This window comes from Tinamus guttatus, unplaced genomic scaffold (assembly GCF_059628265.1).
Source record: "Tinamus guttatus ecotype Peru unplaced genomic scaffold, ASM5962826v1 Tinamus_guttatus_pri_ptg000423l, whole genome shotgun sequence".
Classification (NCBI taxonomy): Eukaryota; Metazoa; Chordata; class Aves; order Tinamiformes; family Tinamidae; genus Tinamus; species Tinamus guttatus.
The window spans coordinates 2915666-3169066 of NW_028288957.1; the positions used below are offsets into that span (position 1 = coordinate 2915666).

Here is a 253401-nt window from a genome sequence, read left to right on the forward strand (position 1 = left end):
GGTTTTGAACCCAGAACAGTGGAGCTCTGAAGTCACCTTTTGGTAGTTTATTCAAGAGCCTTTAAGCCCCTTCCTGCACCTGTGATTTACTGATGCCATTCACTAGGATAATTTTGGTTTTTAAGGCTTCAGCGATAGCATGTCTGCAAGCTGGGGGAGTCTACGCAAATATTTCTGGCACTTGCTAGCATTAATGCTTCTGTACAAAACCATCTGGTGGAAAGCTTGGAGTGCTGAATGAAAGGTGTAAACCTGGATTAGCATTGATACAGTTTTCTATTGCGTTTGGCTCATTCACATCTCGCTGGATGTTATCCAGGTTCCCTTAGAAGAGCCAAGATTGCCATCATACAGTGCAATGCCATATGTTAAGATTCATATGACATATTACCTAAAAGTCATAAATTATTATACTGTATCTCTTTGCAGGACTGTGATTAGAAATGTTTATGTAAATGCACCTTCCAAAGAAAAATGGCACATGAAGTTAAACAACAGTATGCATAGCTGCTCTAATGAGATCCTTTGACTCAGTTAGGATGTTGCCTTGAAAACAGTCTGATCCCGGTGTAATGAGAAATTGATGTCTATTTTAAAATTCTCTGGTCTTAGATGAGGTTTTCACTGGCGCTGGGATCACTAGCAAGAATTCTGCATTTCTGACAGTGTAATAAGACGAAGGACAGTTTGAGACAGTAAGCTACAGAATTATTGTTTTGTGAATTAAAAATACCTGCTCTTTGAGTTGTGATATCATTCATTAAACTTCACGACAGCGCAGTTCCATAGGCTAATGTGGACTGGACTCCGAGGAACATGTGTTTCACTATGCATAAGGATGTTTTTATATGCTCGGTTTCAAAAACACTGCTTTTATGAGACAATTCAAAGAGGCCTTGAGTTATTACTTAAGTCAATCAGAATTACTTAAGTCACCATGTTAAAAGCCAGCTCTTTATCAGAGCTTCTCAACCATTGTGTTGCTGTTATGGCCTGCTCTAGAAATATGAGTCTCATATCTTCCCTCTGGGATTCCCTGAGGCTTATAAGTTTTTCATCCTGGTATTCAGTTTGTGTCATTTTTCAGAAATCCCAGGTGGACTTGGTGCATGTGTGTGTATACCTATATCACATCCCCTAATATATTCCTGTCAGATAAAGGTTTTTCACAAATTTTTGCCTTTAATCCTTGTCTAAAAGATGAAAATGTGAACCCTTCACATAATTCCTATTTTTTTCCTATTGTTTTAGGCACCTCTGCATTGTGTAAGTTACAGAAGGGTGTCGAATGCATGAGAAAGGAAGCTGTGCATTTTCTCAATTACTGCTCCAAAGGCAGAGGTAAAAATGAAATGAATAAAGATAAATATGCTTAGTTAGAAACCTAGCCAAAGTGAGATAAGTGTATATTAAGAGACGCAGACGTATACAGATAACAAATCTTTTTTTTTTTTTTTTTTTTTTTTTTAAGTATCCAAACAATTTACATAAGATACTAGATTAAAAAACAAATACGAAGGAAGATGATCCTTTTGGAATCAAAGCACTAAAATAACTATATTTGCTGGACCTATGTTAAAGGCATAGTTACACAGAAACTGCACTAAAGCTGCAATCAATGAGACAGAAAAACGCTCCTTTTGAAATTTGGTGAGAGTATCAACTTGCAGAGCACTTGCAAGCTATTGAATTGTGATTCTTGTATGTAATCCACATTTGCTTTCGTCTCTTGAAAGGGTCAGCTTGCTTCCATGGGCAGTGTGGGATAGCTGCTTGGGCTCTGGCCGTGTACCTAACTGAAGATCTGATACCTGGGTGGATGCGCATTGCTTGCTACGTATGCACTGCTGTATTTCTACACCTACCCTTGAATATACCTATCTGTATGTGTATTTTCTTGCCAGCCTCCCATCGCTATTGATGGGCGGGTTCCCAAGGCTCAGTGTCACCACAGGATCAGCTCACACATGATTATGTGAGGGATCAGCATGATCGGCTGTCACTGATTTCACTGACATCTGTCCCCACAGTGAGACAAGCTGCAACATGAATTATTGAAGACATACACATGCAGATCTGTGTCATGATTGCGCCAAACAATACACTTTGCCACACTCCAGAGAGCTGAGGAGAGCCATGTGGACAGCTGCTTTAACCCTTTTTGACAATCTGTTACCATCTTTCAAGCACGGGAACTTTCTAGGGGTTCAGAAGGCTTAGGTAGCCTGGGATGTTGCTTGCTAGTCGCAGTGGCTATTGCTTATTTCGTAGCTGAAGAGGCTTTTCTGTGTGCAAGGCTTTCTAAAGCAAATTGATTTATAAATATCAGTAGGAGGACTTAATCACTGCCTTAATTTCTTGACTAGATCAAGTCCAGTATAAGAATGCAAGATGGATTTTACCTGTAAGTGAGGAATTACTTATGCTTAACATTAGGTATGCAAGGTTTTTTTGCAGCTTTGGACCTGTGAGTGTTTGGCTAATGCACAGTAGAGTCCTAACCCACCTAGTCAGGCATCCTTTAAAAAATGAAAGAATAATTTGTTGTTGATGTTAATCATAAAATGGGTTTAAAATGCATGCCCAAGTACCACAACATGGCAGATGTTTGTATTTAGTTGCTTAGCGGCAGACAGGCCTGTTCACAGCTCACAAGAGCAGATAGTATCACAGTGTTCACGTATGCCAGCGGTAAGCAGTTCTGGAGATGCTGCAGCAGAAATACACCTTTGGAGGAGGTTGTGGAGAGTTGTTTATTAAGGCAAGGCAATTGAGTATGGCTATTCTGTGCTTTGAGTCCCAAGCAGAAGAGAACGCAAAGGCAATAAGCAGAGGAAATAGTCAAGAAATGATCAAATTAAGTAAGTGAAGTTCTGCTTTGGAGAGCTAGGGGTTAATGTAGTAAGATACAAAGCTGACAACAGGAGTTGTCTGTTTAAAACGTGTTCGGGAAAGGTGCAGAAAAACCTAGGAGCATTTGAGCAGCTTCTGATTTGTTCAGAAGGGTGAGTTGGGCAGATGCAGTTTATAAGTAAAGGGGATAAGCAATTTGTTAACATATTAAATGCAATTGGGGCAAAACAAATATGCTGCAGACTAATCTCACTGTTGCTTTACTTAGAGCTACAATTTGACTGGATGTGTGAGATAAGGAGAAGCAATAACGATGTCAGGATGGAGAGGAGGGTGGCTTCCTCTCAAGCCAGCAAGAGCTGAGTCGGGCTACTGCAGAGTCCCTCAGGACCATTTGAGTTTGTAGCATCTTTAAGTTTGTATCTTGGGTATACTCTGAGTTTGTGTGTACTTGCACACACAAAGTTGCCATGTGGTGGGTATAGTGTTTATTTTTGCCTTTATGGAGCCTCTGATCTATATTTCTTACTCTTTTTAGTAACTTTTAATCTCTTTTTGACAAGTCAGCTGTTCTGTTCCTAGTTACACTTTATTCTTAGCACATGTTGGCAGGAGGATCCACTTTAGGGACACCTTTGCATGAAGTACCTTTCACAGTCCAGCTTAGCTGTTCAGTGAGACGATGAACACACAGTAAGAAGCTTATACTTCTCCCCCCACCACCCCACCCTTTATCTCCCTCTGTTCCCACCTCCCTGTAGTGTCACTGGTTGTAATGCTATGATGAAGAATGGTTTGCTGACAGAGGTTAAAAATTACTTCTCTTAATGGAGGAGGGAATAGTTTCACCCCGGTAATTTTGCGGGTTTGCATGACAGGACAGTTTGCAAAGTGTATGTCAGTGCAATTGGAGGGGCTGGAGATGAGGGGTGGGAAGAATGGACAGGAAGTTCCTGAGCTCATGTCAGTAGCGGAGTGCCAGTGACATGATGAACATACTCTAAAGAGGTTATTTTAAAGACAAGCCTTTTGGAAGCTTCTTATACACATGTGATTAATTTCAAAAGGCTGCTGTTAGAAATGTTTGGCTGTCCAGAGGTTTGTTTTACCAACAAGAAGCTAAAGGACACCTGAGTAACAAGTTATGTATACTGTGTAAGACGCTTACTTAAATAATCCTGAACTTTTGTTTTTTAGCCTTTGGTTTAGGTAAATGGAAGGAGGTTGTGGTTAATTTTAAACATGCAATTAATACTTTTTTTTTTCATTTCAATGAAACATCAGTGTATGTATAAATGAAGCATATGGATATGGAGCTGCTATCTTGATGCAGAAGTCAGTGGAAGTTTTTAAGATGAACTAAAACCCTTATGTCAGTTTCCTAATTAAAGAGTTAGTTGGAGTGGTGTGTGTGCGCAAGGAATTCACTCTGCAGAAAGCAGTGGATAACCAGAAAGACATGTCTTGCAGAAGTCAGACATACATTTCTGGGCTTTTTCTCCCCAAAATTCTAGTTTGTGCTTTTTTTTTTTCTTTAGGTCATATTGGGAGGACTGCTTTGGATGAATTCTTTCTTGTTTCAAGTTTTTCTGTTTTTTTTTCTCCTCCTCTACAAGATATGTTCAATCAACTGAAGACTTAACATGTCTCAAACCCTGTCAAAGGCAAAGGATGAGCTCTCTTGAAGGGCTTAGTGGGAGTCAAACATGGCCTTCCACCTTGTTGCAGAAGTAATTATAATCAGAACCCATGGACACAGTGTCCTGCATCAGAAGCTATGAATATTTGGAGCTTTGTGGGAATGGATTATTTGCTCTAAATATACTCAGAGTAATTGTATAGCTCATATCCAGCAGGTCAGGATTACAGATTTCATTACAGTTTTCAGAGATTGGAAGCCTTTATACAATTACTGTAAGTCCAACTAAGAGGTAAAAATCATTTTCTCAATATGGAAAAGGAGAGGACAGTGATCTGACATTACTTTCCCTGTGCCTCAATTTCATTAGGGAAACAAAAAATCCGTCTTCATTTTCATCTGATTTTGCTATATCCTCAGGCATATGGCATATGAGGTGTGATATATGGTTTGATCCTCCTCCCCTGCATTCTTAGATGCACAGATCCTTTGCCTTTGGGTCAGTTTGGCTTGCTGTCCTACTTCAGTATTCTGTTAACTGTGTTCATATGGAAGGACAGCAGTGTTGAAGAACGAAATGCAAGTTTTGCAATTGGGTACTTCAGCCTGATGAAAATGCCTGTTTTTGCCCAAATGCCATGAAGGTTTCATGTTTACCAAACAATTTTGCTGTAGAGGATGAGAAATGCTCCTTGGAAAGCTTTGCCTCAATCCCAGCTGATCCCATTAACACCAGTGGGCATCTTGATTAAGTTAGGTGCTAACAAGTGTGATTTAAGGCAGGAAACTCTTAAGACCTTGAATATTCTGTCTTCCTTGAGGAAGGCGGCATGGCTGCTGTCAGTTGGGTGGGCTTACTCTCTAAACTAAAGAGGTCTTGAGTCTCAGATGATCAAGAATCCAGGACTGCGGATAGTGTTATGGAGCACAGCTCACGAGACTAAAAGAGGCTTTCGTGAGCAACCTATCCAGCTCTGTGAAAGAGAAGGCTTTTTTTAAGAGCCCTGCAGGGCAGGAAAAAAATGCCAGAGAATTTAAAGTATGCCCCCATATCAGAATAGGGGGAAACAAATTGTCTCTGAACAACCTTATGCTCTGGGTTAGAGAGTTTCCATAGCAAAGCAGTTGGTTTTTGGAACCACTCTGGCAGCAGCACTGGGGGTGAGAACTCAAACTAGTTCAACATGTAGAGTGAGAAATCCATAATGTGACATGGTTGCTTGTAAAAGGAGATAACTGGATCTAAGAGATTTTTTTCTGTTCCTAATTTACAATGCTACTGCCTCCTGTAAGTATTCCAGTGTTTCCTTTATAAACTAAAATTAAGGGAGAGAGAAAAAAATCCTTTCCTGTAGCTAAATGACACGTGCTTTTTGTGTCATCTAGCAAATGAAGTTTAACCCAAACAATGAAGTCCTCCTTCAGAAGGCATTAAAAGACCAAAACACAAAGGATGTACTAAGTGTCACAAGGAAAGGGGAGAAAAAGTGCTGATTACAGTTGCTAAATAGAACACAGGTGTATAAATGTTGAACAGATTGCTTCCTATGTCTTTCTTCAGACATAGCATCCATGTAAAATCAACGTTAAAAATTATTTCAAATTGTTGTTGTGGGGGGTGTTATACATCTGCTCAGTGTTTGAGTGCCTGAACATAGGCAAGTGTGACTGTGATGCACACAGGGACATCCTCCACTGCAGGAATTGAGTGTGAAGCATGTAAAGTGGTTTCTAGAATTGAACAGAGCAAGTCTTTCCTTTCTCCCTGTATGTTCAGCATTATGGGAAAGCATATATTCCATTTAAACTGTGTGACTTCAGGCCTCCTATCAGAGAGCTGAGAGCAGGAAGCCCTTTAGGATCTGGAGCATCCATCAGGTTAACTTTTTTTTTCCCTGTTTCTCACCAATTAATTGTGATCCTTATTTTGCAACTGAGTAGGCAAGCTATGTTTTGATCTGGATTTGAGGTAGAGCAGTGAGTTCTGAGACTTGGGGCATAGCAAAATGGGATTATTTTTATTCAGAGAAAAAAAGACAGTATAGGACCTTCAGATCTGACTGAAATTCTGCTGACAACTGACATATGTGCATATACGTGCTGAGAAGATATTCCAGGATGTAGGAGCTGGCGTTTCTTCTGTACTTTGACAGCAGTGGTCCACAACAGAAAAGTTGGGGAAACAATATAGCTGGTGTCTGGATGCTAGGTAAGCTTGGATAGGCACCAGGGAACGCTACTATTAAGACTAAACATATAGAAAAATAGTAGATGTGGATCAGTTTTGGACTCTGTTAGGGTGTATTAATTGCAGGCTGTGAAGATGCAAGCAGAAGGTAACACGAGTTTCTCTTTATGCGTATGACTTCAACAGGGCAACTCAGATGCTTAAAGATTAGCGTATGCCCGAGGGCTTTGTTGAATGAGGTCTTGCATAGGTGTGAACGGGAGACGCAGGAGTGTTCTGAGCCGCTCCTCGGTAGCCGTAGGCACAAGCGGCCTCACATGCGGGCCTGTGTGTCATCGTCTTAACCACATCTGTGCTGCTCGTCTTCCCTTATGCACACAGAAGAGCACTGCATGGTGACAATTAATTCCATAAGGTGAATGAACAGGATTGTATGTTTCCCATCAAAAGAGCAGCATCTGTTGTTTTTAGCACTTCCCCGAATCACGAGTGTCTTAAATGAAACTAACAGTATATTAAGGTTGTTTGAGGTATTAATACTCCATATTTCAATATTTATTTTTTTCTTCTTACTTTCTTTTTTTAAGGACCTTTTCTTTAGTCAGGCTTCCCTATATCTGGCATTCTTTTCCATGGTGATGTTTTTTAAGAGTTTTTGTTAATTACTTCAACTTTTTTTTTTCTCCTAGCTGTGGTGAATGAATGTTTCTTAAAAATCAGAACTCCACTGTGACAAAAGGTAGTTTTATATTGTTGGTTTTCTTTTTCATGGCTGTACATGTACAGTACCTGCAGGTCACATTCAGTGTTTCTGGCTGCTGTAGTAATTCCAACCTTAAACACGTTATTAGCCTTTGGCTTTGGAAAGCCATATGGCCAACAAATCTGGCCAGAAGCAGACTGAATCCAATTCACAGAAAGCTGGTAAACCTGGATTTGTTGCTGAGAGTGTCCAAATGTTGTCTTTAGTCAGCCAAGAAAGCTCTAGCAGCCAAACTATTATGTTGAAGTGGGACTGATTGCTGTATTTTCACCTGACAAACATAGGTGATTGATGCAAGGCATGACAGAAAACCACCAACATCTTGGGAAAGTTGCCTCGCTTTCTGGCTGCAAGCAGCTGATATAAATCTCATCTTCTGTTATTCTTATTTCAATGAGACTCCTAACTTGCCTGTAGTTTTTCCTGTGTATCCCAATGTACAGGGAAAATCATCTCAAACTTCCTTCTGTGCTTAGAGCTCCGCGTGAGCAAAGAAAGACAGCCCTCCATCACCCCAAAAGCAGAGGGACTTCTGCAGCTCGTCTATTAATATTTATGGCAGCCTTGGCCTGTGGGGATTGAATGCCTGCAACTAGCTGGTATCCGAGTGCTTTTGTTTTTCAATTTTTTTAATGAAGGAGATGGAGCTTTAGTTGTCATTATGTATAAATCCCTTTTGCCTAGCTTCATTTGAGAGGGGGTTATTTTTGTTATTATCTTTCACTTGTAAGAGTTACTCGCTTAAGAAGCTTTCAAAATATTAACCAGTCGCTGAAGGTTCTTTGAAGAAAAATATGACTGCTCGTGTAAACAATTAATGGTTGTTAAGCATGGCAGTGTATATTATGACAAACAACACATGCTACATTATGCCAGCTGGTGTAATGATGTGATAATGTCTGACTCATTAACTCTGGCACACAGTTTACGATGCCCTTCTATGACAGGATTAATTGATTCACACATACATTAAAACAAAAATAACTAAACTGAAATTCAGCTGGAAGCCTGGCTTCTCATTTGTCATGAGCCCTGTTGGTGGTTAAAGCCAGTACAGGCCCAGTGCAGACCAAGGTGAGGTTTGTCCACTGACCTCTGTTTTGGCTGACTAGATTCCTGTTTTGCGAGGAGCAAAGAAGTGATACTGGCAGGGATCTCCCTGGAGGGGCCTTATAGTGACTTCTAGTGCTACTGTAATTACCTGGACCAAATACGGAAGTTTGAAAGTGCAAATGCCAAAGAATTTCCAAGTAGTTTTGCATGAGTGAAGGCTTTATGGTGCAAACCACAGTTGGTTTCCTTGAGGAAACAGGAGTCGGTCATGTAAATATAATACAATGAGCAAAGATTGATTAGCCATAGTATGGTTTATGTGGAAACATTGCTCAAAAAAAGAATCCAAACTTTAAATGCATATCAAAAAGAACTAGTGCAGGCTATTGCAAACCTCCTAGGCGCTCAGAAACAATTTGACAGAGATGGAAGAAAAACAGTGACTTGAAAATGCCAATTAACAATTGGACTCCGTGAAGAACTGAGTTATGTCCACTTACCCAACTGGATACTCTCTAATGGGCAGCAACCCTAAATGTTTCAAAGGAATGCATAGACTTGATGGGATGTACCCTGTGCATCTCTGCTTTCACCAGATGTCTGTGATCAGCCTGTACCCAAAGTCACGAGATTTTTTATTTTCACTAAGAGAGTCTATGGCTGTTTGAATTGCTGTGCTTGTAACGTGCAGCTACTGGGAGTCTGCAGCAGAAGCCAAGGTGCTGGGAGCTAAGAGCAGCATTGAGCTTGTTTTTTGGCCTGCAGTATAACACTGGATTGAGAATCTCTACAGGGTTTGACTGGTGTGTTGGCCCAAAAGATCTAATAAGATACAGCATTTTGTGCTTTGTACACCGTGTATGGTCGTGGGACACTTGTGGGGTTCATACCAGTACTGTACTAATGTGGAAAGCTAACAAGTGAGAAGGTGTCTTTTTTTTTTTTTTTTTTTTTTTTTTTTTCAAAGTGGCATTTTCAAAAATGAAACTTAATCTCAGCTAGGGGAAGACAAGAGTGACAAAAGTATGAGAACCTCAAGAAAATTCTGGGAAGTGTTTTGCTTTGATCATGGTGTAGAGTCAACTTTTGCTTTATTTTGTATGCTGCCCGAGAAGACACATATAGTGATGCTATGGCCAAGGTGGGGAATTCTATATGCTTTCATTTGTTAGGTCACTTAAGGACAGAAGGGGAAGAACAGGATACTTGGGCATAACAGGTAATTCATTGGTCCTACTACATAACAACTTGCCACAGGAGAAGTAGCAGAGTCGTGCTAGGAATTGTTGGCAAATAGAGGCAGAAACTAGAAAAGCAGGAGGGAACATCCAGCATCTCTCTGAATGCAAAACTTGGATATGGTGGGCCACCCGAGTGAAGCTGCAGGTTAAGGGTTAGCATTGCCTCTGGTTTCTTCCTGGCTTTCTAAAATGTAATGTCCTCTTGAAATAAAGTCTGATAACTAAAGAAAAAAAGAGAAGTTGAATTTGAGATAATAAAAATACTGGATGAGCTTTGCACTGTCTGAAATGTGAGTGGTGAAAAACAAACATGTATTGCCTTTGTCTCCCAGTTTCCCCCAATCTTTACTATCCTGTTGATTGTTTTTCCCTTTTGGTTCTTCTCATATATTCAGGTGGCAAATTCTCTGAGGCAGACATCATCCTTTGGTTTTGCTCTTGCTTTAAGCCTGGATTAATGTAGTCTTGCCCATAGCTGGGCAGTATAGCAATATGAATGAAGAGCTTTGATTTTTTTTGTTTTGTTTTGTGCTTATGAATATAAAGGCCATTGAAGACACTAGTGTGGCTAGGTGAAGTATGATGCGTACTGAATTCTTCTTGGTAGTAGCAGCACAGCTGCTGTACGTGCACTAAATTTCCCTGCTAATGGCTTCTTGTATCTGGGATAGCACAGACACTGCTACACACTGCGGGCTGAACTACAAAGAAATCCATAAGAAGACAGGACTTCTGGTTAAATGAAGAATCCTCTCCTATATTTTTAAGTTTTGCCAAATTGTGTCTGTGCAGGCAGTCTTTCTCTAAAAGGCTCTCATGTGTAAGTGTGCCTCAGGTTCAGATGGAACATCTAAATGCAGAAAGAACCTGGAATACCCCTGGGGTGGGCTCAAGTTAATTTTACTGGAATTCCTCCAGGCAACCAGAGTATAGAGCTGTTGAGTTATCTGCTTATACCTATTCATCTGAGTTGAAAGCTGAGGCAGTGCCTAACCCAGCATCCTGATGACTTGTCACAGTTATCCAATGTGACACAATTGGCCTCTGCAAACGTATTTTTTTTCTTTTGCACAACACATTCTTTTGGAGACCTCACACTTCTTGGTTTGAACTGACAGGTTAGCTTGTAAGAAACAAATTGCAGCACAGCATGGACTTGCAAACTTCAGCCCCTGTACAGAACAGTGGCTGCTCTTCTGACTTGGAAGTTAAGTGCTCCCCATAAAGATGTCATTGTCTTGCTCATTTTCTTTCCTTTGAGGTTATTATGCTGTTATAAAGGTGTGGGTTTGGGGGTTTTTTTTTGTTTGTTTTTTTTTGTTTTTTTTTTTTTTGAACAGATGATCAGCAAGTCTGACCTAAAAACCCAATTGAGATGGAAGCCTCTCTCACTTCTTTGTTCGAGAGTGTGATAAAAAATATCCTACCTAAATTAAGAAGAAAAAGGCAAAAAGGGAATTTTTTCGCCAGATTATTCTTAGGAGTCTGTGGAAGAGAAATTCCTCAGATAAGTGTAACTGATGCTCCTTTTCTTGGAAGCTTAGTTATGTAGTGGGATTTTCCCAGAGCCAGGTGCAAGGCTTTCCTCCGTAGTAAAAAAAAAAAAAAAAAAAAAAAAAAAAAAAAAAAAAAAAAAACACTTAAAAAAGAGCCTGCCTTTGCCTTGGACCTCTGGGGGTTATTAAATTTTTTTTTATGGTCCTTTATTATGATTTTTTTCCTTGGGGAAAGTTTGGAGCTCAGGATGTCCCTGGAGAATAGACAGACAACTTGACTGCCTTGTCATGCTGCTGTCTGTCATCAGTTCTTCTGGCAAAGAAGGATTCTGTCACTCAGCACTCAAAACTGGTACCTGCAAGGAGAAGTTGGTGTGGTTCATTCGTTTTGTGTTATAATGAAGGAGGCCTTTGTCAGGGCCGCCTTTGCCAGGGCCACCTTTTCTGAACTTTCTGCCCATGTCAAATCTTTCACAGACAGTAGGAGTAAACATGGATCCTGCCGATGCTGATGGCCAAATGTCTTCAAGGGACTAATCCCCAGGGGCCCTTGCATCAGGTGGCCAGTTGGGCTCTGAAGGAGGGGCCTTGAGGATTCTTGCATTCCTCATAGAAGAGACCCATTCCTTTTACTTGCTTTAAAAAAAGAAGTCGGCTATACTCTGCAATGTAAATAAATTATCTTAGATAATAGTTAACTTGTCAGTATATTTAGGGAAGAGTTTTCAGCTCTTCATTTATTCAGCAAAGCATGTAACACTTTATTCTCTGAGTAACTCTTTTATCCATGGCTGCCCTTGTGTCAGATCTCCGCAGTGTGGAGCTCCATATTCTGGGCTGAGGAGTGAGTCGATGGTATGGAGGAATCCCACAACCACTGCTAAGGAGGGTGTCCTTTTGTCTGGGAGTAAGGGACTGTCTTGGCATCAAGATGGAAGTTCCAGTCTTAAGGAAACTGAGGGAAGATTTAGTGAGATGGTACTAGGAATCATGTACTGAAAATTGCCCTGAAACACGATACAGTTAGGAGGATGAAACTGGACGTATGATGTTCTATACACATACATGCTGTTATAGAAAAAGGCACCAGATGATGCTGTTACACATAATACTACTAGCTTTTTTCAAACCACATGAGTTCTTTATCATTTGGTATTATTAGTGTTAATTTAATTATGCAAAAGATGTTAGAGAAGTGAATGTGAAGAAGTGAATGATCTTTATTTCTTTCTGATGTTGAAGTTAATGGATAAGTTAAAGTCGATTTCAGAATAACAGCCAACTGGTGGATAGTTTAAAATTAGTGAAGGAAGCTATTGCTTTAGACTGATAGCATCCTGGTTGAAGTGTTGGTGTCAGTAGCAAGTTATGCCAGAAAAAAGTTGGTACTGGACCTTGAGTGTAGTTTGGAATGCCAAGTCCACTCCTCAGGGTGTTACGTTTTTCATGCTGCTGTGCAAAGGCCTAGTACTGTTCAGAGGAGTTAACAGGTGCATGAGGAAAAGGCACTGCCGTCTTTGTATCACTGTATAGGTAAGGAGAAGAGATGCAGGAGTACAATGTGCCAGAATCTTTTCCCTATGGAGGGGGACAAAGTAGGAGCCAGAACTGGTGACATGTGACATGTTGAGCTGAATTGATTCAGGGCCATTGCATTCAAGGGAGGCTGTGTGAGTTTGCACGTGTCTGCCTTGAACACCTTAGCAAGGCTTTCAGCTGTCTGAACTCGTATCCTCATGGGTCTTAGGTGCCACCAATCCAATAGTAAGAGGGGCCTTCACACCGACCCTCTAGAATCACACAGTGCTTCAGAAGTAAAATATGTATGTGTGAAAAATAAATATCACTTGGTACTGCTTGGATAGTAATGATCTATAGTGTATGCTAAGCACAGAGGCCAAGCACTGCAGGCAGTTTCTCTAGGGCTCAAATAAATCACAGGGAAAAGGTTCCACAGGAAAAGCAAGTGGATATTTAAACACTCCCTGGGTTAAGTTTATTCATTTTATTTTGATTGAAACAACGAGAAAGGCTCGTGAGGCTGTAATTTCAACAGGAGGTTAAAGTAGGCGACTGACCGAGTTGTGATCATGTTTACATTAGACCTCGGGAGGGAGATTATTCATAGGGATCTTATTAGACTTCCTGATTAAAAAAAAAAAAAAGAAAAAAAGGGAAGAAAAAAAAGCAGCAACAAAGCAGCAACAAATTTTCAATATCTAACACATAGAGTGGCTGCATAATGTTCTATCTAGATAGATGATAGTTTATTATAACATTTAGTCTTAGGCAACAGCTTACACAGAGGCAAGCGATTGCTTTCTCCCAGGGGATTATGGCTATTAATTTCAAAATGATAACACAAGCAGCAGAGCCAGACTCGGAGCTGCAAGGTTCAGGGGAGTCTCGTCTTGACAGCAACTGATTTGTTTGTTTGTTCTCCATGTAACTTTTGTTTCTTGAGAGCAAAGAGGGGAGGTAACAGCTTTATTCCCTGTGCCTGCAGGTGTACGAAAGGCTCTAGCTAGACTCCTGCAGCAATCCCTAATGAGACTTGCTCAGTACACATTGTCCTTCAGTTTAACTAACAAGCTGGGGTGTCTGACTGTGTTCAAATACCTGTATTTTAATTAGTCCTAATTTTCTTTCCACACCACCTGCCATGACCCCTCTCTCTTCATCCACAGAGTCTTCCTTGTTATAATTTGAAAGTGCAGCCCTGAAAAGAGCCACAGAAAGAGCGTGGTCTTGCTTAGCCAGCAGGGCACACGCATGCAGTACGTATGAAATGATCACTTGGTGCCCTGCAACGTGCATGTAATGAGGCCCCATCATAATAATTTAACCGTGCAGTTCTGCTTAGTGGCAATATAGAGAAATTATTAATTAACCAATTTTATAATAGAATATACAGAGACGATCTAGTAGCCTAAAGGAGGGAGAGACTGCTGTAATTTGCCAATATTAGATGAATCATATTATGAAAATGAGCTTCCAGAAACCGAGGAATGGAGAGGAAAAAATATGGCTGTAATGGCTTTGGGTTGTTTTTCAGTTGCTGGTTTTCCTGATTTGCTAATGATTATTGTGTGTCCATCCTTAAGGTCATTTATGATGTGTCCCATGCTGAGAATTATGACCAGCAGCAAGAAATGAGAAATTAATTTGTTTTAAATGATACTGCACATTATCAGGAGAGAGGCTGCATTTTCAGCCAGCGAAATGATTCCTAATGACAAGCCTAATCCTTCTATCACACAGGCGCACAGAGTGCCATGCAGTGTGGAGAAACAGTTACTACATATGTGTGCGTGTAAGAAACAATTAGAAGTTCTGCACCTCCAATTCCTGAGCATCAGTCCCTGATTCCAAGCAGGATTAGCCCTGTGCAACCTGAATTCCAGACCATGGCAAGGTATGTTTGACACCAAGTTCAGCACATGTGAATTTAATTCCAATAAATTGTCTGTCTTTATAGTGATATATCACTTGCTTTGTAGCTCAAGCTGGTTTAAGAGCTTGACTCAATTCCTGTTTAAGGTTCCCTTATAGAATATGGTGATACAAAGGACCCCATTCTTTGGGTTCGAGTACAGTTAGATGGACCCAGAGGAACGGAGAGCCAGAGCAAGATGATGTCTAAGGTGCTACTGTGAGCCTCAACCAGGAAAGTGACTTAAGTGTGAGAAATTATGTGGACTGCTCTAGCTCTGCCCTGGTCCTTGTATTTTCTGGTGATTAATTGAAACAGTGTCTTGGAGAGGAGAACTGTGCTAGAATGAAACCAAGCCTGATTTATTTATTGAATGTTCTCATTGAATCACCAGAGACATTTGGCACAGAAGAAGGGCACAACATTGAAGCTATTTAGAGATACTGATTAAAAGATGCAGTTTTCAGGCTTCTGAAAGGGACGTGGGATGTCTTACTACTGCTTTCTGTAGTACTTGAAGTACTGCAGGAAATTTTCCTTGAATTTTCCTTTCTGGACAATTCTGAAAATAAAATTGCAGAATCTTACTACCGTTACCAATTATGCTGTAGCTACATTTACAGCAACGCACTCTTAAAAACTGGCTGGAAGGGAAGTGAGGCTCAAGGGGATGTCACAAAGAAGTTTTCTTTTGTCCTGAATAAAACATTCATTCATTTTGGATGAAAGCTTCTTTCAAACTGGGTGATGAGTTAGAACAGCAGGATGAAGATTAAAAATCAGGAGTGACTATAGTTTTTAAAAAAGACCGGCACTTTTTTTTAATTTTCATTTTCCCTTTAGCAAAAGTGAGTGTTGAAAACAGGGAGATTTAATGATGCTCACGTGTTTGAGTCAATAAGCAGACATCATACTGCAGCCTGAACACACTTTAAGTGCTAGAGAACTCCTGCTGTGAACCCAACTAAGGGGGAAATACAGAGGTCATGCTTTGTGATTATAAAAGGCACCTGTCCCTCATGTGAGTTTATTAGGGATTTTAAAAAATATATAAATCTCTAACTTATATAAATGATCCAGGCAATCAATGAAACAACCTCCAACAGCAACCATTTGCAGTGCTCCTTCACTCTGCCTCTTTTCATTAGATGAGGCTGTGTGGTCCAGGTAGCTGCTGTCACTGCATCAGCAGTGAGAGGGGTGCCCAGGCAAAGAGCTGTGATTGTTTTACATGGTGCAATAACATGAATATTGTCCATCCCATACTATACAGAATCTAAAATTCCCCTTATTCCTTCAAAAATCTGCACACATGAGTGAGCGGCAAGCTGAGGTTGACTAAGAGCGCTTCTCTTCATGCGTTTTAATAGCTAAGAGCCAGTTTCCTACAGCAGTCTAATCCATTCTCTTAACATGCTGCATTTCAAGGGAAGGAGCTTGTCTGTACTGATGATTGTAGATTGGGACTGATTTGAGGATAATGCTGTTTTGCCTATGAGCTTATTGAAGACAGAAATTTAGCTCTTATAGAGTCAAAAAAAAAAAAAAAAAAAAAAAAAAAGGGATGCTGAAGCACTGCTCAAAGAACAAGATGTTTTTGCTTGAAACATTTGTTGTATTGGAAGGTATGCGTGGTATTGATAATTTTGAATTTTTTGGCAAACAAACGAAAATGAAACACTTCTGTCTCACCGATGTCATTAACCAACAACGTAACTGATGTGATTGCTGTTTGTTTCCTGTCTTGCCCCTTTCCTTTTCGCTGTAGCCCCTTCCCAGTTTCAAAGGAGATTAGTATTTTCTATGGAAAAATAATTTGGCAAGTGAGTGCATCAGTGAGTGTATTTTCTGTAGTGATATACAATACTTGCCTTATGCTCGGCAAGAGTAGTAGATCTCACCACAAGTATCAATCTTTTTTTTTTTTTTTTTTTTAATAATAACATTTTACATCTTATTCCACAGAAGAATTATTTCCCCTCAGTTTTCATTTAGCTTTGACATTGATCAGTACAGGGGCTAAGCAGACTGGTCTGTTTGGAATCCTTAGTGCTGACTGCACAGTAGTTGCACACAGCTGAGAGCATAGTAGTATTAGCTATTCATGAATAATTATTTAGAGACTGCTGGAAAATATAGTGAATAAATTATCAAATAGAGTTTGCATATTTTCAGAACTGAACAGGTAAGAGAAAAATGTATTTGTTTCCCAATTGAAAGTACTGAATAAAGCACGCATGGCTATTGTTTTTATTTATTACCTTTTTTTATTGTCAGCTGCAGTTATGAGTATGCAGGTGTTAAGCAGAATAGTCAGCTGTTTGCAAGCTTGAAACTCTACAATGACCATGATTTTAATAGAGTTGTGGTTTTTTTGGTTTCTTGTTTGTTTTAATTAGGGTGGTGAAATGTTTCATAGTTGCATCTTCTCTGAAATGTTCCTTAACTGTGTGGACTTTCAGAGACTATAGGCTTTTTGGTAAGGACTTTGCCGGTATGGCTCCATGAAAGGTAGAAGTTACTGGGAGATTTTCTTTTTGGAATATTTGTCCTACACAAGGCATGGGCACGTGAATATGGAGGAAAATGTACTCCTCTGCAGACCTTTCCCATAGCTTTCTAACAGGAGCGCTTAAAATGAGCTTTGCGGGTACCTACTGCATCACATTACAAATAAGTTGAATGATATTTTCAAACCACCTACCTTGTCTGAGCGTACTAGTACCTTTGACTTTCAGGGAGACTTTGCTTCTGAGATCTTGAAATTCCCATTCCCGACTGTGCTGTTCAGTACTTCGCTGTTCCAAGATAAGTCAAGGAGAGCTCTGTTTGAGAAACGAGGCTACGTACACAGGTGTCTAAACATGAACTTACTAAATTTTATGCTTTCACTTTTGAATATCTTCATCTGTAGTACATCCTTTGTTTCCAGCAGTTTGAGGAGGAACTGAGGTGGGCTACAATAGCTTATCAGGCTCATATTGTTTATTTATTGTAAACCACAGCTGTCTGTTGAGTGCCAGCTCGTGACTGACAAACAAATGAGTTTACCCTTCATGTGTTTGAAAGTGATACTGAAAATCTCTGCATCCTGTATTTTAATTTTTGTGTCCTTCTTTGTCATTTTCCCAGTGAAAATTACCCCAGCACTGATCTCAATGTTAATGTATTCCTGCTTACATTTGACTTCTGAATATGTTATGGCTAATTATCATTACACAGGACGAGAGATCAGAGCCCTGACTGAGGTGCTTGGTACGGGAACAAAAGGAGGCCAACTCTGCATCTTGGCATGAGGCCCAAAAATTGTGACTGAGCATCTTGAAACTGGTGGAGCCTGGGGAGGGGAGAGAGGGGCTTGCTGGCTTTTTCCTCCTCCTCCCTTCATTTCATTTTTATTATTTTTATGAACCGGGGGAGGGGCCAGGATTGGGCTAAAATTTCCCCTTGAACATGATGTCAATATGTTGGCATGTCTCCTTTTATTAAGATGCCATCCAACTGATAACAAGTCCTGCTGTGTTTTACCAACATAAAAAATTAGACTGGAGACCGGGGAGCGGCAGGTGGCTTTTGGCACCAAGAAATAATCACACTTGATGTGGAAAGTAAAGTAAAAGGAGCCATCTGTTCACTGCAGGAGGACGTGAAAAATCACATTAACATATTGTCACTAACATCATGAAATACACAGTTAATAATAAATTTAGTTATCATGGCAAGCTGCAGTGGATGCTTCCTTAGAAAAAGTATTGTATGGAAGATGTGTCTACTCACACCCTCTTATTGAGATATATACTTTTTTGTTCAGAAGTCCAAACCCTGCCATTTGTCACTGCCTGTGTGAGCAGATAGGCATTTCTTCCACTGGGAGCGTGAATGGCTTGTCAGACTCCCTTGCCTGCCCTTGCCCTTTAATCTGCAATACTTGTCTCCATCTTTCTTGCATGCCTGGCAGGCAGGCAGAGGAAATGGTTGAAAAGTGTAGAAACTGGGAATCCAGCCGAAGGAAGGGAATGCAAAGCTTAGAGGAAGGCAGAAGTCTTGGACTAGGTATTTGAGACGTGTGCTTGAGGTCTGCTCTAATGCCTCCTGAAGCTCTTGGGGAAATGTTGCTTTTATTTAATTGACATGGGATTATACTCACGGTACCCAAGTTCTTTTCAGCATCAACTCGTTCATTCTTTGAATCTCAGCTGGATTTATTAATTGTTTCATTAGGGATGTGTGTGGCCTGCAAAATCAACCTGTCAGGTCAGGAAATGTAACTTTTTTTCTTGCTTCCCTGTGCCACAGTCTACTACTTGTGCCTGTCATGCCTGTGAGAGCTCTGTACTAACATAGGAAAGATTTGCCTTGTTTTCAGAGAAAGCTACTGCAGTAAAGGCAGTGCTGATTCAAATCCAGACAGCTGAACGTTTAAAATAAGACATGATAAGGATCTCCTCCTCTTGCTCTTAAGAGTGAGTCTTGGTAAAAACTTAGCTCAATGACATCGTTTTATTATGTGTACAGTGTTTCTATGCCTGGACTGTGGCAAGTGGACCATGTAGAAAGATCTTTAGCCACTACTGCTGCAAGAACCTCTGAGGATTGGGCAAGGTTGGAATGAGAAATGAGATGCTAAGACATTAGCAAAGGAGGAAACATCGTTGCTGTAGCTCAGGGTTTTGGGCTAGGTTTTTTACAACTTAGAAACGGGCTGCTGCAAAATATGAGAAAAAGCTGGTGCCAATACTTCCTATGTATCTAATCCAGACTTCAAGTATGTCAGCAATTCATGAATTGCCATTTGGATGCTGCTGTGTCATCTTCTCACTTCCAAAATGTGCTTTATACAGCGTAGTGAGCGTCTCAGCAGTACTTGAAAAAAAAATTCCTGGTATCTTCACTAGACGGTGTGTTATGCATGTGTGATGCAGAGCACTCACAGGTAAGGGAGGTAAGAACTGCTTAATAGGAATATCTAGAGCTGTGAGATATAATAAAAACTTAAATTTTGGAAAGGCTCTAAACCTGCATCTATCAAAGCCCTGATTAGTAGGAATTAGTATAATATTCACATAGCTACCTAACATGAGGAATCTTCTAGCTTTTTCCGGAATTATCCAGTTCATCTGTCTTTTTAAGGCTGCATGTTAGGTTAACTGGATACAGTTTGCAGCCCGGCTCTTGGCTTTGAAATGCTTCCTGGTAGTGTTGTCAGAAGGGTTGGCAGTTCTGCTTCCTGCAAGGGTCGTCACAGCATTTGAGCGCTTCCCAAGCACTAATAGATATATCCTCACAACCTCCTGTGAAGTAGGACAGAGTTATATGCTCATTTTAAAAGATGAAGATTGAAGCCTGGAAAGAGCAAGCAACACCCACACACAGGCAGTCTGGGGCAGAAACAAGTACTGAATATAATTAATGTCAATCAACCTGGCCTTATGGAAAGTAGCTCTTGTCAAATGAACTTGATATCTTCTTTGACGAGATTATGAGTCTGGCTGATAGACTTCTCTTGGTACTGAACAGTATTTAGATTAAGAAACTGAAACGCTGCAAAATCATCATACAACATGTTATTTAAGGGAGTGAATTTATTCCATTTTAACTGGAAACTTTTAAAATACCACTGCAAGCAGGGCATTGCTGTTGTGCAGGTGTAATTCTAATGAAATCCTGCAAGAATGGCTTTTTTGCACTATGTTTTTATACCTCTGTTTTCTTTTACGGACGTAGAAAAAAATAGACTGCAGATCCTAGGGATGGCCCTAAGATCGCTGGAGTGTTCAGTAGCAAAAAGGGCCGCTTGCCACAAGAATTTCAGGAGGAGAGGGACTGCTTTCCTCTTTAATGTGGCTTACCATGAAGACAATTATCAGAGAGCAACGAATAGAGAGGAGGTCATCTTTTAAACAGTAAGGGATATTTTTAGTGAGGAAATAATACCTGGAAATTCGACTTTATCATGTTTGTTTTAGTCTGTAACTGGTGCTGAGGCTGTTTTTGAAAACCGTCCTCTTGGAAGCCCTGCAGCAGAAAACCTTTGTCTGTAGGTGAATTGCTTGGAGTGAAATAGAAGTAACGAAGTTGCAGAATGCTTGGCCACTGAGGGTTCATTTTGCAAGTAAAATGTTACTTGTGGGGGTAAAAAAAATGTGTGTATTGACAGCCTTTTTGTGTTCTGACAGCCCTTTCTAGTTCATTAGTTTAGTTTATTATTTCTTTTTGTACATGATGGACCTCTATATGACTGTGGAAATGTGAGGCAGATGGGCTCTACACTCAGCCTGAGGGGACAGGAGGAATGAAACTTCAGAACTCTCAAGTACCCTGAATTTCCTGCCTTTCATCACAGTGGTTAATGGACCCACAGAGACTGAAAATACTCGGTGAGCTCCAGGAGGATCTTAACGGGTGGCCAGGATTGAAGTGAGTGGGCCTTGCCTGGTTTCACAGGGAGAGAGGGGAGAGCAGCTCTGCAGTGCAGTAGTGCCATTTTGACATGTGTAAAGGGAGCATTTGAAGGTTGTCTGTATGACCATGAGCAAGTGTGCTACATGATAAATTCCAGTCTCCTCTTCCCTCATGTGCTTGTTATCTTTCTTTACTTGTTTGTTTTTTTTTTTGTTTTTCCCCCTTTTTTCTTACTTACAGTCATCTTTCTGCTGGCAGGGGGGGGGTGTAGGGGTCCCATCTGTTTACCAGCAGGCAGGGAGTTAGCTCCTTCCAGCTGATCAAATCTTAAATAAAATTAAATAAATAAATAAAAAGTGACTTGTGACTCAAATGACTATGAGCTGCAAGTGCCATTGTCTGCTGTGGCTGGAGGCTTATATTATTTGACGCTTAGAAGCACCTAAAGAAATCTACGTATTTGCAAAATAGGTTTGCAAAACACGGAGGCTTTGAGAATTTTGCGCCAAATAATGGCATTTTACTGTTTGCATTGTGCCACTGCACATTTCCAGCCAGCCCTTGGGGGTTGCACTGCTTTGTGCAAGGTGTTGTGCCAGTAGAGAACATGGACCCCCTCACATCAGCTTAGTCGGATTGCAGAGGATGCAGTTAAGGAAGGGATTGCTGCTCTTACCTTGAAAAATTCTGTCAGAACAGGAATCAAGCACTTAGAAGGCACTTTTTCTCAGTGAAAGGGAATCTAGTTACAGGGCAGCACTGCCATACACATTCCAGCATGTCCCTGCTCATGTGAGTCCTTGGAATAATAAAAGGAGTGTGCCATTGTATGCTCTCATTTACCTAACTAATTGGAGCAAGGCCCTTATTATTTTGATGATGAGTCTGCATAATAGAACAACTCCTTGTAGCCCAGCAGGAGATGGGTGAGATAAATACTTTGCAGTCCAGTCTTCCTCTTTCTTTAGTACCAGAGCATTCATGAAGTGGTACTAAAGATTTGCAGAACATCTGGCAGGAGCAGGTGGCAGTTTACCTTTCAATATGTTATTTAAGTGGCAATTCAGTTAAGCCTGCTAATAATAATAATAATAAAAACATTCTCACTTGCATTCATGTTGTACAGCAAAGCAGCTTGCTGAGTTCAGTCCTTCTGCTCGCCTCTTTCGGAGGCTCAGCCCCATGCTCTTGCTCTTCCCTAAACTAGTTGCTGCATTAGTGCTGAAAGCAAGTGCCCCCTCCCTAGGTCGAAGAGGGGAAGGTGTATGTTGTCCCTGTCCAGAGCACAGTTGGAAGCTAGATCCCCAAGGAAGCTCTGAGCTGATCTTCTTTATCCTTGGATCTGTAGTGAAAGATCTGCTTGCGTCACTTGCATCATGTGTGGAAATGAGGAATCAGAAGCAGCTTGAGCTGTCCAGCGAGGAGACTCTTTTGTGCCTGAGATGGATGGTCTCTGAGCTAGTCGTAGCACAGTCTGAGACGAGAGTTGATAGCCTGTCTGACCTTTTTGAACTGGTGCCCTCTATAATTTGCCCCTGCTCAATGTTCTCGGATAAATAGCTGGAGTAGCACCTTGCTGCATTTCTGTGTTGCATTTCTGTGTACCACACATGCTGCGCAGACTCTCATGGACTTCATTGGCATAAATAATGTGACTGCTTGGAGTGGACAGCATTAAGTGGTAATGGGAAGCTGATTAGTGCAAAAGAGGCTATGCTATCTTATGTTATTTAATTGACTAATGAAATTAGAGGCATTATTTATAGTTGGAAAACTGACCGTAGTTGTAAATATGCTGATAGATGGTTTAGACCACAAAACATTCAAGATGATAGAGATCATAAATTAGGTGCTTAAAAACATGGAAAGACATATATGAATACCTCTGAGCAGAGGGCTGCAGGCGTCAGTGTTTATTCAGTATTACTGCTTGAATATAATTCGGGGTTATCAGTGGAAATGGTATTTGTTCTTGGCTGCAGCTAATGATTTTTGTGGTGCAGTTGGAAGTTCTGCAGAAAAGTATTGCCTTTTCGGTCTAGCTTCTTCACTTGATTTCCAGGACTTCTTGTTTATCTACTGTGCATCTTGCTGTCCATTGGCATCATGTTTGAGAATCGTGTTTGAGAGCAAAGAGGGAGAGAGCTGGTGAGCAGACCTACATGGGGACATGGCTGAGTCGGACAGCTTCCCCGCAGGTTGCAAGTCAGTTATTCTCCTGAAGGAAGTAAATTGTTGCGAAGATTTCTCTCGGAAAAAAAAAAGAAATCCAAAAATCCACCCTGTGCATTTTAGTAAAGGGTGGGCGGGCTGAACCATTTTTTTTTCTAGAGTACTTTCATGGTCATGGTGGTGAAAATACATCCCCACAGAGATCTAAGGAAACTGGTATTGTGAAGTATTTACTTTTTGGCACTGCTTCATTACCTGCTCTTTATAATTTATGGTGCCATATGGAACAAGGTTGATAACTACCCGTCTTTATGAACACACGGGTTTCATTTACCTGAAGCAGGCTCTTCAGTTCTGAATGGAATCAGAGATACATTGTTGCCTCATTACAGTCCAATTAAAACGCGGTTTTAACCGAACGCTAGGTTGATTATTAATTGTCTGGAAGGCCTTTTTCCTTCTGTGCCTTTAATTAGGATTTCCCATTACAGCCTCACCAGAAACAGTGCTGAAAACTGAGCAGTGTCAGAGCACTATGCAGCGGGTGGATGGATCCAGAGCTGTGCACATGCGGCTAGTGCCCTGCAGATGCTCTCTCGTAGGTCTTGCCAGAGGGACAGGAGAATTGTGCATGTAACCGATGTAATTGTGCATATTATACCTTCACTAAATGTCTGAGGTTGGATTTGTCTTTTGGTGGGGTCCTGCTTTGCAAAGCCTTGGAGTGGGGCAGGTTTATTTTAGTGGAGAAACTGATTCCTTTGATCAGTATCTGTTAAAGATAGCCAGTCCCTCACCTCATGTATTCAACAGTTGCCTTGAGAATTGCTCTAAAACTTGGATTGCTCTAAAGGCAGTGGATATTACGATATTTCTATTGGTAGTAAAAGTTACTTTACTTTTTTGTTGTCTTAAAACACTTAGGAGTGTTTTAAAAAGTGCAGGGGAATGCGTCTTCTTAAAGGGTCTTTCTAAGAACACCATTACTGTGTTTAGGGTGTGCATTGGGTAACAGGACTGGAAATACTATTTTCTTCCTAGTATTTTTTTAACATCTTCACTTGTGTTAAAAGAAGCGCTTTAATCACTGTAGAGAAAACCTAGCGAAAAGGACACAAGTGGAAAGTGCCACGATGTGCAATTACATATTGTAAAACATTTTGTTTCTCTTGGCTAGTGTGGTGCTATACAGAAGGTGTTATGAAGGTAGTGCTTAGTGCCAAAGGTTTCCCAGATGGGCTTAGTTTTGAGGGGGAATGGCTTATTCTTCCATGTTATACAGCAGCAATACCTTCTGCCTTGCAGCTCTCCAGTGATTTATTTTAGATGTTTAGCCAAGTACTTAAACGGGTAAGTAGAGTAGCACCTTCAGGGAAGTTGCTCTTTATAATTTAACTTTCAGAGAGCAGGTTATAGTGCTCTCAAACAGTTGTGTCAAAGACCCAGCAAAAATTAATGGCTCAGAACTAATGGCAAGCTTTCCAGGATGTTGCTCTGATTTATTGAGTGGTGCTAAGCTCCAGCATCCTTGTGTGGAGAGCACTTGTCTTGGTATAAGGGGGCTAATATTACCTCAAGCTGTTGTCAGTTGACTTGGTGAAATTGCTTGTATGCTACTCTCAATGTAGTTAGCTGGTGATGATTACCCTTAAGTATTCAAAGAGCAGAAACCCTGGGGAAAGGCTGATTAGCTGCCCAGGAGGATGATGTTCCAGCCGTGTAAACAAACTCCTGAAGTCTCTTGGTTATAATGAGGACCAGGCCCCGGTGACAAAGCCCCCTCTGCTCTGTGCTGCTGCATAGAAGTTGAGCAATTTGCCGGGGAAAGTGATTGGAGTCAGTCCCTGTGATGCACGTAATCCACTAATCACCACTCAGAGACTTCTGGTGCTCAGAAACAGCAGGAGGGAATTGGCTTTTATGAGCTGAAGGAGCCACTGGCATATGTTGTTGAGGAGAGGGGGAGGAGGGACTACTTAAATATTTATAGATTAAGGGTACACTGGGATCCCTTCCGTCTTTTGTGTGCTTGGTTCCCTGACTCTCTCCTGGGGATAGGCTAAAAAGTCTTGATGTTTGGTTACCTGTGTAGTAACTCAGAAGCAACTAGCCTAAACCTCCTCCTGCTTCTGGCCTCGAGGCTCACAGCAATGGCATGGGTGGGTGCAAGATGAGCCACCAGGCCATGGCACAGTGTGTCCCGTCACCATCCATTTGAGTGGGCTGTCTCCATCTTCTCTGAAAAGCTAAGAGCATTGCAGCCTGGAAACCTGTGAACTTAGCTTAGAAATGAAATGAACTCAAAAGCATATTACTGGCAGGCAGATACTGGCTTCCAGCAAAAGAAAGTGTTTGACTATCTCCCCCTGGAGAGTGGGTAATCTCTACCCCTGTCAGCCCTGGTTACCAGGGCAGAACAGGCAGAGGTTGTGGAGAGACTAGGTGTAACTTTGCATCTCATCTGTGACTTTGTGTAACTGGGCTTGCCTGCAGGCTGAGCAGTGACCTTTTCATTGGCCTTTGCCTCCTGCATGGTCATACCGCATATGCACGTACACTCTCCTTGGAGTAAGCAGTGGGTATCTCATTTTGTCCCCAGTCAAACTGAAGCACTTTTCCTCAGCTGGACAAACTGTTTCCATAAACAAAATACTTCCCTGGGAGTCTTTTTTGCAGAACCTCTGAAGAAGACAGAAAGGACTGGGAAAAATGCAAATTGCTTCCTGTATCTGTAAAGTCAGAACAGCATATGAGTGTGGTGATAGTAATAGAGTAACAGTGCCCCACTTAGGAGCAGGAGGTTGGAGAGATCCCAGTGTCACCAAGGCAGCTGTGCTGCCACAGGCAGGTGCTTTGGTGACAGGCAAATAGCAATGAGTGATGTGTGTGAGAGAGATGATTTTAGGAGCTCCTGGCCTCAAGTCCCATGGAAGACGACTGTGGTTCTGAAACTGAAAAACAGCAGGGGAGAGGCCATGTGAAATCTGCCTATTTGTTTCATTGAAACTGCAGTATATCCATGAGACGTGTGATGGTTGCAACACTAGTCGCAGCTTGCATCGCAGCGGATTTAGTGGAGCCGTTGTGCTCATACACAATATACACTTTCATATCTTTATTTTTGTGAGCCACTGTTTTTCTTGCCCTTGGCATCAGAAAGCTTTAAAAGTGGCATCAAGTCATACCAAAGTCTCCTCTTACTTTACTGGAAAGGGTTCATAACTGTCCTCTGTCCTGTCCAAGTTAACGTCTCTTTTAAGAACTAATACAGCCTAGACTTATATAAATTGCATATTAACTGGTTTAATATTGGATATTAAAATTGCATAAAGGAGTTCTAATAATTTAGAACTCGTTGTAATGAACATCAGCCTCTCAAATCCAGTACCATGCAACAGTCCTTGAAAGTCATGGCAGCATCTGCCTGAATGCTTTCACAAGTCCGCGGGCTGTGTGGATGGGCCTTCTGGAAGAAGGCAAACAGACCCCACTGAATGCGTGCGGAAAGCTTTTCCTCAACCTTTTCTACCTGTATGGCAGAATGAACTTCCGACTATTTTAAACAATGTAAAAAATTGCAAATTTTGTCTGTTCTTCTGGTTATTGCACCTTTTCCAGATATCAAGAGCATTTGGCTCAGATAGCCGTATCTTCCACTTGTTAAATGTATAGGTCAAGGAATAGCTTGGTGTCTAGCTAATGGGTGAGCATCTGTGTCAATATCCTAAATACTGCACAATATCCAAACAGTAGTTGAATTTAAAATGTGGTTTAAGAGCTTTTTTTTTGCAGTTCAGGCTCTTGTTAAAGGTGACGGTTGCTGGCAAAGAGTGGTCTAAGTTCTTTCACTGGGTGTAAGGATTTGAGATTGGTCTGTGATCTGGAAATACTAGCAGTATTCGGTGTTCCAACTACACAGCAGTTCACTGCCACTTTTCTTTAGACCACAGTCCTTTCATGAAACTGTTCCCCTTGGTTTCTCAGGGGACAAATATAATCTCTCTGAAACTGGTTGTCACTGCACTGCTTTTATTTTGCCAATGGTGTCACTGCTGCACCACAAGATTTTTGTTTTCCTACAAACCGGGAGCAGTAGCAGTAGAAGGGCTTGTGAGTGTTTAAAGGACTGAATGAAGCAATTGATAATAAATAAATTGTGCCCCACTGCTGCTGTCCCAGCAAGCAGAGTTCAAGCAAGTGCATGTGTAATACAGGCTTCCGTTTTGTCCACCAGGCCCCTTTATTTCTGACCTGTCTCCATGGTTTCACTCAAACAGCAGAGCGCGACGCTGGCGCTGAGAGCTCCGCTTCCGCATCAGCAAGAGCATGATCTGAGCTTGGCTCCCAGGCCTGTGTTGGGGTTGCAAGTCCCACAGTCAGCAACATGTAGGAGGTGAGAAGGACCTGACTGAGTACTCACACGCTCACTGCTCCTGCAGCTCCTCCAGGTGTTTCCTGGGCATGGCGTGCTTGGTGGTTGGCAGTCAAAAGGGGCTGTTGGGGGATATCCAGCCATGTCAATGGTCTAAGCGACTGCAGAGTGGCTGTTTTGTCACCCCTGTGCTCACATAGGGCTTCCTTTGGACTGCAGAGGCCATTTTGAGGTTGGACATGCTGGTTCTTTTACAATAGTAACGATGAGTTTCTTAGTTGTATTGGAACTTTCATTTGCCTCCATAATGCAAATAGAAATGAAGTCAAGGGAACCCTGAGACTTTAAGGAATTGATTCCTTTGAAAACCTCTGCAGCCGAGTGAAAGGAATACTTGGCTGGCCTGGCCCAGGCTGCTGGCATTAATTTCCCATCTAGGTGGAAGCTGCTTGTCTTTTTTAAACTCTTTTCTTCTTTTTTTTCCTTCTTTCCCCTAAGTCAGTATTACTGTATTTCTCTTGACAAAGAACTGACAGAGTGTTTATCAGCAGCAGATGTGCCTGCTTTGGCTGAATTGCCAACACATGCATTTAATCTTTTTTATAAGTGTCAGGCTATAGTTTCAGCAATAGGATGGCACCCTATAGTGAGACCTGAAGCTGAGGGGAAAACATGCATGGGCTTTTGTTGCTGAGGAGGGGAAAGGGGAAATCCTGTAAACTAATTAGCTCATTGGGCTCAGTGCTCAGATGTCATATCTGATCAAACCACTTACTGCTGCTTTCAGCAGCAGATCAGATGTCTTTTGTATTAAATACCATTCAGCAGGACAGAAAAGTGGCTGGGGCACCTGTCATCTCTCTATGGGGATGCTGGATATTCAGTAAATGACTGTATATAAAAAGTTCTCCACATCCATTTCAGATACTAGAGCTAGATTTTTTTTTTTCCTATCGAAGGGCATGTTTAGAGGGTCAAACAGATGTCAGTGAGCTTGAAGTTACTGTCTTGTGCTTGGTTACCAGGGTATGTATTTTTTCTAAGAGCCTCAGAGTACAGCACTGCCTGTGCCAATAGGCATCTGTCTCAGCCATCTCCAGAGGCAAAGAGGAGGCCACCTCAGTGGGGTAGGAGATGATACAGTTTGTGGGGCAGCACTGGCGATTCCAAAGTCTCTAGAATTTTAGTTCCTGCCTTGTAGCGCGTATTATATGAACAGCAGGGAGCGTTATCTTTTTTTCTGTTAACAAGTACCTTTAATCACTATGACTTAGAAGTGTGACTTTATGCATTGGTGACTATTGGAAGTTGAGTCGTATTGACATAGCAGGGAAGGATGTGGTCCAGTTTTTTTTTTTTTTTTTTTATAATTTCATTTAGTTAATTTTTAGGGATTGCATGGAAGTTGGCAAAGGCACACGTGTAAAAGCTTATGTAAGATAGGAATCTGCCTGTAGCTCTCTAAAGAATCAACTAGATGCCTCCTCACACAGGAACAAATTGTAAGGAATCACACACAGTGAATATTTTTTTCAGAAGACTGATGAAGAGAGAAGCCACAGATAGATGCAGTGCTTGAGCTGGAGGCAGTATTCCTGCATTTCTAGAAGAGCTTTTGAGATGACTGCAAACACAAGGTGAATACAGCCACAGTCAGCAGAATGGCTTGCAGCAGTGACAGTGTTAAAGGCAAGAGGGTCAGCTCAGGTTTTTGCCCAAACTTGGGTAGCTACTTGGTCTTTGCATCTGAGACTGTCCTGAAGATTTCTCAAGGTTTTTCCTGGAGACTTAAGAAAAGCAGTATCGAATATTCCATTCCAGAGAGAATGATTTCTGTAAACTAGCCCCAGTCTCATTGTGCAATCAGTTCTATAGTAAGAAAGAAAATGAACAGGAATATGCAAGAGAAACAGAGGATCAAGTTCTTACCTGGTGTAAATTTGGCATCTTTCCATTGATGTCAGCAGCTTTATGCTAGTTTACACCAGCTGAAAATATGGTCCAGATGGTCTTGATGAAAGAGAAACATCGTGAGCCTGGTTTTCTATTGCATTGCACTTTATGTAATGATTTCACACCTGTGAAAATTGGTACAAGATCAAAATGAGGATTCATACAGATGTAGATATGCAAAAAAGTGCAAGGCACTGGAGAGCAAAGCCCATCTATTTTGCCCAGAAATAGCTGCACAGTCGAAAAAAAATAATTCCTGGAGTATCTGTTAAGCTAATGGTAGGATTCATGCTTCTGTGGTTATTCTTTACCTCTCTTTGTGCACGATTATGGTAGAAGCACCTTGCATACAAAGGGGATAAATCATTTATAATGGAAATATCATCACTAAGAGTGTATAGGTAGCTGTATGAAGAGAAAGTAGTTGCTTGACTGACAAAGTTATTGAGTTTTGATACTGTCTTATGGCAGATCCCTGCTGAGGTGGAATATCTGCAACTCTTGTCTTCCTAAACTTTTGATAGATGTAGTTTTCATTGTCTATGTTCATAAGTGTGCTTGTGTTTCCACAGTGTAGTATTGCATGTCTGTGAAAACTGCTCTTTTTTGTTCTCTTCAGAACTCTGTAGAAGATAAACACAACTCCTCTAATCCTTGTTTTATTCAGATAGTGCAGCTGGAGGAATGAGATGTCAATAATAAGTATCTGCCTTTGTTGTGCATGTTTAGCCTGATACCCTGGTGAGGTTTCTCTCAGTAGCTTTAAGGATTTCAGAACTAAATTTAGATGAGCTGAAGATGTAATTCCTTAAAATAGAAGAAAACAGTTGTGACTTAATGATGAGAAGCTTGAATGCTGGTGGCCTGCAAGGGGAAGTCACTTTAGAGTGAGAGCCCTGTGAAATGATGCCAGCTGAGCTAATGTGGAGCTACCCTGTGTACACTAGCCACAGCTCTGACTTGGGGCTGCTCAGTAGGGACTAACCTCTTCAGCATGTCAGCAATAACTGTCAATTGCCAGGACACCTGAGAAGCTCTTTTAAGTGCTGGCTGCTATCAGCAGCACTTGGTGCCTTCTGGAGAACTATGGAAGCAGAGGATCTGCTATCAACCAACAAGACCTAACCTCTGGCAATTAACGGACAGTGTTTTCCCTTTAAAAAAAAATTAGGAGGTTTGCATCTCAAGATTTTAGCAGCCAAGCATAATAGAGTAAGAAAGGTGTCAGGATGCATTTTATTTAATACAGCAGGATGCTGTAGGCAACACTGTTTGAAATTTGTTGAAAAGCAGGTGACAGCCACCCATGTAAAGAGTCTCACTTCCTTCAAGTGTGTTATGCAGTGCTGTTGCTATTAATTTCACAAGCTCTGCTGTGAGTGGGGAAGTGAATCAGTAATGCAGTGCTGCTATACAAAGCTGCCATGGCCAAAGTTCCTGGGCTATTTAAACATCTTCTTTGTAATGCACTTAACTGTGTGTGTAAGCTTGGCTGGAGAACTTGGAGCAGCAGCAGAGCCGCGACGCGCTCAGAGAAGCGGTGCAGGCAAAGCAGAGTCATGCACCAGGGTATTGAGCGCTGGGTCTTCCTGAGAGCAGAGGCAGATTCTATGGCAATAATCAGAGCTGCTGGATCTTCATATAGCCCAAGTCAGGTGTGGCTCTTGTGCAAGGCTGGCAGCAAGTGTAGCAGAGAGGGTTCAACTGGAATGATAAACTGCGGAGTTGAGTAACACCCTGAATAATGTAGGGTGGCAGCTGGCCTCACCATCGGCTCAAGGAAATTCAGTTCAAGGAAGAGACCCTATAATGGTCCGCATTTGGGGTCAGACCTACATGGATCTGTTTGGAAAGGGCTTCTAGTGGGTGAAGAAAACACGTGGACAGTGTTTGTGCTGCCCTTAGGGTGCTTTTCTTATAAATTGGTGATTCATTATAGAAACTGGGGGATTACCTGGTCAGGTTACTTATATTTAAGTAACAAGTATGTAAATGAGAGATAATCAGGCAGGAAATGGTGATTTTTGGGGTGTTTTTCTTTTTTTTTTCACTCTTTTTCTGGATAGAACTCTGGAAGGGGGATCGCATACAGGCAGATTTATTCATATTGCTTAGGCTGTGATTCTGCTAAAAACTGTGCATCGAGCAAATAGTGTGCACACACATAGCTTTGTTTCTGCTGCTATCTTAACAGGATATTACACAAATCCATTCACCAAAATTGGATAGAATGGAGAAGGTATTTTATGGTATATTGGCCGTCTTATGTTGCTAAACAGGTTTCAGAAATGACCCTTATTAGGGTTCTAAGAGGGACCTAATGAGGATAACCTCTGAATCCACAGTGTATTTCTCTGGGCTTTGAGCAGCCATTAGACTCCAAAATCTGTGGAGGCCTTCAGGGCATTCGAGCAGGGCATTCGAGCAATTCTCTTCATAAGAGACTGCTGCCTGTTGACTGCTGAGTTCAACTTTTACCAAGTTGAGGGGTTTTCTTTAGTTACCTTTAATGAGTTTATTTTCACATGCGTGACAAGCTACTATTACATTACACAGTAAAATGTAAGTACATTGAAGGAGGAAAGGTCATATTTATTCGGTTTATTGAACCTGTCAACCCTGTGTGTTACATCTGAAATCAAGATGTTGCCCATCACTCACAGCCTTTCTCTAACCAGTGCCAGGAGCAAACTCTTCATTCTGTTCAGTGCAAGGTGGTGCTTTCCCCTGTGGATGGATCATATGTTATCATCCTTACTTCTCCCTCATCCCCCTGGATGGGTGACCAGACTAGGACCCAAGCTGATGTGTATGCAGAGTGCAATCCTCATGTGCTCCAGGACTGACATACAGCTGTCACTCTCCAGTGTGAATAACAGGAAATTTAATTTGTTGGGTGGAAAGAGTTAAATGAACTTTAACTGAAAAGCTCTATCTCTCCCTCTCAGGGTAGAAAATAGCCAAGGGCAACAGCGGATGACTAATGTGTAGAATATTGCAATTAGTATAGCAAGGTACTTACAGGGATCAAATTAAAAAATTCATTAACGTACGCACTTAATTAAGAAACACTTTTCGGTTTACATGATAAATTATGACACCTATTAAATCTTCTAGTACAAGCTGTAATGGCTTCTTTGCTCCTGGGCAGAGAACTATTGCCTTTGAGGTCCTCTGAGCCTCCCCAAGGATCGGCAGCATTAGTTACAAGTGTGTTAAAAACAATGCTTTTTCTCCTGTGAGGTTCGAGCACCGCTTTCCTGGAAACTCATTTAAAGTTGAGAAACCAGCCTGGGAGTAAGAGACCATCAGACTGCAAACACAATAGATGATTATACAAACAAGAAATGACCTTGAGAAAAAATAAAGAGAAAAGTTAGCAAAGTGCTGAGGGAGGTCCCAGGGAGGTAGCAGAATGAGTAGTGGTGCTGCTGCGGCAGGACATGTCCCAGTTAGGCTTCAGTCCGGCTCCGCCCAGCCCATCCAGTTGTTTAGGCTTTCTGAGCCTTAAGACCAGTTTCTCAAGGCAGGGCCATCAGCTGCATTTTCTTCTTATTGCTTCAGATTGTATTTATTTCTTTTCATATGAGATGTAACTATCAACTAGGAAAAACAAATCTGAAGAACATAGGAGATTGCAGAATGAGATTCAGGGTAGACTATGTAATATAACCTGGTGTTGTATATGATACAATGCAGATATAATATGGTGGCTTGATGGGCACATTTTTTCCTCCTTTGTACAAGCACATGATGAATTGCAATATTAGGCAATGCGGGGGCCCCATCACAGCTGGCACTGCTGTTCACTCTGTGCATGGAGAGGCAGGAGTCAGGCCACGCTTTTGGATCTGAGAAGGTAGAGTTTGGGGGTGATGGAAATCCTTAGGCACAGCACAAGATGCTGGTTTTAGAAGGTAGGGGATAACTGAGGAATTCTTGCTTAAAAAAACTGCAGCAGAACTAGAAAAAAGAATTGAGATCTCCCAAATTCCCCTTCAGTGCATTAAGTGCTGTTCACGCACTTCTCTGCATGTTTCCCAGCCTTTCCTCTCCAGGTCTGCTGTTACTTGGAGCAGATGACAATGCGCTATGCCAGTGCAAACATTTTGGGTTGAGTGAAGCAGGTTTTGCTGTGGCCAGGAAGCCAAAGGACCTGAAAGGGCAGGGAGGGGCTTTGACTTTTGGGCCTGAATATCCAAGCAGTCTGTGGCCACAGAGCGTACAAGCAACGTGGGATGGGAGCCAGGGTGGTGGTGGATCGGGAGGAGGAATTTGGAGATTATCAAACTTTTTCCACTTGAAAGTGGACAAGACTACAGTTTCCGAGTTTTCTGGAACTGCAGTTTTGGAAAATACAATTTTGTTCCAACTGGTGAACACATTTTGCCCCCATTTTGGCTTTTTTGTTAGAAAAGAAATTGTAACAAAATATTTTTGAACTGCAAAATCTAGACCGTCTGTTCAAAAAAGATTGCAGCAGAGCATTCCGACCTTGAGGAAAATGGTGGATTTACCTCATTTTCTTACAAACTAATCTTGTCAGTGGCTGTATGTTTCTGCTAGACTTTTAAATTTGAATTATCATTCTCATGGGAAAAAAAAACAATTTCTTTATCACTGTCAAGAAGCAAATATCACGATAGCAACATGGGCCGACTTCAGCTCTGGTAGAAGATGGTACCCAGGGTTCTCAGTGTGAGCATTTCAGAGATGGCACCTTTGTTCATAGTAAATAGAAGTTTTTACGCACTTCCTCAGTGAATGATTCCACAATCTGAAAGATAAATGTATTTGCTCTCTGTTTTCTTTTTCATACTTCATCTGTCCTGTTGTAATCAATTCTTATGTTTTAAAATGGCTGTTGTCTCAATACTGTGCCTAGTCAGGAGCACTTCTAGAGGCATCTGAATTGGAAACGTGGCCTGGATGTGGAATTCCCCAAAACCTTACATGAGCAGAAGTGATGCCATCAAGTGCACGCAGAGGAGAATCAAGTCACTAAGTGGTAAAGAGGGACAAGATGTTTTGTGTGCTATAATCCTGGTGGAAAATAATTCTGTCTCTGCACTCCCTCCCAAGAAAAATTTGTGAGAGTTCAGGCTGCTTTCAGGCTTCCTCGCTGCATATCACCTCAAAACTACTTCTGCCACTCCCATGTACCTCATGAGTGTTTGGCATCCAGCATCCATTTGTCACATCAGGCACCTAACTGAATGGTCCACATCTTAATTTTAATCCAGATAGAAAAATCTGTGGTCTTTATTTTAGGCTCCCAAATGAAGCTATTCTTAAAATCTGGCTTTCTTTATGGCCCTGAGTGTTTCAGATGGTCTGAACTTGTATTGTATTGCTAAAACCTTTGCAAAAGTTGAATACATTTTTCTTTCAGACTAATGTGGATTTTTTCATAAATGAGTTTTGAATAATGTTGATGAAATGCACACAGTAGTTTATTAAGCACAGCGATTCTAAGTAGTCTAAAGATTTACTGTTCATTAACCAAATATTTGAATGAACTTGTGATGAGAATAGCGCTAGGAGAAGCAGGAATGATGTCTTCGTTGTAACAGGTACATAAATACTGTTCAAAATCCAGCAGAGTTTTTCCAGATACCAGTGCCTTTTACTTTGATGTAGAGCTATACAGTGTATACATCTAGTTTGGCAATGTTCTGCACATGCATTTGGCTGTTCGAGACCTGAGTAATAGCTCAGTGGGTTCAATGCAAAGATGTAACATTTCTCTATTGCCTTTTGTGCTGGCTTTTTGACCTTGGCAAGTAGGTAGTTGGTGGTAGGCAGATTGTTTGGTCCCCACCTCATGCAGCTCCTTCTTTGGTCTGGCTTGCTCTGAGACTGACCTGGAATATCATGGATGGAAATATGTGAGGCCATTCCCAGCTACTAGCAGTGAAACAGGGATCTGCTGCACACAGGAGCACCTTACGGTTTATCTCCTCCTCAGTCAAGATCAGAATTCTGTTCAGTACTTCAGCAAAGGTCTAGCCTTGCCCTTAATTACAGGGAATGCAAGTAATCCCTAGCATCCATGGCATTTTATCAACACTGACAGCCCTGCATAAATAAATAAAAATCTTACTTTATGCAGAGAAATATCTTGTTGCTTTTTAATAAATCTATAACTGGAGGTGACACTAGAAAAGCATCTTGAAAACGATTTTTGAGGTGAAGTGGAAGGCACTAGATTATCCTTATTAGTGATTTTCTTTACAGATTGTTTGGTTTAAAATAAGTTTCCAGGCGAGTTCTCCGGCACAGTCTCTAATGACTGCTAATCACTGTTTTTGTCAGCATGTACGCCTTGATATCTTTCCTATAGTGCGTGAGATGCTTTGCCTATTTCATGAACTAGTACTAAAAATCGCTAGCAGATAAATATTTCAGTCCCATTTCAACTAAATGCAGTGTGCTATTTATGACAGAGAAGGGTGGGTGTCCTGAGTAGAGAAGAAATATCTCATGGAAATCTGACTTCAATTCTCTGTTCTTAAAGGATTCCTTCTGCCACACAGCCTTGCTGGGCTGCATGTTCTCTAGTGCTATATTAGCTTGATTTGTTCTCCTTTTATTTACTCTTTCTGACCTTTCTTCCTCCCCAAGGTTAAAAAAATTAAAAAAAAAATCCCACTCACAGGTTACTGACATTCAGACAACACTTGGGTTCCTCTCTAGAGGAGAAGGTCCAGTGTGAATATATAAGTGCCTCTGCTCTGGAGCACGTACTCTTTGACACTGTGTGTTTAGAGGTACTAGGACAAAAGCATATAGATGAGTCCTATGTTTGCAAACAGCTGCTTAATCTCCACAGAAAATCCAAGAATTACTCCCAATTCCTTTGGGAATTCCAGTTACTTTAAAAGCAAGAATGTCAGAGCCCTGATTTTAAAATGAAGTTGAAGGAAAAGCATCTAGAAGATGTCTAGATGCCCAGTTCTTTCTTTTATACCTGGAGGCCTCCTGTGTTGGCCTTCTGTGTGCTTTATTTGGGGTGTCCAGCACTCAGTCACATGAACAGAATTGCAGAAGAGCTGGGATTGGAAGGCACCTTTGGAGACTGTCTAGTCCAACCCCTATCCCCTGCTTAGGCCAGGTCAGTTAGAGCACGCTGCCCAGGACTGCTTCACTGGGGTTTGAATACATGCAAGCATGGAGATTCCACAGCAGCCTGTTCCTGGTCAGCTCATGGTCTTCATCAAGACCATCCCTTTACATTAATTTGCACGTACTTGGCTTGATGGCTCCTCTGCCTGTGCGGGCCTCTGTCCAATGCATTTGTTAAGTGTCCATGTGGTGCTGAGCCAAAGGGGTGCCTGTTCAGGGAGGTAATTTTACTACTCTTAATGGTAATTTTGCCATTACAAATGGGCATGGAGGACATAGGCATCTGAAAAGTCCCTGCATGTAGCAGGCCGTCGCATTCATTCAGCTGGGAATGTCTAGGGCTTGTTTAATATTCTGTGCATGCAGTTATAAAAACTGAGCACGTGTTTTTGAAGTTGTCATTCTACAGATGTGCAGTGCTGGCTGTTCAGAGTCGCATTTTCGGGGGTGTGAAATTCTTCCACCACCTCAGCTGCTGAAACAAAAGGCTTTGAGTCTTTCAGTCTAGCTCCCTCAAAATGGAGAAGCTGAAAAATCAGGAATGTGGTTTGTTTTTTTATTAATCGTTGTAATACAAGTGCCACTGTGTCCCTTGCTCACTGTAATGGCCCTTGGAAATCTGCCTCGTGCTCAGATATGGAGGAAAATGCCAAGAAATGCAAAGACTCTAAGCTCTCTGGTTCCTGTTGGTGGCAGTGATCCCATTCCTTGATGGAAATGGCTTTGTGTGCGCTGTTGGTGGTGATCCATCCACAGACGATGCCGAGCTGTACTTCTGTAAATCATGTGTCTCATCACATGCAAAAAAAGAGAAAAGTGAGTGCCCACCATGTGCACTTGGAAACAATTTCTCCTCGTCTCTCTCTTTAAACTCTCTAATCTTTTCTAACCTTTCTTGGAGTGTTCTCCTCTCGCTCTCGCGCCCCCCTTTCTTTCTCTTATTCTTCAGCCTGTAGGCACTAGCATCGAATACTGATGAGGAAATATTTGGTCTAATGCCAGCCAGTCAATTTTGGTTAATTAATTGGAATAGTGATTGGCAAAAACCCAGCCCAAATTTTCATAGGTAATTTATAGCATAGGTAATCGTTTACTTGTGGGTAATTATCTCTACCTGTAGGTAGCAGAAGGTAATGGTTATTGAGATCCAGATGCATCACTAACAAACGTCGTTTTAGGAAATTGCAAATACTTAAGCTGAGTTATCTGTTTAATTACTGAGATTATAACTTGAACTGCATGATCAGCCAAAGTTTGGGGCTTTTTTGTTTGTTTTTTGGTATGTGCTTTTTTTTTTTCTCCCTTATGTGACTCCCTGCACCTTAGGCTTAAGTAAACAGGAACAAGGAAGAAACTCACTCAAGAAGGGGCTATTCCTAGCCCTGGTGTGTGTCAGGCAGCACAGGTGAGCCAGACTGTGTATGTCACAATTCGCATAATAGAGAACTTGCTCCTGCTTTGAAGCAAGCAGGAAGCGAGCAGCTAGAAGCATGCCTTGGTAGCCTGCTTTGGGTGATGATGTCAATTTAAAATTCCTTAGGAAGCTTTCTGTCTTCTGGTATGAATGGTGGGTAATTTTGCAAAGTAGGAAGAGAGATGATTTCACAAGCTTTGACTTCGTTGAAAAATTCCTGCTGATCTATTCAAACATTTGAACTCCTCTTGATGCAATAAAATACATCTCTCGAGTGCGAACAAGAGAGCTACGTATCCCAGTATACACAATTTCACCAGGGTTGCAAGAGTTTTTTCCTCCTATATGTTCAGGACTCTTAAAAGTGAGACATGAGTGGAGGATCAACAAATTGATGGACCCCTAGATAGCCGTTTCCTTCTCTGAATGGATTGGCCCCTTTTTGTTATTGTTGTTTGCTCTAAACTGTTGGATTTAGACGCATACACACACACACCCTGAGGTAATCCTGCCACAGCAGTGGGGTACTGGGGTTTTGCCTGGTGAATTGCCTTGTACAAGATGTTATTTCCAAAAGGGGACAGGCTGGATGGAGCCAGGCAGCAGGTCTGTATGCTGCCACCAACTTTGCACTAGTGACAAGATGAAATTTAGCTCTGCCCCTCAAGAAGAGAGCAGAGGCTCCTCCAAAAAGAGGAGGAAAAGCCTAGCGTTTTGCCTAGCAACGGAGCATTATCTTATTCCTGAACACCAGATTCTTCAAGTACTCTTGGCTTTTTGACACACTAAGTTTTCAGTTTGGCTTTTTTAAAGCATGAGCCGGAGGGGCGGTCAGGCTGGCAAGGTGAGTGCGTGTGTGAGGTGACCGCATGTGCTGCCTTGCTGAGAGCTTGACCTGGACAGGTACCTCGCTGCTTCAGCCTCTAAAAACCCTGCCCCTTGTATAAGGGGGGCTCTTAAAGCAGCAACCGCCTTGTTGCCCAATGTGTGTATCCCTTCGGATCTCACCTGGAGTGAGTCAGATCAGCTGATTTCATAACACAAAGTGTACTGCATAGATGAGCTTGTATTCCTGGCGTTTGGCTTAGCTGATATGATTTATATGTTAAAAAAGCCCACCAACCAACAAGTTACATATATAAGAAAGCTGATGATATGAGTGGATTGCATATGGCCCAGGAGAGGCAAGTAGAATAGGAAACATATGTTTGGCACCCACAGGTACTGCAGAATCAAGCGAGTGTGAATTGCTAAAACGTAGTTTACATAATATGGTCAATAATATGCAGCAGATGGAGTCTGAATGTATCGCTTAAATCATGAAATCTCTGAATGCTGTAAGGGATTGCACAATGGCAAACTTAAACTTTGAAGGTAAACTGATAAATGATTTTCTATTTACTATAGCAGGTGGGAATAAAGCAAACATAATTGGCTTTTACTCTGGACAGTAGTGATAGCTGGCAACATTGCATGAAATTATTCGTGCTGTTGGGGGGTATCTGTGGCCTGTGCTGCAGCATCCCCTCACATTCCCCCTAGACTTATCTCAATCATTCCATTTTTGAGTTAATAATAACTATATTTATAGATTTACTTGGATGAAAGGGAGTTCCTCTCCCTTTTCCTCCCAGTCAATCTTTGCAAACTTGACATAGAGCAAAGCTCTGCATCTGTGTCTTAAAGCTCCCAAACCAGCTTTGCGCAGCCCTAAAGCATTTCTCTTGAGGACGAGACCATAGTTTCACCAGGGCTGCAACAGTTCCTTCTTCCCTAGGGCACATGGCTGTGAGTTAAGGTTGGAGAGAAAGCTATAACCTCTGTAGGTACATCCTTCATACGTGCAAAGAGCTGCGAGTAGGACTGTGTACGTTGCTGCCATTGCTGTTGTGTTTACTATTCAGGTGGTTTACATATGAGCCTTGAGTACTGGTTTTTCCAACGCACAGCTAGGTCACAAATCTCTCCACAATGCAAACTGAATGTCCATCTGACTCCGGTGTGGCCGTTGGAAGGGACAAGCAGGCCATAGTCTAGCTATCACTGGTGTGCTTGTGGTGCCTGCATGGCCAGGAGTCCATAGGAAATTCAACTGGGAGACTTTGTGTAAAACTCATTACTGATGTCTTAGCAGAGATGAAAGCTGGCACATATATAGTCTTTGCTTGGATCTTTTGTTGTTATATACTTTGCCAAAATTCAGTTTGGCTATTTTCATTTCATGCAAGTGTGAAAAATGTTATCTGTTTAAGTTGCTTCTTTGCACTTCTATGAATAAAAAATTGCTTTAATTAAATTAAGAAAGAGCTTTGACAAGTGATTTGTCTATAATACGTACTTATGGTTTGTGGCATTTCAAAGAATAAATAACCAAGATGTTGAGGCTTAAACATTGGCTGTTGCACATGTTCTGTCAATTCCTTCGTTGAGAGAGAAATGTTTCTTTGCATGTAGATTTAGGTCCAGATCCTGCAGTGCCTGCATCTTGAGACCTCTCACCACCTCCACACATAGCAGGGAGTTGAACAGGAAGCCTCATTTCTCACTCATGTGCTGTGTGAACTAAACTAGAAGCAGTCCTGAATGTCCAGACAACTCAGTGGTATATTTTTTAAGGCAAGGAAAGCAAGGTTGTGATTTGGGCTCTACAACCATGCAGAAGAATAAGAGACAGCAGGAATTTTCTGAAATCCATGTGCAAAATCAAATAAGCTGGAGCAGATGGGCAGGGAGCAGAATTAGAAAGGACTGAGACTTGGGAGAGACTTTGCTCCAGTAGCCATAAGGCACCAGCTGCAGTGAGAGGAGAAGGGAAAGCAGCTTGCAATGGGTGCAGACCCAGAGCAAGAGGTGGTCAGGCAAGAAGTTCCCAACTCAAAAAGGTTTTGAAGCAGAATGCTTCCCAGGGTTTTTCATGGTGATGTGATTTTTGGCGTTGCCTTGAATAGATTTGGAGGTGATTCAAAAATAAAGTAAGCTTGGAGAAAATCCTCGGAACAGTGAAGCTTTTGTTCTGAAGTGCTCAAAATGTATCATAATTTAACATTGAAAGTTTTCAAAAAAGATTTATTCCCCTGTCCTGCCAAATCTTATGGACAGGACATTATTGACATAGAGCATAGGTTTATTGAAAATCTATGCAGGCTGAAAATCCTAAACTTTGGACATATGCAGTCAAAATAAGAAGTTAAATGAAACTGCTTAGTTTTCCTCTGTGTACTACACAGCAGGTTTGAGGAGTAGATTGGGTTTTGTCTTGAATGAGGAGAAGGGTTGAAATGACAACCTACGTGGTAAGTCCATAAAACTCTGCTGGTAGGGCTGAAGCAGGAAAAGAGAAGACGGTCTGTACCGCAGAACAAAGCGCTACTGGCAGCAACGCTGCAGTGGTTTCCAAAAGGATATGAATTCCACCACAGAAAACGGAGGTGCAGCCATATCCTCCCTGGCAGGTGTCTTGGAGAAAGGTTTTGGCCCCGTCCAGCTCCACGGCAGGTGCCACACCTGCAAGTGACTGTCACCAGTGTCATTGTCCAAGGCGAAAGGCGAAAGCAGCTCCCTTGTGGAGCAGAGTTGGGGGGGGACACACTTCCATACTCATGGTTGTTAGCAGGGAAGCTAATGCATGATAGCTAATTGCTGCTTAAAATCTTGTTAGCACCTTCTGGCGATGAGCCTCAACACCACTAAAATTAGACAGAGTTGTTTTTGTTGAACACTGAGGGATGCGTACATGGGATGAAGAGCATCCGCAATCAGCTTTCTCCTGTGTGACCGTATGATGTGGCAAATTGTTCCCCAATATTGAACAGGGGAGGACAGGAGGAGTTAAAGTGATTGCAATAGGAAGCCGTCCACTCTGGGAGCAGTAGTGTTGAGCGGAAGGATTCACTCATCCTGTGATTTACGGTGTTTGTAACCTTCTTGAGGCAATAAGGCTACAGAGGGAGTCTTGTCTGTCCTGAAATGGCTGGTGAGGAGACGAGTTTCCAAGTGATATCGAGCAGCTAGGGTATGCCCTTGTTCACTCTATTTCCTCTGTACTCTCCTGCGTCTTTTTAGGCAGGTAAAATCATCTGAATCCGATGAGTCAGCACTGATATGGTAAGCACAAAATATCCAGGAGGAATGTTTCTGTCTTGCCAGGGTTTACTAATGTAAAGCTGTTACGTGAAGAAGCTCTCTGCTTGGGGAATCTTGTACGGTACCTTGAAACTAGGAAGCAGTGAAACATAATTTTCACAGCGCATTTCAAATGACAGGGGAGGAGGTAGATGGGTTCTTGGAGATCTCTGCTGCTCGTGGCTGCACCCAGGCTGGGGTCTCTGCGAGGGGGGAGTTTCTGAGAGTAGAGTTGTTGCAAGCTGCTTGGGAGCTAATCAAGTGCCTGAAATGTGGCCAGGCAGATTGGTTGCTTGAGCAATTGAAGGGAATGAACGAACAGCAAAAAATGGCAGTCTGTTCAGCCTCCGCAGGCAGGAAAAAAATGCCTTCAATTGCTCACATAGTTCTTTGTTGCAAATGAGACAGGTTTGGTGTTTATTTTTACAAATTCTTTTTTGAGCATAAAAGAAATGACCAAAATATAGGTAGGGTATAATTAAGCAAGCCAGTTTAATTCAGTTTACCTATGTTAGCAAGGTAGTACAGTGAGGGCAGAACCACAAATGGGGGCAGATGGTGCTGAAGCTCCTACCTTGATGCTGTATGAAGTGAAGGGTTCAGGTCTGTTTAGGACTTTGCTTGCTCCGAGCTCGTGGACTGGACATTGCAGGTGGCTACCAGAGCTAAGCTGAACCCCTTGGGGAGCCGGAGGCTGCCTGAGCTCGTCAACTGCATCGCGGGCGAGGAGTGTGTCCTCCCTGCTCTGTCGTCTGTGTTCAAGGGCACTATGTGGCAAACTGCCACATCGGAGACCAGCGTAGAGTTTGTATCATGTCTAGGAAATGGTCCGTAGCCATCATGAAACATGATGGCAAGACTTTGGTTTTGTTTTGTGTAAAAATCCCCCACAAATGAGCAGCTAGGAAGTAAGGAAGAACAAATGCACCTACTCACCACAGCCCCTCTTTTTTGGTGGCTCTGCTGAAATCATAGGCTCTCCTGCTGCTTAATGTGTCGAGCCATCACTGTAAATGCTCTCAGAAAGTACAGCCATGGGTGGAGAGGCAGGCGACGCCACCATTAGTGTGTGACACCTGGCTCCAGGAGAGCACAGGCAGTGTCGCGTCGAGCAGGAGCAGCTGCACGGTTGGGCAGGTGCCGCTGCTCTTTGGTGGGGGAACTCCGCACAGCGCTCACTTGAGAACGGCCGTGCCCTGTTCTGCAGCGAGCCGCAGTCTGTCTGGTGGGCAGCTGCCTACCTTTTTATTTATTTTTATTTTTTTTTCCATGACTCTTTGACACCCACCACCTCCCTGCCAGCCTGGTGTGGCTGATCAAGCTGTTCAAACAACTGGAAGACATCAGAAGTTAAACACTCATTATTTTAATTTGATGCTAATCATGTGTTAATGAGACTAATCCTTGCAATGATTCAGGTAATTTGCTTAATGGCTGCCCAGAGTACAGATTACAGCAATCAGTCACGTCTGATAAGATGTCTGTTGTGGAGGAGGTTGTCAGGTGAATGAGGTGGGAAAAGACTAAGGAGTAAGGTCTGATCTCATGTAAGTCAGGACTCTTTGAGTGTTTAGAAGGGAGAGGGAAAGAGAAGTCCTGCTTCTCAACCTTGCTCCTTTCCAAGAGACTTGTATCTTTTGGTCGCCAGGGAAAAGCAGTTGAAAAGCTGGTGCTTAAGGGGCATTTTATCAATTACAGAGATTAGATCTCTTGCGTTATGAGAAGGGAATAATCTGAGGGGCTTATGGGTAACACAGAATGGTTAAGGTTGGCAGGGACCTCTAGACATCATCTAGTCCAACCCCCTGCTCCAGCAGGGACACCCAGAGCATGTGGCACAGGGTGGCATCCAGGCAGGTTTGGAAGATCTCCAGAGAAGGAGACTCCACAGCCTCTCTGGGCAGCCTGTTCCAGTGCTCTGGCACCCTCACAGGAAAGAAGTTCTTCCTCATACAGAGGTGAAACTTACTGTGTTTGAACTTGTACCCATTACCCCTTGTCCTGTCACTGGCCACCACTAAGAAGAGTTTGGCCCCATCCTCCCTACATTCTCCCCTCAGGTACTTGAACATATTGATCAAATCTCCTCTCAGCCTTCTTTTCTCCAGGCTAAACAGGCCCAGCTCGCTTAGTCTGTCCTCATACGACAGATGCTGCAGTCCCTTAAACATCTTTGTTGCTCTCTGGTGGACCCTCTCTAGAAGCTCCACATCTCTCTTGTACTGAGGAGCCAAGAACTGCCCCCAATGCTCCAGGTGCCTCCCCAGAGCTGAGCAGAGGGGCAGGATCCCCTCCCTCGACCTGCTGGCAACGCTCCTCCTGATGCAGGCCAGGATCCCATTGGCCTTCTTGGCCACGAGGGCACATTGCTGCCTCATGGTTAACTTGTTGTCAACCAGGACTCCCAAATCCCTCTCTGTAGAGCTGCTTTCCAGCAAGCCAACCCCTAATCTGTGCTGGTGCCTGAGGTTATTCCTCCCCAGGTGCAGGACCCTGCACTTGTCCTTGTTGAACCTCAGGAGGTTCCTCTCTGCCCAGCTCTCCATCCTGTCCAGGTCCCTCTGAGTGGCAGCACAGCCTTCGGGAGTGTCGACCACTCCTCCCAGTTTGGTATCGTCCACAACCATGCCCAGGGTGCACTCTGTGCCCTTGTCCAAGTCATTGATGAACAAGTTGAAGAGGACTGGGCCCAGTACTGACCCCTGGGGACACCACTGGCCACAGGCCTCCAGCTAGACTCAGTCCCATTTATCATGATCCTCTGAGCTCTGCCATCCTGTCAATTCTCAGTCCACCTCACTGTCCAGTCATCCAACCCACAATTCTGTAGCTTCCCCATGAGGATGTTATGGGAGACGGTGTCAAAAGCCTTGCTGAAATCAAGGAAGTCACAATCAACAGCTTTCCCATCGTCCATCCAGCCAGTCATCCCATCGTAGAATGCTGTCAGGTCCATCACAGTGCAGTAGGTTCTTTCTTGAGGTCATTTGGTCAGTAAAATCTTAAGGTGCTAAAGAAATCTGAACCTGATATAATATGGTAAATGCTGCTTCGGATCTTCAGCTAGTATAAAATGGCATATGACAACTGGAAGTGATGGCCTCACCCTGTATCGTATAGGGGAGCCCCTGGGAAGCAGTTAGAGCTCCTCCCTGCTTCCCAAATCTGGTCAAGGATTCTCTGTCTGAGCTGTGAAACAGCAGCAGTGCAAGTAGCATTGGAGGGAGCTTGTGGGGGTTGTATTCAGCGTTGGAGAGGTTGTTCATGTAGGTGGTTGGTTTTGCCCTGCTGTGTGACCAGTATTGCCACGTTCTGCAGCTAGACCCAGCTATGTGTTAGGCCTGACGTGGTCCCTTGCATGCTATTATACAGAGGGCAACTGATGCCGTATCGTTCTGGTAGAAACTTGATCTGCATATGGTATATATGTTGATCTTAACTGCTTGACAGTCTCTCTGCCCCGCCATCTCTTTTACTAGTAAAACTTTCAGAATCAAGACACTCATTTAAGAGTTTAGTACACAAGGTATACTGCACTGACTACTTCCCAAGTGGTAATAAAACAGGCAGGTGTAGCTAATCGATGGGAATGTGAGAGGAAAATACAGTGATGTTGGCAAAAGGGAAGAACAGTAACTGTGCTTGTATACATCCCTCCCCTCAACTGTCATGTTATCTTAATATGAGTTTCTCTGAAGAGAGCTCTCCAAAAGGAAACCTAGGAAGATTTTTTTTTGGTAATTTGATAACAAGTTCATTTTGTTATTTTTACTTTCTTTCAGAAAAACACCAAGAATCCCAAGAGAAGTTCTTTAAAAAGGCAGTTTTGGAGTGTTAGGCAGAACTCATGACTTAACGTCTGTGATCTCCACCGTGTTCCTACCTGGCCCCCTCTCTGCACTAAGGTGAGTCACTTTGATATGCTCAGACTCCTTTCCAGCTCCTCATGCATCCTGCTTCCGGAAACTCCAATTACAGGTATCTTTGCATTACAAGCTTCCTTGCCAACCTGATTAAAAAAAGAAAAACAAAATAACTTATTTATTGGACAAGATGGGCAAAACACATAAAGGAGAGGCTTATCCTTATTTTTATATGTGAGGAAATGATGCCTCAAAGGTTAAAGTCACAAAGGGCAGTCTGGGAATCAAACCTGAGTCATGTCCTTTAATTACAAGGTTGTGTTTTGATTACTCTCTTGGTGACGTATCACATAAACTGGAAAGCTAGATTGTTTCTGTAGCAGTGTAACTTCTGATTTGTCTTTCAAACTGCTCGTACCCAGCTGTGTTTCAGCAGGTTTTTGCTAGATGAAATGTAATTCTTCCAAGTTCTGCACAAATACTAAACCATGGCTAAAAGACACACTTAATCGATATATGGGGATTCTGAGGTTTGGCTGCCTAGATCTGCATATCTAAATCCTTGAGGAAAGAAAATTAGGGCCAGCACTGAGCACTATAGGAATGTAGTCGAGGGATGTTGACAAGCGTCAGTTTCTCACACTGGGATGTAAGTGCATGAACCAGGGTTTATGGGTCCTAAAAGTCCTTAGTCCTGTGATAGAAGGGCACTAATCTTATTCTTGTCAGCTAATTCAGAACTGTAAAATATCTTCCTGTTTTCTTTACGATATGTGGTAACGGAAATGGTCTTCAGTACTATTTGTTTAATGATATTTTGGTTCAAGGATTTATCTGCAACAAGATATGCTTTGCTTTAATCATTTCCCATCTCAGTTTAAGGTCCCAAATTGTTATAAGCTTTAAGAGGCTGACATTGTTCTAAAGCTCTCTTTTAATGATGTAGATGTGATGTTATTTTTTTCCAATTAGAGCCTTTCATCTTTTTTAGTTGTATGCAGATAACAATTATATCTCTCTCTTTGATTAAAATGCTCTGTAGTGCCTTATTCTGTATGGTTTCGATTTTGTTATTTCTCTGTGGGTTTTACTAAGTACCGTGGCATTAGTCATCATATACGCTGAGCTGTACTAACCAAGCCTCTCACCATCAACAGATGCAGGACGCATGGCACTTCTTGTCTTGATGGAACTAGCAGGGTAGGTGCACATTTAGTGCTATTAATCAAGGCTGCTGTGCTGGCTTGAAAAAAAGTGAGGATTTTTCTTTTGTGGGGGCTGTTAGATGATATCAGGGCAAATACTAGACAATAAGCAGCAATAACTTCTAGTTGTGTGTTGCTCTTCTCAGAATGGAAGGATACAAGTCAAGATTTTTGTGGTCCCCCATTACAAGTTTTATCTCCGTGCCTTGCTTATTCTGATTAGGTGGGTCACTGGGCGATCACTTATCATTTTTACAGTTACTTGTGAGCACTTTAGGCTTATCAATTAGTTTTCCAGGCTGTAAGTTACCTATTTTGAGAGCATAATTTGTTTGTAATATATGTTTTAATGGCATGATTTGTTTCATGTTTGTAATTAATTTTGGGCTTTGAGTCTAAAATTGCATGACAAATCATTATGGGGAGAGCTATTGCCTTGAATATTGCTGCTAAAGATTTGTAATATATGGTAACTTTGTCTCTTTTATCACCAAGTTCATTTTGGTGATCTTAAAGCTGCAAGTTAGGGCCTCTTAACAGGAAATCAACCTAGTTGTGGCTTGGGTGCGGTCTGGGTTGCTGTGGGTGAGTGCTCTGCCATTTCAGAAGGACTCTGCAAAAATTTGACGTTCAAAATGTAGTGTCCTCAAACGTAATTGAAAGGTGTTGCGGACTGTCTTGAAAAAGGGAACAGGCATTTCTTCCATTAAAGGGAATGCATTTTTTTTTTCTTTAAGCTTTTTGAAAGAGCTAAAATAATCCAGACAAAAATGATTTTCTCTGAAATGACAGAAGGCTGCTGCTTCTTCAGAACTTTTTCTCCTTTATGAAAGCAAAAGAAAACAAACCAACGGGCTCAAAGGCAATGCTGACAACTTCTTGAGAAGTTTCCTGTGTTTGTTGGACATACTCAGGCGTATAATGTCTTGATGACAGTAGTACATGGTAAGGAAGAAAGTGGTTTCAAAGCAGACACTTCCATAATAATGATGCTTCCTTGAGGGAGACTCAGCTTTACTGAAGGATTGGCTTTAATGAAGGAATTTGTGAATAAGATGAAAGATTTCAAAACTGCTTAGAAAAGTCATTTAATCGTTTAAAAATGTGTCAGGGTTTTTGTTTAGAAGCTCTGAAGCATTCTGTTTCAGGGAGAACTTGGAAGGAAAACTTTACTCCAAATATGACATTTTTGGATAGATTTGCACAAATTAGGGGCATTTTAGAATGAAAATGTATGCTGTCAAAAGCATGCACCCCCAGAGATGCAAATCAGTGTCTAAGAATAAATGTGTGTCTGCTTAAGATAGCCTATTTAAAGAATTTCAGGGATATGTTCTTAAAGAAGGTTCAGAAGAATGAATGTGGTAGGTAGACAAATGTATGACTTAGAGGTAGAGAAGCTGGCATTTTCCATTTCTGTATATTAAGATATATATGATACCCTTTACTAAATTCAAGTACTTTGCCTAGTAAAGCTTTTACATATGAAACACAATTTTAAATTTTTGTTTAGAGTTATGAATTGAAATTATTATTATTTTTTCCTTTGCATATTTGAGCAGTGTGTGATATTGCTCAATTGGCCTGGCAGTTGGTTAACAGATAGTTCAAGTATATATTCTTCAAACTCGTTAGGAGGAGCATATACTTAAATTTGCTGGGATCACTTATAAAAGCTGAAAGGAACATGTAAAAATAAAAATCATAAAACTATTCTTATTTCTCTCTACTTTTAATCAATTTTCTACAAAGTCGTTTCTGAAAAATCCACATATTTGGATCATTTTTATAATGCAGACTATTATCCCTCTCATTCCCTGTCCATCTGTAGGATAAACGTTTAGACTGTGTGCAAACTATACTAAGTCTATATCATACATAATGTATGACTGTATATGATAATGTGCCATGAATGTCAAATTTTATTTTATTAAATATAAGCTGCTCTTCCATCTGCACGTTGTAGACCCCATATATTGTATGCCAAAAAAAAAGATAATATCCAAATATGATATAATTTCAGATGGAATGATGTGCAGTACCTCAGTTTCTTCTCTCCTTTATGTTGTTATTACAGCTCTATTAATTTTGATTCCTGATTCATCACTTCTTCCTGCTAGGCAAGAGCAGAGTCAGACTTTCAGTTCAGCAGCAGCTCCAGCTCAGCTGAGCTTGTCTGCCGAGGATGCTGGTGGTCACGTCCTTGACTGCCGAAACGCTACGGGCTTCTGAGATCTAGCACCTATTCAGAGCCATCGGGCTCTGTCCCCCCTCCCAGCCTTTCCCTATAGCAATCCCATGCTCCGGCAATGACAAGGCCTTCAAATGAGCAAGGAGACAAATGTTTGTCGTAGCTTTTGAAGCTTTGGCAGACAAGCTGCTAGGACCTTTAGTTGGCACCTATGTCTGGTTCCAAAAAAGCCAACCTTGTCACGGCTGCCTTTTTTTTTGCAGAGATTTCGCATTGTATGTGTGTGTGTGTGAGTCTGTGTGTCTGTGTGTCTCGTGATGCTCTGCAATAGAGATTGACAGGAACCAGAAGCCAGGTTCATCAGAGCCACAGATTTCTGATCCAGAATTACAGTGACTGATTTGTGCCAGCACAGACCTAGACTGTCCAGATAGACTGAACAGGAGGAAAATGTAATGCCAAAAAGAAAGAAATTGAAATCTAATTAATCAGAAACAAATAAGTCATCTTAATGGCAGCACAGAAGTAGTACCAATTTAATTTGAGAGTACCCTATGTTCCGTGAGGCTGACATTGTGCAGTAATTCTATTGCCAGTTACTGCCATCAGAATTGCTGAATAGTGAGATGCGAATGAGTTACTGCTTCCAATGGTCTATATTTTGCACGTTTAAAATCCCAAGGTATTTTAAGCTCAAATTCTGCTTATAAGTCATTTCTTTGCTTCACCCACAATGTGCTCATACTTGTGGTTGCTTTTTCTGTGCAGTAGAGTAACTGAGCCTAGCAAATAGCCCATCCACTGTAGAAGTCACTGGAGCAGGGAATGCCTGTTGGAGCTGCATTGCTTTTGCTCTGCCCAGGCTTGCACTGCAAGGACTTCCTTTCCCATCACCGAGGCTGACTGGATTGGGCTATATTTTACAGAGCCAGAGTCGATCCCTAAAGCTGCAGTAGAGAAGCATGAGGAATAGCCATAGCTGTTATGATTCCCATTCATGTTCGTCCATTGAGATGGGGCGATTTGCATTTGCAGCCTTGGAGGAGGAGATGTTGTTGGTAGGCACAGCCTCTCGCAGGCTCTTAGGCCAACAGCATGCTTTTTTTTAGGTCATGGTCATGGCACCTCTGGGAATGCAAAGCAGCAGGGCCTTGGCTCCCTTGGTGCCCAAGGAAGCTGGGAGTGGGATCTCGGTTGCCTGAGAATTACGGAAGCAGGTGGCTGTTACCTGCCAAGGTGGCGGGGGTCCAGGGATAGAAGTGATGCAACAAATAGGAGCCTGTATGTCCTGATTCAGCGTCTGAAATGCTGAGCTGCTTTGGAGCAACACTGCGTGTTCAGTTTTCAAAAAACTTCATGGATTTCATTAGACTTCATGGACTAAAAGCCTCAGGAGCAAACGTTACATGTGAGAGAAAAATCACTTGTTTCCTTGGTTACAGAAGTGCATGAATAAATTATATGGGGAAAAAAACCTCAGTTTATTCTGAGTGGTCATTTGTGACAACTCTGCTTTAAGTGTTTACAGGAGGAGGAATGAGCAAGAGCCAATCCTAGCTGCAAAGGGCCTGTATCAACTATTTAGGATGCAGGAAAAGCCGCTGTGATGAATGGTCAGGCTGTGGGTAATTCTAGTTTGAAATGAGGCTTTCATAGAGCCTTTATGGTGTCTGATAACTGAGCACCTGCTGCTGGCATAGGGCTCGGTGAGGGGACGAGCAGCTGCAGGCTCTTGTGCCACGCCACAACTATGCGTTAAGCTAAACCTCTGTTTTGGACAGTCTCAAATTCTAAATGAATTTAGGTCTGAAGTCTAACCAGAACTCTTTGGGGCCTAATTCACTGCTGGCTTGGCTTACAAAGCCTACATGTGAGAAGTGAATTAAAGTTCCTCCTTTCTAGATCCGCTATGTGCACTTTGATATTTTGCTGGTCTAGTTGATGTCATTTTGGAAATTTTGAGCTAAACAAGCAAGCTATTCTTAGTGTAGAATAAGTACGTCCTTCTGGATAGCTATACCACTTTAATTATGTATGTTTATTATACTTATGTAAAAGTACCAGTGAAGCTCCTCCAAAACCTTGGATTCCTAGATACCAAACTTACTTCTGCAATGGGGTTGGAATGTGCTGCTCTTGGCTTCTCTTAGGTCCAGAGTGACATTTGCTCCAGTGCTCTGCACCATACTCATACCCGCTTCTGTTTCCTTTTGAACTACTCAGAGGAGTTTTGTAAAGCTGGATAGAAGGGCCCAAGGGATTATTTTGTACAGGCAAGACAACGATAGAAGAAAAAATGTCTGGTAGGTGCTAGCAAGCAAGAAAATGGGAAATAGTTACTTGCTGAGGGCACTGCAATACGCGTTTTTAAGCTTCATTATTTCAGAGGTGCCACATGTACACAATTAAGCAGTAGCAGTACCTATTCCTGTGCTCCAGGAACAAGGGTGAGAGACTGTCCCCCCCGAGTCCCCGTGGGGAGCTGGTGAAGGACAGCCGCTTGGAGATCTGCAGAAAGGCAACAGAGCAAGCCCACGTGGAGGCACAGCAAAGGAGATTACAGCCTTCATATGCAATTGTAAATCAAGATTTCTTGTCGTGTGCAAGCATAAAAACATGCCTTTAATCACATATGGGTATTTTTAATGCAAACTATTTTCTGGGGGACTGCAGCATTCAGATAATAATTACTATTACAATTGTTCCTTAAAACAAGGCGCTTGGGGAATCATTTTCTTAGTTTTTGCCATTTACATTTCTCAGACATAAAAAGTTAACACAGTTTTGGAAGACTTTTTTTTTCCTGGCACTTACAAGTTCAGAACGCTTTTGTGCATTCCAAGCAGTCCTGCCCAGATCTGCCACCTGTTCCCTAATTCTGGGTATAGTCAGGGTATAGTTCTTTTCCATATGGGCAGCGTAATTCCATTAAGTAGCAATCCAGCACTGTTTTTTTTTTTTTTAACATTAAACCTCGAGAGTTAATCATCCATCTGTGTGTAATCATTGATTCCATTAAGCCTTATGGCCTTGTCAGATTATCAAACATTTTAAACAGCACTTTTTTTTCTTTTCTTTTTTTTTTTCCTCCTCGACAGCAAAAGCATTTGTTAGGGGCATGATTAGATTGAAGTTTTCAAGACTAACTCCAATCTCATATAGACATTTATGTTCATTTCAAATCAGATATTCTCCCTGTCCACAACCTCAGAGACTGCATGACAAGTGATATCTGAAATAGGTCAGTCAGGTATTTCTTGGCAGACAGACCTAAGACATCATTATTATTATTATTGTTATTATTATTATTATTATCCAACCATTGGATGCTTACTCACATTTTTTGTTAGATTTGGGAGAACTAATGGTAGTTTAATTGCACTAAGAAAAAACTCAAGCCTTAAGAATGATGGAGTGAAACCAAATTTTATTCTTGCACAGGGAGCAGAAACGTATTTGAGATGGATACATGCAATTCTTGAGGTGAAACCAGGACCAGTAAAGCTGTATTGTCCCTCATAGGATTTTTGAGGATGATTTTAACCATAATGAATTGGCTCACGTTTCCAGTAGCACAAGTCAGTCTTGACTAAGTTGTATGTCATAAATGTACTGTTAACTTTGTGTATAGGATTTCTAAGGAAAAGGATGGAATGGTTTATCTGAGATGAACCATGTTCTCAACTTATTTCCTAAACGTGATGATAAAACTCGACATCTTATTCTTTTCCAGGAAGCCCTAAAATCAGAATTCAGTGGTGGTATCTGTTGATGAAGAGGAATGAAATTATTCAGAAGTGCTTAGAAAATCCCTGGTGGCCTCAAGGCGGGGGAACAGTCTGTTGCTCTTGCTGCTAACGAGTGTTTGTTGTTAATGATAGGATTTGCCCCTGTTTTGCTCCCAGCTTCTTCTCCTGCCCACTACAGTGTATCAGTTCTGTAAACCGGGTTTGTTTTCTTGGTTTGAATCCCTGTCACTAATTGCTTGAGAATGAGGCTGCAGTGCCTGTTGAATTCATTCAAAATTCAAGCATTTCATTTTGTGAGCTCCTGACCAAGAGCTGGACTTGATGGCATTATTTGGAAGGCAACTCTAGAGCACATATCTGCACATTGCAACCTGCAGGGAGATTAATACTTTATTTTCACTGTGTTCTTGGTTCTAATCTGAGATAATTTACCCTGAATTTCAAAACAAAACTATAGTCCATATAAAGGAAAATAAAATTTTCTTTGCATTTTTTGTCCAGTAAACCTTAGTGATTTGCATGGCTTTGAGCACATATACTGTGCTCAATTGTAAGAGCAATTTTAAGAGAAGCTCTTGGATTAATGCTAAACTTAGTGAATCTAGGGAAAGTCTCTTCATTGGCTTAAGTTGGCTGTACATCTAGTTGCATACACCTGAATGTCTGCTGCATTTTCTGTGCCCATCAAAAATACTCTAATCCCTATTGACCTAAATTACATTTGCTGCATGCTCTTTTCAAATTATTTCTCATATGAAAAGTATACGTTTTCAGCTGCATTTTTGATGATAGGATGATGAGAAATTATAATAAGGCTTCTTAATGGGGGAGAGAAGAAAAAGCTAAGGGGCTAGAAAATTGGAAAGGTTTTTATTTTGAAAGATTTCACTAATTTCAAAATCCATGAAAATTAAGGCCTGGCAAAAAATCAAAATATCACTTGTTTTTTTTCAACCACTGTGATTACTAGTGAACCTGAGAAGAAAGCAGGGCAGGGGGGCTTGTTTTTTATTTTCTTGTTAATTGCACTTATTTTTTTCCTGAAAAATATTAGAGTGATAATTAGGCCACACATCATGTGCGGTTGGATAAATACTATTTACATGTTGAGAAAGGGGGCAGAAGAATTATATCTAATGAAAGGAACTGTTGCCAAGTAGTGTAAAGACTTGTGTTTGTCTAATTGAAATCGAATTCATTCACCTCAACCCAACTGTGGTGTCTTAAAAACACTCCTGGTAACATTTTACAGTCAGGCACCAAGTGACCTTGCTGACACATAGAGGTGCATCCGTGCAGAGGCTGAGTTAGATCCCTCTCAGATTTGCCAAAAAAAGTGGGGGGAAATTTCCCAACATTTTTTGAAATTTACTACTGTAAATTTCAAAATTTCAAAATTTTGAAAATTCAAAAATATCAGAAGTGGCAATTAGGCAAATTCAGAAGTAAAGCAGTGAACTTCATGGCTAATTGATAAAGACATTAAAGAAACATTAACATTTTTAAATTAAAAATTATTGAGCTTTTAAAATTTAAAAATTTCAAATTGTTTTCAAAATTTTAGAAATGAAAGAAGAATGAAGGAGATGTAATTGCCTTTTGTCTACCGCTGGAGAGGTGTCTTTTGGTCTGGACTAAGGTATGTGGAAAGGATTCAGAGACAACCTTGCTATAGATATTATAGATACGGTGGAGATCAAAAAAATCCTTCTGCCTGTTGGTCTGTTGGTTTGCACCATATATAACTACTAGGAAATCTAATAGTTAAAAGTTTTCCAGTATTTCAAGCACCCGAAAAAGTTCCCCAGTCTCTTTTCCCAAAGCCATGGAGCTCCTGCTTTCTCTTACTGGCTTGTACTAGAGAAGACCCACTGAGTCCGGGTTTAAGCAGTTAGAAAAGTTGCCTTTCTCCAATCAGAAAGAGGTATTAGTGAAATGAATGGGAGTAATTAAATCTAATTTAGTCATGCAAATGAGTTTAATTAAAAGAAATCTACCCTTTAATAACTTCAGGGGGAAATGCTGTTCCTTGCGGAGTTTGAAATTTAGTTAAGCTAACAAGACACAATAGCTGAACTGATGAGACCATGGTGTTGTAATCTGCTTATGTAAATAATGGCACATCGGCGTTTAGGCAGCTCCGTATGGTCGCCATGCGCTGGGCTTTGCCGCTGCGCGGAGGTTGTGCGCCCCACGCGCGACTGCTCTAGGCATTGGGTTCGTACCTCCACTTGCCTTGGAAGTCCCACCTACTTACACGAGATCAACTGTAGCAGTTTGGAAAAGATAAGCAATCATCTTGGGTAAGAAAGCCCTTCCTTATTACGCTGTTACCCTCAATCAGCAATAAAAGTAATGTTAGATTTAAGAAATATTGATAAATATCTTAGATTTGATAAAACATGCTGGGTTAGCAGCTAGTTAGATGAGTGATAGAGAAGTGAACAGAAGGGAAGTGGACTGGGCATGGTTTTCTACTACTATCTACCCTGAATTTGAAGACATACAGGACTATTTATCCTTGTATTCCTTTCCTCAAAGGTTCTGTTTGTTTTTTTCAAAATTCCATTCTTTGTCAGGTTTTAATTTAGGCCGGATGTGATCTAGAACATGAGCTTTGTTTTTTATAAGTTCTCTGAAATACTGTTTATATTTTAGCGTTAAATAAGGAAAGCTTGTGCTTGGATAGTTTATCATTTTTCACTTCCTCCATCCCATCTGATATATTACTAGTTTGAAACGGGTCTATATGACAGAATTATGTTTACTTCAGAGGGCTTCTTAATGAAATAAATAAGAACTATGTTCTGAATTTCGGCCGCTTTTCTGTGGCAGACAAACACCTAGTCCTCCTTTTAAACTATTTATCATCCGAAAGCATTAAAATAGCACAGCTTAGAAATACCATTTTGTCTTTTTAGTATCTTGCATGCTTCCTTTTAGTTGGCCATTCTAGTGAGCAACCTTTCAACAACTCTACAAGCTGAAGTCATTTCCTTCACTTGCGGTTGTCTGCTTGGGTCACTTGCATTTGGTACTCTGCTAAGTAACAGTGATCATATACTTCCAGAACGTGTGTTGAGTGACTTTCACCTCATTAGGGGATATCATAGGAGTTCACATGGAAAATCTCTAAGTTTTCTGAAGATCTGTCTATCTTTAACTCAGCCTGTTTGCTATCTCAACTTCTGTCAACCTGAGATAGAGGAACCAAAGGCCGCCTTCTTTGTTCATGAATGTAGTTTCACAAATTTTAGTGCAAATGCCATGAGAGTATGATAGAAAACCTGAATCTCATGGGGCAACAAAGTAGAAGGATAGATCAGATGTGTTGCTTTTGATCATGGGCTTCATTTGACAATCTGATTGCCTTAAAAACATGACACGCTCACACTTCCAGCTCACTAAAGGTCTTAGGGAACCATGTTCTTGGTGCACCATGCATTTTTTAGTGGCATTTTGAGAACACCTTGAAGGTCTAATAGCTGTTTACTAGCGCCACTCTGTTGGGTCCTACAAGAGAATACACAAAATGGTATTAGTTCTTTAAATGTCTACTTGCTAGCAAGGAACCATTATTGCATTTTGGTGAATTTGTCGTAAGTTCACTAGGGAACAAGTGGCAGGAAGGACAACAGAGAAGTGCTGTCCACACAGGAACTCCCACAAAGCTGCGTTAGGGCACTGCAGGAAGGTTGAGGCTAATAAAATGCGGGACGCTAAATGCCGTTAAGCTTTCTTTAAAACTCTCTCAAAGGGCTGGTTGCACTCTTCTCCCATGGGAGTTCTTAGAGCACTATAAAATGCACTTAAGGCATGGCAAAGCAAGCTCCCACAGCAGTGTTTCACAGAGCAGAGTGAGAGCAGCCCCTTGCTGAAGAGCAGCTTTCTGAGCAGCCGCGTTGGCAGAGAGAGCAGGACGAAAGGGCTAATTCACCTCGTCTGGATGGATCGTGCGTCTGCTCAGCGTAAGCAGCTGCAGCGACTATTGACCACAAAGATCCGCGCTGCCTGCTGGTGCGATGGTGTAAGGAAGAGGAAGGACACTGAGGCAGCAGGATATAGCTCTGCTGGATTAGTATCCTGCCAGTTGGGCTTCACGGAGGGTGTGTACATTGACTGCCTTCGGAGAAGGCTCAAGCCTTCAGGTTTGTAGTGGAGCTAAACTAATTCAGATCATGGGCAAGGAGGACCTGCCCTGGGGCTGCTCGCCGGGAGGCTCAGCTCTCTGGAGCAGAGCCTCTTTCTGCCTGGCTGGGAGAAAGCAGCACACACTACACCTACACTGTAAACAAATAATTCTTGGTGAATCATTGCTTCAGACCCATAAACATTGTCTGTGTTGTGTTTGCAATAATCGTAATTAAAAGCCTAGAGGCAAGTTAGAAAACAAATGAATTCAAGCAACAGCTAAATTGAGCTAAGCAGGGCAGGGGAGGGGGAAGGCAATCTGATTCCAGCAAGCTCCCTGCCTACAGTTTTTCAGCAGGCTCTGATGTGATGGCATGGGGGTGTCTACACTGTCCTGGCGGCATCTCTTGCAGACCTACCTAAGAGCACTTTGGATCAGCTAGTCAGAGACTGCTGGCAATGGATTGGCAGCTGTCAGCAGGAGCTGCAAAGCCCTCCCAAGAAGCTAAGCAAAGACTCAGGCTCATTCCAAGCTTTTCCGTTAGCAGGACTCAAGTTTCTCTGGTTGAGTATCAACTCTAAGGAGCCCAGTATATCTGTTCTCATCCTGTGAGTAAGTGTTTGCAATTTCTGTAACACAAAGGCAAATTCTTGGAGCTTGGCCTTTCTTGAAGTTTGTTTTCTCGGTGACTTTTAAAAAAATAGGAAAATGAATCATTTTACAGAATTCACCTTTTCGTGTTCCTTTTCTTATCACCTGAACATTGACCCAAAAGAACTACTTATGTATGCTTAATGATCAATATAGCAGCAAATGCTGTAATGTTATATAGCCTATGTAACATATAGGCTATATAACCCTAGCCAACAGTTACCACTTACCACTCAGCAGCTCGCAAATACATTCCTGTTTCAGCTCACCAGCATCATGATGGGTTTACTAGACTATGTTTGGGTAGCTGAGCCTCTTGAACAGGATCTTCGATTTATATTTTGTGCACGAATGTCTTAACAAAGGCATCCCATGGCAGCTAATAGTCAAGTTTCTAGTAGGGCTGAAAATGGAGCTCTTGGCCTGCACAGAATTTGCCTTGAGAAGGTGGGCCCAGTGTCTGGCAGCAACAGAGGGGTCCTGTGCTGGTCTAACTGAAGCTTCCTTTTGGGCAGGGGGAGCTATGAAATGGCGTCACAGAGGAGTCTGAAGATGTTGACAACAAATTCATGTTTTCAAGGGTGTTTATGGTTGAGTTGTTGCATTTTCAGCTCCCTTGCAGAGAAAAGTAGACTGTTTTGGGGGCAGGCAGGACTGGTAGAAGTGACCTGAGTGAGCTCTTGAAGAAAGATATGGTTTGAACATCCTTGAGGAGAAGAGGAAGTGGTAGGTCTTGTGCAGACAAACGAAACACGTAGCAAGGAGTTTAAAAGTGTAAATGGTTTGGTTTTGTTGTAAATGAATGGTTTTTTTAAGCATTTTGTCTTGCTTCTAATTTTCTTTTTAGAAATCAAACTCTAAACAGTGACCATGTAAGCACATGCTTTGCATTGAGCAGGAGAGGCCGCAGTTATTAGGGGAGGCCATCACAAAAAAACACCATGTTTTGTGTTCATCTCTTCCTCCCCATTGGTGCAACACACTTTTTAAGAACTGGTACTTCTAAAAGAGAAGTAAATTAAGTTCAGACAGGTTTGGTAATGATGTCCTGCAGTGGTTACTGGCTGGCGCCAACTTTCCTGAAATTAAAACAATATATTTTCTCAACAAATTATTTGCTGCTTTAGGTTTTTTATCAAGATGGTTCATCACCACAGTAGAAGCAGTTAAAGCTGTCACTGCTGCATTTCGGGATATTCAGTTTTACCTGCCTTAAAGAAAAAATGCAGGCATAGTGTAAAGTTTCTTGTTAATTGTCTCTATTGGCAGAAAGTCAAATTAAAAAGAAGAAATTATAGGAAGTTATTTGAATAATTTAGTTGCTAGCAACTTTGAAGCAAGCTGCTGGGTTTGCAAGAGACTGTACTGCTTATATACTGGTTTTTGTGGGACTCCTTTGGTTTTCTTTGGCCTGCTTCATATATCCCTAGTTAGCTTTTATCCATTTTTTGGCTGTTCATCACACATGCAAGCAAAATAATTGTGTATTTTCATTGCTTAGAAGTGTGGTTGTATGGGCAAGGATGATAAGCAGATTTATAAAATCACCCATTAATTTCGTATAGTCCCCTCACAGTTGTGCATCTACACAGTGCCCTGGCAGCAGCGTGGAGGTTCGTTTGTGTTGCTTACAGATGGGCACTTAGGGAAACGACCGCCTGAGCTCCGTGCCTTAAAAGCGCTCTTGGCTCCGCTCTGCTCTTGAGGAACGAGGCCGCTTCCTGCAGCAGGAGCTGGGCACCCGAGCGCTCCCAGGGAGCGTGACCTAAAGAATCGGCTCAGGCGGGAGTCTCTGCTGAAACATGGACCTATGCTATGGCTTAGACTGTTTTCTCCTCCTGGGCGTATGTACCTAAAGGAAAGGGCTTTCAGCAGTGCCAAAACGCACACGGTGGGAGCAGTCGGTAGCTCCCTTTGTGGCTAGCGCTCAATTTGTCTTGAATGTGTCAGTGAAGAGGGTCCCAGCTTCCAGGTGCTCTGTCTGAGGGGTTTGGGGCTCTGCAGGCATAGCTCATCCTGCAGTTGAAGAGCAGCGAAAGGGGGCAACAACCACCCCAAAAAAAGGAGCAGAGCAAAATGAGGTGGTGCTCACTGAAATGTACCCTCCGTTGTCATGATTGTTTTGTCTCTTGCCACAAATGTTCATGTGGCCTTGCACAAACACCAAAAGGAGAGTGGGAAACAGCAAACACACGCATATTTCTCACGCTTGTGGACACCTGCAGCCCTGAAGCTCTTTGACAACAAGCTAGCTGCTGTGAGGTGCAGCCCAAGGAGCATGGCACGCATGAAATCTCAGCGTTGTTTTCTGCAGAACTGCTGACCAAGCTGTTGAGCATGGCCACTAATGTTCTTTTGGCTCAAATGCTGCGCAACGCGGACAACAGAGATTCTTGTCAATCTGCCCCAGCCTTCATGGCCTGAGGTCCTGTGTTGTAGCACAGGGCGCCCACAGGAAGAGCAGCTGCTACTAGAAATAAAAAGCTAGACAGGCAGCAGTCTCCTCTGGAGACGAGCACAGCCCGGTTGGTTCCGAGAGATACTTTTCTTGTCCGAACTGGCAAGATGCTTTCTCGTCTGGATGTGTGCTTGACACTGACACTTATCTCTTGGGCACAGTTGTGCAGGGTGCAGATCCAGAGTGGTGCAGGCAGCAGTCATTTTTTCCTGCAGGCTTGACTTTGGATCACAGGCTTACTCCAAACATGAATTATGTAACTGCAATTGCAAGAGTCACGCTAGAGTCAGTTTAAGAAGTTATATATGCCCAGTGTAATGTGGATTATATCTTCCATTTTCAATTGGGCTCTTCTGGATTGACGTTAGCTATCAAAATATATCCTAATATTGTGTGCACCTCAGGTTCTAGAGTTTATCACTTATCCAAGGCTGTGCTCTTTTGTGTTGCTGTTCAGCTTGTTGTTCGCCCAACCTCCCGAAACTCCTGTCGCTCTGATGTGCGGTGCTGCTCTTGGGCTCGGAGGAAGGTAGCACACAGGATTGGGGGTAAGGATACAGATGTGACAGCTGTCAAAGACTAAAGCTAGAGGATGCTTTCCTGGATGCTTTCAGGACAGAAGGGCAAATGAGCATCTATAGGGACCCTGAGGTTTTTAAGTCAGCCTCACTCTTCTTCCCCTCCCTCCCCACCCCAAGGCATTTGGCATAGTTATGTACTAACGTGGATGATGCATAATTGAGCATCACTATATTTAAGTGTGTTTGGAGTACAAAACATTCATCTGTATGAAAAGAGTGTTTATGTATTAATGTGCATTACTTTCATGCATTCCTGATTCCATTAGTAATGGAGGCCTTGTGTAATATAATAGAAATGATTAACTTTAATTGCACTTCTTTGTTGGGGAAATAGACATGTAATTAAAAATCTGACATGCGTTGTACTTTTTTTTTCCTTCAACAATTTACTTGTTGGCATCTCTTCAAGAGGATATTCCACAAGGCCGTTACCACTTTCTCCTTCAAATGTCTCACCAGCTCCAACTCCTGTAATGGCGGCTTTCACGCTGAACTGAGTTTGATGCCCGCACGGAAGCAGCCATCGAGGAAATCATGAGAGTTGGCCCCTTTAGTTCCTACTTTTGTGATTCTCTATTTTTTTCTGATTTCTGTGTTTTTGAAATATTGCTTATATTTTAGAGTGCCTTGAATATTGACTGCCTGAAAAATCATGTGCTCTTAAAAGGTTCTTAGAAAGACAGCACACTAAAAATAGTAATGCTCAAAATTGCTAGTGACTTCTGAGGATCTTGAGAGGATATTTTGTAATTGTTGTCAAGGGTGCTTTGGTGACAGCTCTCTGCCCCTTCTGGGTTTGTACTGTATCTGTTGCTGTGGTATTCTCAGCACTGCCTGATTCCTGGGATACTGACATAGGGAATAGCAAAGAATACCTGCAGAAGGGTAGCAAGGCAGTTTAAAAAGTCAGGTAAGATTCTTTTTCTTAGACATGCATAAAGGGTGCTGGAAAAGCTATTCTTGGAACACTTGTCCCAAAACTTCTGAGGGCAGAACTCTTAGGTGTGTATGGCAGATGCTAGGTGGTCTGCATTTGAGCTGGGCATTATCTGAATTAATGATTGCTTTCTGGAAACTCTTTTGTGAAAATCTCAAAAAATAATTAAACTTAAGGGGACAGTACGGTTTTATATGTTTCTGTAACTACTGGAGACATCGGATCACCATAGAGCACTTAAGGTTTGTTCTTGCAGGTGGTTTGTGGTTATGTTTATTACCCACTAAAGAGACAAGGCGGCAGAGAAACCGCCGATACGTTGTGCTGGGCCGGTAACGGTGTTCCAGGGTGCCCTCTGGGGAGAGCTAATAGCAATAAATTGAAGGCTGCAGAGCAGCCTCCGGGCAGCCAGCAAGGGCTGCTTCCTTTGGGAGAACTTTTGCCCTCAAAACCTGGCTTCAAATCTGGTGCTGGCTGCATGAGTCGCGACCGCAGGTCAGGCAGAGCAGCCACCGTGTGGCCTGGGGTCAGCCTGGCTCTCTGCCTGCACTGCGTGGGTTTTTTCCTGACAAGAGCAGTGCTCTGAAGAGGGATCGTTTATACTGTGTTGAATTTAGCTCCTGCTTGTCAAGGTCTATTATTGTTCTTGGACTAGGAAATCCAGAGGCAGCCTATAGAGGCATAAATGAAAGTCCTGATCTTTCTCTGAATTACATCTTGATCTAATGCATTGCATTCTATTCCTGACTGGTTTCATTCAGCTGTAGATAACAGAGATGAATACAAGGCCCTATCAATTCGCTGTACAATAGTCTAAAATAACAAACCCAAACTTGTGATACAGGTAACAGTGGAAAAGCTCCCAGCCCTATCAGAGAGAAGTAGAGCCCAGAGGTTTTGCAGAGCTTTGTGTGGCTCTTGGTGAACCTAGCAGTGCAAATAGGATCCTTCACAGGGACTGCTGCCTGGAGGGTAGGCTGCTTCCTTTACGTGTCTGATGGCTGATGGGCACCTGGGGCGAGTTGGCTGGAAACCATAAGTGCATTTCTTAGAACTAGGCCTGCACCAGAGACCAGCTCTTGACCTACAGAGGGGTCTGTGCTTAGGAGGCTTGTTCTTGACGGCCAAAAATAAGGTTGTCTATGCAAAAGACAACCTTGCTTTGCTTTAGGAGGGTACAGTATCATTCTGGCTTTGACTACATGATCATTAATATACTTTTCCTTCAAAAACTTTCTTGAGTCTTACTCAATTCTGATCTGCTATCATCTTTTTGAAATTAATGGCTTACCAGATTGCATGGATGATCTAAAACCAATTCTGAAGTTCTACTTTGTGATTTGGAATAATGTTTGGCACACAGACTCCTCAGCTGCCAACTTTTCCCTTGTTTTCTGACCTCTTCTTGGCTTCATACCAGTGTTTCTTTTCATGTTCTTTCTCCTTTGGCATGTGTTTTGACTCTTTCTTTCTTGATGCTTTCCTTTTCTGCCCCTGTAGGTGCAAATTCCTGTCCCCTTTCACATTTTTGAGGGCTGCATGGAAGTACTTTGGCCAAGCTTCCTGCAGTGAGTGCAGCTGAATAAGGAGGATGGCGTGAGCGGGGTCGGTTTCCTTCGCAGCAGGCGCTGCAGGTGCAGCGCTGCCGTGCAGGACCGCAGTGCTGCTCTGCCTCCCTGGCTGCCAGCGCCAGGCCGTCCCACATGGGAGAGGAGGGAGCGCGGGAGCTGTGCGCTGTCAAGGTGCGTCTTGCCTGGATAAGCCATTTTTTAGCATCTTCCAGTGAAAGCTGGAAGTGGGTCACAGTCTCCAATTAGAAAAAAGCAAGGCATTGCACTAACTAGCAGTGCCACCTGCCCTTCACATTATATAGATGTCAAAGGTAGAAGCGGGCAGTAGCTGAGAGTGTACAGGGGCTCAGAGCTGCTCTTTACATTGCGTAACTGATGAGGATGCCTGAGAGTGCTGGTTCAAAGTAGGGGATGGAGCACTGCGCCTGCTTGCATCTGCCTGCCCTGACTCTGAAGAGGGCTTTCAAATTTAATTGGGTGCTAGAGATGAGAACAACTGTAAAAGGGCCGTGCAATATCTTCTCTCCTTTCTTGACTTCCCTGAGATCTGGGGCCTGATCTCCGAGTCAATATCCCCGGACAGAGGAGCTCAGGTAATTGCTGCTATCTACACTGAGATTCGGCCTTGCAGTCCTGTTGGAGGACAGCAGTGCCCAAGCTGCTAGCAAGGAGACGTGGTAAGTTGTGCCAGTTCCTGATGTGTCCTAAGTCTTTGTCATCATTATGGACACCAGGTCATAGGTGTCATGTGCAACAAAAGACCCAACTCGGGAAGAGTCTCAGCATGCGTGGAGGAATGTGAAGTGACATGTGATCCCTTTTGTTAGTATCAGTCATCGTTTCTGTAGCCTTCATGCAAGTTCTTTGCTCCTGGTAAACAAACAAACAAAAAACAGTAGACGCGTAGTTTCACAACTGGAGAAAAGAAAAACAGGGCCTCGTGTTCCTCTCTCATGGTGCTGCAGCGGAGCTCCATCCGGAAGTTAACCCTGTAAGAGCAATCACAGCTGCTTCCCTGACAGGTTGTTCGCAGGTGTTTTCCAGTCTCCGTGCAGGTGGGCTTTTATGGACCTCTCTCTCCTTTTGTTTGCACTCCTCCTGTTTGTCTCTGGCAGCCTATATTTTGTTCATCTTTACATAGGCCGTGTTGTTTTGGGGTACTTTTATGGCCGTTATTCAAAACATGAATAGAAGTGAATATCTTCTAAGTTATGAATGTAATCAATTTTGAGTCTTTAATTGTAATTTTTTTTCCATAAAAATCTTTTAATTTAGTCTAATATAATGGCACATCAAGCAGTAATGGGTACATTAAATTGAATCATGATGTTCATATACACATTTTATGACACAATCAAATATCCCAATGCATTAATTCATGTCAATCAGTTAATAAAATCAAATAGGAAACATTTCTCTAGTGCTGTTAACTGCACTTCCCCCATTTAGTGGCTGACAAGATGGTGACGGCCTTTACATCTTGCCTAGTGTATATTTTCTTGTCAGCGTAGGTGTCAGTCCCTTTATGTGTTTCATTAGGACAAAACACTTTGGTTCCCAGTGGCCCTTGACCAAAATACTTTAACTGAGAACAGAAAGTCCCACCTTTACTTCATGCTACCCTGGTTCCTTTGGTTCAGTCTTGTCCCTAGAGACTTGCACAATAAGAAAGAAATATTAGTGTGAACTCAGGAAATAACTTCTCTTTCAAGATTTCCTCACTTCTGATGTTCCCCTTCAAGGACAAAAGGATGTAGTGAATTTACTGTCACTTTTCTGTCAAGAGTGAGTACATTAAGTTTAAAACAATTGTCAAGCGGTTAGATTTTGAGCAGGTTCTTCATGCTTTTCATCTGCTCTACATTATGGTTTATGGTATTTTCACCTCCTCTTTTAATGTGCCAGATTTTTTTTTTTTACTGTTTTTGTACTTCAGTGGGCAAGTGTTCTGCCCCCAGTCTTGCAGCCCTGAGAAGTCTGATTAGATATTCTGAGGAGAAGTGATGGGATTGGGCAGAATCTAATGGAGGAAGTTAAGGGGAATCCTGCCTCTAACACTATGGAGTCTTCAAGAAAGGCAAATGAAAAGCAGAAGAAAGAAAAGGCGATGAAGTCCCAGTCTCAGCTGACATAAACTGATCTACTTCTTTTGAGACCCGAGGAGCTGATGCCAGCTGATGATGGTTGGGAATCTATTCCAAAATATTCACAGCGATAAGAAGTACTGAAGGAGGTCTTGGCCTTTATTTCAGTTTTGGATCCTGAATTCCAAATTTGGATCAGGATTTGAATTCCTGGTCCAAATTCCAAAACTGAATTCCTGATCCAATTTCCATAGGATCTAAGAGCAACATGTGGAGGCCCAAAGGGCTGCTATTCATCCCTGTAGCATCTTGCCTTGGTGAGATGAAAGCTGTATGAACTTGTCTGGTTCTGGCTACAGCAGTTGAATGTAAGTGCTAGCTCTGACTGTAATCTGAAAATATTCAGTTCTGATAAGCAGCTAAGTAGCTAAATATATTGTGTCCAGATACTTGGAAGTCCTGAGCTGAGGTGACCCAGAGTCGACATTCTCAGCCTACATAAAGATAGCATTTGCTATCAGGCTGTCACATCCTTTTGCAGCAGAATAGAGTGGCTTTACAAGAGTGAATAATATTGCCTATCCTACTTTGCTGCCGTGGGCTAGTAAAGGGCACTCCACTTGTATTTTGAGGCTGATAAAATATGTAAGGAATCGCTCAGTGAGGAGGTGTAAGAACGCCGCAGGACCTTCAGCCACAGGAAAGAAAATGACTCCATAGTGCCTGACCACAGGGAAATGAAGAGTCTCTGCCAGGCCAAGTGAAGTAAAAGTAAGTCCAGACTGACATGCCTGAGGTGAGAGAGTGATTTCCCATATGCTGCTTCAAAAGGTTATTTTTCTTCTATTTTTTTTCTTCCCTTAATACTACTTTAAAGGTTCAGAAGCATTAGATCTGATCTCAGTAAAAGAGTGAAACAAAGGCATCCCACCGGAAAGTGTAGGTGTGGCCAAGTACTCGTTTCCAGGAAGCTTAGGCTCCTCCTTTGAGAATCCAATTGAATTGTTTCTTACAAACATTAGTCAAGTAACCATTTTATTTTAGCATTCAGACACCTAAATACTGATGTGTGTAGGAGTCCACTGGAGTCACTGGAAGTCTGTCTTCCAACTGCGGCACTCTCTAAGCATCAGCAGCACATGAAGAATTCCTCCTAGCCTGGAAAGTGCTGAGCTCCCCCACCATGCGTACACATGCGCTGGGGGACACGCAGTCCCATTTTTAGGTTTGAAATCCTCTCAGAAGCAGCTGCTAGTGCTGACTTCTCTTGCTTGCATGTGGCCTCCCATTCCTGCTATCTCTTGCACATTAGAAAAGCTCCTTTTGTGCTCCTTCTTGCAAGCTTGCCTTTCAGCATCTTTGCCATGCACTCTGACAACCTTAAGAGGCTGGAAGATTAACACAAAAACAACAAAACAAAGAAACAAATTAACATGCTTCTCGCCTGTTACCTCTGCTCTTCGGGTGTCTCTTGCTTTGTGAATACCAACTTTGTACCTGGTCACCATAAAGCATCGAGGGGCGATGCAATTTTCAGAAAGCCAAAATTGATGAATTACTAATAGACTTTTGATACTGATATTTCATGTTTTCATTTTCGTATTTCAATGAGACTGTAATTAAGCTTTCTTCAACATCCCCAAGCAATTCATTGCATCCTAAAGTTCAGTACTACGTGGGGCATTGTAACAAATGCATTTTATGCATTCATCTCACAAGAAGCTGCTGACATCTTCCCTTTGCCACTGCTTTAAAAGAAAAGAATGAGCTTCTGGCAGATGGAGAAGACCTTGCTATGTGTGGTTTTATCATAAATTTATCAGATGTCCAGTTCCTCTTAGGGAGGTGCCTGCAGGCAAAGGCCAGTGATTTGCGGGAGCAACTTAAACACTCACAACCAAATGGCAGTCAGTAGGGTGTAATCTCTGAAATTAGTCATGGGTTTTTAGGAAATGCATTTAATTTTATGGCAGAAAATGTAAGGAGTTTTCTTTGGTTGTCTGTCCTTCTGATGCTCTAATGTGCTGAATTCCTTCTATAATCAGAAACAACCTTCTATGTCAGAAACAACCTTGGCTTTGGAAAGGAACACAGGAAAGAAAACAAAGATGTCTGGGTGGAGTGTCTCTAACGTGATGGTCCAAGTGCTCAATAAACTTATATTAGTAATCCTATAACCAAGTAAGGTTTGTTGGCTCACCTCTACCAATATTAAAATATAAGGTACAGTATTGGTCACCCTCCAGTTCTCTTGCATAGTAAATAATTTTGATGATAGAATATATCATCTTTACTCAGCCACATCATCTTCAGTTGTGACTTCCAAAATCACAATTGCTTACCATCTGGCCTTTATAATGCACTGAGATTCAAATTATAAACTTCCCCTGAAGTATTTTTTTTTTCCTGGCATAATTGTGTACCTGTGCATTCTGCTCTTGAATGTCTCCTCAGAAGGCTTAAAGAATTGATCTTACAAAAACAGGATCCTATATCTGGAGAAGAAGTGAAGGGAGATATTTTCTTCAGTCAGTCACGTGCGCACACACACACTTTTCCTTGGGACCTTTACTTGAGACCTTTCCTGGAGACCTTGCTCACTCTTGCTTTGGAATGGTTAGAGCGCATGTTTTCTTAGCAACTCTGCTTGAGTTGACAAGGTCAGATAATATCAAGAGCTGAGAGGTCTGTGCTGCATCTAGGAGCTAATGGGTTCTGATGTTTGCTAACATCAAATTGGATTAGAAAGGTTAACAACGTAGAGGTTAGTTAAAGAAACCTTTTCAGCAAAGCCAGAAGGTTACTGGTTCAAGTATGTTTTTGGTAACTTGGATAGTAAAGAGATTTGTTTTCAAGATAGAAGGGGTTAGTTTCACTGTTGGTTTTTTTGGGCCACACAGTTGGGTATGGGCGGAGAGACGCTAGCGGTGTGTCACCTCACATGATCCAAAGATGGCCTTCGTTGCTCACTGCACGCCCAAATTAAAGCTCTGTCATTACCCAGGTGTAGCATCTTCCTATCAGAGGAAGAACTTATCCATCTCACTCGGACACCCTGTTTCTCAAGTACTAGTTTTCAAGAATACCTGAGAGATGCCAGACTGGAGTAGAGTGATACTGAGTCCAAAGCAATGGATGAGTAATGAAGTAATGGAGTGAGCTAGAAGGAGTAATAATAAATTCTCTCTGAAAATTCAGAGTTTAGTGGAGAGCTAGATGTCTGTACTTGAGTGCAAACTGTATTCAATTGCCTGTCTTGAAAGCGTCAGTTTTCGATATTAGCAGTAAACTTCTTTATTCTATGATTTTATAAGCAAGGAAGGATATGTACAAAAACTGTCTGGACAAATAAAAATCAAACTGTTTGTGGACGTTATTGCTGTATACAAGCTTCCTTCTGCATGCCAGGTGGATCAGTACCACACTAGTGCTCATTTGTGGTCAAAGGTATCTAATTTTGATCTCAACTGATAAAACTTGCGCATGAGTTCACTGCTGTTATTCAGTGAAAACTGCTGTCTTATCTGTTAAAAATCAAGCACATCCTATACTAATGTTCTAGCACACTGGTCAAAAGGACAGATATAACGTTCCACAGCAAATTGAAAATAGTCTCATTTGTGCAAAAATAAGATAATGGATGGATATTCAGGGTAGAAAGATATGTATGTAGCATAGGAGCTGTTGAAGGACAGCACTCTGTTCTTTATTTTGCCCTTTTTTACTTGGAATTCTAAGGACTTCCTTATACCATCTGCTCCCATCTTATTATAGGCTGAAGGTGTCCTGATTTAAGATGTCTAAATTCTTTTTTTGAAATTAGGTTTGCTTTCTTTTCCAGCTTTCTCTCCAGTTTCCCTTGCAGCAATTGACAGTTGACCAAGGAGATCATGCTGTAGCAGCTCAGAAGCTGGGAGTGTGGAAGCCAAGAGGGAAGGAAGGCAAAGCAGGAGAATAGCTTTGGGCTGAAGGAGGAAGAGCCACAGAAGCAAGAGAGGAAAAAAATAATGTACAAGTTTATCAGTATTTAAAAGGGAAATAATGAGCTTGCCTTTTATTCTGGGGTTAGCATAGATATTTGCTGGAACTCATCTGTTCAAAAGCAGAAATAATTGAGAAACTTCAGTTACTTTGTAATTGCAAGGGCTGTTTTCCAGTGAGGGGCACTTTTTTTTAATATGGCGAGTGAAGGAACTGCAGTGGATTTTGGTTTAGTGGTAAGTGGATTCTATGATAATGATAGTGGCCTCCCTTGGAAATACTTCTAGTAGAGCAGTTTGTGTGCTTCATCAGGACATGTTCCCTTCATCCTCTTCAATTCAAAACTGATGAGACTTGCTGGCAAGGATTTGTAGGGAAGAAATTTCTTGTTTACTATCAATATTTATTGCATTCCTCACTCTACCTGGACATTTATCTAAACATGTGTTGAACTTGGGTATCTGCTTTTCATTAAATCCATTTTTATTTATGGACTTAGGATGTTTATGTTTAGAAATAGTCATGCTGCAAGTGTGAATGAAGCCTGGGGTTGGATGAGGATTAAACAAGCTGCAAAATCTGCTGAATTCTTGTACAAGCAGGAGAAATCTTTAGGACAGCTGGATTTTTCTACGTGTGAAATATTCCTAAACATGCTGCATTTGGACACCGATTTTTCTGTTGAGTGGGCTTATATTCTCCAAGCCTGTCTGTTTTTGTATTATCTACTATTAGGGTTGATTTGAGAACAATGAGAAATGACAGCTTCCTACATCTGGATCTTCCGTGAGTGCAAGTGAGTGCGTGAGATGGCAAATATACAGAACAATGTATATGGCTGGCAGAGACGAGGGAGCCCTCTACTGATTAGATAATGCAGTATAGCCGGGCTTGTGGAATTGCTATAGGAATGTTTCCAGGTCTCAGCGCCTTCAGGGAAGCTGAGCGCCACGCAGATATTATCTTCGTTTTCTTCTGTTCCCTCAAAACAAAATTCAATGCATGAGATAGTTTAAGGGATGCTAATCTACAACATGCACAGGTGCGTGCAGTCTTAGCCTACAATACTTGTAGGAGGAGGAAAGGTCAACCCAGCCTTGCTCTCTCTAACACAAAGGTGCCTTTGCTAGCTGATCTGTCTGGAAGTGACAACTGCTACAGAATATCTGAAAAGACTATTTCTGTATAGCTAGAACTGTGCTTGGTGCTTTATGTTGAATTTAACAGGACAGGTTGGGTATCGGTGTGGGTCAGGGGAAACCTTTGCTAAAATGGCAAGAGAACGAAATCCCAAACATCCTTTTGCCAGGTAGTGAAAACCAATGAAGGAAGACTTGGATGTATTGCTGATCTATTCAAGTCTAGCTGAAAGTTCTCTGTGGTGCTTGCACACAGTAGCACTGCCCAGAAATTGGTTTATTTTATAGCAGAAGAATAGCAGAAGGCCTGTGATATACTGCAGCATTATCAGCTTGTGCCAGTACTTCTCATGAAGAAACATCTGATGCCTTGAAAACCTACAGCTTCTTGCTGCTGATGTGTTGGGCAGTAGGACACAGGATGCTACCACTGGTCCTCATCAGCTAAAATGAGGAAAATGTATTTGGTGCTCAACAGATGGAACTGCTGGTGCAGGAGGTCACTAAACACTTGTAGTTGCTTTGTGGGTTGAGAGAGTTTCCAGGGACTCAGAGGAAATAAAGCTATCAGGTGTAGGTGTGGAATGGAGCTCCATGCTACATTTGGAGCTTGGTTCAGTTCCCTGAAAGGAATAACTGTATTTAATCTCTAACAAGTATAGGAAAGCCTGCAAGAATATCATAGCCTTCACTTGTGGTAATATTATCAAGGTTAGTGTAAGCAACATGGAGAGCTTGAGTAAGTCCCAGGGAGATCACTGATGAGTAAGAATGTCCTTTGCAGAGGATGCTTTTTCCAGCAGATCTCAGTTTCTGATCTTGACTGGTCTGCTTGAGGCATTTCAGCTTCAAGGGACCTAGCTAATGAGAGGAACTCAGCAAATGGAGGTGAAAACTTCGAAGGTATGAAACTGAGCGTCAGCAACCAATGCCACACTGATCTTTTGCAGTAAGTCACTGGAAATGAATCTCCCAAAGAAAATCCTGTCTTTTTCAGTGCAGGCAAGGCAGGAGTGTGGCTGGTAACATTTCTGCTTTAGGAAATGAGACCTATTCAATTTTTCATGGAAACTCTTGCCGTCCCTTTTCAGCAAGCTGCCAGCTTAGTCTTTGTTGTCTGCTGCGAAACACTTGACTGCAGGAAAGTAGATGAAATTACTGACGTGCCAAATAACCAGCAGTTCAAGTGAAATCTTCAGTCTTTATTCATTGACATCCCTCACCTTCTACCCCCTGACTCCCACATCCCATCTCTTCACAAACAGCACATTTTTCATCAATAATGCATCAGGTCACATAAAGGTCACTCGTATGCACAAGAAAAGTAGCTTTTGTTTTAGCTAGTGAGTCAGACTAGTCATATTTATCCCTGTTTTATTTTCTCTGTGCTTTGAAGGATGAATATTTTTGACAAGTGGGGATTTGCCAGCTGTTTTGGAGCACAAACAGGCTGTCGATCTCTGTGCAGAATTCACCCAGCTATGCAGGATGAGAGATGTGTTTGCCTGTCAGTGCTACTGCTCTGTGATACTTCAGCTGTGAGGACCTGCTTCAGAACTAGTTATCTAGCAAGGACAAATACTTAAATACTTATGAACACACTGTATTTTCCCTAGATAGTCAGCAAGATCTGGTAAAATGGGAACTCATTTGTAGATCTGGCAACTCCAACCTCAGTGACAGTTGCTGTGCCAGGCCTGTTGATTTATTGGGATCCCTTGTCCTGAGATACCAGACAAGCAAGCATACATGGTTTCTTAGTGTCGTGCTGAAAAAGGGAGTGCTGTTACATGTGAGGGTATGGAGGTGCCCTCAGAGACACCTGATTCTGTGCCTGACTCTGGATGTGAGTCAGTCTCTGAGTCTGTTTCTTCTTTTTTTTTTGCCTTTGTACTCACATTAATGCCTGGCAGTCCCATCAGAATGATGCATTCGGCATAACTTTAGCACTGCAAGATTCAGAGCTCCCAAATGTAAACACAGGGGAGTGGTATTGGCCCTATCCTGAAAGAAATGAGAAGTGGAGAAGAACATTGATGCCTTGTGGTTTGTGTTCGGTGAGTATGTACATCTTAGTTCACCACAGCTTCCTTTTCTTTTACTCTGCCTTCCAAACGAGTGTTTGGAGAAAGAGAAATATTAGCAAAAGGAGAAATATTAGCAAAAGGCCATGATGGGCAAAAGACGGTTCCTCTTTGTCCGCCTTGTTGGGTATGTAGTAAGGAGCATGGTAGTTTTCTGGAAATTCTAAAAATAGGGGTGACCCTGGGAAGAAAGCCCCATGCTTGGAGCAACGATGGCCTATTTTGAAATGAGATGCTTCCCCTGCCTCACTTCAGAAGGCCTCAAGAGGGGCCAGGGGGAAAAAGCAAGCGGAAAGGGTTTCAGTAAACCAGCTTTGCTCTCGCGTCCCCGCGCTGCAGTGTCTCTGCCCGCATGACGCTGTGCAGTCTCGGGGGTGCCTCCGGAGAAGGGAGGGGTAGCAGGGAGGAGATGTAACGTCTGAGTTGGACAGGAGGGATGGGAGGTCCCTGCTCTCTTAAATCTCTCTTGTCCCAGAGCAGAAGCAGATGCCACTGGGTTTCTACTGCATGTATTTTTGAGTCCAATTCCCAATAAAGGCTCCTTTTGGTGATGGAGCAGAGGTTTCTGTAGGAAGATATATAAATCCTTCAACATCTATGGAACACATAAACAGCTGCCATGGGGGCTGGGCTTAGATTTTGCCTCAGGCCTGGACCCGTCCCACATTTTGTGGGAGAGTGCACCAGTGCCTGTACTTGACAACACCGCAGGTCTTTCCTTTCCCTTTGCTGCACTTTTGCAACACCCTCTAGACTTAAAAAATTTAAAGACCATCCTCAGGAGCACAGAGGTAAGGAACTAATGGGCTTGTAGACCAGTGGTAGTGCCAGGAATCAAGTGTGGCTCTCCTGACTCATGGTCTGCTGGACTGAATGCTTAGTTATGGTCCTCTGGACATAACTGCTATCACACATAGCGGCTTCTGTGGCCAAGTGCATCACTGATTGTGATGGTGTGAGAGAGAAGTGTCACTAAGTCTGGGGCCTGTGACAGTCTTCCAAAAAGAACTTGCATTTCTGCCCCATCAGAGCTCTCCAGCCCATGGGTGGCTTCAGCAGGAGAATGAGCCCACTTTCTCCCTTCTGGTCTCCAAGGGAAGTGTGGTGATGGGCTTCTAGATTGGCAAGGGACGCTCATCTCTGATTTACAGAGCAAAGGACCAAGCGTGGGGAGCTGCCTTGTGGAAGTGATTATAAACTGGAAACTGTGCGAGTGGGAGTAGAACTTGTGTTACTGTACTTGGTCCTGCTTCCAAATGCTCTCCACATGAAGCTCCTTCTTTTTAGGTCTTGGCCTTTACATCACTTTTGCTAGTAATGCTTGCGGATGCTGCACAAGAGGGAAAAATCATTTTGAAGAGAATCTATATTGTTTACACTTGCCACATACATTAGCACCTGTCCCCATATATACTGCTATATGAGTCATCTCTGTTTCTATATCATATAAATGTGATTAAACTCAAAAAAAAGTGTTTTCCAAGAGCGTAGGTGCAGTCTCACCTGCAGGGGCACTTTGATGTGATGCAAACACAGCAGCTGCTTTGCTTTTGGAGAGCCCCTAATGCTCTCTTGGCTCTTAGGTTAGGCGGTACTAGTAAATATTACGCAGTAACATGTCCATTCGGGAATCCCATATATGGAGTTACGGATTAGTTATCTCCTATGCTCCCAGTGCTGTTCTGTTCCCTTTACATAGGGACTGCAAAAACACCAGTATGGCAAGACCAGGAAGGGTGTAGTATGGTCCTTCTCTAGGTGTATGAGAGTGAATGACCTTTCCCAGTTAGGCCTCCCATGCGTCAGCGGTCCCTGAGCACTCTCCCTGCTTCCTGCCCGCCCCCGTGCTAGGGAAGGCCTGACTCACCTTCGTAAGGGCTTGGGCAGAATCGCTCCTCTTACCCCAGCGATGATGTTTGCAGTCACTGTATTGAGTACTTAGGAACCCTGCCATATGGAAACCTCCCTCCAGGTTTCAGTGGGATTTCATATTACTTGTATGGTAAAACAGGAAATATTTTGACATAGAAAATCTCTCCTTTTCTCACCTTTCTCCATTTCCCTCCCAGAATCTTCTTTCAGGCACATACAGTCTTCCACAGCAATATTGTAACCACTACAAAAACCCTGGAAGGTTGCACCTGCGAGTGTCTCAGCTAAGTTTGTCTTGAGCATTCATGTTCCTAATGTGTCATAATAGGCCAGGGCATTAAAACGTGATAGATGGTAAAAGATAAAATAGGCCTAGCTTTCAGTAAGATAAGTTGAGGTCATCTTCATTTCAGTGTTCAGAGGGAAGCTGTGTGTAAGACTGTTGGCCTAATGTGCAGAGTAAAGCTTCACCAGTTGCACTGGAGTTTCTCAGGTTTTCACATACTTAGCATTTGGTTTGGAAATTTGCATTTTATTGGCTTTGCTGAAAAAAAAAAAAAAGATCTGCCTACCTGTTCTCTGCCCTCTACATCTCCCAGATCTGTAGCCTTAACTGATCAGACGCAACAGTAAAAATGCATCCTTGTAGGAATAATGGAGTATTACATAGGCTTTGAATAGATATGATGACTTAACTCAAATGTATACTGTGTGAAAAGCTTTCTGATTTCCAGCTCTTCTTGAGATGCAGAATCAGCTGAAAAAAATGAATGTGGAGCTTCCCTTGAATACAGAGGGATCAGCAGTCAGCCACTTGGTAAAATGGATCTAGCAATGCAGTAGGGTTCAAGCACAATCCCACTTTTTCTTGTGCCTGTGGGGTTCATGGAGTGGTAGGTATGTTTATCCATCAGATGGTGGCAGGGACATAGCCTTAGCCTATGTGTCTTCAAAACTAAGGCCTGCTAATACAGAAAACTTTATTAGAACTTAAGGCAAGTAATGTTAGGGTGGCTTTAAGACCAAGGAAGCAGAAGCTACTTCCCTACATTGACTGTTTTCTACTGTTGCAATGATTATCTAAACAAAATCTGGATTCTCAGTGGGATTCTGAAAGACTTGATCTGAGGGTAATAAGAAATAAAAATAATGTAGAGCTGCAACTCTGCTTTCATGACATTTGAAACCCTGATTTATGATCACTGTAACAAGGTTTTTAACCCTACTGAAAATGAAGTTAAACTTCTTATTAGCATTAGAGTTATTAGAGTGATTAGAGAATCACAACACGTTTAAAACAGACTAATAAATGTTACTTTTTGAGTAAGGAAACTGCCATCAAGGTACTGTTAATCAGAATGAGATGATAATTGACGTGGGTGCTGTGCAGGGTACAGTTCTGAACTGTGGAACTTGACAGAGGCCTGGTTGCATCCCGGGGACAGTGGTCAGTCTCAGCGGTACGGTGGCAGGGGCATCTACTCCCAGGAGTGTCTGTGCAAGGAAAGGGATCTGAGGTGCCGGAAAGTTCCAACGGGTGTTTGTCCTTGCAGTCCTTGCATGACCGGGCACAGACAGAAGCTGGTTTGCAGTTGATGAAAGTGTTTTCCCAAGCAGTGCCCTTAATATCTGTGTTCTTACTCATACCAGTGGAAGATCTCTCCTCTGCTGCATCATGTTCCAGTGTACAGCCAGGGAATGATCAAATTATATATATCATCTGATATATATCAAGTTATTATACAGTGAATGTCTTCATTCTTGTAAGAAGCTGAATCTAGATCTTTTCCTGATTTTCTATGGTTGAGCATTATGGAATAAGATCATCAGGTGGTTGTGCCTGTTGTATTTGGTTAGTAGCTAAAGTTGCGTTTAAATGTTCACCATTGGTTTCAGAGATCATTGAACAGATGATATTTCAAATTTTCCAGTATTTGTTTCAGGATGCCTGCAGACTAAGCACATAGCATTGCTTTGGGAGGGACAACTTGCAATGGAAACGTTGCCCAGATGGGCTCTGTGACCTGGCAAAGCCAGTGATGGTCATATAGGGCTGTCGTGAGCCTCATTCACTGTGGGGCACAGAGACAGCAAAGGCATTTGGGTGTTTGAGAGACAGAGGGTTAAATATGGTGATCATAAACCATACAGTAATTGCTCTCAGACCTATTAGCAGGATGTCTTGTGTAGACTGCCATCCTGCCCTTTCCCCTGGGCCCTGTTCACTAACCCCTTGCATTTTGACAGCAATTACCATCCAGGCAAGCACAACCCATCACCAGCTACAACACAAACCTACTGTCATGGTAACATAGCAACCTACAGTTCATCTTAAAGATGTTTAGTTTTACCTCATATGCTTAAAATTGGAGTCAACTCAAAGCCATAAGGATAAGAGCACCCACAAACTTAATGGAAAAAAGATAAAACTGTCTTTTCAGGTATCAACAGAAGTTTATATTCCAACCTGGGAAATGGAGGCTTTAAAAAAAGGGTTTAGCTGGAGCAATAGGCAAGCTTTCAGATACAGCAGGACATGCATGACTGGAAACTTGTCTGCTTTTTCCTAATCTCTACACTGGTTCAGTTTAAAATAGTACCTCTCATCACAAGATCCGTGATCTGGAAATGAGTTTAGGAAATAACCGAGCCTATGTGGGGCTTTGTTGTTAGGAAAGAATGCAGCATGGGTGGTATGGTGACCATGCCCCATCTCAGCCTAGCTCCCTTGCCCTGAGTGCTGTAGGGGATGTATTCCTTCTCCTCTCTGACTGCCTTGCTGTGCAGCCCCGCGAGCTTCGCAGGGGTGTGTGGGGCTGTACGTGGCTCCCCCTGCCCGGCCCCGCCACGGCCGCTCACCCTGTGCAAGGGCCTTGCCGTCTTGGCTCCAAGTAATTGATGGCCACCAGAGCCGGGCTGCATGTCAGCTCCAGTCTCTCAGACACAGCCTGATGTGCTGCTCGCAGAGAAGCAACTGCTCCCGACAGCCGAGCTCAGTGCGCCGCTCCCCCTGGACAAGTGATGGATTCCTCCGTAATACTGTTAAATGGGAGCTGTATTGGAATCCAGGGTAATCCCGACATCGGAGAGACAAGGTCTTTAGCATTAATTGGGCCACCCTGTGTCAGGTGAACTCCTCTGCTTATGGGCCAAATGCAAATGTCACTTGATGTGACTGTTACGGGGGAGCAAGCAGGGCCCTGAGCTCACTGCTTGTTTACGGCACAGGTTTTAGCCACATGCCATTGAAAGCGCGTACTGCTGACAGAGGCAGCAATCATTGCTTTTGACAGAAATGGTCATGCAGAGGCAAGACTCAAGTAGCAAACGAGCATTTTTGTTGTTGTCATACGTAAAAGCCAACTGTGCTCTTGAAGGCCAAGGATTTTGCAGCGCTCGTGGCTCTCTGCTTCTCCGCGGTGGAGCTTGTCAGCCGTGCGCGAGTGGAGCAGTCCCCGGCTGCCTCTTGGAACACCACACAGCAATCCCTAGCGCTGTTTGGCTCGTATCAAACAGCCCTTTACTGGCGCTTATTCACCAGGTTACCCTACTGGCTCTAAAATCAGGTGTATGACAAGTGGTGATGTTCATTAGTAGTCCTGAGCAATTTCCCCCAGCTCAGAGTGTGCTGGGCAAATGCAAAATGGCCTGTGCAAAATAGCTTCCAAGGTGCCATTTCTGAAGAGCCTTCTGTGCGCCAGGGTCAATCCCTGTACTGTTTGGAGAGGACTCCATCAGTGTCACATAGGCCTTTCTGAGAGGTACTTGGTGGTCTGTACATAATTCATGGCAGCTTATTCCTACTTAAGAGGAAATGAGGCATCCGCTTACTAACTTCCTTCTCATATGACTGGTAGGGACTTGATTCACAACTTAAAAATTGGTGAAGGCAGATACGCATGTGGATGTAATGTATAATAAATTAAAGTCTATTCAACAGCTGGCTGGTTTTCTTTGCATTAGGTCACTGATTAAGCAGGTAACTGGTTTTATCGGTCCTGTACAAAGAACAGGAGGCTCTGAAGCCCTGCGGCATCCAACTTACTTCATTTCATATTTGATCTCTTAAAATCATTTGGTTACTTTATGCATTTATTCTTTTGGAGATTGCAAGTGAGCCCCCCGGGGTGCACTAGATCAACACTGTTTATGTGTACGTGAGGGAGAGGATAAAGCCCAGGTGACACAAGCGGGCAAACACCACTGAGGGCAGTAGAGTTGCTTTTTCTTTGCTGCCCGTGAAATATCATTCTCTGAATCATATTTCACTGTTTCACCAGTTTAGATCTGTGATATTACTTTGGGTGTGATTTATGTCTATTAAGTTTGACCTGAATGGATGCTTAGCAAGAGGAAAATGACCATTTGAATATCTCCCCCTATGCCCTGTTTAACATTCTCAGTCCTACGGAGCTGCGTCCCCTCCTGTTTCTAGTCACTCCTTCAGCATTTTCACGATCTGCTAAGGGACGTTCTCTGTCAACAGCTTCCTGGCAGAGCTGGGCTGCCCTATGCACTTGAACAGAGCTGCTAACCTTGTCTTGGTTTTGGCTCGGCCGTCACATTCAGCTGAGTCAGGTTGGGCAGGCCTGCCCAAGGACTCGCGTGCCTTCCAGTATGAGAAGGGCGGGTGTGTTGAAGGTGTAATTCAGCACATGTCTACTGCAGGCAGTGGAGTCCTGCCAGCTTCAGCTTACTCATCACTGAGTATTATTTGTAGAGGACAAAAAACTGTGGCAGCAGTTGCTTCACAGGGCATTGCCTTGCTGCTGCAGCAGCTCGGAAGTTGGGAGCGAGGGGCATTGCTGACCCTCGGAGAGATGATGCTCTTCACGCGCAGCAGCTTTGCCGAGCCGTCATGCTTGTAGGCCTGGTGCAGGGTGCACAGCACACCTGCTGCCGTTGGGCACTGTAGCGGCAGGGATGTGCTTTGGTTGAAGTTGGTTTACTCGCTTCTGAGAGCCTGTTGGTTTAGTGCTCGCCACAACAATATGGATATGAATATCCATATTCATTTTTATATGAATATAAAAAGAAAAAAGAAAGAAAAGGCGGTTTGTCTCCTTTAAGGAAGTAGAGTTCGAAAGGTAACATTTCTTGAGAGGGGCAAGGACCTGTGTTATTTCTTAGTCCTTGGCTAGCAATTTTCTTTGAACTGCAGGCATTGCATAGAGCAACATACCCAGAGGAATTCACCACCTCTGGAAACTGTGCGCTGGCTGGGGCGAGCGTAAGCGAGTGCTGAAAGGAGCAGGCACCGCTGGGCGCTCTGTGCTGGTGCAGGGGTGTGCAGGCTGAGCTGGGTGCACGTGGATGTTAGCCAGTGCAACCATCACTCACAATTTATCTTTTCACCATAAAATAACAAATATACTTGCTGTTTTTCTGTTTTAAGTTCATTCATCCTAGTCTGTGGGGCTACTTTTTTATTTTTTTTAGTTTTGTTTTTAGCACTAGAATTACATACGTATTCTGTCATGCCTTTCAGAGTTTGTGCATTAGCTACTAAACCTTCGGAAATATTTAACTTGAGAGTGCACTAGGGTTCTTGTGCTCACTGGAAGAGAATTCCAGTGAATTCTTTGTCTAGGATGGGTAGTGGGTAAAATGGATCGCAACTCTTAGGCCTTGTGTTCAGTAAAATTCTTGTCATTCTTAATTTCTAAAATGCTATTTATTGTCACTTATTGAGCTCCTCTAATGGCTAAAGCATCCAGCCTCAGTGTCTTCTTGGGTAGAAATACATAACACAAACATCTTTATTGAACTTTTGTCAGTTGAAGCTTCAAGTTGTGGTCACTGATCATTTGTACTTGAATACTTGGCCAAACTCTATGCAAAAAAAAAAAAAAAAAAAAAAAAAAAGAGAAGAAGATAACTCTAAGCCTCTAAGCTCATCCGCTTGAGCCTGGGGGATGTCAGCCAGGCCAGCCAGCCTGCCCTGCAGCCCTGGGGTGGCAGCTTTGGCACCTCTCTTGAGGCTGTGTGACTGCCCCTTCCCTGGCTGCTGCAGTCTCTGCAAGCACTTGAGTTATCCACTTGAGCTGACAGATACCTGATGAGTCCTTTTCTTTTCTTTTTTTCCTCTTTTTTCTCTTTTTTTTTCTTGTAGGCTTATATCTGATGAAATCTCCCAGTTTTACTTTAATTGCTGTTGGCAACATGTGGTCTCTGATAAAAAACATATTTTCTGTCGAGATTGCATTCATCAGTTGGGCTAATTTTTCCTGGCCCTCCACCCATCAGAGCTTCTTTGGAAAGGGAAACAGCAGCTTGTGGGTTAGCAAATGCCAGGCAACTGAACAAAACGAGAGAGAGAAGAGGGAGAGAGAGAGAGGAAAAAACAACTCACAAGTCTGTTGCAAAGCATTTGTACAAAAAGTCTTGGAAGGATTTCTTTTTAGCCTGTAGCCCTGTCTATCTGGTGAGAGCTTAGGTGGCCGTATATAGAATGTGTTGCCCTTGGGGCCTTACGGCCTTTGCAGAATTCGTGCTCAAATCTTGTAATGGATCATTTGCAAAATCATTGCAAAGACAGCTTGCTTATACTGTCACTGTGCCAGCACCAGAAGCTCACTGGGTATTTTTGTCTTGGCAGATGCACATTCTGTTGTAAAGGTCTGTTCATCTTGTGCCTTCCTCGTTCTCAGGTAATGCTCAGCGCATTGATGCAGGAGGAGAGTTTTGATAGCTTGTATTACATTTTTTTTCTTGACACCAAAACGGAGGGCTAAGGAAAAAAAAAGGAAGGAAAGGCAGATGCAATTACTGCTGTGTAGCTGTCGGTCCGTGCTGCCCCAGATGTGCCGGCTGAGCTCTCCGAACCCGCCACTCCAAGGCCTTCATGCGTGTGCTGCGCGTGGCCCAGTGGGTGCATGGCATGCAGAAGAAGGAAGCTGAGAGGACCAAGAGGGGCTGGGGGAGGCTCTCTGCCTTTTATTGTCATTTACTGGGCGGCCTCTCTTTCAAGAACTACCTTGGGTTGCCGAGAACTTGCCCTTGAGTTAACAGAAGAGGGAGAAAAAAAAAAGTTGTTGTTTCAAAAAATTGATTAGCATTAGTTTTGAAGCTATGCTGAAATGTTTGCAGGGTTTGCATGCTGGTCTCCATATGTCTCTTTTCAATTACATGTGCTGGAAAGAAAAAATGGCAATGTGTAAAAGGATTTGTTAAAATTGTTAAAGTTGCAAAATGCAATTGTTGTGTACTCGTGGGCTGGGGTGCAGAGTGGCGGCCTCTCAGTCCTCCCTTCAGAAGAAATGCTGAAATATTTTAAAAGCAATTAATTATCTGACTTATCTGTTTCATGGCCGCTCGCATCGCCAAGACGGCTGCAAGGAGAAGGAGGCAGGAGATAATGTGCTCCCTTTGGGAAAAAAATCTCCAACAATGCACCCGTTTTCTCATGCCTGCACCAGTGTTTTTCTTCCTAAACCCAGCTAGTATCAGTGCTGTGCTAATAAGAGTCCTTTCTGCCCAATTCCCAGCTTCCGTCTTCGGAAGTTAATGGCAAAACTCCCGTTGCCTTCAGTGAGGGCAGCACTGGGCCATCTGTCTCCGCTTGCGTCGCGTGCGGATGCGCACGCAGTTCCGCACGCGCCCGTCCAGGCATGTTCACCCGCACGCACGGGGTTTCGGCAGCCACAGGCACTCGGCGCAGTAGTGCTTGTGTTTCCTGAATGGATTTATAATCCATCCAATACGGTACACTTTGAATGTGTTACAAAAAGGACAGATTTACAGGAGACAATCTGCCTTCATGATGATTGCATATTGTGGCATTTCTAGTCCATATGGATCAGTAAGACTTGGATAGCAGGCATTTGACCTTCAAAATCATGCAAATGTGAAACCAGACTTCCATTTTTTACAGCTGGGAAAGTCACAGTGTGACTTCTTCATCTTATTTGGGAGGCATTGATTAAAATGCAATTTGACTCTGGAAATTATTGAGATTTTCATATTGCCTTTTTGCAAAGCAGTGGCTTGCGAGCATTCCTCCTCCTTCCCCATCCCTCTGGCTAAACTTCACTCATTAACACCTATGACTCAATTGATCATTTAAGGGATAAGTTGCTAATTTAGAGCCATGGGCTAACTACAAACAAGACTTTAAACCTTTTTGCTCATGCCATAGTTAATCTGAAGTAATAACTCCTGAAAGCCTTTGAAAAGGTCTGAGTGTGGCTTCCTGTCAGCCACATTAGGAAACTGCACATTTTCACACTAAGAAACCTTGATTGTGCCAGATCCGATCAGGCACTTTGCACGGCGGCGTTCATCTTCTTGCTTTTCAGTGTGATAAAGTAGAGGCATGGCGTTATTAAAAGGCCAATGGAGAGTTGGGCGGCTTTTCTCGGTGTGCAGGGGAGTTGGACTACATGATCTCTAGAGATCCCTTCCAACCTTAAGGCTTCCATGATTCTATGATAAGTGTGTGCCAGTGCAAAATTGCTGCCTTATTCTTGCTTGCAACCAACACCTTCATGGACTCCTAAGGCAAGGTGGAAAGCACCATGTCCCGCCTGGTGCTTTGGAGCTGTTGGGACCTCCAGATTCCGCTTCCTTCTCCAACACTCCCGCAGTGGGAGGCTGCCTGCCAGGGCGCAGCACCGCAGACATGCAAAGCCCCGTACGCCAAGCGGCCAGTGCCCAGCTCCTCCCGCCTTCCATGGCCATGCGTGGAGGTCTACTTTGCTTTTCCAAGCTGTAGGTGCATTTTTCACTCATTCGTATGCCTTGCGTCTGCTGGGTGTTGCTCCTTTCTCTGCGCACAGCTGCAGCAGTTACAGGCTACGTGCTCTCAGCCATTTGTACGGCTCCATTTTCCCAGCAGGAGCACACTGCTTGTGTGTTGGTCAGCCTGGATTTCAGTGCGAAAAAAGAGGGTTTCCTGCTTTCACCAATACATTGGATGGTGGATGCTTTGCACACGGGAAGCTGTGTATCAAGTCCTTCATTTTTAATCATTAGGAATGGCTAATTCCTGACTCCTACTAGAGTTAAGAAATATAGAGCTAATCTTTCTATAATACTTGGGCAGTTAACTTGTACAGTTATTTCATTCCTCTAGAAGGAACAGGGTTGGTCTTAGATGCTGGGAGAATGTGTCCAGGTGTAGTGTTAGAGTCCAAAATATAGTCATTTGAGTTTGTCTGGCTTCCTAAGATGATAAATAATTTTGGTACACCTTAATCCCTTACCTTACCATTAGTGGCTGATGTCCTGAGTTATTGTTCTTCATCCCTCATGTCAAGTTGTAGAACAGAGGTCAAACATCTGTGGTCAATCAAACCGGGATGGAGAGAGCACATGTAAACATATGTAAAGAGGGAAAGGATTTTGTGATCTGTAGTTGAGATTCCTTTTTAAACAATTTTCTTTAGATATAAAATTAACTCATGGACAGAAGTTTCTGAAGTTTCTGTAATTTAGTGGCCATATGCCACAGAACTGTTTCCTGCTGTGAAATCTGTCACGGACAAAGAATTAAAAACAGAAGGAAAACCTACACTAATATCACCAGCTCCCTTTGAAAAGAAAGAAGGAATCTTAGACTCCGGACATCGGCAGTCAGGAGTGGTAATTAACCCCAGTGCCTGACATTATCATTAAGAGGGCACTTAAAAGAAATGCCCTTTCACAACACATGCAGCAGAATGGGTCCAAATAGTCTTATTTGGTTAATTTAGTTTTCTGTAAACAAAACAGCTACAGTTCAGCTTGCCCTCTTGTAGCTAAGCTGCAGATATCCAGAGGTGATTTCCTGGCACTGAATTGACTAAGTTTGGAGGTCTGTCCACTCTCCAAGCACCCTCTTGGTAAACAAAACCAGATTTGCACCTGCCCATATCTGCTAGCTTTTTTGCTAGCAATAACTTCAGGTGCTGACATGCAGGGGGAAATCAGTTGTGTCACCCTCATACCATGCATGGGGACACAAGTGACTTAGGACAGCGCCGCCGTAAGGAGCCGTCCATCTTCTGACCCATGCAAAACCAGACACATGGCAGCACTTGACAAATGATACATTAAAGTGGTAATTAGAGAGAGCAAGTAAATAAGAGTTCTTCCTGTGAAAATTCAATCTGCAGCCACCCAGTATCGCATGCAGGGCAGTCTGTTATTATTAGTTACTACTGTTAAAGCAGCAGACCTTAAAGATAATCGTGTTTGCAGGAACGTGTTTGTCAGGAAGCCAGCTTTTTTCTTCGAATGCCTTTTATTCCCCCTCAGACACTTCAGGAGCAGTGAACAGCAGGCTGAGCCTTTCTCGCAGCTTGGATCGGATGGTGGTGCCGTTTGGGCCCAAACTGGGTTGTATATTACATGCCAAGTCTGGTAAAGAGGTGACATGTTTCCTTGTCCAGATCTGCTATTCCATGTACAACAGTACCACTTGTACTAGAGCACAGGTAAGGAGGATGGGATTAGGCAGCCTGAAGAGGCAGCTTTGGGCATCAATTCAAGTTGCTAGGAGGAAAAAGGACATAACCTGAGCAAGACACCTGCCCCACTCTTTTAAAAGGCTATTGCCAGCGGTATGGAGGCTTCTGGAGTCATCCAAGTTGTGATGAACACCTGGAATTAGATGGAAATTGGAGTTCTGAACAGCACAGGTGAAATGAAGCCTAACAAATCAGGAACTGCAACCTCTCGTGTTCTCTTTCCTGGAAAAAAACATTGAAGCCAGTTAAAATCCTTTGTTCTCATTGGCTGTGTTTTACTATGTATATATAAAATGTTGAAAGGAAGAACTTATAGCAACATGCAACATCAAAATGAAAGGTTCAAGGAAGTGAATTCACTATATCAGAAATTCCTTTGTCATTTTGGAAAGCGATATATTGTCAAAACATGCTAAACATTTTGATTTGACAAGTAGTCGCTTTGTGACAGAAAACTCTTCTGTCAGAATATTTCTGAACAGCTATTCTGTGATTCTGTATGCTAATAACATGTGAGATAGCAGTGGTGAAACCTGAGAAGGTTTGAAGAATTTCCGCAGACTGGCAATTTTTGAGTCGCCAAACCTGAGCACCTTACCTCGTTGTGGTAAGAATTTTACTGGGCAAAAATGTTTAGCTCCCACATGAAATTTATCTGAACCTCCCAAGTATCATCTTAAATCCTTCCCCCACCTTTTATTTTATTTTATTTTATTTTATTTTATTTTATTTTATTTTATTTTATTTTATTTTATTTTATTTTATTTTATTTTATTTTATTTTATTTTATTTTATTTTATTTTTACTTTTTAATTCTCTGCATCCCTCTTCTGTTGCCAGCATCTTTTCAAGAACAGAGTTTCCCTGCAGGTGTGTGACTGTTTGCCTTCTTGTGGCCCCTCCTGGCAGAGGTTGCCAGTGACCTCTGTTATCACGTGTCACCCATCAAAGGGACAGCATGGCACTGATGCCGTAACCAAGTTCTGGTGTGAGCAGGGATATCCAAGAGTGGTTCTGAATTTCATACTGTGACATTATGTTTGGAACAGGTGCTGCGACACAGAAGGTAAAGCAAACTGTGAAATGTGCAGTGTATTGTGGTACAGGAACTTGTTCACAGAGGTAATTTAAACAACCTGAGTGGCAGGTGACTCTGATAGTTCTGTCTCATGGTGTCCAATTAGTGCACCAAAGAACTGATATTAAAACGTATCTGCCTCGCTGCAAAATGCACTGAAATATCTCATGCGAGCTGGAACTTTCTAGAGATGCTGCCCCTTCTTTACGTAGCAAACAGTAACATGAAGAAGCTGTCGTTTTACTTTAAAATAATCTTTTAGATGATTTGTGAAGAGGTGTAGAATAATATCCTCTTAGCTCTTCTGATTTGAAATACGGTGATATTATCAGCAAGTAACGGGCCTGAGACAAGATCTGTGAATTCCTAGTGAGCTACGTATAATTATAGGGGTACTCTTGACTCCTTTATACTCTGTTTTGGCATTACTTTGTAGTCTGTAAAATCAGATAATTTCTTAGGAATAGAAGAGAGATGAGATATATATTAAGTGGGTGTGAACGTTAAAAGCCACCGGAGAGGTTTGTGTTATTGTTAGATTAATAAGATGACATTGGAATCAAACTATAAACACTGAGGTATCTTGCAAGTGAAGCACCTTGAAATTTTGAGCTGAAACAAGTACCTTTCCTGTTTCTTGCCGTTTTAGTCCAGATGCCTGTTTCCATTCCCGTGGCATGGGGACTAAGCTTCTTCTGAAGCTTATTAAAAGAAATCACTGAGTGTTCAGTTTTCTGAAAGATTGCTATTAGCACCTTCTTTTTTTGACATTAACACCAGTTGAAATCCATCTCATTACTGTTTTCTTTTTCCTGTTACTGGTGAACATTTACTCAAATGGATGATCTGTGAGATGAAGCGGGCTGCTTCTGTGTATAGGCATTGAGCACCAGTATGATTTAATGCATTGTCTGGTCTATAGAGAGAACTGAAAAACAAGTCAGCTTTTTTCAGTGCTTAAATCTGCCTTCTGGTGAGCAAAATCTAACTTGTCAGATTCAAAGTTGTTCTGGTTTGCCAAGCATGTATTGCATTTTGGAGAGGTTTGGTTAAGTTTCCATGGAAATTCTGGATATCTACCAGCTTTGGAGAGCATGTAAGTCTTATGCCCACACAGACAACTATAGCTGTTGGTGGAGGAGCTACTAGTCTTTGGAGTTGATATGCCACCTTTCAAAGCATAAATATGTATTTTTGAGCAGCTCCAGAGGAGTTGTGCAGTTCCAGCGGGTCAATAAACTGCATTTAAGATGACCCTTATTATATATCTACATAATGTGCATTTTAAGCAGTCCTTAGTTATGTATTTGCATGGCCGATCGTAACAGCTCCAGAGGAGCCGCTGCTGCGCCGCTCCCAAGGCATCTCCACGAGGGAAGCTCCATGGGGGAAGCCTGCCGGGCCCCGGAGGGTTTCATGCCATGGCCAGCAGTGGCCAAGGGGGCTCTTCTCAAGAACGTGAGTATTACTGCAGTGCACAGAGGACACAGGGAGCCTCCTGTCTTTATTTGTGTGAAACTTCTGTTTCACACAGCAGTTTTCTATAAATAGATCCTGTGGTTTGAGAGCAAATCAAGTTTGAGATTGTTGGGTTTGGGGTAGCACGATATATAGATTCACAAGCAGTCACCATGGGCGCCTACTGACAGCCTAAGGTGGAGATCAGGTGAAAACTGGCGGGTGTTTCTTTTCTGTGCCTGGGCAGAGTTTTGTACAGGAGCCTGGAACAGTTGAGTGTGCAGGATATGCAGACGCTTGTCAGACTCCGGAGCAGATCTTTATTAATGTTCTGCATTCCTCACTGAATGTTTCATGGAGTTCTGCTAGCAACATCTGCAGAAATATAGGAGGCAAGTTTTTGATTTACATTGACATGGAGCTTTTGCCTTGTAAGTAGTAGTGCATGTGCTTTACCAAGGGGTGCCCATGAGATCTGGGCAATGAATTACTGCTTCACCCTAGATGCAGGGTGCTCTCCACAACAAAAACTCAAGAAAAATGCTAGGCATTAGGTTTCTTTGAATATGTTGACATGGGTTTTTTTTAGCCCCAAATGCCTAAAAGGAATTCCTTTTCTATTTGAGCTTGTAGCAGAAAAAAAAAAATTGAGCAAGGGCAAGGGTGTTGTTGGGGGTTCCAAGACAAATTCTGCAAGGGGCTCCCTCTCACAGGCCACGTTCCCAGTTCTCATGGCTATTGCTTCCTAAGTATTCTAATAACTCAAGTAAACTGCCGGGACAAACAACGCAGCTACAAATGTGTCTGGAGATTCTGCATCTGCCTTCCTTAATCAACTTCCTTCCCAGAATATGAATTGAAATAATGAGTCAATTAACGTTCTCAAATGCCAATGAGATGCAAAAGAGATTGGTGGAGGTGGGAGCAGTGTGATTCGGAGCTGTTCCAGCGCCTAGATTTTAACAAGAATCACACACTGCATGCAACTGATTATTTATCACATGCAAACGTGCCTGCCTCGCGCTTCTCCACGCTCACCCCACCCCGGGTCACCCAGGAAAAGATCTCCTTTTTAAATCAGCCTACAAAATCTTAATTGTACAGGGCAGCATAATAATAAGGCCTAACTCCTCGCAGTCCTACAAGCAGCCAGGTAGGGTAGGATGAAAACAAAGCAAGTTTAATCCCATGCAAACTGCCATGTTTTGTAGCCAGCGCCAGTTTAGGGGAACGTTTTGTTGTAAATTGAATTCTCAGGGGCCCCAATCTCCAATTTGGTCACACAAGAGCATTTTGTCAGGTTGGGGGGAATATTCATACATGGATATTGCTCAGTATTCCCAGTGTTCATATATTCTTCTCGGAGCATCTGTTGTTGTCCATCATCAGATACGCAGTACCAGACTGCGTGCGCTTTCTGGCTGGCCCAGAAGAGCCCTTCTCGTAGATGCACTTCCACAAGCTGCTCCAGGCTTGGAGCCTGGGTTACCTCAAAGGATGAGGGACCAAATCTGAGGTCAGTCTTGCTCTTCTTTCTCCGTATAGCTTACTGGTAGCTGCTATGAGGACATCTGACTGAAGAAGGGTACCCAGTTTGTAAAAGGCTACTTCCCAGGTAGCATCTTTCTTCCTTGGTGTCTCCCCCAAAACAGAGGCTGTTTAGGAGGAGATGGGATAGGGTGGGGATAGATGGGTCAGGAGAGGAAGGAAATGGCTAGGCCAGTGGAGTAGCCCCAACGATTGTCTGTGAGAAGAGCAGTCCTGAGGGGGCCCTAAATTGTGCCACCAGTCATTAAGAGAAGTTCTGGCATATCTGGCTTTTTAGTGTCTGAATTATAAATTTCAAAATATTTTGGCCACAGTGACAATAACACAAAGTCAATTAAGCAGTTATTTTCTCTCTAGTGTTTAATTTTATCTTTTTTACCTGCTACCCGTGTCCAGACACCACATGCATGTCCTGGTTAACAGCAGGAAGTTGTGTGCTGACATTCATACATTGCCCTCTATGAGCTGTAGAATAGGCCAGGGCAGGGCGTATCACAGCACTCTCTGGGGAAGAGAAAGCTGGTGGCCTGTGTCCAAGTGCCCTCCAGTTGTTGTGTGAAAGAACAAGCCCCATGGTGCAAGGCAAATGGAGCATGTTCTGGTTCAGTCGCTGGGTCAGGAGTACCAGGCATTCCTCCCGACTTGGGCAAACTGGAATCTCTAGGTTACCTGTGCTTGTACCAGCATTTAGTGGTCTCTGACACTGTAAAGAAGGCAAAGATGGGCTGGACAGACTTGGTTTTGCCTTTAAAGGCAAAGTGTGCCTTGAAAAAACAAAGCAAAACAGAAAAAAAACATACTCAGTTCTGCTTATAACCTTGCAAAGCATCACTGAATTCATCTCCACAACCTGCAAGAATTATTTTGGCAAGTGCCTCGTCTTTTTCTGTCTTTCTTTGACTTCACCTTTGTTCAGGTAACGCTTCAACACTTCTTATCACACTTTGCTCAGTGCTTCTCTTGAAATATAAAAACTCTGGAGAGAAGGAGAAAAGAAAAAAAAAATAAAGGAAGAAATAACCCCATAGAGTCTGGAGAAGAGCCCATGGGTGTAGCGAGGTGTCTGTCCTTGGCACCCCTGCCTTCTGCCAGCGAGTGCTGCGCAGTGTGTGCAGCTGCTGGCTCCAGCCAGGACGAGCTGGCTCTTGTCGATCAGAAAAATCCAGGTAATTTGCCATTGCTACTTTCCTCTGCACACTCTAATAGCAACCTTCAGTTACGACAGTCATCCCATGGGCCACCAACTCCTGCATGCTGGCATTGCCCCAAGTTTCTCCATCTGATTTGATTTCTGTCTTGGCCTTTTGTCTCCTACTGGGCCCCTGGGAGATAAAATTACTGACCAGTTGGTCAGAGGGCAGTGGGCTTTGGGGCACACCTACAGCTGTTTCCAGAGAAGACATTTGTTTCTCCTGTAGCTGGACAGGTAGGAAACAATTTGGCTGGGAGCTACTTGCTGAGGTTCTCTGTCACAGACTCTTTCTGCCTTTTATTAGCCACAAAGGAGCCTCAAAAGATCGAGGGTTTCATTCCAGCCCTGGTAAGGACAGAAGAGGCAGCAGTTGGGTCTCTTGGTGGGCACCAGTTGTCCTCCTTTGTCCTGGTGGTCTCTAACATGAGCACAGGTTGCCACCTAAGCCAACGATGTTGGAGGACTTGGCTCTTTCCAACCTGTAGAACTGAAGTAGAAGTTTACCCTTTTAAATAATTAGCGGTATATTTATTTCTTACTAGCTGAGCCACCAAGGTAGGGACATTTTGGTTTTGTTTCTTTTAACAACCTGTGCAGAGAGATTGTGAGTAAATGGGGTTCAAGGACACGTGGTGGTGAAATTCCCACACTCGGTGAGAGACCAGTTGGTGGAGCTGCTCCTCACTGCTATTGCTGAACACGTCAACGCCTCCCTTGACAGTTATTCCTCTACCAGATGACTTAGAAAAGCCCAGTGCAGACTTACTGCAGCCCGTACCAGTGGTAGAGTATCCAGGTAAATAAAGATCACTGTCTAGTTGAGAAATTAAGTTGGATCTCAGTCAGATCTAATCAGGGTTACCTCACTAAAAGCCCTTCATGCCAGCCTGTACAGGGCTTAAATAGAAACCCTGCTCATGGTGAATAGTAAATGGGGGTATGATCCTTCATCATGGGAGCCAGCAGGATATTTGCTACTGACTTCAGCTGGTATAGGTTCTGTCCCTTAAGTCTTCAAGTAACTGCCTCCAAATTACTCCTGAAACTCCCTAGTAAATCATTGCTCTTAATGGCTGAAATGGCAAAATGCTTTGGTACCCAGTCAGGACAACAGAGCAGGGAATTAATGGAAGTTCAAAGCCATGTACATTCAAAAGAGAGATCAAGTAATGCCAGGTGGCGAGGGAATCTTTTCAGTGTCACTCCTCCTTTCTTTCTCACAAGCTCTCTCAAAGAAACGTAGCTTCTAGTACAGAGCAGGAACTTACCTCTTGCCTAGCCTACCTTACCACCTAGATTTTCTTGAAATAATCTTCAGTTCTGTGCCACTATTCCATCGTCCCCTTCTGGCCCAGTGCTCGTCTCTCTGACATGAGTTTCCTGCCACCCCCTCTCACCTGTCTTGGGCTCCTCGCGGGAAGGTCACCATGTTATGGTGCTGCTTTGTGGGGTGTCCTAAGCTGCCAGGGTGCAGCTCACAAATACCTCCCTGTGCCTCTGCGAGGAGGAGGGAGAATGTGGGGTTTTTAGTGTTCCAGTCAGTGACTTCCAGAGCGGGCGGATGAGGCCGGCATGTTGGCTCGTTTCACTGCCCACGCGCCCCCAGATTTGCTGAATTCTAAGCATGCATCACAGCTGGTTGACTGTGAAACCGAAAGTGCCAACCTGCTCGCTCTTCCCCTAGCACCTTTTTGACTACTTGAGTGTATTCTTGAGCTTTTTTTTTCCAGATTAGAAGGATGTTGCTTTTCCCTATCATTACTGCATTACTTTCAACATTTGTGTGACCTGTTTGCTAAGTGTGGAGCTTGTACTTGTCATTCTGCTTTTCCTTTTTACCTGAGAGTACGCACTGTGTGCCTGTACTCACCTGATGAATTCAAATGCAGTTATACCCTTCCTCCTTATGTTCTCGTTCAGAAACACAGCGGTGGTGAAAGGCTTCCTTTGGAACAGAGAAGGGTACAAGCGCCCTGAAGCTGGCCCCTGGATTTTCTTTTCAATCAATTGCTCATGCAAACATGATTCTTTCCATCTTCCTCCACAGTAAATAACGAATTCTATGTGGAACACATTATTTCTGTCTATCAGGAGGCACTGCCTAATTGCCATGGGACAGGGAACGTTATTCTTTAACTTAACATTTATGAAGCAATTTGCCGTGGAAATGGTGGCTCTGTGCTGGCTTTTCAGGCAGTAAGCTGCACTGCTTGAAAATGCACACAATTTCAGAGCTGACACATCCAATTCTGAGGCAGAGGAGGAGCGCTGTGATATTTTGGCACTGTTTAAATATTTGCTCATTTGCTTGCCCTGTCTGTGGCAAATATACTAATGGTTATTGCTGTAGCCTTTGAACTCACAGGGCAGGTGAAGCCCAGTTTGCCACAGCAGCATTGCCAGTGATCTTGATTACACTTGATAGATGCAAATTGCTTTGGCTTTGATATTTCTGTTTGATCTGAAATGTGTTAAGAGTGTGCAGGTCTTATTTTTTTTTAAGTTGTAATAGAATAAGCTTTTGATAAAGGCAGAAAGAGCAAAATGGGGCCACGAATTCAAAGGTATGAAGCCGCAAAGGTGAGGACAGACTGTATGCTCTGTAATGTGAAATCAAGAGAGCCAGCTCTCATAAGATTTACAGTGCAGTTTTTTAAGCAAGGCATTTCAGGTGAACTTCAGCTCTAACTAGGCAAGCTGGGCTGTTTCCTCTGCTTGTGGTGGACAGGGAAACGGGAGGTAGCCAACACGTAATTCCTGTGAGACCTTCACTTCCATGTCTGACAGGCTCCGGATAAAACTAGAAGGAAGAAGGGAAGAAGTAGGGGGACACCATTGGAAGCAGCTAGGTTTGCTCAGGGTGGGAGAGATGCATCCAGCAGTTCCTCTGTCACAGCAGAGCTATGGTTGAAGTCAGATGCAGGGTATTTCCTTTGGGCATTCAGGGGAGTTTGGTGTAAAACATGGAGTGCCTTGCTGTAAATCTGGAAGCAGCAGAACAAACATGATATTTTTCCTCTCTCCTATCTACATCACTTTGTATTTTTACCTTTAAGACAGTTGAACATTTCAGTGCCTTCCTTACTTCATCTCGATCCTTGAAATAGCTTTTAGCAAGACACTTTCCATACCCAGTAGCACAAGGTGTTATTTCTACCAGGATAGATTTTCTGTCTTCTTCCCCCTTGTGCTTCCATGTGTGATTACAAGGTGGAGTAGGCGCTACGCTGTTGTACGGCTCAGCGGGGGAGTCACTGACCTTTCACGTGGAGACTCCTCTCTGATTTAGCCTTTGTGCAGAGGCTGCTTCTGTGCTCCTCCAGTCAGAAGAGTAGCTGGGAAATTTTTGCAGAACTTCCATATGCCCTTTTTGGATCAGTGCCCTCTCTCAATGGCCTTTGGTTTGTCTGCTAAGTCTTTCAGCAAGTGTTGAGATGGTTCAGACGGAGCAAGAGAGGGAAACTGCCTTCTCGGGTGGTGGAGAGCCGTGTGTGCCGGCTGCCCCTGCTCGGGGAGAGGGGAGTGGGAGCCGGTTTGTGTGCTGCTTATTAATTATTTAGCCCTGCTGGTCTGTGCATCAGTTACTGACACTTTGCACTGTCAATACCAGCCTGTAACACTGTGTTGCAGATGACAAGGTAATTTTCTGCAGCTACAAGTCCTGTTAGCGAGAGGATCTAAGTCTCTTGAGGAGAAAGGGGTGCACTTTAAAGCTGTCAGATGCAATCAGAATAACCTTGCTTATCATACAGGGTTTTTTTCCCTTTTACTCAGAGGATAAAGACAGACTTCTTGAAAGAAATTAATATGAAAGCCATACTCCTTAGCACAGGCTTTGGCGGTGTTTTTGTTGTTTTGTTTTTGTTAATTCTCTTGTGTGCTAAAGCACTGAAGGGAAGTGTAGGAAAGAATTGGGCTGTTTAACCTGAAGCCAACTGCAAAAAAGTTTGCACAAGTTCCCTGGGGAATTGGAAAGGAAGGAAGGAGGACTCTGGTTTAGAGCTTGGTGCCAAGATAGAGCGAGCTGTCTCAAAATAGTATGCATTGCTGCAGAGTGTCTCTGGTGGGTACACCATCTTGGCCTCCACCCTTAGAGTCTTGCTGACTCTCCTTGCATTTTTCATGACCAGATCTCAAAGCACTTTCCTTGGAGAGTCCTCAGGCACTCGCTTTGTACTTCTGGTTTTCCAACCAACAAAAATAGGAAGCCATCTAGGACTGCGTGTCCACGGCACTCCCAGGAAGGTCCTGGCTCTTGCCAGGCTAGCGGGCCCTGGCAGGGGGGAACGTTCACACTTCTCCAGCTGAGACCTCGGCCGGGCGCCCGCCCTGCTCGCCCGCAAGCTGCTGCCAGGAGAACCTCCTCTGCCCGCAGTACAGGGCTGGAGAGCAGAGCATGGCGCTCTGTTACCTACGTGGATGGAGGCGGGAGCAGCTGGGTATCTTATTTTAGGAGAAAGAAAAGGAGAGAAGAGGGAGGATGTGCTTTGTTTCCATGTGTTTCCTCTCAGTTTAAGTCCTGACCTAGGATCTTGCGATTGAATATGGCCAGGCAGCCTTACAACGCATGCGTTAAATTTAGTATCTTGCACTGTATTATAAGAGGCAGAGAATTCACTTAGGATCAATTAGAAAAAGAGCAGTATCAGGTGCAGGTCTTGGCACAGCCTCTCGTTTGGGCTGCTGACGTGCTACAGTGTCCATATGGGTCACTGAAACGAGAGACAAATACAGGAACTTGTGCCGACATCTTAAGGAACCGGCATCCATTTCCTATGGACGGGCACCGTGCATGGAAACTGGACACCAGTTTCCTGGCCTCTTCCTCTGTGTACGATGTGAATCATAGATATGAAGTGTGCACCTATTCCTGTATCTGTCCAATATATTTTCAAATTAGCCCTATATATAGTGACATTTGCTAAAGCTCCTTGTGAATTAAAAATACCAGTCTCATTGACTTGCTAAGTCACTCAGGCATTTTGCACATGCCTCCCGAGATATCTTCAGAGCATCCCTTCAAAGGAATATAGGCTAATGTGCATCCTGGGAATCAGTTGTGGCTTATTCATGTTCCGTGCCTGACATTTAATTCCAAATTAGTCCTGGGTTATGTGCCGTCATGTGATTCAGCAGTATCTCTTAGAGATGTTTTTGGTGGTATATTGGGGGTTCAGGTGATGTTACACACTGTGAAGATTTGGAGGTACCTTAAGAAACTTCTTAGCACCTTCCTTGCCCAGCTGTTATCCATCAGTTGGGGATGTATAAATACTAAGAAAAACACACAGGAGAATGGGGGAATACAGTTCTCTGAATCCTGCTCAGTGATCAAAAGGCATTGGAAGGTCAAGAGTTGTCACTACTGTGAATTTTGGAGCCTTTGGGGAGGTGCCAATGCCGACTCTTTTCTCCATCCTGTTAGGGAGGTAGCAAATATACATCAGTCTCTGATTTACCGGGCAGAAAGGTGACAGACACAGGAAAAAGCAAGTTAAGTGCATGATTTTGCTCATTTTGAAGCGGAGCTGCTGACAGTTTGATTTATAAGACTGTGCTACTTGAGGCCCGAGGATTAGGAACGCGCTTGAAAGGTGGCGGGAGGTGAGCAGAGGGCAGACCTGCCCGTCAGGTAAATTAATGGAGGACAGTCTGTCACGTCATTAATGATGGCAGTGACACTTCATTATGCTGCGCTCGGATCCTGCGACCGATGCTGCGGGAGCGGAGAGTTGCCGTTTCACTGCGTCAGGGCAACCTGCTGAGCTGCCGTGTTATTTTTACTTCTCTGATGTTTCCTTAATTTCATCAATAGAAGCCTTTTCCGTGCATTGCTGATCCTTTCTTCCTTGCTGCTTTGTTCCCATGCTTGCATCTGCAAAGAAAGGCATGACAAGGTAATAAAAACAACAAGCCAGTTCTGGCACAACTCTCAGTATCCTCCACAAACTCAGATGACTGAGAGAGGAAAATCAGAGTCCATGTCTGTGGGCAAATGCCACAGACCGCAAAGCCAAGTGTGATTTATGGCACCGAAGGGAGAATGTGCATTGCGCTGCAGCACATGGTATCAGAAATTCCCCCCAAGTCCTGTGTCCTCTTTTGCAACTTGTCTCACAAGTGTCAGTGGCTGCTTTTGCTTTGGAAAACCTGAATAGCAAATACCTGATTCTGGGGCTGAAAATACAGCTTCCAGGTTGCTTGCAGAATCCTAAGGTAACAAATGTGTCCCAGTTAAGCTGCTAGAAACCTGCAGCTACTAGATCAGGCCTTCCCTTTTGCGTCTAAACTGCTGTCCAGCACTGGCAGAGACATTGTGTGCTGTCCGTGAGAGGGGTGGAAGACACAGGAGCCAAGAGCTGACAGGAATTAGTATTTGGCAATTTGTATCACGTTGTGTTTTGCCCTGTAAAGAGAGCTGGAGTGGCTGTTGAGAGGCATTTGTGAAGAGGCTCATTCTGTACTAGCCAGGCTGGGAATCCTGTGTACTGTTGTAATGCAGCGTTCGCTCAAGGTGTGTGTGTGTGCGCGTGTCTTGAAGCAAGTGGTACCTTTCTGGCTTGCCCAGAGATTTGAAATGGTCATTTCACTGCTCATCTGGGACTTGTTTCTCTCAAGGAAATGAATTTTTAAGAAAAAAAAATTTCTCACAACTTGCAAAAATATGCTCTTTCCACCGCTTTGCTGTAGTTACTGAGCACTCCATGAGTGGTCTGCTCCTAGCTGCAATCCCGAGATGTCCTCGCTGTCTCTCTATGTGAATTTTTAGGGTTCAGATGAAACTTAAGTTCAGAATAAGCCATCTTACTTGCACCTTGCTTGCTGCATGTTTCTTGCTCTCAGTCGCACCAGTTAAAATCTGAAATAAGTCAACAGATTGACTCCAGATTTACACACGCGATCTCTCCAAGCCGAGCGGGCCTTTCTGCATCCGTCCTGTCCCACTTTGCTGCCCGTCTCCAGCGGTGATATGTGGGGGACCACATAAACACTCCAGATGAAAAAGAAAAAGGAAAAAAGTTGCCACTGCTCCATCCAAATGAATGTGGCGCGAGGCGATGCCGCTGTGCAGAAGGGGCGGCAGTGAGAGCGGGGCAGTGCGGACGCGGCCAGGCGGGCACGAGCGTTCGGAGCGGGGTGGCCGGGGCGCCGCGGTGCCGCGTGTGACCCGCCTGCCCGAGAGCGCAGGGGCCCAAAGGCTGCCCTGCCGGCCGCGGCAGCGCAGCGCATTAATAGAACATAAGTGCTCACGCAATGGCACTGGATCCGTGGCAGCTGTTTGTTCAATGTTTCATGCTTTTAGCCACATCTGCTCCAAATGAGTGTTAATATTGCAGTGGCATCCACTAAGGATGGGCTCTGTCAGCTCTGCTAAGCATCAGGCTGACCCCAGTGACAACAGAAGAGCGGTTCATCCCTCAGTCCTATTTCTTCTTTTTTTTGCTTCCCCTTATCTGTCTCGCCTGGCTCCGCTCCATCACAGCACCCTCCTCAGTGCTCTCCCCCACCAGAGGGGGAAAAAAGGGAAAAGGAAAAACTAAGGCCATGGTTCTCAAGGAGAAAAATTGCATTTATTTCTAGCACCCTGTCCAGCAATGTCAGATAACAGTTTATTCATCCCCTGGCCCCTGTATGACATTGAAGCATATCAACAGTGACAAAAGTATATTGAATAATTATCTTGAAATTAATACATTATCCCAAACTTAAATAAATGTCATCTGATCAATATATCTTGGAATGGAAAGGGAAGAGAATGTGAAGGGCATCGCTTCATTATTCATTAATTTTAGAGTAATGTAGGCAGATGAAATGGTTATTTCAGAGCACTGCTATTATACTCACTGGCATTTTAAATAACTCCCAAGATTTAACAGTATATATTCCCTTGTCGAAGCAGCTTATACATGTTAACACTGTGGGTTCCAGATTTCTGAGCTTGACAGTGCTGCAAAAGACCCAAAATATTATTCTGCTCCCATTTATTCTCATTTCTCTTTTTGTTTCTTCCTCAGCTGAAAAGATCCAGTGCCACTCTTGCTGGTATATCATGCATTGGTATTGCTCCAGCTAACACAGCTGTGCATGAATGTTGAATTCCTGAGAACGGGAGGTGACCCCATTTTATCCATATGTAGGGTTCTGGCTAAGCACCAAGCTGTTGGCTGCTGTTTTTTTCTGCTCAGAGAAAATGGAAGCTGTCTTCTGCCTCCTGAAACGAGTAACGGTTACCTGGATTTTGTGGCAGCTTTTCCAAGCACCAGCGCAAAGGCAGGGTGAAGTCCTCACCTTGTACCATGGATGAGTTGCTAGTGTACAAACACTGTCAGAAAATGCAAACTGGCTCTTCCATTTTCCCCTTTCCTTGGCCATTTCAAAGCAAACGGGATTAGTAGAAGCGAGTCCAGGGCACACGTCCGTAGGATTACTTTAGCTGGCAGTTAAAAATGAGGAGCCAGAAGCCACCTCATCAGCTGGTGTCAAGGAGCTCTGCAGAGCTCAGGGTATTAACCGAGGAAGGGCCCAGCGGGGAGCCTGGCCGACCAGGCCTTGCGGAGCGGGCAAGCAGGTGCTGCGCGTGGCCAGCGCGCGTTTGCCACGCTGGGCTCCCACCACAGACCCTTCCTTACGTAAGAGGAGAGGATGTGGCCGTGGCCCAGGCGTGTGCCCCGGGCACAGGGCGCACGTCAGCGGCTCCCGGCCCCGCTGCCCTGACCCGTGAGCTCACCCGCTCCCCGCCTCACCACTGGAGCTCAGCTTAAAGATTGGCATGAGCAAAGAGGGAGTGTTTGCTGCTCCTGGGGTTTACAGCTGCTCTCCGTTAAGCGGGAGTGCTAGTAACCTCTTTGAAAGCCAAGGTTCTCCTGACCACGAAGGCTGCAGTGTCACCAAAAAAATGCTGTTATCACCGGACTGGTAACACAAGTGTAAATGCAAGCAGCTTTGATCCATGCTGCTGGCTGGAAGGAGCTGAGGGAGCAATTGATAGTGCACGTATTACTTAAGGTGGTCTTAATAGTTAGTTAATAAGTGAGTGTTGCTTCAGCCTCTGGAATAGCCTAGAAATATTCTTTTTTTTTAAGGGAGATTTATTTTTAAACTAATTAAGGGTAAGTACAGTAAAAAAGGAGATAACAAAATATCATCCTCTGTATGATAAATTCTATTCATATTTCACATTTGAGATATCCTCTGGCCTTCCCCTGATTGGAAGAGCTTGATTGGAAGTCTGCAAAACAGATAAATAAAACTTAGCAGTATTGAGGCTGCTCAAACTGAATTTGATCCTCTTCTACATCCACACTTCCACATTAGTCCTCTGATTAGTTGGTACCACCTTGCTTGCTATGCACTGGCATCCCTTCCTGAATTCTTTTATAGCCAAGATGAACCTTTCCTTGACTTCTGCAGTGACCCAAAGCAGGCATCCTATCATTTTCTTTTTAACCCAGTGCATATTTCTTCTATGGATTTGCCCAATTGTTTTAAAAATCTGTTTACATTTTGGCATATACGACTTCCTGTGTAAAGGTCATCTTTCAGGATGTTTGAAACCTACCTGAGCATTGCAGTTAATATTGCTCAACTTGTTCAGTTTGAGAAACGGCAAGTCGTCATTCCTCATGCTCTTCCTCCAAGTCCTCGGTAGTTTTGTAGATCCCCATTACATTCTCCCAAACTCTTATTTCAGGAGTAAGCTCAAGGAGTGCAGCACTAATCTTTCAACAGAGATGGAGATTTTGGGGAAGAGTCCTGATGCTTATATATAGTTACAAGAAGTCTCTGTTTTAATAACTGTTTTCTAACTGTGTATCACACAGGGCTGTTGCATTCAGCAGTAAAGGTTTGAGGTCCTTCTTCCAGAATGTTTTGTGCAACTGGCCGTGTTTGCTATGGAATGCATAAGGCGAACATGGATGCGAAGCAGCGGGACGTGCTATTTTGTGGCCTCGGTTGTGCTTGGGCTGCACAGACAGATTTTAAAGCTTCCTTCACCTTTGCAACTGCTTCACGCAAACAAATTGCCTTTTCAGTCGTGCAGCAGGAAAATGAGCATCAGTCCGTTTAATGGCACCTAATTAGGCCCACAGACGCCAAATGACTTGTGTTGCCCTGCTCAGACGGAGATGCCCGGATAATGAATTATCGCTCGTCTCCAGCTCACTGCCGCTCACTGGAGCTGGGAGAAGGCTCTTCTGTGAGTAATTTACTTGACAAATTTGGCCTCTTGGGCCATGCAGAGCCGATCTCTGCAAATATCCCAGGTTTCCTGCACCTATTTGAAATCTGAAATGACTCAGTTCTTGAAATTACTCATTGAACTTTGCTTAGTCTTCCTTGCTTTGCCTGTGGTTGGTTGTATGCAGTTTTCTAGGCAAATTTGACTCTTGGTATTGGAAATTCAAGCTCTGTTGCTTAGTTCTGAGTAGTTAGGCAAGATCTATAGTAACTGGTTTGTTTCCCTCTCACGAGTCTGTCAATCCTTGTCCAGGTTGAATCTGTAGCATAATTAGGAGAAGAAGAAAAATCTCTGCTTTGCAGACATTTTTACCAGGATAACCTTGAATATGCCAGGAAAGCTTATTCAGAGCAGGGAACTGAATCAATTTACACTGATATAAAATGCCTGAGACCAACACAGCAATTCCACGAGGGCTTTCACAGGCTTCTGAAAATAACCCCATTCCTTCCTGTAGTTAGGCCAATGGGCCTTTTGTAATTAGGAGAGTTTTCAAGGAACCGAGTTTAACATATATGTGAACTTGTACTTAGTATGTACGTATGTCTGATGTGTTACTGGTTTGGGACAGGACTGAAAGCTCAAATTCAATCAGAGCTTTAGTAGTACTTAGAAGTTTATTGGGATTGTGAGGGTTTGTGTGTTGGGGTTTTTTTTTAATTAACACTTATATCCTTATCCCTAAAAACATTTTCATTGTGAGGCTGCCTTATAACTTGATTGGGAAATAGCATCATTGATCGTTGCTTTTCTATGCCTCATTGTAGCGTTGGTTGCAATGGGCTGGTGCATCAGATCAGGCCCTGTTTCTCCTGTTGGGACATCCGGGTGCCAGTTTCCCTGGGGCTGCCTGCACACGTCTCACAGTGACTTAAAGGAGCTCAGAAACTTCCTTATCAGTTGTGACTGTGTGATCTAGGCTGCAAGGAGAGCCCGTGTGTACACCCACCACTTGGCTGCCTTGAAAAGGCAAGCGCTCCCACCCGTGTCCCACTGAGTTAGGATAGGGCAAGCTGTTAGGTCCCATCCCCTGGCTAAGGTAAACGTTAAGTGAACCCAGAACTGCTGGCTGTTCCCTAGCAGGAAGTGAAAAGGAGGGGGAGAAGCAGTGACAAGAGCATGGGGTGTTGTCTGTGTGTAGCTGCACAGGGGTTAGCACAGGCGTATGCAATACCTGGGCCCGGGGAGCTGTGCACAGGAGCAAGATGTTCCTGGGCGCAGCTCTAGAGTGAATGATTCATTTCTCAGGAGAGCTGGATGAGAGGCAAGAGGAAAACAATTGCAATAAAAAGGCAAAGCCAGGCCTGCGGTGCTCATAAACTGTGTAGCCTTTCGAAAACACGCCACCGCTTTAGCGGAAACATGGAAAAGAGTGTCTGTGTCACTAAAGCATGCCAGGCACATGAGGCCGGGGAGCCATTTGAATATGTTTCAAGACAGAGTATTGAGGAGAAATACAATGAGCAGCAAAGCAAATTAAAAACAACAACAGGATATGCCCTTTAAATGACTCATTCAGCCTCAGCTGATGCTGAAATACAGTATGTGCAGGGACGGCAGGCTTGCACAGAGAGGCACATTTTCCTAAAGCGCTCTGTGGTCCTAGCCCTTGCCTGAAAGCTACAGTCAGCGCTCGCAACATCTGTGTTTATTTTGCATGACAAACTCGTTCCTGGGCTTTGACAAAACGCACGCTGATTGGGGCCGCGGGCCGCGCCGCTCTGCCATAGGGCCGTGCTGAGGCACCCGCGGCTGGCCAGCGCGTCGCTACATAATACATATTACATGACTCCATTCATATTTAATGACAAGTGTGCTATATTTTTAATCTTTATAGTTTTAATGTGTGTGAGTGGCTTTAATAATTGGTGCTGTAGGATGGTTACTTCCCAGAATTGCCCTGCAAAATTGCTCTGTTTTCAGCTTTCAGTTGTGCCGGTTGTAAATTAGAAAACTTGGGCAGTGATAAACTTGGCACCCTCTCCTTGCTCTTTGGAGATGCCAACCTGTGGCAATAACAAAAAGATGCATGCTGGCAAAAAGCTGCCTCCCTGAAGCTTTCATCATCCTGTCTGCACCCGCTGTGTGAGAAAAGGAGACCAGGAGAGGCCAGCAGGCAGACCTGCTGGAGAGGTCCTCCAAGAAGCACAGCGCAGCGCCAGCCCGCGAGGGCTGTGAGCGGAGTTACCCCTGCCACGCGGTCCTGCCTTGCAGCCCCGGCCTGTAGCCCTTGTGCATGGCTGCAAGGAGAAGAGATAAGCGGGCAAAGGGACTCCGGGGGCTTCGTTTTGGGTGAGGTTGGGTTTTTTGAGCAGTTGCAGTTGCTCTCTTCTCTGGCACATCCCCAGTCAGAGAATGCCACTTGCTTTGCCTGATGCAGCTCTTGTGAAGTTCTTGAGGATGAAGTTGGAGCGTGGCTTTAAGTCATTATCCTGGTTATTTGGGATGTTTTTAAATGACAGCACTAATCAGGACTGACCTAACAACAACAACAAAAAGCCTATAAAAATTGACTTTTCTTGGATTATGCTTGATATGCCACATAGTAAATCTGCTTTTAGCTCTCTGTCATCACACAATCAATTCCAAGGCAGGAATTAAAAAAAAAAAAAAGGGAAAGAAAAAAATGACAGCTACTCAGTCTAATGAGGAAAATGTAAAGGTTAACTAAAACCCCCCTTTGCGAGCTGAGCGATGCAGCCCCCCTCGTGCATCCTTCCCCATTAGGGATGTGCTCGTGGGCTCAGCGTATGCAACGCCACAGCACAAAACGCTTTGCTGGGGTTGCACCTACGGGGAAATTGCGAAGGCTGCCGACCGCCTTAGCGGTCAGTCCTTTCTCCAGTGCATAGTAACCTGAGAAAATAGACTGTTGTTATTAAGCTTTGCTCACCAGTGCTAAGATTTGTCTTCCTAAGATTTCTCTTATTTGAGCCTTGGGGCTGAAACCCTTGCACTAGTCAGGGCAGGAGCCAGATGGAGTAGAGGTAACAGTCACTGCACGATGCCCTTTCTGATGACCAGGATGGTCAAGGCCCTAATTTCAAGCCCTTCCTACTCCCTTTCATGTTTCATGGCACGTGTTGGATCATGTGGCTCAATGCTGCGGATTCGCTCTAGGGATGATCTTTGGGGCTTCACATTTTGGTGCTGAGACTCAGGGCAGCAAGTCAAGCTCCTTGCCATGCCAACTGTAAAGCCTCGCACGTTGGGAAGTTTCCCTGCAGACGGCTGTTGATTGTGTGCAAAGACCTTGTGCAAAGAAAGTCTCAAGCATCCTGAGAAACACTTTAAGGACGACAAACAAACACAGGCCATCCCCGGAGATGGCAGCAGTAAAATCGCCTTAGGTAACAACGGCTCCTTTGATTGTGCATATTGCCTTCAGCCTCCCGCTCGCGGCAATATTCCACTATCTCTGCAACTCTTTTTACCCCTGGGCAATATTTAGCTGCTTCAGTCCTTTGAGTCCAGTCAATATATGTAAAATATGCTGCCAAGGGGATCTACAAGAGTTTACAGGAATAGCCTTCAGTAAAGTTTTGAGTCTTTGTCTTGGGGAGGTGAGAGCCCAGGACAAGGGAGTGTTTGTAGCAGGCTGACATGGTTGCACCTTGGCAAAAAAAAAAAAAAAAAAAACACAGCTCAAGGCTACAATTTCCAGCCCCGGAGACCTCAGCCCCAACTCCCTCACTTTACCCTCTGTTAAGACTTCATCAGTAGGGCTATTCAGGCTAGGCTGCAGTCAAGGCCTTGTTTGGTGTGACTAAGGGGTGCTTTATTCCTTGCTTTCTTTTGGAATCGGCTTCTTAGTTCTGCTCTCTCTCTCTCCCTACTTTCTTCACATTCCTGTTCATACTTAGATGTGACCAGAACCTAGTGGACAGCAAATGCAATCCCAGCAAAATCCCTGTTTATCAAAAAGGTCCCCACCACATGTTGCTAAAACTGGATCTCATTTGATCGAAGTTGCACCAATTCTTGTTTAAAAGAAAAATAAAACGAAGGACTCCAAGGAACCTCGAGTTTCTTTTTAAGCCTGGGATGACCTGTGGTGGTGGTGCTGGTTGTTAGTGGTACATTTGTAAGCCTTATGTTCAAACAATTTTGTACAGTTTATAACTGTACAAAGGCCTGAAGAGACAATTTGTAACAAATAAATCACGTGATGGTTTTAACATGTTTTCCTTCACCTAGAAAGACTGCAAACAGAGAAGGAATTTAACAAAAACACACCCAGTCTAATTCCCGAGGTGAATAATTTCATGTGAATAATTTTCAGGCTGCTTAATTCTCATGAGAATTTAGATGCCAGCACTTGCTTTTCATCATCTGCTCAGTGTGTGGTGATTGTCAACCTAAATTCCCACCCTGCTAGTGCCCTTTCCTGCTCGGATAAACATAGGGTTTAGAAAGAGTAAAGATTTAGAAACTTGTTTGAAGTAATTTAAAAAGTAAGTTTGCATTAGTTCAGTTTTCAAGAGCTTGCATTCTGGGAACACAAGGCATAAAGAATGGGGAGGTGGTGGGAGGAGAGAGATTACTGAAATCCTGCTTGCCCTCAAAGGCTTAAAATGGAATTTTGTCTCGTCAAGCTAAAGAGTTAAAATGTACTCAAATTTCTCACACAATGGAAAGTGTTTCAGCAAGAAATGTTAGCACGTTTTAGCTTCAACCTCGCATGTTTATTTTGCAGAGATAACTGCGGTGCCTCGTGCCTGCTCTGCATTGGACATTGCAATCCAGCTGTGTCTGCAGTGATGAAGCGCAGCCCCCAGATGTGCAGTCATGATGCAGGGTAGAAGACACAGACTGCAAGGTAGGAAATATTCAAATCTTATTATCAGGGAATGTTGTGTCAGGTGAAGGGATAATTATTAAAAACCTGCTTAAACCAGAATAGATTGTTTCAGGCAAATGTAAATATGTTGGTTCTAAATGGAATTGTGTGACACCCATGTTTTCCCATGGCTGGAACAAAGGATTTTGTGTTAAGCAGAATTTGGTTAAGAGGAAATTAAAAGAAGAGAAGAGGTAAGTGAGCTGAAAAATAAAAAGAACTGCTTTGAGTCATGCCTCATTGTGTTTTTAATGTTTTGTTTGAATTCTAAGGCTTTTCATTCATTTCATTCAAAGTCAATATTTCTCTTAAAATGTGTATTTTTGAACGAGTGTCTGCAATTTATTTTCTGTGAATTTATCTGGGGGCCAAAGGTTTCATTCAGGTGCATGGTCAGGATCCCATAACCTCGTAAAGGCCCAGGCACGTTTCACTGGGCCCACTTTAGTGGGAGCGCATTCCCACGGTGCTCAGATCGGCCGGGTGTATCCGTGCTAGCGCCTCCCTGTGCCACACGTTGTGCTTGCTCTGAACACTTGGAAGGAGGTTCCCTCACTGATTAATCATCCTCTTTGCAACATACAAGTTACCAGCCTTTCCACAGAAATTTCAGATCCTCTCACTCTGAGGGGAAGTGGGTCCACTCATCCTAGTTTCCAGTGTTGGAGTGTTCACTTTACAAACAACCTGCTCCGTGTTGGCAAACCAAGTGTAGCAGTCCTGCCGCAGGCTTTGCCGTCCTCCCCTGAGGCACGTTGCAGTGCTTCCTTGATGTGCTCCCCTGGGTTCTGGAGCTGTAGGTGTTTGCTCCTGCGTTGCCGTCGCCGCTGCGCTTTGGGGGCTCCTTGGCTCTGGGCATGCAGGTGTGTGTGGGCATGTTGGAGGAGAGGAAGGGAGGGGAAGCACCTGAAGCTTTTCAGAGGGACAAGGGATGCACCTCTAGCCTGTCCTCTGCAGTGCAGAGCGAGAGCCTCATGAGACCAGCTTCCCAGAAGAAACTTTCCCAGCCCATGTCCTGATCCAGTGTTTTAGCTTATGAAAATTGTGTATGGGTGCATTTCACAGCAAATGAGTTCCTCTTAAATTCAGTGTTGAAATACCTCTTGCTGTTTTGGAGGTGCTAATTCTTAAAGGGCCTCCTATGGCTCTCATGCAGGTGGGGGCTTCTGGTCTGTGTCACACCGTAGGTCAGGCTAGGCAGTCTAGGCACACACATGGCTTTGGGAGAGGTCCTGTGCTCAGAAAACACCATGTTCTCAGGTGACTTTAGAGCAGCCTTTACAAAGGGCCTAAGGGTATGATGCCATTTTAGATGGAGAGCAAGTGTTTCCCTGCAGCCTGCGCTCCTGCTGCGCAACGCCTGCCTGGCACATGTGTATCCTCCAGCAGCAAAGCCTTTGGTGCCAGCCTGGCAGGTGAGGAAGAAGCCACCTTGGGGCTTTCCTTCTTGCTCTTTGCTTTCCCAAGCCCATTTTCTGATTTTTCCAGTGCTAGGACCTAGAAAATGGGTCTGAAAGTGAAGCAACCATTTTGTTTCTTCTGAATATCGATGGGAGGGAGGGAAGCTGGGTAGGGACTGGGTGCATTTAGCCACCTAAGAAGGGGCACGTGGATCAGGGGTACCATAAAGAGCCTAGGGAAGTCCCTGCTGTGGGCAGGGGGCAGTGGCGCCACACACTACGTCTCCTCTGCAAGCAGCCCATTTACTATAAGATTTAGAGTGGTTTCCAGTGAACAAAAATGCCATAAAACTTCATTTTAGCAGAAAGACTCCCACTAGTGAGGCGACCACATTTTTAACAGCTCTTTTTCTAATCGCTGTGGCTTTATCAAGAAATGTAAAGTTGTGTGTTTTTTATTGATCTTTAACAATAAATTCTTACAACATCATATCTATAAAAGGTTAATCACAGACCAAATACCACTCTAACCTTTTAAGCTTCTACAGTAAAAGCTGTCGTCTTTATTTATATAAGTTTGGGAAAGATACAAATGTAATCATAACCCCTAAGGCAAAATTTTATGGCAGTTTTCAGAACTCGTCTCTATAAAAACTACTCAAACCTACAAACATAAAAGTTTCCAATAAAATTTGTTTTAGATCCTGCTCGTAAAACATGACTGTCTTTCCCTCTCCCTGGTCATGGCGCTACAGGTGTCCAGCCACTAGAGACCATCACCATGAGGCTGGGAGGCCTGGCCTCCGCCAGCACCTGGGTCAGGCAGGACGGCTCGCTTGCTCCTCGGCAAATCATGCTTCTGTTTCTAAAAGTACCTTAAAAGTAAGAGCAACTTGGTTTAAAGCTATGCTGATATGAAGGTGTTTTTTTCTAACGTGATAGAGAACTAGTGTATTTTTTTCAGAAATGCTCTGCTGCTCTTTGCCAGGAGCTCCCAGCCGCTGCGGTGGCTGCCCCGTCACCGCAGCAACTGCAGCGCCTTTTCCTCACCCACCTCAGGGCCTCGCAGATACTGGCCAAGGAGCCCTAGTGCCCTCTGATCTGCTTAGTCGGGCCAGTCCACGGCCTGCATCTCCTGAAAAGCTTCCCTTAGGCGTAGTTCCTTTCTCATGGTCATTTTCTTACTTTAACAGGCACCTTGTGCTCAAAGCTGCTTGGTGTGCTGTCAGACCAGCCCTGGACAAGGGCAGAAGGCAACCAGTGATGCCTGTTAGACCACTAGTTGCAAAATAGCCATATAATAAGATACAGTTATTGGGGTATTTTTCTCCTGCTTACCTTAAAATAGACTTTAATTGCATTTTTGCCTTCCTATTTGTGTCTTCTGTAAGAAATTGACTCTCAGAGCATTAACAAGCCAGCTGTTAGCACTTCTTTAATATTTCCCTGTCTTCTGCTCCATTAGAGAGGGCTACGTACTTAGTATCTGCTGGGTTTCTTAATTATTAGTTACCTCTGCTTTATGGCTGTTGTCCAGCTAGGGAACTTCTCCCAAGTGCTCACCATTATTTATCATTGCAGGGCTTCTGTGGCTTTTCTGTAGGTCTAAGAGTGAACTTTTTCTTATCCGGAAGACTCAATGAAGCATGTTCTTCCAAAAGAGCTCGTGGGAGTCAGGGGCCCAAATGACACTGAAAGAAATACTGAGGTCCTCACAACCTTGTGCACTGTGCATTGGAGGAGCTCATCAGACAAGGAATGAGGGAGCATTTGGACAGCAGCACCGCGATGGCCTCTCTGGGGTAGAGTTGAGTACGTCTGTGAGAGTCAGACGTGTCAGAGCCTGTGCCGTGGAGAGACTCTTCCTAAAAGCACGCGCCCAGAGCAGAAAGATCAGTATTGTGGAGAAGTGGAGAAAGCAAATGGAAGGGTGGCCTTCTCCGGGTGGCACACGACTGAGATACAAAGATAGCAGTGGTCATTCCAGTGTGTGCAGGTTTGCAGAGGGAAGAAAAATTGGTTTAAAATTCTGTCATGCTAGAGGGACCAGTGTTAGATGCTCATGTTTAAATGGCTTCACAATCATCACATCCTTGATTTTAAGAGGCTGATTTTTCTTGGCTAGAAGACTGGCAAAATGATAATTTCCTGGCTACACTTGCAAAAATGTACACTAGCCAACAAATCTTTCCTGCCCTCCTTCTTCCCAAAGCATGAAGGGAATCTAAAGTAGAGGAATATCCCCAGAGTCCTAAATGGCCTTCAACAGACATGTCCTAATGAAGCCAAGTTAAAAATCTGTAATAAATTAATGAGAATGTTCCTTTTAGTGGCAATCATCCATATACTCCCTCTTATGGCACCTTTTAATTATTGTTACTAATGATAGAGTTTTTGGGTCACTGCTTTCAGAAAGAAGCAACCCAAGAAACTTCTTTGTGTTTGGAGCAGCCATTCTCCAGGCTACGCCTTACACGTACTCCAGAGGGGAAGTGAAAGAAAAACCTGGCCTGTCCGTAGGTGTAATCTGGGGAAACGGGTGCCACTGTTGGCTTTCCGTACCACATCGATAAAGGAATCAGGGTCTTCTCTATGCCTTTGTGTCCATTACCTTTCACTGGCTCACAACACACTTGGTTTTCATGGAGTTTTGGCACAGGATCAGAGCTTCTGAACTAAATAAAATAATAATGATTTTAGGCGGTACTGTTTGTATTATTCATTGCTCCTGGCAAAACAAACGTTGATCTTCTAACACCATAATTAATATTTTGATAGGCTAATGGAGCCACCTGGATTTAGAGCAGAGACAGGCTTCTTGCTAAGGTCTTCTGTTAGTGTAGAGGCTTATAGGAAGGAGGAAAGCCCAGAGATCGCAAGCAAATGTAATAGGCCTCGAAGCTGCAAGCGTGCTATAGTTGTTATCAGCCCCTGCTTTACGTTCAGCTCCTCCCACCAGAGAGTGGCTAATTCAGCATTCCTGATGCTTGTGGATAGGAGCAGAGTTTCAGTGCTTTGGTCGGCTCTCCTGAAAACAAGCTTTTTCTGGCAGCACTGAGGTGCGGGTCTCCCTCAAGCATGAAGCCTTGTGAGGATTAGGAGGACGAACGAGGCCACTTTACACTCCTTCTTCTGTACTTGCACTGTGTGGCTCTTGCCATATGAGACTCCTCAAGCCATTGATTGCCTGAACTATCTGTATCTTGGGCTAACACGGTGCTGTCAGGCATCTATTGTAAAGGCTTGACAGCATCATCAATATTAGTACTAGCGCTACTTTTCGACTTGTGAGGGCAGGACATGTACGATTGATACAGAGGCATGTGAAAAATCCTGCAAGGTCATTGCTGTGTTGTGGGTTTTTTCTTTTCTTTTCTTTTCCTTGGGCTTCTGCAAAGGTCCTGTTTGCTTCCCTGACTTCTCAGCACCGAGAAATTAATTCATGTGTGGCTGCTAAGTCGCTAGGGAGGATGAGGAGCCCGGGAGAGAAAAGAGAGGGAGAAGCGAAAGTATCGGTGAGTCCATGCACATGCCTGAGCCCAGCACGTGGCCTCGGGGTGCACGTGCAGGTGCCAAGCTCCCAGTGCAGCTTTGCAGCGGCTGCTCCCGGCTCAAGGCACAGGGCAGGTCCCCTGTTAAAGGCCCCTCTATAATGCCTGTGTAGCTACGGACTCTGTGTCCCCATGTTATTACATGAGGGGAAGAATGTGACAAACTGTAGGGGACACTCGCACAAGGCAGTGTGAAACCTCGGAGCATGTCCTGGCTGTGCCCTCCGCTTTCCACATGCTGCTTCCTTTGCCCTCCCTTCCTCCAGCTGTGCCCCAGACCTCTCCAGATTGGTACCTGGAGTGCACTTGATGAGCCCTGGGCTAAGGGACAGCAAATGCCATCCAAGTCTTCTGCTGTCCCTGTCACAGTGCCAAGAGGAAAATTTCTCCTTTCATCCTAATAAAAACTGGGCTTTTAATGTAGTTCGTTCTCTCTCTATCTATCTTTCTCGCCCTAGCCACAGTGTCCCCCCATCCATCATTGTGCTGTGGGGCAGAGAGTAGAGGGTACTGGGACAGGGTCTAACCCTGCTTTGCCCCCGGCGCAGCATCCGGCCCCTCGCACTTCCTTGGCGCCACAGGCCAAGGAGGGGCCGAAGTGCCCGAGCAGCCCCAGGGGCTGGACACCGCCCGCGTGGCCTGGCCCGCTCAGCCACCGTTGCCTGAGTGCAGCAGGAGCAGGGTTAGGAACCATATTGCGCCGCCCAAAGTCTCCATGGCTTCCTCCTTGCTCCAGCAGGGAAATAATCTGCACCAGACTTGTTTCCTGGCACCGGCTGCTTTCGGCGCGTGCCAGCTCCAATGTGTAGGCTGGCACATTGCAGAAATGAGGAGCGGGGGGAGCGCGGAGCGCGAGGCCTGGCTCCAGCGGCTCCCGGGCTGGCCTCCCCGTCCGCCCAGGCCTTCACAGCAGCCTCCTTTTTTGGTGAGGCGAATCTCCCGTCAACGTCACCAGGCGGAGAAGCAGGGCGCCACTTCACCAAGCGTTTCTGCAGTGTGCAGCCTTTCGAAAGGTGGCTGCTTTGGGGAAGAGCTCGTTCGTACATAGGTTGGTTTTAAGCTGCCTCCTTCAGAAACCGGGACATCCTGGTAGGGAGCAGAGGTGCCCAGAAGCACGTGCAGATTCCAGCGTCATTGCTGCAAAACTGCACCTTGACACTTGTCACGCAAATTAATTCCTGTGTTCGTTTTGCTTTGCAGTAAAGGTTGGCTACATGTGGTTCCATATGCGAGACAAGAATTTGCCTTGAGCTACTTTTTCAGTAGCTCTTTAAGATGAAAATTCTTGCAGAGGCAAAGCTGGAAGGAAAGATATGCACAGAGTAACGAGGCTGGTATACGTGTCCTGGAGCAGGACGCAGAGCGTCTTGGAAATGACCTTCTGAAAAATATTTCCATCTCTCTATGCCCCTGTTCTTTCAAAATATGCTTCAATTCATACATGGCAGAGGGTATTCAATAGCTGACAGGACAACATTAACACGTGAAGCCCTCACTGGGGCCAGTGTCACACTGCCACCACCAGAACCAAGCTCACTAACCCCAGGAGGGATGGCAGGATTCTGCACTGTCTTTCCTATTAACAGTGGGACCTTCTACCTGGAGATTAAAGAACAAAAGCCCGGCAAGACAGCTAATTATAGCTTAAGCTTCACGCGCAGAGTTAATGAATTTTAACGTGCCTCAATTAATAACTAATTGGGTTTTGCACCTCAGCTGTGGATGGAAGTAGGGGTGTCTAGAAAAAGAATGGGCCTGAAGATGAGCTGTTTTAATTGAAATACTGTAGGAACATTGCACAGTGCAAATGGCACCTTAGTGTTGTTTTATTCTTTAATGAAGAGGGAAAATCAAATGGGGATTTTTTTCCAGCAGGAAACAAGTGGCAGAGGTGCGGAGGGGTTATTTTATCAGCATTGGGTTGTAGGAAGGTTCGGACGGGTAAGGAAGACGAGGGTCTGCTTCTGGCCCACAAGCGTGTTCATGGCCGACCTCTGGGCTCCAGGCAGTCTCTCTGGGTGCGGGAGTTGCATCTGCACACGTCTGGGTGAATCCCAGAGCGAGGGCAGGGGCAGGGGCTGATTCTGAGCTTCCTTGGGCCGAAACTTCACTGGGGTCCCAAGAGCTTAAGCAAGTGCCAGGAAACCTTCTGATGAATCTGGCCCAATGGGAGTGTTACTTAAAAACTAATGGGAGGTGATGGCCCAGCAGTATGCTAGAGAATGTGTTAAAGCTTTAACTTTTCATTTAGGGTTTTTGACAAGACACCGCAGATTATAAATAATGGATGAATTCCCAAAATATGTCTGCACTTCCTGGCTAACTTCCCACATGGGTGAACTGTGAGTTTTCTCCTTAATTATCTGTAGGAGAACCTTTGCATATTGCTCTTTAAGCATATAATTATCCTTGATCATTTGGGATGAATTATATGTCCTCAGTACTGTATAGATTTGGCCCTAATGTAGGGCACACAGTCAAGCAGATAGATTAAAAAAAAATGCGAAGGACATAAAATAGTTCGAAGAGCCTCAGCTGCTTTCTTCTGAGCATGGGGGTTTATTTGGACGGGCTTAAAGGGCACTGTGAGCACTTGTTCACTCGAGCTGCTCCCAAAAAGCCTGCTCTTCAACTTGATTTTTGCTCTGCATGATCAAGCCCCCTAATATTTCACAGTTGCCCTTTGAACTCCAGTACGAATGGAGCTAATAAACAGAGCCTCTGTCTTTCATAGCACCGAGCGATGTGAAGCAAGCAGCGGCCGTGGGGCTGGGCTTTACTTTGTGCCACCTCCCGTGGCCTCTGGGCATTTGTCCTTTGAACGATGCTGCAGTTCCCGTGGCCTCCCTGGCTTGAGTTGCCTCTGCAGCTGCTGGCAGCCTGCGCCCGCTTCCCTTCCTGGGCTCCCCAGGGCTTCCGGGCGTTGGAGAATATAGGGAGAAAGAAACGATGCATGGCGTAAATTTTTTTATGCTTGAGGATGGATTGTCCCTGGTAGTGCTGTTGCTCTAATGAGATATTTTATGTCTTTTTCTGTTGAGAGAAGGTTATTTTTAAGCCTGCAGTGAAGGGAGTGTCCAGTGTTTTGCTGTGATTAGCATGTAATTCAGGCACGGCAGGGATTAAACAAAATTGGTAAAGATAGCAAAGGTTAAATTCTGTATGTAGTGGTTAAAGTTAGAGCGAACAAATATAGAGGAACTGTCTGGATCTCTCTCATAAAAAGCACTAGAAAAGTGTGTCCTTTTGAATTTGATTCTATGACTGTGGAGGAAGGAAAGAAAACGTATATGCCATGCTCCTTCTTTGGTGCTATCGCTAGAGAATATTTATCAACAACCTAGCCAGGAGGTGGGAAAAGGCTCCTAGGCCAAAGTGCTGCTGGAGTTGCTTTTGTTTTATTCCCGCTGTGTTTGGTTCTCTTTGAGTGCTCAGGAAGAGCACTGAGGTAACAGGGCAGAGAAAAGAAATCATTAATGCCTCGAGTGCAGTGCTGGCATGCCCTGGTCCTCCAGCGACAACTATTTACGCAGGGCTTCTCATCATGCCCTTCACAACTGCTGTACAATAAATAATAAAAGATTAAAACCTTAAACCCGGAAAACTTAGGAAAAAAATATTAGAAAATTTTATTTCGGATTATAAAAATCCTTGGATGATTTACTTGAAGGGACAATTTCATTGCTGCCATGTGCAAGAACTAATGATCACAGCGGGCTGCCGATTGGTGCGAATGTTGCTTGGGAAACACAGTCATAGGTAGGTGATAAAGTAATCCTTTCTCCATGACTGCCTCACTGTCACCGGGATATCTTTTACCGTTTGTTACAAGAAAATGATAGTGCACGTACATATTTATACCTGGGTGGCAATAACGTTGGCAGTAACACTCGCTGGGTGATCCATGTTGTTTTAAGGAGCCCGACTTGCTTCCCGGTGCCAGCAGCCCACATCCTGCACTTGGTCAGGTTTCAAACTGATTTCTAAGGATGGAGTGAAGGAAGTGATGGAAGTGAAAGACAGGTACCACGGGGCAAGCAAATGCCTGTGCCGTTAGGAGGAGGACAGCAGTGCCATATAATTTTAATAAATCACACCTGTGAGCTTTCCATCACCTACCTGTTCGGAGAAGCCTTTTAACCGGCAGGGCTCACGTAGCCCAGGAGCGCTGAGACAGAGCCATGCTGTGCCGAGCGCTGATCCATTTGGTCTTTGGATTTAGCCTAGCAATTCCTGCCAGCACTTGGTTTCTTTGTTTCCATTGCTGCAGAGATGCTCTTTGTGTCGGTAGCTGTGGAAATCTTCTCTGTACCGCCCAAGTTTCTTTGTTGTTGATATTTCATTGCACTTACCTAGGCAGACACTGGTTCCTCCTGGTCATTTCCTGTATATTTAATTAATACAGGAGTGCTCTTTATCTATCGATTTTCACACTAAGCCATAGAGTTACCTATAGAATGCACTGTAGTTCATTTTAATAAGTTCAATTTAGGAATTGTGGATCCATAGTGATGAACTTCAAATGACTTCTCAGACTACTAAAGTGCAAGTTTCTTTGAATAATTTCTATGAAGGGAAGAGATAGATTGATGATCATTATTATTTATATTCCTACTTGGTCAAAGAAGGAAAACAGCTAAAAAAGATTGTAAAAATCATCACTTTTTATTGTAAATTGAAATCTTGCGCTGAGCTTTTTGCTCTTACCCACTCCTGGGTGAAAGCACTGGTATCAAGTGACTGAAGAGGGATTCTGAACTTGCCCTTATTTTACCAAGCAAGCTTCTTCCGTTTGGCAAGCTCATAGTGCATTGAAATTTTCGATGAAAGCCCTGGTGGCTCCCAAGCCGGGGTGCAGGGCAGCGCTCTGCCTGCCACGAGAAGGGCATCGGGGCTGGGGAGCGGCGCTGGCAGCCCCTCTCCGCCGGCACAGACGGGGCACGGCACGCGCCAAGCGCCGGGAGCTGCAGGAGCGACAGCCTGAGCCCCACAGATCACCGCCCATGCGCGCGCGGCGCCCCGGCTGCCCCCTTCCAACTCCATCTCCCTCGGCCCTGGCCTCTTGGCTGCCTCAGACGCCTCGCTGGCAGCAGCTCCCCTGCTTTTCACATGGCTTCCTCCTCCGAGGGTCTTTGCAGCCGAGCGGTCACCATTGCAGGGCTGAAATGGTTGTCCTTGGAAGGTGGCGATGGGACAGTTGGCGATACAGCCGCATCTTGCATGGGCACAAGGCCAGCTGTGAGAGTCTGTGTAAGCACTGGGGAGGTCAGTGTGCACAGGAAAGATGCTAGGAATGGATTTTCTCACTGAAGGTGTTACGCTTTTTTTATCTGAGTATACGTGTGAGACCACTCTAAAGAAAATAGAGACTATCCAAATATTTAGGTAACTGTCATGATCTTCTACCTGCACCTTTAATGAGTCAAATCAATCTGTGATGTTTTTATTTTCTGTTCTCTGTCTGAGGATGTTTCTGCTAGTTGGCTACTCCCTTCTGATTCCTGCTTCAAAACTTATCATTATGAACTCTATAGTTGCAATTAAAAGGCCTAGATAAAGGAGATCTTTAAACACATTTTGAGGATCCTCTCAGTACAGTTTGGGTACATGGCAGGAATTTTTTCAGGGCTTGAGGTCCCTCTTTTGAGGATATGGCTGCTTATATTATCAAACAGCTTGGTGTGTACAGTACAGAGTCAAAGCTCATCTTATAACAGCAAAAGCTCGGCCACAAGCTAAGAAAAAATGTAATTTTAGCATTAGGATAATGCCATCCCCTGGTGATCTCTGCTATAACAGTATTCTAAAAATATATGGTCTCAATAACAAATACAGGAATAAAAATGAGACTGCCAACAGAGATGAGTGCTTGCTTGGAATAGGAAAAATTTTGCTCGCACCATTCAAAATAGCTTCTTGTGATCCGAAAGAAAAGGATCAAAAAGGGGAAAGATAACAAAACGTACAAGACACCAAGGAAAAATATGGTGCTTTTATAAGGAGAGAAAAGAACGTGCTCTTGCCAAAAACAACTAATTCCAGCATAGTAGGCAGTAGTAATGCAACAAATTGTACAAAGAAGTTTCTTGTAGTTACGTTTGGGTTGAGCTTTGGGTTTCTTTTGTGCCTTGTGAATCCCTCAGTTCCAGTGATGATTTATGAGTTTTCTATGTTTTATATGCTAATATGCTAATGTTTTCTATGTTAATTTATGATATGGAGTTTGATTTTGGTGAACAATTAAGGCTAGCATTTTGTGTTTTCTCCAGCAAGTCCGTGCTGTATGTTTTCTCCAGCATCAAGCTCGCAAGATCTTTTAATGTGGGCAAGCTATAACTTACCTTCCAGTTGAAGCCCATCTGCATTATATACTTTTGCCCACATGTTCATTCTGCTTCACTTAATGCCTCCCAAGCAGTTCACGAGGGGAGCACCGTGAAATCAAACAATTTCTCAGGGTCCAGCAGGTATCTTTACCTGAGAGCTTCTGCTGGAAGCCCCCTCGAAGGGCTGCGCTCCCCAGAGCAGCTCCAAGCCACTTACCTTTTCCTTACCAGCACAACTATGAGATGAGTGCCCTCTGCTCCTCTTGGCGTAGGAGGATTTTCTACTTGAGTCACTTTCTTGAAATCCTTTTGTTCTCCTTCGCTTCCCTTGTTAGGTTTGCGTCGTAGTTTCTAGTGGAAATAAGCTCCTGCACCGCACTTCTGTTTGTACTGCATCAGCCCATATTGAACCGTATCAGACTCGTTGCCTTTTATGCTTGTAGAGCAGTTTCAGAGCCAATAAACTTCTGTGCATGGAGATCCATGGTAAGATACGGTGCTCATGCTGTAGTTATCTCTGTTTAGGAAGTGGAGCTGATCCTGAGCGTCCCTCCCACCCCAAGCAGTTGTCATTATCCTTGATCCTTTATTATCTTTGGAATTTTAAGCAATATTTGACTAAATTGGAATGAAATTGATTTCCATTCACCCACACAGCAGCATGCAGCCATTTAACTAACTCACTTTTGGAAGTATTTTGAAAGCATAGGAGCATGAACAAACTGGAAGGAATGGGGAAGAGGAGAGACTTATGGTGCAGGGGAAGTCCAGAGGTGAGAGCTTGTGAAGGGGGATGTTGCAGGGCAAGAGCCACACACGGGCACCCACTCTGAAGCAGCTGCCGAGCTGCAAGAAACAACTCAGTTTTCCTGAGGGTAATGTCTGCACCCTCAGGCAAACAGGCATTTTAGGTCCTTTCTGTTGTTATTACTCTAATACTAAGCAGAGGTTTATGAGGTGCTCCAAGATGGTGATTGAATGCGCTTTGCTTAAAGACCCAATCATGTAACAGAAATTACACAGGGTGTATTTTTAAGATGAATACGAAGTCTGCAGCAGTTTGCACAGCTACCAGGGAATCTTTCTAAGCCTAGTAACAGGGCTGCGTTATTTTATTATCCAGGTCTACTTACAGAAAGAAATTGGTTAGAGAAAAAAAAAGAGGATAAAGGGGAAGCTAGGTAAAGGATGTGCAAGTTCCCCACTTTGAAAATTCACCATGCAAGGCATGCAGAGCAAGCCCCAGCTGGGACACACAGCGACCCCATTTTGTAGGTGATCCGAACAGCAGAGTGTTGCCCTCTTCCAGCATCCCATCCTGGAAGGCAAGTAGGGAAGAGCCTGCCTGCAGCAAGGCAGTGAGCTGAGTCAGCACGGAATGGCTTGGGATTGAATGGGAAGCGGGCTATGAATACAAAGGACCAGCACATCCTTCCTTCCCGGAAGCCATAGGGACAGCCCTGACCATGCAGATGGTTTAGGGAGGAGGTACGTTACATGGAACACACATCTCAGTTATACTATACAAAAAAATATCTGTAGCAGTGCTCAGGGTGCATTTCCCAACACTGTTTTTCAGCAGCTTGGCAACAGCTTCATTGGAAGAGCAGCAAGTTTCATATGGTATGAGTTAGATGTGCTTTTTGCTAAAGGCCTCTGGGAGAAATCCCCCTCCCTCCCAGCTACGCACACTCTGAAAAGCTGTGCTAGCCATCCCCTGTGCAGAGTCAAAACCCTGAACTTGTGACCCACCAGGTTTCTGCAGCCCTGCCAGAAGCATGTATTGCCAGAGTTGTATCTGCTGAGTTTTTCTGGCCACGGATCCCCAGAGCAGGTGTTTCTATGCAGTATCGAGGTTTCTGTAAAACGTGGGTTGGGAGGCAAGTTTCTGAGTGTAAATTAAGCTGACCCTAAATGAAGTAGCTGCTGTGTAAAATCATGTACGGAGTGTATGCAAGGGGAGTCATCTGGCTTTCTGGTAGATCAAGGATCTAAATGGCAAATCTGGCCACAAACCCAGGCCTAAACTCGAAGAGTAAATAAAAGTAGAGAAACTTCAGCGAAGTTTCCCCTGTTGGCCTGGACGTTTGGCCTTGTTCGCCAGCCAAGACTGAGCTGGAAGGCCTGGAAAGATAAAATCACATAAACTGCAGTGTATTAGTTTCTGCCAGGACCAAGCTATCGTAGTCTGGAGCTTAGACATGAGTAAGTGCAGCACTAGCAAGACATGCATATTTACCTACCTTAAACTCCAGCAAGCCATGAGGGATCAAGTAGCATCTCCAGTGAAAGTTTAGGTTGTTCTTGTTGTAGTGTGCAGAGCTGAGCTTTGTCACGGCTCCTGTCCCAGCAGGTTTGGCAAACGCCTTCCCTTCCCTCTGCCCTGGCTCCAGGCTGAGGTCCAGCCTGTTGCTACGAAACATGAGCGGAGCAGGCCCCACGCGTCAGGGAAGAATCCCAGCTCTGGGGCTTGCCGAGAAGGAGAATAAACAAAACACCCCCACGCGCAGGGAGGCTCCTTTTCACCAGCATGGCCTCAATACACACAGGAAGGCTCTCCTGCCGACAGAGGGGCAGTTGCCCCAAACACCCAACTCATGAGGTACACAAAACTCCCTTCTTGCCCACAGTGCAGCACCCGCTCCACCACTGTGGTGTGGAGAACCAGACCCTGCAAGTTGTCCCAGCCAGACCTTGGCTGTGGATCCATCTTCAGGGAGGGAGGAAAGAAGGATTTCTCACTCTTTCCTCATCCAGCTGGCAGGGCATTGACTCCATTACCACTAAACTCTCAGCTCCTCCAGATTATTTTAGTTTATTTTTTTCTGAGTGAGCACATGAATTTCAGCTGCAGATCTCACTTGACATATGTAACTCTAGCAGTCATATCAAAATTGTTATTCAGCAGGTCAAGTCTGTTGTCCATGGGGTCAAAGCCCTGGAAATCTGTGGCATGAGATGACGGGATAACCAAGAGCTGACCAGTGGACACAGACAGGGGTTCTGTGCTCACCACGTTAAACCAGACGGAGACCGTGAAGAACCGTCATCACCACGCGCGCACCACACCACGCCAGAGCCAAGAGGTAGCTCAGGGAGCGCTCACAGGTCTTTGGATGCAGTGAAGAGGTAGAAGCTTTCCGTGAGTCATTGTTGGCTTCTGGTGAAAGGAAAAGGTAGCACAACATTTGCTTTACTTGACCAGTTAGGTAGCAGTTGTATTTCTGCAGCTAGCATTTTTAGACTTGCTGCTCTGAAGCCAGTGACCAAGGTTGATCTGCTGGGTTTAAAGCATTTTTCCATTTTTCTGTCATTCCTTGGATCCTGAAACTCAGCAGAAATGGAGATATGAAGCCTGAGAGCAAGCTAACATTTGTGTGAATGTTTTGGGACTAAAGTGAGGGAATTTTGGATATCTGGAAAGAATAAAGCTTTCTGGTGATTCAAGAGAACATAAAACAAGCCACTGCTCAGCTCTTTCTCTTCTGGGCAAAGATTTGGGCTAAGTTGAGCTCTTGGGGACAGATGCTACTGCTTGCCAGTGCCATTGCACTTGCTTGCAACAAGATCTGAGTTCAGGCCTGTTACTAGTAAGGAGCCCTTAAAAACGGCGCAGTTTACATGTTTTTTTATCCTTCTGTGATTACAGCTGCTTGCTCAATTCTGCAAAAGGTTCTCGAAAGGTCACTTGATGTAGTGGAGTGACTCACTGCAACCTCAGCCCTTGGGGCACTAACAGTTTGAGCAATGTTTAGTGTGTAGTTTTCCAAACTATTAATGTTCATGAAAGGGGAAAAAAAAAGACTGAATATTTTTAAGGCTACAGTTTTGTAAAAGACATCTGGATTAAGGATTATGTTACCTATTAAGCAGCAAGATCTTTCCTAGGGTGTTCTTTCACTCCCTACGCTGGCTAAGCAGTGTCTCTGATGTTTTCTGCCATTGTATTTCTTTCCTGTGTGCCTTCCCTGGGGTCCCCCTTTTTAATAAGCCAGCAGCTCTTCAGAAGCTTAAGAATTTTTTTTTTGTATCGCTGACATTTCTACTCTTGCAGGGACTCCTTAAAAGTTCTCCACCTCCACCCAGCTGTTCCTCTCTTTTGGTCATGCTCGGAGGCAGTTATGGAAGAGCAGGGAAGTATGACCTTCTTGGAGCTGCAGGCAGATAAGCTGTGTTTATAGGAATCCTTTTGCTCAGCACTGGGAAAGAGCTGCTTTACTTGTCTCGAGATGAATATGAAACAAAAGCCCAGCTTTCAGCAGGCTGCGCTTCCTCATTGCTTAAGAAACTCCTCAGCCCGTAACACCAACAGGAATGTCATCAAGTCAATAAGTCTTGATTTTATGGAAACCACTAGTGGGTGCCCATTCCTCAAGGTGGTCAAATGTCACAAGTAACCTCTTCTTTCAAAGGCAGGATATGATGCTTTCCTGGGATTTTTTGCTGCTGGCCATACTTTAGGGCTGACATCACCTTTGTGGTCTCACCACTCATGATGTTGATTTATGAAACTATGGCAGCCTTTCTTTCCTCTTTTCTGTTAATGCACAGGATGTTCAGCAGGCCAGGATGTCCTGAAATAGATCTGATTCCCCTTTCTGGTGTCTGTCTTTGCTTAGTTCCTGACCAACTAGTGTTATCATCTTTCTCTTCTCTCTCAAAGGCCATACCCTCATCAAGTGGTGCCATATATACGTGTCCAAGCATGTTGTGAGCAGGGGCAGGAGGGCAAGATCCTGCGTAGGCCAAGTGAGGCAACAGTCAATTCTTCCATCAAATACGTAGCTTACAATAAATAAGTTGCCTGTACCAAAAAAAGAGAGAGTGGAAAGATGTGAGGATATCTGAGCCAGGGTGGTGTCCTTGTCCCCAAACCCCCTACCCTCAGCAGTGACGGATCTTCACTGCTGTATATGGCAGAAGGGCTGGCTGTGCCACCCATGATGGGACCAGAAAGGAAGGAAGGGAGAAGAAGGAGAAGGAGACAATTACCTTCTGTTTTAGAGATGTGGCACCCTGCGGTAAGAGGCACCTCGCGAGGATCAGGGTGGAGCGGCTGCAGCTCCCGGGCCGCTCTGTGCGCGTGGCACGGATGTGGTTGCATGCCAAGAAAGGGGAGTAACTTCCCTGCCATTTTTTCCATGCTCTGCATCTAGTCCTATTAACTGTAGCTATAATCTAATAAAACACGCCACCTTAAATAGTGGCCTGTGTACAGGCCCCCTTGGTTTTAATTATGCTTGAGGAAGGAAGGAAGGAAAGCTTGCTGCATTTTTGCTACATGGCTGATAATCAACATACCACCATGCTGTTACAGGTCCCAATAAAAATAAAAAGTCTTTGCAGTTATAATGAGATATTCATGCATGGCAGCACTGGAATATAAACTAAACTTTTATTGTATGTGTTAGCCATGGTAAATGAAGCGAAACCGGGCTAAATTCATTACATACCATCTCAGCTGCATCTCACAAATAACAGACCTTAAACATTTTCATCAGAAAGTCCATTTCCTCTTGTTGCCAACAGCCGTTATCCAGTACTGAATATTCTATCTGCAGAGATGACTGAACCTAAGGGTGATATAGGGCAGTAGCAAACATTTGTTAAGTAATTAATATAACCTGTTTACAAGGAGTAACCACTAGCCACAGCATAATAGGTACTGTCTTGTGCCTACTTCCTCTGACAGAGGAATAGGGAGGTCTGCAGTGGAAGCATCTGTCCTGCTATAGCATCTACAGTGGAGGCATCAGGGAGTTATGCATGGGGGAACTGAGGCAAATAGAAGTAAAGGCATCTATGTCTTTCTGATTTCAGCAGCAGATACCTTGGCGTGTCTGTGCAGGAGAAAAGAAGCAAGCTGTGAGCAGTTATAACATCATCTGTAGCAAAATTAGGAGCGAAAGGAAGATACAGAAGATCAGAAGAACTGGTCCTTGTCCCTTGGCTATTTTAACATTCTGAGTTCCTCAGATCCTTAGGAGAAAGCTTGAGACTGAAGGACAGTTGTTTAGCTTAGAAGGAGTGGGAAAGAAACAGCGACAGGCTTCTGCTTGCATCTCAGAGGCTTGCCTTGTGAGACCCCTCTCACCTCCATTTCTTGGAGACTTTAAGCACGTGGTACTGTTCATCTGGTTTGGAGGTTTGGGTTTTGGTTTTGTATTTTTCCAGCTGACTGTCTTGCTTTTCCACCTGGCATCTTCTGTATTTTTCCCTGCTGAAGTATCTTGCCAATGGCAGAGCACTAACCTCAAAACTGTCAAGCCTGACACTGGTTTCATTAGGTAAAGCGAGACATTTTCTGCTGATTGTGCTTTCACAACTTGAAAATTAATCATAGCATAATAGAATCTGGTAGCGTTGGTTGTTAATTCTGTATTGAGTCTGCATCCCCATGTTTATTCTCATTTGTTCTGATAAGGTCCATTGTCTCTAATATTGCTTCGTAAAGGGTAAGAAATAAATCATTGGTATTTAGCTTTTCTAACCATCTGCTCTGGCTTGCATCCCAAAATCAATTTTTAAGTTGGGCACAGTTCGTGTATTTTTGCTTTGTAACAGAGAACGGCTCGTGGGGGAGAAGGGAATAAAAAAAAGGTGCTGCTAATCTTACCCCAGGGAATAATCCCTCTGCAGATATTGCGCTCGAAGCTCTACAGGTTTTTGTTGCTGTCACGGCTGTGATTGTTGAGCTGAGCTTTTGCAAAATGCCAGAAGGAAATTATATCTCTTTATATTAATAGGATTAATACTTTGCACACCAATGCATTACTGTGAGCATTCCCTCTGAAGTATAAAAGCACTTGGTTTTGGATGGGGAGTTTATTTGCTTTGCTATCACTTGGATGTCATTAATCTTCTACACGTGTATACATTACAACACACTTCTCAGGTCATTATAAAATCATCCTGTGGAGTTAAGCCAATTGCTCTTAAGAGGTGTTGTTAAAATAATGAAGTTCAATGCAATTGGGAGCCACTGCATTGCCACAGATGGGAAATACATCTTGTACACTATAAATTTTTAAAAATTATTCAGTATCCTCATTGCTACGTGGGGCCATGTGGCACTGAGCACAGGGTAATTCCAGTTTTCATTAAAACATACAATAACGAAACACTTAAAGTCCATGGACGATATTTGCGGGAACTATTATAATAATTAGAAACGGAAGATGGGTTTAATAAAAGTTATAAACAGTCATCATCAGCCAAGGCTCATCCCTTTCTGCAAGCCCCATCTGCATTGCACATCTGGGCACGGGAAGCGGGGAGTAACAGTACTCGCTCTTGGCTAGCCCGGACCAAAGAGGAGGCGTGTGCGGTTCGGGGTTGCTTGGGGACACGGCGCAGACAAAGCAACTTAAAAAGGACAAATCTGTAAGAGCAAACAAATACAAAATAAATAATAAATGCCCTTCTCATTGTATGGTACCGTCCGCAGCTCACAGCACCTCATAGCCTGTGCCCAAGGGGCTCGTTTGCACAAAACCTTGTAGGTGTTTTACTTTGCCAGAGTGATGCCAAGGGATTTTAGCATCAGTGAGATTTAGGGCCAGTGCTTTTTGCAGCAGATGGGGCACAGTATAAAGTGGTCCTGAAGAAAGTATGAGTAATACATCTGGAATTATTGCAATTCCACTGGTGTGAGGAGGAGGAGAATCAAGATGGGCATGCCCAAGCAGTGGTCGGATGGGCCGATGCGGCAGTTCCTCCCTCTGCATCGGAGCCTGGAGGCGCAGAGCGCTCAGCTGGGTCCGTGGCCTGTGGGAGGAGAGGCTGCAGCCAAGCAAGGCAGCTGCGAGCCTGTGCTGCTTCACGCTTCCCAAGGCCGTGCTCCGGAGTCGCCCAGTCCCAGCTTTAGCTAGCAGCCTCTGTCACACCTTCCTCTAAAGCCTGGCAGAGGCAATTCTGTATTTCTTGGTGCATTTCAACCATCAAGATGAGAAACACAAGGTAAAAATAGTGACCTCTTAGTTAAAATGATAATGACCAGACTCAGCTCTACATACTCGTGTGAGTAGGGTGTTAGCTGCACTCGCTGAGGGCAACTCCTCCCGAGGGAGGGGGCAAAGCCCCCGTGTTAAGTGGAGCAGTCTGCTAGCTCTAGCAGCTGAGCAGTTTGTTCAGGACCTGATGATCGTGAGGAGCTCTTAAGCGATGAGAGGTCACAGGCACAAATTACACCGAGGGGAGGAATATTCTGAAGAGTTCGGTTTAACATGTGAAGCACAGTAAGCACGCAGCACAGTAATGCTTGTCATGGGGAAACATGGGATTTTCACACTCAGCCTCTTTAATTCCAGGGTCCCATCACGCTCCCTACAATGTTTGTTAGTTCCTTGCTACCATGCAGGGAAGATGGGGGAGCTGCAAGCAAGAAGCACCTGGTCTTTTCAGAGAGGAAGGGGAGAAGAAATTTAAGAAAAGGGAGGAAAGGGAGAAATTCCAGTGAATTTGTTAGGAAGCAGCCTGGTCACAGGTGCTAATGTGCACTACTAGGGGGTGCGCAGGCTTTTCTGGAATCAGCGGCTTGCTCGTGTCACTTGACCTTTAGTGTGAGCATCAGCCTCACTGAGAAGAACCTAAGGCACCAAACTGGGTACCTCCATTTTGGGTAACCCTGAGGGGCACCCACATCAGGCAAGATGTCCGGGTGAACTGCTCCTTTCCTTGGAAAGCAGGCACTGCCCCAGGCCAGGGGACACAGCCCCAGGGCCATGTCGCCCTGCCAGCCCGAGGAGCCCACGGAGCGGCAGGGAAGGACGAGCACCCCGGTGGCGGCGGCGGCTGGGACCTGGCCCAGCTTGTCCCCAGCGTCGCGCCTGGGACTTCTGCTGGCTGCTGACCTAAATTGGGACTGAGCAAAGAGAGCAAGCAGCTGCCCCACCACTGCTGCTCTGTTTTCAGCGTGGATGTGGATCGAGCCTCCCTAATCCCTTCGGATTTTCTATCTACCAAAACAGCTTGGGCCCATCAGTAAATTGCAGTGGCATATGGTCCAGGTTTATGAGTAATCTGGCACACGCTTAAGGCAAGGAAGACGTCATCTTTCAGCAAAGACAGAAAATATTGTGGGGCTTTTTCTTTATGACTATATTTAATATATTTGATGAGAAAGCTGCGAGAAATGTTTACCTTTTAAGCCAGTCCTCTTTAAACTTCAGATGCTGGTTGAAGCAGCTCTGTAACACAAAACAAAATATAAATAAAAGGGGCATTGGGGCTTGAGAAGGGTGACTTCACATGGCACTGGGTTTGTCAAGGCAACTCTCTTAAAGGTTTCCAGGTCCAGGGAGAGCAAACCTCTTTCCTGCAGCCCTCTGTGTTTGCAGGGAGATGAACGCTGTGGGTGCTTTTAGGCAGCACGATGGCGGTCCCAAAAGGGAACCTTCTCCCCTGGCACTGTCAGCCAGCTCAGGAGATTCCTGGTCCTCTGTCAAAGCTGGGGCAAGGGAGGACAGGAGGGATTCAAGTAGCTGTGTTAGGTGAAGGAGCTTTTCCTTTGCAGTTGTCATGTCTCTGGCTCTCAGAGTGACAGCACCTTTCCCTTCCACTGCGACGCAGAGCTAGGAGCTTTTCTTCCCCCTTGAACAGCACTGGGCTCCAGATCCCAGTTCTGCACAGAGCTTGGACTTCCTTTCCCTCTTCGGAAGGATTCAGCTTTCCTCCCGATGCTGGAGAGCCCAGCTCCAGGCACCTCACGCTAGCCAGCTCTTTCCTCATTCTGCATTACTGGCCTCCTTGCACTGTGTAATGCTTTGGCAACGAGCAATGTTTTCTTTGGTTGCACAGACATCACTTGTAGCTCTAATATTGCAGGAATAAATCATGTAGAAGGCGAGTGTTCAGATTTGCTTCCCTGAGCCCTGCTCAGCGGGTTGGAGAAGTGTTGTCAGCCTGCACCGGCCTCTCTGGTTTCTCTGTTTGGGCCTCTCCAGCACAGATCCCATCTTCACAGAGCAGCCAACGTTCAAAGCTCTTGCAGGGCCTTGGATTTCCTCTGTGCTGAGCCAGGACCCAGAGTACTGCAGGAGGAGGCTAAAGAGGCTCTGTGTATTAGGTGGTCAGGGTCAGAATCACCCGCCACGGGTCTCTCTCTAAGTGTTTGTGGCTTATTTTATCACATAGGGTTGCTACAGAGATTGGCAGTAGAAAGTGCTGAATTGGGATGGCAGATGCCAGTGCCAACAATGATCACAAAGAGCCACTCCGAGCTTTGGCTCCCATGTGAGTCCACAAAAGAGCAGAGGTGGCACGTGTTCCTTTCCAAAAGCTTTAGCATGTTTAAAGCTTTACCAGGAACCAAAGAAACAAGTAGAAGTCTTCCAGTTGAGTTATAGCGGTGAGATTGGACACACTGTCAAATAGTATCTCCCCATAAAATTAAAAAAAAAAAAAAATGGAACTTTTAGTGGTTACCAGATGGCCTGTGCAGAGGAAGTGATGCAAAAGAGCAAAGCCTCTCCATCAGCTGCTTTGATTTAGTTACAGATGTGGAGATTTTAGTGGCTACTTTCAGAGAAGTCCTGCAGTCCGTATGTGTGTAGCTTGAGAGTGGATTGCCTCGAGGCTTGGTTTGGAGGAACCTTGGAAGCATTGGATGGTTTCTTCGTACGGTGATGCCTTTGTAGTAAAGATGGACAAAGCTGGTCCCTGTGCACATTGGCTGGGCAATGTTTGCAGAAGTCCTCGGCCGTCTCTTCTTTGTAGGTCAAACAAGACCTACAAACAGATTGGTCTCAAAAGCCATTTCTTTTATCAGAAACCTCTTACTTCTGCGCTTTGTAGTTTGTTCTCTTCGAAAGAGAACTTCAAAGCTTGCTTATACAGTAAAAATCTCTCCATTTTCTGTCAACTTGCGATTTCTTGTGAGGTGCATCAGCAACCATCCATCCATCTCCACCCCAGCAAAGCTACTAGTCAGCTCTAGGGCAAAGCAGGTTTTTGGTTGAAATGGGTACCAAAATTTCCAGTTCTGGATACAGAGACTATAGAGAGAAACCGAATGACATGGTAGGAGCAAGGCATTTGCCTTTTAGTGCATACCCAGCTTTGCAAAGCTTTGACTGATGTATTTACATGGGTGTAAGCATATTCACAGTAAGGCCTTAAATAAATGGCTTTGTATGTAGAGCTGTTGCGTACCGCAGAAAGGATGTGGACGGACCCACAGCTGCTGAAGAGGAAGGAGAGGTGGTCAGCTAATGGCCTTAGGTGCAAAGTACTGATTTAGAGCAAAGTCTGCCCTGCTTTCTTACATCCTCTAGCAAATGGGTGTCAAGAAGGGGGTAAAAAGTGTAGTGCCGTCAGGTGAAACTTGTGTTTCATATTATAAAATCATGTTTGATTTTAAAAATTGTAAAGACTGCCGCTGGGATTCTCTGTATTCAAATGTTTTGGTCCTCGGTGACTCCAGTCTGCAGCTTTTTTTCTACGGTCTTTGAAGTGGCATACCGTGCAGTTTAAATGAGGGTTTGTTTTTAAATGAAAGCTGTTTTTAAGGTTGGGGCATGTGTTTTTATTATTTATTTTCCATAGTCCAATTCTGTGTGTTGGAAAGATGAGAAAAGCTAACATCTATTATGAAAGGGTGGGATTGATCCCATGTGATCTTCGAAGCTATTATATGGATTGGAGCATCCCTGAGCTGCAAAGTGTTGTGGCATGGGAGAATATTCAGGGAAAATGCTGTTTACACTTGCACTGTTCCTAAATTATGTTCTTATTTTCTTTTTGGGATGTCTGCCATGCATCACTCTTAGAAGCCAGAACTAGATGGATGCTTGGGCTGTTTTGTCAGTCTTGAGAGTTAGCAGTAACCGTGTGTAACGCTGAAGATAGATATGTCGGACCGGTGTCTGCACTCGCTCTCTGCCATGTGGACCGCGTGTGAGCTGTTCTCCTGGTGATGCTGATCTTGGTTTCCTGCTCAGCTGGGTCTTGCGGAGTGGCCTGAGCAGCGAGTCCCTTTCCCAGGCTTACGTGAGGGGATACAGTGCTCCACTAAATGTGCTCTAGGCTACTAGGCTTAGCAGGCCCTGCTGATTTTTTTCTTAAAGCAAATTCCCAGAACTCCAAGAAAGGGACCTAAGATATCTCTAGTTCCTAGAGAACCAAGGGCATATGCTCAGAGTTGTTATTTTAAGTGAGTGATGACAGGATCTTCACATCCTCAGCTCCTGCGCTGCTGCTTGTTGTTTGCCTGGTTGGATGGGGACACAACCCCCCTAGCCCCGCCTCTGCCTCCTGCCTCTGAAGCCGTGTGGGGACATCCTGGCTTTGCACAGGCCCTCCTGCCCGCTCCGCTTGCCCCGCCACAGGCCGAGCTTGCCCCACGTCTGCTCGCCGGCCCATTGCTGATGGGCAGCTGACTTGCCCTGTGCCCGTGCTCCTCTCGGGCACGGGAGGAGGGACCTGTCTCCTGAGCAGCACCCGCCAACGGCTGCTCCCTCCTCCTGCATTTGTGCGAGGCAAATGGCCTCACCTGGACGGTTGAGCCGCTGGCTAAAGCGACCTCTCTTAACATCTAGCCTCTCTTTTCCAGGTCTTTAGTTTCATCCAGTGCCTCTCCATTTACTTTTCACTCATTTTAAATTTTGTACGCCAGCAGTCTTACCATCTTCCAGTAATTTTTAGCAATTAACACTCAAGACTTGTTGTCACTGATAGCAAAATCGCCAAACGAGCTTTTGACCAATTAACACTCTAAATATGACAGAGTCTTTCTTGCAAATTCACCTGCTGTCTGTCTGTCTTCAGCTGAAACAAACAGTATTTATAAAAGGTCAACATTTACCTCTAGTTACGACACAGTGGTGCCTAAGACACTGTGGTTATCTGTGCCTAGGATACTGTGGTTATCCCTTCCTGTTTATTCCTAAGGAAAGCATGAGAGCTTAGTCATTCCCTTAGGGCTTTTGTTGGAAGTGACTGACTTTAAAAAGCCCCGAAATGTTGGTAACATCACACACAGTTTTAGGCAAAAATCACCCCATGCTCTAGGCAAAGTTTGCATTAGCAAATCCAACTGATGATAGCAAGAAATTAGATGATAACTAATAAAAATGAATATGGAGAAAAAAGAAAATAAAGGAATGTATGATTTACTGTTGGATCTATTGTGTATATAACCAGAGCTAGTGAAAATAGTAAGATACGGTTTCATTCTTGGTGCTGATTTCAGTATCCTTGGGGAGCATCCATTTTGCTGACCTTCAGATAAACCCTTTAAGAAAACCATTTTAAGAAACCTTAAGAAAACCATTTTCCTGGGAGGAAACAGCTCCCTTTGGTGGGGAATGCACCGTGAGCCTTGATCTGGGACACAAGGCTTCCAGCTAATACCAGGGATGAAGAAATGCTGAAGTTGCAGGGTTATTGCATTTGGAAATGTTAGCATGAGGAAGAGCAGCAGCTTGACTTCCAAGTAACAGTGCTGCTCCTGCATTAGAGATGAGAGCCTTTCGTGGGTTTTTGGGTTAACATATGGCAGATCACACCCCGCAGAAGAAATTGCGCTCCCCAGCTCCTGCTCTGAGGCGCTTGTGGATGTAGGAGGATTATAATGACCTGCTTGGCAGCACGGGAAGTGAATGGGAAGCCCGTGACTCGGAACATGGGAACTCTTAAGCCCTTGATGGAAACTCCAGTGAGCTCATTTGGAAAATTAAAAATCAGGAGGCTTATTTAACAAGGAAGCTGTAAACATTAGAGGTTTATTTGACCAAAAGTGTATTTCAAGGCCATTTTAGGCACCTGTGTTTGGTAGCAACCTGTCTCTGCTGGAAGTTACTGTTTGAGGCAACCAAATATACAGAGGCATCTGAAGTGTCTCCCTCCTACATATACTCCATCCCGTTCGTAACAGCAGAGGCATCTTAGCTTGGCCAAAGTCTGTCAGGATTCATTTCCTATTTATAGACTCAGAAATGAGGTCCCCAAGGATGACTAGGAGGTGCTGCAAGTATTTCCTCTTTTGGTATACCTATTTCTTATCCTCCAGAAATCACACAAGGGAAACAGCAGTATGTAGAGATACTAGATACCAAGATACTAGTGTTAGCCACAACTAGCCTCAGCCATGTAATTCCATGTAATTCACGGCATCCCGCAGCTAAGCTGCATCTCAGTTTCTTTTGCTCCAGGCTGCTTTTTGCTGCATGTAGTCACATGACCATAGGTTGTGCCAACACTCAGAATATGTCTCAGTGGCAGGAAAGTATGACATTCCTCACCAGCTATTGCATCTAATGTATTGCAGGGATGGTCAGTGCCAACATTTTTTCTCCTTGGCAAGAAGAGCCCAAAGGCGGAGGAGATTTGTTAGGCACTTAGGAAACCCCTCCCAGCCTGCCGACCGTCCAGGCTGCACGGGCTGGAGCTCAACGTCAGACTGTTCCTGCTCCGGTACCCTCATCCATCTCTCGCAGCCGACCCTTCCTCTGGCAAGCCCCTTAGGCAGGGCTGCAGGAAGGGTGCTAGGAAACCAGTCCCCTGCATCAGATGTTGGTCACTCTCTGTGGGGCAGAACTGGTCCCACTCCTGAGCGCTGTGGAGCTCAGAGAGAGCGATTTTCCAGGGCTCAGCATCAACTCGCTGTGAGCTGATGTCCATGATAAAGTCCCCTTATTTCCAAGTTGCAGCATTAAGCTTTGGTCAAAAGCTTCTGGCAATCCTGTCTGAAGTGTTTTTTTGGCTTTGGTTTTGTTTTGTTTGCTTGTTTTTTAATATAAACACCAACTAACAGATAGCATCGTCCCCAGCAAGAAACCCTGGTACTGGTGGGGCCTCTGCGTGTATCTGAACTTCACATAGTGCCACTGGAAAACCCTGGCAGAAAGCTAAGGTTTCCATGATAGCAGGCAGAATAGTATACACAGGCAGAGAGGCAGATTTGTCTTCAGACCTGAAGTCAAGTCCCAAATCCACAGTTGCTTCTTCTCTGCAGAGGTTGATTTGATTTGGGACTGTCCACTCTGTGCTGCATTTAAAGCAGAATGGGAGAAAAGATGCATTTCTGATAGAGTGTGGGAGGTTTTGAATTGTTCTAGCCTTAAAACCAGTTTTTCATAGGTGTAATTGCATGAAAAAATATTTTCTTTTGTCAAACTGGTGTGTCCTCGCCTATTTATGTTGCCCTTGATGTTCTGTTTTTATCTCCCAACTTGATGACTCGGAATTTGTCACTGTATTTGTAACTATGCCCATGCGCCAAGTCTCCTGCTGCTGCAGGACACACGCTGAATATCCCTGGAAGCCGAAGGAGTTAAACTGCTTTCAAATTGGCCTATTCATGCTAATAAAGTGCCTTGGAACTGCTCCAGCAAGCAGACACCTGGGTATTATTCTAGTGTCTGACACCTCTAGAGAACCAGAGCCTTGATGAGCTTTATGGACTAACAGAAATCTTGGAAGAGATTGGAGGCTTTCCATAGAAAATGGATTTTCAGGGCCGGCTGAAGGACATGACGTTCAAGATCATTGCTTTAAAATAATTTCAGCTGTGGTTAATGTGAAGCAAAGAAGAAAAGAAAACCCCAGACAGTGAAAGGATAATTAATTCTGAGTTTGAGCTGCAATTTGAAAGGGCTATATTGTGAAGTGACCCTTTACCAACTTATCTCTGAAGCGGCTCTTCTCGTAAAACCCTCTTACATAGGAAGCGAGGCGTTGTTTTACTTTTACACCGTATGTTTGTTCTCCGCCAGCGTTATGGAGTGACCTTGGATTCAACCCTTTCCTCCAAGAGGTACCTGTCCCGGAGGGGCGGTGCAGAGACCCTGCGCTGCGTCCCCAGCGCGCCCTCGCTCGGAGCCCAGCTCGGTGGCCGCAGGGCAGCGCGGACACCTCGGGCCGTAAAGCTTCCATTCTCTAAGGCAGCTTTTTCCCTCTGTGTGAACTTGGGTCAACAGAAAACACTCTCTGGCTCTGTCCTTGTCTACCTCAGGCATCTCCTCCCATTGCCAGTTGCCCTTACAGTACATTTCTCCAGAAGCTTAGAGGTATTTTTTACAAGGACAGGTTCCAGTGACTAAAGGCTGTTCTTAATACGCTGTTTATTACTGGGTAATTCTACTGTAATTTAAAAAAAAAAAAACACTATATTTCTGGCCTACTAATTCTTCCTCAGCCTATGTGGGCTCAAAATAAAAAGCACTGAGGCCAGAGCTCTAATAAGATTCTCATTTTGGACATGGCATTAGTACAATAATGCATCTCACACTGTTGTTTCCTAATTTGCCTAATCGAATAAGAGGAGATCAAGCATTACATAGCCCTGCCTCCCCATTCCAACCAGGTAACACTGAACCCATCACTTTTGTAGTTCAGTTAATTCTGCCCACACAGGTTGGCTAAACTACGTAATTTAATCAGCATTTCACAGTTCAGTCGTCGATGGCTACAATATATTTGGGGTGTGGATAATGTCCTGTGCAGCTGTCCTAAGTACTGAGGAATTGTGGAGTGGATGGTTAACATGGAGAGCGGTTGGCTAAAGGCCACCTGCGATGGTGTGTTAAGTGCCCACTGTGGAGTCAAGAGGTCCTCATGGTACATGGTCTTTGCTTTAGCTTCTAACTACCTTGTAAATCAAATACTGTGCTGTGGCGTTGCAGTCGGACCAGATGTTTGAGGGTGCCCTCAGTGCTGTCAGAAGCTTGTCTAGAGCAAGAAGGTACCTCGCTCTGCTGCTCTTTCAGGCAGCCAGGACCGCTTGGTACTTGGTTTCTGTAGTCTCTAGTAATTTTTGTGCAAGTGGCTTTGTCAAGGGGAAAACATTCTGTAGTTGATACCAGTTTCCTAAGTAGAATCGATAGACAGGAAGCGTATTTCAAGTACATGTGTTTCTCTGCCAGTGTCTTAGAAAGAGCCTGGCATGGAAAAGTTGCTGCTTCTTTCCTTCCTGCTATTATGGAAGGCTCTATTCTAGGAGCACCCAGAATAGCTGTCAGAACTGGTGCTGTCCATAGGTGGTCACCAGGACATTCCCTCACAGCAGGCTGTTGGGAAGGAAAACACATTTTTCACATTTTCAAAGAGAGCTGAGATCCTACAGCGCATCTGAACAGTTTGTGCCAAGGCCTTTCCCTTTCTGATCTGTGGTTTTCTCAGAGAGGCCTCTCCTGCTGCCTAGGGAGCATTGGAGGTAGCTGAGCACTTTGCCCAGTTTGATCCACTATAGGAATCAAAAAGTAATTCTGCTTACATATGAAAAAATTGATATCCCTCTCTTGACTCTAGAGCAAGACCGACTACTTGAAAAGAAGCTGCAGTGCTTCATTGAAAATACTCTTCCCCTACAAAAGGCAATGAGGAATCTTTTGGGACTAATGAGGAATCAATTTGGGACTAAATTTGGTAAAGGAAAACCAGCTAATGGGGCTGGGTTAGGGGCTTTGTTGTAACTAGTGGTTTGGGGGCAGCATTCCAGTGTTTGGGACGTGAGCTAAGAATAAATAAATGAAAAAATAAAGTCTTCGTTCTGCTTCCCAGGAGATGTACCCCCAGGTTTCGCTATCTTGTAGAGCACATCTCTCAATGGGGCTGTTTCGCAGCTGGACTCGCCCGTGAGGCAGTCGGAGCAGGTGCTACAAGCGCGCGGCGCTTCTCAGTTTATCGGGTAGACTCGTCTCTAGCGTTTAGTCCAAAGAACTCAATGGAAGGCAGCAGCTACAGGCAGACGGAACCAGCTGAGAGCAATCCTATGGATTCCAGTTTGGAAAAATAAGCTTATTTACAAAATGAGGCAGAACAAGCAAATGAAAAAATAAGTGTGAATTAAATAATATGGCTTTGGTGCAAACATGTAGATCAACTGTTTGCTTTTCCATAGGATACAGAGCCATCCCTGTAACACAGTAAGAATCATTGTAAGTTTACTGCCAAAAAAAAAAAAACAACACTGACTATAGGCACTTTCTCATATCTGAAGTCCCTCATTATATTAAAAAAATTATTGCAGCAGAAAATTTGCAAGTGCATCACAGGACCCATTTGTAGTGTTAAACAGATGGCATCTACACAAGACCCAAAAATATATAACAATTTTAATTGAGCCAATGCAAAACAGATTTTTGAAATAAAATAGTACATGCCAGGTCTAATAAGGCTCTTACTAGGAATTTTGACATAAAATAATTTTATAACAGCACAAGAGATATTTGGGAGATAGTCATTAGTAATTGTAACATTTACTTCACTTGCCTAAGCTCCTAAATTCTGGATGAGTACATTTCTACCATCTTTATCTTTTCTTCTCTTGATGTAATTCTTCTACATCACTTTGACATCTGCCTCTTGTCATTTTAATGCTGTCCCTTTCAAAGTCAGCTCCTTGGGTTGGATCCTTTTCTTACTCCTGAAGACGGGGCAAATCTTACCCTCCCTCTCTGACAGGACCGTTGGAGATCGCTCTGACTGGTCCTCTTTCATGAAAGGAAATATTTGTATCTTTTAACACTTGTAGCTTCTACAGCAAGTTACCCCATTATTTATTCCCTCATCTCAGTCAGGATACGGTTTATTTAAATCAAGTTACTGTTAACATTGCATCCCTTCTCCCAACACTTGGTGTTTTCTCTTGGTAGATCCTCTCAGCCTTGGTAGGCTTTCCAAGCCAGTGTCTGTAGCTTGGAGAAGAGTCAGCAGTACTCTTCCAAGAGTCATTCTCTGAATTTGCTCCCAAGATATAGGCACGTGCTTGCCACTATTCAGAGAGGAAAAGTAATGAATCCTTAACTTTATACACATGCTTAAATCCCAGTGGTGTGAGTGGACCTTTAGCCTATACATCAATGACATGCGCATGTGAACAGGATAAAGGTATCTTCAGGAGCTTGGGCCACCGGACCACATAGGTCCTGCCCATGAACCTCACTGGATGGTATGTGCAAAACCAATAGTCAGTGTCTAGGTCTAACTAGGACATCACGCTCTCAGCATCTCTTTGGCAGTTTAACTGTCTGAACTTGCACTTGGCCAATGGTATTGGCCATTCCCAGGACCATGACTTCTGTGCCAGTTTTTCTTCCATAGCAAATCATCCCAGGGCATCCTTAAAACTTGCCAGGAGATGGGACACATCGCAGCAACTGAGAGGCACGAGCAGGAGGTGTTGGAATCAGCCGTCTCTCCTCCCTACACTGTCACCTTCAGTCTCCAAATTTCTCTTTAGAGGCTCCCTCACGAGTGAGAAGTTTGAGCAAGCTAAAATCTAAAGGCAGATGGTGACGGCACCTTCACTGCTTCCCAATGAGCTAGAAAAAAAAACTGTTCTATAGAAGCCCAGTGTTATTTTAGTCAGGAGGCAGCAGTCAATAATTGCTGGATAAAATGCAGACTTTGCCCACCTGGAAAGAGCTTGTTGATAGAGCTCTATTTCTTTCTGTTTCTTCCTGGCACTCTTACTTGTCCTGAAATATAGGTCCTAAAAAGAGAGGAAGTTTTTCCCCAGCCGAAAGACAGGTTTTGGCTAAAATGACAGACACAGACTCCTTTAGTCCTTTTCTGCATTGAGGGTGGAAGTACTGAAGGTAGCATCTACCCTACTTGGGGCTTTAACCTTTTTTGTTTTCTTTATACATCAAACTGATTTGCATTGTAAGGACGTGTTTAAAAGCGCAAGCAGTGAGCGGCGCAGCCTAATGTCACCACTAATTCTGTGGAGACGGGAGAACCCTGTATTTGTGGTCCGTCGAAATTGCGAGGAAGGGACGTGCAGGTAGACGGCTCGCATGAGGCGCCGCTTACAGAGCGGGTTAAAAGCAGCGCTGCCTTCTGCTTTGAAAGACCCCGAATAGTGAGGGTCACATCAGCAGCACAGGCCCATTCGAAGGCTTTAGCAGCATGTCGTTACCTAAACTAGCGTCTCTGTGTAAAATAGAGAGTTGTGATGTTGCATTAAGGACGATTAGGAGAAATGCGGCACGGTGATTTCCTGGAGGAAAAATAGCAGCGGGAATCTGTAGCAGTCCGGCTGGCTTTTCATGCTGGATTTGTACCTCGGAATGAGCCTGCATTGTGGCACTTGAGAAAATTCCCTTACCTTTCACCTTACAGAGATCAGCCCGACCTGTCTCATGCTGTTTGAGCCCAACAGATTAATGTTTGATGAAAGCGGTAGGTCTAGTTAAATTAAAAACTCACTGAAGATGAGTGCTTAAAAAAATTCATTTTCGTTTTGTTTTTTGTTAACTCTAGTGAATTAGATCCTCCTATTATCAAAATATATGAAATAAAACAATCTTGCCTGGTTTGGGATGTTCTGTTGCTCACAATGCCCTTTCCCATTGATTTAAATCCCATTTCCTCTCAATCACGACTGAAGCTCCTCAAGGACTGGCTCGCGATGTTTCTGCATGTTCTGCACATTGCTCGTTAGGGGAAAAAACAACAACAAAAAGATATTTCCCCGGTGTACTTTTCGTCTTGGTGACAGTCTTGTATGCGACGGGGTAGATTGTGTTCTCTCATGATGAGCAGGTGAAAGGAGTGCGGGTGAATCTCTGAGCACGGCGAGCGGATTGCAGCACGCGGCTGCGTGTCACCCCGAGCCCCGCGTGCCTGAGCGCCGGGCAGCTTTGCATTCTCCCAGCACTTCAGGTTTGCTGGGCTCCATTGCGCCGTGTCTGCAGCAGGTTTCAGCGTAGCTGGTAGCGCCGGTGTAGGAATCCATTTAGGCTTCATTTTGGGGACCCCATAATTTTTTGGCCTCATGTCGCACGTCCGCAGCAGGCTGCCAGCACGCTGAGTTTGCGACCAAAGCGTGCGCCGCTTCCGAAGCTCGTGCTGAGGCAGAGCTTGTCATTCTGCTATATAGAAAGCAAATGAATGCTTCAGTGCCTGTGCAATATGAGGCACTTACAGGTTGGTCAAATAGCATACAGCTCCATATAAATTACTCTTATTTTCTTCTCTCCAGCCATTTTTCAAATTTTAAAATTACCGGGCAGCAGATTTTTTTCGGCTTGTTCTTTTCTTTGTTTTGTACTAACCTTGCTGTTTACAACGTAAAATAACCAAGTTGGTTCTGTCTTTGAAGGAAAAGTACATGTTTTATACACCATGTTCTCCTTAGAAACCCAAACATGCAAAGTAGTGATTAAAGCCTGCAAACCATAGTGTGACATACGTGGAAAATGGGATGTATTTTTAGTGCTCGCCTTTGAACGACAGTCTCGTGCTCTGCTTACTGGGGCACTCGTGCCTAACCACTCATTTGACACAGAAAGGAAACCCAGGCAGAGCAAGTGTTCCTGGAAAACGGGGTTTCTTCTTGAGAGGGAAACTCTAATTTACACTCTTTCTCCCAAAATTCTGTGAGATTTCTCCTCTGATCAGGTGACTTCGATCCAGCCAACACGTAAAGGATCATGGTACCTAATGCTTATAGATGTGCTGTCATCTGTATTTGGATTTTTTTAGACTCAGAAATAAGAATAATAATACTGAAATAACATCAGGTATCTTCTTAAAGAGCCCTTGCAAACTGTGAGGTTTTTTTCCATACTGCTACGGAGGAAATTTTCTAGATCTCTCTTTTTATTCGTTTATTTTTTCGAGACACTACTGCTTTTGTTATCCAGGGTAAAACAGGTATAAAAACAGTATCAGTATATCTTGTCTTACCAGAAGGAGACATGTAAGGTTTTTAATTTAAATAGTGCAAGAGTCATGCTATTTAAACCCACTGATTCTATTTTTCTCAAGTATTTTAAGCTCTTTTGCCAAATAATTCTTAATTTGTGTCATTGTGAATCAGCGAATTTTAAACTATTATTACCCTATGCCTCTTGCCCCCCAAATTATTTATGACAGATATTCCACATTGTACATTAATGAAAATCTTAGGGTGTTGTCTTCCACTAAATGAAAAGTGCAACATACTGTAATATCATGCCAATTAGAAGGGGAAATCAGTGTAGAAATAACGTTTTTGCTTGGTATCAGCCACTCCAGGAAAGATTGCACATTCCACAGGGTTTTCGATGGATACGGGTAGACAGCTATAGAGAGCAGAAGATTATTAGGGAATTTGTATTTCTCTGGCTATACTTACTACAAATATTCTTTGAGACATGGCAGATATATGTGAGGAAAAAGCCTTCTCTTCATCTGCATGTTTTTTCTATGTTATGCAACACGCTGCTTGAAATACTAGCTGACAATTTCACAGAAGGAAATGCAGCTTTACATTAAAAAGGGAGGAAAAAAAAGTCAAACAGAAGAGGGTTTATTTTAGCTTGGTGTCTGAGGAGTGTAGTATTTTTGCCTGTCCTGCTCCGTATCCCAAGGAGCGGTACGGAAGAGCACTTGGGTCTTTGCAACCCTCCTTAGTGTTTGGGTCTCCATCTTACGCTAAGCTGGGCAATACCCGAGCTTTGAAATAACCCAAAGCTGTGCTGGTGGTTGGTCTGCATGAATAAAATCAGCCTTTAGTACACACATGCTTGAAAGCCCTCCAAACCAAAGGCCAACGGTAGCAAAGCTGGAATTAGGCTGCATGTAATAGCGATCTCTTTGGGCACTTTGTTGTTCCATTTCCATTCCTAATGCTCCGTATTGTACGTACCAGCAAGTCTGAGGCATTTTTAGTAATTGTGGAAGAGCCGGGAGGCCCTGAGTTAGGCAGTGGCATGCTTTCTTGGCATACCACGTGAGGCTATGAGAAGGTGGTTTGCTGTGCAAAGCTGGGAGCGAGGGAGACAGCGGAGCTGGAAAAATTAAGGTCTAACGTCTGAAGCAGATGCAGCGGGGAAGGATGAAGAAGAAAAGATCACAGAAACTTAGGTAATTGTTTTATTTGTAGTCTAGTGTGCACACAAGGTTGTTGATGATGAGGCAACCAGTGGCATAAATAAACTCAAGCGAAAGATGTAAGCGAGTGGATATATGTAAAGGCTTCTTTGGGCAGTGCCACGAATTTGGACATCGACCAAAAGAATTATTTATGTCCCTTGCGATTTCAACGTAGAGCACAAAGGAGATAATTAGACCAGGACGCTTCGCATTGCTCTTTCCATCTTGCACACATTCGTGCCCACCAAATGTGAAATGTTCGCCTTTTCCCCTCAAATGTGATGGTTGTTGAACTTATTTTTAGTGTCATTTGATAAGCCTCCCTGCTCGCAGAGAGACATCCCACTGACCCAGCCACTGGTCATTGTCTATACCAGTTCCCATCAAAGCAGGCGCGCTTTGTCAGGTTTCGACTCGAATATCCATTTTGCATCTGAAGTACAGTATCGAAAGTGACTGGATCATTTGAGCCTTTTTCTTCAGCTGCTCCCTCCTTCCTCCCCCACAGTGTTTCCGCTCACGCTAACATAATTTGGCATCGTCGACGTGACACGACACTGGTTTTTCTAAAAAATTATAATACATACATTGTCAATGTTTTGTGATGGCCGGCGCTCCCGTAAATTTAATTTCTAAATTGATGGAAGAAGGTCTTTTTCCACTGCTGAATCTCAACCAATGCTCAGTGCCCCCTCGAAAACCGAGTAATGCACATACAGTAATAGGTCATTCAATGTCAAAAGGCATAAAAAAGATGAGCAAAATCTTCACAGGCTGCTGCTTGCTGTTGCCTTTAATTATATTAATTAAACTTTGAAATTCTCATGCAAAGAGAGTTGCTGGCTTGTGACGCTGAAGAGCCCTTGGAGATTTAGGGGGGAAAAAAACCCTGAGATACCAGCTTAGTGGCTACTGCTTTTTTTAATCTAAAAAAAATAGTACATAAGCCTACTACTGCTAGGTATGTTTACAGCTGATGATGTTTTATGCGCTACTGAACTTTGAATGCAGGAAAGGGGAAAAAACCACCAGCCACAATGTCAAGGTCTTGAAGCATCAGTCCCTCAAACTCCGCTCAAGATCTCTGGTTACAGGCTGTCTTCCTGTGGAATAACGCTCTATTAATTTTCTTCCTGTCCCGAGTGCATAATGAAAGAAAGGTGTCTTCAAAAACTAAAGGGCAAAGTCTTGCTTACTACCAATACCTTGAGGCACCGTGTCTACATTTTGTCATGCGTGTGCACTTTTCAGTGTTAGAATGACAAGATTTCCAGTCAGAAGGTTCCCGTAAGGCACGATGCGATGGGAGACTCAGAAGGATTTTGTGATCTGACATCGCTGTAAGGCAGTGAACTCTTGCATTTGCTTAGCCTGGTGGGAATTTTTATCCTTCGCCTATGGCTAATAGTCCCTATTTAAATAACACGTGCCATCTTTGCATCTGAGAAACTCTGCATCGCCGCTAAAAGCACATTGCGTCCTGAGAATCTGTAGTCCTTAAAAAATAATACAAAAAAATTAAAATTAGCCTCTTTGGTTGTCTGCTTCCTTCCTCGCACATGCGTACTGTGTGTTCTACAAAAGCGCTGGCATGCAAGTCAATGCGTCTCTTGTTGTCACTGCTGCGAATCACAGGGCATTAACGTAATGTGGGAAAGGGCAAGAGCTTGGTACAGCTCTGCTGCCTCCTGCAAGAGGGGAATGGAGAAACCTTCAAAGCGCAGGCTTGGCGAGGATCCGAGCAATTCGCCGAGGTGCTCAGGTGTCTTTGGCTGGTTGAGAAGTGGCAGTGTGGCTGCATGTTCTCCTGGTATCCTCTGCTCCTCCTTTACTGAGATTGAACTCTGGTGAAGTTAATGCATCGGCCCTGAGTGGGGAAGAAAGAGAGAAGCTCTTAGTGCTGGGTGAAGCAAAAACACACAGTACAGTCTGCACAGTACAGTACAGTATTGTGGTACAGTGCAGATAAAGGTGGTTTTATTAGCAATAACTGGGGTTCTACATCTATAAAGTGCCTTTCTTATGTTCTTGAAATCCCTGTGCACCAAGAGGAAAAATGGCTTCCCTGGGGGTATCAGAGAACACCATTCTTCCAGAAGTGGGTCTAGATGAATTTTGACTGTTTTTAGCGTATCTGAGTGTGAAACAAATCTAGTAGTGAACACCATTGCCCCTTTTATTGATTTTTGGATAATCACTGAGTATATCCATTCTTTTGGGGCCTCCAAAGGTCCATTTTGGACCTCCAAAGATCCAGAAGGTTTGGACTTCTCCAAAGTCCTTGAAATATTGAGGAGATTCTGCAAATGCTTGTTACAGTTAGTGTCTTTGTTGAATGCTTTGTCTTGAAATTATTTCTTAATTACAAAGGCTTGCCGTTTGAGCAGGCTATGTAATACAAAATCATGGTCTGCATGGGCAGTAAGGAGGCCATAAATTGACTCACTCAGCATAGGGTGCCGTAGGGTACCGTGTACCGGAGTGGTAGCGCTGCCTCTATGACTCAGATCTCCACCTTCACCTATGGCAGCTGAGCCAGAACTCCCCTCGTCTTGAAGCACATTAACACTAGTATTTTCATAGTAGCCTGATGCATATATAAATATATGTGTATGTGGAAAGGAGCAGGAAAATTTTCAAAGGTGGGCAGGTGGATACATTTCACAGCGTTTAGAGGGATTTTGCTTGAAAGTTGTCTTTGTTAGCTGATGGTTTAAGTCTTTTCTAGGTGTAGATAGGAGGAAAGGACATGTGGGGTTTTTTATTATTTTTCCTCTCTGTTCTTTTTGCTTCCTACCTGAATACTTCTAATAAATTCTGTCATCCCTGAAGCAACTTAAAAGAGAATGTTAAAAGATGATGCCAAGCAAATTGTTTGGCGTAGATAGAAGTGCTTATGCTTTGAGTCCTTTTTCTTATTTTAAATATATGTGTTTGAGGGGCAATTAATGCTTTCTTATTGAAGTAAGAGATTATAGTACTATCAAAAGAAACTAAGCCTGAATTTTGTATTACCCTTGTACGTTCAGTTTGATGCACGTGTTCTAACAGTACTTGTGGAGGGATATTACCTACGGTGTTACTTGCTGTTACTATAGCAAGTCTCCGTAGGCACCTGCCTGTGACTGGGTGAAAGGAGCTGAGGTTGATAGGTCGAGTGCAGGTGGAAGGACGCGGGCAGGGCAGATCAAGGGCTCTGTTGCAGAATTCTCTTCTAAAGATCCTACCTCCTGGCAACTATCTATAATAAGCAGAAAAGGTGCTGAATACGTGTGCATGGAGTAATTGTAGTAACTTCTAGCTGCCACCCACCTGGATTATAACTGCGTAAGAAATGCAGAGAGAGAGAGCAGGAGAGCTAAGAGATCCCACTAAAGACAAAGCAGAAAGGCACGACACAGCTTTAGTTGCCTTTACGTTTGCTTTTCTGAAATGAATGTATCAAAATGAATTCTGTGGAAGAAGCAAAGCGTTTCTGGAGCATTTAAAAAAAAAAACAAACTATGCAACTCAAGCCCTGCTGACAGCAAAGCTCACATTAAACAACGGCAGCAAGGATGTTTCTATCCAAGTGTGATACCACTTACACAAAAACAAGACATCACAAAAACATTTGCAGAAAAGAGCTAACAAGAGAGTCCCAGGGTGTCTCAGATGATGCAATTAATATTGCAATTTCCCCTTCATTACAAAAGCTCTGCTTTGGTTCATAGCTTTCTCACAGTTCTTTAAACATAGTTACCAGGCCATGAATTCATATGAATTTAGACAAATTATTTGACTACTAATCATTCTGGTTTTCATTTAGAAGGCAGGTGAGTGGTCCAACATTTTAGTTGAGCTCTAGAATGATCACTCAAAGTAAAATCGGCTCTTCTAGACCTGACTGCAGCAAGTCAGTAAGCGCAATATGTTGCAGTGGGATGTTTTCTTAGCTGTTTTTAGCTCTTTCTGGAAATTGCGAAACTTTAAAATTTAAAAGTAATTTCTTTTTGAGTTACAGGAGACAGATTTTACTGAAATTAACAAAAATATACTGTTGCTCTGCCAGCTTCTAGAAATCATTCAGAGGTGGTTGGAAGAACCTGCTGTGATTTTTCTTCTACTTTAAGGCTTCATTGTGTTTTCTCTTCTGGTAGTTTAGATCAAGCACTTTTGACTAGAACATTTCCTCAAATTGCTTTCAAATAACGAAATATAATGAAGCAAATGAAATAAAATTAGATATATTGAATATATACGTATAAACATACACCCATATATACGTGTATGTTATGTATGCAGGGGAACTAGCACAAATGTAGTATTAGTTTTTGTGTTTCACAGACATGCCAGGAAAGAAAGGCAGTCAAGCAAAGCAGCCATGCAGGCAGAGCAGGCCCTGCCTCTCCTGTGCCCGAGGAAGTTGGCGCTAGAAGTGCAGAGGTTTAGTAGAAGGTGACTTCAACTCGAGGGACAACAACCCCACCTGAGCAGAAGGCTTCTTGGAAGCCGAGCTCCAAGTTAAATCCTGAAGGCTCGAGTCGGCTCGAGTTAGCAAGTGCATTTGATATACACTTGATATTTGGAGAGTTCTCTAATTTCTGTACCGGCAACTTTACTTTGATTAGTTTTGCTTATTTAGGGGGGGAAAAAAAAAGCATGCCAAGAGATTTCAAATGCAAACAAAGCCTCCCATATAATAAGCCATCTTTTGTGAACAATATGATGTTCACAGAAGACAGAGCTGAAATCAGGATGTTGGAAAACACACTGAAAGTGCTAATTAATCCGAAGGTCAGGAATGCTGTACTGTCATTTACATAACAGCAAATACTGCATGCCAGTGTAGCGAGGAACAGCTTTTGCGTATCAGTAATGGAAGGTGACAAGGTGTGTGGTTGCACAGTACCTACACATGAAGTGCACTAGCAGGAAGCATTAAAGCCAACGTAAAGGGCTCCGAAGTCTTATCACTCTCTTGCAATTGAGGACTTGCTGGACACACTTCTATTGGTATTATTTGTTAGTAAAAATAAGAAGGGCTTTTTATCAGCAGCTCTCTCCTCCTCTCCGTTTACCCCAGTTTGGGTCACATATGTAACCCTTTTCTAAATCCCCTCACTAGTAGGAGCCACGGGTGTCATTTTGCTCAGCAGGACACAGTGGGACATGGCATTCCAGTGGCGCCCCGAGGTTTATTTAGTGCTTATAAAGCACCATTAACTGGTGGATCTCAGAGCAACTAAGAAATAGGAGCTGCCAAAATTCCCTGTGATGTCCGTATTGGGTGTATTTATGTCTGTATAATGCCATATATACAAATGAGGTAATGTAAGTGAGATGTTAACCTGTCCACAGTATAGATGGGCAAACTGAAGTAGATAGATAGTAGACAGAAAACTAGTTTTCCATTCTGTTAAACATTAATTGTTCTGTACCAAGCCAGTGTGAACTGCAGTCCACATCGACTGGACACATCAGTCCAGTCACCACATCAGATGATTGTGTGTTGTAACCAACACTATCTTAGAGCAAGCTGGCTTGGGGCAAACCATTCTCAAGTGTGTAGGTTGCTTCCCTAAACTAACTCAAAGCTTCCTATATAGGGATATTTATTTCATCATTAAGATCAGCTCTTGGCAACAGAATATTACATTTCTTTCCAATTAATCAGAACTTTGCTAAAAGCACTGTTTTCTTTACTAGAAACAGTTTACTAAAAAATAGACTCATCAGGCTATTTTTGGCCTGCAGAATTAAAAGCATAGACGCTTGTCCTATGAAACTAATAAAAGTGATGAATTACCACCATTCTAGCAACATTACTGTGATCAGCCAGTTTGGGGGCCTAAAGTTACACTCACATCCTTGTCCTCAATTAAACAATCAATACAACCAATTTGTATCTGGATGTATCATGCCTTGTAAATCACTGGATCATAAACTTTAACACTACCAACATGTAGTCAGTATAAAATTGAACTAAATAGGGTTTTAGGGCTGGAGTAATTTGAAGCATGAGTTATGCAGGCATTCCATGATATTGGTAGTGGGATATTGGAGTTGTCTCAATGCCCCAGATTCAACAGGAAAAAAAAATAAAATTCTGAACTAACTGCTCAAAGATGTACTGCAGGTGCTACAGGAGAAGGATATGACAATCATTAAAAATGAAAGAAGAAAAGAGAGGCAGAGAGGGATATAGGGCTAAGGTTTCTACCCTTAGAAAGAATATTTTTAATGACACATGGAACTAATTTGTTACGTTGCTGAATATCTTACACAAGTTCTTTGTAACTTAGCGGGGCAATCAGAGTAAACTTGCTTGCTTTCAGAACAGTTTCAAAGGAAGTGGACACAGTAGACTGCAGGATAGGGCCTCATATGGCAATGCAAAAGAGAGATGCCTACTGAGATTGCCCCGTTCCTCCTGCAGTGTGATCTGCTGTGGAAATAGCTCAGCTGAAACAGAACATGTAGCGTTTTGGTGGTGGAAACCCTTTTGGACTGCGCCGTACTTGAAGCTTGGAACACATCTGTTGACATTGGCTAGACAGGTACGAAGAGTGTTTTAGTCTGCATGTGTGGACAAACACGCACTGCTTTCCAAAGCTCTGTAACGTAGCACTGGGCACTCCAGCGGCAGCCGTCACGGGTGGAGGAAACTTCACTGAGCTCCCTGCAGTGCTGCCTGCTCCCCACTGCCAAAGCTGGCCTGCCATGGTCAAAGCGTTAACAGGAATAGTCATAGTAACCAGTAAAACAGTAATATGACAAATACTAACAGTGTTTCCTGAGGGAAATTGTGTACTTTCGGTTTCAAGCTGCAAAGATGTACAGCCATCGCTTGCAGTATTCCTGAGTAATTCAGAAGGGACAGATGAAGCCCTCTGTAATGTCAAGGAATCTGGAGATGGAAGGGTCACAACATCCATCCACCCAGCTGGTGCTGGGCTCTCTCAAGTACTTCGTCACACAGGCAGGGCTTGTCCTTGCAGGTGACTTGTGTTAACATGCCGAGTAACTGTATAGCAAAGCATTCCCTGTCCACTGCTGAACTGCTTGGCATCCAACTTAGGGTAAGAACAACTGCATTTTCCAGAGTTGCATTTCCAGCTGTGCTTGTCTAGTGGTTGTCTCATTACTGTTGTAATTTCTTAAAAGATTGACTCACTGGGGGCTCAGAGGATCAAGATCCTCCACCGTTTGTCACTCACATATCTGCAGAAGTGAAAATTGTGCACTTGTACCTACAGAATCCCCATAAAAGAAGTGCCCTGTTGCGGTCTGTGTATTAATATGGCACACAGGAGCTCTGTGCTCTCCCATCCAGTCCATCAGTGCCCATGTAGCCACGAGGAAAGAGAAGATTTTGGAATGTCACTCCTAAATGAGTATTTAGCAGTGCCATTTACGCTGGCCCTGTCTTCACAATATTATCAGAGCAACTTTCATCTCTGCTGGCTTCATCCCTGTTAGTCCAGATTTGTCATCCTCCCGAAAGCTGTCTCCTTGCTACAACTCTCCCCCAGAGTCTGCTGAGACCACTGATGCGGTTCTGACGATCAGATGGGAATCTGGTTCACCTGATTTTATTTCTTGTGACTTTTATTTCTTGTTAACTTTCTTTTCCCTGTGGCCCATCCAGCAGTTTGCCTCTCTATAAAGGGTCAAGACTGAGACTGCCAGGTTCTTCCCAGCAGCCTTTCCCATATAGGCCTGGGCTGCAAAAGCCTTTTCTTTTTTGCTCTAATACAATGGAGCAGGTAATTTCCTGCTTTCCAAACCTCTTTACAATCATTAACTCCCAAAGCAGAGCTTACCAGACATAATAAACTCCTAGACATGCTCATGACCTGCAGACTAATTTGCAACGATGACAACAAAAGGACGTTTTAAAGGAGCAAAAATGGCAGTGATTCAGAGGAGGTGCTGAGATGACAGCGCTGGCAACACCTCCCTCCAAGTCTTGTAGCGATAGCTCAGTGGCAGTAGGTATTTCCGTGCTGGAAAACCCGCTGCAGAGCCTGCAGCAGCAGAGAGCAAGAGAGCGGCACGCACTGACACCGGTGCCCGTGCAGGGAGCCAACCCCGCTGTGCTGCAGCACCTGGGAATGGACATCACCCACCTTCCGTGGCTGTAGCCAGCGCATGAAGCACGTTAACCAGAGCGGGAGTCACCTCGCCCCATCTCCTGGGCATTCAGATTCTGCCAGCATCACCGTTCCTGTGCTTCTTCACTAGCTCCCCCGCACAGGAGGTATTTCACTGCTGTAACCGTTAGAATATTATGCTCTCCTCATAAATACCCACTGACAAGCTGGAGCATACAACTAAAGTTAAGTTTATATATGTATATCTTCTTAAAAATAAAGCTAGCTGATTTACATGTTTACTTTGGAGAGGGACTGCTAAGCACCCCTGTCCCGCACAGCACTAAGCAGCATTCAGGAGTTTGCACCGACACTGTAACTGTCTCCCTCCTTGTCCCTGACAAACCGGTAATCATTTGCCTCAGAGATCAAGGAAACTCAATTTGAGTTTCACTTTTTGGGTAATTTGTATTTACAGAAACCTATACTCTGTTGCCAAGCTCTTAGTGCTAAAACTTCATCTTTGCAGATGTGTGTTGCTACAAGCATGTTTATTTTATATAAAGCAAAACTATTGGAAGTTGTTAAAGAGTTTCCTCCTCTTGCACATGTTGCATTATTACCCACCAAAGACAACCCACAGCCTGTCTCCATGGCTGCGTGCTCTCCAGCTGCCCTCCTAATGCCCTGCATGGGGCAGCTAGGCAAGTTGCAAGTAGAAAGGTCCCACTCGGTGTCCATGAACCACGCTATGGCGCTACATTTTTAATACCTGGGAAAAGATGGCTAGGAGACTGCTAGGAGCATGATTTTTCACAGACCACATCGGCAGTGAATCTCTCCTAGGAATGATGGCGACCTGGCATCATTACTACAGAACACATTGCAGACATCAGGATCATTTCTAGGGCTCCTCATCAACTGCGGCATTTTTTTTCCCACAAATTATTTAATTGATGGCTTAAAGGCCTGACCAAGATAAGGTAAGCTCTGAACCCTCAAAGCAATGCTGAGTTGGCTCAAAATCCATCTAAAAGAACATCCATGTAACAGAGAAACAAGATACAGATGAATGGTGCTATATATTTTTCCCTAAAGAGGATTTTTTTTTTACTCTAGCATTTTTTTCCAGTTATTTGAGATAACTGGAAGGGCATATAGCTTGTTTATTATCCTCTTATTTATGTAATCTAGCCTCCTTAGCATGTGTGTGCGTGAATCTCATGGGCTCTCTAAGCAGTCTAGCACTCCTGTAGGTCAGCTTTCAAAAGTCACATAAATGAATCTAAAGAAAGAGTTTCAGGATGAAACCTGGTAGCATCTGAGTGCTGTGACGATAATGTGCCTGCTCAGTGACAGCTGCCTCCATAGGCTGAGTCTAACTTGATACTCACTTTTCATCCCCTGGTCCTGCTTTGGATGAGGGGAAGCAAGGGGAAGGGGAAGGAAGAGTGAAGTGCAGAAAAGAAGTACTGGGCCATTTCTTTTAAAAGCTAGTTTGCATCTTTCTGCACTCAGAGAACAGAGCAACATATAAAATTACCAGTATTAGATTCAAAGTAGATGTTTTAAAGATGCTGCCTAAATATATGCCATGCATAATGGAGGGTCAAGAGTCTATAACTGCTTTGTCAGAAAATATTTCATGATGGAAATTATGCATCTCACTTGTAGCCATCTACCTCAAGCTGTTTTCTTAATATAAATGTTATGTAGTAAACATTAATTTGGGGAGAGAAGCCCTTGGGTATCTTAAACCCATTTACATCTTGTGTCTGGCATGGTCCTGATTCAGCAGTCTCCAGCAAATTTGTTAAGTTCTGGGCTTGGGGGCTATTTTTTTCTTGAAGTGCATGTGACTTAGGCATGTGTACGGGTACATGTCGTGGGGAATGCATTGCTAGACTAGAGCAAACATCCTCCGGTACGAGGCAGCTGTGTGCACTAGAAAATGCTGCTCTTCTAATCTGCCAGGGCTCCGTGTCCACTGTGTACCCACTTTGCTCAGATGTAAATGAAAATACTTGGATTCAGGGGTATTATCTGTAGTACTTTTAGTACACAGGCAGCTTTGGGAAAATGCTATTACGAACAGCTTTTCACCCCACTAATAACGCTTATTTTGTAACTGGACATATGGACATTTCGGCACAGTTGCTACAGTGAATAAATTCTTCAAAGTACACGCTTGCCAGTGGTGTAACCTTGTGAAAAACAGGCCTGAAAAGATTTTGTGGCTCAATATGCTGCATGGCACTGAAAGGAGAGCTGCTGCCAAGACTCTCGCTACTTGAGACCAAAGATCCAGGGGTAGACTTTCTGCCTACCCTCAGCTAGTGCCAACTAAGTCCTACGGGAATGTGGGGCTGCACCAGAGGGGAACACACAGCAGTAGCAGCGAGTGAGCTAGGGTTATTCTTGTGATCTGTTCTGTGTGCTTGTGCCTCTGAGTGCTCATCGCTCTGTGGTTTCTATCAGGAGATGAGACAGCTCCTGCCCTGACCCGTTTTCAGAGAAGGACAAGAATTGTAGCGGTACGCAGGCAGCCAGGGAAGGAAAGGAAAGGAAGAGGTGCTCGCTGGTGTCAGCATTTGCTTTCCTGCCTGGACAGGTTTTGGAATTGAAGAGGGGAGGGATTTATCTTCTTTCACCATGTTCTCTGTGACTGCTTTATTCAGCAGTTCTCCAAATAAGCTGCTGCCTTGAAAAAGAGTGGTTATGACAAGCTGCTTCTCCTGCGAGTTGGCCTTCCAGGTCTGGGAGAAGAGAGGACGATGAGCTGCTGAGCTGGTTGTGTGGGCCTTAGGGGAGAATAAAACCGTATCCATTTGTAGCATCTGCTTCAAAAGGAGGTTGTGGCAAATATTTTATTCAGCAGAGCTGGAGGTCTCCTGTCTCTAGAGGGCAGGAGTTTGTTGTTTTCCTCAAACAAGGCAAGCATTGCTTATGCAAAAGGAAAGGCTGTGGAACTGGCCTGGAGAGGGCCCCTTTCGCTGACACAGATTCTTTGGAGCGAGGCTCCCCGCGCTCCCGATGCGCCCCTCAGCAGTAAGCTCCCTCCCTCGGAGCCCCGGTGCCTCCATAAAAATACACCAAGGCCCGGGAAGGTTTGACCCTTCTTTTCTGAAGGACACATTATTGCACTCCCATTGCAAGTGCCTGCCAATGGAGGGCTCTTCTGCTTCGGATTTAATTATGCCTTGGAAAGCAGACCAACTTAATTCTCACCGCCGGAGGGAAAGTGATCTCTATGCTGGCGACCATCCGAACACACACGGAATGTGGTGCGGATGTTCATCCAAAGGCGGGTGGTGAACAGGACGTTTCCTCTCCTGTGATTCCTGGACTTACAGGCTGAGCCGTCATGGGGAAAGTCCCCTCTCCTGAACACAGAAAGCTGAGCATCGGCTTCTAGGGTTCTAGGTTGAGCAAGGCAGTGGGGAGAGATTGCTGTTATATGCAGAAAATGCTGAGCCCTACAAGATCACAAGAGGAAAGTTTCCTTCAAGCCTCTCCTAAAATCTCCTTTCTCTAGAAATGCTTCCCAGCCTCCTCCTCTTGATTTACTTCCCTACTCAGTCTTTTCTGAAGAGACCCCTTCATCTTCAAATGGCTCATGTACATAGGAGCCACATACTCTAAAATCGTCAAGTACGTCAGTCAGTCAGACATCCAAGAGTCACGTTAGTGGCACACAGCACAGCAACAGCATGGAATTCATCCACCAGCTAAAAGTCTAACCCATTTGATTTTGCAGCCTCTGGCTGGCATTTATTAATGTTTTGTAAGGAAAGAAAGCACCCAATTACACAGCACTACGAACAAGCTGTGTAAATATTTTCTAATATTATGCAATTATTGTGGGGAAAACTTAAGAAGTTCCATAGAAAACTGTGAATCTATATGAAAATATACAGAAGGTATGTGGGGTTTAGATGAATTATCTTTGGGGGAAGGCTAGAAATCCCCCAGCAGGGCACCGGGGTGCAGCTCTACCAGCTCTGACTGCGCAGATTGAGATGGCTCTGCAGTTGCAAAGCCAGGGCCACAGCAGGATTCTCACTCTGCCACTCAAATGCCTGCACTGATACTGTGTGAAACAGCCCTCTAGATGCCACTGTGATCCAGCTGTCACTTTGCAAACCGGAGGCTTTACAGTGCTATCCAATAGCTGGAGCCTTTGCAGTGATAATGCACACAGCATTAATGACATTGTGGACTGGGCCCGGTAAAGAACCTGAACGCCAAGCTACGTCCCCATCCCTCAGCCCATGTCAGCTTCCCTGGTGCAGGGAATATATCAAGGTGTCAGCCCTCCTTCCTGCAGACTAAAGCCCACTGTACATCATTAGGCTTTTGGTTTCGTTCAGCTGGATTAGTAATCATAAACTTCACAGATATTTGGACATCTGTCCCTCCCACATCTCTCTTAGTCTGCCTTGTTCTTGATTTACAAAGATTTATGTGAACTGTATTTCAGGCATATATAACTGTATTATTACTTAAGTGTTACTGTTGTTAGTATTACTTCTGACCTGCCTTTGCTTTGGTTTGTTTTGCTTTATTTTCCTTTGAAGACACCGAAGAGTTAATATTGAATTGAGTTGGGCTCTCTCTGAAAATAGACAGCTAGGAGGAAGGGGATTCTGCTTTCATGGCCACACAGCTGCAGTGTGGTGCTCCTTGTCTATAATTTAGGAGGACTTTTGTCATGGCATATCTTGATGGCCAGCAGTACTCTATACGTCCATCTTGCAAGCTATTTCACTTAGATGTAGTAGTGTCGTGATTATCAGCTCTCGTTCGCTTTTAGGTCTTGCTTTTGGTCTCATGACTCTTACTCAAAATCAGCAACAGTTCCTTTAAAGTCAGTAGTGTAAAACTCATGGAAATAAGATCAGAAGCTGGTCCTCAGACTGTATTATGACAGTGTGGTGTCTGTCACGGTCTCCCTTGCAGGAGCGCCGAGCAGTTGGCCCCTCACAAGTTGTGCTGGCAGGCTCGAGGTTGCGTGCACTGCACAAAGATACTGCTCCCCTTCCTCTGCAGTTGCTCTCTTTTCCTTCCTTCTTGGGGTCTGGGGCAGGTACTTGGGGTGCTTATTCTTGAAACACTTTTTCCTCACTGGAAATGACAGCCATGGATCTGGTTAGTGGAGATGAGGATGTTTTCCAGAAGCTAGGGAAAGAGTCCCATGAGGACATTCACACTGTGTTTACCTTTCTCTGTACATTTTTCCAAAGGGCACATTAGCAGTTGCTACGGGGGAAAAAAAATTAAAAAAGGATTTGGTATGGGTCTTTTTATGTTCTGAATCCTGAGAAAGGACAAGACACGTTTGGTCTGCAGTGCAATCCATGCAGCATTTGCTTCTGGCAGTGCTTTCTCACTGTCCAGACCTCCTGACTTTTGAGCACTTCCCTATATTTCCTCACAGGAGCCTTCTGGGGAACTGCTGGGGAATTAGTATTTTTGTATTGCTTTTCATTATCCACTTTTCCCTTTTTTTACTTTGATCGGTATAATTTGTATAATGAATTTGGTTTTTGGTGAGCACTTATTATACATGTGCCCAAAGATCTTGGTATTAAGTGCATTTTATAAATTAATAAATAAATATGCTCATTTGTTGTAGAATTTCTATTGTTGATTTGGGAACAGTAAGCTCTTGCAAATCTCAGCTTTCACCTTGCCAATCACTGTATTCCTGTAAGTGCACTGCAGTTATTTGGAACCTTTTCTGGGTTCGTGTTGGCATCCTTTTGCTAGATTACATTTATGCATTAGTACCATCTGTGCCTGCTGTACCTTCTGTGAGTTAGCCCTGGCCAAATGACTGGCATTTATCTGGAAGTGCACTCAAAAAAAAAAAAAAAAAAAAAAAAAAAGAGAAAGAAAAAAGAAGCGTGGTAGGGAGAGGCAGTGAGGATGCTGCTGGCACTAATGGTGCTCCGGGAAGAAGACACCCTTGTGAGCATGAACACCTGCACTGATGTCCCTTCCCTTCAACCGCTGCTGAAATCTGCTGTGTCCTTTCTGAGTCTTTCTAAATAGGAGCTGTTTATTATGTCACGGAATTTAAACAAACTCTCCTGTGCCCTCATTTGCTAAGGGGAAGATATGCTGGCAAGCCATTAAAGAAAGGAACTGCTGGAATGTGAGGAATCGTTATGGATTGGGGATAGTCCTTTTGCATTGTGTCTTCTTTCAGTTTGGTTGGAGAGAGTGTGGGCTTGGCAGTGCTTTTAATTGATCAGTTAGTATTGATATTGAGTCTTATTTGCAATATTGACAATATAGGAATGCAGTTGTCACTGTGCTGGAGTTGTTACTTTATTTTTCTCTGAATTATCTGATTGGAAAAAATGGTGGGAAATAGCCTGTTACTATTTCATTCCTGTCTATAAGGGGTGAAGCAAGTATTTGTTTTGTTGTTAGTTTTTTAATGGTTGCCTTCTACTGTGTCATTATAAACAAAAAATATTCCCTATAAAAGTCCAAGAGTGATGCTGAGCAGCAGCATGCTAATCTTCCTCGAGGATTCCCAAGGAACTGGAGCATTTTGCCTAATCCAAAGCTTTCTTTTTGGCAATCCCTAGTTACAAAGCATAACCAGAATGTGCACGGGCTGTCTTTTTGTCCCGGGGCTTGTGTGGCCTGTAGCACGGGGACCCTTGGCCTGTAAGAGGGCTCTTGCCAGACGAGCCGCGTCCAGGTAAGCCAAGCCCAGCGGCTGGTGCAGCGCGGCTGGCGGCTTCTGCGGGCAGCGGCACGTGCGGGGCGCTCGGGGCTGCCCTGGCAGCTCTCATGTCCTCAGGGCTATGTGCCCCTTCCCGGCTGCGCCACGAGAGCCACCTCGTGCCTTTGGATCCCTTCCCTGGAGCCTGAATGGCTTGGGGCACAGGGAGCTGGCAGCAGGGAAGGTAGGAAAGCAACAGTAGCTCTTTTTGATCTGCTACTCTGCAAATATGTGTTCACATTCTTCTCTTTACACTTTGCATCATCGACAGGACTCCTAATTCAGATTTACATGAGCAAAAATAAAAGAACTAGATCTGGTTTTATAAATATTTATATATAATAAATATATTTTTCTTTTTGTTCTGGATGACCACTTTCACACTGTGGTATCTTTTCTACTAAGAATACTATGTTTGGAATTCAAGATTTGCTTTTTCTTTCTTTCCATATGTTCTGTGTTAAACATATGCTATACTTTATATTTAAAAACTAGCAGCAGACTGAAAAAAAATAGCCTACACCACAGAAATATGTTTGCTTCCTTATCAAAAGCTTCTGTGGGCTTTTTTTTGTTGTTTTGGGTTTTTTTTTTTAACACATGGGTAGGAGAAGAAAGGAAAAAGCCCACCCTTGAGGACAATTTCAGACATGAAACTTAACTTTTAAGAGGTGTGGAGACAGTGAACATCTGGTTCTTCATTTGCAGCATATATAAAAGGCTTGTCAGAGCTTAGAGCTAAGTATCACCATACGCAGTTGGTGAGCTAGTTGTCAGCTATGAAGTGAAGGAAGGAACTCTGTCCATTTATTTTAGGAATCCAGACATTAAACCCTTGAAAAATATTCGAACTGCCAAAAAATTGCAGTTATATGAATTTAAAATGATCCGTCTCTGACATACATGTGGCTTCCTGTCTTCTGGCCTGAATGCCCTTCTCTCTGACATCTCTGTTCTCCTGCTCATGTGCATATGGAAGCAGCCTTTCTTTACCGGTGCCAGGCAGCGAGCTAAGTTCAGAGCAGAAGTGCTCTGTGCACTGCGTGCTGCGTGCTCGGTCTGATTCCAGCACAGCCACTTAGGTGTGATCCATCTTGCAGCACTGAAATGTGGAAAAAAAAAAGTGCTAGCAAGCAGCATTAGTATGGGTAGCCTCAGTGCTGGTTTGTTGAGGGTGGCAGGGAGGGCGGCTGCAGCAGGCGGGTGCCACCTCTGGGCACAGCCACGTCCACATCCTGAGCAAGCTACCCTGCACCTGGAGGTGTGCAGCTTCCCTAGCCCAGCCAAGGAGCAGCTCCCCTCGGGGGAGACAGCTCTGCTCTGGTGCCTTCCTCCAACACTGGGACTAGAGGCAGAAAGCTTCTCGTTAGGAGAGTCCCTGAACCGTCCTGGCTCCATTAGGCCACGCCAAAGTGCTCCTCTAAGGTGCACAGCCTTTCTGCAGGGCCCAGTCCTCTGCTTTCCCCAAATGCCCTTTGTATCCGTGGCTGCTGTAGTTTATCCACAGCGCTTCCAAGGCCAGGCCTTGCAGGCACCCACCAACGTATCTGCTCCGTGCCGAGGTGTGGGTGCCCACAGAGAACAGCAGAGCTCGGCGCTGCTGCAGGGGTGCAGGCTAACAGGCCTCAGGGCAGCCCTGTGTTCTTAGAGTGTCAACAAGAGGAGGAGGAGAAAGTTTGGAGAAATTTAGAAGAAATTAGGGTCATCCTGGCTTTCTACTTCACCATAGCTGACTAAAGAATTGAAAGATAATTATTAATAAAAAGAAATTAAGAGTCACTATACGAGCTCCTTATTAGCAACAGGGAGATGGTACAGTACCTTAAAATCAAGATAAGAACTTAAGATAATTTTAACTGGTGAATTTAGCAAAGAACTGTGGTCTGTTACATAAAAAACAAGCTATGTGGCTGTTGCTATGGTGACAACTTGTTTATTGTACAGAAGAGTAAACTTACTTAAAATTTTCTGCCTGAGAGGGCTTCAAAGTACTTTCTTTTCCCCGCTTTGTTTTAAGTATTTTTCATGAATGTTTAATTTGCTCCTGTTTGCGAGAAGAGGAGGAGGAGGAAATGCCCATTCATCCACTAGCTAGGTATGAATATTTTAAACTTTATGATATTACTGGTAATTTAGAACTTGTCTTCAGAAATTACCTGGTAAATGGCCACAGCAACATTTAGAAGTAAAAAGCAATGAGGTGTGCACAATTATCTTCTAAAGCCGGAGACACACACATACACACATACTTAAGCGTGAATTTAATTAGAATATGGCTAGATTGGTGCTTTTTAAAATCCTGTCACTGTTGGGGATGAAAGCTATTTCTGGGTGAAGCTATAAGACAAAAGCTCATAATGTTAAATTATGAACTTATAAATAAAAACATTCTTACTAAAATAAAATATAGGTTTAATTAGTGTAATTACTAGCACAATTCAGATTACAGTTTCAAACAAGTGTAGTTAAATGTGTAAAGACTGCTGCGTTAACAGTTTTAAATATGGCTTATATTTATTCAGATAGAGCTAGTAAAGCATTGATTTAAGCTGCATCATTTTTAAACATTTAAAATGATGCGGGCACATCCATATAGGGCATATAGTACAATATATACAATATGTAGTATATATTGTACTAGGTGAATAGATGTAATAAAGACTGTCTATCTTGTGTAAATTCTCCTATTAAGTCTCGCTTTGCTTTTCTATCTAGAATTTCTAAAACACTCTTACCTCCAATTACCCATAGGCAGAGTATTTGAGGTTTCTGAGTTTCAGAATTGCATACAGGATATAAGCCCAGTGTCAATGAACTACTATTGCTTATGCCCAAATTAAGAAAACACGCCACACAAAACACTTGAATCTCCCCATTTTGCTGGCCGGGAACTGCTGGACCGTGCAGCTTCCTCTGCAGCCGAATACTGACAAATAAGCAAAGGGCCAGGCTCTCTTGTAATGGGCAAATTAACAACTCAAGCCCAAAGGCTCCCACAGCCTCTGAAGATGTAAACTCAGAGAATAACATGAACAAAATACTTCAGCTAATCTGAATGGAAGCTGCCATCAGCAAGGTATAGTGTGTCTTGACTAATCCTGTTAAAATCAACAGGGCTACATTAAGGTACCATTTAGCATAGGAACATTATGTTCCCCATGTACAAAACATTGACACTGTCATATAATGCCTCATTAACACATGTAAAATATAAAGACTTGGGTGAAAAATTGTTAGGAAATACCCCACATCTGTTAAGTGTATCAAAACGATAAAAGGAAAAACTGACATGATAAGTTGCATGTGGTCACTCTCTGTACTGGACCAAATCTGATTTCAAAGTGAAGTCTTCTTTAAAATAAACAGTTTTCCTGCAGTGCTTGCAACTTAACTATTATAGCATTATAAATTAATGCAAAAGATTCCAAAAGGCCCCTTAAGTAGAAAATGTCAACACACAAATGTTAAGAGAGAGATTTACAGAAGAAATTTAAGTCTTCAAGTCCCACTGGAGTACTTTGCATCCCATAAGCTTCTTCAGAAATCTCAATCCTGTCATATTGCACTAAAATAATGAGATTTGCTCATAGGAAGTGCATTCTCCTTCAGTCTAGGCTACATTTATGGGGATGGACACTTCTCTTTCATGCACACCTGCATGGCAGAGTATCTCAACAAAGCTGGTGCACATCCTCTGATCTAAAATCAAGTTAGAATCAGGCCATAATCTTTCCTGCCCCTCTTATTTCATTTCTCTTTCAAGCAAAGGTACAGCAGAGGTCTCCGATGAGCACGTAATGTTACGTACCATATGTGCTGCAATACCTAGGCACAAGAGGATGAGTAAAGGACAGAGTGCCAGCCTTAATTGGAGTAAGCTGTCAGGCTGGAGATGGGCTCGTGTGTTGGAAAGTCTGCCACTTGGACATTAAAACAATCACATGCCAGAGCTGCTGCTTTCCCATAGGATAGTGCAGATTAAACTCAAATGATGAGGTTAATATGGAAAGAAGTGTTTTTAGTTATGACTGCAAGAGAGACTCTTTGAAGAAAGCTTCTCAGTAAACAGCTGATTTAAGTGAAGGGAGTAACTCAGGTTTCCACAGGGAAAGCCATGGAACAAGCACTTACGCAGGTTTAAAAGTTTCTTCCTAAGATTCATGAATGAAGGCTTCATTAGTAGCATATTATATAAATGTTGATGAAACTGTAGAGGCAGACTTTTGTAAGAAATAGGAATTTTAAAGTTGCATAACAGGGTAAACTTCGAAGTTTATCTTTCACTGAAATCCTACCCCCAAAACCACCATAAACCTGATGAAAAGCTTTGGTGAATTCAAAAAAGGCGGGAAGGAATTGGTGCCCTTCAAACAAGTATGTTAACTTTGTTATCATCTCCCAAAAGACAGACAGCTTCCATTTCCTCCACAAAACTGCAACCTTTGAAGGCCAAGGATGCATACAGGCAGCGTGCAAGGAATGGGTAACACCACAAGAAAACCAAACTAACTCATTGCTAAAAGATTTCACTAACAGCAGCATTTGGTATTTTAGGAGAGCTTAGCACAAACTTTTAATTTGCTAGGAGGAAGCTCTGCAATCTTTTTAACATTTGCTGTGGGTGCAACATGCGAGAGCGGGAAGATGTGATACCCCTGGCGGGAGCACCCAGTGAAATCCTGCTGAGCTCACCCTTGCAACCTCACAGCTGGCAGCTTTTGGTTGCTGCTGCAAAACCCAGACAGGCATTTGTGGACTACTGCAGACCAAATCAGCCTCACACAGGCATTCTCTACTAGCTCTCCATTGATTTCCTGGGATTTCTTGCTCTAAATGGAAGCTATATTTGTTTTAGGCCTCAAAAACTCATTGCTACAATGTGTCATCTCCAGGTGTCTCAGAAAGCTTTGTGGGGAGTTCCCACCAGGAAGCAGTCAATAAAAACACTCCTGTCAGGTTTCGTGGAGAGCAGCACACTCTTTACTGCATCCACGCCACGGTGAGCGCCCAGGTGAGAGCTCACAAGCACCTTGGTCGTGGTGATGAACAAGTCTCAGTGCACAGTACATGCAACTGGTGGCTCCAAGTTCCATACCAAAGCAGTTACAAGCATTTAAAATAAGAAGAGGAACAGATGTTATTTTAGACAGTGGTTTCCCATTCTTCTTCAGGACTGAAATGTAAAATCCAATTGCAGCTGTGCTCATCATTCTCTCTTATTTTCACTTCTGGTAAATGAAAGCGTGCCAAGAAGCTTCCTTAATTTGTGTGTAGAAGGGGTGAACTGAAGTAGCCGCACGGTGTTTTAAGGAGGTGTGCAGGCAAGTGGTTTCTCCTCACCAGAAACACATCATGGGTTCTCAGCAGTTTCTGAGGGCAAGTGAGGAAAAAGGTGTATATCTAGAGGTGAAGAACAGGCAGTGGCACTGTGCTATCCCTGTGCCCTAATATAGCCAGGCCGCACCTGCACAGGACTTCTTGATCAGTCATATTTGGTGTGGGTTATATCCAGTTAGATAACAGTCTTGCTGTGTGGTCCTCTATATGGATGCCGTATGTGTTAACAGAAAAACCTTTCTCTTGATGCTTCTGTCTGCCTTTGGCCTCCACAAGGTACAGGTCACCAAGTGGCATTCTCAGGCTCAGTGGAGCAAGACTGAACCTTTATTGAGAATCCTCTGGATATAACTGGGTAGCAGGCCTAAGGTTTTCAGGGAGAATAATTCTTAACATTAATAAAGGAGGAAAAAGAAACCCTTTTGGTATCTCTGAAAGGATATTCTCATTAAGGCTTTGCTAGTACAAGTACAGACAAGGGAAAAAATGCTTCTGCTCTTTATCCTTTTTCTTACTTTTCCTCCCACAGACAACTGATTTGGCTATATCTAATTAGAAAGAAAAAAATGGCATAAGCTTAATTAAGATTTTAATTCAGTTACAAAGCATGAAAATAAATCACTGCAAACTTGTTGGTGGCAATAAGGAAATACAGTACCTGTTCTCCTCCATAATAGCTATAATACAAAATGATGATGAAACCTCACGAGGATAAATTTATCTGTTACCTGACTTTGAGCCCACTCAGACATGATGCATTCACGTGTGTGAGACCCTGTGAGGTGGTGGGAGTCCCAGGTGGGATTCTGTGTCCCGTCCTTGGGTCACACCAAGGCGGGTCTTCAAAAGGCACCTCCACTTTTCTCAAGCATTTCTGTCTACCATGAAGTGCTGCGAGGGTGGCAATTTGTAAAAAGGCCAGGAGGAGGAGAAAGCAGGAGAAATAATGGACAGAAGGAGCACATGGAGATGTACAAAAATCCCATCACCAGACCTATATCAAGAGAGCTTCATAAGCCAAGCTGATGTGTACCAAAAGGCCAGCTTTTAAGAGCTAAATATAAGAAAGAGAACAGGTAATCAGTACTGTACTGTGTGTCTGAATTCTATACAAGATACTTTTTTAAAAGCCAATTATATTAGCACCTTAAAAGGAACATTAGCTTGTCCTAGTTTAATATAGTGCTCTAAACACAGCGAGAACTGACGCTAAGTAGTGGCATGTGCGACCGTCAACAAGCACCTACCCGAAATGACTTTGGGAAGACTTCAGGAGATTCAGTGTGTTAGCGGCTGTGTGCAAGCAGCACGCAGAGCTGCTGCTAAGAACTTACACGTTTTTTAGCTCAGGCATTCAAGTGGGATGTTTTTAACAATCTGCTGTTACTCTGGTTCATTCATGCCCTAGACCTTAGAGGAACTAATAACACCGAGCATCAGAATGTCTAGAAACTTTTGAAACAAGTCTCATTCTTATGCTTTCCATATTAAGTTTTCAGTTTCAGATCATATCCCTTCAGAGGAATTAACAGGGTTAAAAAGGAGAGGAAGTGACTGCCTTATTTTAAGGGCTACTTCTTTGTTATTCAGGATGCTTAATATATTGAGCACTATGCAAGAATAATTACTCCTATTACAATCATTAAAAAATTATTATATCACCTGAACATTAAAAAATGCTGCAATAGGAGAAAAAAGTTCTGAATTTTACTATATCACATTTCAATGAAGAGAGAGAAGAAAGAAAGGAAATATATATAAATAAATACAAAAAAATCTTCGCACTCATCTGTCCTCTTCAACCTTTTGTCCCCAGTAAATGACAAGTTTTAAATATTTTCCTCCAGGAAATAAAGGACAGGTTTTTTGAGTGCAAGGAAGGCAAGCAAAACTGGTAGCTAAAAAGGGAGTTCACATGAGTGGGGCAAACTTAAGATTTGGCACAACAGGAGCAGTTTAATTTCAATAGGCTGCTAAGCTCTTAAACAGGTTAAGCAGATCTACCACTTCTGGCAAAAATCTTTCATGTCTTCAACCACTTCTTGGTTTCCTACTTCTGCCCAAGCTTTGGAGTTTGACCTCCAAGCACCCTAAGCATGCAGTCACTCCTTTCCTTTCATTAGAGGCAAGAATGGCTATGTGTTTGTGTGTGTGTGTGTGTATTTTTTACCATTATAGATAGCTAGGTTATTTTTTTTTCTAAATTCTTAAAGATCGTGCTGTAAATAGATTATTGGCAGTTCTGGTGGTCTTGATATGCTTTCATCAGGCTTTTTAAAGGTCTTGCTTATCTAAGGCTTTGTATTATTGTCTTAAATGCTGTTTAAAGCTCATTGTCTTCATTAGTGATCTCAGTCTTCAGCAGGGCTATAAACTAGTTCTTGGCTGATAATCATTCCCCGCTGCCAGGTAGACTGGCAGCACTAGGTTTTCAGCCTTCACAGTTTTTCACATTGTCTTAGGTTTCCACCTTTGTATCACAGAACTGGCTCTCTTACAGTTCCACACACGTGACCTCTTCACCTCATGGGATTAACATGCTGCTGTAATTCTGTACTCATTATGGACTTCTGAAGCGCTACAATGAAGGCATAATGTTTCTATTGTCACATAAAGTCTAAGAATCAAGAAAATGGGACATACCATCTTGGAGTTCAACAGGCACAAGGAAAATGCAATTGAATCATCGTATTTTAACTAAAAAAATTCTTCTTGTTGCAAATACATTGTGTTGCATTGAAATAGGTAATTATTAACCAGCATTAAGCAGCATTACTAATTTGGCGGGCTATCCCCTCATCTTCTGAAGAACGTATCAAAATACAGATTAGGAGGATAAGCTACCCATTGCATTGGAAGTTAAGAGGGATAATCATAGTGTAAAAGCAAAATACGGAAGACTGAGGAGAGGAAGGAAAAGTTCTCCTACAGCTCAGTAGACTGAACCATGCTTTCTATACCTTTAGGAACACATAGCAATAGCAAGCACAGCTCATTATTAAGTGTACCTCATATTCACCGTAGTACTTGATGGCAACTCATGAATTGCCTATATAAAGTAAACCACCATTTGTAAAGTGAGAGAGCTGGCACGTAAGAATCTGTTTAAATTCTTTAAGGAGAAAAGGTACCTAGCTCAACCTACAAGCTGCAAAAGGCCGAATCAACCTTCAATTTCTCTATAAACTGACAGGGTTTGGAGGAATCTTGCAAATGTAATAAATAAGAGCATCGCCACATGTTTCATGGTAGGTATGGGAGTAACGTAATGACTTCTCAGGTTAACCAGTGTCTTCAATTCTAACAGCTGTGAAAGGCTACAGCAGTATGGGTTTTGTTTGCTAAATATAAGCTTCAAAAAATCAACATAAAAACATATTCTGTACTTAATTTTTTTTCTACCTGAAGTTGATATATTTTCGATATCTTTTTTTATGATTACTCCTCCACTTTTTAACTTGAACCTACTTTAATACAGGGACCATAAAATTCCCAGGACCAGTAAGACTAAAGAGCTACACAACCAACACTCTTAATACAAATAGCAACATGAAAGCATCTATTATTTTCCTTCAGTGAAGGGACCTTTCAACTTAGGGTATCCAATCATTCTTTACGGTGTATGATGTCAAAAACACTTACTGCACAAGCAGAGATCTGTGTTTCTTTTGCCACAGACAATAAATCTTTAGTGTCTTCTCCTGATACGCATCACTCCACTTGATCTCAGGAGGCACTATATGTCTCTTTCTCTCTCCCTCTTCTAACAAGGTCACTTGCCAGTGATGATACAACTTTTCCAGAAGGTATAGGAATGTTCAATAATTAATATCTACTGATAATTGCTTTCAGCTCTGAGTCAAGTTCTTCACAAACTTACAAACCAAAGAACCCTTAAAATACACTTGAGTAGCACGGCTGGGGAAAAATCAGCCGGAAAATCTAAAATGGATAGGACTAAACTCACCACTGATATAACAGAGCAGCACCTGCTTATGCCAAAAGGAGATTCAGCATCTCTTCTTCTACCAATCATCATTATTTTACTACTGGCCAGAGAACAGAAGTCATCCAAATACAAATTATATGATCAGCTCTGAACAGGAAGACAGGAAATCCCCGATTGCTTTCACTACTGCATATACAGGTCCTATAGTAATAGTATCATAGATGCATTACTACTCTTACTAAAATATCTCTTACTGCAGGCTCCACTAGATAGACAGTGAACCATAATGGGAGAGACATATCCTAAACTGAAAGTTTCCGTGAATACAGAACACGCTTTGCTGTCACTATTACTGTGCTTTCTTTTACTCGTCATTTTGTACTGCCAAACTAGTTTCTCTTTCAGATGATCTCCAGTGAAAGTGAGGCTTGACAGAATCACAAATAAATTGTATCCAAGCATGTACTGAAAAAGACAGGTTATCTGAAGTTCCTCACAGACTGCAATTGTTTGACTGAGGTCTGCATTGGATGCAGTAGTGGCAGACGGATGTTTGTTCATCAGAATCAGGATTCAAACCACAGAAACCATGATAGTTTTGTCCTCTTTGTCCCTTTCTATCTTGCTGTTCTGAAGAGGTGAAGAGGAAGGAGCCTCTTTCTTTAAGGACTCATCAGTTAGGATTAGTGTAGTGTTGACTCTCCACAAGGGCCAGCCATGACAGCACTTTTTACTGAACTTGTTGTGTTCCCTGTGAGCATTCCTCTCCTTGGTACAGATCTAGCAGCTGGTCCAACAGCCAAACAAAAAACCGTATCCATAGCTGTCAGGTTGATTGCAAAGTGTTGCAAAGGTGCAGTGAGACCACTGGCCATACCTGTCCCGCACTGGCTATACCTGTCCCTTCTCCCACTGTGGATGACCTGCCAATACCACAGGGTCTGCTCCACACAGAGACGTGCGTGGTCCAGGAGTGTTAGTGCCCAAGGAATAAAAGGGATGGAGGAACTCATATCGGTGTCATCTCTTCAAAATTTTGTAATGGCCCTCCACTAAAATATCCTTGACAGTTGTTTATCTTGCTCTCCAGTGAAGGGCATGCGCATGCTAGGGAACTGAATGTTTTTGCTGTTCAGTGAATGTACAGATGAAATGTGTGTGCATGAGTGTTTATGTATGTATACACATATATATACACACACATGTAAGGCAGCCCACTCACGGAGAGCGATTGTCAACATTAGTTTAGTACCCCGTCACATGTCACTTGTATGTCTGGGCCGACTAGCTGGAGAAATCCTGTGAAATAGAGGGTGACAGGCAGTAATTATTTCGATGCAGTAGTTGTACTCTGAAGGAGGGCGACTGGGATGAGGTGTCAACTGCAGGTCATTACTGCTGACAAGGGCTGCAGTCAGCTCTAGCAGCTGTCCCTCTCCCAGGTGGGCTGGCCGCTCTTGCCATGATCGTGTCTCCGAGGAGGACTGAAGGGACATGGCACAGGCCTACTGCAGCATGTGAAGCACATGCGAATAATGTTAGGCACCTAAGCATAAAGCCTGCCATGACATGATACTCTGTAACTTAGTACTCTGTAACTAAGCTAACTTTTATAAATACATGTGACTTTTTATTGGACTTCATTTGATTTTTGTGCAGTACACAAGGTAAGACGTCTGCGCCTTAAGCTCCATGGCAGATATGAATGTATGTAGTAAGCGTCTCTGCAAGGCTCGTCACCACAGTACTGCACCTTTGTGTTGTGTTACAGAGAAGAAACTCCTTAATTTTAAAAATGCTGTCACTATCTCTTTTTTACTTACTAGCTGATTCTGCTAAGCAGTAAGATTGCAGGGAGTGGTGGATATTAGACCACTGGCATGACATAGTATGACATTGCACTGCATTTAAGCAAGCTATGGGGGGAAAAAAGACTCTTTGTTGTGCCTCTTTGACCAAATATCCTTGTCTCTGCTTTAGAGTTTCCCTCCCATTTTGACCCACTGCATGGGGAAGGCGAACGCTCCTGCCTGAGTCACTAAGCTATTGCTCACAGAGCTCTCTAAAGGCCTCCCTTCCTGCCCGCACCCTCAGAACAGTTTTGCCTTCATTAGTTGGCGTTCACATCATCTCTGCAGAAACGTCAGGTACCATCACTAGCTTCATTCTTTATTGTGTCTTCCTCCTCCAATACTGTAGCCCTTAGAAACCTGCTGCCCCCATCTCCTGTGTCTTAATTACCACCACTGTCACTCTGGGGAAGCCCTGCTGCTTTGCCCAGAGCAGCAACGCTGCAGTTAGTGGTGCAGCTGCTGAGATGTGCCGAGCAGCAATCAAAAAATAGCTAGTTCAAAGACATGTTTTCCATTTCTCTTAGATCTTCCTCCTGCTTTTTCTGGTGCATATTTCATACTGCCACCCTAATCAGCAGCATTTGTGCCTGTGTCATGATCTTGGTGGAGACCAAGACTACAAGAGGCATGAGATGAAAACTTCTGAGTGTAGTTCTATGCACTCCCTAACCATCCAGAGTAGGAAAGGAGAAGGGAGCACCCTTCGCTGCTGTGCGCTACCCTGGTGCTTTTGGCAACCACAAGGCTATGGCAGATCTGGGAGCGTCTCCCAGGGTGCCTGCAGTCTCCCCTAGAGACACCTTACGGCCCATATGTGGTGAGGGGGACTGCGGTGTAAAGTCATGGCAGGTTCAATAAACCGAACAGGTCTGTCTTGCTTAGAGATTGATCAGTACTGCTGACATACACTTCATGATAGGTGCTAGGACAGCTCGCATCCTCATGTTTCCCTTTTGTAATGACCCTCCTGTTTAGCATTTCTTCTGACAAATTCGGAAATGAGGTTCTGCCTGAATAGGCCCGATATTTTAAAAAATCCCAATCACTGTAATACTCACAAGCATCCCACTCATCAGCAGCATCTCAGTGGTATTAACAATTAGAGCCATGGGGTTTATGAAAACCATTAAGAGACCCACTCTCACAATCCAAACTCAAGGGGGCTGTTCTCATCCTTTCAAACAATTCCGAAAATGCCAGCAGGAACTGCCTACTGGGGTAGAAAAGCAGATTTAAGGTAAATTTCTCTACTTTTCTTTCTTGAAAACGTGTGTCAGTAAAGCATATTTTCCTCAAACAGTATTTCCCCCCTGCACTGATTTAGTATACTGGTTTTCTCATGAGTTTTTCTAAGCCAAATCCTATTTTTCCCCCTTGGCAAAACATTTATAGTTTTATAAATCAGGAAAGGCTGACATAAAAAAATGCACTAAACATGCCTAAGAGAGTATTCATGGAGCACCAACTGAGCATGTGGCTGACTCTCTTTTAAGAAAAGCCCTTTCATTATAATCAGCACAGGAAATATAAATTAGGAGGAAAATAAGATTTTTTTTTCCAAATAGCTTCTTTTGAACTATTAAAATATATTCAACCCAAATTTCTGGCAGACCTAAATCAAAGGTATTCTTCAGTGCCACATTCACAAATTGTTTACATAATCACTGCTGAGTATAAACACAGCATAAGCCACTACAGATCCAAGCCTAGAGTAGCCACAATTAGCCAGAAACTTCAGCTTTAACAAGGGACCTCCCTATAAATCAGTGCCTGTTGTGCACAGTATAACTAGTGCAGCTGGAGACCAGTTATCTTTGCTGCTCCGCAGATAAACCTTGGAGGAAGACTGCTCTTTGCACTCCATATTGCAAATCATCAAATCCAATGTGGGAGGCAAATGCTATTGCTAGGGATCTGTCATCAAGGTTAAGCTTCAGCTAGCCTCACTCTGAACAGCCTGGGTCTGGACAGGCTGGGCAAGCTGAAGTAGAGGAAAAATATGGCAAGAAAGATGGGGATTTTTCATATCCTTATGACCCAGACCTCTCAAGCCTTTATAAGTCAAAATGCAAATTTGAGCTACAGTTGTAATTATCTGGTAAAGATAAACTGGCTTTTATTCAGTAAAAATATGCTATACTTGGCAAGAATTTAAAACATAAAATGGCAAAAACTGCTATTCCAAGCTTGATGGCTTTGTGCTGTTTACTCATTTGGTCCTGAGTAGGAGATGTGCTAAGTCGATGCAACTGGCCTCGATACTCCCAGGGGCAGGTCCCCAGAGAGTGACCCAAAACTTCATGGAGAGATTTGGACCTGAAGCCATACAATTGATTTGGAGGGGAAAAAAAAAGGAAGGCTAAACTGGATTTCACCTTGGTAGGTCTGAATGCTTTTAATGCCTGTAAATGAGAAAAGCAAGTGCTAAGTGATAAGGACTTCCAAGGAAAAATGTATAATGACTCTTCTCTACTACTTTTTCTTACCAACTTTGAAGGCTTGCAAATCTGTTAACAGACAGGTAGCTATCAACAGCCAGCTGCATGTGCAAATCATTGATACGCATTTGCAAGGCCAAACTTAGTGAAATTTGTTCTTTCTTTCACCCCTAGCCCCCTTCTTCTCTCTCTCTTCTATTGGAGTCGTGGAATAAGAGCTTTCTTGCAGGCCTTCTCTCCTGCAGTACTCCGTGGTTAAATCCCTATTCACTTCATTTGAGTAGAGAGGGGATAGAGGCTCTGAATCAGAAGCCAGGGAACCACCAAAATACTCTCTGCATCTGACCACCAGTGCAATCTCTCTGGGGAGCGACAGAGATGGAGTCAGGAAGCTTTAAATGCTTATTGCACCAGGCACTGCACAAGTGCAAGCCTTAAACTTACAGTAGTGTGCAAGGGCAAATGCTCTAATTCTGCACTAATACCTACCTGAGTTCACTTGTGTGTTAGCTTTAGGCAGATGACAGTTTAACTGTCCTTTGTTTAAACTTCACAAAGAAGATGCAGTAAGGATTAGCATCAGGCATTTGGCTTCATAATTTAAGTGATGCAGTGAAGACACATACTAAATTCCCTCATTCCCTCCGAATTTCAGTGGGTATCAAACTCCCTTAGGCTCTTACAAAAATTCTCAGCAATGAGTCATCAACTGACTTTCTTCTGAGATCATTTTCTACAGGTCCCTAAAGATACCTGTCCATCATTTTACAACTTTTAGCAGATTTTATGCTATACTATAATACAACATAAAATATCCCCCATCTACTTCGGCACAGAATGATATAAAATGTTCTACTGCTGCCCTGCACTTCCCACCTGCATTTACCCTCTTCAATCAGACAGTAATATTTTGCATCCAACAAAGAAATTTATATTTCAAACCATTAAAGGAGTTCTGTTGTTTCGATTGGAAAAAGTGTTATAACAAATTCCAAGAAAATCTAAAGCTCTTTAATTTGATCAAACTGATTTAAATTGCAAAGTATGGATTACAAGAGTAAGTAGTAATATTAAACTAACATTGTGGGAGAATATGGATAGAAATGTGCATCAAAAATAAAGCAGTCCTTGTATGTGAGGAATCCTGAGCCCTGGAGTATCAGTAATGCAATGGTAATTGAAGCACTGTCCTTAGGGGGTTATGTTAAAGATTCAAAGGCTGTAGGTCAGTGAAACTGTTACTTATCATCTGGTTAGCTGTCCGACAGAGGCTGTTTAAGAAAGATCGTGAGCGAAGCCTATTTAAATTGAAGTGATTGATTTTCATTTAGCATTTGTCCACCAGAATTATCAGAAGTTGCAAAATTCATTTCAGAGTGACTTGAAAGGAACAGAATCATATGTATCCATATATATTTAGTGACATGAAGCAGCATTAATAACTCCATTACTTGTAATTGAATTATTTTTTTTAAGACTGTTTTTAAGTTACATGAAGGCTGTGACACAAGCTATCAAAAAGCAGCACATTCAACATTAAAAATAAATGTTAAGGATGAGGGCATATCATTATGTCACACTGTTGGGGCACAAAACTCAAAGGTATTGAGACATTGTAATTTATGGAGGGATGTCAGCTAGAACTTAAAAATATACTGGGCTCTGGCAACATGCAGCACAATCACTTCTTTTGCTAGGTAGAATTTTCTCCTTTATACAAAATATACATATCTCTGAAGATCAGAAGTATATGTTGCTTGAAAGCAACCCGTAAAGCCATTAAAGCTCAGTTGTTCAGAGAATATTATTGAGTATGAAAACTCAGTTATTTTAAAATAACCCAAGTTACTATAAGCTACTATATTAAACACTCAAGTGTTTAATTTTTTGTTTATTCTTAATGGACCTGTAGCACCTTATGGACTATGGACAAGCAAGAATTACTTCTAAAAATAATAATAATTTTGCATTATGAAAGTACATAAAAATTAGAAGCAATAAATCTAATTTTTCAAACATTTTTCCTTTTCCTCCCCACTATCCACCTCTAACAAATAACTGTCATATTCATTCACTCTTATTGTATGCATTACCTACAGTGCGATTTCAAATAGTTTGAGTTCCTCTTTCTTATCTGTGATTCACAGGCATCTTTGGCAAGTATAGTTTTTTATGGGATGCCTCTGTGTGGTATTACAGGAGTTAACACATCTCTATGGAAGAGAGAATGCAATTTTTTAAAGAAACTGGACAAAAGTTGTGGATAACAGTTTGAAGAGGCAACACAATACCCAAGGAAGGAATTAAGAATGTTGTTTCAGGTTGTTTGATGTGCATCTCCATTGATAGAGGTTCCTACCGCTGCTTTGCATGGTCTGGCTTTAAGTGAGCAAAGCGATGCCAAAGTCCTTCCCAGGCAAAACTGTTTTAATCCTTGTGGTAGTCACTTGTGTGTAAGTCCTCCCTGCTGCTAAACCAAATTTCTCCCCTCCCTAAACTCAGCAGCTGGAACTTCTAGACCAAAACATGGCAAAGAATTCTTGTTTGCTGTGACCACTTTAAGAGCATTTCCTTCTAACTAACCACTTGATGTCTCACAGTACTTGCATCCTCCTTCGTAAAGCCGGACACAGCAGGGCCTGGCGCTCTCAGCAAGAAGCACAGTTTCCACTGTCAATCACACAGACCTTAAAACAAGAGGCCTCCTTTTTTAAACATCTGATTAATCTTGTGAATAATCATCTCTAAGTAAATGAAAGACCTGTAGATATTTATAGTGTAGCCTGAATCTACACAGAATTCAAAAGCCAGGACTCTGTCACAGCACTTTCTCTTCTTGCCTGGTTTATATACTCAATCTATAATTTAATATTTCCTCTTGCATATCCTCCTTCCTCATGCATTCGGTAAACATCAAAGTAGTGTTACTGGGATTTATTACATAGTTACACTGTAGCTGTGGATAGGTATATGTCTATCCATTCTGGCTGTCCTACAGCAATTCATTTAGAAATAAAAAGAAAAAAAAAAGAAAAAAGTGAAGGCCTGAACATTTACTCAAAGAAATTGTGAAAGATAAAATGAAAATGTTTGTTCTTGAGATTTGTATGTGTTTGTATGGCCACAGGCACATAGCAACATGTCCCTGCCTGAGCAGGGGGTTGGACTAGATGATCTCTAGAGGTCCCTTCCACCCTCAACCATTCTGTGATTCTCTGCTGCTCTTTTGTTGAACATTAAGGCAATATGAATTTGCAAATCAAAGATTTCCATTTAAAAGATAATCTAGGTAAACAGCATAAATAGTAAAAATAGATACACATACATATCAACACATATGGAGATATGCATGTTTATTGTTATATAAGTGTAGTCTGTGTGCACTGCGCTGTTTCGTTTTCATCTAGTTTTGCAAAGGAAGCGTAATGCCTCTGTGCATGCAAATACATCTGCAGCTATCGGCATGCACACACAATATATATGTCTATATATAGGTGTGTGTGTGTCTGTGTACTTCATACAGAAATATGTACAAGTGCGTGTAAATTGTGTGAATGTAAATATGAGATAGGCCATACGTCCCAAAAGTCCCAAAGGAGCATCTGATGTTGATGTGTAGTCAGGATGTTAAGGACCCTCCTAATTAATAACCCAGATTAAAACCTCTTGGCAATCAATTAAGATTAATGACAGAAGTCATTCTCTATCTCCCTACACCCGCATCGCGGGCTGTGAAAACCCTGGGTCGTGCAACTTTAATCCTGTTATCTGCTGCCTTCTCTATCTGAAAAGCCTTCAGATTAACACGGCAGACATTATCGAATTTACAACCAGCCGCTCGGACAGCTGCCCTACTTTTGGCAGTTAATGGAAAAGGAACTAATCTAGTTAAGAGCATAGGACTAGTTCATAAATCTGGACACACAAGACAGTTAAAGCTGTCACATCTCTTCTTGAGAGCAGCAGCTGAATTAACCTGTAGGCTTTCTTGCTTTTCCTTGAAGGTAGTCAGTATTTCTGTGAACTGGACTAATGAGAGATTCCACATTAACGTAAACTACATTGGACTCCACTGTACATAAACACTATGCCCAAGCTGGGAGTTGTGTTTTATGGCTGAGCTTGGTTAGATACACACTGCCCTCTCTCCAAAGCTTGGAAGCCAGGTAGTGATTAAATATAATTGCTTCTGCTGCAGTCCATAAAAGGTTGCTCTGAGAAATTAAGAAAACAAATGTGCTTTTTTCTCTTTTGATTCCTGCTCAATGAAATGAACAGTTATTGACAAAAACTGACTGCCAAATAAAACGTTTGCTTCTTCATATAGCATGGGTGAAGAAAACTGTAATGCTCTTCAGGATGGCAGAGACAGTATTTGACAGCTGTAAGAAATTCACATTCCACCCAGAAAAGTTTGACTTTTTCTTTCTTAATTGGCATGATCCCATGTAGCCAGCACAGCTCGAATAACCATCATGCACACGTGTGCATTTTAAGGGGCCTAAAACCCTCAGCAAACAGCTAGCTGCTTGTAAACTAATGAGGACTGCAAGAATTCCTCTGTCTGCAGCAGCTCAGGTTTCTAAAATGCTTTTTTAAAGCATGTCCTAGATACACAAAGGTATATCCCCTGCTCTGGGATGATTGCGCTTCTGTCACGACCTTTTACCCAACCATGTAGTGTGCTGTTGTCTAACAACCAGCTCTGGTGCAATCTGAGATGATGAACTATTTATCGCACCATTACAGCATTTTGTGGAATTGAAAGTTACAGTACTCCTGGTTACTGCAATTATCCACTTCTTTTTCCAGAATACTGAGCTTTCCTTTGGACAGTGCAAGGTTGAGTGTGCTTACTGCCACAGACTTCTAACAATGGTTATAGTACTCCACGATTGACAGTCTGAGCTAATGATTTGGTATTCTCTGTCTTAACTTCAGGCGCTAATCTGTGCATCAAAAAAAAATAGCTAAAAGAACAGGGCCCAAGCATGCTGTACAAGCAATGCTGTAAATCCATTTTCTTTCTCCTGCAGGAACAAACTCGGTGAAAGTTAGAGGCGTTTCAGTGCAGAAGCAACGGCAGACACTCCTGTGCGAGCCACAGGGAGAGCACGTGCATTCAGCCCTGTGTCCCGGTTGAAGTACAACACTGTGATGTGAAGGTTATCCTAACCTCACATCAAACCACGACACCCTTGGACAGCTAAGTGCTTCATGAAACAACCTGAAAAGCGCCGTGCTTTATTCTTCTTTACCCATTTAATGAAAAAGGGAAGAAATTGTAAATTAGAGTATGAATGCATTGTGATGCATCATTTATAAATTATCTTGTTAGTGCAGAAAACAAAACATTGCTTTGAAAACAAAACAGTCTACTGATGCGGACTCCACTATGTTTGATGGGAGCCCTTCAAAAGAGTTTATGACTTAATGGAGGCTGTTTATGTGGGGACTTCGATCTGTACCTGCTGTCCCCTGTCACTCCCTGGAAACTTGGTGGCAGATGTTGCAGCGTTAAGTTGTCTCTGAAGTGGCTCTCTGTCCCCATCTCCCCACCACAACAGAGTCAAACTATATTAGATCTCTTTATTTGTGCCTGAGGCATGTTTGGGAGCGCAGCTGTGGCCACCCCCACTCTACCTTTAGTGTTTCAGCCCCCAGGCGGCAAATGTGAGACCAAAACTGTTCTGCCACTCTCAACTACATCTGCTGACAATCCAGCAGCCTCGCTGCAGGCTGCTGAGGACCTGTGCCTCTGCTCTGAACAGATGTCGGCGACAACCTGCTAGCTCACACCTGTACAAGCTTCCCTAATCTCACGGATTGCCAGCTGAAAAATTTATGACTCGGAGGAGTTCCGTCCACAATCAAAGCTTCCTGACTGCACTGCGGGCAGCCCTCAAACTGGGCCACCCTCAGCATTAGCTGGCAACATGGAAAAGGTGGGAGAGAGGAGGAAGTAGTAGTGCTCTCTGCTTTGATACTTCATGCCTACATTTCAATTACTTGATCAAGGACTTGAATTCAGTGGTGAATTCTTGTACAAACCGGAGCCACCAAGTTCCTAAGCAATAAAAACAAACAACAACTGTGACTACCGCTTACCCTGACGGTGCTTCCGGTGTGTGTGCATGCATGGCTCACCATGCACACGTTACTGCTTGTCTGTTTACTGGCTTAAGCCTGCAGGGGATACAGCAAGGGATCTGTAGCTAGCAAGTTATGAGTAAGATTTTCCTTTGAAGACATAAAACTCAGCCAGACAGAAAGTACATTTTCAGTGAGCTATAGGTCACATCATTATTCTTCTGTGCAAAATCTACTTTTTTTTTTTTTCTGTGAGGGTTACTGACATACTTATCTCCTCTGTTTATCATAACCTAGATGCTGGTCAGTGTCTTCCTAGGAAATCCAGACTGATCCAGACTTCTCAGTGGTTCAAAAAAGCCTTCTCTACCCAGCATTTTTTATAGAAACTACCTGACTTAATAGTCACAATTCCTCAAAAAAGAACTTGACCAACGATCTTTAGCCTGTTCAGTTATTATTTCATCTACATTTCTGTTATACACTCAATTTACTTGTTAGACTGTGCTGTACTATTTTGCATGTAGATTTACTGTATGTAATTCTGCTATGTGTAATATGTTTCATCCATGCAAGCAGTAAATAACTTAACTTGCAAACACAACAACTAGAAGGTCAGTATTGCAGAACTATACACAGAGCATGGCTCCCTATTTCTGGCACTGCACTTTATCATTCTGTTCCTTCCAACACTTGCTCTGTCTTGTCCTAAATAAATCTCAGCCTTTCTTCCTTTACAACAGTACTAAAGTTTATCCTATTCACCGAAAAAATAATCTAAATACTAGTTGCCTCTCATCCTCTCAAAGGTAACTCCTTCCCTTTAGCTGCTCTAATTCTCGTACATCATTTTTATGGTGTATGTTACAAAAATAGTGTTCTGGCACGCTGTTTCTGTAGCATTAATCCAATTTCTTTGAGCTCTTCTCCTGGCTTTCTGTTTTCTTTGATAACGCATTCTTCACTTTCATTGCTCTGCAGTCCAGAGCAGATGCTGAGCAGGTAGAAAATTCACAGTCCAGTGACAAGCTCTCTATATTATGCAGGAGAGCAAGGGACACTTTTTTGAGTTGGGTACCAAAGGGGGACAAAGATGAACATTAGAATGATCTGAAGCTCATCTTACAGATGCCATGCAGGGAGAGAGGCGGCACAGTACCAGTGGCAAGAGAGAAAGTGATCTAAGGAGAGCATCCCTATTAAACTGGGAAGAACAATTCTGGTTCTTCAGATAAGCCTCATACATCTCCCTGTGAGCTAATGCTCAGCTGCTGGGCTAGATCCTCAGCAAATGTAAACTGACATAGCCTGGCTTTTCAGCAGGGTTCTGCTGCCTTACAGTGTCTGAGAACCTGGTCTGTCATGCCCGTCTGGGGCCAGTTTACTGAGAAAAAGCTGATGTCTCAGAGGAAATAGTTTGCTCCTAAGTCTCTTCAATGTGTCATAAACAGGAAGCTGAATGATTCTAGTAGATTTGAAATAGCTTAATGGTAAATAAGTTTCCAAAGTAAATGCAGTGATGTAGAGTAAAGCTTTCTTAAGGTGTAATAGCCAGAAGTAAATGATCTAGCATTATTGTAGAAAGGTCCAAATAATAACTATTCCTGCTACTCCCAACTACAGCAGTCTTTGTTGTGGAGGCCACTTTTTCATGGGTCATTACCCTGCAGAAGAAAGGGCCGCAACACAAGTTCCTTCCCTTCTTCCTCTGAATGCTGCATTTGGCATGCTTTTTTTTAAAAAACCTTTTTGCTGCTTTTTTACTCTAGGAATATTGACCAACAGGAAGCAACGTGCTTGGAAGTTATCAATGGTTACTTAAAATTGATATATTTTTAGTGCTGTGATTGCCACACTCTTACGAACAGCTTGATTTAAGAAAGATGAGCAATTTTGTTACAGAGGGGTAAAACTGCATGAAATCTGCATCATGTTCTTGTCTTCCAACTGCAAACACACAGAATACTTACAAAATTCTTCATTGTACTTTCAGGAGAGCAGTGTTTCTGCAGCGTTTCTTGTCTGGTGTGATACCCCTTTCAAAGCACTTTTTTCCCCAAACATTATTTTTCTTGTACCATTCTTTTGACTGCATGGCTTTCTTTAGCTAAGCTCTTGGAATTATCAGTGCTTATCTGTCTCTAAAGCCTTGCTCTAACGTGCCCCTCTTTGCCCACCCTAGCTGCCATGCTCCCACACACCAACCTCATCTCCTTGCTGTGGTCGCATCAAAGAGACTCGGTCGTACTGTCGTCGTAACAGCGCCCACAGTGCATCAAGTCGACCCTGGGACAACAGAGTAACAGGACTTTCAGTATGATAAAATCAATCAGTCGACAGTCCAAAACATACTAAATTACCATTCAAGGAGATTCATGGCGAAATATACTGGTATTTACTTTGGGATGAATTGACACATGTCCATCTAGGATTCGTCCACAGAAAGGTAAGTGCTTTTACAGCCTGTACAAAGCAAATCTGTCATTTGCAAGAAGCCTTGGACCTTCTCAGCACATAGCATGTAACTATGTGCTGTACAGTAAGTCCAGCCTCTACTGAATGCATCAGATTTACTGGGAGTGCTCAGACTGCCTGTGCAGAACATGTGCAGCAGCCTTGATGCTTGTCAAGAGTATCCCACTCAGTAATTTAGGTCACTTTCATGTTAAGAATGGACATATAGGGATTTATGAAGACAGAATGGCCTTATCCCAACTCTTAACTAAACCTGTCTATTCTCTGCCTCTGTATATTTAAAGAAAAGTGTTTATGGCCCCGTCTTCAGTTTCTGAGACAAGCTTGTTACATTATGCCTCCTATGGGTTATGTTTGTTAGGGGTTTGAAAGTGTCATAGCATCCTCAGGGAAAATTTTATACTGTTTGTTTTCTCACTTATTTCAATCAGAATTTTGCATTCTGTTGGTTTATATTATGTTTTTTGTTTCTTGACTAGTAATGTAGTCACAGGTAACTTAGTAAATTGCTACAAACTCTGTACAGAGACCTTTATGCTTAATTAAATATACATTGAGATAGATCAAATAGCTATAAATACAAATATAAATATATTTTGATTCTATTACTGAAATACACATCCTGTTCTGTGGAGAGATAACAGATTGTAGTACCTCATGCTGAAGTACAGCACTTAGGGCTAAAATGTGCTCCAGCTGTTTGGTCTGAGATGCATTTTCCTTCCAGAACTACTTGAATAGGAATACTTGAGAAACGAGATACAGTTCATCAGACATAAGACTAGCACGGTGGACAAAATTCTGCATTTTCTACAGCCACATTGTGCCAAAGACTAGATTACCTTAATTGGTGTGTACCACTTCTCCTGAATGACTGGTGAGGTAGGCTTTGGTTTAGGTGGTTTAGGATGAAAAGGCTCTTCTGCTTCTTCTGGGAGCTTCACCACAGCATTTTTTGCTTTTTCTAATCTAGCCCCTTCTTCTGTAGATCCTTTATCACCCCAGCGAACCTGAGAAAAGACAGAGTACAGCATAATTACATTGCGTGTAAAAGATAATGGTAGATAAGAGAAGTAGCTGAAAAGAAGTTTTAAATTTGGAAGAAATTCTGAATAAACAAGAGATAAACATTGAGGAACATGTTTATTCTTCCCATTTTACTGTAAGCATTCTTATACATCTTGCATTTCTAAATATGAGTGGCTGTCAGCAGCAAAAAGTCAGAGAAATACTGAAAAATTCCAATATGTATCACATGGAATGTATAAGGAAATCCCCCCAAAACCTTCCCTCATTAGTGACGTAAAACTATCATTTGTAGTTCTGATTTATCCTGAAATACAAGATCTTAATCAGGAACTCATGAAAGCTTAGGCTTTAGCCAATGTAGATTTCTGAACACTGCATGTTTTTCAAGATGCCCAATTTAGGTAGCAGCACTTTAGGTAGCAGGAAGATTTAACAGAAACTCCTTGAAGCTGTTCAAAGGTATCAAAGTAGTTCTGCAAGAAGATACATATTGGAGAAAAGGCAGATGAAGTGCTAAGCTGCATAAGTAAAAATCTAACATGTAAAATGTGCATTTTATCACTGCCACAAAAGATATAGAACACATACAAATAGTTCAAAGGGAAAAGAAATCTGGATTACTGCTGTTAGTGAGGCAAGCATATATTTCTACTTCCAGAAAAAGTTGTACTGACTATGCTGTAAGGAGAAATACAGAAAAAAAAAAAAAACCTTCCATCCAAGACAGATTGTTTGTCTTAATACAGTAATCCTATTTCTTCTTGGGATTGAAACATTGTGCAGCAATTTGAACTGGTATGCCTGCTGTATTCTACAAACAAATGAACAAGACTGTTTTTTTCACTCATCTAGAAAGAGCATCTAAAAGCTATGTGTGGAGTTGGAAAGTTCTTAGTTTCAGTGCAAGATTTTCTTAATCATGCCATCTGCTAAAATCTAGCCTGTAAAGAAGACCCGATATACCTAAAGGCAGGAAATGAAATTCTGACATTGCATGTGTCATGCTCATGAGTCATGAAAGTGTTATTAGAAAATTATTCACTGCTCTCATGGTGCCAGCCTGCCACTGCAGGATGCCACCAACATGTTAGTTTTCTTTCAGGGACCTCCAGACTGGAAATACAAGGCATAAAAAGAGAAGAACCCAAATAAGAGAAGATTAACTGATCTTCCACCTTGCGGAAGGAATGGAGAGCACCTCTGCATAGTGCTTGATTACAAATTGATAGCTACATGCCAGTTCTGTCTTGCCAACTGTTCAAACAGCAGAAAAGTAGACAGAAATACAGTAGGATGCAACACCCGTCCCACTGCAGAGAGGCACAAAGTCATTTAGCTGCCCAAGAAAAAGACACACTTCTGGTCTTCCCTCTGCTTCCTGGAGGGAGAAGACTGCTCTGGGTCCTACTAGGAATGCTCCATAATGTGCTGGGATAACTATGCCGTAGGATGGCAGAAAAAAAGCAACCTGCTTTCTTCATCCTCTTCATCTTCACACACAGAATGTGCTGCTATGGTGGGTGAGGAAAATATATAACCCTGACACCCCGCACAGACAAATAAAATGCCTTGGAGGAAAATCATATCATTTTATCACCATCAACAAGTGTCTTTCACCAGTGCAACTTCAGCACCGAGAATGAGAACACTAAAGTACAGCAGAGCTTTATTTGGCCTGTAATCCTATTCCTCACCTTGATAAAATGCAGGCCATCCTTGCTTAGGAAGGGAATTGTTTTCAACCTTTCAGTTATTTTGAATCATACTGTTTGGCTTGCTTAATTGTATCTTTTTCTCCCCAGGGATTCCTCTTTCTGAAATATTAGAATGGGCTTTCATGTCCAAGTAGACCCTGCTGAGTCATTAAAATGCATCTGTATCTTTCACTGTGATCAATGGTACTTTTACAGTGTTTTTTATGCAGTTGTTAAAATGTATTTTAAACACTGTTAAAATCATGTAAAGATAGATAAAAGATAGAAAAAAAAAAAAAGACCTTCTCTTTCAGATTGAAATGGCTCCACCCACAAGAAACTGCAATCTGGGGAGCCTGACAACACAACTTCGGTATTCAAATTTAAGAGTCCATAATGGGTGGAGTCTACTAATGGCATCCTAATCCTTTAAAGCTATACCTTGGAGGACTGAGCAGCACTAGCTAAATTATTCTGGCCTGTCATGGTGGCGAGGGGTGGGGAATGGGAGTGAAACTAGTGGGAAAGGCAAAAGTGAATGAAGTTGCCCCAAAAAAGAATATAGCATGTGAACTGAAGCAGGACAGGAACGATAAGAATAAGTTTGCTAGCTCCTTCTCTCCTTTCCTCTGTCTTAGGAAACTGCCAGAAGAATCAAGCTGCCAGAAGAATGACAGAGCACAGAGCCACAATAAAAAGCAGCCAAGTGAGTGAATGACCACATGAATTGAAAACAACAAAGAAACATAAAAGACCAGACCAATGATTGTTCTTTGCTACATATTTATCATCAAGTAAGTAATAACCTCTCTTTGACCTGTTAACCTTCATCATTGTTTAAGAAAGTTCTTGTTTTCTCTGTGTTTTCAACACTTTCTCTGCCCTGATTCACAAAAAGAGCAACATACTCTCTTGAGGCAGTTAAAGACACAGGGCTTGGTATTGCTTAATCCAGAAGAGCAGAAAATGCACAATTAAGCCAGTAGTTTGCTCAGCTACACTGTTACAAATACTACCGGACATAGGTGGAGCTTCATATTTAGGGAAATAAAAAGGAGAGCCCAGCTCTGAGAACGGCTGAACACGCTCAAGAGAAGGCAAGAGACCCGGCTCCGCAGAACAAGATGCCCTTCAGGAGTCCAGCTCTGATGTTTGTGTCATCAACAATTTTAAATGGTTTACATCTTTAGCCGTCCAAATTCTAACAATAGATAAAAATGTTTTCTAAAACCAAATATATTCTTCTTCTCTTCCTTAAAGAGGAAATTGTATTTTCACCATGTGATAAACATGCATTTTTTTCCTGGGTACTGATAATATTTGTGGTCAGTGGGTATCAGTTTTCCACAGGATGGGGACCCATTTCCAAACTGATAATTATTTAAGCTCTGGAATCTCTTCTAGAGGCTCCTGAGACATGGCTTCTGTTAAGAATCCAGGCTTATAATTCTTCATGTTGGAAAGCATTTTCTAGTTTGTATCTGAAAAGCACTGCACAAAATGGTTTCTTTTTTAAAAGCTGGGCTCTTCTAAATTAGCAATTCTGAACTGTTGAAGGTAACACATATAAACAAGACAGCCTTAAATTGAACACACATTCTTCTCCATTTGAAAAGTGCTCAGACAAAGGTGGTTCTTAGGGCCATATATTTACTTAAAGTTTGATCAAGATTGTCAATAAAGGCTTAGATGGATATTTCAGAGAAAATTTCCCAGATTAAAGTTAAAACATGCAGAAAACTGCTTTGCAAATCCCGTAAAGGCTGACTTGACTATAAAATCTGACATAAGGACATGCCCATAAGGATGCACATTTTTCATTCTGTTTTAATTAACATGATGCTATCATGTCTCTTCAAAGACAGGCACTGTTGTCGCTGTGAGTTCCTTTGGGATCAAGCCTCTCCTTAGCATCACCATTGTCAGCGCATTTGGCTGGCCCACAGTTGGAGGACTTATGTTTCACTGTAATTTCTTCCAAAACATTCAGAAAAGGCTCTCACTCTCTCTTTCTCATTAGCTTGATGGAAAGAGCATGCCTTCATGCATCTATTTAAAGTTCCAGTCAAATGGAACTACTGAAAGCTGTTCTTTCATAACCAAGGTCAGATTCATTCGATATGGCAAAAATTTTACAAGGCTTATGTCACTGGGAAAGAAGCAAACATTATACCATTGTATTTCCAAGACACTTTAAAAGTCTTTGTTTCTACCATCTGCAGCCTCAGAAATCTTGTGCTTTAGTGATTTGGCATTTCCACTGAGTACAAACCTCCATTCTTTTAATTCCTCCAACTCCTCGTCCACCATAATAGGAAGCATCCACTGTGGGCCATTTCTTGGTTGGTAAGGGATCTTCTTCTTCTTCCTGTCCATAAATACAGATATGTTTACTTTTAAAAGAGATACTTCTTATTTTTTTTTCTCAAGTGTCTATCTATCTCATATATGGTTTCATTAGATTTCAAAGAAAAAGGGTTTTCCCATCTTAGGTGCAAAGGACCAGATTTTTAGGTTCCCCCAGTGATAATCAGTCTCCAAACAGTATTTAATCATGTCTACTTATGTTCCCATTTTTGAGCATGAGGAAACATTTGTGGCAAACACTGTGAAAGTCCAAATGAGGGCTCCAACTACGCATTGTAGTGATCATAATTTGTCTTCACTAAAAAAAACAACCAAAACTCACAGAAGAAAAGGGATTTTCAGAAGCTTTCGACACAGAAAACATATTGCCTTCAAAGAGCCAGATTATCAGCCCTAGTCATTCGGATTCAGCAGACAGTGCTCAGCAGATTGGCAGATGAAGGTTACACAACCAAGCACTGTTTCCTAAGCCAACCTTTGTCAAACTTGCTCTGCTCAGTAAAGTACCGTAGCATGGACCTAACTTTCAGAATAAGCTTGAATGCTTCAAGCGGCCAGCTAAATCAGGATTAGGAGGAAAAATATTGGAAAACATCCTTTTGTACATGATTGCCCATAAAAGGTGGAGAAATTCCCCTGTGAAGATTCTTCAATGTTTGGAATGCTAAAGCTGCAGGAAAATGCTATATCAAGTCATTTGGTGATTTTTTAGACTATCATAGAACTACCCCATCTCTCTGCTTTTACTGCACACTGGGAAACTTAATGTTAAAGTGCTCTGGGACAAAGTCCCAAAATATTTCTCTGGATCTGGGCTTGACTCATGCTGCACTGAGATGACTGGAAGAGGGCAGAGATTTGAACTTTGCCTATCCAAATGTCTCATCTTAAGACTTCCCACTGGTTTGCTCTTCCCTCTTTTAGCAGCTAGGACTAAGAGACAGATGTGCAGAGCACAGGAAAGCACAGGGGAATGGTATCATGTAATCCATGTGGTCCATGGAGCCCCACCATACTATACCTCTTTCGGAGCTGTTGGAGGTGGAGGCGGATCTTTGATGACCTATAAAAGACAAACATACAAAAACATAAGTAGCTGCAATGACAGCATGAAAAAGCTGACAGAAAATTTCAAGTGAACTGTTTCTGAATCCTCCACATCTCTTTGCAAACTGGCAGCCACTGCTGCCAAGTCTCTTGGGCACTGATTATCAAGGCCTTCTGGAAATTAACACCACCCTTCTGATAGCAAATAAAATCAATTGACTGGCAGACACTCTCTGGGCACATGTGTCTGCCCCTTTGCTTCCTGACCGGATAAGATTCAGTCATTCTAAGTAATTGCCAGTGATGAAATCCTATGGAATTAATTAGCAAGCCTAGGAGGAAAAGCAACCCAAGGTCCCTGTGAGGTCTTGTATCATCCTGGGCTAAGATGCCTGCTCTGTCGTGCAGGAGAATTGCTGGCCTAGTGACAAGTGAGAAATGCCTACTGGTAGCTCAGGCTTCTCCTCTAGACATTCAGATCATTTCCATAGATCTCACATTACAGATAATGATTTAAATGTGGAGCTCCTTGTCTGTTCAGTGTGGAGTGTCTGCATTAGGGAGTTACAATCACAGGACTTCTTAAAGTGTTGCTGGAGAAGGACAGCTTCTGTTAGGGTAATTTACTTAAACCTTATTCCCAACTGTAAGACTACTTGGCTACCCAACTGGAATTACCTCTTTATGTGATTGAAAGAAAAAAAAGAGACCAAAATAAGTTCTCTGTTAGGTAACTGAGGCCCTGCATTTGTGCTGCATGAAGCTTTAGGTTAGCTTATCTTTTTAAAAAGCTACAGAATATAAACATGACATTTAGATCATTTAAACTTCTCCCTCCAATTTCTTGTGAATTGTGAATCTTAGAGAGTTCCCTCGATACTGACAAGAAACAACGGTAAAGTGAGAGGAAGAGGAGGACCGCAATCCTCATGAAGGATGATAAGAACAGAAAGCACAGGCATTGTTCCATAAGACAAACAGGTTAGTAAAGCTAAGAAGAACAAGCAATTCAGTTGTTTTATGAAGAGTCATTTTCTGTGTGTGTTAGGTAAAAATGACAGAAAAAAGAACGCACGAATATAAAGCAGTCTAATTCTGCTATGCCTACGAGCCCAACTAAAATTGTCCCCAATGAGAGATACTTAAATTGTAAGAGTATCTTAATCGAAATATATTTTCTTCACTCTCTGCTACTAATTGCAGTACTTTCACTTGCTCTTCCACTGCATATAAATAATGTGTCATTGCGCAGATGCCTAGCATCATACATAAAAGAATAATCTTTTTCTTGACCATTACTCAAGAGTAATGATTGACATTTGATTAACATTTCAAGTCCAAATGGCACCAAAAATAGTTACTGCTAATATAAGCTATGTACTTTTAGCCCTGGATACCGGAATTACATCAAATAAGAGAAATAAGTAATGGCACCTTTGGAGTTATTTTTTCACAGTACTACGAGTTTTATATTGTTTATTAAGCCCAGAGTACTTTCAGTGGATTGAAAAATCAATTATGGATTTTAAATAGACATCTCTTTTTTTTGTGCCAGGACATTGCAAAAACTTGATAAAAATGTTTTTCTTTAAATATTTTTGAGTATTTTCTTGTGAGCCATCAAGAAGTTTCAGAATACTTAATAGAAATCAACTATTTAATTAATCTAGCATTCCTGAAAGCCAGACTGGAACTACTGCCTTAACAGAAACATAAACACAGAGCATGGAAGAGATTCTGAGAGTTATTTGAGCACTGAGCAAGATTTTAAAAGATCTTTAATTCTCACTCAAAAGAGTTAAAAGACAGGAAAAAAGTAAAAACTACTTTCAGTATAAGTGTCACGTTATCTTATATATTTAATTCTCATCCTTCTTTTCCGTCTGCCTATCCCTCTCTTTAGCAATGATATCACTCTGCTTTCTATAGCCCTATTATTCTTATATCCTAGAATCTCTCCTGAGCAAAGACGACTTTTGATTCTAAACTTTACGATGGGGGCTAAGGCCTGCTTGGGCCAAATGCCTATCCATTTTGACAGAACTGAAATTTCAAGCGAAGTGAATCAAGAAAAATGCCACTTGCTGACCTCCCCAGGCTTCATAAGCCAGCCCTGCGGAAGTTTTTATCTTACTGCCTTAGCGAAGGATCCAATCCCATGCCAGCTGCTAAACTCCCTGAAGTTACACAGTAAACTCGATTTGAAGTTAACTGATACATTAATTAGCTGCTATTTCTAATAGCTTCAGAAAATGAAACTTGTTTTACATATGACAGTGGTGTGAGAAAATAATCTGCTTTGAGTAGCAGATATTCACCCCTGCTGACAGAAGTGGAATGTAAATGCCTGCATCCTTATGTTTCCACAGGCTCCTCACACACTCACACACTCGCGCTTGCTCTCGCTCTCTCCCTCTCACACACACAAAGAATATTCTCAGTCTTGTCTGATATTTCAAGGAAAATTAGCAGAAAGCATTTCTAAAAAAATCAAATCAAGGAACCCATGCAGCTTGGGCAGAAAACAATGCAAATGTAGCATAAAACTGCAGATATTGAAGATGCTAATATTGCAAAATTAACTTTCCCTGAACTTTATTCAACTCATTGAAATCCTGAAGTCTCTGAATAATGCTACTGTGTTATTAGCCACATGTAGAGATGGATTCCTCCCTAATTTTGTTTTGGTTTATTATCAGCATTGCCGGGCAAGGCTGCATCTCATTTATTTAGCTGCAAAGAATGAAGACTTGAGTTTGGAGGAGAGCCGATTTCTTAAAAAAAGAAAAAAAAAAGTTAGTTGCTTCAGGCAACAGTCCCTTTGATCTGCTCATTAACACTTTTCAAATGTTCGAGTGATGTGGGCATTAGGAAATGTCAGCACCAGAGCCTGAAGCCAGCTTGATGCGATCATATGTTCTGATATTGAGGGAAGAGTGAAAGAACTGTCAACAGTGAACTGCTTTAAGAGAAAAAGGAAGGAAAGGGAGAAAAAGGAGTCCCCCCACCCCAACCTGTAACTGTTTGTACACGGACTTCATGTCAAGGCCAATTCCTAGGATGAAGCAAGGGCCCAAACCAGCCAAGGCTCATGACTTGGGCAGCCTGCAGACAGTTGGAATTACATACCGGGGGCTCCAGATACTCATTCTGCTCTGCCTGTAACACCTTTTTGTCCTCTTTTCCCCTTGATTCCAACTTATGTGACATTTTTTAGGCTTGAGGACTGCCGCTTTCTTCCTTGCTCCTATTATTTGTCCCACAAAACTGAGCGCTCCCCTGTGCCAGGCAAGCAGGCTCAGTGAAAGGGAAGAGCTCCTGCCTAACGTCAACATGCTCCTCACGGCAAGGAGACCGTCACCAAGGCTCTTAGCCAGAAGTGGGGCTGACCCATATGTAAGCACAGCAGGTGCAGAAGAGAATGGGAGAAAAGAATGGGAGCACACTACAGTGATCTGAGGAAGCAGCCATCAAGGCAAAGAAGAAAGGAAAAGTAAGCATTTGGTAATAGGGTCCATGTAAAATCTGCGGGTTTGGTACTCTGTAATTTTGTATCAGTGTGCCCTGAAATGACCATTTTAAAGGAAATAAGATATCCATGAGACGTGGCAGGAAACAACAGGGTACCAACACTAGCATTCAAGGCACTTTGGTTTTATTGCTCTTATAGAAGTCAGACTACTTTTTAACAACACCTCATTGACTCACAGCTTGCGACTTCCCTTAAAATAGACATTTAGTGATATTACCAAATACTCTACCCAGAAAAGATGCTCAGGATGAATTACCATGCCTGGGAGTAACCATCAGGGAGGAACAGACCTAAGCACAAGGTGAATCAGATTCCAAGGGCATTTCGCCACTGCTGCAAAGAGCTCTTTGTGGCAACACACAAGTCAGCTCTGCACAAGAGAAGCCAGAGGCCTGCACTGATGTCACTGTGCATCTCCTGCACCCAAGGTAGCAGCGCTGCTCTGCAGTTCACTATACAGTAGATCTCTTTTACTTAATTGGGAGTTAATTTGAGGTATTCCTCCACAGCTCTGCACAATTCATTTATATATACCTGCGATGCAAACTGAGCTCCGTTCATTTCCAGCAAGCATAGGCTGCTGTAGTTGATATTTTAATTTATTATATTGGCATAGCTACCGTAAACGCTGGAAATTAGCGCTACAGAACTCTACAGTTGACTTCGTTCTTGTATGAACTCTGACATAAAAATACAGAAAGTGTCTTACTGATTGTCATTACGAAGTCATCACTGTAAACAGAATATCTGCTCTCCAAGGACTGAGATACTGCAGTCACTTTTTACTGTAATGAAAGGAAAATGCAAACTGTGTCAAGATTTCCTACACTATGGGAAATGACCAGCATGGATGTCTGGTCACTGGCTGATGTGGCAAGTATTTTGATTTTTCAGTAAGCTATACATGTATAAACCTGACTCTGAAACAAAAAAAAAACCGTTTGGCAAATGATTAAATCTGCAGGTACAACTGAATATGATGGAATCTGTAGAATTTCCAATCGTAAAAGACTGATTTGGGTCTCACATAAATTAGACATGCATGGATATACTATGACTGACAGAGATATTCAGCTAGTGATGAAAACAAACAAATAAGCAAAGAAGACCAAGAGTTTTAGTGAGGCAACTTGTACTAAGTGCAATTAGGAACGAAAGAAACTTTCCTGGTAGCAGTCAAGTCAAGGGTAAGCGTGTTTGTTTTTAAAATAAAAAAGAAAAGCTTTAAAAGTCAGTAGGAGACCTAAACGCAAAATGGTTTGTTTCAGAAAAGCAGCTCTTGAGAGGGAATAATATGAGCATTCCCAAAAGACTGAACAAATAGTAAAACACGACTCATTCAAAGTCATCCATTTCTTTTAAGAATCCTATGGGTGTCTGCAAGTAGCTCAAAGGAGACCCTGAAAGAACTTACATGGATTCATTTAACATTTTAGTTATATTTCTCCTGCAGTGTGAAAATGTATAGTCAGCAGAGAAGAGCAGTTCCTCTGCTGCCCTGCTTTCCACAAGCCTGAGACAAGTGTACAACAAAAACAATGACAGTTTGGAAGCAATCTTGCCTTCTGAAGTCCTCGGCACATCATTGAATTGAATGGGTAATAAACTCTACCAGTTTAAAACCTCAAATGTGCAAGGAAATAGAGGGAGCCAAGCGAAGCAGCATTGTTTGCTGCTAGAAGGATAAAGCGTGTTCATTATTCAGATGAAATGAGATGTAATGTGTGCAAGATGAAAATTTAATTTTTTGCATGGGATTAATAAGAGAATAAGGGATTTCCAACTTGAGAGCCCATAATGGACTACAAATATCAATTTTAGTGATAGTACTTTTAAAACGGTCCTTGATTTCAGGATAACATCTGTCCACCATTATGGCCAGCAACTTTCAAATAATAGAGAAAAGTCTTTTATCAAAGATTTCACAAAAATGTAACACATCTGCTCGCTGAGTAGAAAGCCAGTGAGCAACACACAGCCTGCTCATGCTGGTATCTCTGAAATCCAAAAGTACTGCTAGGAGCACAGTCCATAGCATGTAAACACTTCTGCTTACAGCATATCACTAATGAAAGAAAACTGCCTCAACAGATGGCTCATGTCACATATAACTCTCAGACTTAACCTATTTCCTATTGTATTACCTAACATGGTATGAGTAATGATCATAAATTACATACCAAGACTTTTTTTTTTAACATTCTTTACTCACCACTTTGCAACAGAGGGGCCAGAACCACCAGAGAAGACCAAGCGCCACCAAAAGTAACAGCACAAGAACAGCAATAAGTGCTGCAACTCCACTTGACTGCAAAGAAAGCAGAAAGGCAATGTCAGTAATGTTACAAACAATTCCTATCTGTTTTTTTCCACTCACCCCGAAACAGCTCCCTACTGACTGACACAACCAAACAAATAGCTCCCAGTTACTGGCTCATTTCTTGCCAGCATTCCTCAGAAAAGAAGTCTGCTCTGAGGGAACAAAATTAAAAAAGCAGAGTATATCTACCCAAATATCAACCAGCCGTCTAATGGGACCAGCACTTGGTCTGTTTGTACTCACTGGGGCAGTAACAACTCTTGGGTTTTTTAGGCAGAAAATTCCAAGAAACCAACTGGTCTGTGGATCAGAAGTGCCCTTCTCTTCTCACAAAGGTGTGTAAGGGTGGGTGTACGGGGGGAATCTTTGCTAGCAATACAGATATTTTAGTCAGGCTCTTATGCTTATAGCCTATGTGGTCAAGTAATAGGACAGACTACTAATTCACAGTGCACAGACTATACCACAGAAACTGCCTTTGGAATAGTGGCATCTGGACCTGAAGCTACCTAAGGAAGACCTGGTGACTTCCACTGCTTCTAGTACCTACTACTTTTAATGAGTAGGTGACTAGATCATTTCACACCATCTCAAACCCACACCCTAGAGATACTTTTCCTCTTAATCCTTTATAGACTGTGCTGCACTTCTTGTTTAGAACAACACTGAGAGAAAAATGGACCAATGGCCTTTGGAAAACAGAACTTGCTCAAAATTCAGCTGCAGAAAAAGGTGAAAAGCACAGGGGACATTTGGGCAATCACTAATGCTAGAGCTCAGCATGCATATTTCTCTCAAAAATTATATCAAAGTTTTATTGAAGGGGAATTGGTGCAAATGGAAAGAGAAGCAGAGCTTTATTCAAAGGGTGTGTGGGTGACCATACAAACACCAGGCAGTGAGGCACACACAAGGGAAAAATGAGGCACAAGCCTCAGTGCCATTTTTGTTTGTTTTCTCTGCAGTGGTGTGTGTTTGCTGGGGGAGGCTGGAACTCGTAACTCTCCTATACCAACCAGCCATCAGCTGCTCAGCCATTAGAATTAGTGAACAATTCTAGCAGTGACCCACTTCTTGCAGTTGCCCATCTGCTACTATGGAAACCACAATTTTGCTTGTATGGAGCTCTCTTTACTGCTACATGTATGAAAGACAAAAAAAAAAAAAAAAAAAAAGATGATCACTGATCGCAAGTGCTCTGCTGTTTTCCTCTGCTGTTTTTCTTGTCAATGCACATCTTTACTCACTCTGTTTCTGTTTAGTTAAAACTTTCAACTGCAGAGAAGCAATGAAAGAATTCAGCAGAAGCAGAAGGGGAGTTTTTTGCCTTACCTCGCAATTTGGTATCATCTGCTTTGCATCAGGGCTTTATTTTTACCCATGTCTATGCTTTTAAAAATGTTTAATGGGCACTTAACACATACAGTTACTTAGGAAGGGACTGAGATAAAGAGAATACTCCTTGTCTCCAGCATCCCCCTATGACTGTATTGGTCTGGTGTTATCACACTGAGAGGCTAATCATCATGTTTTGGTGTAAGATCAGAATGCTTACAAATTATAAAGAGGCCTTAGGCACAGCAGCATGATCAGGTACTGTGTGTTTCTTCAGCTCTAAATTCATTTATGTTTTCTTCCTCAAACTTAAGAGCTGAGCTGAGATGCATTTGCCTTCTGCAGTCACTCAAGTAACTTAGTTTTAGAAGGAATGCAATAACAAATACCAGTTTTTCTCTTTCAGGTTAATTACCTGTGAGTGATGAAAATGCTGTTGGAAAAATACATGCTGATGAGCAGAAGGCTGTGTTCTGCATGCGTATGTGCCTAACAGGAAAGCTGCGCTGAAGTCACACTTTGAAATGAGACAAATTAAAACCTCTATCTATTTGACATGTATTTTCAAAACCTCCATTCCTGCATAGTGTTCTCCTATTTAACTGCAACACTTTTAAATATCGTGACTATGTAATAGAGAAGAGAGAAGCAATAAATGGACAGCAGAAAAATGGGATGAGAAGCTTTGTATATTGAGTTTTCAAAGGCACTAACTGTATTAGCATGGAGTTTATCCTAAGAGCTGTTCCTGTTTTTTTTCTAAAGCTATGATAAAAGGAGGATATTCACACTACTGAACCTCAGGTGTAACTTGGCTACTCTACTCAACGTAAACCTCATTAACAGGGCTGAAAACCTAGACTGCTTATTTAGGTGCCTTATTTAGGAGTCCAGAGCTGTACAGAGTTAATCTTCTCCCATGCCAGGCTGAAGACCTGAGGTTGTGCGTTCCCAGGTTCAGGAGAAGCTGATCCTGGGCAGTGGCCGCATGCTGGGATGTGTGTGTGCCTGTGCCACACCTGACTCTTCTGATATAATTCTGTTTGTAGTAAGTGGGTCTCTAACAGCATGGAAGCTTCCCAGTATTTTCAAAGCCAGAGCTGTTGTAATGTATTCAGTGAAATATAATTGAAAAGCTCTAGCAAAACCTAAGACCAGAGCATATACAGAATATGCAGCCACCGCTTGGATCACACTATAGAGCCAGCTGAGGTAGCCTGGGGGAGGAGGAGAATACTGGGGCTTTCCCTCTGCATACAATTCTGCATATGGTCTAAATCAGCAGCTCCTGAAGCAGCTAGCGAAACAGATGCAGCCGCAACGAAAGGAAGAAAAACCCTTATTAAAGAGCCTATGTCAGAAAACAAAGATAAATCTGCAAGCCTGCCATGTGAGGGATTTTTTTTTATGTATTATGTGGAAGTCCTGGATGATACACACATTGATACTTACATGGAGTTCTACAAAAAAAGGCATTCCTTAAATAAAGCTATCCAGCACCTTAATGGGAAGAATTAAGGGGACTATTTCATGCAACTTCTAACAAAATCCTATCTCTAATCCCTCACTTTGAAACAGCTGAAACTTCCTTGTGAGTCTACTGTTTTATTTTTAATGAAGTCTAAACATCTTTCAAAATGCCAAGGAAATTATTTAAAATATGTATTTTATATATATGTTTATGTGCACGTTTATATATTAAAAATTATGTGTCATTAGATGTATATCTGCACATAGGTGTATTTTTCAAGTTAGGTTGTTTTGTATGTCCCGAAGAGCTAATGAGGCTTGCTGTTCTTTGAGGTTCTCTACACTGCGAGGTCATGCAAGGATAAAACTCTTAAGAGAAGCTGAATTTCATTTTTTTACGTTGAATGATGTTAGCCATTTACTTACACACTCGGAAGCAGTAATTGTTAATGAGCTGGACATGAAAGACTGCCCTTCATTCAGACTCACCAAAACTTCTAGGGTTCTGGAAAGAAAGGAAAAAGCAAATGAGCAACCACAAAGCAGTGACTAGGAGCACAGATGCGCAGGAACGCGCTCGTCTGCCATTCCGCGGAGGACGTGTTCGGAGGGAGAAGAGGGGAGCCAGGGCAATGGAGCCGCGCCGGACGCGGGAGGCGCCTTCGCAGGACCCATCACGCTAACATGCCTGCCTTGCATCGGCATCTCTGGAAAGCTCTCATAAATACTGCTGTTGGGGTTGTCCTTCGCGGCTTGCAGAAACTGATTTTTGGTCATTTCAGACCAAGCTTGCTTTCCCACAACTCATCCTGCTTCAAGTGAGCTGGAGTGATAATTTGCAGTCCCCTGCAGATATTGTGTTGATGACTATTCGGAAATAATTTTAGTCTTCTCAGCAAAGAGAACTGAGCAGAGATATCCTTTCTGTATTCCATGCAACATAAAATACTCCAAAAAGTTTTATGCAAAATAAATTGAAGATCAATTGTAAAAACAGCATTGTTATATCTGTTACATAAACATCTCTTTAGTCATATGCAGACATTATGGATAAAAATGTTGGATAATTATAAATGGTCAAGACTTTCTATAAATAGCACATAAACACTGCATACAAATAGAATGTGGTTTACATTTTACAAATTAACCCTAGAAGAAAACAACACATGGTGAATGTTAAACAGAAGAAGACTCTTCAGCTTCTCTGGCTTGGATTCCCAAGATTCAGACAGTTTATATTATGCATAAATGTAATTAAATAAAAATATAGATATCCATGAACTAAAATGATTAATCATTTATACTGTTCTTCTTATATGTCATGAATTTTTATTCTGGCACAAATGCTTTAGTCAATATGGAGTTCAAGGCTATTTTAACTAATTTGGCTAATTTCTTTTTCAGTTTTAGTAAAAATGTAGTAAGATGCTTCCACTGAACTTATTTTTAAATGGTCTGTGTTATGATCTAAGGGAAAGAATAACTCTAATTTATTTCTAATTATTAATGGAGTAAGTGAACCAGAGCAGATAAAATAAAAAATTCATTAAATTTATTCCTAATTGAAAAAAAAATAAACTGCAATAAAACTTTCTAAAGATGAATTTTTGAAATGTGCCATTTCTTATTATTTTTTTAACTTTAATTTCTCACATTGCCAATTTAATGAGAACTCCTGCAGGATTTTTCAGCAAGACAATCGTGCTTGAGTTTGGCTCGCAAAGCAATCCTATTGACTTAAACAGGAGAAGGTATCATTCAATGCACTTTGTTGAACAGAGAAGGATTTAAGCACGAACTGTGCTCTTGAAACAGATCCTAAATCCTGAAAGGTGTCCCAAAAGAAATTTGGGTGTTTAGATTGTTGAACCTTTTGGGGATTTGCACAACAGAAACATAACACAAAATGCATTTCTCTGTCCCAGGTCAGTAACATGGAGTCCAGTGAAGCTGATGTGATTGCAGTGTCACATCCTCTTGTACGCTGGGCACACTGCTGCTTGGCTACGAGTGTACAGGTTAAGTGAAAGCTGAGTGCGACCCATAAATACAAATGAATTCATAGCACGCAGAGGTATTTTTGGATGACAGTTTTTTAGCTAAGTACAAATTCAAAGAGGAAAGCTTAATCTCCAAAGTGTTTCATTTCCCCCACATTAGCCCTGTCTCTTTTAAGAATGACTGAGTTTTAGGCTATAGAGGCCATATAGTTTTAGACATTTGATGCTCTACACCATTTAGGTTATATAGTTTTAGACATTTGATGCTGCACATCAAATTTTAAAGATGGTTACACCCAAGAAAGGGCATTCATTGTGGCTTTGTTTCCTACACATAAAAGCTCTTTAGCCCTTCTACTTTTCCAGAACCTCCCTGTGAAACAGAGGGTGTGTTCCCACTGAATGGTGCCATTACTGGGATTACATTGTTTGGCCCAAAGCCCAGTGGCACAGGAAGAACCCTCTCTGAGTATGTTAACTTGCCAGTGTGGCACACCAAGCAATTTGGATTTTTAAATTAACATACCGCATGCAGACGCTGAAGATCTGCATACATGCCTTGTGCATTGAGTTTATTTCCTGTAATACTCTGCGTGTAAATACATTTTAGCATTTCCTCAGCTCTTCTTTTATTATTGTTTGAAACCCGTTCTGCAGTCTCTTGTTGGGCAGAACTCCCACTGAGATCAAAAATAACTTTGCTATGCACCAGTGAAGATCTGCTGGATTTGGCCACTAGCATCTGACTAAAGTAGCATCTGCCATCTACTGGGGTCAAATTCCCAAACTGCTTTCAGATGCTCAATTTCCTCATTGCCCTCATTTTTAAAAATGTGCATGTGAATTCCATATTTTTTAGGGAATTTCTTCTCCAGTCAATTCCCTTTGCTGCTTGGTGATATCTTCCTACTCCTGACCAATGTGTGTTCCTGTTAATCAAGAACACTTTTGAGGATCATTTCACCATGTTCTGTTAATCTCTGGCAGTTTGTTTGTAGAAGGCACTACCAGTCCCAAACATACACGGTTGAGAGCTGCAGAGCTGCACTCTAGTTCCATTCACATGCATTTTACTGGGGATTTAGGAGAAAAACTAAATGAGTAGGGATGCCTGTACGCCGTTCTCTGCAGCAGCCTTGCCAAGGCCCAGGAAGGTGGGTGCTGCTGAAAAGGCTGGAGCACAGGGACACCACTCTGGAATGAGAATTGGGCCCAAAGCTGTAACTCCCACCGACTGCAGTAAGAGCAGGATTGAAGTCCCTGGTGCCACGTGCCACATCGCTGCCATCAAGCTTCACATTCCCCCAACCTTTAGCTGTCAGATGCTCTGACAAATATCCCAAGCAACAGGCTCAGTGAACACATCAGCTACCAACTCAGCTACAGTGCAGGAGGAACAACCAGTTTCTGTATCACCTTCCGTTTTGATACACAGCTGCAGGGGTGAGCCATTGCAGGGTGTTCATAGAGCTGATCATACTCATGCAGTTCTAGAAGCTACAGAGTGAACTCATACAGATAATTATCTCATCTTCAAAAGGATGAGCCTGTCAACATACAAAACCATTTCCTTCCTGAAATTGTCATGCCTGCAGGGTGTAAGAAATACACTTTTCTCATCTCTTCATAACCTACCTGTTCAGTGGCTTATGTGTACTTCAGGTTTCTATAGACAATCCCCCTTAAATTTGGAGTACAAAAACACTACTGACAAAACGGTACATACAAAAACTGTGCAGAATCATACTATACTGTGCTCTAGTTCCTCTATTCACTCAACCAGAAACTTCCAAGAAAAAGACATATACATAAATATATCCACTATTTACCTGTAACAGTTCATATGTGCAAGACTTTTAACTCAGTATTCTGCATAATCTGTACAATATTTCCAAAATAAAATGACATTCAAAAGTGGTTTCAGCTTTTGGGCACCTTCATTTTCAAATGGTGATTTTCACCGTCAATGCTCTGTAGTTTTTGAGCATCCTAGTGCTTCAGTAAGGTCTCCTGAAATCTCAAGCCAAGACCTGAACTGGCCTCTGACACCAGCTCTAAATCTTTAAACCTCTCCTGAGATTTCTTTCTGTGGACTGGAGGAATACAGTTGAAAGTTGATATAAGGCTGAAGTCATTTTTCCTAACTTGGACACAGGAAAGGTACAGCGCAGATTTTTTGGTCAATGGTTAGCAGACCACAGTAGTCTGAGGTAGTCTCACTGGTGGAAGCAATTAGAAATGCTTTAAAAAATGCCTCCGCAGGCATTAAATGCTTGGGTGTCACTACAACCAGGTATTCAGAATTTGGATGCACTGATTATCCTGCCAGTATTTATTTTTGTGATTTACGCAATTATATCCATAATATATCAATTGCTTTCCAAACACACAAGAAAACCTCTCCTGCTAAAACAAGTATGGAGAGACATGAGGTGAGAGGGTGCCAGTGTCCTGTCCCAGCAGGTTAGAAATACGGCGCTGCTTTGTGCGAGTCCCACGTTTCAATCACCATCCCATTTGATTCAGTGCAGCCACACAGGCACACACACAAAAGCACATTTTCCTTGAACTAAAGCAGGCCTATTATTTGCAAATAATAATTTTGTCCCAGCATGGAATGAAAAACAATACTGAAGAGTTAAAAAGTTGCAGCAAAAGGAAGTATGTCCTCAGGTCAGCCCGGATGAAAAGCCGCAGAGAATGAGGAAGTGCAAATGTTGATGTTGCTGTGGCAACCCGCACAGACATTCTCCAGGCCCCCACTAGAAGCTCCTCTCTGCTGCACGACGCAGTCTGCTTGGCTTATGGGGTGGATGTTATGTGTGCACATGCAGAAGAAAAGCAGAGCTCCGGGCTAATAATCAGAGGTTCTGATAACAGGCGCTCCCACTCTGAGCACAGGTATCAAAGCCTGCTTGTAGCTACACCCGGGACCCAAGGAATCAGGCAGCTTCTCCATACCTAGCCTGGAGAGCGAGGCTGCAGGAATGAGCCTCCCCTCCGGGGAAGAGCAAGCCCAGCCCTCCACCTTGCTCCTCCGAAAGGCAGCCAGGAGCAAGCCCAGCCTCTGATGGCAAGCTTCAGCTAACAAGCATGAGTTACTGACAGCTTGTGCAGATGCTCACAAACCCAGTTCCTGTCTTTTATGCAGCACAGGCCTAATCTGCAACTTTCCAGTGGCCTATAGTTTAAACACGTTTTTGTAACAGGAAAAGCAGCCCTTGCTCGACGTGGAAAGGTTTTTCCTATATTTCTTGTCCATAAAGAACTGGGGTAGCAATCAATCCTGGAAAATTTCAGTTTAAAAAGGTTTTTTAACAAATGTTCTTATGTATGACTAAAGGAAAACACAAGATTCTTGCAACTTTAAACTGCATCATGCTCAGACCACTGGCCAGGCTAATAAATAATTTACGAAAAACATGCAACTTGAATAGGCCTAACAGTTATGATTCTTTCTTTCCTTTATGTCCAGTGCCACTTTATTGCTACAGCAGAGGAACATGGCCTGTTGCCATATGTCACTACTGCTCTGGCCCAAGGAATTTCATACCCAGTGAAATACAGCTGATATTTCAATCCACGGTAACCTAGTTGCAAAGTATTCATTTGCTCCTTACTTTATGAGTGTCCAATAAAAGACTGCCATTTTATGATCCATTAAAGAAGATGAAAAAAATTAAATAAAATTGTGAAAGACATTTGCTGGAAGTAATAAATAATTTACCTCCAATTTTCACACACTGAAAATTAAACTGGCAACTGCTCAAAAAGTTATTAAAATTATGGTGACTAAAGGTATTTTAGAATCAAGTGCCAGCATTAAACTTTTGTACATAGTAGGAAAAAAAAATTGATGCATTTAAAAGTGCACCTTCTCTTCAAACAGCTCCCTCCATGAACTACATGTAGTTGCTCTTGGTAGGCTGGTAAAAAGTATGTGCACATAAATACACATAGGTGTATAAATATACAAAAAATACATACATACATGGGTGTACATATATGGGTGTGCACATACCTACATAGCTACTCATGCATACATGTGCATATAAGCACACACATGTGTGTACACATATGCATATATTTTATGTATATCTCCATACATAAATAACCTCCTGAAAAATCAGCTGCATTGGAGAAGAACGGTTTTTTGGAGACACTGAGTTTAGTAAGTTTGCAGATGACACCAAACTGGGAGGAGTGGTCGACACTCCCGACGGCTGTGCTGCCATTCAGAGGGGCCTGGACAGGATGGAGAGTTGGGCAGAGAGGAACCTCCTGAGGTTCAACAAGGACAAGTGCAGGGTCCTGCACCTGGGGAGGAATAACCCCAGGCACCAGCACAGATTAAGGGTTGACCTGCTGGAAGGCAGCTCTACAGAGAGGGATTTTGGGAGTCCTGGTTGACAGCAGGTTAACCATGAGGCAGCAATGTGCCCTCGTGGCCAAGAAGGCCAATGGGATCCTGGCCTGCATGAGGAGGAGCGTTGCCAGCAGGTCGAGGGAGGGCGTCCTATCCCTCTGCTCGGCTCTGGGGAGGCACCTGGAGTGTTGGGGGCAGTTCTGGGCTCCTCAGTACAAGAGGGATGTGGAGCTTCTAGAGAAGATCCAGCGTAGGGCCATGAAGATGATTAAGGGACTGGAGCATCTATCGTATCAGGACAGACTAAGCGAGCTGGGCCTGTTTAGTCTGGAGAAAAGAAGGCTGAGAGGAGATTTGATCAACATGTTCAAGTACCTGAGCAGTGAATGTACAGAGGTTGGGGCCAGGCTCTTCTCGGTGGTGGCCAGTGACAGGACAAGGGGTAATGGGTACAGATTGAAAAACAGGAAGTTCCACCTCCATATGAGGAAGAACTTCTTTCCTGTGAGGGCCCTGGAACAGGCTGCCCAGAGAGGATGTGGAGTCTCCTTCTCTGGAGAGCTTCAAAACTTGCCTGGATGCCACCCTGTGCCACGTGCTCTGGGTGTCCCTGCTGGAGCAGGGGGGTTGGACTAGATGATCTCTAGAGGTCCCTTCCAACCTTAACCATTCTGTGATTCTGTGATTCTGTGAAGTATCATTTCTGTATGCCTGTCATTTTATACCACGTAATTTGTCATCTCCTAGACAATATTCTGACAGCACAAAGGGGTACCAAAATGACTGCACTGAAGTCATGCTGGCCACCTGAAAGACGGAGGAGCAACTGGAACGTACTGTGGCTGACAGTAGCACTGCTGGAGTTTTTTATCCAGCAATACTCACGGCATTTCCTAGCTAGAATAAATATATGTTCTTACTCCATGCAAATATTTCTTATTTCATATTTTGAAAGAAAGTGCCATTACAAAAAAAATACAGACTTCACCTCAATATGGGGACTAAAATTTTTAGTGCAGAACATAGTGGCCCATCATGCCATCCCTCATTTCCTGCCTGAAGGGTGAAATGCTGGCATAGTGGTGTGCACAGGGACACAACTCATGCTCGGGGTAAGGGAGACATCCTAGGACTCTGAGATACGTGATGATGATGTTGTGAGGCCTCTTTACAACAAAGCTACTATCTCACTGTATGGACACAGGGGTCTCCCATTTGACAAACTGCAGTTTGAAAATGTTGGTGATTATTTGCTGGGGATCCAGCTCATAGTTAGAAACAGTCTCGCCAAAGTGCAGAACATGCTCTGCTCTACTATTAGATAGCAACAGTCCAGGGCTACAAATCTGACTGACCCCTGCACATCCCTGCACAGAAAGAAGAAGCACAAAGTCAGAGGAAGAATTTCAAGCCCTTGCTTCTGTTTTTGTTCCTGTTCCTTGATCAAAAACCCCAGCTACACAAGAACACAGCAAGTTCCCCTGGAGCTGAGTTACAGACCTTGCCTGCCAAATGTTCTCTCTGTTTCCACTGTGCCAATGGTCAGCTATGCCTGGGAAGCAAAGGAAACAGTTTACTCCCTACTGAATTAGAGTTTTACTGGAGACAGATAATCCGCAATTATGATACATGGACAGAGTTGCTTTCCTCCCACCAACCACTGAGGCATAAAAATGAATATTTCATTTTTCCAGAGAAGAGCAAGACCTGCACTATATACAAATCATTATACAAATCATTATGTGCAAGGCTCTTTTCTAAAAATTAGCAAAAGCTTTTTCTACTTCCTTGGTGTTAATATTAAAATAAATTCAAATTATAGTTTTTTGGGGATCCTTGGTCATTATCCCCAGCACTACCAGTAGCCAGCTTGATATACTGAGTGTGTGGGTTTGGTTTTTCACGTGAACTGATGGAAGGGCAGAGATCCTTAAACCCATCAGTGCCTGGAAGTGCTTGTGAACTTGACAGAATTGGAAGCCAGGTTCCCATACACTCTGTCTCCTGGAATCATGGGAACCTGCAGTAACGTGGTATGAAATGTCATTATTATGTTAAATGAGTCTATTAATTCATCTCATAGTATGTTCACTGCATAATATTAAGCACTTAGTTCTGCTCACGCACTCTTTCCTAATGCTCTGGGAACAGAGTGTGCCCTACTCAGGAATGTGAAGGACTGCATTAGAAATTACTACTGATCTTAACATCAGATCCATATGTCTTAGGAGCCAGTTAGCCTATACAACTCATTGAGGATGTTTCCATCTGTGAATAGTTCCCATTATAAGCTAATTGTGTCAAACTAAATGTGTTCCTAAAATATTTTCAGAAGATAATATTTATAGCAGACATTAGGCCTAATCGAGCTAAATTCCTAGTTCCCTCTTACCCAATTCATTGATCTAGTTGGCTTTGAGGGTGTTATGACATGGGGGACTTGTGGTTGTTAAGCATTCTCTTTTTGACCCGTGTCCTCCATGGAACGAGATCTCTGCACAGAGAAAGGCACTTGAAGTGTTGGTGCTAAAAACAGATGCCAAGTCTCTGCGCTTTTGCAAAGAAAGCAACGAGTCCAGGTGGCAGAGGATCTGATTCATCTCAACCCTGTCTACTCTGTGATTCTGGGGAACATGGAAGGAGAACGTTAGCACCAAATCATTATGCATCACTATACTAAGTAGACCAGCGGCTTGGGCACAGGTGCTCTGGAATAGGAGCAACAGGTGAAAACAATTTCAGTAATTTGGTTAATTGATGGCATCCCATCAATTTGCAAGTAAAGCAAAGGCACAAGGCTGACTGAGGCAGACAGAAAATAAAAAAGAGGCCAGCAGCTACTTTTTTTTTTTTTTTTCTTGTTATCCTCTTGGTGTTAGGAACTTGTTCAGCCTTTGTGCATAGAGAAGCGAAAGGGTTTCACCAAGGCAAATGTGGGAAGTGAGGCTTAGTGTTTATCCTGCTGGCTGCCTCCCTTCTGCTGGAGGAGCTCACTACCTGGTTTTCCTCATCCAGTGCTTCTCAAGGTACAGCTCTGCACACAGTTACTATGCATGTGTGTTCAAAACAGTGAACACTACTGTCTTATACACAAAATATGTTATTCAACAGATGTCTTTTAATTTGAAAATCCTATTTAATGATAATTGTTACATTTTTTTTCAGGGACAATATTATTCAAGCAATATATAGATGTGGCCTAATTTAAAGGCAGGGTCCAAAATTTTCAAAACTGGGTCTTTAAATTTATGTTTGAGTACTTAAACAAGCCCCTTGACTTTCAAGTGGCTAAGTGGAATCAATTTCTACTTGCATTTTTATTTATTTACTATATTTTATTTATCTTTAATAAAAATCAAAAATAATAAGTTTTATTTACTTTTAATTTTTATCTTTTATTTTTATTATTATTATTACTTTTTTCTTTTTATTTGTTTTTTACTTTTTATTTTGTTTTTAGTTTTTAGATTTTTTATTTTACTTTTTATTTTATTTTTTAGTCCCTTATGTTAATTATTGAAAAGCTTATGTTAATACTACATAGCTCACAATACCACAAAAACATGATGATTGTGTACTTTGTGAGTCTGAAGAACATGCTGAACACACCCTATGAAATATTCATCATCTCTTCTATAACTCGGGAAGGTGCACAGGTGAATTTGCAGATTGCATTCATACTTTTTCCTCTGGGACTTGTTCCCTGTGTTTGCAGGATGCGCTTCAGACTTCGCTTTTTTAGCAAAAGGGGAAAAAGTATTAAATTTTATTTAAAATTAAAATTTCAGTTCTAGCAGTATGAAAGTGTAAGAGTTATTTCCTTCACCTGATTCTCAGCTACTCAGTTCAACAACAACAAAAAAGGCCAGTTAAGTTAATAGTGACTTATCTGTCTTTTGCTTACTTGGACAAGTTTTCTCCCCCCATGTTAGCGTACTCAAGTCAATTATGGGTTTGGCTGCGTGGATAGATAACCTCATGTTTGTGCACACACTGTGCAAGTCCCTGATGCAGGTATGTCAGTGTTTGCACACAGCATATGTGGGAGGTACCTGGTCTGACTTGTGCAGAGCATCATTTAAATATATGCCAAACTTCTTTTGTTAGGCGAAGAAGTTCTGAATGTGCTATTTGCTTTGTGTTCTCTTTCCATCTGGTGTAAGGAATGATGAAAGACAAAGGATAATTTTTAAACTTAGAATTCTTATTAAGTTACTAAATAATGTAGAATGGAAAGGTTGCAGTGTAGGATGAGCGCAGCAGTGATATGCAGTTCTGGAAGATGTCTCGTAGGCAGTATGGTGGCTGAATAGAAGCCGTGTGTGAGAGGCATTGCAGTGGGTGTGGCGGTCTGTGGTGCCAACATTAAACTAGTAAGGCTTAAAAAATGGGTGCTGGGGTAGGTGTAAATGTTAGCATATTGCTCCCCATTTTTAATGGTTGAAGGGTTATAAAGAAGCACAATTTTTCCATCTTAACAATAAGTTAATGACACTTTTCGTGTGGGAATCTAAATCTGCTCATCATTCACGCCCAGCCCCCACTTGCACACATTTCCCAAGGCATTCATATGCCTCCTTTGAGAGAACTAATGATACTGTATCAGCTCGCTTTCTATTTAGATATTTGTTTCATATTTGCTTGAAGAATCAAGCCAATGTTTCTGAAAGCACATTTAACTATACCATATGCCTACTTAAATCATCCCTATCAAACAAGTTGTAGGATGATGCTCAGGTTCATTCTGTGCTGTTTTCCCTTCCTTCACAATGTGTTTATGTATATTTATCCAATTTGTTCTGTTCTTCTTGCCAAATTGCAGGTTTGAGATCTCAACTGTGCAGGGGCAGCTGTGCTATTGTTGATGCCTTACAAAACAAAGGTCACAGACTGAGCCCGTATCGCTACAACTAATGACAGCTGCATGTTAACCATTATGGTATAGCCACATAATGATCTGGGTTCATGGGCTCTCAAAAAAAAAAATAAGAATAAATCTTTCTTCACCCTTTGGTTAGCCTGGTTCAAGTCCATGCTCATTTTTCAAAAGTTGTTTTTGTGCAAATTAGCCTCTAGAAAGTATCCTGCAATTCGGTTGATAAACTACAACAAAGGATATTACTAGTTTGAAAAAAAAAATAAAATAAAACCCAAAAATATTTCAAACTAAAAGACAGCTGAGTTGGGAGGAATGACTGCTTCTACATTGTAACTAAGGTTAATTTCTCTAATTTCTGAGATTGATAAGACTTACCAGCTGTTCCTGGCTAGGAAGCCATTGGTCCTTTAAAGAAAGGGGCTACCGCAAGACTCCAGCTCCTTCAAAAGAAGGTTGTTTCCAAACCTAGCCCAGCAACTCCATGTAATGAAACACCAGGGCGGGCCTGTCTCGAATGCCCTTTGTCTGGGAAGAGAGATCAATCTGCAGGACTTGTGAATTCAAAACTACTTGCCCCTTGGGTGGCCTGACATATTATTCCTTCATCTCCTGCTGCCTTTCAGACCAGAAGCCAAGAGTCCAAAGCTATTTAAAAGGATGTTTCTTAGAGCTACACATAGCTTTTGAAACAGCAAAGAAGTGGGAATGTAATAGATGGAGCAGACTAATGAGATGAGGCACATGTCCATAGATACAGCTCTGAGACTATACAGCTGGCTTGGAGGCTGTCTGTCTACGGCTACCTCACCAGTGAGCTGTTAATTATTTAAAAGAGAGCACTGGGGAAGCTACCATCACATCTGTCACCCACACACAGGCAGAACCTTCACTCATTGCAAGACCAGATGTGTTTATTCGAAACATATACTAACTAGCTACTTAATGGGTTAGAATTATTAACCAGAAGTTAATTAGGCAAACGTATTAAACATCAGTCACCTTGCACAGCATCCCTTTTCTTAAATGCAATCTCTTTAGAGACATTATCACCCAAAGAAAAAAAGAAAAAACACTCCAGGAAGGGGCTGCAGTAGGAGATAATAAATTTATGAAATGTGATGATTGTGTACTAATGTCACATTAAAACAGCAGTGCTCTAGGCAGTTGGTTTAACCATGTGAAAAACAGTCCCTTAGACACAACACATGAGAAGGAAGCACAGAGGTTTGTTTTAGCACCTACAGGTGTTGGAGAAGAAACAAACTTAACAGTGGATTATTTTTTTTTTCTTAGGACAGCAGCCAAACCTTTAAAAGGACGGCTTCACTGCATATATTGCACAGATTCCAAGAGGAGCAAGCCCTTCCATGGCATCCTGCCTGTGTAATGAACTTAGAAATGTTGCTGGCCAATGTAACATGCTCTTGTTTCCCAAGAGGCTAAATTCAGAAGCATTTTTTTAAAATTCTGGCTCCCAAGCTCTTGTCACATGAAGGAGGCAATGGAGTAAAGGCATAACATGCTCTATTTTTGGGCTAGTCTAAGGGGAGACAAACCAGTCAGGATTCTTTGTTAGCAGCTAGCCCTGACAGCCATTTCATGAAGCACCTTTCAGCTGCTCTTGAATGAGAACAGCTGTCTGTGAGCCAAATGAGGTAATTGACAGGATGGAGCACCACAAGCCATTCATCTCCACTAAGCCCGTGTTTGTTTTCCCGTTTCCCTAGTCTTCCTTTTAAATCTGGAGCTCATATTAATGAAAATGGTAACCTGGAAAGCAAGACTCAAAGTACCAATCCTAGATTTTATGGAAACCTCTTTTAACATGAAGCTCCTTATCAGAAGTAAATCTGAAGGAGTAGTTTGCTGTGCTTTCTGCTTCTGATTTCTTTGGAGATGGTTCCCTGGGGTGGCAGAAGCTCAGGGAAAGAACATCAGTGACTAATTTTCTTTTTTCTATCTGCTCTAAATGTTGAAGATATATACAGCAGCAAGCAAGAATTTCTCCATGCATTCTGTAAACTACAATATGTTTAAAGTGGAATTGCACAGGATTTGCGTTTTACTTGAAACTGATTTTTACAGGAATTTGCCAGAACCTCACAGGGAGAAATGCACTGCATCCAGAAGCCCATTTCTACAGTCACATGGAAGCTTTGCCACGAGAGAGAACTTTGGCTTCCCTTAAGCCCCTATTGAGAGACGCTCTCAAAGATGGTTAATTCCCACTGTCCTCCATTCTCTCCTGCATGTGATCCACAGCAAAAAGCCAGCAAATTCAGGGCAGTTAATTCTGCCCTAAATCTGTGCCTCAAAAACAGAGCATACTACCAAAACCTGGGTCATTGAGGGGAAAAAAAACCTTGCATTCAGGCTACCTCAGATTGCCAAAAAAAAGGTAGGGGTGTGTGTGTATGCTTATATATGTATTTAATATATTAGGAGCCTGTTTGGATACTTAGAAGAAAACAGAAGAAAGAGAACTAATCTGACCTGCCAAACATGAAGTCCCCAAAAGTCATTTTTATAGACTTTTTATAGGACTGACATTTTACTGCAATGGGACAAAAGAATTATTAGTAGAGAAGATAGTAGGGAAATTCAGAAATGTCTAACGAGAAAGAGATGGATGCAGTAGCTGGTTAAGTTACTTTCTGAAGCTGTGTCACTTAGCTCTCTATTTCTCAATGTGCCTAGGGACAGCATTTGAATTCTAAAGAGGAAAAAGTGATAAAGCAAAACCAAAAAATATTCAAAACTAAAGTCCTGAGAAGCCACTGCAGAAAGCACATGATATTATTTGTGCCTGAATTGCCTTGGAGCTCCCATCTCATTCACAAATGAGTGCAAAACAAGCAAAGCAGCAGTTGTCAAAAGGATGAACCAAGAGGTGAGCGGGACAGGCCCTTCTTGTGAGAAGTCTGATTAATAGAGAACCAAAAGAATGTTTCAAGGTGGCATTTGCAGTGTGGAAACACGAAGCTATGTGATTTTAGGGATCACTTTCCACTGTATTTTCTTTCTAGGACAAAAGTTTTTGTAGTTTGTTAGAGGAGTTTTAAGAGTCTGAGCTATTTATTGAGCTATTTATTCTCTGACTATGTGCAAAGCCTTATGCAATGCACTCAATAATACTGTATTTTCCCTTAGCAATTCCTTACTGGAAAGTCTGGATGGGAAATACCTTGAAGTTTACCACAAAAATGGTTTTGTGCTTTTATCCAGCTATTACTACTGGCAGTGTACTGAAAACAAATTCATGAACTCTAACAGACTTTTTCATGCACTTGTGTGTGCTTAATTTCAAGCAAACTGCACACAACGGGAGACTAAATTTAAGACAAATATTTGAAAACTGAAGGTAACCAAGAATTTGGGAGAATACAGAGTAATAATTTCTCTTTCCACCACACAACAACTAAATCTCATTTAGCTTTCTATTTAAGTGTCATCAGCTGTTAATTTTGGACAGGATGTAGGAAAGGATATGCATGAACAGAAGCCAACATGTCTTGAATAGAGAGTAAGTTAGGTCATTCAACAGTAGCACAGACGATATCTCTGTATGTGACAATCAAATTCAGGGGACCTGGAAGCAAGGTTCCACTTGCCCTCAGATTTTTCTTCTCAGATTTGTATTTTTTGTTTCTTTGTTGTTTGTTAAGATTACAAACCAGAGGAGAAAGGTACTGCCTGTTTCAAACTGTATCAAAACTGTACTTGAATAATTGAGACATTGTTGGATACATAAATGTAAAGTAACAATCCCACATAAGTATATGTGTGCCTTTTGCTGGTGTTCTTAAGTACACGTCCAACTTATTTTAGGTGAATTCAGGTGGACTAGTCAATGCATTTGAAATTATGAGAAACTCATCTTGCCAGATGGAGGGACAAGTGCACACTTGATTTCAGGAGTTAATGTTAGGATATAGTGTTCTTACACTACTCAAATATTAATCTTGGAATAGACACTCCTGATGAGTTCAAGCACAGGATCCACGAAGACGGCTGGCGACACTGCTGCTGTATTTAAAAAAAATCTGCAATTCTCATAATTATTTTAAGCACAGTGATCATTTCTCAGCCCATTTTCATTTTGAGTGTTTTACCTTATAGCCCAGACCAAACCCTTCTTGAATTGCTTACATAAATATCTGCACAAGAATATTAAAATTGGGCCTTAGCACCAGGAGCCAGCAGATTGCGTACTGCAATACCCTAGTGAGAAAATAAGGTGAAACAACAAATTGGGAGAGTTAACTAGTAGATGGGTAAATATTTAACTACTAATATTTCAGTGAAGTATTCTTTTGTTATGCTTGTTTAATGTATTTTATTATTTTCAGCATATCAAAAAGTAGGATTTATAAATGTCTAGTCACTAAGAATATTGTCCTGACTCTCTCTCCACTGAAGTCAGAAGGGACTTAACCGCTGACTTAAAAGAATAGAAGCCATCTGTTTGTCAAGTCAAGCCTAGAAATAAGTTTTCAGAATGTATACTCAAAAGATTTTGAGCCAGAAGACTAGAATAAAATCTACACTAGTGCAAAGGTTAGTTTTCTTCACCATTCTTCACCTGTACTGGTCCTCAAAAGTAGAAGCAAGGGCTCTGTTCTCTTTTCTAAGTACTATGACTTCAGAAACCTCTGAAATAATTAAGTGATGATGAGGAACTCTTGAGTTTTGTGTTCAGTTCCTTTGAAGCTGTGGCAAGACAGGAAGCTCAATTCAATTCTGAGCTGAAAGGATGCACAGATTTCCTCAGACGTTCTGGAAGAGCCTTCTAAATTGCCTCTGACACTGTCTGTGCATTAGAAACTGCATCCTTTTTGTAAACCAGTTTGCTTGGTTCTATGACTACAGTGGGCCTCACAGGATGTCACAGTACATGAAACAAAGCAAATCAACTTCACTGGGTTTCTCTCCTCATCTTCCCATAGATTATATGATTGGACTTTTCCATTCAGAATTTTTTGATTCTACTTTTCATAATCCATAGCTAATGGATCTAGAAATCCCATGTAATTCTCATGTTAGCCAACCCAGAGTTCTTTTACAGGAGCAAATTTGGTAAAGATTGCCATTTTACATCCTCAAAAAAAAAAAAAAAAAAAGTTTTTTTTTAAATGGCACAGGCAGCAGCATCATGTTGTCACATCACCTAAGGGTTCCATATCAATCTGCTACATGGTGCTACAAGAAACAGGGTTTGAAAAGAAGGCTTAACTATATGTCATTATGGAGGCTTCTAAGTAAGTGTAGTCAGCAACTGGAAAGCAAGTGGAAGCACACTATGGCATCAGTCCAGGTGACCAGGGGTTTATCAAGGAAATATCTTGTTTATTCCATATAGTTTTTTTGTTCTACATTTGAAAAGTGCAAATTCATCAGTCTAAAAGTCTACAACAGAAATATAATTAAACCTGCTACATGAGGTTTTGCCCATTTATCCAAAAACAAAGCTGTATGTTTAGGAGCTGAAAAGCTAATTTTGCTTTTCTGTTGCAGTTAATTCCACCGAAAAGAGCATTAGGAAAAATAGAGCAGATCGGTTGTTGCTATATTAGCAACTAATATTAGCTCCACTACATGAGGAATTACTGGGAGGTATCCAGCAATAGCCTGAGTTGTGCCAATGGGAAGTCAAGAGTTCAAGTATGTACATATCTTTCATAGCTGTCAGTCTTCTGCACAGCAAACCATTTATCTCTGGGCCAAAGCTGTAACTGATTCAATACAGGGTAATGAAACTGTGTTTTGCATAACTTTAACTTCTGAAAAATCTTTTTGTGCAAACCTGTACAACTTACTAACATAAACAGTTTATGCCTTCTTTCCTATAAGCATTACTGAGAATTGTGCTGTAATTAAGTGCTTGACCTGGACTTCAGTTACAATATGATGTGTTCAAAAACACTTTAAAGGCCAAAAAAGCACCTTAGAGAAAAAAAGAAATCCAGCATGTCCAAATAATGTTCACTGTGCTTGAATAAATATCAATAAATTGTATTCATTGGGTGGGATATGCTATCTACATGTCTGCAAACTAAGTGTGTAAAGAGCATTTAGAACTTTAGGTTAGAGTGCTTAATACTGTGGGCCTAACTTGCTGACATGTTGCTGTTTTAAGGTCATGTAACTCCTCCGAATTATTTGGCTTGGAGAGGAAGGTTCTTAACCTGACTGATTTACGTCTTCCTGAAGATAAAATTAGTTCTCTTACAGCTGCACATGGTGATGATTGGCTTTAGCTAAGACAGCAGTTTGTTACAGCTGTTTTGTTGTGCAATTGGCACACAACCACATGCAGACTAGCTCAGATGAAATTAGTAAAACTGTCCTGTGTAATACAATAGCAAAATGGTGCTAACAAACTGCTGTTGCATTTAGGACAAGATCAGTTTTGCCTAGCTATTTGAAAGGCAACTTGACGATCATGAAAATAACAGAATTAGACTCATCCCCTCCCTCTGCTCTCCAGCGTAACTCTCCTCCACGCTTGTTTTTCCTGCACTGCCATAAAACAGTGCTCACTCCCCAGAGAAGAGCTCTGTGATGTCAGGCTGTAGCTGCTGCTCATCTGCAATGATTCACCCTGCTCTTCCGCTGCTTTTAACTACTTACAGAGTTTTTGTTTTGCTTTCCACTACTTTCCAGCTTTTCCCCTCACAGTTACTATTTAACATACAAAACAGATGTGCATTTGGAGTTTTGCTATCGGTCTTCTAGCAACTGTGGTTGTTGACTCTTACTTAGGAAAGTAATTCCACTCAAAAATCATCTAGGCAACGTGCTTAGTTGTTAAACTGTTAAGAACTCACAGTAAAATGACAGTGCAAATCTGCAGTGAACTGCTGTGCTTCCTAATGTATTATTATTAATATTGCATCCCAAATTACCTTTTCCCTGTTTTGCAAGTAGCTCTTCTCAAAGAAAAACAGTCTCAAAGGCTCCTCTCTCCCACAGAGCTGGTCTGACATGCAGTTTTCTGACTTTTGATTAGCTTAGGATTTCTCTTTCATGTTACTATCTCATAAATTTAAAAAATGAAATTTAAGCTGAAGTGAGCCTAAAAGCCTAGGGCATGTCTGAATTTGACAACAGGAAGGAGGAATTAGTTCTCCAAAGGCCAGAAGTAATCTGCAGCCATAGCTGGTGACACTTAGAATAAGGCCAGAGCTGCAGTTTAGCCACAGTGCTGTTATGAGATGGCTGCGGCTGTTAAATTAGTGCCTTGCTTTACCATTACACGTTGAGCGGTGATACACATCTTGACATGTAATTTTAATAATAGCTTGTAAGTGTCAGTGATAATGTAATGTGTTTAAGAAGGAGTCTAAAGATGATCCAGAAGCAAGCGTATTAAGCCCTGTTAAAACATAGCTAATCTGCATAAAAGTTATGACAAGCCAGACCTTTTCAGTGTTTAATAAACTGGCTGGATATTCATTTTTAAGGCACTGTCCAAATTGGTTTGGTCACAGATGACTATCTAGAAACCATTCCAGAACTGGGAAATACATGATGGAAATAACACAATAATGAGAGAAAAACCAACCAAACAAACAAAGCTGCTCTCCATAAAAACAACAAAAATTGCCTCTAGCCAAAACCCTACATGATTAGTGTCCGCCAAAATGGGTCCAATTCTATCAAAACACAGTATAAGATTTACTTTAAGTACTTACTGGCCACTTTTATATAGGATTGGTGCAGGACAGAGCAAAAACTCTGGTTCCACCTTTTTTGGTTTTTCATCTGAAAAACAAATTGCATGTGTTTAATAAATCGTTCTTCTTAGATGAGAAGACGTGTGAACACTCTATAATGTCCTTCCCCTTTTTTACAGCATGCTGGCTATTGGCTTGGCAATGGCCTGCACTTGCAAGTAAGGAAGAGCTTTAAGTCAGGAGAGGAAAAAAACATCAAGCTATACTTTCCCAAGGGAACATGAGAGCCAACAGTATGCAATATGCATTCACAGTACACTGATTACTTAAATTTACACGTTTTTAGGTCCAAGAGTGATGTTTTCCTAGAATCAAGGCCTTTCTAAGAACACTGGGAACATTATTAGGTAACTCCTAATATTTGCAAGGTGAAGGTTTGCTTTTTGTTAGATCCATTCCCCCACATTGCCTTTAGATTGTGATGTGATTCTGGGTTTGATTTCTCTATTATTTTCAAGCTTTAGGGTTTCTCAATACTTGTAGCTCTCAGCTGCCTATAAGGTAACTACCTGTAGATCATGTCCAGCAAAGTATGCTTTCCTTTTCTGCAACTGCAAAAAGTAAAGAAGGTAAAAGTCTTCTGCACTGGCTGACAAAAGGCAGCAGTAGTTCTTCACTGTAACCTTTATATGAAGAGTTCTCCAGAAGGAGATAGGGTCAAACAGGACTATCACTGTCTGTACTCAGTGCATACAGGATTCGCTGAAGAAGGCTATTTTACCTGGTGTGTTTGGTAAGATGGGAAGGATTCTGCTCAGTGGGCAGGATCATCTTCTGAACTTTCCCCAGGATAGTATTGTTAATTCTGTACTAGAGCTGCACTGCAAGCATAGACTGCTTCCTGATGGGGGGGTGGATAAATGATCTGCAAGACAAACTCAGAGGTGGCTCTATCCTGCATTTAGGAGGTGGGAGGGGAGAAGAAGATATACAAATAGTTCAGGAGCAGCTCAGGGAGGAGCTGTTAGCATAAATGAACCTTTCCTTTCTTATATGCTGTAATCTGCACCAACTGCTTGGCCTAGATTTGGGGCTAGTTGTGAGGTGGGGAAGAAGGATTAGCACATTGCCATATGTTTTTGTCTTTATGGTATGTTTCATAGATTATTTTTCTATCTCACGGTTACATTTGGCAGATTTCCTTTCCAGCATTTGGTAATGGTTCTTTATAAATGCTGAAAGAGAAACATGCCAAAACTATATTTTAAAACCAGAAGAAACAACAAAATGACTGTTCAAGAGGCTGATCTTAAAGTGGAGCCCAAGCTATCAGTAAGGGGAACTCAAGTAGATACATTCTCATGCAAGTGCCCTCCTGCTTTCTGCTCCAAAATGGAAAGGTTCTGCTGCTAGTAGGGGTGTGTTTGTTTTTTTTTTTTTTCATAAAAGATAATCAATATGTGGGGGAAATGTTCCTTTTCTTAGGGTCATTTTCTTCCTCCTCCTGTTGCTGGGAGAGTTGTTTCTACCTTTTTATCCATCCTAGATCTACTATTCTCCTCCAGGTCTCCTCTGAAACAAAACTGCTTGGTACACAGCGCAGAGCTCTAGAAAACGATTTAGCACACCAGGGGAAAGATCACATAAAATTTCCCTGTTTATTCCCTAAACATTTGACATAGGCCATTGCTGGAGAGAAGAACCTGGGTGGGTTGGGAAGGGCCTTTGGCAAGACACCATAAAGCAGCTTGTGTTGTTATGCTACAAAATATAATAAATACATCACCATGTCATTCCTCTCCCTTCTTATGCTTTAGCACACCCTTTTCTGAAGCCAAGAAAAGAAAAAGCAGCCCAGAGATGTAGCTGCAAATTCTCACATCAGATGCTTGCAAGAATTTGGGGGCTTCTTTCTGTCCAAGTATAGTTACTTCTACAAAGGCAACTCAGATGTCAAATATTCATATATACTCTGTTCTGGTACAAATGGCAATGCAATTGTGGAATCAGGAAAAAATCAGTTAGAAGGCACTTGGAGAGGTCATTTAAAGAAGGAAACATCTGAGCCTTTTTTGTGACATACACTGAAGCTGCTATTAAGATTTTCTAGATAACATATTGCAGCCCTTAAGCATTTTTTAGTGAAACCTGTTTTCCTAGTATCAAACATGGATCACTTGCAGAATTTTAAGCCTATTACCTCTTGTTCTCTTTGGCCAGATTTGGGGAGCCCACTTCTCATCTTCATTGTCAAAGCAGCCCATGTCAAAACATGTAACATTTACCTCTCTTTTCTGCGAATGTAATGCATCTAACCTTTATGACTTCCACCTAGTTTGCTCTGGACCTCTGCTCACCCTTGCCAGCTTCCTCTGAACTCAAGTTCCTAGGGAACACAGCCAGCCCCTAATTCTAGCAGCAGCACAATCTACCAGTCACTAAGTACTGCAGACCTATTTGGTGCATAGTGGTAGCATTGGTAAGAAGAGTGCCAAAACTGTTAATACAGTAACAACTCCCAAGAGGACAGCAGAGGTTTAAATCTGAAGTTTATGGAAAATGCCTGATCCGTCTTCTAATATTCCATAGGTTCTTGTTTCCACCATGAATTTACTGCCCTCCATCAGAATATTTTGAGCACCATCAGCATAACCATACTGATGCAAGCCTCCAAATGCTCTTGTAAACAAGGTAAGTGCTGCTGTTCTCTTCATAGAGGGATGAACAGGGGTATAGTGAACTGCTCATGATAAACAGCAAGTTAGGAGTAAAGCAGGGTTACAAGTGAAAAATCTAGATGACTTAAATATGCTCCTGAAATTCAAATTTAAGTTCTGATTATCCTGTAGTTGCGTTTTTAAGGCTTCAAATATTTGTCCAAAGTAGTATGGAATTCATTTTCTTGAGCTGGAGCTAAACTAGTCTGCTTCCCTGCTTCTCCAAGTAATGAAGGTACATCAGGGGATAATATAATGGTAAGAATTACTTTGCAGATGGCAAATTCTAACTCTATAAAGCTAATTTATGCAACAAGTGCAATTAAGCATGCTAGCTTAATATAGAAAACAAAGATGACATTTTCAATCAAGAATGAAGAGAAATTTATAAAGGTAGAGCTTATTTACACAAGTTGTCTTTATCCACAGCAACTGTGCTATTCTGTTATTCTTTCAAGCTGTTCTAGGAGATCTTTAACAGGCAGGAGAGATTGGCAACACATTCAAAGTATAAATTATATCCAGAATAGGAATAAAATGTACTGGAAACATATGCAATAGGATAGGAATTTAAGACAAGCTTATATAAAAATCAGATATTAGATAGCAAAAAACACTTCTTAAATATGTCCAATTTGGTTATTTTCCAGTCTGGCTAGTTGGCTTGCACTAAGGGATAGCGTTTAAAGCAAAAAGTTGGATGTAAATCCACTAGTTGTCCATTTAAGTTTCTGAATATTAAAAAGGGCAGAGGTTCCCTGTGATGGCAATTTGTCCACCATCCTCACCTTCGTGCCAACTCGGGCAACATGAAAATGAAATTCTCTACTGGGAAACTCATTTAATCGGGTATCTGACCTGGCAGGAAGGAAAAAAAGTTTGGATTCTCTCTCTACAACTATTACTGTTTTCCTCTCCGACGTCTGCAGTCTTCTATTGGGAAAAAATTCCCAGTGAACAGAAGATCTAAGGATTGTAATATCCATCCAAGAATGAGTGTTCATTAAAAAAAAAAAAATCTGTAAAGTACACTTTTTTCTCTAGGAAACAATTAAATCTACAAAGGAAGTTTCATTTTTTTCTAAAACTAAGTTCTTATCTATGGGTAAAAAATCAGGGAACTGTAGCCCAGTTAGAGACACTTCTCCTGGAGGGAAATGCTTTTTGAAATACTGGGCTGATGAACAAGCTCAACATATGAGCAGAAGATAGTACCAATTGCTCTGATTTGGCTTTATTCTTTCTACACTGTAGTAGAAGCCTACAAGAGTGGACTCCCTGTCGTGGAAGGGCATTCACAACTTCAAGTGCCTGAAACCAGCAGCGCAAGGGCTCTGCATCTGCTATACAAAACCGGATGGACAGAGATGCTTCAAGATAAGTGCGTGTTGGAAAGTTGGCCTTTTGAAAGAAGATCCATGTCTTGGCCCAAGTCTCCCTATGGCATGGAGACACTTGGTTAGTGCGCTTTGCGGTCGTGCTTTCTCATACACAAACACCTGTTCATTGTAGGGCAAGAAAGCACTTCACACAGGCAGCAGTGCAGCTACACATCAGTCCTAGTTTACGGCTAATGGCCACTAGCAGCAAAATGAAACCCCTGAATAAGATGAAAAAGCATTCTCCTTACTACATTACTAAACCTCAGAGCTTATATATTTCTTTTTTCCATGCTTTTCTCTTTAGATTTTAATTAAATGAGGTAAGCAGAAGGGAAGGGGAAAAAAGTGCTTATGAGGAAATATCAAGGCAGTTTTGTCTCAAGTTTAAATACTTACTGATGGTGGTTCCATTCACATGATAGGTACAAGTAATACCATCAAGTCTCCTGGCAAGAGTTAAGCCACTTCCTCTAAGAACAACTTGGAATTCCTCTGAAGAGAAAAAAAAAAAACAACCCCCCACCGCATCATCAATCTTTAGTACTTGGTAATAAGGACTAAATGCAGACAAGGAGAATATAAATTTAGCCATCAATAACTCAGCCACAACATAGTCGCTCTTCAGACAGTCTTGTGACAACTTTTTAAGCTGTCGTAGTATCTGACTCTTCAGTCAGATCACCGAAGGGGGGAAAAAAAGTGTTGCTCCCAGCTACCTTGTTGGAGGAAGTCTATTCTGACTAGCAACTAGAGCTGAGCAAATAAAAGTCCTTGGGGATTAGCTGCACAAGCAAAACTTTCTCTGATAATAAGGAATCTGGGTCTCATAAGAAGATTTCCAATACTTGGCTCAGATTCACTAAAAACTCCAGATAGAGTCTGTGTGAAGTTTTTTTTTTTTTTTTTTCCCCTCTGGAAGATGCATAAGGGCCACACTATTTGAGTTTTATGGAGAAATGAAAAGCGATTGTTTACAAAGTCACTGGTTTAATTGAAATGATCTATGTCTTGACAGAAACATCAAAATAAGTAGATTTTGCAACTACCTTATTTTAATTGGTTTCAAAGTATGTGCAGATTGTGAAATCCTAGAGAGAAGACAAGCATTTGTATGTTTGTGCAGTTCTGCTTGAGAAACATATTAACACTTGCAGCCCAAAAATGCAGATCTCTGCTTTCAGGCTCATGTTAAAATAAGCGCTTTGCTTCTTGCACTACAGATTCAGGGCACTATGTAAATCATTATGTGTTTATGTAAATGTACATAATAAGGCTTCCCAGATTTTAACTCAGTGGCCATAGATAAAATTGTATGAGAGGATCTCAGAGTAACTATCCTTGTTTTGAATGCAAGCACAAGTTTTTTAGACTTTCCAATCTCTTTGTGAAGGAAAGTGGCATCTTACAATTCCAGTTTCCTTTGATCACTTCCATAAGTTCTCGTTAGCTGGGAGCCCATTGTTGAGGCAATTAGACTTCATAGCCTCATTAACAAACACAAGTGCCAGATAAGGAAGTAGTTTTAGGACAGATTCAAACCTCTCGTGCCATTGAGAGACTAGAAATTTTACTTTCTGTGAGGGAGAGTTTAAGTCTTTCATTTCTCATAGGTGAAAGAACACAAACACAGGTAGTGAGGAGTACTCTTAAATCAAATGACCATGTGTGACTAATGTGACATTGGGAGGCAAGTGTCTGTCTCAAAATTATACCTGTACTAGCAATTTAAAAGAGACCCAGAAAGACAGCTCTTCTGAGGAACAAAATGAGTAGAGAAGGATCTGATCTTTTTTAGAAGATCCCTTAGTATTTTTAAAGATTCTTTTTCTTTCTTCTAGATGACCCGTAGTGTTCTTGTTTGCATAAAATTTGGAAATCAAACAGTTCTATAATTATTAATTTTTCCAGTTCTAAAAACTTACCTCCCACACAGACGCTGGATGGTTCCAAATATAAAATCTCAGTACATGATTGCTTCAAAACCTATTGCAAAGAGGGAAACAAAGAAAGAGGTTTCAGAATGCTATTCCAGTGGGGAATGTTACTTAAAAAACAATGCTTGTATCCAGAGAATGCACATGCACATCTGGTTTCATGTGCATGTGGCCAACTCAGTAGAACATTGTCTTGATCTTGTAAGAATTCTGCACTCCTGCATGGACAAATTTTCTAAGGGTTCATAAGATTTGAACTAGATTGTTAAACCTGGGATACCCTTCAAAACAATACTAATGTCTGGTTTTGGCCTTAGAATTTCTGTCTAGTTCCCTAACCTAATTTTCCATGGAACTCAACCTTAATATTTAAGCCAAAAGTTAGTCACAAGGAGTTTGATCCAAACTCCAGTCAAGCTAGAGGGAGTCTTCCAACAAACCCTGGGTCAGGCCAAGTGCAGATTATTCCAAGTGCTGGCATCCTGCCCTACGTAAAGAGCAGAAACGTACCATGCTTTTTATTGTACTGTATTCTGTGGAGTTTTCTTCACTCCTGTACCCACCAGCCTGCTTTGCTACTTCAGTAGACAGAGTCAGACAATGTTCTTCCATAAAGCAGGAATGAAATGATGTTCCTATATATGACTTGGAAATACAGAGGGTGGAACATGGGGAAGAAGAAGAAACTAGGCCCCTTCAAATGATTTGCACAGAAAAAGAAAGCCTTAGATTTTATTCCTTCTTTGAGTCAAGTTGTTCGCACATACTTGTGTTCAGGTTATCCATGGTCACACAAGCAGAACCAGAAATAGCATCAAGGTTCTCCCTGCTGGAGACAATTTCAACATTTTCTAAGGTGCTTTGCAGAAGGAAGGAATAAAGGCTATCTGGCCACTTCATTATAATCGTTCCTGCAAGCAGGAGCCCACGCTCTTCTCCCACTGGTAGGATCTCAACCTTATGTTAAGGCTTCATCTCTTCCTTGCTACTACTGTCCAGAAAGGAGATATGATCTCTTAGCAATATGTAATTCCCTTTCTAAACAACCAGGCAAGAGGAATTTTGCTGAGAGAAGGAAGTTGCCTGAAAGTAATAGAATCCAACACAGAACAATTCACACTTAGACTTCCTTCTACCTCTAAATGATAATGTTTGATTTTTCCAATAATAGCTAACGACATCTTTTGCTTAGTAAGTTTTCATAGTGCTTTTGAATAGATTTGCCTGTACTCAGTGGTGTATTCCTTAGTAGACTTTGACATATAACACAGGAATCGTTCAAGGTCTGTGCCATTGTGTTCATGTCCTACTACTGTCTCCTCCCTACTGCCATGTGCTAAACTGTGCCTGCTCCTATGCTGGTCTAAGTATAAGCACATGCAATTCCCTCTTGCTCATACTTCCTTATTCTTCTGGTTAGAAGCTGTTGTATCACACGGTCCTGTTCGCTTGCTCTATTGCTACATATCCAGACCCAGCACAAACAATATCATATCCGCCACTACAGATTCAAAACACTCTCCAGGCTCCAAGAAAATCAAAACTGCCTGTCTCATTTAAATTTTCCATAAACTTTTCAACTTGCTTCTCCACAATTCTGTGCCCAGATTCTTTGTAGTGCTTTGAATACCATTTCACAAGCTTTAAGCCGTATCTAAAAATCTAAGAGGTCTTGGACACGTGTTTGTATGAGACAGCAATGGAGATGTTTGGAAAGAATGTAGTTTTCTCAAGTTTACTGGAACTCAACCAGTTTATATTAGCTGAAGAGTTCATTGTTTCTTTCCAAAAAAGGACTTGGCTTTTGATTCCTGTTTCAATGTAAAGAGAAAAACTGTAATTTAGTTTATTTTAGAAAAAATAATAAGATAATCTTTTGTAGGGTAAATAGAGATATAAAAAAGCAGATGATTCCCACTTTACTGTAAAGTCCTTGCTCTGTTTTTCTTGCATGAACAGTCTAATTTAAGTCAATGAGTCTACAGTCTTGCTTTAAAATGAAGTATAAGTATCTCTGTTGGCAGGATCATGGCCCATCAAAATTGAATATTTTTTTTTATATTAGATTAGCCCTAGATCCACAGGAAGCAGTTTTCCAAGACCTTTCCTATCTCTATTTGCCCACTCCCTGATAAATTTGGGCTCTATTAAAAATTTGTGGGGAGAAAACAATAGCAGACGCTTTATTTCTTTCCTTTGAAAATAGTATTTTTGTTACTCAACTATACTAGTGCTTTTCTGATATTTCACTTTCAGATCCAATATAAAACAGGAACATAGCTTATTTGGACATGCTTAATTCCCTTTGGATTTAAGAATGAATTGCAAAAACAGAACAATTCCTACTGAGATAAAATGTGGTTTAAAATAACTAATCAGAATTCATTAAATAAAAAGTGATTTATAATAGAGTTCAGGTAACACTAATTTTTTTCTCCACAGCACCATGGATTTCACGTGTCTATTGCTGTAGATCATGTGCTGCTTGGGTATGATGATAAAAAGCAGCAAAACATTGTATTTTAATTCTGTCCTTAGAAATAGTTGTTTTGATACTAATCTTCCATCACTCGAAGTATTGCCATTCTCTCCTTGGCTTGAGAAAAGGCTCTTCTTCAGATATCATAAATCTCTTGGCAAGGGTGAGGATCTCAGACTGTATCATTTTCAGCAAAACTTAAATTGCTTAAAAGTGTCCAAGGGTACTGAAATTTGTTTTTCTAAGATATTTTACCTATTCCTTTTCTACTTTTCAAAAATAAAAGTTGATAATCTCTATTTAAAGAAATTGTTATTGCTAGAAGAATCTGCTATAGAAACCTGAAAATCCTTCCCTGCAGCAACAGTTCTCCTAAGAAACAGTTAGAAAAACGAAACACATGGTGAAGACACAAACAGAATCATGTGGAACCAGCCTAAAAGCATCCTGGTTGCTCTTTTACTGCTACCTTTTAGCTTTTGGTTCCTCCTCTTCTCAACACTCCCTCAAGATAACACTTAAACAATATTTACAACTGAATTTTCCATTATAGAAGATGGGAAAATTGGGAACAACACTGATGGAAAAGATCGGTTCTTATTAATTGTTCCAGGCCGTATCAGTTAGAATGATCTGGCTTACAATAAGCTAACTAGCATTCAAGTGTCATGTTGGAAAACCTGAAAATGAGGTTATTGATTCACCCCCTCCTTCTTTTCTTTATAATTTTAAAACTTGCTTTGAACCATCTTCCTATGGAAATCTGGACTGTGCTAACAGCAACATCTAAATGAAACTTTTAAGAGCTGTGATTAAATTCCCTCTTTCCCAGCTCACAACAATCAAAGAGAAGGCTTAGGCATTGCAAGGTCAGTATTTAAAAACCTACTGCCCACAAGTAAAGTTGAAATAATTACTATATAAGGCCATCTTTGAATAGGATAGTTAGATACTCTGCTGACATATAATAAATTCAAATAAGATTGTAAACTTCCTTAGCATAACAGCATGCAGGGGAGAGATTCAAAGAGCTGATGTCATCTACTTCATTTTCAGAGTTCCAGGCCAAATATAGGGCTCTGTTCTTCCAAGCTTGGAGAGGCTTTGCTTCCAGGCACTTCCCTGAGTGCTAGCTGCTCCAGAAACAAGAAATTTCCCCACAAACCAGTGTAGTAGAGAACTGCAACCTGTTAGCATGTGTTCTTCCTTCCTGTAAGCTTTAAAATAGGACTGAAAAAGACCTACAGAAGGCTTGTCGAGATCTGAGTAAGAACTATGCAATGCAGAACTGGTTGCCCTGGCTGGAAATGCACAGTGGCTTATCCCCACAGAGTGGGAAAGCTCATGAATGGCATCAAAATCACAGGTAGGGGCTTGCCATTTTAACCGTAGTTTGGAAGCATGTGCAGTGAAAGTGCAAGGAACATTTCTGTTCATCAGGATGATCAGTCTCTTGTCATGTTTAAAGGGACATTAAGTTAATGCCTCAAATGTCATCTTGCTCAGCAAGAGCAACAGCAACAAAAACAACAGGCTACAGAGGAAAAACTCATCCTGTAGTTCCCCATTTACAGAGTCTTTGTTGCATCATTGGCATATTGCAGCAGCAGACAAGCATCTTAGTAAGAAGCAGAAAAAAAAACAAAAAAAAGAGATAGTGTTTTGCTATATTTTCTATAAACACTTATTACCAAAGCTACCTCACCAACAAGCAGCATAAACACATCCTAGGCTCCTTGCTGCAGGCACAGTGCAGCAAAGCTTCTGGGGGACAGTTAGAGGCAAAAAGAGCCTTGCAGGCTTTTAGTGAAATCACATCTTACAGCCATTAACTAAATGGATACTGTATGGAGAATTGCCACAGCATTTATCAGTAATGCAAGTTAATTATTTTAGGATACTTCAGACAGCAGAGATTATCAGAATAAAGGCATCTGAGATATCCCATGGGCACTCAAAAGCAAATTCACCCATGATGTAAAATCACTAATGTACACTGGGACTGAATTTGGCTAAATAAGCTCTCCCTTTCTAAAAGGGTCACGTGTAAATCAGCTGTTGGAGTGTCCCGTACTGTCTGCCAGCCAGCCACCATATTCCGTGGCTGCACGTTTAAAGCATATGGAATGTTTTGTTGAATATGGTGGGATGAGATCTTGGCTTAAGCACAAGAAAGTGAAAGACCTGCCTTGTTGGATCAAAGCTTTGATGTCCCCCATGCCAAGTTAGCTTGAGCTTCCATCCACAACAGTTTGTTATATCTGGGCCACACACGGCTTTCAGAGGCTTTGTCTTTTCAAGGAGTTTCTACGTGCTCCACTGTCACTAGCAAACCCTGGTTACTGGTTCATTAATGACACTTAAGTGCACAGCATTCAGAACTAGAGCAGTTTAGCTTTTCAGGTAGCCAACTGGCATTCACTTCAAGTGCCATATTTTGTGATTATCCTTACATTCATCTGTTAAGCTATTTCAGAGATTTATGGGACACAGACTGTTTTGTGTTCAACGGTAGTCTAATCTTCTTCAGGTAAAAAACCACAAACATAGGTTTTTTGTTTGTTTATTTATTTATTTATTTTTTTAAGAAAGCCCAGCCACTATGTCAGCCCTTGTGCTTGGCACAAACTTTAAGTCTAATTAATTTGTTTCTGAGCAACTTGGTTGTTAATCAGTACTTAGTCTGTGTCTGTGACATGGATTTCTGTGTGCTTCCTGCTAGAAGGTTCCTGCAGGCTCACATAAACTTCAAAATTCACTTCATAAATAAGCAAAGCAGTTCAGAATTTATGTCATTAATGAGATATTTAATTCCATTATTAGAGATGTTTTACTAAAATGTTGTCAGTTTCTGACCTGTAGGTGTCTGAATTGAAAAACAGAATCATGTTTTGTTAAAATTATTTAAGCTGCAAAAACAATACACCTACACAAATAATTACATTAGCATAGAAAAAGCAGATGTCCTTGCAATAAATTACAAAAAAGGCGGCTAAACAGCAAGATGAAATAAGGCTCGTCAGTGCTTATAGTCTTTGCAAATTCCACCTCTTCGATTAATCTAGCCCTGTTAGAGATCTTGCCCCTGCTTTATACCAACACTTCTTCCTTTAAATAACTTGCCCTCTGCATTTTCCAATATCGCTTTAACTTGTCACATCTAGGGCTCAGGTCTGCTTTGACTCACTTTACATTCTTCCTACTGCCTCTTAAAAGTCCTTAGACTTTAAACAGTAAAATAGTACTGCTCTTGCAGCTTTGTAAGTATTCTGACTAACAACATATACCCAGAACATACTGTGAAACAGAGCTGCTCTCTGCGGTACAGTATTAGACACAGGCTAAAACAGCAACTTTCCCTTCTAGTGCTTCCATGTAGTTCATGTTTCAAGATCATGCAGTAGTAACAAGCCATGAGCAGCCTGATGTGCAATGATAATTACACAGCACATTGATAATTTTGAACAAAGGATTTCTAGGATCACTAGTGGCCTTTAATCCCCAGTTCTCCTTTAAACACGAGGCCGTTCTCAGATCAGGCTAGCTTGACTCTTCACAGAGGAAGGCCATACGGTTCTGTTAACAAAACTATGTTTAGCAAGTGAGATGCATTTGTTATCTTATAGTATTTCCAGAACCACTTTTTTAACAAAAATGTTCAGCTGTTGAAAGTAACCTTTTTTGCTATGCTTTTGTATGGCAAACTATAAGAAATATCCACTGACTGCAACATAATCTCTTTCACAGTCACTGTGCTAAAATGTATGTACAGCAGGATTAACTCCTGCTCATTGCACTCAGAGCTCAAGAGCCTCGAGCGCTGCCTGTTTGTTCATGCTCTGCCAGCAGGTCATGTGTACCCTCACTGCAAAATGTGTCCTGCATGGTTAAGAAACACAACAACATAAAAATGCTAATTTACCAGCAAACTCAAAACAGCAGTTTTTCTAAGATCTCAACCCACTTTCTTTCCTCTCTCCCCTCCAAATGTGGAGTTCATCATTTTCGCTAGGAATGCTATAAACACAAAACCTTGCGAGCAAACTATAAGGAAAGTTGATCTAGGAACCATGACGAACCGTAAACAAAACTAAAATCAAAGAAACCATGTTCACAGTTTGACATGCAAGAGAAGATGTGCTTTCCCTGACATACAAAGCACATTTCTCAGTTAACAGTGACACATCTACACCAGGAAGAGCTGCATTTCCCTCAGATCCCTCCTCAAGCAAGATAATACTGGTAGAGAGATGCTATTCAGCCCACCTACAACCCCTGCAATTGTTGCTGCAGAGTATGGATATTTAAATGTAATGTACAAAAAGAAGAGGGACAGGAAAGGAAAGGAAGATGGCACACACTTCAGCTGACTTGCAAATAGTATCTGAAAGGGACAACGATGGCAACACAGCACTAAAAATCAGCCTTAGCATCACTAATGTCAGCTGGAGCAGTGCATTCCTGATTAGGGATTGCATACACCTTTGGCCTGCAGTTGAGTGCTAATCAGGGAACAGCACACACCTATACAAGGGCTGCTTGAGCAGTAGCTATGTAAGTGGCTGGCGGGGGGCAAAGCCCTCTGAGTGCAAAAGCAGCAAGCATATGGGTACTAGTAGCAGTAACTGAAAAGGAACACAGAAATACTGTTTCAGGCTGTGCACAACTGCCTAGCGCTGTGGAATGATACTGTTGAGGTAATCTTTCTGCTGATAAGTTAATATCTTCTGGAGCTTTGGCCCAGCTTGGAGCTGTAAGACTCCTCAGAAGAATTCCTAATGAAAACAGCATTTTACTAGCGTGTGGGTTAGTTGTTTCCAGCCAGGCTGGGCTTGTAGCATGTCTGGTTAGCGTGAGTCAACCCAAACCAACTGAAGATGAATTTACATAAGTGCTTATTTGAGTGCCTTTAAGAACTTTTGCTTCATTAGTTCTGATTGGCTCAATTAAGACTGGGTTTGCCACATGTTTCCATGTGCCTGTTTTTTTTTTTTCTTTTTTTCTTTTTTTCTTTTTTTCTTTCTTTCTCTGTGAGTCACTGAAACTCTTATTGGCAACTTGATTTTTTTTCCCCCTTTGCTGAACTTCAACTTTGTTTCCACTCTTCTTGAGGCAGGAAAAGTAAAATGAAACTTAGGCAGACAGTGTTTAGGTGGAGCACTGGTCTACTTTGTCTCACCTTTTCTTCTGGAGGTTGAATTATTCACTGACTATAGATCAGTATTTTTTTATACAGAGTTGAGAAAATCTTGCAGTATGTGAAACGAGCATAAGTAAAGGCAGGATGGGGGCACACTTCTCTATGTATTTCTTGCCTGGAGAAGATTAAACACCCTTGAATGTAAAACAGTCTGTGACCTTTAAACCTCTCAAATAGCTTGACAGACAAAGGTGAGCAATAATTGCTCTTTTACAGGTTTCTGCTTTCTTAAACTGAGTGGGAATTGAGCATTTTTATAACGTGGTCAAGTTAGGCTTCAAAAACAAAGATCTGGAGTAGCTTACAAAGGTAAATGAATATAAATGGATCCCTTGACCTAACTGATTATATTATGGTAACCTTTCCTACCCTCAGAATCTGTAGTCAGAGGTACCCTCTTTAAGTTGTATAGAGTATCTTACTCACTAGATTCCCTTCTCCTTAAAGCAGCTAACAGTTAAATTCCTAAACTCAATTGCTTGCTCCCAACGCAGCATCTTACATTGTTTCAGAGAGGGTGGGTCCATAAAAAAATAATTACATGCATGATAAAATTGCATATATTCCCTGTGGGACAGGCCTGCATCAAGTGCCTTTACTGTATTAAAGCAAGACTTAGCATTTACCACTTGTTTTGTGCAAATCTATGAAAAAAGCAATGAGCCAATAGGACCACCTCACACTGCAGGGAAGATGTTCAATTCAAGATAACTTGGAATTAAGCAACCGCTTTCATATGAAACACAATTTGGACGATGCTCTCCAGCAAGGCTGTGTCAAGCTGACTGCAGCAGTTACATGCAAAATGGGATCTATTTTTAAGCGCTGCCAAACATCTGTGCTCTCAGCTACAACTCGCTCTCAATTTCAGTCTACTTCCTGACATTGCTCAGCCTGGTCCTCGACAAAGAGCAACAGGAAAGGGGGGAAGTGACTATCCTGTCCCCTCTGTAAATGGAAAAAAAAAAAATCCATGAGACATATGGTCTTGCATAAAATAACCATCGAAGAGAAGCCTGGTGCACTGTCAGGTTAGTGAGAATATTCTAATTATACAATGTCTAAGCATTTGCAGTCACTGAGTAAAACAAATGTGGATGACAAAACTTTGGGTCACGAGATGTGTATTTTAACAGCATTGGAACCTTTACCCTGAAATTACTAAAAACAACTCTAAATCCATTACTTATCAAATAATGTAAATAAGGATCAAGATGAACTGTTACTTTCCATAACAAGAAAAAAACTTGGGGTTTTTTTTGTTTGGTTAGTTTTTTAATTTTTATTTGTAAGGAAAATCTGGCTCGGAAGAACTTATCGCTAAGGAAACACTAAATAGATTTCAGCTGGACTTGTGAACGCTTCATTTTAAGGGAGTTTACAGTATCACTTATGTAACAGAACTGATAGCCATGCAGGGATAGCTGACAAGTCAAATCCAAATCATGAGACACATGCATGCACAGAAAAATGGGAACCATGTCAGTTATGTTGCTGGCTTATCAAGCTCTTGGTTTTCCTGGAGAACATTATATGGTTTGTAATATGTCAGAGAATGTCAAATTAAGGGCTGTACAACAGTGAAGGGTAGAGCAGAAAGCATTCTATTCCAGGCCATTGAGTCTCTTTAACAACTACATGTAGTAATTCCCAAAGCTATCTACTCAGTCTCAATCACATGGAAAACATGGCACAACATTAGTTCTGAACCTTGCACCAAGTGCAGCTTAAATATTAGACCATCGAAGTGGATTAAAGATGACTGATTTAAGCAGAATAATTCTTTTAATGATAACTTGTTGCACTTCTCCTTCCCCCAGCTCTTTAAATGTTTAATAGTTTGCTTCCTGGATTCCCAGTACACAAACTGAGCATATTTTCTTCCTACAGGAAATGATCCAATTAAGTTTATGTATAATTGATAATCAACTGTTTAAGCTGATTCTGCTCTTGAAAAATCTCAACAGCATGCAGTCAGTTTACTGACCCTTCTTCCCTCATCTCCATTTGAGGAATATCATTTAGAGAAGGAGGAAAAAGAGGGGGCAGTCTCTGTGTGCCATAAGCAAGGTGGACCTGGGAGGATTTTCACCTCTAGTGAGCAGAGCTGGCTCAGGGCAGAAGCATCAAAATATTCCAGTCCCTACTTATTACTGGGTAAGCAAATTGCTCCCCACTTGACCACTGTAACATGCACTTTTGACCCAAGTGGCTCAGCCCACACTAACAGCACTAACTCAGTTTAAGAGCTACTGGAGATTTACCATGATCTCTGTCATTGGCACATTAAACCAGTGCAGCCCTACACTTCCCACTTCCAGTATAATAACGTTGCCTTACAGCAGGTGACTATGGGAGATGCAGATTGACTCTTGGAGCTTAACAATGCATGATCATGCCATCCCAAAAGGCAGATCAAAGGAATCCTGCTAACATCGTATCTAGTCCAGAAGGAGTCAGAGATTGATGACAAGAGGCTGGAGCATGTTCTTGTAACTGAATACAATGAATTCTACAAACAAAAAAAATGAAATTGTTCTTAAAGTGAAACAAATCTTGACCAAGCTCACCATAACTGCTTACCGTTCACCCTGCCTTGCAAGAAGACTCACTATCCAACATGAGCCACTTGACATAGACCATAGGACACTTGGGAACAGGCCTGCTCATCGCTGACAGTGCCTAGTCTGGCATGCAAAGATGTTGTGTGTGCTGCTGACACATCCATTTTAGATAATTGTTCACTTCGGGCCCTACAGACTGGCTTTCATCAATCTGTGTAATTTAATGGCTGGAATGTCTTGTTAAATGCACAGAAATTGATACAAGAACCATGTAACTGGAGGAAAAAAAATCTAAGTATTAAATAGACAAACTGTTATTCAAGTGACTGAATTCTAGAGAGACTTCTAACTGCTCTTACAATTGGAGCACACTCTGCCTATTGCCAACAAATTTTACTGGAAAGAATTTTATAATTGCGCAGTAGGATTTTTATAGCAGTACTTGCTTATGCTAGCTTAGCAAAAGTCTGTCACCGCCTGTTAGGAACCCAGTTTTTAAAGGGCCACAGGTGCACCATGTCTTTATTGTTCCTAAGTATGCCCATTTTAAGGTCCTAATAATTCCACTTCATGAAGAGCACTGATGCTCTACAGTGATGCAGCCTCTGCCTCAGGTTGCCCTTTAAACAAGAGGTGGATGCACAAGCAGCCACTGAGGAATTTATTCATGTGGGGTAAGGTACTATGCAACAACTTAGATAGGTATGTGAGATTTTTGTTTGTTTGTAGCTAAGTACTTCCTTTTAAGTTCTACAATCATCATGTTCCTGTCATTCTTATCTAGTAAATTTTTAGAGGGGGTTAAGTACAAAATATATTTTAGTTTCCTGTATTATGTGCTGCCAACGCATTTCAGTATAAAAATGGGTTTAAGTCTACTTACAGCTGTCGCATACTCTAACAGAGCTACTCAAGTGAGCTCCATTACTGTAACTTTTAAAGGCACAAGCCTCATCCAATTCTGCCCACAGAACGACAAGACAACTTGTTCACTTAAAAGCAGAGGGAAGCAGAGATCTTTTACTGTTTTTTGCTTTTCACAGTGTGGCACATACAAGCACTTTAGACGTGCTGATCTGTGCAAAACACATGCATAGGAATAAGCAACAGAAGCAAGGAAAATATGAAAAAAAAATCTGTGATTTCAAATGCAATCAATCAGGTGATGTTCTAATAATATAAATGATAAAATTTCAAATGGCTCTTTATCACATCTAAAAAGCATCTTAATTTACCATAAAGCATATATAGCGGGGAGGGAGAAAAGAATGCATTTAACTTTCTTACTGTCACACGGTGATATAAATTGTGCACTCCCAAACCCTTTCAGTTCACACTGCCATGGTTCACTCGTGAGGCCATACTCCATGTAATTATCAGCCAAAATGAATCAGTAAACTGTTCCTGATAGAATAATATCTTGCCTTCAGCATTTTTCTTGTAAGCTCTAGACTTTCTACTTAGATTTATTTACTCTGACAGTGCTGTTCAGTCACTATTTAGTGCAGTTAGGTATTAGCAATGCAGAAGAGCTGAAAACTTAGAAAAACAGTTTGCTTTACACAGAAGTCTGGGCACAGTTTTTTAAACATTAGTTGATACTATTCAAAAGAAACACAGCGTGTCATGGAGGTCAAGCCCTTACTAATTTGACTAACTAACTTCCCTTGGATTTCCATCCCAAGTAAGAAGAAGCTTTCCAGATCTGAGCTAGTTTTTTTTCTAAATGCTCATCTCGAGTTCTCTTGAACATGAATTCACAGCTATCACTAAACGTGCTTTGTATATGTGGCCAAAGAATTCTAATAACTGTTTATATCTCAAACACCTGCAGGTGCACACAGACTTTCTGGGATAGTTTATTGCTTTCCTCCATCAACAAAAGATTAACTGCTCAATTCTCTTGAAATGCACTACATGTGACAGCCCAAAAGTTTCACAGCTAAGAGTCCATTGAAACAAATACAGTAGACATTACAAACAAATCATTCCTGCTCAATAGTTTTGTAGTTTTGCTTAAGTGCTTTAATTGAAGGTTTTAGAAACAGTGTATTTTTAATTAAGTATATTCAGTGTCAATGGAGAATTTCACAACTGCTCCTTTGAACATAATTTGAGCACTACTTCAGTATATTTGTGATGTAGGTATTTAGTTTTCATCTATTTTGAAATTATTTTTCCCTCTTGGGACACAGTGTCTCTTTAAGCCTCTATTATCTAGCTAACTTTAAACCATAAGGATTTATAATTGCAGATAAATGGAAAATAAGCTATTTGGTGTTTGATTAAATCTTTCTTACCAACTTCATAATGAAATGAGAATGAATAATCATTTAGAATATTGAGTTAAAAGTGAGTTTCAGTGTATCAGTCAAACACATTAATATAGCCACCATATGCACATTTAAAAAAAAATAAAATCACCTATGGATACCTCCATCTATGTCCAATAGTAAAACAAGGATTCTGACAGTGTCTCATTGCCCTACATCTTTCAACACATAGAGCTAACATATTTTTGGGGTTTTTTTTTGTTTGTTTGTTTTTTCTGGAAGAGACAGGAGGACCTCAAAAGCCTCGGCAGCTAGACAAAACTCCAGTTAGATGAAATGATTTTCAGGAAGCTGGAAATGGTGCTCAAAGATCCAAAAGCCCCAGGACCATTAAATCAGTAGCTCTACTTGTTTTAATTTGATTATTTATCCCAACTAAAGAAACTGATGCGGGTAAGACTGAAATCAGCTGATGCCTGTGATAGAAAATCTTAAGTTCTGACCTATCAGAAAGGCATGACTGCAGTCTTACCTCCATTTTCTTGTGCTTGACATTACCTTACTCATGCTCTTTTGTTTATCAGCGAAAATATTTTGCATGGGCTGAATAGTCTTATCACGTAGTCTTTTTAAGGACAGGGATACAGAATAAGCTGAGTGTTGAAATGCCTCTTCAAACTGCAGTCTGCTAAATAAAACCCTAAACAGCTCAGCCACAACTTATAGGAGCAGTTCATATGTAAAAGCTCAAGAATGGTTCCCTTTAAATGTGCTTTTTCTATGCAATTTCTGTCAGCAAAGTAGGCTTGTTTTCTCCCTGCCAGAGCTAAACTTCTCTTTTAAAAACAAAATTGATACCATTATGTACATTTCTGATTTCTATACAGCTGTGATAAGCACAAATTTTGGTTTTTATTGGATAAGATTTTCACAAGCACCAAAAGAACTTAGAGTGGGGTTTATGCAAACCCTCTCTGTAAAACCTTATCAGGTAAGGTTCCCTCACTCTATCCACAAAAAAAAATAAAAAAGCAAAGATGCTTGAAAGCTCTGGGGAGGTGTAACGGAGGCAGACTTACATTTCTTTTAGCTGGAGCCCACCCCAAAATATCTTTTTTTTTTTTTGGTCAAGAATGGGGGATAATGGGACAACTGACAGGACCTTCTGCAAATCTTCCACATATTTTAATTACAGAATCCTTACGTTGAGATCTTAGTGAACCTCAAAACATCCTATGCCTGCTACTTCCTCAAGGAGAAAGAGTGGAGAAACCTGATTGCTGGGAAGCGTCAAACCTGCAGGTCAGTGGCCCTCAATGGAGAGGAAACTCCAAACCCAATTGCTTTCTTCATTTATCAAGTATTGCCTTGACACTAACATTTTAAAATGCAGTATCCTTAGAAACTTAATGATCTAATTGAGAATAAATATTCCGCTGGTATCAATAAGACTACCTCTAATGGCTTCACTATTGCATCAGTTAGCACTACTGAGGAAAAAAGAAAAAGAAAAAAACAATTCTTAGTCTTGAAAATAGCACAGAATGAGATTTTAAAAAGGAGTACCACATGCGGTGTACTGTGTTTTCAGGAAAATAAATGACAGCGCATGAAAAGGTTGGCTGTGTCTCTTTAGACTGTGCAAGAAAGCTCCTGAAATCGTGTTTACTCTGAGCAAAAAGAAAGTAAAACAGTTGTTTCACTATGCCATTAACCTCCAAAAAAAAAAATCCAAGCTTTTTAAGGAAAGTGACAAACTCATGGCTGCATAATATCCTGTATGTGAGCAGTATCCTCTATTTTTTAAAAAAAGAAAGGAGGAATTGGAAAAGAAAAATAAATTGAGATCTCTCTTAGGAAAAAAAGGATTTCTTTTTTGCTTTTTTACAAGCTTATTGTCAAAAGTGAAGTCAGATTTTTCTCTGGTACTGTTTAAAGCAGCTTTTATGCATATGAATTGATATGATAAACTATATGCAGCAGCAGCAACACTCAAACCCCTTCATTAAGCATACAGCCTTTAGTTGGAGATGAGGCAAATAAATTAGGTCTTCCCAAAAGTGTCATCCTGACTAAAAGACTGACTACTTGCTGGAAAAACAAGTTAAAGCTGAGGCTAAAGTTAGCATTTAGAATACTTTCCTCTGTACAAAGATTTGTGAAGTATACACGTCACGCATTCCTAAGGCTTTTAACTAATTGTTCTCAACTCTCCTGGAGTAAGTCTCATTTTGTTCAGACTAAGCAAGCATTCCTCAGCACATCCTCCTCAAACTCAGTGCACTTAATTGAGCTTGGATTTATCAAACTTACCACAAAGTCTGAACGTGAATAATTGTAGGAGTGGCAGGCAATGTTGATTTATGGAATGTTATCTCTAAGATAAGGAGAAGAACATCATATACTGGAATCACACATGCAGAAATGAATTCTACCTGGAAAAGGGTAACGAAGCGTATTCTACAATTTTGAATAAGTCTTCAGCTTTTTGCCTGATACTCACAGAATTAATTATTCCTTTAAGTGCTTGGAATCCTCCGGTGACAGGGAAGACTTGTTCTTTTGTATCAGCAATTTTTTCGAGCTTTGGAAAGAAAGCACATGCATGCATATGAATTGTTTGGCAAATGAAAATTGGTACACTGTTTTACAGCCTTAAAATGTAAAAGGATATCTAAAAATAACTTGGCAAGAGAAGGAAAATTTTAAGTCCCCCGGTTCATAACTGAAGAGGCTGTTTATGATTTTTCTAAATGATTTTTCTGAAGTAGACTTACTACAGTCTACTGCCACTAACAGAATGTTTCACTGGCTATCCACCATGCCAAACACAACTACCCAAAGGAAACATTTTAGGGTCTGTAGCTCAGCAATAATTTTACATCTCTTTCTGATGTTATCTTCCCTGTTTGCTCAGCACTCAGTTAAAAGGTTTTTCTGTCTATCTTCTGCACTAACACACCTTCTATATGCTTCTCCATTTAAGGCACATTTATAGCACAAGAGTATCTATACTGATGATTAAAACACAGCTTTGCTAGGGCACAGAAACTCTAGAAGAGCTTTGAGTTGACTAATGGTATTGATACTTCTTTTTCTTATCCCAAGTCTGTTACCAATTTTGTTCAAGGTTTGTCTGTAGCTACTCTGTTAATGCAACCTGTAGTCTAATCTAGTCACCACTTTACTAGAAAGGTCTATTCCTGTCCTTTCTTCTGCAGGCATCTGCAAGTTAGCAGGGCTACTTGCGACAGGTCTTTCCTGCAATAAAAGTGACACCCACACATTCTATTAATGTCTACGAACATAACTGAGTTTTTGCTTACTGAGGCACAGAAGGTATTATACTGCCTAAGGTAACCTAAATGAATTCCTCTGCTTAACAAAACGCTTATAAAGCCATGGAATAAGATATTGACTAGAAATTGGTAGACTAGAAAACAGTAACGTTCTTACCTGTTCTTGTACAAAATCAAGGACACCAACACAGTAAACTCGAGCCCCCAGCTCTCTGGATTTCTTTGCCTGCCCCAGAATAGAAAAGAGAATAAATTTTTTTGTTCAACAGGGAGCATGCACTCTTCAGAATACAACGTGCATTATCAGGTAGTGCTTACCTCTTTCTCTGCATACAAGGGAATCTGACCATCAAGTTTGCCATCTGTCAATGCAATGATGATACTGGAAAACCTTGAGGCTCCTTGCTTCTCAATTTGCTCATTAGCCTAAAAGTGAAAAAATATTTATCCAGCTTAAATGTATATTCAAACTTGTAACCAAGATGCATAGTGTTTGAGGTGAGGGAAAAAAACGTTACCTCATACTGAAACCCATCTCCTTGTTTCCTCTTTGCTAATTACTAACAAGGATATTATTCATCAGTAGTAGCAAGAGTTCAGGCAAGGCAAGTATCTAGACTGGATAAGGACTATAAGGACTATGATGAATATTTTGAAGTCAGTAGTGAGCCCATCTCCAAAGTGCTGGGTTCAATGACTGAGGAACTTTGGAAAAGCTTCATTCTTTCAGGATGGGTACTCTGTGGGCTTTGAAGCTCACATCTCTTTAAATGCACAATAACGTTTCCTTTGGTATCCTCAGATTTTCAATGCTAGCCAAATGGTTCTGTTTGCTTCTTTAGTATACAGACCACAATTACAAATTTGCCTCTACCACCATAAAGGAAGAAAATCATTTTCTATCTGTAACAGTGAAAGCTTAGGTGCTCATCTCATTCTTCACCTTCACATCCTAAATTTTAGCAGAATGATAAAGTATAATTTTATTGCACACCTCATTAAAATATAAGCAATTGGGAGCTCTATAATTAAGACATCCCAAACTTAAGGCCAGATGTGCTGAAAATGCTGGTTTGCACAATTAACTACGAACCCATTCTGTAGAAGGTACAGATATGCTCACAGCCCTACAAAGCTCTGTGTGACTATTTACCGTAAGTGGCAAGCTGTATGAGTTTAATCTATGACAAAGAACAACTCCCTATTGCAAATGTGCCAAGTTTTGGTGATGGCTATCTCCTGCTTGGTATCTGTTCAATAGCTGGACAGTCTTGGGGACCACATTAATTAAGGACCAGAATTAATTAAGGATCAAAAGAGAGCAATGAGATGTGTAAAACCTACCTGTTTTAACCCTTCATGAATATATGTGTCACCTGCTGGTTTTACCTCTTCTAAATCCTTAAGACCTTTCTTGATTTTCTCTCTGAAATCAGTAAGATAAAAGATTTAGAATATCAGGAGAAGGAGGGAAGTGGATAGTTTATTGATGGAAAAAAATGTATCTGTCATAAATGAGGCCCAAAATTAGAACCCACAAGATAAGCATTTAGCTGAGATACCACGTGGAGGGAGATCTTACATTCACAACAAAGCAACACTGTGGGTAACGTGTTTTAGACCTAACTAAGTACACTACGGCTTAGTGAGTCAAAAAGTTAGGTTAAAGTAAAAATCTTTCTTATGAAGCGTATATTGCAAAGATGGCCCAACTCCAGGATTAAAACAGCTCAGTGGAAATACTGTTGAGTTTTTCTAAATTTACTAGGCTTCCTTAAACTGAGGTCACTTACAATCACACTGCAATTAAAAAGAAGTCCCCTAAAACAGCAGTTTTATGTTCTATATCAACATATTTAGTACATATAATTAACCATGTCAACATGCAGATATATAAAGGGAGTAGTAGAGAACAGATGTAATTGATACCTAATCTAATTACAGCACAGTCAGTATGAGAGGAGGAAAAACAAAAACAAGAGATTATATTGAAAGAATCAAATGTAGAAGCTCTTAATTTTTATGCAAGTAAACTTCCAATGAAGACCATGAAAAGTTGCTCTAGGAAAGGACAAGTGAAATGTAAGCAGAGACACAAAATTTGGGCTGGAATATATAGAGAAGTATAGTAAATACAGGTGACAATGAGGAAACAAGCAGGGATGAGGAGATGGATGGAAAATAGATCGCAAGATGCAAGTTAATTTTCCTTAGGGCAAACAAAACGAGAAAGAATGCATAAGCCACTGTGTCTGAATGCCACCCACAAGTCATTTGTTCCACTGATGGGGTTTCTCTATGTTTAGAAGCTCTGTTCCAAAAGCACAATCCATAGTCATAATGTTCAATTTGTAATAATCTCCTAAACAGAGGATAATTGCTACAATTGCAAAAAAAAAAAAAAAAAAAGTGCTGCATTAAATACATTGAAGAGAACAAGTTATGTAAGATAATACAATCTGTTTGATCTAAATATTTTACATTCAGCATCTATAGAAACAACTTGAAAGTGATTATGTATGAACGCAGATTATAAACCACATACTTAGTGCTTGCCAGGAATGAGTGGCAGCACATCACAGGCGTTAGGGTTCTGCTGCCAAGAAACAAACAGCAACTGAAGCCCCAGTTTTCTGAAACAGATTTCGTTTTGCAAAAATAGCTTTTGTACAATCAGTTCAGTTTTATTTATCGAGAGTGTTTTGTGACCCGACCACACAGACCTCTCTGGTGTTTCCAGGCCTCTGCCTACAGGGGATTCCAAGAAAATCTTTGGCAGCAAGAGCTTCTTTAGCAGCATTTAACTGGTCACTACCTCTCTCTCTCAGAGCATAGCTGTTCCAGATAGGTCCAGACAGATGTGAGCAAGCTCCACCCATGCTCTGAGTTGGCCAGAAAGAAATGAAGTCCAGTCCAGAAGTCACAAAGCCATGTTAGTGGACAGCGGTCCACATTAGTGGAGAAAAGGGTCCAAACAAATAAGCCCCAACAGACAGCAAGAGAGGCTAGTTCAGCCCCACTAACAAGAGTATGCAGTCACTGGATTACACCAGCACGTCTCGAGGGTGGCATGTAAGCCACGTCTGTCTGAATCCTTTTGATAACAGGATGCTCTTCAGTCAAGCCTCTCCCGTAACTTGCTTTCTGATAATGCTTTGAAGACTTCTTTCCTACTCTGCAGTCCTCTAACACAAAACTCCTCTCTCTAGTTCTGTAGTTTTTTTTTTTTTTTTTTTTTTTTTTTCAGGCACAAACTCTAAAGGGAAGGTCTGGTTTTATGTGAAACTCATCTGTACTGAAATTACAGAACCATGACCTCAGTTCAGGTGCCTGAACAATACTGCACTACATTTCAGTAACAGTAATAAAGGCTGGAGTGCTTCTGTCTTCATGGCTTAAGTCAAACAAGGGAAAGAGCAGGAAAAAAAGAAAATAAATTCAGCAACTTGCAGCCTGCTTGTGTTTGGATTGAATGATCACAGATATAATATGTCTTCCCAATTCAGCATATGTGCTGCATCACACCTCTGTGTTTTAGAAAAGGCACATTTAATGTGTAATAGCTATCCTGTTATCTCTTTTAAACTTTGTAATTTGTTGAGATAATTATTCCAGCAGCAGTCAGGCAAATACAATCGTGGAGATACAAACTCTGCAACATGCTGTCTAGGAATCTCTTTCCATTTCAGAAAGAAGGACCTTGCATCATGCAGAGGATGCACTTGTTGTCAGGACAGCTGAGCCTAATTTTTGGTGAGGCATACAGACCTGTCTGCAAACACTGCTGCCTGACAATGAAGACAGAGGTAAGATCTCCTTAAAATGCAAAGGATGTAGATTACACCCCTGTTTTAGAAGAGCAAAGATTATGGTACAGACCTGTGATGGATCAGAGGCCTTCTTAATGTGTCAGAGACACAGCACAGTTTCTGAGAGTAAGCACGCATACCAGAGAGAGGACAACCACTTGCCTTAAAGGAAATAAACGTATCTCCAACATGTACAAAGGGTTAGGATTATTCTTGATAGAAAGTAAAGCATGCTTGAAGATAGTAACTTAAAAACTGTTCAAAACTCTGCTTTTACTAGAGACAATTTTGCACTTCTACATTAATGCTGAAGGTGAAAGAACCAACCAAAATGACCACATAAACTTCAGGTCTTGCTGAAACATGGGGATAGTGTTCTGCAAAACACTGGGTTTCCGTTGGTGTCTATGCAGTTTTAAGGAGTAATATTCTTAGCTCTTCTGGACAGAGGATAGTATCTTTTATTTCTTTTCCATGTTCTAATTTACATATCGAAATCCTGGAATCTTGAGTCATTTTTCAGTTTATTTGGAGCAGAGCTATAGATACTGCAGGGTAAATTTTGTAAAACGTAAATAGATACTGGTAAATTTTGATCCCCAGTGAGCAATACTTATAATCAGAAATGAGGCCAGCTGCTTGAAAGGTAATGTACATGATCTACAACAAATTAGGGCAAACAAAAATTGTACCTCCGTATTGCTGTCAAGCAAGAAGTAGAAAACATGTATACTTGATTGGAAAACAAAGGAAAGAAAACAGTGTTCTTTAAACAAAAGAGGAGTGGGTGGTCCTATATCCCTACTAAACACAGCTGACACTACTGAAAGTAAACCCTACATATCAGCCCTCTCACATGTGTGATGTGGAGGAGGTGCTGCCTTTCTACACCTTTGAAATACTACAGAGGGTGAGTGCTACAGTAACAATTACTCTGTTTCAAACTTTAGGCTTCCTGCATGAGCACAGTCTGGGGAAAAAGTAGCTGATTTTCCTGAACATTATTCACCCAATACATCACGATCTCTACAAGATGGCTCTATTTTGCCAAGCTTCCTGCATCAAAGTGCAGGGTTTACTCCCACGACTAAGGTGGAAGATGCGTAAGTGTTCTGCTAGATTACAGGATGTGCGTATTTCAACATTTCTGTGTGTGTGCAATAAAGGAATAGCCAGTGAAGTCAGACAACGAGGTTCAGTTGGTAATGCAGTAGATACACAAAGTCACCCTCACTGACAAAATATTTCAGGAGCTCCAACAGGAGCTTCCTCTGAGCAGAATCAGCAAATTTAGTCTTGGCCGTGGATGTTGCTCAAGTGCTGTTGAAGCATCTTTACTAAATCTCCAGTTCTCATGGCTAGTGTATACCTTGCAAAAAGCAGAAGATGCTGTATATTCATAAATGTACCTGCTTTTTCAAGCAACTCGCTTTTTAAATCTAGGAACATAGTTGAGTCCAAGTGTGAATGCATAAATTGGTTTACTGAGTTGCATATGATTTCCAGTTAAATTCAAGGGAAATACACACCTCTGAAGTGGGATATAACCACCGTTGAGAAGTCTTCTCCATGTCAATGTTATTTTTATTTTATACATTATACTGCTGTGTGTACTGTGGTTAACAATGATGACTTCTGTTTTCAGAATTACTCACATAATATCTCTCACAGTCAGCAAATCTTTGGTAATTTGGGGGCTTTAGTTCCATTGTGTATGGGTTTCTTTACGTCCACAGTTTTAATTTGCAGTAAAAAAAAGCAAGAACTTTGTGTGAATAATTAGAATCCTAAGCCTTAGGACTTTGAACTAGCTGCTGGAGTTTAATTATGGTTTCCTGACAATTGCGAATTAGCAAATAAATGAGAGGAGTGCAGGGTAAAAAGGGAAGTCCCTCGAAGTCCGAAATGCACATGACAATCAAGGCTGCAGCATCAATACTGCAGCATACTTAGCATAATTGTCTTCTGTTTGGAACAATGGCAGTACTAAATAGTGAATCATTTTTCACTGTTAACTTCTTTAATATTTAAAATCACAGTGTTCTAGGTGGATCTAGCCATCTTACTCATGTATACATGGTCACAGTTATTATTGTCACTTCTTTTTCCCTATAATTCCTCCTAAATAGTAGGGGTGATTTCCTCTCCATTACCGCATGCACAAAAGCATCAGCACACTGTGGATTTGAAAGGTCCTCAAGAGGAACTTGTTAGAACTGAAATGGGTTCTTCCTATTTTTAAACTAGATTTCCCAGAAAAAGAAGAAGAAGAAAAAAAAAGGTTCTTCTCATAACTTGTGTGCCACAGACATGCAAAGAAAAAGTCACTTGTGTTTCCATGGCTGGATTCCAGAGTCCTGCCAAAGCATTCAGAGTGGGCTGAATGGTATCTGCACTATCTGCACTGGCTCTCAATGTCTGATAACAAATAGGCCAGTGACAGCGATTAAGGGCCTACTGAAATAATTAAAAAAAAAAAAAGATTTAAAAAAAAAAATCATTGACTTTAACAGTCCTTGGAACAAGCTCAAGTATCCTCTTCTGACCTCCTTCAAGCCATCTGGAAACATGGCTTATAACCTTGTCTCTCTCTGCAACTCTGCAGACCACAGATCTGATATTCAAGTCAGGGTGGCTGGAGGTGAAAAGTTAGCAGTTCTAAAGTCAGACCACTTTTTTTAATGCTAAAACAGGAGAAGATTAGAATTATGACTTTAGACATCCGATTTCTAGAATGTCAGCGTATATTTCTGTAGCAAAATACACTTGTCTGTTGCCAATGACAGTTCTCTTCAGCAAGTTCTTGTACTTGCTATTATGTATTATTAAGAAAGCAGTAAACTAACCGAATATGACAGACCGTGCTTTGTATTGACTCTGTTAAAAGGAAGCAGAAAGGAAAGATTACCTCACTTCCACTCTGCCACAGTTCATTAATAAGATTCCTAAGTGGTTTATCTAAATGTTCAAAACCCAAGAAGTGGTTTGGTGCAGTTTGCATACACAGAGAAGAGGTCAAGGTTTGACAGGGCTGAGAGCATATTTTATTTGAGGAAAAAAGGGATTGGAAGCGTATTGTTTTTAGACGATAGGAACAAGCAGAGCTCGGACTACCAAGAACCATGCAATTGTCCTCTGCCAAAAACAGTGATTCCACAATATGGATTTCAAGTTCCTGAGACTTTTCTTTTTTAGTACTTTCCCAGCAGTCTCTTTTTTTACCCATTTTTCTCCTTCTGCTTTTACCATCTATTCCAAATCTAACCTAGCTGTTGATCATTATTTTCTTTACAAATTACAACAAGCAGCCTTGAACATACGAACTGAAAAGCAGAGATAAGGCACATCAAACATCCCCATAGTATCAGAAAGGTCTTGCATGTTTCGAGTGGTACAAACTCCATTGTCTGCAATTTCTTTTAAAGTCATGATTTGAAAATATATATACCTTACATGAGATCATGGGAAATGTTAATTTACCATTGTAGACCTTACTTATATATTAACCAATCTGGATAACTTCTCTTTAGATCTTGCTTTATAAATTATGAGCAAGAACCTTTCCCCTTTTGTGCCAATGAAGATGCATAGATTAAATAAATAAATAAATCTTTAGCTGTTCTGCAAAGCAGTACAGAGTTCGGATCATGAATTTGAGTCTCATCGGTCTTCTCCTCCTTCCCTTTTATCCGACTATCTACTGAGCTGTTTATGAAACTAAATCCATCTCTATGCAGAGGCCACCATTTAAATTATCAGTTATTTATTCAATGTCTCTTACTGTTTCTCTGATTTAATGAAAGACCTTTAACGGGGGCACAGGAGGAGAAATAAAAAAGCTGTTCACTAACCTGTCTCCAGTTAATGGCATAATGACATGTGCCTGTGTGGAAAACACGATGAATGACAATCTCATCTTGGGGCTTTTAAAAAAAGGGAAAGAGAAAAATATATATATATTTTAGACAAATGAGGAAAAAATGTACTGATGTTCACCATTCCATTCACATATTTGTGCTTTACTACTATTGCTTTTATCCTTAAATTCCAAATAACATGATTTTGAACTACAAATCAAGACCGAGAAAGGAATTAAAGAGTTTCTGCCCATGCACTCCTTGCCCAGATGCTCTGAGAATAAAGTAACAGAATTATTATTCTTTCTTGCCTGACTAGAATCCAAATTAACATGTGTTAAACTTAGAGATAAGAACTCAAGCAATCCAACTGAAAGTGAACTTTATAGTTTGTGATATACCAAACTACAAAATGTGACATGTCCTTTTATACTTCGAGTTGCTGATGTAAAAGTTGTCTGGGGACATACACTCAGGGTACATTCATAGTCTGGGGCATGAATCATGAACACATTCAGAAGTGAGTTTCCCCCTTTTAAAGTTTGATCTAGACACAATGTAAATTTTGATCTGAGCTTTCTGGTTATAAAGTCATCAAAATGAAATAAGTAGTACCCTCTGACAGATTTTCTTTTAAGTTATTAGTAGCATAAAAATGCTTTCAGAATAAGTACATTTCTATCTCAGTAACATATAATTGTGATAGCTAAAATCAACTTCCTTAAAAGTAACTACGGAAATATGCATCATAAGAAACAGTACTGCATGAAATGATTTTATTAAGGAATCTTTCTTTTTTTTTTTCTTCTTTTTTTTTGTGGAAGCCCATCTGTCTCTTCTAACAAGACTGAGAGGAACTATATCAAACTATAGTGGAGAAAAGTGTCTCCCAAGGCGTGGTCTTCAATCATGCTACCTTCCTAAGGGAATTTTAACATTTCTCTAACCTTTCTTTAATTTATACTCATGGTAATTTCAATATCTTTGCTAAACTTATAATTTATAGTGTTTGTTTATCAATATTAATTTATTGGGTTAGTATTACTGAAGACATAACACAAAGATTAATGACCATAATTTTTCAGTTCACCTGTGTTAATGATATTACTTAAAAAATAGGCATCATGGAAATAAAAGCTGTCACCCAGTAGTTCCTGCTCATAATACTTTCTGCTTGCAAGGTCCCTATCTTCTGAGATGCTCCAAAAGAAATTGAGAAATGTCAATACACTATAGATCTTGGGAATTATTAGTCATCTTAGTTGCTGCGGACAGTTACCAAAAAATGAACAAGTACTTGCAACCCAATCTCTCTAGATTATGTCACTAACTATCCCAAGTAATGTTAGACTTCTGTATTTGAGATAAAACTGTCTCATATAGAGTCACTTCAAAACTATCACCTAACTCATTGATTTATCTTTGATCAATGAAATCTAGGAAAACCATGAAACTGCCCCTTTTACAAGGCATTCTGTGCCACTCTTCCAGCAGTCAGACACTATGATGATAGCAAAGACCATACACACATAGTTAGATCAGGTAGGTCTTTTCAGTTTAAGAAATGGTAAGGTGCCCTATTCTGAAAGAGTATCGAGGCCCAAAAGTAGGACCTTACCAACCCTCAGAGACCATCAAACTCCATGATGGAAACACCTGGGGAGATGTACAAAGAGCCAAACAGCTATCATGCCACACAACGCTGGCTGCTCAGAATGTAGGCCAAAGTGAGATACTCTTAGGTTAGACTGGCTGGCTCCTCACCAATATTAATCATCCTTGGCTGTGAAAGGTCAGAGGAGTAAATACAGTGGAACAGTTTTATTTGAAATAACATGGCCAGAGCACTGTAAAACCCAACTGTTGCAAACAGGAGTATCTTTTGGCTGCAAAAGATGAAAAACTGGACAATTTACACAGGTAAGCACCACTAGTTCAGTGCGGACAAATGTATTTTTCAGGACTTGCTGAAAAGAGGAAGAGCTTTGCTCTCAGGCTCTCTTTTTTAAAAGTTTACAAGATAACTTTCAAAAGCTTTTGTCACTCACTTGTTTTACATAAGATTTGTCTTTTACAGGTGGATGTTAGTAGTATGTAGCAATGAAAGCCTCATAATTGCTCATTACATTTCATTTTCTTTAGGAAAAAAAGATTGCAAAATCTATGTCTGTGTCTTTGCGGGGGGATTAGCTTGTTTTATTGATTTTTTTATTAAGATGCTACATCACAGTAATCCTCAGCTCTTTGTACAGAGTACAGCTAGCCAGTATTTACAACAGCAATGTCTAGCACAGCAAGACTTGCCAGACAATAGCATTAGCCAGGTACATAGCCATGGGATCATATATCATACATCCCATGTATATATACATTATACATCTCCAATATTTTCTATCTCTTTGGGCTTTAAAAGCCATAACTTAGCATTTTTTTTGAAACATATACATCTAATAACCTTACAGAAGCATGTTTTATTTCCCATGTATTCCATTATAGAAGTTACAATGCGCAAGACACACCTCACAAATCTTTCTGTCAGTTGATTGACAAAGTCATATATTTCATACCAGTTCTGTGCTACACTCCCAGATCTGAAAAGAAAAGAAAACCACGTTAGTAGGCCTTATTAAAAAAAAAAATAGGCAAAGAGGGTGAAAAGTTCAGTGAGAAAATAGATAACAGGGGATAATTTGTTTTTCTAATTATTTCAGATGACCATCAACCCAGGCTCAGAGTAGCACTGGCACATGTTTTCATCAAGCCAAGATAGAGCAAAATGCACACTCAATAGCAAATCACAGTGAGAAAGCAAAACTATCTTGCTGCGAGGCCCAGCAGCAGCAATTCACGGGCCCCACAAGCTTTTCTTTTTCGCCCCTGGCCCGCAAGCACCAGTGTGCTGACAGTGACCTGTTATACACAAACCCCACTATTAAAAACATGATAATCAACAGCTGTTGTGGGGGAAGGGTGGCAGATGCTGCTGATTGCTTGGGCCGACTGAAAAGTGTCCACAGATAGACTTACGGCCAGAAAATGCTGCCTCACAGGTTTTTTGCTTTCTTTTCCCTTTTTTTTTTTTTTTTTATTTTTCCTCTTCTTCCAGAAACTTAAGTTTCTGTGAACTCAGAGCGCAGGGGGAGGAAGGGACAGGAAAAGGTTAAATAAGATAAATAAAATCAAACCCACGCTGATCTCCTGCACTGCTTTGATTGCTAGTATTAATTTAAAAGAAAATAATGTTTCCAAAAGCTAAAAACTTTCTGCACCTCCTCACACCGATGCTTCCCGCGCCGACACGGATGTGGGGCCGCGGCCGCGTAGCTCGCTCCCGCGGCGACGCTCGCGCCCCGCGTCCCCCGGGCAAGAAACTTTCCTCCCCCGGGGCCGCTCGCGCCGCCTGGCTCCCGGCGCTCCCCTCAGCGCAGCGCGCGGCGGCCGTTGCTCCCTAACGGTCGGCGCAGCGCGCGGCGGCCGTTGCTCCCTAACGGTCGGCGCCGCGCGCAACCCGGCGCCCCTCAGCGCGCGCGCGCCGCGCCCCCCTCCTCCCCACGCCCCCCCTCGCGCCGCCCGCCAACGGCTCTAACGGCCGCGGGCTCCGCCGCCCTGTCCCTTACTTGTCGAGCACGAAGTACATGTCGAAGGCGCCGTGGCACGACGGCCCCTCAGGCGCCGGCGCGGCAGCGGGCAGCAGCAGCAGCAGGAGCAGCGCCGGGCCGTGGGGGGCGAGGTGCCCCTGGCGCGCTAGCCCGGCCATGGGGCGGCGGGCGGGACGCAGCTCCGCACACGGCGGCGGCGGCGGCGAGAGAAGCGCGGGCCCGACGCTGCCGTCCTGCCGCTCCGCGGGCGCCAGGCGCTGCTCGAGTGGCCGCTCCTCGCCCGCCGCCGCGGCTCGCCCGGCCCGGCCCGGCCCTCCCCGCCCGCGAGCGGCGCTTGTGCCTGAGGCGGGGGCCGCGGCCGGGGCCGGGGCCGCGGCCGGGCGGGCTCGGCGCGCCCCTCTGCGCCTGTGTGGCGCGGCCCGCCTCCCTCTGCCTCGCCCGCCCTCACCGGCTGGCGGCCACCCGCAACTTCGGCAATGGCGACCCCGCCGCGGCCCGGCCCCCCTCCTGCTGCCCGCCCCGACGCCGCCACAGGCGCCTCCCCGGCAGGCGGCGGCCTCTCGGCGGTGCCCCCGCCGTGACGGGGCCGGCCTGCGGCCACCGGGACCACGAAGCAGCCGCTTTGCCCCCCACCAGCCCCGGCCGTGTGCCCCCGCCCCGGGGTCCCGCTGCAGCAGGCGCGGGGTTTAAACCCGCAGCACTCGCGTTTCTCACTCGTGTCCTTTCCTCAGGGCGAGCGTCGCCGCTGAGGAGCCCAGGGGGAAACTCAGAGGCGAGTTTTTGGTAAGTCGAGGCTCAGAGAGCCCGAGGTTTATGACACCCCCGAATATCGTTGTCGCCCGGGGCCGTAAGGGAGGTGGAAAGGTCCCCTGTCCCATCTGCTTTCAGCTTGGCTTGCATAAAGTTTTAAAAACCCGCAAGAGCTGGCCAAAGTGATTACAACATGCTGGAAATATTTTTTTTCTCCATACTCGTACCGAAAAGCCTTAATTAAAACAAACCCGTGGCTCTCAAAGCTTTTTGGACTTTTGGAGGACAGTCGCTGTCTCTGTTAATCTAAACAGCTTCCTTGCTGAGAGTTGAGACACTCTATCCATTAAGTGTGACTTTCTGTCAGCAGCTCATTGAGCAGATTTAACCAGGAAGCTGCAGGCCTCTTAATATATATATATATATATATATAATTTTTATTATTTTATATATATATATATATATAATATTTAAATTAATACTCCAACTTTTGATTGGTCATGTTAGGATGCTGAATATTCAACTTTCTACTAAATCAGCAGGCAACTAAAAGCAATGCAGTAAATTCTGTATTGCATTTGAGAATGTAGGAGTTACACACATGCTCATATTCAATACATATGTACTGATATCACAATGTTCTTTTTTTTTTGTCATCTATATGCTGACAAGTACAAGTAAGGCATTTTCGCTCGCTTAGGAACTATCTACAATAGAGCCAAACTGTTGCTTTGGGACCGTGCACGTGGTAACCACAAAAATACAGTGATTTACAATGGACTTTGCAAAGCTAAATATAGAGCAAACATTTGGTTTGAAGCATAAGCTGGATCCTTCACAGTGAACATGAGGCTGTGTAGAAAGCATCACTTCATGCTACAATAATGTTATCTTTCAAATTTTTCCATCTGTGGTTTCAGATTTTAGCAGGAAGTTCAAACATGCTTAATAATCTTAAAATACTATCTGCAGGCTAAAAAGATGTGTGAATTTTCTTTGATGAAAAATTATGGTCATATGACAAGCAACATAAACCAAAATTATCTCTGAAGTTAAAAATAAATGTCTAGCCTATATTTCTTTATTTTGTTTCTGGACTTTATGCCACAGACACTATGTGACAAGCGATTAATAGGATTAGACACAAAATTAGTATTCATCTTTTCACCACTTAATATGCACCCAACTTTGTTTTAATAGCATCTACTTTGAGCAGTTTTAATTTACAGTAAATCACATTTGCATTATAATGCAAGAAAAGTAAAGACATTGGGTTCTCAAGCACTAAATTTCTCAGCAGACTTCAGATTGGGGCTAAACTGAGCATTCGGTCTTCAATGTGTTAAGTTACATCTTACTAGCCAAGCAGGAAGAGGGACTATCACATTTGTTAGAGCTCTCAAATTTAACAAAAACCTGTCTCCCATCATAATATCAATCACAGGAGCATTGAGTCAATAAGGCTGTCCAACTGTGGAAAGATAAAACACAGTTCAAAGGTGCCAAATGCCTTATGAGAAAAAAACATGTTTCTCTCGGTAGCTGACAATTCCTCTGAAATGAATGGTTTGCAGTCAAATTGGTCAGAGGATGAGCAATTTACCAAGACAAAATTCCCCCAGAAATTACTCTTGTTCCCCATCAACTGCCAAATAAATTATTCATGAGTTAGGGTGAGCCTGTGGCTGGCAATAAGCTGTCATGGCCTTGTGGCTTTCATTAAATTAATATATTTACGGAATATTTGGGCTGTGTAGAGGATACTACCTTGAACCCTACCATTTGTTCCCAAGATGCTCAATATTTTGCCTCAAAGTAAATGTACAATTTCTTAGCTGAACCATCTTATGTGCATTTCCCTTGGGGTTGCGTGTTTTTCATGTGATTTTTTTTTTCCCCACAGGATTTCCCTGGCCTCTAGGCTACTAGTGAAGCAGTTTTTCCATTTTTTATCTTTTCTGTTCTTTAAGCTTGAGAAGATTCTTCCCAATCCAATACCATACGGTCATCAGGAACTCCTGCATCGCTTCTGTGGCTGGCTGTGCTTCTCCAGGACATGCAAGGTAAGCTTCAAACCCCCCTGGTAGCAATCTGTTGCTACCCGGTTCCTGCAGAGCTCTTGAAATGCCCTTGGTGTAGACATGGCAGAGCCCCCTCACTGAGGCTCCGGTGTGAGGTTCAAACAAACAAACAAACAAAGTCAGAAGAGAAGCATGTCTGTTACACTTTTTTTTTTTTTTTTTTTTTTTACAAGAACTGATGTGGCTATCACAGAAACATGGTTTAGTGCAAGCTTTCACAGTGGGATCCCTGTTTTATAGAGGCTGGCATACAGCTCGGAGAATCCAGATAGCATGAGCATTTAAACAAAATGTCGTTGATAGGTGAGAAAAATAGACAGTGTGGTGGATTGGTATTTGTCATCCCCATTGAGCCTGCCTTTGAGTCAATGTCTTTCTTGTTCACGCATGATAAAATACAAGAAGAATCCCGTGTCAGTCACACCAATGATAAGCTGGCAAAGTTGATATCTTTAACATTCATCTTCTCCTTGTCACTTCTAACAAAAAGGATTCCCATGTTGAATTGATTGTTGGAACGACAGCACTTCACACAGAATTCTGAAGTGTTTTCTTGTTAGATAGAATCACAACACAGTTCCACTATTGTGAGATCAAACAAATAATTTCTGTTTTCCCTGATGCAGACTTATGAACAGCTTTAGTCATCTAGAACAAATGTTATTTTTTAAAGGAAGAAGGACATGAGGACTGCAGACTGTTGTCAGCATTCCCCATGTGTAGGTATGTGTGATACATTAAACTCCAAACAAATGTATTGTTAAATCTATACTGGTGCTATATATATTTTTTTCCTTTCAAAGTAATTTAATTTTGATTTCAGCACAAATACAACAAGTAGATGAAACAGCTCACAGGCAGCTAGAACACGATGAAGAAAAGGTGTTTTTAAAAGGGATACATGAAATTAAAATAATTTTAAGAAAGTAAAATTAACATAGAATTCAGTCCTACCTTATCTGTAAAACTTACTCCACCAGTAACTAATGTTTCATCTGAACAAATACAGTGCATTTTTTTTTTTACTATTATTATTCTTTGTAATTATGACAATGACCTGTCAATGCTCATGCAGTTTTCACGGGGCTTTTAGCTGCACCAGGCCCATAGCCTGTGCCAGAAAGGATCGTAGGCCTCTTCCTAAGAGCAGGGAAAGTTGTACCTAAAGGCAGCCCACTGGAGATGCTCTCTCCTTTAATTTCATTGCATCTCCTTCTCTCTTGGGATGACTTTCCTGCGTGCAAAGTGATGTGACCTGGCATATACATGTCAGAATACATTCTCCAGTGCCATGGACCATCAATGGTGTGTATCTGCTAAAGATCTGGCTCACTATGTTCTTAATGGTTTCAGGTAGCAAGGCCAAAGGGTAAGTAAACTATATTTTACCTTTCCTGTGGATGCACAAAACACAGAAGATTAAGGACTGAGCAGGCTGTGCTTTGTCCAAGACCCCAAGAAGGGCTCATAATATGTTACATTTCAGAAATGCTGAGCAATGCTGGCCTCTCTCTTTGCAGAAGCATGCGATGTAGCAGAGCAGGCATCCTAAAAGTTGTCAGAACAACCTTGTACATTGATGTTCAGAGCTACACAAATCAGCCCAGAGCTTTGGGAGTGTTTTTCTTGTCTGGGAATACACATCATATTATCCAACTGTTGGACATCTTACTTCAAATGCATGTGACCAGCTGTTTTTGGAATGTTTCATGCCAAGTTGAGATTTGTGGTAGCCATAGTTTGCTCCTTTCTTGTTTCCAAGTGTGTGAATTCCTTTTCTCTTCTGTGGTTTATGATGAAGTAGCACATAAATCAAGTGTGTTTTGCTGAAATGGTTAGATGAGACAAAGATAAGCACCAAGGTGCAGAGGAATTGCTTGTGGCAGTTTACATTTTGTTGGCTTCAACTGCACAACAGCCTGGAGGCCTCCTTTTCTTAATCCTCAGAACTCATTAGTCAGTTATGTCTCTCTCACCTCCTTCCCTTCTTCACTCAGCATTACAGGAGCCCTCAAGTGCTAAATGTTAAGCTAAACTTAATAGTTTAACCCCATAAAGCTAGGCATTTTTCACTACGTGATTACCCCATCAGGAAGTGCAATTCCAAGAAATGGCTTATATACAAATCCACCAGAAAGACAGACTCATGAAGCTAAATTCAGAAATGCTGCAAGACACAAGCTAAACTTGATGCACGTGCTGCTCCCTTCAGTGCCCTTGGAGAACTTGCTTGTATCCAGTTAGCTGAACTGGGGATTATTAGGATACCAAAATGAGAGAAAGTTGCATTAGAATGAGGGAAGAGGATTCCTAATGCTCTTGCTTGTGCCAGAAGGCCAAGACTTACTGTCCATTTTCATCCTCACACTGGGTGAGATGTTTTCTGTGTTTTGTTCCACATCTGGAGTAACAAAAAAGTCCTTTTCGCTCACTCTCCCATCGATCTTCAGCGCAAGAATATCTACAGCACAACAACACAATGACACAACATTCACCAGCAGTACCTGGGACAAAAGGGAAAACAAAGAAAAACAAAGAAATCAGGGAGAAACTACTGAACTGATAGCATTTGGAGAAAAACGTTTGGAGAGAAGCATTTGTAGAGAATGCATCTCCCAAAACATGTGCTGTCTGAAGTTTCTTCATGCATCCAAAGCCAGCTGGTCTGCTCCAAACTTTTTATATCTGCCAAATTATAGGGTTGTGTTTCATTTCTGCCTGTTTTCAGTCTGGGGAAGGAAGGGTGAGTCTGCTATTATTTTATCCTGCTGGCACGCTTTGCAGGCAGACCACTGCTCAGTAGGAGATGCAGTCCATGCTTCTGCCTTTGCAGGAACTTCAGGTCATTCATATTCTGATGTTGGATGGCCAACCCCGTCAAGCAAGCAAGCTCTTTCTTTTCAGCACCACTACTCTTAGGGCTGCACAGTGTTTCCCAGGTTAGGGACATGGTCAATTTGAACCTCAAACAATCATCATGCACAACTGGGAGACTTTGGAGCAGATGGCTCTTATGTAAGTACTTCACAGTTTGTTTAATTTTAAGCATTTTCTTTGTTCTATGGAAGCAATAGTTTGAATCCTGTATTTACAGGCAAGCCTCTGTGTGTTTTAACGGAAAAAAAAATGGTCATGAAAAGAAAAAGGTTTTTTTTTTTTTTTTTTTTAGTGATTTGAGGACTTATTGTCCCATACTGAGGGGTAATATTTTTGCTATGGTAGATGGACAAAGCAGAAAAGGAATATTTGCTGTTCTTTAAAGGGTTCTTTATTCCTGTATGCAATATACAAAGGATGGAAAGAAGGTGTTAGCTGATTGTAGAAGAGGGAAATCACTGAGAATTCGTACATACAGCTTAAAAATAACCTAGCAATAGCAGCAGAAATGTTCACGTGGAAGGTTGATGCATAGATCAATGTAAAATCAGTGCCAAGTTTTATTACAAACAAAGTAGTAATCAGGGCAGTTTAAGACATTTCTGGGATTATACAACTCCAGTCTTTTGCTTCAGCACTTACAGGTAACTTGCCCACGTGTTCTCCCGTAAAATCCACCCACCCACACCTTCTTTTTAGAGAGTGTTAAGGAAGGCCTTAGACAAGATGCTTGTGTGCCCAGCTGAACTCAGTTTATTTCAGAACTAAATAGTTGGAGCAAAAAATCTACTTGCAGCTTTAATGCAACCCAGCTGAAAGCCTGGCCCTGCCATTAGATGAGGAGGTCATCTGGCTTAACCAAGCAAGAGTGGATCAGTAAATTGATGAACAGTATTTTTTTTTTTGCTTCTGTCTTCTTGTTGTTTTCTTTTCTTTTCTTTTTTCTTTTTTTCTTTTTTTTTTTCTATAGATTACAAAACGTTGGGCAGTCTTTTTGATCATTCACTAAGGCTAATTCTTGCCCAGGATACCTCTGAGCAATACCTGTGAGACGCTCTACTTTCTACAGGAAGCTCAGATTGCCAAAATTTTCTCTGGGAGAAATTCAGCTTTGTATGTGGTTGCAGAACTGTAGGGTTAAATGTACATTCTGAGTAGGGTTCAGATCTGACATTTTGCCACATGCTACAGGAACAAAATGATACAGGAGAGGTTAAAACACCTTGGCCCTTTTTCACAGTTTCAGAGAGGCCTGTTCAGCCTGTGTGCAAGTGATACTTCAGAGACTGTTTTGAGAATATAATACACCACCTTCTTGCTCTGATACAATGGCTGCAGGTAATGTAGATTAGCAATGCAAATCCTTTTTTTTCCCCTGCTTTTGATATATGAGTGTATAAATGAATAAACAAAAAGGATAGTGTTAAGTAACACAGGGACTGTCATGTTAGTAGGTGTTCTTGCATGCATCATCCAGATGTCTAGACAAATCTGGGAATTACAGAAGCTGAGAATTCCTGAATAATTTCTTTCCAAGACAATGTAGAAATTTTGTGTGTGTGTGTGTGGGGGGGGGGTCTTCTGATTTGTTTGTGCTTGTTTGCACATAAAATTGCATTTTTTTAAAAAAATCTCAACTCCAAAAAAACAGAAAACCTAAACATTGTCAATATGTTGGATGAGAGAAGCTAGAAATGTGAGAATATGGAATTCTTTCACCAGTATGTGCATATTGGGCCATTATTTGTCCAGATGAGCCAGGGATAATAATTGATTCATGGTCTCAGCACATGTGGAAAGGGCTCCCTTATGTTTCAGTATGATTATCTGCTGACTGGTTTGCTCAACAGGAGCACAAGGCAACTTTTGCAGAACTGTTAGTTTCCACTCTGCTCTTGGTGACCAGCGGGGATGAAAACAAAGAAGAGTGAGGAGAAGAGAAAAAAAAAAAAATCTGTGCTAGAAAACATCAAACTCCCTCTCTGGCCACTGCTGGCTCAACGCAGCGCAGAGGAATAACTTAGAATGGGGTTTTTAGCACAACTCTAGAGTTGTAGTGACCCTTTTTGGTCTTCTCAGGAAACAGCTATACAACCAGAGGAGAAGGAGAAATGAAACAGAGTAAACTCTCCACAAAGATCGCTGCATTCCGTGAAGAGAGCTGCAAATTTCTGAGCAGATATCTGAAGGAAAAAGAGAAAAAAAAAAAAGGAGGAGGAAAATAAAATAAAATGCACAAGGAAATTCAAAGTGGCTCTTGATCCTGCAGCTATTGAATTTGCTACAGTTTCATCACTGACTTTGTGAGGAGAAGGATCGAAGGATCCATCCCCTAGCAGGGTACATCCAAACCAAAATGTAACTTTCGTTCTACTTTGGGTTATACTGGTTAAAAAGTTACTAGTGTTTATCTTGTCTGAGCCCTGTTTGGGAAGAAAAAGAGGAGGAGAGCATTACAACGTCATGTCAATGCTTCCCTTGCTGGCTTAGAAGCAGAAAAGGAAAATAATAAATAGGAGGATAAATGATAAAAACAAATGCCTGTACTGCTGTTAGGGGAAATTATGTAAATATTTATGCAAAGACAGCTTTGCAGCGCTAGCAAGCTGCAGCAGAGCTCCCCTTGACTGTGTGCACAATTCGCTCTTGGATCAGTAGCCTGAAAAAGCAGATGTGCCAATTTCCTGTCTTTGATGATGATGGCTCCTAATTACGCCAGAGCTGTGGCAATGTCCTCTCTTATGTATGACTCTTAATTTTGTTTCGTGAAGTCATCTGTGCAAGGCTCTTCCGGCATGCAATCGATGTCGAGTTACAGTCACGAAGAGCTTCATGCTTAGCAACAACACGAGGCAGTGCCTGGAACTTGTGAGCATTGTTTTCGCTGGCAGTTTTGGGCACCACCGAACAATGTACAGACCACACACAGATCCCATTTGCCATCAGGATTATAGCCACATTTAGAGTGTGAAATTCATTCATATATGCAGCTGACATTCCACATAGCTCCTTAAAAATACTGCTCCCTGGAATATAACTTCTGTCAGTTTGATAGCCAGGAATCCCTTCCACTGGCATTTGGTTACCTTCAGTGCAGTGCTTCAGTATAGGATAATAAAATTCATGATCCCTAATTTGATCAAAAATAACTCTAAGAGGAGTTTGGCCAAAACCCCACTGCAATCTGTCCATTTATATCAGGTGGTTTGTTTGTTTGTTGTTGTTTTTTGTTTTGTTTTGTTTTTTCCTTTCTGTTTTCCTTCCTCTTTTTCTTTTTTTTTTCTCCCTCCCCCCCCCCCCAGATTTTTGCCAGTTTGGCATGGGAGGTGGTGGGGCAGATCCCCAGTATTGGAGTTTCTTTTTGGCATTTTTGTTTATGCATTTTTTTTCTTTTATGCAAATGGACTTTTTATTCATTTTGTTCATCTAGGTGCAAGGTTTGGGAAATGCTTTTTTAATTTTATTTATTTTGGCAGTTTTTCCCTTGTGTCAAGTTTGGGATTTTCTGTGAGGGGCATCTTCCCCAGCCTGTGGGAGCCCTTTCTGTTTGAGGCAGCAGGTTGATGGGAGCAGAGACGTTGGGCCTGCACAGCACAAGGGAACTGGAGACATGAAAACCTTTGCAAAAATATTTTGGAGGTAAGTGCTCAAGGTCTGGACAGCTGAGACACCAGATGAGAGGTGTAAGGCAGAGAGGCTGGGAGCCCATGCCTCCTGCTATCTGCAAAAGGGCTTCTTATGCATCATGACCCCAGTGTCTGGTCAGGGTACTGTGTCCAGTTGCCAAGTGAGGTGAACAGATGTTAACTGTGGCTTTGGAGTCACTTAGGTGGTAAATACCCAGGGCACGGTGGTCTCTGCCAGAGAGCCCTTGGGAAGAAGAATGTGGTTTAAAGGGGGGCCCACCTCAGAGTTTGTGTGCAGACTTGTGTGGTGTGGCAAACACCAGAGAAACTAGAGCCCCCTCGGCTGTGCACATCTAACATGCTCTGTGAGAACCTGAGACAAGGTGAGTGCTTGTGGGCAGGATGAGAGGACATGCCCATGAGGGCAGCACTGTGGTTGCAGTTTGCAGAGGGATAGAGGGAGAAAGTTTCACTATGAGACCAGATGAGCACTCAAACAGGGCTCTGGAATGGTTGTCCTTGGAGATATTTGAGACCAGACCACTCAAAATCCTGGGTTTGGATCTGAATTTGTTGTTTCTCTGCTTTGAGCAGCAGGTTGGACTAGAGACCTCCCAAGGCCCTCTGCAACTTTGGTGATTTCAGGGATCTTATTTAGCCAAATAAATTCTGTTG

At 42.2% G+C, this 253401-nt stretch overlaps 1 protein-coding gene across 1 annotated transcript; it reads right to left on the reverse strand.

Annotated features, from left to right (window-relative positions):
• Positions 1-139595: 139595 nt before the first annotated feature.
• Positions 139596-243550, reverse strand: ANTXR2 (ANTXR cell adhesion molecule 2). Its single transcript, XM_088531655.1, has 17 exons — positions 243411-243550; positions 242313-242384; positions 239788-239859; positions 233472-233553; positions 232446-232553; positions 232285-232353; positions 231332-231412; positions 216301-216361; positions 214775-214870; positions 210298-210367; positions 191785-191863; positions 188446-188541; positions 182676-182717; positions 181560-181655; positions 177407-177574; positions 176295-176375; positions 139596-141475 (listed from the first exon to the last, which is right to left on the reverse strand). The coding sequence occupies exons 1-17, from the start codon at positions 243548-243550 to the stop codon at positions 141437-141439; spliced, it is 1452 nt and encodes a 483-aa protein (XP_088387781.1). The 3' UTR covers positions 139596-141436.
• Between the last annotated feature and the right edge of the window lie 9851 nt (positions 243551-253401).

What these genes read in the sequence shown, in the direction of transcription:
- ANTXR2 (XM_088531655.1), bottom strand. Translation starts at nt 243,550, where the DNA reads ATGGCCGGGCTAGCGCGCCAGGGGCACCTCGCCCCCCACGGCCCGGCG. An exon ending in ATGTACTTCGTGCTCGACAA is followed by an intron (nt 242,385 to 243,410) that starts GTAAGGGACAGG and finishes TTTTCTTTTCAG; the next exon opens with ATCTGGGAGTGTAGCACAGA. An exon ending in TTGATTTTGTACAAGAACAG is followed by an intron (nt 231,413 to 232,284) that starts GTAAGAACGTTA and finishes TTCTTTCCAAAG; the next exon opens with CTCGAAAAAATTGCTGATAC.